The 243,793-nt window shown below is 45.2% G+C and overlaps 1 protein-coding gene and 4 long non-coding RNA genes across 11 annotated transcripts; 4 read left to right on the top strand and 1 right to left on the bottom strand.

Annotated features, from left to right (window-relative positions):
- Positions 1-328: 328 nt before the first annotated feature.
- On the bottom strand, positions 329-75,973 carry RNF24 (ring finger protein 24). Of its 2 annotated transcripts, none has more exons than XM_043512747.1 (6): positions 75,848-75,973; positions 33,991-34,140; positions 22,129-22,171; positions 18,265-18,306; positions 10,212-10,294; positions 329-7,142 (listed from the first exon to the last, which is right to left on the bottom strand). In XM_043512747.1, exons 2-6 carry the CDS (start codon positions 34,131-34,133, stop codon positions 7,004-7,006), a joined length of 450 nt encoding a protein of 149 aa, XP_043368682.1. In that variant the 5' UTR covers positions 34,134-34,140; positions 75,848-75,973; the 3' UTR covers positions 329-7,003. The 2 variants fall into 2 exon arrangements, with proteins under 2 accessions (XP_043368682.1, XP_043368683.1); XM_043512748.1 differs by lacking the exon at positions 75,848-75,973 and adding an exon at positions 64,365-64,503.
- Positions 75,974-76,259: 286 nt separating this feature from the next.
- On the top strand, positions 76,260-133,853 carry LOC122459757. Of its 6 annotated transcripts, XR_006280640.1 has the most exons (5): positions 76,260-76,445; positions 86,267-86,367; positions 131,549-131,721; positions 133,160-133,161; positions 133,650-133,853. It is a non-coding gene; the product is annotated as an uncharacterized LOC122459757 (long non-coding RNA). The 6 variants fall into 6 exon arrangements; XR_006280637.1 differs by lacking the exons at positions 131,549-131,721; positions 133,160-133,161; positions 133,650-133,853 and adding an exon at positions 89,920-93,248 and having other exon boundaries at positions 76,280-76,445; positions 86,267-86,391; XR_006280641.1 differs by lacking the exons at positions 131,549-131,721; positions 133,160-133,161; positions 133,650-133,853 and adding an exon at positions 114,549-114,580 and having other exon boundaries at positions 76,282-76,445.
- Positions 133,854-162,781: 28,928 nt separating this feature from the next.
- LOC122459754 lies at positions 162,782-181,019 on the top strand. The gene is made up of 3 exons (XR_006280633.1): positions 162,782-162,820; positions 164,011-164,159; positions 178,875-181,019. It is a non-coding gene; the product is annotated as an uncharacterized LOC122459754 (long non-coding RNA).
- Positions 172,709-173,870, top strand: LOC122459756. Its single transcript, XR_006280635.1, has 2 exons — positions 172,709-172,845; positions 173,618-173,870. It is a non-coding gene; the product is annotated as an uncharacterized LOC122459756 (long non-coding RNA).
- Positions 181,020-183,551: 2,532 nt separating the features above from the next.
- On the top strand, positions 183,552-193,669 carry LOC122459755. The gene is made up of 2 exons (XR_006280634.1): positions 183,552-183,909; positions 193,229-193,669. It is a non-coding gene; the product is annotated as an uncharacterized LOC122459755 (long non-coding RNA).
- Positions 193,670-243,793: the final 50,124 nt, after the last annotated feature.

Genomic DNA, 243,793 nt, shown 5'->3' with positions numbered 1-243,793 from the left:
GGACAAGGTGTTGGGTTCCATTCTGCCCAACTCACTGTGGGACCTCAGGAAAGTCGCTTTTCTGCATTTCCCCTCATCTATCAGAGTGGGATAATGATGCTTACTTGCTTTGAGACCTATGGGGGAAAAGCAAGGAGGGGGCAAGTCTTTGCTGACTCAATCTCACCGTGGTGTCCTGGCCTGGACTGCCCCCAGCAGTAAGTACCATCTGTTTGTAAGCAATGGACTCAGCCAGAGTCACCCTGGGGGTGACCTACGTAAACCAGAGACAGGTGAACATGTGTGATTCAGTGAGATGGTGGCGGAAATGACTCCCAACACAGCACGATTTCCAAAATCCGCATTTATTTACATTTCAAGTCCAATCACATGCAAATTCTCTTTTCCTTAACAATAGTGTGATTAGCAAAAAAGATGCATTAGAATTTTAAAATAGCAATTAAATATACAAAATATAGCTTACAAAAAACAGCGAATGTTTTAAAAAACATTCTGCTGCAGAACTCTTAGTGTACAAACAGTCTATGAACCCAGAGGCATAAACATCTCAGGAGTCACACGGTATTTACAGAGAAGGAGAAAATGCCACCCTCCCGCCCCCAATCCAAACCCCTGGTGGCCTAGTCACAAGACTGGTCAAATGCTAGCGATAGTTCAGATACTGATGCTATCAAAATACACAGACTAATTGTTAATGGGAAACTTTAGCCCCATTCTAAAAGGATTGGAAAGAAGAGTCTACTCTGCCATTAGAAAAGCCTGTACAATGTAATACTGAATGACCCCTTTCTTGCACCCCTTCAATAGGGAGAGTTGTAAATACTGAAGCAAAAAAGAGAAACTCCTAAGAAAGAGTAGGGTTCAGGTAATATCCTGCCCCTTCCATTTACATCCAAAGTCATCTAGAGACTGATCAATAGATAGTTATCCCCATGACATGGAGTTGGATTCTGATCTCACACTGGTATAAATCCACTGGTGGTCATGGAGTTACTCCAGATTTACACTCAGATGAGAGATCAGACAGGTCAGCCATACACTGGCAAACAGCTCAATACTAGGGTCACCAAAAACAAGCAAGGGGGAAAGTGAGCCTTCACCAACCATGTAGAGTTTTAGGAAGACACATCCAGGAGGACACAGAACTATGCCCTGCAGCTCCATTTCCTCATCAAGTCAATGAAATCTGATCAAGCTTCAGAATCCACCACCACCACTACAAATGCTCTGGACCAATGGGTCAGTGCAACCTGGTTTATGGCAACTAATTAACACTCGGGCCTTTTGCTTTGAAATACACACAACAGAGTTTTCAAATGTTGACTACAAGTTGCTTAATTTTCTCCAATAAAGGCAAATAGTCAACTTTTGAAGGAAACCCAAGACATAGGCACATGGTAGAATCTATACTTCCAAATACCTTCTTTGCCACAAGGTTTAGCTTTTACAGTGAACAGTGTATGTTTTGTATCACAAAAGGAGTTGGCACCAAGGACTGGCCATTCACAGAAATCCTGTCCACTCAACTCCTGGGAATGGAAATTTGCATCAATCATGCACTTGGGAGAGAAACAGCGAGCTAGCAGGGATTATCCATGAGCAATTTGTCCTAGTTCAGCTATAAGAAACCAACCATGAACTGATTGCAACTAGCCTGCTAAAATTAGTGGCCTATTCTTGCATAGATATGTACACATCTATCTCCCATTAACTGGTGGGAGTTATGGGTACATACTAAAGGAGAGGATACTGTTAGAAGGTCTATATACGAAGGGACCAATCAGTCAAGGGAGATACAAGTGCATTTGCCATGAGGGCTTCTACTTTCATCCACTGGCTGAATGGGCTCTTAGGGTCCGATCTTGAGAGATGCCAATCACACACAAATCCCATTGAAGTGAATGGGAATTGTGGGTAGGTGGCCTGTCAAACAAACATTTTTGACTAACGAGATTGGGAAAGGGAATCTTACCTGACAGAAATGTGGTTCCTGTGAATTTTAGCCTAATTCCCCCCACAAGCCCGGGTCACTGTCTCGAGCAAGTGCTGAGCTTGCAGGGATCTGTGCCACTTTTGGCCACCAGTTAACATGAAACAAACCACAAATCTGCTCAAGAGCCTGAGTGCTATTCTGCAGAATTTAGTGCTGGGAAATGGAGAGAGGACAACACATTCATATGCTCCGGGATGTTGTTATCACCCCTCCCCCCCATACATTTGTGACATATACCACTGACATTTAAGACATTAAATGGCTCTCTTGAGGTAGTCAATTGCTCTAGAGATACCAGACAGATACTATACACAAGGTGGTGGTGTATCGGTTACAGAGATTAGAGTGGAACTGGCAAACTACCTTCATAACATCCCTTAGCAAGGTGAACCTGAGTACGGTTGAGATGGCTCTAAAATGGACAGCAACAGGAGAAAGATGGAGTCTCACTGTAACAGCCCTTTAAATTAAAATACACCTCACTCCACTGGTTCATTGACTGCGTGGATGTGATTGGGAGCTGAATATTCTGGTAAAGCCAAAAGGAATAAATCAGCCATGCTGTAGGTACTCGTTCAACCAAACAATGAAGGATGTAGCACACCAGGCAAGTGCAGGGAATTCCTCTGGCCATTTGAGAGGACATTTCAAGTGGCACCAATTCAGACCAGCTTCTGCAAGAGGGTTTTAACCCTCCCCTCTTCGCGGTTTTACAGTTGCTGTGTTGACATTATTCTATGTATCTGTATGGTTACCGGCCCCTATAGGATTTGGGGCCCAATCAGAGCATGCCTTCAAGTTTCCTTGTAACTTGATATAACGCAGAGAACCAGAAAAGTTAAGTTTTGTTTCAGAGAATTTAGTGAAACTAATAAACTAATTATAGATTGAAACGCTCAAGACTGAAGATCTATGCCCAGAACAGACAGTGGTCCTGCAAACAGCATCATGCAGTCATCTCCCTGTGCCTCTGTCCCTGCTTTGAAGAGACACCCCTAGGAACGAGAAGGAAGAAGCGTCCATGGCTCATTTGTCAGCCTGGCTACTCTGATTCCCAACAAGGGTACCAAATGAGATAAAGTATCTGGGAATAGAGAGACCAGATGCTAACAAAGGGAGTAAGACTGCCAATTCGCAGATCACTCAACTACCATCATGTGGCTGTGACTTTCAGACACAGCTGACCTAGGCTAGATTCCTACCCAGACCTGAAGCTTTTTGCACTACCCTATTACCAACCCACCAACCGAGCCATAAGAAAAATCCTTAGCGCTGATCCTGCAAACTGTCCTTGCACAGAACTCCAGTGATTTCTGGAGAAGCTCTGAGCACCGAGAACCTGGAAGGGTCAGGAGCTGTGAGAGGAAGCCCCATAGAATTCATACTAAATTCTAATCCAGCCACAGGAATGGAGGGACACGGACTCCAGGAGTTGTATGCTGAGAGACCAGCCTATAAGTCACTTTCATTTACTGTGAAGTGGAGACCAAAAGCCACCACTTTCTTAGCGAGCATCCTCAGCGGCCTCGATGTTCAGGGAAGGAATTCACAGATTTTCTCCTGCAGGGCACCTAGGAAGCAGTTCAGCCAGGCTGGCTCTTTTTCCAGGGCACAAGAATGCAGGATCACACAGTTTTATCCTCAATGATATCTTTCCTGGATATCTGGCTGGTGAATCTTGCCCATATGCTCAGGTTTAGCTGATCGCCATATTTGGGATCGGGAAGGAATTTTCCTCCAGGGCAGATTGGAAGAGGCCCTTGGAGGTTTTTCGCCTTCCTCTGTAGTGTGGGGCACGGGTCACTTGCTGGAGGATTCTCTGCTCCTTGAAGTCTTTAAACCACGATTTGAGGACTTCAATAGCCCAGACATAGGTGAGAGGCTTTTTGCAGGAGTGGGTGGGTGAGATTCTGTGGCCTGCGTTGTGCAGTAGGTTGGACTAGATGATCATAATAGTCCCTTCTGACTTTAGTATCTATGAATCTATCAATGAGATACAGCACTGTAGCCTGTGGTATTCATCACAGAAATAAAATGCAAACGTTATCTGCACAGCCAGGAGACAGCAGGGAAGACACTAAGCCAGCCCTGTCACTTTATATTCATAGTTCAAATCCAGATCTTTGTTCCATTCAGAATACAATCTAAGATACCTAATTGCCTAGGTAAGAGTCTCATACATAAAATGTTCAGGACGCAGATTCTTCTGAATGACTTAAAAAAAACGGCTGTGGCAAAAAAATAAAAGTACACAAAAAGGCTCAATATTGGTGGTGGGTGGGGGTCAGGAAGGGTGCGTGTATCACAGGACAGCCATCTGGATCAGATCCTGCTCCTAGTGAAGCCCGTGGGCAAAAATTCCCATTGACTTCAGTGGCAGCAGGAGTGTTTTTTGTTCAAGTCTTGACCTAAATTATTGTGTAGGCACATTAGAAATGCATATATTAGGCTACATCAGAGAGACAAGTCATCAACCCTCTTTGCTGACATCCATCTATAGGCCAGCGTGCCCTGCCTGGCTGGGCCAGAGACAGAAACTCGACAGGCTGAGGCATGGTAGGAACTGTCCGTTTCATCCGCAAGAGCTGATGGTGGTGTGCTACTGTACCCCTAGCTCTGTAAAGGGAACAAAGGTCAAAGGCACCTAATATTGCTTTAATCAATACTGCTGATCACTACCAGCTTAGTGCTGATCGACGAAAGGGAAATAACGGCATTTGGACCTTTTCTATTCCGGTTAAATGGAGAATTTGAAGTTCACGACGGACAAAGTGACTAATGGTAGATGTTCACAACCCATCCTTCTTCCCACTGGTCGTTGCAAAGCTCCTCTGTAAAACTGTTCAGTCATTCACAGCTTATGCAAATACCTGCGAGCAGGCAAATAAGCAGGTGAACTAGCCACGGGTTCACATTTATAAACAATACACGTGCCTTCCCCTCCCATCCCGTCACAATACAGTCTGCAATAGTCAAAGTCAAAGTCAGCGCAGAGGACACTCGCGAGTAAGTGAATCTTCCCCCTCGGATGTCCCCTATCCTGATGCCACAGAGGTTAAGGAGAGTTTTTCCATTGAGATCAATGGCAAGCAGGATTTGGCCCTTATAAGCAATGTTTAGAAGACAAAAGGACTTCCTGGTAGTACATGAGATGTAAACTGGATTGGATGAGACAGCAAAGAGATCAGGGATATCAGGGTCCTGGAACATGTTAAAGAACCAGAGGATCCGCCTTGAATGGGAATAGCTGTGAGGCTCTCATGGGACGGCACTACAGCAGATGCTATAGGCACGCAGGTGTGTACCTAGGAGGAGAAAGGGCTGGCAAGCCAATGCAGTAAGCAATATGCACATTTACGGTATTTTAGACAATGGCTAGCTACGTACCTTTAAGGAGAACTTCCCTCTGAGTCCCAGCCATATCTGTACTGTTTATATTGATCTAATTCAGGAATCTCAGTAGTGTCAGTACTTTGAATCACTCAGAAAGTGGAGCTAGAAATCGGAAAACCTACCCTGCTTAAGTATACTTCGGCCAAACACCAAGGGTACTCCTCAACCCCAAGAAACGTATGTACACAAACAGACTTATGCCCCGTCGCTTATCCTGATGTGCATCATTTCAAGTGGGCCACAGAACTCAAAAGGACGACTGAATACCTCTGCACCCAGAAGAATGACGTGGTACCTCTCTCTAGTTCAGAGCCAAGAGAAAGAACAAGATAGGTCAAGGTTATCATTGGCTCTGAAGTAAGAGGCAGCAGCTCTGCGAATTTAGGGACTTGGGCCCATCTGTGCCAGGTTAAATCAGCCCTTTGAGATTGTGATTGTGCAGACAGGAGGGTGTGTGGGAGAGTGAGGCAGTGTACTGCAACCATGCTTCACCAACTACACGAGAAGGGAAGAAAGCATGCAACCGATGGGCCTTGGACTTAGATTTTTTTAAATGGGCTTTCGTATTGCAGAGGAAAATAAGGACACATGTATGGCTGCTGTGCAGTTTGCAGTAAGTGCCTGTGTCCCAAAGCCAGCTTAATGCCAGCGCTTGGTAGGAATCATCCCATCATTTTTCAGAACACTCGGGGGCAATGGATGTTCTCAAGAGGCAGATCCACCTCACTGCTCCTCTGGGGTCAAGTAAGGTTGATTCTCAGAGATGAAGACTAGGGAGCTGTGGGTGCTCAACATCTCCGCACAATCAGGCCATACGTGCACATTAGAGTGACCCAGTGCCCTTACTGGACAGTACCCTGCAAACCTTTCCCTGGAACTACTTCAGCCAGAGTGCTTATGTGCTTGCACTGTCTTAGAGGCTGTTGGCAGACTGGTCTAGTGCTGTCTCTGCTAACAGGACATTACTCAGAAATTTAAATTTCTGAGTAATCCCACAACTTCAGGAAACTCTCCTTAAAGGAACAATGTAAACCCTTGCTCATTTCTCCTGCCATTAGCAATTCAGCGTGAGGTAACCACTGGCTGCGTGTGGGCCTTATGGAGACAGTTTTTAAAGGGGGTGTGAAGGTTGGTTTTGTTTTTCTGAGATGGGAAGATGTCCACTGGCTGCATAAGATCTGCCATTCAAGGTACCCAGGGGCCAGTGTCTTGAAAGACTTGCCCTCGTAAGTTCTCTTATAATACTCGTGACATTGTCCCTCCTACTCAGCACACAATATAGTCAACTAGCCAGAAACAGGTACCAGGCCTACACGTGTAATATCGGCGACAGGGTCCGTCATAAAGTGCTCTCAAAAACCCAAACACATAGGCTTGTCGTTGCCTTTTGTCTTCTTGTTGCACTGGTGGCATATTGCTTTGGTTGTTCTGAAGTCCAAGCATCTGGCCCCGTCCCCTAAAGTGCACCATGGGAGCTCTTCATGAGACAAAGGGAATCCTGGTAGATGCACCAAGGCTGTAAGGAACAGATTCAGAGATCTGCGATTCTCTGCATAAGTCCATCATTTTCATCCTTGTGATTTTTTTGTGATGGAAGTGTCCTTTGCTTAGGAGAAGCTATACAATGTTCTCTGCCCCAGGCAGTGGTCCCTGGGGAGGCCCATGGTCCTGCTTATTATGGAGTTGTGCCAGCTGTAGAACAGGCATGTTGCAGAGTGGACACACTTTTCGCACCTCCAACCACTTAATGAGGCACCTGGGAATGAAGAAAAGAGAGGACAGAGTTAATTCACACTGAACCCGATTACCACCACTGAACACTTTGTACAATTCTCTGGCCCCCCTCATTTGAGTGCCTCCTCTCACTTGCCAAACATTAATTCTCTCAGCCTTTTGGAGGTAGAAATCATTATCTCCATGTTAAAGCTGTGGAAACAGAGCCAAGTTAAAGGACTTACCCAAGTTCACGTAGAGAGTCAGTGACAAAGCTGTAATCAAGCCCCAGACTCCTGGCTTCCACACTCACCTGCCATTTTCATCCTATGAGGCACATTTCTACCTCCAGAGTTTTAGTTCATCTTAAAGTCCCTCTTTGCATTCACATGTAGAAAGTCAGTTTTATTCAGTGAACAGGCAATTTTATAGCAGGAAAATCGCTATGCCAGGTCTATACTGGAACTTGTCAGAGATAATCTCACCCAAAGAATTTAAAATTCTGCACCACCTCCCTTACGCAAATAAAAAACTGCACTTAAACATGCCTGATTCTGCTGAACTGGGATGATTGTTAGAACGCCATTATGGACTTCTGCGGTGTGATGCTCACTGCTGCAGTGCTGCTTTCTTTAAAGAGCAAGCACCATCCAGGCAAACCACATTCTTACAAAAGCCCCCAAACGGTCAGAGCTGGCATCCTCAAATCAAGCTCTTGCCTTCTGCTGACCCTCAACACAGATACGAGCTCTTCAGTGGGTGCTTTGCACACAGCACGCTTGCAGAATTAGGCCCAGAGTGTTGCTGTGTTAGCACAACTCTGCTGGTAGCAATCCCACCTCAGCAAATATCTGGCAGATTTGAGCCATGTCCCAGGACTTGGGTTCACATCAAAACTGCAGCATGGGAAGTACTACATGCCGGATGTCAATTCTGCCCATCTTTGGCAGGTCAACAGGGGGAAGGTAAAGAACAATGACATTTTCCAAAGAGAGGAGGGGTTAACTCCAGCTTCTTCACGAGTATTTCCTCTCCCCGGAGAAACAGGCTCTAGCACCCAAAGGCTGCATTTGAGCTATTGCTAAGTCACAAAGCTCTGCTCCTGCAGGGTGCAAAGCAACCTCAACTCGCACTGAAGCATGGGAGGTGCTCAGCAATTTGCAGGATTGGGTCCTAAACTACCAGTGTCTGGCTTTTTGGGATGCCTTGTGCACAAGAGAGATGGTCTATTACTGATCTAGCTCCAGAAGCTCATGCAGCTCTTTCCAGTATTGCGTGCTGCATCTCTGTACAGAGCGTGTGGAATATCTGTTGTGGAACACTATGATCTAAAGGCATGAACAGGTGCAATGCAGAAAAACACAGACATGCACAGAGGGTACATACAGGCCATTACCGCTAGAATGATTCATAGATCTGCAGATTTTTGAGGGAGTAAAGTCACAAAACCTAGCTCCATGTCCAGATCTGGGTCACTGAAAAACCACCTTTGCATGGCGGGGGAAGCATTTTTCCACTCTCTGTTTAGGTTACATGCTTTGGGGGAGAGGGAAATTATGCATTCATACCATGGGAACACACAGCACTGCTTTAGAGCAAATCATAGGCTGTGTCTATACTATGCACCTTACAACTGTAAGGTACGTGGTAAGGTACGCAGTATAGCTGCTCTGTCTGCAGGAAAGAGCTCTGCTGCCAACAAAATAAAACCATCCACAACGAGGGGCGGTAGCTTTGTCGGTGCGAGAGCGTCTCCTGCCGACAAAGCGCTGTACACACCGGCACTTTTCGTTGGTAAAACTTTTGTTGGTTGGGGTGTGGTTTTTTCACACCCCTGACCAACAAAAGTTTTACCAACGAAAGTGCAGTGTAGACATAGTCTAACAGTTCCTTTACATAACCAACAATTAGAATCCCCTTGTAAACAGCAAGCTGGGGGAAGCGGAGGGAGGGGGAGAATGGATGAGCTTTTAGTGTGTGTTAGCTCAACTAAATCCTGTTGCAGGGTGTGAAGTTCAGAACTAAACTGGAAAGTTCCAGCCCAATAGCTCTAGAGTGCTGTTGGCCTCTCTCCAGCCAGGGATAGAGGGAAAGGTGGGATTTGGAGGCCAGCCATGGCCCCTCCCTCTCCCACATCATACGCTATACAAGAACAATACATAGCCTACAAATTAACAGGATAACCACATTCCAGGACAAATATTTACTTCATTGCTAGCCTTACTGCTACGACCTCGGTGCAGGTCTTCATTCGTTGCCACCCCAATCATGTAAGCTTCCTCCTCCCTGCAGTCCACTCTCTCCACTCCAGCCTGTCAGAAAGGTTACTGGCAAGATTATCTTCCTTTCAGGCCATTCTAATCACATCTCCCCTGCCACTCAAGTCCCTTCACCGCCTTCCTTCTCTCTTTACACATCCAGTTCCAGCTATTAATCATCAGCCTCTGCACACCTCTATTCTCACCTCCAGCTCCTCATACATCTCTGCTACTCCTCACCCGATCTTATCTGGATTTCCATCACCCACTCCACACTTCATGCTCCACATACAAGGCATCTCAAAGCGTATACCCTTTGCCAAGTACCTTTGCTCCCTTCCAAACTCTCCAGGAAGGCTCGCCTGCCCCACCAGGCAAGCCAGTCCCACGCTGCGTGTCCTGCTTTGTTTGGAGGATTCCACGTTGCAGCGAGCTGTGCTTTCAGAATGAAGGCCCACCCTGGGCAGGTTTCACTGTGCAACATGTGGTACAGCGCTGCATACACCTCCTGGAACCCTAGACTTCCAAATGCAAGTGAATGTGTGACAAGACAAGTCTCTCCATTAAAGGCAAGGCTCGTGCACAGACAACTTTTCCCACCAACTTTCAAGGCAACTGTGACTAGATTTCCAAAGCTTTAGTAAACATGGCTCAACTTAATACAGTAAATGAGGCCTTATTAAAGAGGAGTAGCATTTGTTAATCCTTTAGAACACAGCACAGGCAGATGCTCACAATATAAGCCTTTGTAATTCAGAGGCCATCAATTATTTAGTGCTGCCAGTGTTTCCAAGAGACTTGCAAGGCTTTTGTAAACATAACTTTGGTCTTTTGTACCGACTGGTAGTCAGCACTTACTTCTGTGGAAGGCATGTTTACATGGACAGATTCCCAACTCGTCTTTGGGCTTGAATTCCTCCAAACAAACGGCACAGATCTGAAAGGTGAGAAAGCAGAGAGACAATGGAATCAGTTGATGGAAAACTTTCTGAATACATACTCTGTAGGTAAGGTTAAGTCAATGGAAACATTCCCCAAGGAACTTCTCCACCAAACTGCTCTCTTGACTAACATTGGAGTATTTTAAAGAACTCTGTTTCATCTTGTTTTGTGAGGGATGCAGATTTGTCATCAAATGGTCTCACTACGATTCTGCCTTGGGACAGAGCACACTTCAGTGAAAATGGGTTACGTTATTCACTTGTGATCCTAACAAAAATATTGTAGGGGAAAACATCCAGAGGCCAGAGTTACAGCCTGGTTACACTTCATAGTGAGGTCGACATAAGCTGCCTTGCATTGATCTACCTTTGGAAGTATCTTCACTTAAATTTGGCTCCCACTGACATAAGTGCCTCCTCTCTATGCCGATTTAGTAACACTACCTCCCCGAGCGGCACAGAGTCACGCTACACGTAATTTGGTTAATGCAATGTCAGTATAGACACTGCGTAGCTTATGTTGATTGTTAAGGTCCTTCAGGAGCCATCCCACAGTGTCCCACACTGACAATACAATCGATACAAGCGCTCCTGGGGAGGATGTGCAGCACCCACACAAGGAGCCATGGGTGTACATGCACAAGCGATTTAATAACTACAGCGGCTGTATGCCGACATAAATTAGGTCAACATAATTTTGTTGTGTAGACATGGCCACAATGAACCTGCAGTCTTGACATTTGGACACAACTCTGACATCACTGCCTTTCTGAAGGGCTAAGCTTCTTCTCAATGTTTTTCCTCTAGCATGGGCAAACCCAGAGAGAGTATAAGGGAACTGCAAGTGGTCTGTGCCGTGCAGAACCCGTTCTGTGAGGCTTATGCTGAGTAACCATGCACAACCCAATCAGAGTTTGGTATAGTCACATGTGTCAGGATTGGGAAAGTTTAAGTGATAAATAACCAAGGGCCTCAGTTCGTAATCTGACACATTAATCCAAATCAACAAAGAGTTTAACATTCTCTGCATTTAATACAAATGACTGGGCTCTAATCAACCCAACACAATTTATTGCCTTTTATCGCTGAAGATGATCAGACAGTCAGTCTACATAGACTACCCACCGCCCCTCTCCCTCACCTTGTGACATGCTCTTGGTTTAAAAAAAAATAAAAAAGTTCTCTCTTTCTCTCTTATAAAACTCACTCCCACACAACTGTCACTAGCTCTTCATTGAGATTTTTGGCTTAACTGTCAATAGCAGCCACACCTCTCTGGCAATAGGCTCCTAGATCCAGCCAACTTTCCACTGTTGACCACTGGGATATTACAAGAGAGTTAATCAGTAAGCATAGTAGAATATGCGCTTGCAGAAAGGCACCAAGATACTCAGTGATCTATGGAAATGATGCCAGCAAAGCAGAAGCACTCAGGAGATTGTTAATGCTCCATTTGACTTTCAAAAGTGAACAACTAAAGCTTATGCACACAAGAAACAGACTTCTTTCCTACTGAGTATGGAAACCCTGTAAATGACATGTTGTCTGGCAGTAATATCCTATTTATAAAATTCATGATGTCCTTCACTTTGGCCATACCGCTATAGGAGTGCTGGACAATTTGTATAGTGGGGGTGCTGAGAGCCAGTGAACCAAACTGTAAACCCTGTATATAATGGAAACCACTTCACGCCAGGGGGAGCTGCAGCACCCTCTGCACCCCTAACTCCAGCACCTATGTACCACTAACCCACTGGATTGCTGGTAAAAAAAAAAAAAAAAAATTAGGTTGGGAGATATTTGTAGCTGAATTTACAGGTCAAATAGTCTGCCTTATACCTGACCTAGCCAGGGTTTGTGCTGTACAAGATACCCAGAGAACCCTTCCAAATCACCTTAATCCTGGCCCGTAAGGACTCCTGCTATTCCAACTCTTCGGCCTCTCTTATTTCAAGAGTGGGTGCTTTTCATGGTGTGGATAGCTCTTTGTTAAGAATCAAGTTCCCATCTGCACTGTGGAAACTACTCTTTTTTGGGTGGGAGGGGCTTAATATAATACGTAGTTTAGTCATATAGTACGGACAGACTGACCTGGGTTTCAACGGTCGTCCCAGACCATGCTACAACCTTGGACTGTATTGGTTTGGGAGGAGGAGAAAATACAACTCAGTCAAATTACAGTAGAATCTCAGAGTTACGAACACCTCGGGATTGGTGGTTGTTCATAACTCTGAAACATTCTCAACTCTGAACAAAACACCACGGTGGTTCTTTCAAAAGTTTACAACTTAACATTGACTTAATACAGCTTTGAAACTTTACTATGCAGAAGAAAAATGCTGTTTTCCCTTTATTTTTTTTTAGCAGTTTACGTTTAACACAGCACTGTACTGTATTTGCCTTTTTTGGGGGGGGGGAGGGGTCTCTGCTGCTGCCTGATTATGTATGTCCGGTTCCAAATTAGATGAATATTTGACTGGTCAGTTTGTAACTCTGAGTTTCAACTGTACAATGTAAGTCCTGCTACACTGTAATTGGGTTTCTCAACATGAAAGCTCCTACAGTGCAGATGGCTCCCAAGTTGGACTTCCCCCAACCTCATTTCCATTAGATCACCAGCAGGGAAAAGACTAGGGCTTTCACCACCCCGCTACCCTGCAACTACCTTCTTTTAGATCCACTTTGACTCCTTTCCACTGGGAAAGCCCAGTCCAATTTCCTTTCTAACATTTATTCTGTGTGTTCCTCTTCCTCAGCAGTGCTCTAAGGGAGACTGCCACCATGGTTGACGTCAAACATCCATACTTTGCCTATGAGACCGTTATTCTCTTCTACACTGGGTTGAGCTAATTAAAAACCAGATTTAAAACCACTTCAGGCCAGCTCAGTTTTAAAACAGGGGTTGGCTGGCTAGTGTTAAGCCCAAGTTTAGAAATAGTATTTTAGGCGAGATCTTCACCGTATGAAAAACTAGGAATGAGGTCCTGATTAGGAGTAGGGGTATAGGCTAGGAGAGAGTTTCTAAGTTTGGTATAGATGCAGTCTGATCCCATCCACCCAAGATGGCTGACCAGTCATGCTAATCCAGTTCAGCAAACATAGCAGGTGGCCCAGTGCGGTGAGGTCCTTCTGAGTTACTTGCCTTCTGTGAGGCCAATGCAGAGTATCTTGTAAAAAGATAAAATAGAGACTACAAATTTAAGAGGCATATGATCTAGTGGCATAAACCTGGGAACCAGTAACTCCTCAACTCTAATCCTGACTCAGCCACCTTGGGCAACTCACTTAACCTCTCTGCCTGAGTTCCCCCATCTGCAGAATAGGGATAATACTCATCTTCTTCACAGAGTGTTATGAAGGCTAGTGAAAATCTGCCCAAAGCTTTGCATATGTGAAGTACTACAGAAGTAAAGAGAACTCTCCCTGGGGCTCCCGCCGGCTTCTCCAGGATCGGTTAAGTATCTATAATGATCACCTCCTGGCTTTCCAAGCCCTAAATACGAAGGAACAGAATGTTAAATATCCTGAAATACAAGTAAAACGAGAGTTGATTGAAGCTCGTTAAAGGTGGCTGTAGATAGTTATCGGAGGTGCTTGTATGAGGAATACATTTTGATTCCTTCATCTGAATCACAGGTTCCCCCTCACCCATTTTTGATGCTTCCACCTCCTTTTGCCTCTGACTCTTCACTGAAATGATACTTTCACTGGTATCATCATTGATACTTGTGTTGGCAGTAGTACAGGACTCTTTAATGTGCTGTGCTGTATTTTGATGCTGCTCTTCTCATAAAACTGAAAGCTCCCAAAAGGCTGAGCAAAGAGACCATCTGTCCCATGGCAGCACGCTCTATAGGCAAGAGCTGCAGGAACATGAGGGGTTCTTGACTGCCCAAGCCTTTTCCAAGGGAGTAAGATCAACTGAGTCTATCCAGTCATCAGTCTCAAGTTCTCTTTACAGATCAGATCAATCCTGCAGCTCAGGCAAACTCTCACTGACTTCAGTGGAGGTTTGCCAGAGTCGAACCCTCAGGATTGGGCCCCAGAGTGCTACCCAGAAGTTCCAGTACCGTGAACCCACAGTTCGCACCATGTTAACGACCTGTCAAGTGGCACTACAGAAAATAGAGCAGATGTGCGGACTCAAAGAGCTTTACGGGTTCCTTTCCCTCCTGAGTGTCTGCTAGCGGTCACGAGCAGCAACTGGAGCAGTCAATAATGCCCCAAGGGTGAATTTTTCGGAAGTTGCTTTTCAGCTTTTTCTGAATTAAAGGGGAAAACAATTGCAGTCCGTTCATCTTCCTTCCTGCACTAAGTTGCGGAAGCCCCATACCTATTTTCGCTACTCTTCTTTGAGGTCTCTCCAGCTTGCCTGCATCTTGCCGGTAAAGAAGTGTCTGGAAGCGAACGCTACATCAGGGCCTTAAATACCACGGACGAGAGGCACCACAGGTGCACTGAGTATTATCATCATCCCAGGTACAGTCTCAAGTGTATCTCAGCTCCTTCTGTAAATGAACATTCCCACCGCACACCGTGAACGCTTCACAGTGGCAGGGCACATGCTGTGAAGAGCGCATGCTGGCTAAGATAGCCACTGCTGCGTCCCCCAGAATACTGGACATGCCAGTACTTCTGGGAATGGTGTGGGCCCAGGTGTGATCCCATTCGTGAGATCTTGTACACGTGGTGTGTGCAAGGTCACACCGCATGGAGGTGCCACTTTGAAGAGCACGCTGCTCCACCTGCATCGGTGTGACCACAGAAAAAGAGGACCACCTGCCTTAAAACCAGGCGAAAGGCCTGCCTAACACTGGCTGCTGGATGAAGCAGACACACACGTATTACTGCAAGTCTAAACAACAGAGGTAGATGAGAAAATGGTGTTTCTGATGGGAAATATTTTTGAGACCATCCAGCAAACTTCAGTGACAGTCCTGTGGGATATTTCTTCCCTACCCTTTGTTATCAAATTTTTGTTCCCCATGTTCCTACTTACAGATTGTGATCAAGTCACCCCTTAAGCTTCTCTTTGTTGAAATAAACAGATGGAGCTCCTTGAGTTTTTCACTACAAAGCATGATTTCCAATCCATTAATCATTCTCATGGTTCTTCTTTGAGCCCTCGCCAATCAATCAACATCCTTCTTCAATTGTGTACACCAAAACGGGACACAGTATTCCAGTAGCAGTCACACCAGCGCCAAATACAATTTGAATCCATAACAATGTACATGTACATCTAGGCATCTGATGAAGGGGGCAGGGTGGTGAGGGTTGGGAAAAGTGGTGCTAATTGATGCATGCTCCACCACAATCCTGGAAGTTAAACACTGAAGTAAGCTGCCTAGGGAGGTTGTGAAATCTCTGTCATTGGAGATTTTTAGGAGCAGGTTAGACAAACACCTGTCAGGGACGGTCTAGATAATACTTAGTCCTGTCCTGTGTGCAAGGGACTGGATCAGATGACCTATTGAGGTCCCTTCCAGTCCTATGATTCTAAGAACTCAGTGTTTTTGCTAAAATAATCAGCAGCGGCATAATTCTGAACATACCAAAGCAGACATCTTGCTGGTGTGAATGGGTGCCCTTCCTACCTCTCAAGGTATTGTTTATCTATCTGCAGACTCAGGAAGGCAGCATTGTTATGGCTCATACTGTGAAGGAGACCTCTGCAATCATAACGGGCAGAAGCTTAGGTGGCTGGGTGTTTTTAAATTGGAATGAAGTCCCACGGAGTTTACTCAGCCCAACTCAGGTAGCAACCAGAAATGTACCTGTCTAACCCATTACCAAATCTTAGCCAGACTGAGCCAGAAATCAACTTTATATTGTTATATTTGACAGTTTCAGAATAGCAGCCATGTTAGTCTGTATCCGCAAAAAGAAAAGGAGGACTTGTGGCACCTTAGAGACTAACACATTTATTTGAGCATAAGCTTTCGTGAGCTACAGCTCACTTCATTGGATGAATTGAAGGACCCGCATTTTACTCTCTCCTTTATCTACAGTTTTCTATCATCTTACATACATTATTTCTGTCCCCAAATGCTTCTCCCCCACTCCCCAGTCACCCCAAACCAACCCACATCCTGCCCAAACCTCAGTGTAGGAGCATTCCTGATCCAGCAACAGCAAATCATGAGATACAGAAGTATTTCAGCATAAGCTTTCGTGAGCTACAGCTCACTTCATCGGATGAAGTGAGCTGTAGCTCACGAAAGCTTATGCTCTAATAAATTTGTTAGTCTCTAAGGTGCCACGGGTACTCCTTTTCTTTTTGCGAATACAGACTAACACGGCTGCTACTCTGAAAGAAGTATTTCAGAGTCAGGCTTCCAGTTGTTTCATTAACATATTAGACTTCTAAAAAAGTCTAGGACACACCATGACAAGGGCATCTGTTTACATTAGCTAGTTCGGGGACTGGGGATGTGGGTTACATACCTTATATATTGTGCTCCCAGTTCCCCATGACTGCTGCAGTCCCTCTCTGTCTCACCAACACAGTATGTTGCCCCAGGCCACGGGCTCTGTCTGTCCATTGCAGTTACCAACCCCTCCATTATTTCTGCTTTGTTCTGGTCTCTTTTGCTGCCTCTATCCCTATTAATTGTGGCAACAACTGGAGCCAACAGAAGCAGAGAGATTGTGTGCTGTGGGGGTGCGGGCGGGCTGTCCTTTAGGAAAAAGTCTTCTGCAGAGAGTCACACAAACATTTTGGCTAGAGCATTGAGTACTTCGCCATGGCTGCATTTGGCCTGCCGTTTGGCCACCCAAAAGCGGAATGGAAATTAACATGTTTAAGTTTAAGTGGGGACAAGAGCTGACAGTGTAGTCATTAGTCTGTTCTGATCACCTTTCTGTAACACTGAAAGCACATTAAAAATCCAAACTGGGTTACTAAGTAACAAGGATGTGGCAACAGCTCCTCACTACTGTAAACAACCTTTCTGTTCCTAGACAACCTGGTATTCAACTCCTTTTCCACTTACAAGTCTACAGTTAAAAACACTGACACTGCAGCAATCAGAGAGGTTGGAGTCCCCAAGAGTCCCCCTTGCGCTGGGGCCTTCACTAAATCTGGAATGTTTTCCCTCATTAATAAGATCTCCAACACTCATTTCTCTCAGCCATTTCTATCCTCCTCCTTGCTGGCTTCTATCTCACCTCTTGCCTTGCTTAATTCTTTCCAAAAAACAGCCAACAAGCCATTCAGTCATAGATGCCAACCCCCCAGTCATATCATAATTTCATGGCATCAAGTTTTGCGGACAAAGCCTTCCAGACAAATTGACCTTAGATGCAAACTCTGTCCCTCCCTCCTCCAATTAAAATATTAGCATAAAAACCCATTTTTTAGTCCCTGGGGGCTTAAATTGGGACATTGAGTTCTGCACAGGTGCTTAAATAATCATTTGGGGGCACATGATTGGTATTCTGGAACTTAAGTACCAACCAGATGTAAATCACTGTTTGCTGTGTTGGTACCAGGATATGAGAGACACAAGATGGGTGAGATCATATCTTTTACTGTATCAATTTCCACTGGCGAAAGAGACAAGCTTTCAAGCTTCCACAGAGGCTTAGAAGACATTACCTCACCCACTGTGTCTCTCTAATCTGATATAAATGCAGAAATGAGCACCTGTAACAACACTGATCCAGAACAATCAATTGTTCTATTTGCTCCTTACCTATTTACACCATAAATTGTAACATGGCAGACTTATTTTCATTTTGTTCCCTCTTATCTGTAGATTTTTGGTTATTCTTTATTTACTCTGCCCATCTCCCTCAACCACAAGTCTGCACTAGTGACTAGAAGCCAGAGTGTGTGAACTCTACATGAGTTGCATAATCATTCCAGAAAAGGAACGTGACAAAGAGCTGACTCCTGAACTGGAGAAAGAGGCCTAGCTCTGTAGGTGTAATATCTCATTGCAGCCCAACAATACTTGCTTACCTCATGCAGATTAAGCTCTTTTACTTTTTCCTTTAGAATAACCTGCAAGACAGAGAGACAGCATTAGGACCGGGACTTCTACCATTTCTGATCGCTGTACTTCATTACATCATTGGGTCTTCAGAGATTTCCTTTTAAATAAATAAAGCTGATGTAAATAATTTCCTTTGTATTTAATCTTTAACGGAAGTAATTTAAAAGTGAAAATTTCTGTGCAGTATTTCCCCCACTTTAGCTATATAGATTGAATAGCTCCAACAACCAGTGAGGAGGGAGGGTCCCTGAGACTGAACATCAACAAAGCAATTTTTAGCTCTGCAATGGGAGCCCAAGTCAGCTGACCCAGGCCTGCTGTGGGTCTTTTACTCCACTACTTTCTCCTGTGCTTCCCCAGGAACCTGGAGCTTTGAAGGAGGACATTTTATATAGATATATAGATTTACAGGTAGTTCATGAACATAGTTATTTTTGAACACTAATATACAAGTGTAGGCAAATTATAGCTAATATTTTTTAGAAATTTAAAAACAAACAAAAAAAACAAACCACCAGAAACTCGACAGCCTAAATAAACCAGACATAAATAAACAGTTTTCAAAATGCTTTCCAAGAACACGTTTGAGAGGGAAGGCAGCTATTGTGCAGATTACAACTACTAATCCAAAAAAGGGGATGAGATCTAGAGAACCTCCTTCTGAAATCAAGTATGCCATGTTCCCATATTGTTTGATGAACTTCATTATTCAGATATTTCCTCCTCTTACCAATTCATCCTTTTTCCCTTTTTTTGTTCAGAGTTCTGTGTCCCCTTTGGCTAACAAGCAGGGAGTAGGATTGTAATCAAAGGATTGTAAATTTGTAATGTTATTAATGTCAGAATGCTTGCTCAGACTACAGAATTGAAAGATAAATTACCAAAACTAAAGAACCCTGAGCCACAAGGTGGGTGAGGACCAGCTTCTATTGTTGGAAGAGATTGGGTCTGGAGAAGATAATCAGAGTGTCAAGACTAAATAGAGGCTGGGACAGATTGTTATGCATAAGGGGCCAACATATGTTGCAAAAAACCACTTAAAATGAAACAGGCAATTAACACCTCTGCAGTCATAAGACAAAGGAGGAACATTAGGTTACAAATTGTTGCATTGAGCCATAAAACTAGTGTCTCTGAGATGATTTTCAGTGTCTAGCACAATTATGAATTTAAGTTCCCAGGCTCGTCTTTTGAAAGATGTTCAGGTTTCCTTTGAGGACCAGGACTGAGAGGTCAGATATGAAATGATTGCCTTGTCAAGAGCGTTTGCCCACTGGTGATGAGTTTTTGTCTTTTATTATTTTTCTGTCCGAGTTCATTCATCAGCATAATGATCGTCTGGTCTCACCCACACAGTTGCTGTTGATGCATTTGATGCACTGGATGAGGTACTGCACAGGTTGTGATAGGCATGTGTAGGACCCATGGATCTTGAAAAGGTATGTTGTGGGGGATACTGATCATTGTAGCAGCACAGATGTATCTGCAGGTTTTGCATCTGTTGTTCTGGCAAGGTCTGGTGCCACTTTGAGTTGGTGTGTCCTGGGGTGTAGGAAGCTTGCTTCTGAAGATGAGCTTGGCAAGGCTGAGGGGTTGTTTGAAGGCCAGAAGAAGAGGTTCAGGAAAGATTTATTTCAGAATGTGGTCACCGTCAAGTATAGGTTGTAATTGTTTGACGATATCCCATATGGGTTCCAGGATGGGAGTAGTAGGTGACAACTAGGGTGTGTGGGCAGTGTGTCCCCTTCCTCCCACCCTACTAGAGCAGGTTCTCTTGCGGTATTCGGGTGGCCTGTTCCGTGATTCAATTTACTTCTCAGTCTTTGTTTGGTTAAGGTGTGTATCCTGGACTTTCTCCTTGGAGCAGATTCTGTGGTATCTGAGCGCCTGTCTGTAGATAACAGATTTCCTGGTGTGTCCTGGGTGGTTATTGGATCTGTGGAGGTAAGCGTGGTGACCTCTGGGTTTCTTGTAGATAGCTGTCTGTAGGGTTCCCTTGCTGAAGCTGAGTGCGGCATTGAGGAACGGGAGGCTGGTGTGGAAGTGTACTAGAGAGTTTGGTGAACAGATGATGGAAACCTATGAGAGAGTTTAGGTCATCTGTTCAAAGGATGAAAGTATCTTGGGGAAGGTCTACACTACAAGCTTGCATCAGCATAGCTACACTGCTGTAGCGCTTCTTGTAAAGACGCTCTAAGCTGATGGAAGAGAGCTCTCCCGCCGATCTAGTGCCATCCGCTCAGGGGATTACAGTCGGTATAAATATGTCACTCAGGGGTGTGGATTTTGCACACCCCTGAGTGATGTAGTTTTACTGAAGTAAGTGTGTAGTGTAGACTTGGCCTCAGGTATATCATTGAGGAGTGTTAATTTTTCCAGAAATTCTTCCTCCAGGAGGCCCTCCTAACCTTCCTTTGTCCCATGACTGCAGAGGTGCTAATTGCCCACTTCATTTTAAGTGGTTTCTTGCCATGTGTTTAACCATCTGTCCCACCTCACAGTTAGCTGCAACACTCTGATTACTTTTTCCAGACCTGAACAAGAGCTCTGTGAAGCTTTTCTCTTCCACCAACAGAAATTGGTCCAATAAAAGATATTACCTCACCCACCCTATGTATGTCATATCCTGGGACCAACATAGCTATAACACTAAAGAAAGTAGGGCGTTTAAATTTATCCTGCCACTAATCTATTAGCAATGTTTATTTTGAAGCTGACACTGATGTGCGTCTATGGGAGTGAGTGGAAGAAGTTGTTTGATCTGCGAAAAATACTTGGAAACATTCCCTACAGAGAAATCCCACTATTCCAAATTCAGTACACAGCTTTAATGCCCTCAGGATTAGTGTAATTAACCCAGCAAGATACAGTTCATGGGAACTGAATTTAGATCCACTGGGACAGCACTTTTCTTTTATTGCTGTAGGAAAGGTGTATTACTACTTATTGTAAACATGGCAAGAACTGGGAGCCATGTTGCTGGGGCACATCTATTGCCATTCAAGGCAATGGCAAAAGTCCCATTTGACTTCAATCAGGACAGGAACAGATCCCACCACCAGGGAAAGTACACTCAGGTTTTTCTTCCTGCTCCAGACAGTGCAAGCTCCAGACACAGAAAGTCAGTGACTCAATTGGCAACTCCTCCTCCTTTCAACCAGGAAAATCCAGTCAAATACAGGATTTTTATTGATTACACTAATTGCCATCTGTGAAAGCTTTGGATGTTTTGTGAAGGAACTGAACTCTCCTTGTGTGAAGGAGGCTGAAAGTCTTATATTTTTCCCTTTTTGTTATCTAGCCTCACACAGTTTGATCCAGAGCTCACTACTGGGTTTGAGCTATGATATACCAGTCAATTTCCTGCCACATGGCTGCTCCACTTATAAATACATTTTTTTGAAAATTACATTCTCAAATTCCTGATTTTCTCTTTTCTGCTTAGTCAACTCCATCCTTTCTCCATCACTTTGAGGAAGCATCCGGTATATAGGGAGTAACATTAAGAATACAAATCCTAGATTGTTGTAGGGAACAACTGACAATATGCACTGATATAGAGTAAGGCCCTGATTCTGCAAAACACATGGATGTGTGTGACTTTAAACATGTGGATATCCCCACTGACTTCAAAGGAACTACTGATGTGAGTAAAGTTAAGCACATAAGTAAGTACTTGCAGAGGTAGGCCTAAAATGGCAAGACCTCAAACTCCGGAAGAGCTCAGTGGAAACCTAAAATGGTGACCATCACAAGAAATTAACGGTTTTTGCTCAGATTTATCTGTAAGAAGAGAGGGAGAAAAAGTAATTTCCTATTTAACTTCTCACCTGTTTGTAGGCATAAAGCTCTTTGTGTGCCTGATGTCTGAGCCTAGAAATCGAGAAAGGAAAATATGAACAAAATAGGCCAAAATATCAGGATTAGCACGAAACAAGATAAGAAAAAAAAAAAACAACTCGCGTTCTCCCCTCATATTTAATAACTTTTTTAGTTTTGAAAAATACAGGACACATACTGATGCAGTATCCAGTTCCCAGGGAGTTAGTTTAAGAGCTTTTATATCGCTCCAATTATATCTATCTCCATTCAATTGCTGAGACCTTCTACGATTTGTCTTTTTTGAACTATATAATTTGTTGCAAAAGCATTATCTGAGTTGTTAAATGATGCTCACCAAACTCTTAACCTGTATAAGTTATTGATAGGACGAACGACTAACATACATGTCCATTTCTCTTCCCCTGCCCCATCACTTCTCCACTAAGATTCATAGCTGGGTTGAATGGACACTGCATCTTTTTTTGGTGATAGGGAAGTGCAGAATACTCAGGGCTCAGAGCCTGGGGAATGTAGAGGAGAAAGGCACCTCTGTTCATACTTTAAATGTGGGGAGTGGATAGAATGAAAGAGAATTGCCCCTTTTAAAATATTTACCATTTGAGCCCTACTCACTATACTGAGTCGTTAAATTAATCTTAAATGCCAATTGTTTGTTATGCTTTTGACATGTAATATTGTTTGAAAGAAGTTTTCTGATATCCAGTGTCTTATAGAGAAACATTCAAGGTAAGTCATTGCACTGGTTAAAAAGCAAAAGATAAATATCCCTTTTTAAGAGGAAAATAAGTATGAGAATGATTTAAACCTGGTGTGAGATTTTGTAGCTTTCAGTTGCAGTTAAGGGACATGAGGCAATTTAATAGCCAAAGAGTTAATCATGGTTAAAATTACAGGAAATTGAAACTTTAACCTGGGAATTTATTTTCATGTACTTAATTCAGCAGAAGACCAAATGATTGTGGTTACCTAACAACTGATCAACTTGTGTTATATTTAATTGTGGAGTCAATCATATGAGCTCATTATAGGCCATGACTCCACTCTCACTTACGCTGGTGTATATGATGAGTTACTCCTCTGGAATTCATGGAGTTACACTGGAGTAAAATCAATTTTAAGTGAGATCAGAATCAGGCCCATACTAAAGATTTTATGCAGTGAGGCGTAAGTGTAGGCTATCCTGAGTAGTTCTTAAGGCTTTCACATTGCTTGCCAAGTACAATTTTTGTTTCTGTATAGTTTCATTTTTGGGCATGAATCAAGAGGTGGAGACTAAGTGGATGAATCCACATTAAAAAGCTCCTGAATAGCAAGGAACTCCAAATGGGGACAAGAGATGAAGTATTTATTTATGAAAATGAATGAACGGTTAAGTCACAGATGGAAATGTCCCATCCCATTTGCTAGGGACAAAAATGAGTGAAACAAAAACTACATTAAAACACATCAGAGCCTTAATTTAGAATCAATAGAAAATGCTTAGTGCACCAACATGGTTACGAAAAGTTACAATCCACGTACTTATATGTATTTAATGTTAATCTTGTTTCACAAGCTACACATCTGTTTCTGGAAACCTCCAATGGCAGGCCTAGCCTAAAATGCCTACGCAGGGGTAGGGGGCTGAGAGGAAAAAGCAGCACATTTCCTAGTCTGTTAGTATTACAGCTGTGCAGGTATGGTTGATGCTCTGCCATGGTTTCCATTAGAAACATGTACATTCAAAGACAGAACTAGGTATTAACAGCTACTCTAGGCTGGATTACATTGATGATTTTTAATTTAAGATTTATTAAAAATATATTTGCCAGCCTTAACAACAACAGCAGCAGCATTTATACAGCTCATTTGAAGATACAAAACCCTTTACAAATGTCAATTGTGCTTATAAAATCAAAAATAGCTTCTCGTTTTAAGCTTGACATTTGGTAAATCATTCATAAAACTGAAGAGGAAAGTTATGGATGTTAAAGAATTGGCAAGGACTTTTAGAACATGGTCTGAATGTGCACGCATAAAGGCCAGACAGATGTAAGTAATTTTCTGAACCGTCATTTACTGCAGTCTCCAACACTGCTTGAAGATGTGTAATTTACTGACCTGCAATTCTGCTTCTCTGGAAACATTCCAGTGGGATGCTCATTCCTGGGTTTCAGCTCCCTAGCATTCCACTGATGGAACTCGCCAGGCTCTCAGGGGTTTTTTGGTCCCTAAAGGCTGCACTTAACACCATGAATCAGGTTGACATACAACAGTCCCTGAGCTTAAAGCGCTACCCTTGACATGTTCCTATTAGTTTGGAGAGTACAAGCAGCAAAGCTTCCTGAGAAATAAACCAGTCACAAAAAAAAAATAAAAAAAAATCAAGAGGCAAATCATCTCCACCTCATCCCAATCGAGATAATTTGAAATTGTGATGAATGAGTAGCAGGAGAGAATCTATCGGAAGCTACCAACAGAGAAGCTGAATTCTAGGGCCACCATTTTCTCTTCTCTAAAGATACCATCCACTAGAATTCTCACTCAACGGATGGCCCAATAGTCAGAATAAAACTTGCAACAGGCAGCAACTAGAAGGCAAATGCCAACCATGTGCATTGGGATTAAGAAATCTCTTATCATTGAGAGGTATCACAGACAGACTGTAGGATATGCCAATAATAAGAGCCAGGGTAAAAGTGGTCAACTCAAGGGGGATCCCCAAGGAAGCAAAAAAACCAACAAACAACAACAACAAAAAAACTTTGGGGACAGGAGACCGTGGCCTCCCCTTTCTGGGAAACAAGTTCTGGAGTCCAGAGAGACCAAAACCAAGATTCCTTTCTGGAGACCAAATGCAAGCAAGAATGCTCTGTGACAGTGGGGAAAGAGGACCCCACAGCTGCCTTGCAAATGCCTCATGGAAACACTGCTTATGCAGTGGAGGCTGCCTTCTCTCATGTCAACCTATGTTGTGAGCACTGAGACATTGGACAAGTAGAGACCAAAGCTCTCATGCAGGTGCTGAGCCTCTTCAAACTGTACACATTACAGCATCACATACGAAACGATGGAAAGTCTCTAGTGCTAAGGCACTGAGCATGTTCCAGCACTAAATTGCTGGATATCAGGCACCAATGTGACGCCAAGGCACTAAAACTGAGAGGGTCCAACCCCCACCCTCTCAAATAAAAACCCTAACACAACCCAGCACCAAAGCCCTTAGAAGCCAAGGAACCTTTCAGAGCCTGAGGAGTTTTTTTTAACCAGTTTCATGCCAGGAAGCTGGTACCCAGAAGTGAGCTCTGGCAGATAGTATCTTTAGAGAAGAGAATATGCAGCATTTTAAAAACATGCTCTCCACAATTAGTGCGGTAAGATAGTGAAGACATATTAATCTCCGAAATTAATCACTCATTTCAGCTAGAATTTAGAATCCCCTTCCAATGTTTATGCCCCAAACCCAGTGGCTTCTCTCTTTAAAAAGGGGAATATTGCATCGCTTTGGATAATTTTGTTTCTTTCAATTTCAACTACTATTAGAATATGCTTCAGTAATGAAGTGAGTAAACTACTAACTTAACAAAATTCAGAGGAAATAACATTTTATAGATTTACCTCCATTATTAGTACACTTAACCTCTCCGAGTTCAAAGATAGAAATCTGTAAACCAGGCAGCACAGTCTAGAAGAAAAAACCTCATAAAAGTCTTACATTTTGCAACGGAGTAGCATTTAAAGATGCAGTATCTCTGGCTGCACTGTCTCAATGGATCTACTAGTTACAGCCCACAATGGAAGTACAGTGGAATGTCCCTTCTGTATTGCTTCTTTATGAAAAAGATCACTCTTTGGCTGGAGCTGCTATTAGCTTCTGTTGGTTACATTTATTTGCTCCTCCCTTTGTTCCTTCAAATCCTGAACTGAGAGGATTCTCAGCTTGAAAAGACCAATGTTTTCTCCTTCCTAGTGAGTACAGTACCCAGCTTTCTTAGTATTGTATATTCAGTGACAACATCATGTCAGTATTCTGTGCATAGGCAACAGTGCTACGCTAGAGGCAATATTATATTCAAAGTGGAATTCATTAAAGAATTGGCCTACTAGACTTCCAGGAGAGCTACTCAAAACAATTTGTGATACTCAGTCAAAAAATGCAATTCTTCAAAGAGACACAAACCAAATACAACGCCTCCTTGACATCTGATACTGTCCCAATGGGCTTGGGGAGAAATCCACAAGTAAGAACAAGCAAAAAACCCAACCCCATGCAATAAAAAGTTCCCATTATATTCAAGATGACTGTATAATTTCCATGGGCTGAAAATAGGTTTATAGGAGAAGACAAATCCTTATTTCAATTGGCAAGAATGAAAAGAAGAGAAACATTGTGCAAGGAGCCCAAACTCAGCGCAACAGCAATACATAAGTGTGGTAATTCTCTCCGTGGTAAGAGAGATCTGCTTTTAACAAAGAGATACTGCATCTTTAGCTTTCCAAAACTGACAAGGAATGACTTATTTAATCTGAGCATGTTTAAAATCGGAAGGGCAAAAGTGAATAAACAGCCTCTTTGGGAAAGAAGTGCCCCACGCATCCTTACACAGTTCAAAATGTTTCAGCTAAAAGGTGGCAACTATAAACATGAACACACTATTAACTGTCTGAAAGTTTGATTATGGACAAAACTAGCATTTACTTCAAATTAGCATAAACACCCCTTTAAAATATTTAAAGAAACACATTGGTGTTAGTATCCCTCTGAGTTTGGGTTTTATAGGACTGAATGCAATATATTTGGTGTCACATTAATTAATTTCCCCAAAGTTAAAGCAGATAAAAAAAATCGGTAGCTGTCTTTGCAAAATTTCTTTTCCTTGTTAAAAGGCTGAACATAAGACCGGCCATACTGGGTCAGACCAAGGTCCATCTAGCCCAGTATCCTGTCTTCCGACAGTGGCCAACGCCAGGTGCCCCAGAGGGAATGAACAGAACAGGTAATCAAGTGATCCATCCCTTGTCCCCCATTCCCAGCTTCTGGCAAACGGAGGCTAGGAACACCTTTCCTGCCCATCCTGACAGCCATTGATGGACCTGTCCTCCAGGAATTTATCTAGTTCTTTTTTGAACCCTGTTATATCTATAGTCTTAAGGCAGAATGCACCCAAACAGCAACATAATAGGCAGCATTACTTTAAAAGAGTGGAATTAAATGTTCCACATCTGCACGCCTTTTAAGAGTAGAAGAACATTTAATTTTATTTCAGCCCTTCTTGCAAGCCTTCTTGCCCTCTTTTTCAGGACAGATTTCATATATAACCCAATATACTTCTGTTTAAAACCACTCTGATCGTGGAGGGCAAAACTCTTGGCTCCCATGGAGTGTATTATGGAGCTTCAGAAGGGAGGGATACAGTCTGACTACTGAAAACTATGAGCAGCTCTACACTAAAAGTGCTACATCGGCGCAGCTGCACCGCTGTAGTATGTCCAGTGAAGACGCTCTATACTGACGGGAGAGCATTCTCCGTTGGCATAATTACTCTACCTCCGTGAGAGATGGAAGCGATGTCGGAGGGAGAGTGTCTCCCACTGACATAGCACTGGTCTGGACAGCGCTTAGGTCGCTGTCATTTGCATCACTCAGGGAGATGTCTTTCACACTCCTGCACGACGTAAGTTAGATCGACTTTAGGGCAGGTCTACACTACCACTTTTGTAAAAAGCAGCTCACTTGGCAGTTTCTCCAAACAGCAGTACTGTGTTTTTAATCCAGGCAGCCATTGGCCTATCTGTAAATACACCAGGAATCAGGTCTTACCAACGTTTGTTCTCCAGTAGAATCATAGAATCATAGAATATCAGGGTTGGAAGGGACCCCAGAAGGTCATCTAGTCCAACCCCCTGCTCAAAGCAGGACCAAGTCCCAGTTAAATCATCCTAGCCAGGGCTTTGTCAAGCCTGACCTTAAAAACCTCTAAGGAAGGAGATTCTACCACCTCCCTAGGTAACGCATTCCAGTGTTTCACCACCCTCTTAGTGAAAAAGTTTTTCCTAATATCCAATCTAAACCTCCCCCATTGCAACTTGAGACCATTACTCCTCGTTCTGTCATCTGCTACCATTGAGAACAGTCTAGAGCCATCCTCTTTGAAACCCCCTTTCAGGTAGTTGAAAGCAGCTATCAAATCCCCCCTCATTCTTCTCTTCTGCAGACTAAACAATCCCAGCTCCCTCAGCCTCTCCTCATAAGTCATGTGCTCTAGACCCCTAATCATTTTTGTTGCCCTTCGCTGTACTCTTTCCAATTTATCCACATCCTTCTTGTAGTGTGGGGCCCAAAACTGGACACAGTACTCCAGATGAGGCCTCACCAGTGTCGAATAGAGGGGAACGATCACGTCCCTCGATCTGCTCGCTATGCCCCTACTTATACATCCCAAAATGCCATTGGCCTTCTTGGCAACAAGGGCACACTGCTGACTCATATCCAGCTTCTCGTCCACTGTCACCCCTAGGTCCTTTTCCGCAGAACTGCTGCCGAGCCATTCGGTCCCTAGTCTGTACCGGTGCATTGGATTCTTCCATCCTAAGTGCAGGACCCTGCACTTATCCTTATTGAACCTCATTAGATTTCTTTTGGCCCAATCCTCCAATTTGTCTAGGTCCTTCTGTATCCTATCCCTCCCCTCCAGCGTATCTACCACTCCTCCCAGTTTAGTATCATCCGCAAATTTGCTGAGAGTGCAATCCACACCATCCTCCAGATCATTTATGAAGATATTGAACAAAACGGGCCCCAGGACCGACCCCTGGGGCACTCCACTTGACACCGGCTGCCAACTAGACATGGAGCCATTGATCACTACCCGTTGAGCCCGACAATCTAGCCAGCTTTCTACCCACCTTATAGTGCATTCATCCAGCCCATACTTCCTTAACTTGCTGACAAGAATGCTGTGGGAGACCGTGTCAAAAGCTTTGCTAAAGTCAAGAAACAATACATCCACTGCTTTCCCTTCATCCACAGAACCAGTAATCTCATCATAAAAGGCGATTAGATTAGTCAGGCATGACCTTCCCTTGGTGAATCCATGCTGACTGTTCCTGATCACTTTCCTCTCCTCTAAGTGCTTCAGGATTGATTCTTTGAGGACCTGCTCCATGATTTTTCCAGGGACTGAGGTGAGGCTGACTGGCCTGTAGTTCCCAGGATCCTCCTTCTTCCCTTTTTTAAAGATGGGCACTACATTAGCCTTTTTCCAGTCATCCGGGACTTCCCCCGTTCGCCACGAGTTTTCAAAGATAATGGCCAAGGGCTCTGCAATCACAGCCGCCAATTCCTTCAGCACTCTCGGATGCAATTCGTCCGGCCCCATGGACTTGTGCACGTCCAGCTTTTCTAAATAGTCCCTAACCACCTCTATCTCTACAGAGGGCTGGCCATCTCTTCCCCATTTTGTGATGCCCAGCACAGCAGTCTGGGAGCTGACCTTGTTAGTGAAAACAGAGGCAAAAAAAGCATTGAGTACATTAGCTTTTTCCACATCCTCTGTCACTAGCTTGCCTCCCTCATTCAGTAAGGGGCCCACACTTTCCTTGGCTTTCTTCTTGTTGCCAACATACCTGAAGAAACCCTTCTTGTTACTCTTGACATCTCTTGCTAGCTGCAGCTCCAGGTGCGATTTGGCCCTCCTGATATCTTTCCTACATGCCCGAGCAATATTTTTATACTCTTCCCTGGTCATATGTCCAACCTTCCACTTCTTGTAAGCTTCTTTTTTATGTTTAAGATCCGCTAGGATTTCACCATTAAGCCAAGCTGGTCGCCTGCCATATTTACTATTCTTTCGACTCATCGGGATGGTTTGTCCCTGTAACCTCAACAGGGATTCCTTGAAATACAGCCAGCTCTCCTGGACTCCCTTCCCTTTCATGTTAGTCCCCCAGGGGATCCTGGCCATCTGTTCCCTGAGGGAGTCAAAGTCTGCTTTCCTGAAGTCCAGGGTCCGTATCCTGCTGCTTACCTTTCTTCCCTGCGTCAGGATCCTGAACTCAACCAACTCATGGTCACTGCCTCCCAGATTCCCATCCACTTTTGCTTCCCCCACTAATTCTACCCGGTTTGTGAGCAGCAGGTCAAGAAAAGCGCTCCCCCTAGTTGGCTCCCCTAGCACTTGCACCAGGAAATTGTCCCCTACGCTTTCCAAAAACTTCCTGGATTGTACCTTCAGTCTGACACATTAGTGCATCGAGTTACCTACGGGGTGCTGTTTTATCAGCTTTATTTGCAACTCCTAAAACCAAATGCTTGGAAGCAGCACAATGGTGCAGTAAGGAATGGAATATGGGAAACATGTACCAAATAACTTCATGTCACAAGCTCCATCTGTTAGTTGCAAAAAGTACTTGTAGCAATGCTGGTCGCTGAAAAAAGTGAAAAGTTAGATAACGGGATATTTTGTGTTAGCACCTGAACAAAACCCTGTTTTGGCTTCACAGACTGCATTAAAATCAAGCCCTCATGCATCACGCAAGACCTAAATGATCTGGTCCAGTCTGTACCACGGTGTGGTCTAGTCAATACTGCATCTGTTGCTGTTTATTTGTATTTATTTTATCCTACCCCAAAATGCAGTTTTGTATTAAAATCGTAACTTCACTGCAGAAGTTGCCAAGGGAAAGCAGAAGGTTTAGGCAGGTAGATAGCATATTACTGGGGATTTTGGCACCTAGAAAAGGTGTGGGAGGAGAGTTTATTTTTGAAAAACAAGAGGCAGTTCAAGCTTTTGGAACTGTGAAAAAGATGCATCTTTTCTTACCCCTTTTGGAGCAGGGGCAGATGGGGCTAATTTTTTAAAGTGTTTGTGTGGAACAGGGAGAGTTTGAATTCCTCATTCTCTATCCATGCAAATCATGACAGCAACTAATTCCCTCATTGCATCCAATCATACTGCCACTGCATCCAATAAAGACATCCGAGTACATTTGCCTATTTCTACTAAGCTGGTCAGCAGTAGAATAGTTACCAATGCTGACATGTAAAGAATTACACCTCAGAGTCAAAACTCTACTGGTATGAAGGGACAGTGCCCACTTCTCTCTGGAGCTACTGCTTTGGAGACTCTGCAGATTCAGGCAGATGTTTCTATACTCAGCTCATATTTTGAAGGCTATCTTTACAAACATGACAGGTGGAGATCTAATTTTACTTCAGAAATTCAAACTAAAGTTCTGGAGCACGATTATGCAGCAAATTCAAAGGAGGACAATTATGTGGCAATTTACATGGCTGCAAATCAAATCATATATGAGGCCCTGACTAATGTAAGTTGTTCCCATACAACTTATAAGGTTTCTCAGGTTCATGCTTATCCTGCAAACAACAAATGGAATCGCTCATTATGACTATAAGAGAGAGGGAGGCTTTTTACAGATTCATGGAGTTTAAGGCCAGAAGGGACCAACAGATCAGCCTGTCTGTTTCATTCGGTCACTGCTGTACTGAGCCCAGTAACTTTGTGTTTGGCTGAAGCATCTCTTCCAGAAAGGCCTCCAGTCTTGATTTGAAGACATCAAGAGATGGAGAATGCACCACTTCCCTTGGTAATTTGTTCCAATGGTTCATCACCCTCTCTGTTAAATTCAAATTAGAAATTAGGCACAACTTTTATCTAGCTTCAGTTTGCAGCCATTGGCTCTTGTTAGGCCTTTCTCTGCCAGATTAAAGAGCTCTTTAGTACCTAGTATTTCCTCCCTGTGAAGGTCCTTACACACTGTAATCAAATCACGTCTCAATCTTCATTTTAATAAACTAAACAGATTGAACTCTAAGTCTCTCACTGTAAGGTATGTTCTCCAGCTCTCAAAATCACTTTCATGGCTGTTTTCTGCACCCTCTCCAATTTGTCTAGATTTTTTTTTTGAAAGTGCAAACACCAAAACTAGATGCAGTATTCCAATACTGGTCTAACCAGTGCCGTCTACCAAAGTATAATCACCTCCCTACTCCCACTCCCCTGTTTATACATCCAGGGACTGCATTAGCCTTTTTGCCACAACATAGCACTGGGAGCTCACGTTGAGTTGCTTGTCAACCATGACCCCCCACCCCCGATTCTTTTCAGAGTCATTGCTTTCCAGGATACAGTCCTCCATTCTGCATTCCTCGTTCCTAGATGTATAACTTTGCATTTGGAGGTATGAAAATTTGTTGGCTTGGTAAGCTGGGCCCATTCAATCAGGATTGCTCTGTATGACTGACCCATCCTTATTATTAATCATTCCGACCATCTTTGAGTCATCCAAAAGTTTTATCAGGCTTTGATTTGCTTAGGGCAACAGTTATGGAGCTGCAAATATGTGAACATTACTGAGTGCTTGTACTCTGCTTTTATGATCTAAGGATATCTACGCTACGGAAACTGCTGGTTTTGACTTTTAGGTATTAAACACAGCAGCCCCATTGCCCCCACCCCAGCAGCTATCCATCCAGTGTAAACAGGGTCAATGGGTCCAGTGTTCACAGTAGCAGAAAGTGTTTCACGCCTGTTGGAACAAGGCATCCAGCAACTGGTGCAGAACCCTGCTGATCTTGTCTACATTAGTGAAATGACCATTTTCAATACCAGCTTGGGAGAAAGCATAAAGGGCAGCCTGCTGCCTGACACTGGGCAACAGACAGGCTCCAAAGAGGAGTGTGTGCATAAATGTAAGACGTTATCGAGACAAAAACAGAGAAACATAATACGCAAAATATCTGTGTATATGCAAGTTTTCAGTAGGAGTTTTGCAAAGTATCTAAGATGTGCGTGGGGTGAAGTGCAACTGTTGCCAATAAACTGAAATCTTCACAAAGAGATCCTTTGTTCCTGACCACTGAGGAGAGGCAGACACAGCCTTGAATTATGCAGACTGCAGCGTGCTGACTTTTCAGAATAGATTTTTTTCTCTCCCCTCTATTGTAGGTTAGTATTTATTCATTTGGCTATGTTTCCATTCTCCCATTCCATCTGGGAGAAATAGTTTTCCCTCACAATTAAATATTCAAACTTCCCAAAACCAGAATGACCTTTACGGACTGCATTCATCACTGTTCAGATTAACAAGTCAACTCTGCATCATTAATCTCTAAATTAATGCGCTGTTGAATGAGCAATTTGTGTACAAAAGCAAATGGGGCAGGTATCAAACATTTCTTAAGCACACAGTACATGAGTTATTAATTAAAGGGAGAGATGCACCAAAATATTATAAGCAGCAAGCAGAAAACACTGAGGCCAAGAAATCATGCTTTTCATGCACGTTTAAATTACAAAAAAATCCACTTTAAAAGCAGTACATTTTAATTGCTTTCCTTTAGAGTCAACTCTAGAAATGTGCCTGGATCAAATTAGGTACTTACTATATGTGCTCTGGATGGATTTAATATATATGAATGTGTGGGTCTAATACTAAGCCACTGAGCAAATTATTCTACTTAAAAATGGAGAATTAAAATAATTTCATAGATGATATCCAGTGGTAAAGACCAGACAACACTGTTTGCACTGATCGATGGGAAGGCAGCACTATCCAAATCTATTCAAGTAATACCTGTAAAGTAAATCAAAAATGGATTCATTAAATCTAACCTCTTGCTGTGCCTATGGAAAATTTTACAATTTAGGTGGGGAAAAAAAACAGTGTTTTGTTTTCTTTGAACACTACTTAAAAGGGTTCAATCCTAGAAAAGGTAGAGTGCCTCCAGCAAGGTGCTTAATAGTACTCTCCATGCCTGAATGAACCACAGGAAATGTTTGGCACATCACATGACTGGGACTAAATAGATTTCAGTTGGCTTCAGAAAATAGTAATGGTAGTTTATTTACCTGATCAAGTAGCAACAGAAGAGTAAACTAAGGATGAAGACGAATATGGCAGTGCCAAAAACCACAATGTATATATTGAGAGGCAGGTTCTGAAACCCAATGTTCGGCATCCTGAAACTGTAATGCTGGAAATCTGAGCTCATGGATGGGCTGTGAGGAAACAGAAATAAAACAGAAGGCTTTTAGGTGCAGTCAGAAGAGACCAAGAATCAAAATTGTGTTAATTTTTAAAGCGATGAATGACAGCTTGAACATTTTAGAAGGAGAGAAATAAAGATAACCATCCCATTTCCTGGCAAGTATGTCTCCCCGGCCTCTGGGGAAGCATTCCAGCATTACCAACAACATTCGATTGTTCCCTGTGACATAAGAGAGGGGAAATGAAGAGAAATGCTATGTTGGCTAGTTCACCCTCCCACAAGTTTCTTCTTCATGAGCTAAGGTCCTGGTTTCCAAGACCAGTCCAGCATTATTGCAGAGCAGACGGACAATAAACCGTAGACAGAATTTTTTCTCCTCATGTGATCATCTTATCCAGTTATTTCCCTTCCGATAAACACATGCAAGTGCTTTAAAAAAATCCCACAGAGTTACCAAATGTACATTTACATAGTACATGTTATTGTGGCCAGTGACCATCAATACCTGAAACCTGAACAACCAAGAAAGGAATGTTTAAAGGGCCGAAGGGCCTTGATTAAGAGGATTTTATTTTTTTTAACAATTGTTGAGACCAATTCCTCATCTAGTGGAAGTTCCCCTCTGAAAACTTCAAGCATGCAAATAATTGACTGCTATCCAAACCTATTCAAATCAACATTGAGCTGATCCTTAGTCTTGGCTCAAGCAAAGCTAGCATTCCTACTTGAATATGGCGTTTCCCTTTTATTTTAGGTGTGGTTTCCTATGCTGCAGTTAGTGTAAGCCCGCATGGGGGCAGAGAAGAATGTAAGGAGATTTCCACTAACATATGGCAGAGCCACAGGAAAATTACAGGTTTCAGAGTAGCAGCCGTGTTAGTCTGTATTCGCAAAAAGAAAAGAAGGACTTGTGGCACCTTAGAGACTAACACATTTATTTGAGCATAAGCTTTCGTGAGATACAGCTCACTCATCGGACGATGAAGTGAGTTGTAGCTCACGAAAGCTTATGCTCAAATAAATGTGTTAGTCTCTAAGGTGCCACAAGTCCTCCTTTTCTTTTTAGGAAAATTACAAGTGCCATAAAACTGGATTTTACAACTTTCACACAGGTCAGCTAATGTCTACCCATGTCAGGCAGATTGGCTCAAAGACAGGTTGTAGGGTGTACCCCTCTAAACCTTCATTGATTCTCCCTGATCATTAGGGGGGCTTACAAAAGTGCCAAATCATCTTTGAATAGGTGAAGCTGATTTGGATAGGGCAACACAGGAGGAGTATGGAAGGAGAAGGCGGCAGTCAGCTCAGCTGTCAATTTACCAAGATTCAAGCATGAGACCAAAATCAAGTCCCCACAGAGGCACCAAATCACATTGTATAAGCAGCTGCTTGCAATAATGAGTTTAGCATATGATCTCTCCCATGATTTCAGCTTCATGTTTCATTACATGGGACACCAATATTTTACAGTAAGCATAACAAGCAGTATACTGAATGCAGGTAAATCTAGATATAAAATGAATAAAATACCTAATAATCAGGTAAAATAGATGAATTAATGTCTGTACACAGTCACTCAAGTTACAGTGCTACTAATTAGAGTTTATACAGCAATGTTTGGAAAAGGCTTTGAAATCCTTGGAAACAAGTGCATATTTATTTTTGTAACTTACTATAGCTTGTAAACAGCCCTCTTGTAAAAAGATCATGCAAATATTAATTCATCCAGCCTTCCAAAACCCAAATGAACATACATCAGCTCGGGCAAAAAATTTACCTGCCCAACTCTACTTAAGAATTAAAAAGAAGATGTTTGCCTGTTCAAATGATTTGCCCAAGATGAGCGAGTGTGCAGTTTGGAAGGCTGAATTACCTGCTGTTAGCATGAAGCTTAATGAAAAATTATCCCTATTTTACAAAAAGAACGAGGAGTACTTGTGGCACCTTAGAGACTAAAATGTATTTGGGCATAAGCTTTCGTGGGCTAAAACCCCTTCATCGGATGCATGCAGTGGAAAATACAGTAGGAAGATATATATACACAGAGAACATGAAAAAATGGGTGTTGCCAGACCAACTATAATGCGACTAATCAATTAAGGTGGGCTATTATCAGAAGGAGAAAAAAAGTTTTGTAGTTTTAATCAGGATGGCCCATTTCCAACATTTGACAAGAAGGTGAATAGGGGAAAAATTAGCAGGGAAAATAGTTTTTACTTTGTGTAATGACCCATCCACTCCCAGTCTTTATTCAAGTCTAATTTAATGGTGTCCAGTTTGCAAATTAATTCCAATTCTGCAGTTTCTCGTTGGAGTCTGTTTTTGAACTTTTTTTGTTGGAGGATTGCAACTTTTAGGTCTGTAATCAAGTGACCAGGGAGGTTGAAGTTTCTCCGACTGGTTTTTGAATGCTATAATTCTTGACGCCTGATTTGTGTCCATTTATTCTTTTGCACAGACTGTCCTGCTTGGCCAATGTACATGGCAGAGTCGCATTACTGGCACATGATGGCACATATCACATTGGTAGATGTGCAGGTGAATGAGCCTCTGATGGTGTGGCTGATTTGATTAGGTCCTATGATGATGCCCCTTGAATAGATATGTGGCCAGAGTTGGCAACAGGCTTTGTTGCAAGGATAGCTTCCTGGGTTAGTGTTTTTGTTGTGTGGTTGCTGGTGAGTATTTGCTTCAGGTTGGGTAGCTGTCTGTAAGCAAGGGCTATTTTACAGATGAAGAAACTGAAGTACAAAGGCAAATGAGTTTTCAAAGGAGGCTCCATTCAGTCCTATTTGTGCATGTTCAAACATTTGTGTGCACTCGTAAGTGCTATTCTTTGTGCACCATTGATGCTACATATAAATCCAAGAGTTACTTGCACTTGCATTTGTGTTTTATTTCCACATCCAAAGTTGCATCTGTGCAAATAGATATGTGTTAAATAAATATCTGACCCTGATTTTCAAAGCAGGGGAATAGAACTTCGAAGTTCTTATCTTTCTAATGCACTTTTTCGGTCCTCATCATTTGCAGTATAGGCGCCTATCACCACCTTTGTTAGATATGGAAGAACTATTATCCCGATTTGACAGACGGGGAACTGAGGCACAGAGAAACACAAGTCACCCAGCTCTACTTCAGATACAAGCATTCACATAAAAATTCAAATTGAGTGGCTCTCTTCTAATCAAGAACTGTCTAGTATTACTGGAATTCTGTACCAGAATAGGATATAAATTGAGATTAACTAAGTGCTAGTTGTATGAATCTGGGACACTGTACGATTTAAAACAATGACTGAAGACGGCTGGTTCCTGGCAGCTGGAAGGGAATCCCAAAAATACAGGTGTTGAAAAGGAAAGAGGTGGCGATGGTCAAATGACCTGGCCTCAATAGGATAGAGATAGAGAATATTAATTGTAAGATAGAGAATATTAATAAAACACAAACCAGAAGAGGTCTAGTGGACATTTTTGGGATGGGACTTTCACCCACTGGAAACCTGTAGGAAGAAGTCCTTGCCCATAGCTCAACTCAGCCTCAGCCTAGGGATGGTCAGAGAGGATAAGCTGACCTACCTAAGCTGGCTGGAAGGGACAGGAGGTGAGTCAGTCACCCAGGCCTACACCATTAGTGGCTTTATGTACTATCACACGACACACTGAATTTAAAGAGAACCTGAATAGGGCCCTCCTGGAATAAGTTAGATCAGCTGCAGTTCAGGTTTGCTGGTATAAGCTGCTTCCACGCTCAAAGAGCTGTGCTGATACGGTTTATCAGTAGAGCTATACTAGCAAAGAGCTGCTAGCGTAGACCTGACCTAAGCCACAGAGATGTGCTAAAAGAAAAGGAGTACTTGTGGCACCTTAGAGACTAACACATTTGAGCATAAGCTTTCGTGAGCTACAGCTGTAAGCTGTAGCTCACGAAAGCTTATGCTCAAATAAATGTGTTAGTCTCTAAGGTGCCACAAGTACTCCTTTTCTTTTTGCAAATACAGACTAACACGGTTGCTACTCTGAGAGATGTGCTGTGATGCAAGTGATGCCAAACAGGCAGACGGCAGAGTTTACTGAAGGAAAAAGGGCAGCCCAAGGAAGTGTGTATTATAATGATCCTGCCACCACCCTCAGCACAGTCTAAAACCTCCCGAGCCATTTTCTGGGGTGTGGCGGAAGTAAATTCCCCTTGGCTTGGAATAGCTTCCACCCTTTGCATATTGACGTAATATAGTCAAACCTCTTTAAGGGTACCACATGACATTCTGATTAAAGAACTTGAATGATTTAAATTAACATGCCACACACAAAATGGATTAAAAATTGGCTGATAGGTCTCAATGCAACTATAAACTGAGAATTGTCATTGAGTGGATCTGTTTCTATTGGGGTCCTGCAGCGATTGGGTCTTGGCCCTACACTATTTAACATCTGGAAAAAACCACAATCATCACTGATAAAGTTTGCAGATGACAAAAACTGGGGGAGTGGTAAATAATGAAGAAGACAGGTCACTGATTTAGAGAGTGATCTGAAATGCTTGGTAAACTAGGCATAAGCAAACAATATGCGTTTTAATACAGTTACATGTAAACATATACATCTAGGAAAAAACAACATAGGCCATACTTACAGGATGAGGTGGAAATACCATGGTATTTCTCCCTCCCACCCCACCCCCCACTGTTCCTCTGATATTCTTGTTAACTGCTGGAATTAGCCTACCTTGCTTGTCACCATGAAAGGTTTTCCTCCTCCCCCCCCCCCCCCCCCCGCTGGTGATGGCTTATCTTAAGTGATCACTCTCCTTACAGTGTGTATGATAAACCCATTGTTTCATGTTCTCTGTGTGTGTATATAAATCTCTCCTCTGTTTTTTCCACCAAATGCATCCGATGAAGTGAGCTGTACCTCACGAAAGCTTATGCTCTAATAAATTTGTTAGTCTCTAAGGTGCCACAAGTACTCCTTTTCTTTTAGTTTATCTCTGTATCTGCCACTGGTATGATCATTGCTGGCATATTGTGTCCAGTTCTGGTGCCCACTGTTCAAGAAGGATGTTGATACATTGAAGAGGGTTCAGAGAAGAACCACAAGAATGATTAATGGATTATAAAACATGCCTTATAGTGATAAACTCAAGGACTCAATCTATTTAACTTAAAGAGAAGGTTACGATTAACTTGATTACAAAGACTTTGTAAGACTTTGTCTAAACTAGCACTTGTGTCAGTAAAATTTTTGTCAATCAGCGGTGTGAAATACCCCCTCCCCCCATCCCAACAGACATACATTTCAGCGGTGTGGACAGCACTATGTTGGTGGGAGATGCTCTCCCGCTGACCCAGCTACCACCACTCATTGGCACAGAGCAGCTACACAAGAGACTTTACAGTGGCGCAGCTGCAGCGGAATAGCTGTGCCACTGTAAGGTCTGTAGCATAGACATAGCCTAAGTATCTACCTGCTGAACAAATATTTAATAATGGGTTCTTCAATCTAGCAAAGAAGGGTATAACCTGATCCAATGGCATGAAGTTGAAGCTATTCATACTGGAAATAAGGTGTAAATTTTTAACAGTGAGAGTAATTAACCATTGGAACAATTTACCAAGAGTCATGGTGGATTCTCCATCACTGGCAATTTTTAAATAAAGATTGGATTTATTCCATAAGCTCTGCTTTAGGAATTGTTTTGGGGCAATTTTCTGGCCTGTATTATGCAGGAGGTCAGACTGGATGATCACAATGGTCCCACCTGGCCCTAGAATTGCTGAATGAATCTATGAATATGCCCTTTCTTTTTTCAAACCCACTTCTTCCATTAAACCATCCTCTGCTGATCTCGTTGTGGTTTCTTTCATTCCTCCTCGCATGTGAGCCACTGTTACCTGCATGGCATTTACAGGATTTATACTACCCACTTTCAGAGCAAGGAACCATGACCTTCTTACCTGTTTTGAAAGCACTGTGTACTCTTATGCTCCTTTATAAACAGTAATAAGGTAGATGGCTGTGCATGTATTATACAACGTATAAGCTTAGTTTTCATGGGAAATGAAAAACCCACCAAAAGAATGAGCGCACAGATTGCTACCCTTCGTTTATGCTGCCTGCCCTCACCCGTGTAAGAGCTGTGGAACGAGATCATTTATATTGATTTTTTACTCAAACCTACGTAACAGTTCTTCCAATGTGTGCTAGCATCAGTCATATTTGGGATTTGCACCACCTTCAAACTTGGCTCTGGTTTATTTTCACTAATACCCCAATGAGTAACAAAGGTGTAACTTTAAAATTACCTTTCATGCTGTAATACTGCTGTGTTCTCTCTCACTGGTTTCAGTTCCATAAGATAGCAGTTAAAAGTTTTCATAGTAATTTCTGATAACTTCTGAGCTTGATTAAAATCCTTAAAGACCAGAATATGTACCAAAAGAGCCTCTGAGCCAAAGCAGAAATGCTCCAATAACTTCTTAGTCTAGAAGCTTATATATACCCTTAAAGCCACTTCTCGGGTACTGCTTATAACACAATTGTCTGAGGCCTTGTGTTTCAAATGGGATTAGCTATCTTGTGACAACTACGTTTAATTTAAGAAAAAAACCCCAAACCTATTTTCCTTGTCTAGATACAGTTAATACAGTTTGGTCTTGCAGTATGAGTTTGGGGTTTTTTCATGTGTCCCTGAACAGGGCTACTGCAACCTTGTTTGGTCACAGGCTGTACCATGGATCAAGGATTCTGTTAAAACACAATTTGGTCACGTTTACATTGCAAGGGGGAACCATGTTGTAACCATTTTAGGGTGTATGTTGTAACTGGATCCCCAAGATAGCTATAGTGTATATGGGATCTAAGGCAAAAGAAAGGAAATGTCTAGTTAAAGTCCAAGTCAACATGCCAACCTGACTCTCCCCTTGTGGTACAACAACAAGGACAAACAAAACAGCCACACATTCATTGTTTGGAACTCCCTACAATACCTTATCACAACTAGATAAGGATAGTGTTACAGTTTTCCTTCTTTTGTCAAATTAAGCAGCCTCTTAATGCTAATTGCTAGTTTTCAGTGTGAAAAGCTATCACAACAAAGCGGGTAATGCAACTTCCTCCTCCTCCCTAAGAAAAGAGTTTGGGAAGGATGCATCTCCTCCTGTGTTATTATAGATACACTTTCAACAGTATTGCAAAAGCAGCAGGGTTAAACAAACGATTATGTAAACCAAAAGCTTTCCATATGCTGATCTTGCCACATCTTTCTACTTCGTTTTTCTATTGAACACTATTTATAAGTATTACTTCCTTCACCTATCATATGATACGCATCACTTCTTACTTTTATCCAGTGACTTGGCTGTGTTTTAACTCACATTCTGAAACAAACAAAAAAGCACTGGGAGCAATTCTTCATCCTCTGACTAGTGCTTCGAATTTTGTTGTGTTCAGACATTATGTTATCCAGTATATATGCCACGGTCTTTTATATTTATGTCCTTTGGTATCAGATTAACTACAGAAACTCAGTTAAAGCAACATTCTTCAGATCAGGGAGTGAAAAGGCAGTTTATTAACCTCTAAAGAAAAAAAAGAGATGGGCAGTCATAAATATCTGATCCAGACAGACATCATCTTCCTTCCTCTTACAGTTTGTATGGCAACTTCCACCCTCTCTGTATGTATGTATGTATATGTCTTCTTACTATATGTTCCATTCTATGCATCCGATCAAGTGGACTGTAGCCCACGAAAGCTTATGCTCTAATAAATTTGTTAGTCTCTAAGGTGCCACAAGTACTCCTGTTCTTTTTGATCCACTCAGTCACTCCTTCCTTACATGAGGTAACCCTAACCAACCAATACCTGAAAAAAGTGTAAGTGGGTCTAAACTGACTATTAAATCCACCCTAAAACTATCCTAATTAAACCAAATGAAATTCAGTCAGATAATAGGCCTTATCATATAGCCTTTACTCAAGTCATCAGTTCCACTTAAATCAATGAACTGCCTTGAGGCATACTGATGGAAGTGGAAGTAAACTTGCCTGGGTGCTGACCATGCTGTGCATGTTCTTATTAATCGTTAGTTGCCAGTAAACATTGATTTCACCTGACACACTGAATCGACAAAAAAAAATATCTATTGGTAAGAGTCTGCAAGCACAGACTCCCCTGCACTTTGTATCTGCAGGGATCTGGTGTCACCTGCTGCGCAGGGAGTCCCCTGCGGCACCACTGGGAAACTGAACATTTATTTAAAAATAAGTAAATAAATAAAAATCAGAAAAAAGGTTTAAAAAAAACCTGATATAACTGGTGAATTTACACAAAACAAAACTGGAATTCTGCCAAGCCTATCTATAAGTAAGGAAAGGACTTCAGACTCTAGGACTGTCAGTCCAGCACTTTTCACAGCATAAAATTCCTTCAGCAATACAATACATTTAACTCTTGCCACATTTGGGTCAACCTGGCAAGTTAATTTTTTTCTTCTATTCCAGAACTTAACAAAGACATGAGAAATAAAAGTGTCAAGTAAAAACCATTAAAGGTTAGACTGAAAATATTCTGCATGAGATTCGGGAAACAAACAGCTTTAAGGGACTTTGTATAAACTGACAGATTTTTAAACAGTTGGGCTCTTCTTTTAACTTGTATTTCAGTCTACTTCACAGATCTATGAAGCAGCAGCCAAAAAGAAAGATTTTTTTAAATTTTTGATGAAGAATAAAAGTGTCTTTTTGCTTCTGCCCTATTCGGAAGCGCTTTGCTTAATGTAGAGAACTCCTTTCCCTACCCCAGGCACCTTCCTTCCAGACACATCAGTTCCTTCACTATTCATATTTCGATGTGAAGTCAATGGAGAAGGTGGTCAGTCACCCAGAGATAAACTGTAAAATAAGCAGAGATTGTCAAAAAGGTTTTCTATTCTAGGGTAATCAAATAAATGTGGTAGGAAGGGGTAAGAGTGCCCTGACGTACCCTCTTATCCATAATGGGGGCAGAATTTCAGGGCCTAGGAAAAAGCAAGTGAAATGACGAAGGATTTGAGATAGCATAGCGTGCATTCAACATGCTCTAGAAGATCTTGCATCGTTTGTTGCTCCTTGTATGCCAGATCAAGTGACAACCTTGCACATGTACAAGAAATGGGGCTGTTTTGAGGAAAGGAGTCGAGGCAGGAGCAACAATGAAATACAGAAAGGGTTGCAGATGTCTCTCATTAAGGAGGGAAAATGGCACTGAGAGGATAGTACAGGAATTATACTCAAGGAGAAAAGGAGATTTTGCACCAGTGCCCATGGGTAAGAAACCAGAATGGGGTAGAATCTGCTCCCCCAGATCATGGTAGGGCACCAACTGAACTGAATGAAAAACAGCCAGGGCAACTATGCCACTGGTATTTGAGCATGTGTGTGGGTATGGGGAAGGCAACTAAAAACTCAGCTTCAAACAGACTATTTGAAAAATCAACTGGCCAGTGAGAGAATTTGGGATGGAATTCTGTTCAAAGCTGAATTTCTGTATGGCTCTAATTGCCACTGCCTCCAGCGGAACCCTGTGACCTTGCAGCGTGTGAAGTTTCTGGGAGAGGGGGATTAGACGGGTTGTGCACGCGGGGGCTTATCTACATTTGAAATGCTACCGTGGCATAGCTGTACAGCTGTAGCGCTTCAGTGTAGATACTACCTATGCTAATGGGGGGGTGCTTTCGTCAGCATAGGTAGTCCTCCTCGAGAGGTGGTAGCTAGGTCGAAGAATTCTGTCTACACCAGGGCTCTGGTGGGCTTACCTACGCTGCTCAGGGGTGTGGATTTTTGTTAAGATAACAATCTTCTAGTGTAGACCTGTGTGTGTGTGTGAGTGTGAGAGAGAGAGAGAGAGAGAGAGAGAGAGTGTGAGTGAGAACGTGCATGTGTGAGTGGGACAGAGATGTCAACAATCCCAGACACAAAAGGAATAAGCAAGTTGAAGGAAGATTAAAAATAAGCACTTTGCTATAGAAGGAGAAAAGAGACTGAATGTCTTGAATCATAACAGACCCTGAAAGAGGAAAGTACAGTATACTCCCATGAAAATTCCCAAGAGATTGCTTGGAGGAAAGTTCTAGTAGGTCCATAAGAAATATTACAAATAAAATAGCTTAACTAGAAGAATATGGACAGAAAAACTCTTATAGGATGAGGAAGGGACATCAGAGGGTAGCAAAAAGGTGACATACAGACTGGAAAATGTTTGTTTCTTTAAAAAACAATTAGAAGAAGCCATAGTACACTAGCTTCCAGAGGCCCCAATAAAGATCAGTGTCCCATTGTGCTTGGCTCTGTACTAACACGTTATAAGGAACAGCTTACAGTTTGCGGCCCTGATCCTGCCATCAGATTTGCATGCATAGCCCTTTACACTGGCATGGAGCCTGGAACATTTTAAACACTAGATCCATACTGAATAGAGAATTAAAATCTTCCATGTAAATTGCCAGTTCAAACATTTCATCTGAGATAATTTGAATTAAAACCAGGGGATTAGTGCACTAAAACAGAAAGCCTCTAGTTCAGAACTAACTTCTTCTCTCCTCTTTTACTACACAATTCAATGAGTCAGATATGCCAAGGTTAGCTCTGGGATATAGGCCTATTTCTTTGTCACTTACAAAAGCAATTATATTAAAGTATGAGTTAATGCAATATTAAGGTTAAAAATATAAAAAGCCCAGGAGTCAGAAAATGAAGTTACAGGACTCACAGGAACATGCATTTGCCAGCTTTGCTCACATATACTTTTGATTGCAAACTGGACTATTAAAGATGGACCTAAATATACAAAATGGCCAAGTTCATTTCTACAATAATGCCACTATAGTCAATGAAATCACATGAGCCATGAATTTGGCCCACTATGTGTAATGCCATCAAGGTAACACTAGTATGAGAACTCAACATTTTAATTTCCTAATTTTAACACGTGAATTCCAACTGTATGTTGTTCACTTGGTTTATGTTTATTAAACAGGAAAAAAAAACTGCTTGACTTAATGCCATTACACAAATAGCTCATGTAAGCTCCCTGGATCATACTGGACTTTAGTGAATGGGTTGGCTGAGGAGAAAGCTTATGCCTTCACTGTCGGTGGATGGAGACAGTTCTCAGCATAAGTGGGTTAAAAGGGTAGCAATGCATCAGTTTGTATTGTGACAGTTCTATCTTAGCAATGGGAAAAGACAGAAATAGAATATTTTTAAACAGAAGCTTAGCATTTGGGGGAAACTGGAATGCAACTATCCCTCCCCATCATTCCCAAGCAATTTTATTCTGTTCTCGGTGTTAAAACAGAGATTTGGGAGAGGATTTATAAGTGCATGTGTGCAACATTCACAATCTCCTCGTGTGTGTGTATATATCTATATCTATATATATCTCCCCACTGTATTTTCCACTGAATGCATCCGATGAAGTGAGCTGTAGCTCACGAAAGCTTATGCTCAAATAAATTTGTTAGTCCCTAAGGTGCCACAAGTCGTCCTCTTTTTTTTTGTGGATACAGACCAACACGGCTGCTAATCTGAATTCTCGAGCACGTGGTCCCTCCATGTCTCCTGGTTAGGCTGGTCAGAGAACGTGCACTTTTCCTAGCACCCCAACAATCTAATGAAATGGGGGTGGCTTCAATAGACTGCTAAACCTTAACACACTCCCAGGAAGCAGGCTTAGAAATGTTTTCACTGATTCATAGATTTTAAGGTCAGAAGGAATGTCACAGCCCCTTGTAAGGGTTCCCCTGAGGGTCACTCCACAGGCTGCTAATTTGGGCCCACATGCTGGGCTCATGCACTCAAACTTCCTGAGTCTGAGGAAAGCCCAGGCACTGCCTCCAGCTTTGAGTCTCTAAGCACACTCTTGGGGTGCAGATCCTCCTAGAACCCCCTCCTGAGAGCTGAGATCCATATCCCCACCTGGGACTAGTGCCAGCTCCCCCTCAACTTCCCAGTGGCTAAAGCCCACTCTTTCCCAGAACTTCAACATTGTGAGCAATATGACTTACAGTTTATCCCTTCAGGAAGATGTGATAGTTGAAGCAGGTAACACACAGGGGTTTGGAAGCTTTGCAAAGTCTATCACTCTTCTCTCTGCTGCTAAAATGTCTGATAAGATCCACCTCATCTGGTGATCAGAGTCCTTTACCGGGTGATCTGTTGCTAAGTTACCTCCCTGGGGAGGTTCAGACTTGAGAAACTGGTTTGCCCTGGGCAGTAACCAACTTTGTCTCCCCTATGTCTTCCATGTGAATAGAGGACCATCAAGGTTTAATGACTCCATTGTATCACCTTGGAATTTCACTGGAACATGGAGGTAGAAAGAAAATGGAGCCTGCAGTCTGATACATATATGCATAGCCTCTCTCCAATAATAAACAGAATTCATAAGCTGTACTTAGATTACCCAAATCATCAACAAGAGATCATTAGAACAAACTATTTATAACTTAGTTCCCTCCACTGAAACTTAGTAAAACACTTTGGTCTTGTCTGTATTCAAAGTTGCATCAATTTAACTAAAGGTATGATTTGAAGCTGGTTTAAGCTACAGAGGAGCAAAACCCCGTAAGTCAGGTTTAAACTGAATTCAGAGACCCTGGGGGTTTTTCACCTTCCTCTGCAGCATGGGGAACAGGTCACTTGCTTGTTTGAACTAGAGTAAATGATGGATTCCCTGTAACTTTAAGTCTTTAAATCAAGATTTGAGGACTTTCCATATCTCAGCCAGAGGTTGTGGGCCTATCACAGAAGTGGGTGAGGTTCTGTGGCCTGCGTTGTGCAGGAGGTCAGACTAGATCAGGGGCGGGCAAACTTTTTGGCCCGAGGGCCACATGTGGGTGGGAAAATTGTATGCAGGGCCATGAATATAGGGCTGGGGCAAGGGGTTGGGGTGTAGGATGGGGTGTGGTGTGCAGGGAGGAACTCAGGGCAAGCGGCTGGGGTACAGGAAGGGGCTCAAAGCAGGGGGCTGATGTGCTGGAGGGGTGCGGCAGAGGGTTGGGGTGTGGGATGCAGGAGGGGTTTGGGGTGCGGGCTCAAGCCCAGTGCCACTTACCTCAAGCGGCTCTGGGGTGGCAGAGGCGCGCAGCAGGGCTAAGGCAGGCTCCCTGCCTGCCCTGGCCCCACACCGTATCCGGAAGCGGCAGCATGTCCGGCAGTGGCTCCTGCGGGTGGGGTGGAGTAGGCGCTCCGCCGTACGCTGCCCTCACCTGCGGGTACCACCCCGAAGCTCCCATTGGCCGCTGTTCCCCATTCCTGGCCAATGGGAACTGCGGGGGGCAATGCCTGCAGGCGAGGGCAGAGCACAGAGTTCTCTGCCCACCCACCCAGGGACTGCAGGGACATGGTGCTGGCCACTTCTGGGAGCGGTGCGGGGCCAGGGCAGGCAGGAAGCCTGCCTTAGCCCCGCTGCGCCTCAGGGCTGGCAATCTCGTGGGCTGGATTGAAAGCCCTGATGGGCTGGATCTGGCCCACAGTTTGCCCTTCCCTGGACTAGATGGTCATGATGGCCTCTTCTGACTTTAAAGTCTATAAGCCCTCACAGGCTTTCATACTGATTTAACTAAAACAAAGGGAGTACTTGTGGCACCTTAGAGACTAACAAATTTATTTGAGCATAAGCTTTCGTGAGCTACAGCTTATCTGATGAAGTGATAAGCAGTGATAACAGTTAACTCAAATTTAAACCGGTGGCAACTTTGAATATATATACAAAGCCTTATTCAAATACCCAGAGGTATGCATTCAGCCATGAGATATGATTATTTTATTCATTTGATATATACATACAGTAATCAAAATCCTCACCAAGTGCACACATCTAAACTGAATTCCATGTGATCTTTTGGGCACAGTAGAAAGCAGCAGCAAAAAACCCCCTAAAAACTATTTTTAAAGCTGACCACCTCACCCACCAAAACAGCTCAATGGAATTTCCTCAAACTTCTCCTCTGTAGTACAGCCAAGCGTGGGCCACTTCAACCCAAGGGGAACATTTTGGAGCAAATTATGAGCACATGCAAAGGGGACGTTATGTGTGTGAAAAGTTAAGGTGAGAGTCTTCAATCACAAAAGCTATAATAAAAAGTTACTCTGCAATTGCTACATACTTCTTTGGGGAAAAGGCTCTTTGCCAGCAAATGCTAAACCAAGGGCCAAGAATGCACTCTGTGTTTCATTTAAAGAAGTAGGGGAAAGTTAGCAGGATCTGTTCCAGCTGCGAGTAATGTCTAAGTAATTTAAAAAAAAAAAATTAAACACTAGAGCAAAGGGAAAAGAAGTGGAGAAAAAAACATGACACTTGTTTCCATTTTCATATTCTGTAATTTTATAATAGGCTCTGGAAACACAGCCTAAAGAAAAAGGACAACATGATGTTTCCACAATATCTACATATACACATTTGCTATGAGACCCTGATTAACTGGCTGCCTGGGATGTATCTAATATCTGCTCAGAGTCCAGCCAAGATGTTAGACTAACATAATGTACTGCACCAACATGCTCTCATTAGTCAATGCTAAAACCCTATACTGTCCCCTCCCAAATGAATTTGAGACTAGCTCCTTTCAAGAATGTTTTATTAAAAGCAATCTATAATAATAATGAAGATAATATATAGAAAACCACACAGGTTACAAGAGTGACAGATTTTGCAAGCATCTGGATATCCCATGTCATTCAAGAGCAAGACAATATTAGTAGCTATGCATACTGTTATGGAAATTCCCTTAATTACAATATTTTCCATGAAAATAACAGTACCCCTTTCTTTCTTTGGCTATTATTTATCCCCAGCCAGTCTGATACGCATGAGAATTTGTGCAAAGCAGTAACATGAACTATGACTAGCTAAGAGCACATGTCCAGGTCATGCTATTTCAGTACCAACTAGCTATCTGGAATCAGGTTTGCATCTCTTGTAGTTACCAGCTCTGTCTTTTTGATGACACGAATTATGCATAAATCAGATCCTTGGTTCTGTGAATCTAATTAAAGTAAGTTCAGAATAAAATGTACGACAATGGCCGAAACAAGAATATTAATAATCTCAATAAAATACTTGGAGTGTTGTTATATTTTATATAGAGCCAATATATTATAGAATTTATAGTGTTAAAAACACCATAAGATGGTACAAACTTATCTGAGACAATGTTAAACATTTGTTAATTCATGTGGAATATTGCTTTAGTGATACAATTTTTGATTGGCAAACTGATAAAGACCTATATTTCCCTCCACCTGTTTGTTTTATCCACAGATTTGGGGCAGGCAACTCTCTGTTATATGTTTGTACGGTGTCTGCCAAAATGAGGCCCTGGCTTCTAGGTGCTACTGTAATGCAAATGAATTATAATAAAGAGTCATCATGCCATAAAGGTACCAAGGTTACCTCTCCAGAAACACGATAGATTAGAATAAGTGTACTGCTTTACTGTGATTTATTACATCTTGATAAGTTTTAACTTCCTATGTTATATTAATTCATTCACAACTTGGTCAACAATATAATCTGAAATTTTAATTAATAAATATAAATTTATAAGGCTCATGGAGCTACTACTACTATTTTTGCTAAGCAACCTAAAATTCAATGAGTTTGAGAAACATGGTATAATTAAAGTTACTTAACTAGTGTGTTTATTCTCACAAAAAGCTGAAACTCCATCTGTAACCCTATTATTTCTTTTTTCAGAGTAGCAGCCGTGTTAGCCTGTATTTGCAAAAAGAAAAGGAGTACTTGTGGCACCTTAGAGACTAACAAATTTATTTAAGCATAAGCTTTCGTGAGCTACAGCTCATTGCATCCGATGAAGTGAGCTGTAGCTCATGAAAGCTTATGCTCAAATAAAATTGTTCGTCTCTAAGGTGCCACAAGTCCTCCTTTTCTTTTGCAAATACAGACTAACACAGCTGCTACTCTGAAACCTGTCACTTAAGGTGAGCTATTACCAGCAGGAGAGCGGGGGGGGGGGGGGGGGGGGAAGGAGGAACCTTTTGTAGTGATAATCAAGGTGGGCCATTTCCAGCAGTTGACAAGAACGTCTGAGGAACAGTGGGGGGTGGGCGGGGGAGGGAATAAACATGGGGAAATAGTTTTACTTTGTGTAATGTCTCAGAATCACTCAGTCTCTATTCAAGCCTAAATTAATTGTATCCAGTTTGCAAATTAATTCCAATTCAGCAATCTCTCATTGGAGTCTGTTTTTGAAGTTTTTTTGTTGAAGTATTGCCACTTTTAGGTCTGCAATCAAGTGACCAGAGAGATTGAAGTGTTCTCCAACTGGTTTTTGAATGTTATAATTCTTGACGTCTGATTTGTGTCCATTTATTCTTTTATGTAGAGACTGTCCAGTTTGACCAACGTACCTGGCAGAGGGGCATTGCTAGCACATGATGGCATATATCATATTGGTAGATGTGCAGGTGAACGAGCCTCTGATAGTGTGGCTGATGTGATTAGGCCCTATGATGGTGTCCCCTGAATAGATATCTGGACAGAGTTGGCAACGGGCTTTGTTGCAAGGATTGGTTCCTGGGTTAATGGTTCTGTTGTGTGGGGTATGGTTCCTGGTATTTGCTTCAGGTTGGGGGGCTGTCTTTAAGCAAGGACTGGCCTGTCTCCCAAGATCTGTGAGAGTGATGGGTTGTCCTTCAGGATAGGCTGTAGATCCTTGATGATGCGTTGGAGAGGTTTTAGTTGGGGGCTGAAGGTGATGGCTAGTGGCGTTCTGTTGTTTTCTTTGTTGGGCCTGTCCTGTAGTAGGTGACTTCTGGGTACTCTTCTGGCTCTGTCAATCTGTTTCTTCACTTCAGCAGCTGGGTATTGTAGTTGTAAGAATGCTTGATAGAGATCTTGTAGGTGTTTGTCTCTGTCTGAGGGGTTGGAGCAAATGCGGTTGTATCGTAGAGCTTGGCTGTAGACAATGGATCGTGTGGTGCGGTCTGGGTGAAAGCTGGAGGCATGTAGGTAAGTATAGTGGTCAGTAGGTTTCCGGTATAGAGTGGTGTTTATGTGACCATCGCTTATTAGCACCGTAGTGTCCAGGAAGTAGATCTCTTGTGTGGACTGGTCCAGGCTGAGGTTGATGGTGGGATGGAAATTGTTGAAATCATGGTGGAATTCCTCAAGAGCTTCTTTTCCATGGGTCCAGATGATGAAGATGTCATCAGTGTAGTGCAAGTAGAGTAGGGGCATTAAGGGACGAGAGCTGAGGAAGCGTTGTTCTAAGTCGGCCATAAAAATGTTGGCATACTGTGGGGCCATGTGGGTACCCATCGCAGTGCCGCTGATTTGAAAGTATACATTGTCCCCAAATAGTTATGGGTGAGGACAAAGTCACAAAGTTCAGCAACCAGGTTTGCCATGACATTATCAGAACATTGTTCCTGACGGCTTGTAGTCCATCTTTGTGTGGAATGTTAGTGTAGAGGGCTTCTACATCCATAGGGGCCAGGATGGGGTCTTCAGAAAGATCACCGATGGATTGTAGTTTCCTCAGGAAGTCAGTGGTGTTTCAAACATAGCTGGGAGTGCTGGTAGCGTAGGGCCTGAGGAGGCCAAATGGCTACATAGCCAGTCAATCCTGCTGTCAGGGTGCCAATGCCTGAGATGATGGGGTGTCCAGGATTTCCAGGTTTATGGATCTTGGGGAGCAGATAGAATACCCCAGGTTGGGGTTCTAGGGGTGTGTCTGTGCGGATTTGTTCTTGTGCTTTTTCAGGGAGTTTCTTGAGCAGATGGTATAGTTTCTTTTGGTAACCCTCAGTGGGATCAGAAGGTAATGGCTTGTAGAAAGTGGTGTTGGAGAGCTGCCTAGTCGCCTCTTGTTCATATTCTGACCTATTCATGATGACGATAGCACCTCCTTTGTCAGCCTTTTTGATTATGATGTCAGAGGTGTTTCTGAGGCTGTGGACGGCATTGTGTTCTGCACGGCTCAGGTTATGGGACAAGTGATGCTGCTTTTACACCATTTCAGCCTGTGCACGTCGGCGGAAGCACTCTATGTAGAAGTCTAGTCTATTGTTTCGACCTTCAGGAGGAGTCCACCCAGAATCCTTCTTTTTGTAACATTCAAAAACCAAAAAGAAAAGGAGTACTTGTGGCACCTTAGAGACTAACAAATTTATTAGAGCATAAGCTTTCGCTACAGCTCACTCACGAAAGCTTATGCTCTAATAAATTTGTTAGTCTCTAAGGTGCCACAAGTACTCCTTTTCTTTTTGCGAATACAGACTAACACGGCTGCTACTCTGAAACCATTCAAAAACCAGTTGGAGAACACTTCAATCTCTCTGGTCACTCGATTACAGACCTAAAAGGTGGCAACACTTCAACAACAAAAAGCTTCAAAAACAGACTCCAACGAGAGACAGCTGAATTGGAATTAATTTGCAAACTGGATATAATTAATTTAGGCTTGAATAGAGACTGGGAGTGGATGGGTCATTACACAAAGTAAAACTATTTCCCCATGTTTATTCCCTCCCCTCCACTGTTCCTCAGAGGTTCTTGTCAACTGCTGGAAATGGCCCATCTTGATCATCACTACAAAAGGTTCCCCCCCGACCCCTGCTCTCCTGCTGGTAATAGCTCATCTTAAGTGATCACTCTGGTTACAGTGGGTATGGTAACACCCATTGTTTCATGTTCTCTATGTATATAAATCTCCCCACTGTATTTTCCACTGAATGCATCAGGTGAAGTGACCTATTATTTCTTGGCATTGTGGCGACTCAGAACTGCTCCTGGTCTTATACACACACAAAGTCCACTGCAGTACACAGAGGAAGTATAATATAAGAGAAACAGATAAGGGCATAGGACCAAGTTAAGATACGGGATATGAGTAATTTCCATGCAAGTTGCACCTACTTATGCCAAGTTGGCATTTGGCTCAGCACGTACACAACTGGAGGTCAAGACACGGATCTGGTGTTGAAATGGTGATTCAGGAGGTAGCACTCTGCCCTCAGTCACTAGTATATAAAGCCTACACCATGAGGTTGCTATGCTGATGGATGTTCCATGTTTCAATGAGATATAAAACCAAAGTCTAATGACCACCAGTGGTCATTAAAGATCCTATGGATCTTTTGGCAAGAATATGGATGTTAGAAAGGAAGCATGATGGAGCAGCTGCAATGGTGAAATGAAAACAAGCATCCCCCGTGTCCTGGTCAAATTCCAAACCTACATAAAATCCCCTTTCACTTTCAATTGCTTATGACATTCTTCAATTTCTTGCCTAACCATTAAGCAGGGCTGCTGTGTGCTCTTAAGGACTTCCCACATGCCACCCTAGAATGGTCGTATAGTTAGAAGATAATTATCAAGTTTGAGGAACTGCTTAAATGTACCTTTAAATGTGAATGACTTTGTGCTAAGAGTGGCATGGAAATAAATGCAGAAAACAAGTCATTTCTAGTTTTCATAAGTTCAAATACCTTGATCCAGTGCTTGTTGGGAAGGCAGGCCACAGTCTGCTCAGGACTGATTTAACATTTTACAGAAAAATCAAAAGAACCTTCTAACCAGTCTAAAATAGCGAGGAAATGAAGTTCAAAACGAAGTAAAGCATTTTTCGTTCATGATGTGCTCGGATTGGACTGAAGCAGAAATGAGAAATGTAAGTGATTCATTAGGTCATTTTGCCCATCCTCTTGCCAGTGGTTTCAATGGAAATCCAACCCAGAAAAGTACATGTGTGGCATAACTGCAGAAAGCTTGCAGAGCAGCCAGCAACATACATTTGGAGATAGTCATAAGATACATATCCAGTGTACTGAATCGCAGAAACCTAAATTACATCCATTAACTGCTTGTGCCCACCAAATCGTCCTACCTGTGTATTTGCTTCTCCCCTCCTAGCTATGAAATAGTACTTGAAGATTTTTTTCCTTTGGCCTTTTGTTTCACTGTTTCCTGCCACGACAGCTCTATAGGAGATCAAAACGTCTTGCCCCTCAGCATTGACTTTCATTTCTCGCCAGGGTGGCGGGAAAGGACGCAGCGTTTTTTCAAATCCATTTGCCGCGTAGACTAGTATTAATGCTATGATGGTGGAACAATGACTAGTTTCACACTGTCCAGTTTTAAAGGGTCACTATCGCCCATCTCACATAGGTGAACAGGAACCTTGCATAATGTTGCCGCTTCTTTCGTACCCACATTTCCTTATTTTTCATAAAATACTATCATATACTTAGTTTCCCTTTGTGAGGGGGAACTATCTGATAATCTCTAGGATTTTAAATTTGGTGCACGATTGGTGGCATCCTATTTCCATGTCCCCCATGTCCCGTGCTGCTACTTGTCCGGCACAGAGACCAGACAGGAGGAGCAAAAGTGCTAAAATGACATGCTCAAAGGTCAGTTTCTCTCTGCTGGTCCTATTGGTCATGCGGGACCTGTGCTGTTGAGAAATAGCACAGGCAAGATCCTCTGCCATTGTTGTAGGAACTTGGGGTACACGCAAGGTTGGAAAGCTAACAAGGTAATTTCTCTATTTTCCTATCACCCCCAAGCAACAGAGGATCATGTCTATTCTGTTTTCCATTGCCCAGCAACAGCAGAGTGAAAATGACTAGGATCCCGTCATCTTAGTACTTCTAGCCAAATGACGTGTGCAGTTGGAGAAGAAATGATGTGATGAGACTAATCGTGGTCTCACTATCCCTGTCAGCAGAGTGTTGGAAGTACTCAGACATTGGGGATTTGAGTTGACCCCCTCAGGCTAAGTGGAGGAGCAGAGGTGTAAAGTGACACACACAAAAATTAAGCGAATTGTTCAAGGTGACAGTCTCAGGAGTAGAACACTGGAGTACAAGCTCTCATCCTCTGCTTTAAGTATTAGATCACACTCCAAGCAACTCCCCACTAACATTTCCCCCTGAATTTGAAAGGGAGAAAGGGAAGAATCCTTGACACACAAACAAAATTGAAACTCCAGATCCACGTGCAATTCTTCACAGTGGCGCCAAATGGCTCTCCTTTCAACACAAATCCATATGTTCCTTTTAAATAAAGACACTGAAAACCAGGAATGAAGCTGCTCCATGAGATGTGGATGTAGAAACCCAATAACTTCCTCTTTCTGCTTCATAGCAGTCAATGTTCCAGGCTGGCATGTCACAATAAAGATAAAAATGGCACTCTACCGTTATTGCTCAATTGAGTTAACTTCTTCCTCTTTCAGACTGGCCTCTAGCTTGCTGTGCCCATTCTTGACCTCCTGTGTTTTCCCTGTATATGATTACTAGAGTCCACTGTGGAATACAAACAGGAAACCCTTGTACCACTGAGCAGTAAATTCATGGATACTATGAAGCCAAATACAGTTAGCTATAGGTAAGGCTGCGATTCTGTCATGGAGGTTGCAGAAGTCACGGATTCCATGACTTTCTGCAACCTCTGTGACTTCCACAGCTGCGGTGGTCGGTACAGCTGTCGCCAGGGCCAGCCACACCAGCCGCTGCTTGGAGATGTGCCAATATCAGCAGCAGCCCCGGGGCAGCCCCAAAGGCCATTGGGAGAGTAGTTCCCGGGGGCCATGAAGCAATGGGCTGCTGGGGGCAGTCAGCTCTCACAGCTGGAGCAGGGGCCCCACAGAGCAGTGGGGCCCCAGGAGCAGAGATTTAGTCATCATGGGTATTTATAGTAAAAGTCATTGACAGGTCACAGGGCCGTGAATTTTTGTTTACTGACTGTGACCTGTCCATGACTTTTACTAAAAATACCCGTGACTAATTCTTAGCCTTAGCTACGTGGCAAGTGCATTGGTGATCCATGGATTTACAATGATGACTGAATAAGGGCAGAGGCTCAGAGAACGAAGTCATTAGGTACAGGGTCCCTCCAAAACTCTGATCCCCCCAAAATCCTGAAAACGACTTTCTTTGCCAATTCATGAATTGTTATACTATGACAGGGCTTCTCAAACTGGGGATCACAAGGTGGTTATGTGGGAGTCATGAGCTGTCAGCGCCCGGGTCAGCGGAGGGGCTGGAGCCGTCAACCCCGCACCTGGCTAACAGCCCCAGCCCCGCTTTGCCCCCCCAAGTGTGGGGCTGACAGCCCCAGCCCCCAGGGGGTAGGAGTCACACTCAGAAGCTTGATGTGTGAAAGGGGTCACCAATACAAAAAGTTTGAGAACCACTGTACTAAAACAAGGAGTGCTGCAAAGGAGAACATGAACAGGCCCTCTCATATCTTTTATGTTAATACACAGACATCTCATCATTTCTTTAACGGAGTATAGTCAGAACTAAAATACCAAGAGATTAATAGTCTACACAGCATATGTTTAAGGTAGGCATCTCGTGTAAGTGGCAGGAATGCTGTAGGTCACCAGGAACCAAAAGGTAAATGAAATAAAGACTAGCTGAGTTCAGTATGGGTATACAGAGGAGGAACGAAATAAGGTTGCTATATTATCTCAAAAGTTTTTAGGGAGTAGTTTGAAAAGGGACCAGGTGGCTCCAAGGACTAGTTTTGGAACAGCAAAGTAGAATGGGGATAGAAGGGAAGAATCTTTACTCCTGGGGGAATTCTACACCACTGCACACTGCAGAATTTTGCAGAAATTAATTAGTGCAGAATTTCCTTTCCCCCACAGAAATGGGATGCAGTGCTGCTGGCTGCCACTAGGGGATGCTGGACCCAGCAGAGCTCACACATAGAAGACACTGCCATGGGGAGGGTGTGGGAGCTAGAGGGTTCCTGGCAGCTGCAGCTCCCAGCATGTCCCGAGCGAAGGAGACGGTGGCACATAGGAAACTCCATGCAAGCCTGGGACCCAGCATCAGGCTGTTTCTCCCTCTGGATCCCTGGGCTCTGGGGAAGGGAAGGGTGTATTGGCTGGCGGGGGCACCATGGCTGGGCTCTGGGGGGCAGAGAAACAGGAACTGGGTTGTCACAGGGGTTTCTTTAACTCTCTACTCCTGGGGGAATCTGTGTGTGTGTGTGTGTGTGTGTGTGCGCGCGCGCGCGCGTATTGTTACAGACATACTTGCTGACAGGTATTTTGAAATAAATTACCAAAATAATTGAAACTGGTGTGATTATCTAGTGTTATTTTGATAAATAAAATTTGCAGATTTTAAAATATTGTGCACAGAATTTTTATTTTTTTGGCACAGAATTTTTAATTATTTGGTGCAGAATGCCCCAGGAGCAAATCTTGTACTGCTGTTACCCTCATTCCTTGTTCTGTGAACACAAGACTTCAGTCTCCAGGGATGCCCAACAAAGCTGGTGAGTCTCCTATTTGTTTTAACAGGAGATGTGTCAATAACTCCCTCCACTCTTGCAAGGCAAGGGTACATTTTGGAGCTCAGTGGAAGTTTTTGTTTTGTGTTTCGTTAAAAGATTTTAAGATGTTAACATTATTTTAAAAGAAAAGGAGTACTTGTGGCACCTTAGAGACTAACAAATTTATTTGAGCATAAGCTTTCGTAAGCTACAGCTCACTTCATGGCATCTGATGAAGTGAGCTGTAGCTCACGAAAGCTTATGCTCTAATAAATTTGTTAGTCTCTAAGGTGCCACAAGTACTCCTTTTCTTTTTGCGAATACAGACTAACACGGCTGCTACTCTGAAACATTATTTAAGAACCTTAAAAAAAAAAAAAGGGGCATTCCTCACCCTACTCCGAAGGAATTTGTGCCAATGTGTTTTTACTGTTTGTTTTACATCCTTCCTGATGCCAACAGAAGATGTTAACCTCAAAATGTGCTAAATAGATGGTTTCTCTTTCCCCACATTTTAAAGTAACAGCTGTTTTCTGTGGAGGAGGAGGAAAGGTTTTCAGAATTCTCGGCAGTTTGGTGGAAAGAAAAAAAGTCCTAATGTGAGTTCATGCAATATTCTGGGCCACATCTTGTGATTTTTCAATACTATGTATGCTTTACTATCGGCTAGCTGAATTTTTCAACTGTTCTGAGGCGGTTAAAGAAATTCCATGGAATTTTAAAGAGTCAGGGATACTGAGATTCCATTATCCCACGGTGGGAACTGCAGCAGGGGAAATGAAGAGAACTGAATACTCTGACTCCCTCCACAGTACTGCAAAATTGGCCAGTGAATGCAGCAGCATTCCTGGGGCCTTGCACAGTGTGTAGTGTTGTTTGAGTAAACAGTGACAGTCATAAAACAACATGATTTTCCCCCTACAGCTCCTCCCAGCCTACTGTATACTCAGTGGTACCAGCCTGCACAGTTTATAAAATAAAACAAAACAAACCCAAAACCTGACCATGTCATTTTAGAGGATAATTTTTTTCCCTGTTTCAAATTTACAGTAATTTACTGTTGTGCTCTCATTATTAGGGGTGAGATTCAATTTTAGTTATAAGCCAGGCTGATACTGTCTGCCCCCTTAAGAAATTCACAAGCCAAATTGTAGTGGCCTCAAAATTAGTAGTTTAAGTCTGGGCTGGAGGTAGAATTTTTCATGCACGTAATTGGATAAGAGGTTATTAAATTATGACACCCTTAAAATAGGAGTATTCATCACAGTTCAGCAAATCTAAATTCTTTGGCCATTTATATTACATTTTGACTAGATGATTTCAGTTCACTACGTTTTGTCTATTCTCTAGTTTTTAATCAATAAACTATTAGCATTTCAAACATCAGAAGGGCACATAGGATCAGAGAGGCTTACACTGACTGCTAGAGACCTATGGTGGGTGCAGGATTTTTTTTTTTTTTTTTAAAAGTTAAGTTTCTAGCCTTTTCCCTTGCAGAAGCAGACCTCAAAGTGTGTAACTCAACTGCATGTCAATGAAAAAAGGAAAAATTTCGAAGTTAATCAGACCAGCTGTTTGCAATTAAGATGTTTAAAAAATGGTGTTTGGTTCTGTTGGGGGGAGGATACCTCTCCCCCACTTCTGCAGCCAGATATTAGCTAGAGAATAGAAAGTCAAAGGCAACTGCAATGAAGTTGGATTTTTTTATGCAACAGGTGCAGGTGTATAGCAGGTTGGTGCCGGGGGGGGGGGGGGGGGGAGGTGCACAAGAATAACTCCTTGCTGGGTTGCCTACCCGAGTTCCCAATTCCTCTGTTTCCTTGTTTAGGTTTTTTATCAGCTTAAACCTTAACTCTGAATTTTCCAGTTTTCAATTCTAAAACTTACCCCCTACGTTAATGAAAGGATTTTTACCTTTATGTTACTGCTTGCAACCTTAACTTCACTTTACAGTGTTTTTTTGGGCCTAGGATACACTATTTATTGAGATTTATTGTAAGATTGCTGCAAAGATATTGGGAGTTCCTAGGAAAATTAATGACAGGTTTCAGAGTAGCAGCCGTGTTAGTCTGTATTCGCAAAAAGAAAAGAGTACTTGTGGCACCTTAGAGACTAACAAATTTATTAGAGCATAAGCTTTCGATGAAGTGAGCTGTAGCTCACGAAAGCTTATGCTCTAATAAATTTGTTAGTCTCTAAGGTGCCACAAGTACTCCTTTTCTTTTTAGGAAAATTAAGCCACCAGCACAAGAGAGAGAGCTGCAGTGGTCAAGAGGTTTTATACCAGAACTTTATAACTTCATGTAATTAGAGTCTTCTACTGGAAGGCAAAAGATATTATAGACACCAGCCACACAACTTAGCAACAATCCAGGCTATGCCAAGTATCGCTTTAAAAGGTCAAGAGAGCATATGATGCAGTTGAGTAGTAATACAAGCTTTTAATACAGGCTAAAGATACTTTAAACTGGTCCATTTATCAAACCATAATCTCAACCTGTCAGCTTTCCCAAGTCCCTCTTGCTACCACTATGCAAGCCTCTCAGCAGGGGAAAAGAAATTGAGCGGACTGTTTCTTTCCTCAATTTCACCCTCCCTACTTTCTATACACTTTGTGTACCACCTCTGTCTTTAGGGAAAACTCAGCAAAACGTAAGCTTAAATTTTAAAAATGAAAGACTGGAATTAAACCTACACCGGGGCTCCACAGGCTAAACTGTGTTGGTGGAATGATGATTTAGAAGAGCAGCATTATTGAAATTCTGTAAGAGAAGCCAGTTTTCCTCAGCTCCATGGGGGCTGCCATGTTAAATCACATTTGAATTCACAGAACAAGGCTGCTCAAATACCACCATGGCAGCTATTGGCACATTTCAATGAGACTACCATGGCCTCATTAGCGTAGTGGAAATCATGAACCTTCCTTTGTATATATTTAAAAAGTACGTCTTTGAAAGCATGCCGGGGGGCAACCAGGGTTTTCCGGTTTGAAGCTCGGCAATTGGACAATGAGGATCACCTAGCCTACCTAGGTCAAGCAAATACAGAAAGAAAACAAGCTGGGGAGAAAATTTTAAACAAGCCACACACAAAGGAAGATTTTAAGCAGTACTTTGAAGGGGGAGAGGGATGGTCAGTAGGGTGGAACTAAATCCTTACCTTCAGATCTGTCCAACTAAAACCTACATTTCCTGCACTCCAAGGAACAGCATTTTTGCAATAGGGTTTTTTTTTATTATTAGAATTAAGGGCTTTTTGGTTTTTTTTTTACATTTTTAGAATGCAAGTACTTAATTTGATCTTTCTCCCCTTCACATCAGATACAAGAGGGCTAGAAAAACAGCCCTTCCTTTCTGGTCCAACTAGGGTCTGCCAGTCACTCACAGGAGGCAAGGGGACTGATTTCGAAGTCCTTTTCCTACAAGTTAAAACTCATTCTAAACAAACAAATGAAGGTTACATAATCAAGTGGCTTGAAAAATAAATCCTCTTTGTGTATGATCCTGCATACCTCATTCGGGCAAAACTCCAGGGTCAGTTGCAATTTCCTCTTTGTAGGAGCTACAGAAAGGTACCCTAAATATCTTAGGGTATTGCCTTCACTAGCATCGTTAAAAGTGTTGCTGTGGCAGCCTTTAACATGGTGTGGGTAGTCGCGGCACCAGTGCCGGGAGAGAGCTCTCCCAGCACTGTAAAAAACCCATCCCCACGAGGGGGATAACTACCAGCGCAGCTCCAAGTGCTGGTGCACTGTCTACACTGCCACTTTACAGCACTGAAACTTGCTGCGCTCAGGGGGTGTTTTTTCACATCCCTGAGTGAGAAAGTGGCAGCGTAGACAAGGCCTGAGAAACGAACAACACTGAGTATGCACCAGCTTTTTCAGTCTTTTAAATAGAAGGAAAGAACCAGGTATCAATTCAAGTTCTTGGATTTACTTAAAAACCCTACAAATAAATTCAATATTTAAATTAAAAAAAAAAAATCTTACGAACAGCAAATAGATTCCTTCTTAAACCTAAAAAGAAAAGGAGTACTTGTGGCTCTTTTCTTTTTGCGAATACAGACTGACACGGCTGCTACTCTGAAACCTTCTTCTTAAACCTATACTACTTTAGGTACACAAATGGTGTTGTGCTGCTTAAAAAAAAAAAAAAAGAGAGAGAGAGAGCGCGAGAGATAATCCCTGCAATTTTATAAGCCACTAATCCATTGATCTCATTGAAAAGGATTAGAATTATTCTCTTACTAGCAAATTGAAGGAGTTCTGAGCCACATGTAAAGGAAAGCAAAGCACAATCCACATCCTGCAGAGACTGCTACCACACAGCAAGTCACAGATGAAGAACCCTCATCTGGCTTCCCATTAAAGAACAACTACTCTTTCCCCCGTAAGTAAGTAGAGTCAGGATTGAGAACTACCCTGCCCCATAGTATATGGCAAGCAAGAACAAATTCAACCCAACTGCTATTTTAGTCAGTCTGACTATTACACAAGGTAGCTGAAACATCTGAGTTCACGTCAAAGATGAATTCCTGCCACGTATGAAGCATCATGAGAAACCTATGGGCAAGTCTACACTATAAAATTACGCTGACCTAAGTTACACTGATGTACAGCCACTGCAGTAATTAAATCGCTTTTGCATGTCCACACTATGCTCTTGTGTCAGCAGTGTGCATCCTCACCAGGAGTGCTTGCACCAACTTAACTATCAGGGTGGGGCACTGCGCGGCAGCTTCTAAAAGGCAGCAACAGTCAACGTAAGCAATTCAGTGTCTACACTGACACTATGTCAACCTAACCACATCGACCTAAGCGCTATAACTCTCGCGGAGGTTGAGTTATTAAGTCGGTGTAGAGGGTGAGTTGCATCGGTGGGAGCTACATTTTAGTGTAGACACTTAGAGAGGGAGGTCGATGTAAACTGCCTTACGTCAATCTAACTATGCAGTCTAGACCAGAGCTATGATGACATCATGACATTTCGTGGAAGAAAATGTGTCACAGAGATGTTCTCTATGCACTGTCTTACAGTCTCAGTTGTTGGAGGAGGAAAGTAATAATTGATACATCTGCTACATAAAAACGAATTTATTTTGCTCTGGTCACTGGATACTGAAAAGTTCAAAACAATTTCAGCAGAACCTCCTTCTCTTATCAGCAAGCCTGATAATTCTCTCAAAAATCTTGGCAGTCTCACCCCATTTCACAGCCAAGGTTTAATGGCAGAGTTCTGTAGTCAAGACTTGCACTACTAAGATTTAATTACTTGTAAAAATATACTATAGGATATCTATAGAAGTACTGTGAAGTATTATCTGTCATTAGACACCAACTACATTTCTCAAAACAGACTATATTGTGATACAATACCTTTGATTTTTAAATAGTCATATTTATTCAATCCTTCATGAACAAGATTCTATTGTGAATTTAGTTCCTGTCTCATAAAAAAAAACACTCTCAAACAATGAAAAGAAATCAAAATAGAAAGTGCATTAAACAATGGACGGATGATATAACAGACAATTTATTTGAAGGGAATCAAGTCAAATCTGACCCAAAATTTAGATAGAGTAAAAAGTAAGCTTTTGCCAATATAAATCTCTTAAAAAATAAAATCCACAGACACCTGCACTGAAGTTCTAAATTGTATCAAATCCTGGTCTATGTGGGGAAATTGATTGACACAGGCTATAGCAGAATATTTATTTAGTTAGAGATATGCCAGTCAATTTCCGCATGTAGACAAGCCGTAAAGAATGGCTGAGAAAGAAATTAAACAGCATGAAAAGGGAAGCCACATCTCCGTTCTCAGGCACTTTTCCTACTACAGTGAATGCTATGAGTTATCTCCTTTCATGCAAACATTCAGCTGAAAAAGCAGTCACTCCCTTTCTGCTTTTCAGCAACGTCACAATATCACACTCAGCATGCAACATTCTTTGTGTAAGCATGTAAAAGAGGCCAAATGTATAAACTATCAACTAAAAACAGAACTCACATTATAGTTTGATGTAAGCCCATGCACATTTTGTAACAATGACCTCACTGCTCTTACACTTGATCAGTGCTATCATCACTTGATAAATATTAGCACTGCAACATTTGACCACATGGACTTTACATTGCTTTGAATTTAGACTGCCAGTGCCATGGCAGCTACTGCACCTGCATATACCCTCTCTATGAAGCAACAAATTACAAATGTCCATTTGTAATCACAATACTGTACATTAGTCTGCAGTCACAACAGTCCCTTCTTGTATTTTAACTTATCGTTATCAAACCACCAGTTTAAATACTCCCACTCCCAATATTTCAAATGTTCATGTTAGCACAACAGTTTCCTTCATAAACCAGATTAGCTCATATTGATCCGACATATTTCACGCCAATCACCTTTTCTCATGACTTTTCTCTAATGGCGAGAACTTTGCATTTAAATCATCTACTAGGAGTCTGATTTCAGAGTAGCAGCTGTGTTAGTCTGTATTCGCAAAAAGAAAAGGAGTACTTGTGGCACCTTAGAGACTAACAAATTTATTTGAGCATAAGCTTTTGTAGCTCACGAAAGCTTATGCTCAAATAAATTTGTTAGTCTCTAAGGTGCCACAAGTACTACTTTTCTTTTTACTAGGAGTCTGTTCATCTTAAAAGCACTGATTTACAGGAGTTCAGGTACATGAACCCTAATGTGAGAGAACAGAAAAAACAGTGCATCTCCAATACCCAAGCCTTTCCTGCTATTACCATAGTAATGCTGGATATTTAAACCACTACAGAGCAGTCCCTTCCTGTATTTAACTACTAGTATAAGAGCACAACTTACAGAAAACTGGACATCTGAATGGAGATGGACATCTGTAAAGAAATTAAAAACAAAACAAACACACACAATACAGCAGCAGTTGTCAAACAAAGAGCTCCACTAACCCCAAGTCTCACTGGCACTGCTGGGGTGATAGCTGTGGTGTTTTAAATTAATACAGCTCAGACAACCTTAATGAAGCGCAGAAGTTGTAACTGACACACACATCTGCTATGCCAGTCACAGCCAACAAACAAAATGAGAGATGGGTTTTTAAAACAGCATCACTGTTTTTTAATCATCAACCAAGAGGCACTCAAAAACAATGTTAATGATCGATCAGAGGGCAAGAATGCATTAGTCTTATCAGATAAGAGTTATTGTTCCAGTAACAGATTCTCTATAACAATAGTGTTCTTAAAAATAATGGTCTTTTCCTCTTGAGTATAAAGAGAAATGCAATAATGAGCTAGCTACTTTGAAGAGATATGCATTTTTTTTTCTTTGATTCATTTTAATATATTGAATCCCTAAATATATAATACAGTTTAAAGTAATCCTTTCTGGTGATTATATTTCTCTAGTATATTAATCTGTACTAGATTAAAAGTGTTCTTGCTTTCAATGTGTTCTTTGTATATCTCAAACGTAAAGATGGTTTAAAAAGAGCCTTTTAATTTTAAAAATAAAAAGGTGGTCAGGCTATGTGTTTAGATACAGGAAAGCAGGGGCAGGTGGATAAAAGACATTTTTAAAATTCTGATAAAATTCTAATTTAAATATCAGATTTAATATCAGAACATTGCTAGTATTCTTCTGACACAACATTTTCAGATTCTTTTGTACTATAAAGCTTTTCCTCAAATCATTATAGAGTTAAAAGCCATATTGGAAAATTGATTCCTGGATGGCTAATACTCTAGATTACGCAAACAAAAATATAAATATCTTTGTACTTTCCAGCTTCTTATCACTTTGGCCAGGTTGAATGTCTACTTTAGTTAAGAGTTTCATGCACAGGTTCTCCTGAACTAACACAATGTTAAAGGTCACAACCCGTCCAGATGAAATGTTTCAATATTAAGATTTTTTTTTAATTTCATTCATTCTGTAAAACAAACCCACAAAATTAAAATTTGGACCTAGAAACACCTGATAGCTTGACAGTGCCCTTAAAACCTACTAAAGAGGGATATATTATAACAACTGGACACCTAAACCTGGTTTACTCCCACATCTGCTTCCTCCTCTTCCCTTGCCCCAAAACATCTCTGGAGAAAGTCTCACGATCATGTAGGCTTCCTCCACTGCAGCTCTCTTCTCTCCCTCCTTCATTACTGCTGTAGACTCTTATCAAACAGCTTTATTTCTCCATCCCCATTGACTCCCATACCTCAAACTCTATTAGTGGTTTGCTATATTTAACTCTTTGCAAAATCTTGCTTGTTTTTTAAAGAAAAAAAATTGTCAGATCATCTTATATGGTTCCCTTTACTGAAGTATCTGAGCCCCATGCAATATTTAACGGCTTTTTTGCTTGTAACACTCTTATGAAATAGGGAACTAAGGCACAGAGAGGCTAAATAAACTTGCTCAAAGTTACACAGGAAGTCTATGGCAGAGCAGGGAATTGAACTCAGGTCTCCCAAGTCCAGGCCATGGACTATTCTTCTCTAGAGGAAGAGCTGCCATCACAACCTCCCTTCCCTTCCCTCTCACTCTCTTCTGCCTTTCCCTGCCAACATGTATCCTCTCTTTCTGTCAGAATGCCGTCTTCCACTTCATTCTCTCCTAACTAACCAACCTACTACGTTCCCACTCTCAGCCATCCCCTTTCTCGCCTCCTTCATCTTTCAATCTTTTCTGGCCTATTTCACACAAAATACAAGCCTGCCTTGGTCTTAACCCAGCTGCTTCTCTAACTTTGCCCCACTTCCACCTCAGTGAACATGCCATTGCCTTGAGTTCCTCTCCTCCATTTTAGATTCCATCCAGTCCCTCCTAACCCTTCCAGGCCTCACAAACTGCTCTCCCCAAGGTTTTTAATGATCATTTCCTCTCTGGATCCTAGGGCCTGTCCTTCATCTGCCTTGACTTCTCTGCTGCTCCTGGCACTGCTGATATGACACTGCTAAAAATCATGTCCTTACTTGACTTGAGATACCATCTTTCCTGGGTTCTCTTCCTACCTCTCTGATCACTTCAGAATCTTTCAGTAGGGTGGGAGTCCTCAACATACATCCATCTCTCTGTGTTACAGTCCACAGGGCTCCATTCTTGATCCTCTCCTCTCCTTTCTTTAATCCCCATATTCGGGTGACTTCATTGCTCACACAGGTTTAAACTGTCACCTATATATTGCTGAATCACATCCATCTTCGTGGCTCTCAAGCCGTCTCTCTCAATTCGCTCCTCATCTCAGCCTGTCTATCCAACGGTTCTCCTCTGAGACGTCTCCACCAGCTTACACTTAACATAGCCAAACTGAACTCATGATTTCCCCCCCAAACCTTCTTCACTACTGCCGCTTCCTGTCACGGCCAACACAACACCACCCTCCGTAGTTCAGCCTCATTGTAGGTCATCTATCTTGAATTCCTCCCACCCTTACCTCATACATCTAGGCTGTAACTAAGTCCTGCCACGTCTTCCTTCACATCCTGTTTAAAGATCTAACCTCTTCTGTTTGTCCTAACAGTCAATACTCTCATCCAGGCCCTCATCAGTCCTAACGACTGCCGACTCCCCTAGCACTGCCATACAAAAAAGCAGCTACAAAGATCACTTTCTTTGCCTCACCGCCTTCTCTTTGTATTCATACTCCGGCTCTCCTTATTGCAACAAATCAAGCTCAAGCTTCTCAAACTTCACAACTCTGCCTTTCTCTATTTATCTGAGCTTGATTTATCACATTACAACCTGCCTCCTCTGTTCCACCCATTTGGCAGCTTCTCACACAGACATACCTTATGCCTTCTTCCACACTGCCCCTTATGCACTGAACACCCACGCTGAATTGTACTGTAAAGCCAATAATCTCTCCTCAAGACGCACCTCTGCCACGATGCCTACAAGAAATCAGTCAATTAATAGCAGCTTGAGGACAAGCAGCTCTGCATGGTTGGTACTTTTACATAATGATGATGAAAAAAAACTCTGTGTACACAAAAATTGTATATTTGATAGTGTTCCCCTCCTTTACATGCCACTTCCTAGTCAACTGTTCAGGATAGGGACCGCGTTTGTTATGTGTTTGCACAAAAGACTGCTAATCCTGATCAAGATCTCTAGGCACTACCATATTATAAATATTATATAATGATGACTAAGAGAACTAACAGGCCCTTGTAGTTTGCTGGGCCCACCAGATTTTGTAGAACAGACCATCTTTGCTGCTTGGAAAAAAATATCTCGTTCTCTCTTTTCAGGTATAAATAAGTTAGTTCAAGTAACTGATCAGCGCCAGTGAAAGAGGCAATCATAGTCAATTGCTGGTTTGATAGTTCAACTGTCCCCTCCAGATGAATGGCCAATAAGTTCTACTAGCTCAGAGGTTTAACTTCCTTACTTTTGCAGGAAATATGTACCTTTTAGAATGGGTCACCTCCAGAAGAGTGGTTATTATGGTTAAGGTAGAAGCAGCCAAGAGGCTCCAGCTTGTGCAAAACACGATAGCCCAGCTCCCTAGCTAGAGGAATCACATCACCCCTGTACTCTGAGCCAATGGAGTGTAGACAGTTCATTTCCCATTCAAGGCCCTGAGTCTTATTTACAAGGCTGTGAGCAGGTCAAGACCTTTGTATATCTGAAACAGCCTCTCTAACTACAAGCCTGTGAGCCAAGTGTCTTCTGGGACAATGCAGCTAACAAGGCCTAGAAGAAAAGTTGCAAAACTGTAGATAAAATGTCTTGGGTCAACAATGCTCAACTTTGATATCAGTTCTATCTCCTGCAATAGCTAAGCCAAAGCCTAGCCAGCTTCAGAACATATTACAAGATCCAACTATGAGCCAGAGATGTTCTTCCATAACAGAAAGTCAGGAAACCTTAATATTTGGGGTGAAAGGTGGGGTGTTTAAGAACTAAACCAAAGCAAAAATGTTCAGGCCTACTTTATGTACACATCATAAAGAATTAAAATGGGTCACAATTTTTTTCTGGTTTCAGAGTAGCAGCCGTGTTAGTCTGTATTCGCAAAAAGAAAAGGAGTACCGGTGGCACCTTAGAGGCTAACAAATTTATTTATAAATTTATTTATAAATTTTTTTCTGCTATACGGGTCACCTTTAAACAGCTGCTGCATTCCACTGGCATATGAACGCTCCCCATATAAATTCAGACTTTGAGATCAAAGGCTTTGCATAGTGATTATCATCTCCAGGAAGAAGCTTCCTCTGCCTTTGCATTACCCTAGGGCTGGTCTTAGTTTACTGATTGCACAGGGGAGAGAGTAAACGGCTACGGGAAAAGCTGGAGCAGCAGTAGAGGTTGACCAGTAAGACAACCTTGTGTTCTATTTAGAATCACTGATTCTACTGCTGTTCTGTGAAGGGTAAAATAGCTTTGTTGATCTCTGCCGCTGCAAGAGCGGGAGAGTTATCCAATGGAACGGCACTGGGATGGCAGCAGCCTGATATACCTGTAGCCTATGACAAAGTCAGTTGCTGCTTGTGTAACACACTGGTGGGTGGGTGTTACAGGCTCCCCTTCTGCACTGTTCCAGTGGATAAGTTTTTACAGCCCCCAGGTACAGAGCTTTGGCTCAAACTGCTGCAGCACAGGCTTTCAAGTCTGCAGGTTCCCAGTTCCATCCTTGGTGCGTCTGCCAAGAGGTTAGACGTCATGCTTGCTGTGACTTTCATTGGCTAGATCAGCAGAGGATGGGCCCTCAATGCTGCTACAATGTCAGAGCAGGAGGGAACACACACCCCTGGTTGAGTTTCTAACAGTGAGCATGAGATTATCACCCACAATACACGTCCTTCCTGATTTAAGGCCAGTGGAGAAGTGCTGGCTTTGTAGATGACTGAAGAGAAGCATAAAGATGGAAAGGGTCCTGTGTTTTAATGTGCAAAGGTGTGGTCCATAGGCATAAAAAAGCCTTCACTTTATGTTATTACCCAGTCTCTTGTCTAGTCTCTAATCTACCCTTTTCAGGAGAGGTTATCGAGGAAATGTTGGCTGGGAAGCTCCAATACCACTTGGATACAGAGCTCAGTCTAGAATCATAGACATTAAGGTCAGAAGGGACCATTATGATCATCTAGTCTGATCTTCTGCACAATACAGGCCACAGAATCTCACCCCCCATTCCTGCAATAAACCTCTCACCTTTGTCTGAGCTATTGAAGTCCTCAAATCATGATTTAAAGACTTCAAGGTGCAGAGAATCCTCCAGCAAGTGACCCGTGCCCCATGCTGCAGAGGAAGGCGAAAAACCCCTAGGGCCTCTTCAAATCTGCCCAAGAATCAAAGTCTCACGTCATGAATGCAGCTCTTATCAATGTAGCGGTACTAGCGGACCATCTTCTGGTGATGGCCCACGGTCATGGATTTGCCCTCGCTGATGTCAGCAGCCACTCAAAGATGCCTGGGTTTTAGTTGCTTTCAGTATGGAACGCACAACTGAATCTAGCCTGTGGCAGTCTGTGGAACTCCCCCCCACCCCCCGCCTCCTCCCCCTGCCTTGAGGAGATCTACTGGAGTCTCCCTTGGCTAAAGCATTTACTATACACATAGAGAGATGCACCAGTGGGAGTCTGGACTAGAAACCTGTTCCCCTGGCTGCCAGTCCCAGGCCTGAACAACTAGACCACATTGCCTCTCCTGGCTGTCTCTGGCATCTGGTACAAGGCCTTCCTACATTGGTCAGTAGATTTTGGATTCTTTCCACCCCTCCCAGAGATGCCATAGCTTTGCTCTGAGACTTTCAGGGGTATTTCTGTGGGGCAGGTGGGGGGAGCTAAGAAGATTGCTTGGATCAGCAGCAAGGGCCAAAGGTACAAAGCCACATAAAGATGGGAGGGTTTAGGGGAATGCCTTGAACACTTGTGGTGCATTTTAGATGCATTTCCATGCATGTTAAAATAACTGGGACTTCTCTCCCCACAGAGAAATCTGGACCTCTTCCAACTATCTATGACCAAGGAGAGGGCATGCCCCCCCCTTGTTGTGCCCAATCCCCACCCCTAAACAGGGAGAAGGGGAGGATCAGCCCTAGAAAACTGCTCTTCTATTCTGCATAGGGCCCTTAATTACCTAGGCCAGTTCTGGGCCTCCTTATCAGGTTGAGCCTCTTCTGTCCCATTCCCTCTCTCCTCCTGCTGTCCTCCCGCCCCGCCACCTCCTCCCCTGCAGACTGCACAGTGAGGGTCTGACAGGAGGCAAGCTGCAGTGATTCTGAATGGAGTTTCAGAGTAGCAGCTGTGTTAGTCTGTATTCGCAAAAAGAAAAGGAGTACTTGTGGCACCTTAGAGACTAACAAATTTATTTGAGCATAAGCTTTCATGAGCTACAGCTCGCTTCATTGGATGCATTTGGTGGAAAATACAGTGGGGAGATTTATATACACACACACACAGAGAACATGAAACAATGAAACATGAAATAAGATGATGTTCTTGTTAACTGCTGGAAATGGTCTACCTTGCTTGTCACCATGAAAGGTTTTCCTCCTTTCCTCCCCCTGCTGCTGGTGATGGCTCATCTTAAGTGATCACTCTCCTTTACAGTGTGTATGATAAACCCATTGTTTCATGTTCTCTGTGTGTGTATATAAATCTCCCCACTGTATTTTCCACCAAATGCATCCGATGAAGTGAGCTGTAGCTCACGAAAGCTTATGCTCAAATAAATTTGTTAGTTTCTAAGGTGCCACAAGTCCTCCTTTTCTTTTTGAATGGAGTTTGGGGCACTGGATTCACCATTCAAATCACAAAGCTGCATGTCATGCACTAACTGCCCAAGCGGAACTTACTGGCACACACTAGGTACCGAGAGCACATGAACATAGTCCAGCAGGGTCACAGTTAGAGCACAGCCAGTGGCTTGGGCAGGGAAACAAGCAACATCTTGGCCCACTCAAAATCTACATAGCTTGTTTCCTATTAGACGCTCACTGTGCAGTCCATGCATGTGCCATAAGGGTGGCGGAGAACAACACTCCCCACAGCGGCAGAACTATTTGCTGTGTTTGTCAGGCCCATGTGATGTGTGTGTGTATCACTCATCAAGTATGCGCATGCTTGCAAAATCTGTAGGCTTAAACCTGAATTAGTAATTTCATAATTACATGTAAAAATCAGGAGCATTATGGAAAATTAGGGTGGGTTGGCATCTCTGCCCTCCCCCAAGGAGTTCTTCCTTTTGAGACTGTTTTCTTTTTTCCCCTCTATTATTTGAGGGGAAAAACTAGCTAGTGTTTCTGGGCCAAGATTTTCTTTAAGGTTTTGCTATAGATTGCCTAGTACTCCAAATATAGTAACCAGAGGAAGTGCTTTATGAATACAGTAACAGAATAAATAATCTGTTTCACCTGTGTTAATTTTATTATGTAACTAGTTTAAAGTAGTTTTATTTACATCTGATATAAACACATACCAAGAAGATTGTAGTTGCTTAGTTTAATAACAAACAATGTAGGTTACCCAGATTGGGATCAAGAATAAAGTCTGAAACTTTCCATTTCATTTTTGCTTTCTCATAACTCAAACAGGAAGAATATGGGCAAATTTTGTTTTATTCATCAGTGTAGTTTATCGAGACAAGCCATTTCACTGTTTGAACTAAACGGGCCAAACTTATCTATGGTGTAACTCCACAAACTCAGAAGTTACACCTGGAATTATTCTGGTATATTGTATTTCCCTTATTAAGCAATAACAGGGTGGACTATTGTTTAAGATAAGTAATTATTTCAGTTCAATAATTTTGACATGATAAAGCACACAGGTACTGCCAAAATTAATACATCAAATGTGTGTGCCTAGGAACAGGTTCCACCTTGGTGATATGGTTCTATACAGTATGTATTACTCAAAACAAAACAGGACATGAGATTTTAAGCATGGCTTCACTCTGAGAAGTAACTCAGCAGCCTAATATTGTGAGGTTGATTTCATATCAAATTTGTCCAGTTTATAATTTAAAAAAAAAAAAAGACAGTTTTTTCCTGTTTGCAGGCACTAGACTCAACCCACAATCTACAAGTCATGCTGGGTTCTTTCCTATTTCTGCATTATCATGATGATAAAATTCTGCAGGCCAAATTCTGCTTTCAGTTACACTTGTACCAAACAGCTATTTTCACAGGTGTTGCATAGATGTACCAGAGAGCAGAATTTGGTCTTGTAACTGCAATTTAACAATTCTGTTGATGAAGCATGATCCAGAAGTAAATGCAGATCTCTCACAGAGCTCTTTTGGCTCTACCACTACTCATAAGAATAAATTCTTCCATTTCTGTCCCTCACCCCACTAAAGCAGATAGTAAAAATGTAAAAATGGCACCTTGGTGTAGTCAATAGCTCTGTTCCCTGTTTGCATCGCAAATCCTTTTTCATACTAGAACTGCCCTTTAAATTAGGCAGGACTCTGGGTAGGGGATCTATATTTTACTCATCTTCACACACCTTTTTTCTTCTTCCTCTCAACATAAGTGCTCTGCAGATATGCCTAACTTTAAGCATGTGAGTAGTCCATTTACTCCAACTGGACCTCTCACCAGGTTAAAATCAAACATGAACTTAAGTGCTCCTATGAATTAGGGCCTTAATGAGCTTCCGGTAGCAAGAGGTATATATAGCCTGGATTTGGAGAGGGATGGACTTTATCTATTGTAATAGATCTTTTCCATCACTAACTTCTCTATTTCTGTATTTGAATAAAGAAACATGGTAAAACAGAAGAGGGCTCTCAGCAATTAATATAAGAACTATGCTTCAATTGCCATTTAGTTTACCAGCTAACATTAGACTGCTATATGTCTATTCGATATAGTATATACTCATGATACATTTTTCAGAGTAGCAGCCGTGTTAGTCTGTATTCGCAAAAAGAAAAGGAGTACTTGTGGCACCTTAGAGACTAACAAATTTATTAGAGCATAAGCTTTCGTGAGCTACAGCTCACTTCATCGGATGCCTCTGTTTTTTCCACCAAATGCATCCGATGAAGTGAGCTGTAGCTCACGAAAGCTTATGCTCTAATAAAAAGAAAAGGAGTACTTGTGGCACCTTAGAGACTAACGAATTTATTATTATGCTCTAATAAATTTGTTAGTCTTTAAGGTGCCACAAGTACTCCTCCTCTTTTTACTCATGATACAGTTCTCCAACACACCTAATCTAAATTAGCGGATTGCTACTCCACACACAGCACAAACAAATAAATAACAAAAATGAAACATGAACTATGCAGCTAAGGAAAGGAAACACTCCAGCTAGTGTGCACCCCGCAGACAAAAAATAGGTACAAAAGAGAAATGATTAAATAAAAGAACAGAACCATATAGCTCGTCTCTATTTGGCTTAAAGTCAGTTGCAGATTGTGAATAGGAGCCCTTCCTAGTTGAAACAGCCCCGCAGAGCAGTAACAAAAACAAAGAAAAGCCAGTGAAACAAAATTTCAGCTCAAGAGCCCAGACATTATTCCTTTGTAAAAACCAGAATGAGGAATGCATCTCATTATTTTCCAGCAGCCCTGTGAGAGGAGCCACTGAGCTGGGTTACGTGATATTGAACACGTTATACACGACAGGAAACTCCACATCAAAGACAGGGAGCATGCCAGAGCAATATGTAATCAAAACCTCCTGTCAAGGGGGGGGTGTGTGTAGGGGGAAATCCAACACACATACACAGATGTGGAGGATTTGGCACCACCTAGCTATTTGCACATGGTGTGCGTGGAAGGTTCGAGGAGAGCTACTTGGATTGACTTAAACTTTACAGATATTAACGGAGCCCTGCATCATGAGTATTGCATCAGCAAATATACCTCTGAGAACAATTCCACACTGGCTGGAGGAACAGACTAAACAACCTAATACATCTTTTCCATAGCAAGTTTTTATGCTTTAAGACTTCCTCCCATCAACTCACAGATTCCCTAACCTGTGCATTGCACGTGCACCCTAAAACAAAGACATCTGATGCAAGCCAAGAAGCAGAGGGTGCATTTTCTCTTCAGCATTCTCAGCTGTGTAATCTACCCACCACCCCAAAAACAGCAGCCTCTTGGATGCTTAGACTGTCTCTATATGTGCTTGCATGGCTGGAAAGTCCATCTCATACTACAATTTAAATATGAAGATGATGCTTTTATCAGAATCACAAATGTATGTCTCAGCCCCTAAAAAGCCATAGGATGTGCTACAACAATACATTAGCAGCAATCTCTCTGCCCTACCTCTCCACCAGACAGTTCAGCAGCACAGAGCAACAGACAGGACACACTTGATTGGGGGATGTGCCATCCTGGGCAGATTGTACCCACTTCTGACACAGCCCCGAGAGGGGTGTCTCTCTTTCACTTAAAGAAAAGGAGTACCCGTGGCACCTTAGAGACTAACAAATTTATTAGAGCATAAGCTTTCGTGAGCTACAGCTCACTTCATCGGATGCATTGCTGGCAACCTTGGCACAGCCCAGGGTGTCAGCCAGGTATGACCAGACCAAATTGAGAACTTGGGTCGGGGATTTGGGGGCCTGTATGTCTCCCCACGGGGCATGGGTGATGCCAACTGCTCTGCAGGAGGGGAAGCGCGTGATGGCCCCCCAGGCTCCGCTGCACAGAGAGATGCTCCCCTTCCATCCCCTCTCCCTCTCGGGCCAAGTTATCCTCCTCCCACCACTCCTTGCCCCACTTCAGTCATGTGGAGGGGCTGAGGCTCCCCTCCCTGAGCAGCTAACCACTGCTCACCTCCCTCTGCCCTCCAAGGGGTTCAGGTCTCCTCCCCCAGAGCAGGTCAGAGCCCCTCCCAGCTGCGAGAAGCCCCAGGAAGAGAGGGGGCAGCTCCTCCCTGTAGTGCCCCCATCCTCCAGTGAGACCCGGAGGGGGAAAGAGGGAGAACAAGAAACTCTTCCCCTTTGCCAACCTGCAGCGTACACCCCGGAGGGAGGGGTCGGGGGCAGCTCGCCCCCCTCCCTGCAGCTCGCCCCCGGGGGGGAGGGGTCGGGGGCAGCTCGCCCCCCTCCCTGCAGCTCGCCCCCGGGGGGGGAGGGGTCGGGGGCAGCTCGCCCCCAGGGGGGGAGGGGTCGGGGGCAGCTCGCCCCCCTCCCTGCAGCTCGCCCCCGGGGGGGGAGGGGTCGGGGGCAGCTCGCCCCCGGGGGGGGGAGGGGTCGGGGGCAGCTCGCCCCCCGCCCTGCAGCTCGCCCCCGGGGGGGAGGGGTCGGGGGCAGCTCGCCCCCCGCCCTGCAGCTCGCCCCCGGGGGGGGAGGGGTCGGGGGCAGCTCGCCCCCCGCCCTGCAGCTCGCCCCCGGGGGGGGAGGGGTCGGGGGCAGCTCGCCCCCCGCCCTGCAGCTCGCCCCCGGGGGGGGGAGGGTCGGGGGCAGCTCGCCCCCCTCCCTGCAGCTCGCCCCGGGGGGGGGCAGCCCCGCCCCTCACTCACCCAGAGATGCCGCCCTGGCGGAGGGGGTCCGTCGACGCCGCAGCCACCTCGCTCCCGCTGACTGACAGACAGCCCGGCTCCGCCGGAGCGCCAGGGACCCGGATGTGGAGGGCCCCGCCCACTCCGCGTCTGTCTAGCGCGGGGACCCTCCCGCCCTGCGCCTGCGCCGAGCGACTCCGGGGCTCCGCGCGGGAGCGGCGGCGGCGGCGGGGGCGTGTCTGTCACGGCTACCGCCCGGTCTCGTGGGGCCTCCTGCTGCCTCCAGCCCTTCGTCCGTGCACCGCAAGGGCAGGCGCCCCGGTCACGGCTCCTGCCTCGGCTGCGGGGGCCCAGGCTCCCAGCGTGCATCGGGCCTGGCTGCAGTGTCCCCCCCCCCCGCGCCCGGGGCCCCTCCAGCTGCAGGAGGGAACGGTGCCCTGAGGCGCGCTGCTTGAAGGGCAGCCAGGAGCTGCCGCCCACGGTCGCTGTGGGCTTGGGTTGCCCCGGTGCTGCTAACTCTCGTGCCGCGGCTCGGGGTGGTTGGCGTTTTTCTGAAAGCCTCAGCTCCGGGAGTCCTGTGATTATGTGAGAATCTTGGCTTTTCGTTTTTCTTCAGAAAGTGAGTTCCTAGCCCGTTGTGACCACAGAGAAATGTGCAAAAAACAAAACAAAACCCAGAAGGCAGATAAAAGGAACCCCCAAACTCATGATTTGTTTTTTAAGCCACCTCGTGGTTCGGGGAGGGAACTGTTTTCTGGGTGTCCCGGTACAGAGGTTTCCTAATGGCGGGTAGAGCGCTAACTAGTCGGGTGGTGCTGGTTCCTTAGTCACGTTTCCAGCAGCTAAACTGCATTCAAAAAAGGCAAAGTACAAAATGCAATTAATATTTTCCTAATCTTGCTTCTCCACATAAGCAATTGCTGCACTTGCCATGGAATAAAGAAAAGGAGGACTTGTGGCACCTTAGAGACTAACACATTTATTTGAGCATAAGCTTTCGTGAGCTACAGCTCACTTCATTGGATGTGCATCCGATGAAGTGAGCTATAGCTCACGAAAGTTTATGCGCAAATAAATGTGTTAGTCTCTAAGGTGCCACAAGTCCTCCTTTTCTTTTTGCAAATACAGACTGACACGGCTGCTACTCTGAAACTTGCCATGGAATGTTATGTGATCAAGAGCTTGGCAGGAAGTGACAAAGAAGACTGAATGGTGTAATGCCTCCTAGATAATATCCCCATTAACATGTGATCCTTGGTTATGACCAAGAGTGGGGCATCCCATCCTAATGGGATATCACACAGGTGCATTGTCCATGGTGCCAACTTTTTGATAAAGCTGATCTATTTATCCTCTAAGGCTTTTCTTCAGGGCTTGGCTATGGGATAACTGAAGTGGGTTTTAGCCCACAAAAGCTTATGCGCAAATAAATTTGTTAGTCTCTAAGGTGCCACAAATACTCCTTTTCTTTTTGCGGATACAGACTAACACGGCTGTCACTCTGAAACCTGTATTTTACTTATGATGGACTGGGGCTGTGTTATGTAGAATTGGTCCTGTTTTTATTTCGAGGCATTGTAAAGCTCATAGAACACAGCCAGATGCTCAATAAAGTGAAATTAAATGTCCTGCTGGACAATATAGTTGCATTTCCTGAGACCCAAAAGAGAGACAAGGTGGGTGAGGTAATATCTTTTATTGGACCAACTTCTGTTAGCGAGAGAGATGAGCTTCTGAGCTTACACAGAGCTCTTCTTCCTGTCTGGGAAATGTACTCGGAGGGTTCATCTACACTGCAGTTGGACACCCATGGCTGGCCTGCACCAGTTGACTTGAACTTCCAGGGCTCAGGCTAAAACTAATTGCAGAGTAGATGGCAAGATCTGGGACTCTCCCACCTTGCAGCATGGATTCACCAAGGGCAAGTCATGCCTGACTAATCTAATTGTCTTCTACAACAAGATAACTGGCTCTGTGGATGAGGGGAAAGCAGTGGATGTGTTGTTCCTTGACTTTAGCAAAGCTTTTGACACGGTCTTCCACAGTATTCTTGCGAGCAAGTTAAAGAAGTATGGGCTGGATGAATGGACTATAAGGTGGATAGAAAGCTGGCTAGATTGTCAGGCTCAACGGGTAGTGATCAATGGCTCCAGATCTAGTTGGCAGGCGGTATCAAGTGGAGTGCCGCAAGGGTCGGTCCTGGGGCCGGTTTTGTTCAATATCTTCATAAATGATCTGGAGGATGGTGTGGATTGTACCCTCAGCAAGTTTGCAGATGACACTAAACTGGGAGGAGAGGTAGATACGCTGGAGGGTAGGGATAGGATACAGAGGGCCCTAGACAAATTAGAGGATTGGGCCAAAAGAAATCTGATGAGGTTCAACAAGGACAAGTGCAGAGTCCTGCACTTAGGATGGAAGAATCCCCTGCACCGCTACAGACTAGGGACCGAATGGCTAGGCAGCAGTTCTGCAGAAAAGGACCTAGGGGTTCCAGTGGACGAGAAGCTGGATATGAGTCAACAGTGTGTCCTTGTTGCCAAGAAGGCCAATGGCATTTTGGGTTGTATAAGTAGGGGCATTGCCAGCAGATCGAGGGCCTTGATCGTTCCCCTCTATTCGACATTGGTGAGGCCTCATCTGGAGTACTGTGTCCAGTTTTGGGCCCCACACTACAAGAAGGATGTGGAAAAATTGGAAAGCATCCCTCGGAGGGCAACAAAAATGATTAAGGGGACTGGAACACATGACTTATGAGGAGAGGCTGAGGGAACTGGGATTGTTTAGTCTGCAGAAGAGAAGAGTGAGGGGGGATTTGATAGCTGCTTTCAACTACCTGAAAGGGGGTTCCAAAGAGGATGGAGCTCGACTGTGGTGCTGTGCAGTTTTCCTTCGAGAATGAGGCCCGGGAGGTCAGATACAGGGTGGTCATTTTGTGAAAAGGGTTCACCCACAGGTGAGCTCTCCACAGACGTAGGGCCTGCTTGCCCTGGCAATGTACAGCGCTGCGACTTTCTGGCTCAGGGGTATGAAAAAACAGCCCGCTGAGCGCTGCAAGTTTCAGCACCAGTGTAGACAGGGCCCCAGTGCTGGGAGCCATGCCCCTCGTGGAGGTGGCTCTGCCACGACCACACAAGCCACATTAAAGCGCTGCGCGTTGCCAGTGTAGATGAGCCTCAAGGCACATCAACCCCAAAGTGCAGCCGACCCTGCCAGAACAGCAGATGCAAAACCTGCAGATATATCTCCACTGCTAAAGTGAGCAACACCTATCACAACCCACCTTTCAAGGGGTCCTACACATGCCTACTTAGGCATCTGAAGAAGTGGTTTTTTTAACCCACGAAAGCTTATGCCCAAATAAATCTGTTAGTCTTTAAAGTGCCGCTGGACTCCTTGTTGTTTTTGTGGATACAGACTAACACAGCTACCCCTCTGATACTTGGTGCCTACCGAGGGTAATCAGACATCCTGATATAAGGGGTTTTGTCTTATATACACAACTATACCCCCACCCATCCCGAGGAAAAAAAAGTGTTCTGGTTTTTCACACTTGCTGTCTGGTCAATCTGTGCCTATCAAAACAAATGGTGTACCTCATCCAGCCCAGTAAATGCCCCAATAACAGCTATGTGGGTGAAACCAGACAGTCACTGCACACGCAAATGAATTTACACAGAAAAACAATAAAAAGACAAGAATACCATATCACCTTCTTATAACAATCTATAACCCACTAACAACCCCCTTCCCAAGCAGCCTTTTCCCCCCTCCTTTCCTTCCTCCCCCCTCCCTTTCTCCCCCCAGGACTGGAGGATTGTTAGTGGGCCACTTCACCTTGAATGGCCTTGAAATATGTAAAAAGAAAAGGAGGACTTGTGGCACCTTAGAGACTAACACATTTATTTGAGCATAAGCTTTCGTGAGCTACAGCGCACTTCATCGGAATGCATCTGATGAAGTGAGCTGTAGCTCACGAAAGCTTATGCTCAAATATATGTGTTAGTCTCTAAGGTGCCACAAGTCCTCCTTTTCTTTTTGTGGATACAGACTAACACGGCTGCTTCTCTGAAACTTGAAATATGTGTTAACTACATATGCTGAGTAATTTGCACCACCTTGTATTTAGTTGTGACACTCTGAGTACATTTCCCACATGTGAGGAAGAACTCTGTGTAAGCTCGAAAGCTTGTCTGTCTCAAAACAGAAGTTGGTCCAATAAAAGATATTACCTCAGTCACCTTGTCTCTCTAATATCCTGGGGCCAACATAGCTACAACAGCACTACATGGGACCCAACAGGGTTTTTGGGACCCCGACCCTTCCCACACCTAGCACTTGTGGATCCACAGGTTCTCCATCCTCTCTGAAAAAAATGGAATAAACCCATTGGAACATGTATGGATGGTAACCCTGTGCATCATAGTAAGAACAACAGGGAAATGTGCATGCTCTTAGCATTATGTGCCTTTAATAACACACTCATTAAATAACATAAAGTAACATATCATCATCCCCATCTTTGAAGACAACTAAGGTTCTATTGCATCACAACATTCTTATAGGGAGTGGGGAAAAAGGAATGTAAGGAGGTTTTCAGAGCAGTGCATTAGCGTGATGTCACGATGCTGGGGTGTATGCAACAAAAGTACCAGGATGTCAATGAAGCTGACTCCATTTTTGCCAATAGTAGGTACTTCTGTGCTCCACCCTTCCCCTACCCCTTGAAAAAGGAAAAAATTGCTTAGATGGAAAGATAAATTTAAAGCCAGATTTCAATAGGATCACAAAGTTATATAAAACAGTGATAGAAGAGCCCTTGAGACTGTTAACCAGATTGGTCAACTAGCGGGCCTTAAGCATAGTTTGTGTGCACTTAGCCCAGATCCTTAAAGATATTTAGGCTTCTAGCTTCCATTGATTTAGGAGCCTAAACACCTTTGAGGATCTGTAACTGTGGCTGCAAACAGTGTCTTGTTTCTTCCCAGAAGCCAACGTTATACTCGGCTGTCTCCCTGGAACCAGTTCAGCACACTGGGTTTTTTATGCAGTGCAGCTGGCCCTCCCAGTCATGCCACTGTAACCAGTGTGGCCAGTCCTCCTTCCTCCTAATGTGGCTAATGCCACTCTTTGTGTATGCTCTGCTGAGGCATGTAAATGCATCCGATGAAGTGAGCTGTAGCTCACGAAAGCTTATGCTCTAATAAATTTGTTAGTCTCTAAGGTGCCACAAGTACTCCTTTTCTTTTTGCGAATACAGACTAACACGGCTGCTACTCTGAAACCTGTTGTAGCATGGCGAAACAGATGCCCAATGTTGTCTAGCCACAGATACAGACAGAGTGCTTACAGTGTGGACACCACTCTAAACCATGTTTTTTACTGGCCCAGAGGAGAGTTTCACAAACTGATTACAAAATCCTGCTTGAGGTAGTTGTGGGGAGAGGGCCTTAGGTTGACCGTGCATACATGTTTAAATCTTATGTTCAGCTATTCCCAGTCTAGCACTATTGGTAGAGAGATTCATGTTTATTGTTTTTTTTAATTCTGCTGATCTTTAGCCATAGACATCTGTGCAATCCGTGGCCTTCTAAGTGGGAATCTGCTGCTCATTAATTTTCTTCCAGATAGGGCATTAGAGCATCCCTTCAAAATATTTAAGATGCCCATAGTTAGGTGTTGTCTTTGTGTGCTATAAGCATGCACCCTCCCAAAGATGTGAAGGAGTCTGTATGTAGCACAGAAGCCAATCCCACTACAAAGAAACAACTTCGTAAGGATTAAGCCACTCATCTGGAGCCCCTGCTCTAGGTTTCACACTAATTGTGGCTTCCAGCAGCCTGGAGCAGTAGCAAAGGGAAAATACCATGCTCTGTGCAGGCTCTTCATTGTAACATCTGATACCTCATGAGCATATCCACAAAACAGCTGGTGAAGTAGGGGAATCTCCCCACCTAAGATGTGTGGAGGTGAGGCACGGAGATTGACTAAAGTGCCCAAGGACACATAGAGACTGGGAATGGATGAGTCATTACACAAAGTAATCACAGGTTTCAGAGTAGCAGCCGTGTTAGTCTGTATTCGCAAAAAGAAAAGGAGTACTTGTGGCACCTTAGAGACTAACAAATTTATTAGAGCATAAGCTTTCGTGATGCATCCGATGAAGTGAGCTGTAGCTCTCGAAAGCTTATGCTCTAATAAATTTGTTAGTCTCTAAGGTGCCACAAGTACTCCTTTTCTTTTTACACAAAGTAAAACTATTTCCCCATGGTATTTCTCCCCCCCACCCCACCCCCCACTGTTCCTCTGATATTCTTGTTAACTGCTGGAATTAGCCTACCTTGCTTGTCACCATGAAAGGTTTTCCTCCTTTTCCCCCCCCTGCTGCTGGTGATGGCTTATCTTAAGTGATCACTCTCCTTACAGTGTGTATGATAAACCCATTGTTTCATGTTCTCTGTGTGTGTATATAAATCTCTCCTCTGTTTTTTCCACCAAATGCATCCGATGAAGTGAGCTGTAGCTCACGAAAGCTTATGCTCTAATAAATTTGTTAGTCTCTAAGGTGCCACAAGTACTCCTTTTCTTTTTGCGAATACAGACTAACACGGCTGCTACTCTGAAACCAAGGACACATAGGGAGTCTGTGGCAGAGCCGGGATTTGAACCTCTCTCCTGAGTCCCACTCTAGTACGATAACCAACTTTTCCATCACTGGCAATGTTTAAATCCAGATTGGATGTTTTGTAAAAGATCTGCCCTAGCTCAAACAGCGATTGATTCAGGGAAATTCTCCAGAAAGGCCAATTAAACCTCAAATAGCAATGCTAAGATGAAAGAGTGCAAAGGTTAATGAAATCAGGCTCTGCTGAAAAATGTTTGGGCTAAAGCAGAAGATTGGTATCAGTTCTTAGCTCTGCCACACACTGGCTTGGTGATCTTGGACAAGTCATTTCACCTCTGGGTGCCTCAGTTTCCTTTATCTGTAAATCTGGTATAATGATACTTCCCTAGCTCCCAGGGATGTTGTGAAACTTAATTCAAGGATGGTTGTTACAGTGCTTTGATGTACATGGATGAATGTTGCGACAGCATTATTTTGGTTATAATACGCAGATTCTCCTTCAAAGAGGTTTGGCAGGACTGAACTCATCCAGAGCTAGTGACTGCTCCCCAAATGAGTTATTGCAGTGTTTCCCAAACTTGGGACGCTGCTTGTTCAGGGAAAGCCCCTCATGGGCTGGGCCAATTTGTTTACCTGCCGCGTCTGCAGGTGCAGCCGATCGCGGCTCCCACTGGCTGCAGTTTGCTGCTGCAGGCCAATGGAGGCTGCAGGAAGCGGCGTGGGCCAAAGGACAAACCGGCCGCTACTTCCCACAGCCCCCATTGGCCTGGAGAGGCGAACCATGGCCAGTGGGAGCTGTGATCGGCCGAACCTGCGGACGCAGCAGGTAAACAAACCGGCCCGGCCCGCCAGGGGCTTTCGCTGAACAAGTGGTGTCCCAGGTTTGGGAAACACTGAGTTATTCTTTATAAATTGCTCAGCCTTATCTCACCAAACCCAGCTCAGGACATCACAACATTCCAAGCACTTCTTTTTTCCCAGAGATGGAAATGTTGTTTCTTGGTGACAAATAGTCACACAGATCTTGCATTACCAGATGTTTTACTAGAGCAGAGAGGCATGGAGTGAATGTCAGGACAGTCCACAGCTCACTAATGTTAGCAGGTCCTGGGCTTGCTTTGCATCTTATGTATTTTACTATAACTGGATGAATTCCTTCAGACTTGCTCTTCAGATGACTTCACCACAGTGATCATAGAACCCTTGGGTTTGATTCACCCCTGTGGATACACAGGGGTTAATCTGGTTTCTGCATGCAGAAATTAGGGAAGGTGAATCTTAGGTGAAATTCACCAGGGAAGAGGAACTTTATCCACCAGGGCTTCATCATAAGCAGCACCAGCACTGAAGAATCTGTACATCTCCTGGATGTCCTGGCTCCAGCTAGCTCTGGATCGTCCAGCAAAAAAGAGGTTGCAAATGGTGGCAAGGGCTGCTGAGATCTCATTTCCGAGGGGAGGAGACATTCACTCACCAGGAGTTTGCAGGCTGAATTCCATGCTGGAAATGAGTGGGGCCCTATATCTTCTAGCTAAGATGTTCTTTTATAGGTGAATTTTAAAAAGCCTCTTTAACAGTATAATGAACATATTAAACTCTGTTTCAGCTGTTTTCCCTGTCACTGTGTATCCTTTGCCTGAAGCCAATACCCTGCCTTTGCTAATGATGATGGTAGCACAGCGTTTTCTTCCTGCCGCCCTCCTAGAAATTGTTGGAGGCCATCTGTCCTCAAAGAGCAAGCTAGTCTCCTTGTGAAAACAAGCTATTCATTGTCTTTTTCAAAACCAGAAAACGAGCTATTTGCTGTCTCTTTCAAAACCAACAGATCTTGTTTTCAAAAGGTCTGGAGCCCAGGTGATTGCAAAAACATATGTACAATTGCATGCCTGATTTGCACACCTGAGAATCATCTGATTGCCTAAATACTACAGTGTTAGGTGCTACAGGAAATCCTGTTATAGACTTTAGGCAAGCAGTCATGGTAACTTCATGTGCAAATCAGGAGCATAATTGCACACCTGACAACTTAAAGATCCAGTCAGTACTTTTCCCTTTCTCTTCAAAAACAAACCATTGATCCCACCCTTACTGCCTAATTGTTGTTTGAAACAATAATTGAAAGCCCCATGAGAGTGATTTTTAACAAACTGATTTTAACAAGAGCTTCACTGAGCTCCATCAGGGGAGAGAAAGTTCTCTGACCTTCCACAGACTCCACCCCTACAAGTCTCCAACTGTAAATAAAGTGACAACACACTCAATCAGTGAAACATCAGATAACAAGCATTACCTCATCAGAAGAGATTTCCATTGGCTTGATTATACTTTGAGGACATGTCAATTTTTCTCAAAAAGAAAAGGAGTACTTATGGCACCTTAGAGACTAACAAATTTATTAGTCTCTAAGGTGCCACAAGTACTCCTTTTCTTTTTGCAGACACAGACTAACATGGCTGTTACTCTAGAAGAAGATCAGAACACTCTCCCTTCCAAATCCAGGCCTCAAAGCCAGCAGAGAAATGTAAGGACTCCAGAGCTGCCTTAGGCAGGTGGGGGGCGGAGTTTGGGGGTGCAGATTCTGGGCACCACCAAAATTTCTACAAACCTGCCACCCCTGTTATTAATCTCTCCTCGTACGGAAGCTGATCCATATCCCTAATAATTTTTATGCCCTTTTCTGAACCTTTTCAAATTCCAGTATATCTTTTTTGAGATGGGGTGACCACAACTGCATGCAGTATTCAAGATGTGGGCGTACCATGGATTTATATAGAGACAATATGATATTTTCTGTATTCTTATCCATCCCTTTCTTAATGATTCTCAACATTCTGTTCGCTTTTTTGACTGCCACTTCACATTGAGTGTTTTCAGAGAACTATCCACAATGACTCCAAGATCTCTTTTTTGAGTGGTAACAGCCAGTTTAGACCCCATGTAACAAAGTAGTTCCTTAGGAGGGCAGATCAATCTTTGCTTGTTGTTGGTTGTTATGACTAGAAAGCAGTAGTCACAAGGTAAAGAAGATTCAAAAGAGAAGGTTCTTCACTGTATTTAACATACAACATTACTGGGTAAATTAGAACAGCATATGTAGGAAAATCAGGAGTAAACATAGTACAGAAGGAAAACACTTTATATATAGGGAAGCTATTAAAAATAGCTGGTAAGGTAAATACATGCTTATTGGCACTACATAGGCTTGGAAGAATTAGATTTTTATTGATAAGTGTCTGTAACTGTCAATTTTACTGTACACACACAAAGTGACAAACAAATATTTCCATTAATAATCATTGAAATTTACAGATAGGCCATTTACAGTGACCTAACCAAGTGCGGTATCTACACTGACACTTTGTCGATATAACTTTGCCACAAATAGCTCTACGCCTCTCATCGAGGTGGTTTTATTTTGTTGGCAAAGCAGGAGAGTTTTGCCAGTGGAAGGAGCAGTGTAGTGTTTACACCTCCACTGTTTTGCTGATGAAAGCTGCCTTTTGTTGACAAACTCTGTAGTGTAGACAAAGCCCAAGGCTCTGTCCCAGTTCTTGCAGCATATAGTCTTACACAAGGTATTGCCATTAATTTAATTTTGATCCTAGAAAATAACACCCCTTTTTGATGTAGCTATGCTGGTACAACTTTTTAAGTGTTGCCCCAGCCTGTGTGTTCCCATTCCTTCCAAAGGCTTGTCTTCTCTCTCTCTGTTTGTTAGTGTAGGTGGCCGACAGTTGGAAATAACGACTCCTGGAGCTGAACACCGAGGGAAGTTTATACCTGGTAACGCCTCCTTTTGTGTTGGTTTTTCATAGCATTTGGTGATGAACTCATGGGATCTGGATTTCTGTCCTGTCATGTGATGGTCAGTGGATGGTGACCTTTGAAAAGGACCAAGCTACATTGATGTATTAAGGTATCACTGGCAGCTGGTTCATAGGTAAAGATCGTCATATAGTTGGTTCTGACTGCTGATGCTGCTTGGGGAGGGGGGAAAAGCAAATAAAAAGAAGGGGCCAAATTCATCTTAACTGCAGTCAGCTGTCTAGGGCTGAGTGTGACCTATGAGCCTTTGTTTAAACATAGCTAAGGCTCAGAAAAGAGATAATCGGTCATCTACTTTCCTGTCCCTTAAATAGCAGCATGGGTCAGTGGATAGCTCCTTAGACTGGGATTGAGGCGTCCTGGGTTCTGTTTCCAATGACCTTGTTTGTAAACTCTTTGGGGCAGCAGCTGTTGCTTTGTGTGTGTCCAAAGCCTGAAATCACACTCTCTAAGCACTACGATAAAATAAACAATAATCTAGGGCTGTCAATTGATTAAAAAAAATAATCATAAGAATGGCCATACTGGGTCAGACCAAAGGTCCATCCAGCCCAGTATCTTGTCTACCGACAGTGGCCAATACCAGGTGCCCCAGAGGGAGAGAACAGGTAATGAACAAGTGATCTCTCTCCTGCCATCCATCTCCACCCTCTGACAAATAGAGGTTAGGGACACTGTTCCTTACCCATCCTGACTAATAGTCATTAATGGACTTAACCTCCATGAATTTATCCAGTTCTCTTTTAAACCCTATTATAGTCCTAGCCTTCACAACCTCCTCAGGCAAGGAGTTCCACAGGTTGTGCGCTGTGTGAAGAAGAACTTCCTTTTATTTGTTTTAAACCTGCTGCCCGTTAATTTCATTTGGTGGCCCTTAGTTCTTATATTATGGGAACAAGTAAATAACTTTTCCTTATTCACTTTCTCTACACCACTCATGATTTTATATACCTCTATCAAATCCCCCGTTAGTCTTCTCTTTTCCAAGCTGATTAATTGCGCTGTTAAATAAATAATAATAAATAATAGAATACCATTTATTTAAGTATTTTGGATGTTTTCTTCATTTTCAAATATATTAATTTCCGTTACAACACAGAATATGAAGTGTACAGTGCTCACTTTATATTTATTTTTGATTACAAGTATTTGCGCTGAAACCCCCCCAATTGTATTTTTCAGTTCACCTAATGCACGTACTGTAGTGCAATCTCTTTATCATGAAAGTTGAACTTACAAATGTAGAATTATGTAAAAAAAAAGCATTCAAAAATAAAACAATGTAAAATTTTAGAGCCTTCAAGTCCACTCAGTCCTACTTCTTGTTCAGCCAATCGCTCAGACAAATAAGTTTGTTTACATTTGCAAGAGATACTGCTGCCCGCTTCTTGTTTCCAGCGTCACCTGAAAGTGAGAACAGGCATTCTCATGGCACTGTTGTAGCAAGTGTCGCAAGACATTTACATGCTAGATGCGCTAAAGATTCATATGTCCCTTCATTCTTCAACCACCATTCCAGGGGACATGCGTTCAGACTGATGATGGGTTCTGCTCGATAACAATCCAAAGCAGTGCGGACCGACTCATGTTCACTTTCATTATCTATGTCCGATGCCACCAGCAGAAGGTTGATTTTCTTTTTTGGTGGTTTGGGTTCTGTAGTTTCCACATTAGAGGGTTGCTCTTTTAAGACTTCTGAAAGCATGCTCCACACCTCATCCCTGACAGATTTTGGAAGGCACTTCAGATTCTTAAACCTTGGGGCGAGTGTTGTAGCTATCTTTAGAAATCTCACACTGGTACCTTCTTTGCATTTTGTGAAATCTGCAGTGAAAGTGTTCTTAAAATGAACAACATGTGCTGGGTCATCATATGAGACTACTATAACATGAAATATATGGCAGAATGTGGGTAAAACCGAGTCGAAGACATACAATTCACCTCCAAGGAGTTCAGTCACAAATTTAATTAACACATTATTTTTTTAACGAGTGTCATCAGCATGGAAGCATGTCTTCTGGAATGATGCCCAAGTATGAATATGAATGTTTAGCATATCTGGCACGTAAATACCTTGCAATGCTGGCTGCAAAAGTGCCATGCAAATGCCTGTTCTCACTTTCTGGTGACATTGTAAATAAGAAGAGGGCAGCATTATCTCCTGTAAATGTAAACAAACTTGTTTGTCTTAGCGATTGGCTGAACAAGAAGTGGGACTGAGTGGATTTGTAGGCTCTGAAATTTTAGATTGTTTTGTATTTGAGTGCCGTTATGTAACAAAAAAAAATGTACGTTTGCAAGTTGCACTTGCACAACAAAGAGATTGCACTACACTGCTTGTATGAGGTAAATTGATTTTTCTTTTTTGTTATTTATTGTTTTTATTGTTTTTTATTGTTTTTTTATTGTTTTTACAGTGCAAATATTTGTAATAAAAATAATATACACTTTGATTTCAATTACAACACAGAATACCATATATATGAAAATGTAGAATAACATCCAAAATATTTAATAAATTTCAATTGGTATTCTACTGTTTAACAGTTCGATTAAAACTGTGATTAATCGCAATTAATGTTTTTAATTGCGAGAGTTAACTGTGATTAATCGACTGCCCTACAATAATCTAATTTTCCCTACCAATGAAGGATTATGTCAAGATAGTGCTGACACCTCAGAAATAGGATTAATCAGAAGACTGCCAGCATATTTGAAGGGAATAGCGGCTTCTAACCTCAGGCTACATGAGTTATGCTGGGTGGTTTTATCTAATGAAATCTTTTTAGTGCTGTGGGAATCCCAGCTCAGACAAGAGAGGGACTTGCCAAAACACGCCTGAGATGTGCTTACGCTGAACAAAAGGAGTTTAAAGACTTGTGAGGATGACTTGTAACACTAATACCCATTGACAAAACTGATTAGGGTGGTTTATCTCCCTAATCTTTGCTAAATGCCTACAGTGAACTTGTTATATTGAGCTTTACATATTGGCCAATCCTAAATGTTCGTTGATGAAGCTTGGAACTAGGTCCTATCAGTGGGAATGGTACAAGGAGTAGGAATGCTCACGCTTAGCTATTGGCCACGTATTTGAATTAAAGCTCTTCTTCTCTTGCAGTACCCAGAGCTTTCCCACTTCTGGGAACATCTGCAAACCTGGGGCATTTTGAGCCCAAGTGAGTTGCTCGGGCAGCTTTAGGTTAAGTCCAGCTTTGATATCACCGAATGGTGGCAGCTTTCCGGGGCTGCCAGAGGTTGCACATGCTGCCTTTGCCCTGCATTTCTTTTTTATTCATTTTAACAGAAGTGTAGGTTTGACCCTTTATTAATAAATGGTTAATCATGGGGTAGTAAGTAGAGTCAGCTGTAGCACCAAGTTGCACTGAATCGCATCATCTTCAGTGCACTACATTTAAAATGTTCATGCACAGGAGCCGAGAAAGCAAATGGGGCAGCTCAGGCTCACCAGTTTCTCCCAGGCAAGTTCCTTAGCACCGTAAGTGCTGAGCGCAGGAAATGCCACTGCCCTTTCAATTATCAGAGGGGTCGTCGTATTAGTCTGGATCTGTAAAAGTGGCAAAGAGTCCTGTGGCACCTTATAGACTAAGTCTATAAGTCACAGGACTCTTTGACCTTTCAGTGTTCTCCGAGTCCAGTTTTTACAATTCCATGCCAAAAAAAAGGAGGTGTGTCTGCTTCAAGAGAGCAGGGGCATCCCAGGCTCACATGGATTCCTGAAGCTGCCATTGGTTCAGAGAACACAAGTGGATGCAAAGTTTTCAAAGGGGAGGAAACATCAGGATAATACATTAGAGCAGAGCTGCAGCTCTGCTAGAATGCAGATCGAGAGTCACTTACTCATTTAAAAGATGCTTATTCTAAGTGCTCTAAAACCCACCTGGTGACTCACAGGGTCCTGAAATTTGCTGTGTGCCATTAGAGGTGCAGAGTAAGGATAGTGGTCCAAATTTGGGGTCATTTGAGTAAAGGGTTCCTGAGATAGAACCCACTAAAAAGCCACATCTTTACAAAATCACTTGGTGGTTCTAACTTTTTTTGTGCACCCTGAGGGCTCATATTATTGCTGTGATCCTCCTCACACTGATCTTTTTAGTATAAAAAGTCACTTGCTTGGTGAACTGGAGAGCGCCGAACAGAGTCGGCTAATGGGAGAGCTTCAGAGGAAATTGCTGTGGACTCTGTGCATGGAAGTAGCAGGACTTGGAGAGTGGTTCATTTGGTCCCTCTGTTGGTGGTGTGTTTGATTTTGTTCCCTGTGTGTGAATAGCGTTGCTAGGCTGTGTAAGGACCTAAGACAGGTCTGTTTGTTGGTATCTTGGTAAAGGCTGCAAGGCTCTCACCCTGGGAGCTTTGATCAGCCCTGCTGTTTGAAGTTGAAGTGGTGGGTGAGGCTGGAGCTGATATGCCCCACAAGTTCAAGGCACGGTTCTTCCAAGGGAGGTCGAGTGATGAGACGGGGATGCGGCAGGCAGGGTTGCTCTGCAGTGCCCCCTTCAGGGACACAAGCAGTACAGCGTCCAGCTCCTTAGTCTGCAGCCTTTGGCCACCTGCTTGAGGCTGGGTAGCCTGTGCCATAAGCTTGGCATCAGTCTCTAAACAAAAGTAGCCACTCTGGAGTCAGCTGTCTGCACTTTTAAACAAGCGCGTAGTTTTGGCACTTAAGGCCAGGCCTTGGCCTGGGTCAGCACTGAAGGGCTCCTTCCCATCCCAATCTCACCCACCTCTGCCCCTGAGCAAAAACAGGCAAGCCTTATTAATGGGCCCGGTGGTTCCTGATTGGTCAATATTTGCTCCTGGCACATCTAGGCCTCTGGAGGACTGTCTCGTTGGTTGCCCCATCCAAGTGGATTTTCCTTGGGCAGGGAGTGTCTGGGTGCTGGTGTCTCCAGAGAAAGCCTGATAGACCCCATCACAGGGCTCACTGTAGGAGGTGAAAACTTCAGCATCTCAGATACCGCTCTGGTACCTGTTGGCAAAAGGTGACCTTTTAATGACAACCCAGGATCAGGCCCAACGGTGTCAGCTGGAGCCCAAGGTGCTCAGCATCCCCCTCCCCACAGGATCATGGGCCCGGTGATCCTGACCAGGGCAGGCTCTCCCTGCGCCAGTAGGACTGTGATGGCAGCAGCAGGCGGGCAGGGCACTGAGTGCCACCACCTCCCCACCCTGGGGAGTGGGAGAGGCCCACAGGGAGACGCTGACTGATGGGCTGGCAGTGCGTTCCAGGCCTGCGCCAGCCACCCTGCCACCGCAACAGGGAGCACGACGCTGCCCCCCACCTCCTTTGGGTATCCCGGCCACAGATATCCCCTCCAGGACCCCTCAATGCCTTCTCCAGTGCCCCATAATATCCCTCTCAATACACACCCACCCTTCCAGCACCCCCCAAATATCCGCTCCAATGACCTCCAATATCCCCTCCCAGTAGAGAGACACCCCTTCAGCAGCCCCCCAATGGTACCCTCCCCGCAGCAGTGTCCTCTATTTGGAACTTGAAATATGGTAACCCTAGGGGTGGCTCCATTCTCACGGCCTCGGGTTCCAGAGCAGGTGGGAGCAAGTTCACCCTGCCAGCAGCAGCTGCCTGCCCCTGGTGGCTGGGCTGGGCAGGGCACCGCAGCCAACCTCAGGCTGTGTGACCGTGAGCCTGGCAGCCCCGGCCTGGGACAGGGAAGCCAATGGGAGCAAGGAACGGTTCCGCTCTGCACATAAGGCGTGTGGGGAGAGTGACTCAGCTGCAATGGGAGGTCCCTGGGTGGCGAGCAGGGTGTGACTGGGCAGCTGAGATGCAAGGGCCAAAGAGGGATGAGTACTGCAGGGAGCATCATAGGGAGCAGCTCATGGCAGCTGGGTTCTGTGAGCAGGGGCCGGCTCCAGTGGTTGCGCTGGCCAGCACCGGGCTCCTTTGGGTCGGAGCCAAGAGCGTATCAGGGGCGCACCTCGGAGCTGTGTCGCCCCCCGGCCTGGGGAGCACTCAGCCGTGCAGAAGTGGCCCGGCTTGGGAAGCAGGGCAGGGAGGGCTGCCGGGCAGCCAGCCAGCGCCCCGACTCCCAAAGTGCGGAAACCCAGAGGCCCAAGCATCTCCCATCAGCTTCTGATCTGCCGGCTCCAGATAGGAGACAGTGGTTTTCAAACTGTGGGATGCGTTCCCCTAGGAAGGCATACCCTTCAGTTTGAAAACCATTGTGCTAAATGGAAAGCAGAAATCTGGGGGGGGAGGCACATGACCCCATGTGTCCCCCACCCCACGTGTCACCTTTAGGGGGTGCAAATGTGCTTGCTCACCCCGCGTGGTAAAATGCTTAGTTATTGCTCTGGAAGAGCGCTACCAACTGCATCCCCAACACTTGCTGCTGCAGCTTCTCTCTGCTCCTTGGAGAACTCCTGTCCTGATACGGAGTAGGCATGTCCTGGCTTAGCAGGCAAGATCTAACTGGATCACAGCGCTGGGTGAGATAGCTGCAGGCAGGTGCTGAGGTGCAAGTGTTTGTTGTAGGCACTTCATACCAAACACAGGGGCAGTGAATCCATTTGCTTGGATAATGAGGACTGCACAAACTGGCCTTTAGTTTTTTTACTTTGACACAATGACACCAAAATAACAAGCGGAGGTTAAAAAGAACATGTAAAACAACCAACAAAATGTTACCAAACCAGCTACCTCTGACTGCACCATCTACCACCCCACACTGGAACCCATATGGGGTCTCATCAAACAACTACAATCCATACTCGATGGGGACCCCATCCTGAAATAAATATTTCCTGAACCCCCTCTTCGGGCCTTCAAACAACCCCCAACCTCATCAGCAGAAGCAAGCTCCTAGGGTGGATTTGATTTAAATCAAATTGATTTAAATCACTAGTCAGGAAGACTCGATTTAATCATGGGTTTCTATATAAAAGTGCATTCTTGTTGGTTGTTATAACCTTAATACATATTCTTCACAACTCAGATAGATATAGGTTTCATTTTTAGAAGGTACATACTATACATTTTTAAAGAGATTTATTTCGAAAACTTTTCAGATTAGTTTTGCAGCTATATCAGAAAACGAATGTTTGTTTGGTTATTTCATTTACCAAAGGTAATTGAAGCAGATACTTATGAAGTCATTGGGAGGTGAACTATCTCCAATTCAACAGGTTAATCATTAATAGCTGGAGGATTTTCTTGCCATGATGTATTAGGAGGAGAACATCACTGGACAGACATTTAAATTGTTTTATTTAACTAAAACAACAACGTTATGTATTCTGGATTTTTTTCTTCAACAGCAAACATATAATATTTTAAACAAAACAAGCATATGAATTTTTAAATTTAGTTAAACATTCAAGTTTTTTAAAATCAGGTTTGTTTTTGTTAAAATTGTTTTTAACTAAAATAGTTAAATGAAATATTTGTTTAAAAAATACAAAAATTAAATTGACTATGTCCTCCAGGTCAACATGAGAAAGTTAAAATATTGGCTTCTGCAGCTAACTCAAAAAAGAAAAGGAGTACTTGTGGCACCTTAGAGACTAACAAATTTAAAATTTAAAATTTGTTAGTCTCTAAGGTGCCATAAATACTCCTTTTCTTTTTTGCGAATACAGACTAACACGGCTGCTACTCTGAAAGCAGCTAACTCAGTCGTCTTCACCTTCATTTTTCTGTTTATTCATAATCTGGAAAAGAAAAACAAGCTTTCCTGCTTTTTCAGGTCCCAAACGATTCTCAGTTTGGAATGAATTAATCCAAAGTAAGAAAATATTCTTTCTACACTGGCAGAAGAAGCTACTGCTGTTAAAAGTGAGATTATCACATCAACAGTCTCTGAATCCAAGTGCTTAAGTGACTTCTACCAGTTCACTGGTGTGACTTTCTTTAAAACATCATCAGCAAACGTATATTTCTTGAATGGTTCACCCTTAGCTCTGAAGTTATTATAGTTGGCATTATGGAGGGATGATTGCTGGATGTCCATGTCATAGCCAACTCCTCTTCTTCAGTTAAGGTTTGATCCTGGTACCGAGTATTGAGAATATTTGCAAGAAAATGAGCTCGAGATAGTGCTTGTCCCATTTGTTTTTAATGCTTGTAATTTAATTCTGTCATTGCATATTTCTCTTTTTAAGATCTCACTCAGTTCCTTCCAAATTTCAACAGCGTCAGCAATAAAAGAGCTATTTCCCTGCATTTTGTTCAAGGCTACAGAAATAGGCTTCAGGGTACTCGGCATGTGTTCAACATTTCTCTTAAGCCCAACGCTGAGAACTTTGGCTGTGACAGTGCCATCTATTCTTTCATGATTTTGTTCACAAAACTGTCATCGGATTAGGCCAATTCTTGAATTCGTGCTCAAAACAGTCCACTACTGAGTTCCATTGCAGATCTTGTGGGAGAGTTAGCTTGGTTCCTCCCACTTTTTTCAGAGCAGCTGCTGCCAAGTGGTTGTTATGGCAGTATTTTGCAATTTCAACAGCATTAGCCTTTATTTCTGGAACACTGAAGTCTTTGGCTAGGAGGTGCATGAAATGAGCACTGCAGCCTTATGTTATTAGCTTGGGACTCTCTTCACTCTCTTCTAAATAATTTCTTCTCATCTTGGATACATTTGCAGCATTTTGTGTGACCAAGCTGTGTACTAGACAATTGAATTTTTTTTTCAGTTTGTTATAGCTTTTACTGCTACTTCTTGTAAGAGTTCTGCTGTGTGTGCATTTCCTGATGTATCAATTGTTTCTGTAAGGAAGACATTCCCTTCTTCTGTTGTCACACAAGCACATACAACAGGATCATTGTGGACATTGCTCCACCCATCGAGACTCAAGTTAACAATTTCACCCTCTAGACCTTTGGCACACTGTTCAATTTCTCTTTCACACACTTTATGCAGCAATTTGCCTGTCACATCTGCTGTTGGGTGGACTGTATCCTGGTCTTAATGACTGAACCACGTTAATGAAGTGTGGGTTCTCAATCATACGGAAAGGAGAGTTTGTTGCATAAACAAATCGGGCAACTTTTTCATCAATTACCTCTTTTTGTAATCTGCTGGTTCTTATCACAAACTTATTTATGGTTGTTTCTGGGTGATGGAAGGGTTTTTTTTTGTTTTTTTGTTTGTTTGTTTTTTGCTACGGGTGATATCCTGTGGGTATGTGACATACATGATATGACTGAAACACTATCATTGGCAGATAACTCTGAAACTATAGAAAATGATGGTGATCTTGAAGGTGGATAGTCTTCAGAATCCTATATATTGATGTGGCAGGGCAGGAGTAAACCCCTTTAAGGCCCTGCCAAAACGCTGGCTGCATCCTGCTGTCTGTCCAGGAGGCCAGGGGTAGAGACACAGGTATTCAGCAGGGAAACCAGCTGCAAGCCCTAATGAGGGCTGGCTCAGAAGAACATGCTGAGCTAAATGCGGACAGCTGGGCTGAGGCATGAGATGGCTATAAAAGCCCTGGGCAAAACTCAATGGGGAGGCTAGCCTGGGAGGAGATAGGAGGGTGGTATCTCTGTCTCCTTACCAAAGAAGGAAGCCGCAAAAGCCAGGAGACCCTAGGGATGGTCTGTGGGCCACTAGCTGTTGGGGAATCTGAGAACTGCACAAACACTGTAAATAAAGACACTTGGGTGATCCAGCAAAAGAAGATGTGGAAGAGTCTTTATTATACCAGCCTAAACACAGGGCACAGGCTCAAGAGGGAGAAAGCCTGCGGGGACCCTGTGATGGTTGAGGATGGATTCTCCTAAACAAAATAAGTCAATGCAGTTATTTAATTATTATTACCATCCTGCTCATTTAGCATTACTCATTGCATTCACTGACAGTACTACTTTAAAGGTGAAATTATAAAAGGAAGATCTGCCTATTTCAGCTATTTATTTTTTTTATCACAACTGCATCTAAAATGATAGTACCATAGAGTAACAATTATATTTTTTGCTCAAACATGAGAATTCAAGAATAGTCCAGAAGGAATTTTGTATTTAACAATGACACTTTGTTAGTTTCCCAGACCTGAAGAAGAGATCTGTGTAGCTTGAAAGCTTGTCTCTCTCACCAACTAAAATTGGTCCAATAAAAGATATTACCTCACCCACTTTGTCTCCACCAGATCATTTGACTAATTGATTATTTAAAAAAACTGATAGTACGTGTGTGTGTGTGTGAAAACAATCTGGCCGGTATTTTGGGAGCATTGTGTTTAGGAGTCAGTTATTTTCCATTTTGTTCCTCTCCTCCCACTGGTTTCAGAGTAGCAGCCGTGTTAGTCTGTATTCGCAAAAAGAAAAGGAGTACTTGTGGCACCTTAGAGACTAACAAATTTATTAGAGCATAAGCTTTCGTGAGCTACAGCTCACTTGAAGTGAGCTGTAGCTCACGAAAGCTTATGCTCTAATAAATTTGTTAGTCTCTAAGGTGCCACAAGTACTCCTTTTCTTTCTCCTCCCACTGTTTATCTAGGGCTGTTCAAATCCATACCCATTCATAGAATCATAGAAGATTAGGGTTGGAAGAGACCTCAGGAGGTCATCTAGTCCAATCACCTGCTCAAAGCAGGACCAATCCCCAACTAAATCATCCCCACCAGGGCTTTGTCAAGCCAGGCCTTAAAACCTCTCAGGATGGAGATTCCCCCACCTTCCTAGGTAACCCATTCCAGTGCTTCACCACCCTCCTAGTGAAGTAGTGTTTCCTAATATCCAGCCTAGACCTCCCCCACTGCAACTTGAGACCATTGTTTCTTGTTCTGTCATCTGCCACCGCTGAGAACAGTCGAGACCCATCCTCTTTGGAATCCCCCTTCAGGTAGTTGAAGGCTGCTATCAAATCCCCCCTCACTCTTCTCTTCTGCAGACTAAATAACCCCAGTTACCTCAGCCTCTCCTCGTAAGTCATGTGCCTCAGCCCCCTAATCATTTTCGTTGCTCTCCACTGGACTCTCTCCAATTTGTCCACATCCCTTCTGTAGTGGGGGAACCAAAACTGGACCCAATAGTCCAGGTGTGGCCTCAGCAGTGCCAAATAGAGGGGAACAATCAATTCCCTCCATCTGCTGGCAATTCTCGAGTTCCTTTGTTATTTATCCATTTAGCGAGGGTCTTGTGCTGTGCCCATCATTGTGGCTTCTGATCATGTCACTCTCATCTTGTGGGGAGCTTGGCATGGTTCATGCTGGGAGCAGGGTAGCTTTGTGGCTCAGTCTCCTGTTTGAAGCCATCCCTAGCAGGGAGATGGACCCTCTCACCCCTCTCTAATGCCTAAGATTGTAACTCGGGGTCACCATGTGCCACGTTTTTCGTGCCGTATTGCCTCGTCATGCTTAGAAGTGATAGGACGTAATAGCATGTGAAATGCTGGAGGACAGACACTCCTCCTGCTAACCAGCATTGAAATTGCTTGCAAAGGCCCATGGTGGCAGTGTTTGCTGGTAGGAGCTCAGGGCTTTTTGCAAATGAGGTCACTTATTTACATGTTGAAATATGGACTCAGGAGCCTCCTTTGGCCTTTCCTAGTTTTTAAATCTTGGCCTAATTAGTTCCGCCCGAACTGTTTCTCCCCTGTTTCCAGGACTGCATGTTCTGGACAACAGTCCCACAGCTGTGGCTCCCGTGCCTGCTCTTAGTTTTTTTTCTAAATCCTCCTCCTGAGGAAATGACTCCCTCTCCCTGTTTTCATTTAAGCCACATACACACTTGGCTCTCCAAACAGAGGAGTGTGGGGAGAGCAGCCCCAGAACGTTCTGCTTCTGCCTCCAACACACAAGCTGTCCGATTGTGGACAGAAAGGGTTAACCACAAAGGGATGAGGGAGGGAACCGTGGCTGGTGGCCAGCAGAAGAGTGTGAGTCATGACTCCGGGGTTCTATGATTGGCTCTGCCAGTGACTTACCTTGTGGCAGGTCACTTAACCTGCTCTGTGCCTCCATTTCCCCTTCTGTAAATAGTGACGGGGTGTTGGGGCTTAGTGAGTGTTTAAGATGCTTGCATGGAAGGATGGGGTGATGTTTAACAAAGGGCTAACTCTGCTCCAGTCACAGCTCAGAAAGAAACCACCACTCCATGTACTCAGCCTAACCCAAGGAAACCAAAACATAAACACATGCGTTTTAAATCCCTGAGACCAAGGCCATGGGGCACAACAGATACATCTTTGTTCCAGGTGTCAGCATGGAGTTCACAGCTTGATGCAATCCTCCTTCGCCCCTCACCCCCCCCAAATATTTGCCTTGTAATAGATTCATCCTGTATCTATCTCCTTTTGCAGATCATGTTGGAAGAAGGGACCAATCCAGCAAGCTTCTGATTGTCCTCAGCTACTGCCAACTTCACCTCTCAGACGTGAGCCTTTAAGTACATCACTATAAGCAACTTGCAGTTTTGCAAGTGGATGTTATAGCTACAGGACTTCAGGGGTCCCAAAGTCCTATGGAAAAGTCTACGCCTAGAGTGGATGTGGTCTGGGTAGATAGCTCAACTTGAGCAAAGTGGATAGAAATCAAAATCCATAAAGAGAGGGCTGCAAATGGAACAGGATCTGTAGGGGGATTAGCTGTTTCAGGGGCATGTGTGTGTACACAAATGCCCAGGTCCAGAATTCAGCTTTCAGATCCTGAAAGTTTATATGGTTTATATGATAGTGGTGTCTGTTTGCAGGGCACAGATCCATTATCAGGGGACCCCAGCACCTGTTAGCTCAGGATGGTCCCTTTAAAGCTATACTCACTTGGCAGTGGCTGGACGGTGTTACGATCTGAGAGCCGTTTAGGGGACCTCTTCGGTAAAATGACCTAGCAATCTCAAGATGTCCACTGGGGACATGGGTCCACATCACACAACCCCTAACTATTACTAGCAGGTTCAGGGAAAATATCCAGGATGTAGCTGGTCCAAGGGGGTTAATCCTTTCTGCTGCTCCTACAGAAACAGCCTCTCCCAGGTAGGGACGAGGCACCTCAGGAGCTAAACAGTCTCCTGTCTGGTCAGTACTTGGATCGCATAGAAGACTCAGAGTGCTGTAGGAAATAACCATACTGACTCCCTCCCTCAGAGCAGCCAGTGACATTGATACCTTTGCAGAGGGCTGGTAAATTGGGGATTCTATTTTGGATGAGATGGACAACCAAGGCGCTGACTACGTGGTTACTAAAGATCCCCTGGGAATAGTATCATTGACCAAAATGTCCTGGCCAAAGCCCAGTGTGGGCAATTGTTTATTGCCTACTGCTCCTGAAATACCACTTACAGTTTCAGCTGTATACACTGTTTCCTTCCCACTGCCTGTCCCACACTACAGTGAAGTGTTGCATGATATTAAACAGACGCTGCATTCCTGCCCAGTGATTCCCATCTGTGAAGCTTGTAGAGAGCGCAGGAGTCCTTTGCAATAAAAAGTTCTCTGTAAGTGCAAGATAATGTGAGAACTATTATTGTTTTAGTAAAGATCCAGTTTTGTTCACAGATATGTGCATCCAACTGAAGTCAAGCAGAATTGCATGATGTACCGGGTGGGAGGGCAGAAATTAACCCATAGAGTGTCAAATACTGGATATACATACAGAAATCAGGGAGGGGCTGGTCAGACTTGGTGCTAAGGCAAAGGATGAGGAGACAGGTTTGTTCCCACTTCTGCTACAGACTTCTGTGACCTTTGGCTACTCAGTGGTACTCAGTTCCCTATTCTGTAAAATGGTGATGGTCATTCCAAGGAGGGAGCGGAACTGGGATGACACAGACAGCTGGGTCTAATATAATGAATTTAAGGCAGGGACTGTTTTTTGTGTGTGGTGTGTTTGTGCAGCACCTAGCACAATGGGGTTCTGGTCATGACTGGGGCTCCTAGGCGCTACTACCAATCAGTAATAATGGGGAAGTGTAAACTGAATATCAAGAAAGGGAACAATTCTGCATTAGCAGGGAGTGAGACTAGGTGAGCTCACAGCCTTGTTCCATCTCACTTCTGTGAGCTCCCATTCCTGCTTGCAAAGTGCTTTGAGATATGTACTGCAAAAGCCCAACACAGTCATAGTCCCGTGTGCACTTTATAAAGTGAGTGGAGTTTTGAGCAGGGCTCCAATTGAAAGGACAGTGGGCGAAATGGGCCCTGCCACATCTCTACTGGCTGTTGCCATGTGCAGCAGGCAAAAGAAGTAATGTAACCCAGTTGGTCTGGCTCTGCTCCTTGGATGACGTAAGGGGGATGTTATGTGATATCCTTGGGAGTGCCTGGCTGTTTGGGAATTGCTTGTCAGATACATCCTCTCTCTGGTTCAACAGTGAAGCTTTGTGGCGCTAGTGTTTATCTTGGTTGATAAATGGAGCAGCAAGGAAGGCTTATGAGTAATACGAGCTTCTAGGATTTCTAAAATATGAATTCCTTCGCTGTTCCTTCCCCCATTTGCCTCCACTGTATGTATTCCCATCACCTTTCTCTGCTCCATGAGATACTCCCCCGCTCCCAAACTATCTTCCTCTGTAAAAACCTGTTAATGATTTCTTTTAGGGATCTCCCTGATCAGTAGGATTGTAAATGCACAGCAACAAACTTCAGTTTTAAAATTGAACTGCCCGCATTGGATATGCGGGGAGACATTTAAAAGAAGAAGAAGAGAGGATTACTTTCATAGTTGGGGTGGGTGAATGTGCTTGCTTGATAAAGTGGCTAACTTAGCGGTTTAAGTGTCAGTTTTAGGTTGCTTAGACTCCTTCAGGTTCAAATCCTGGCAGGGTTAACTGAGCCCTTTGTCTCTGAGGTAGATAAATTTATTTCCATGCAGCCTGCTATGGAAGGGGTCTTTTAGAGGAGACCATGGGTGACGGGTATCATAGGCCAGGAGAGGCTGAGCCTCCCCAAACAGCTTGGTGTGGCCCTGCCCATGTTCCAGCACCAGGCCCCCTGCCTGCTTCTGGTTCCCTTTCTGCTCTGTGACCCATGCTGAGGCTGGGGTGGGCAGACAGACTGGTGCTCACAAGCTGGTAATCCAACACTCTCCCAAACTTTAGAAGTGGGCAAACATGTCAACGTGAGAAGGGAGATAAAAACCGCATTGTACTGATATCTCTGATGGATACTTCCTTCATGGACTATTGTGCCACAAAGTCCTCACACGCCTTGTTCACTTCACGGTAACTTGCCTGTTTTGTGCCTAGAGATAGCGCCATGCTCCTCAGTTCTGATCTGGGTTTTGGACATTCCAAAGTTCAGATCTGACCCATTTTAAAGATGGAGCTGTTTTGTGTGGGAAGCATTTATCACACTATGGGCAATACTGGGGGAAAAAATAAGATCAATTGTGAAATTCTGATCCTAATCCAGGTTTGGATTCGGAACCATTCTGAACATGACAGCGTTGGGCAACCTTGAAAGTCATTCTGGGACCCTTTAACACGCTGTGACCCCCAATTACTGAGTTACAAGTGGGATGATCCCAGGCTAAAAAGGGAACAGGCAACAGCTGTACACTGTACAGAACATACTGCACGTACAATGAGCTATGTGGAGATTAGCACATGGCTGGTGGGAATCATGCACTGACTCTGGTCAGCTGTGGCACAGAATTTGAAAAACTCTATTTTGCTGCACTGACGTAGGGGAAAAAATCTTACTTCTCCACCACTGTGTCTGCAAAGTCCTCTCCAGTGGAGCTACCCTGAGTTGTCAGCATCCTGGTGAATCCTCTCCCATCCCACATGCCATGAGGAATCTTCCGCAGTCTCTGCAGATGGGTCTGTTGGATCCAGACAGGGCTGATTGCTGTAGTGAAGGCAGCTGTAACATCTTTGGCGGCATTCAAACTAGTTTCAGTCACAGAGGACGGGGCGCTTTGTGCTCACCACCTGCAAGTTGGATGCAAATGCCTCGTGGCTAGTGACAGGAAAGGCCGAGATGGACATTTCTATGTGAGAAGGTATGGTAATTTATTCCCTCAAATGAGCAGTCCTTACTGTCTACGGTACGTACATGGCCCCTATTACCAGACTATCTGAGCACCTCACAATTTTCAGTGTATTTACCGCACAATACTGCTGTGAGGTCAAGCAGTGCGGTTATCCCCATTGAAGTGATGGGAAACTGAGGCACAGAGAGTAAGTGACTTGCCCACTCTCACTCAGGAAGCCTGTGGCAGGGCAGAAGCTTGAACCTATGTCTCCAAAATCCAACATAGTGCTTGTGGATCATCCTTGCTTTCAGGAAGCCGTGTCACTGGCTCTCACCAGTCCTTGCTCTGTCTCTAATCTTGCCTTTTTAGAAGAAGGTTATTAAGTTGTGGTGGAAAGGCAGCTCTGGAGTCTTTATATTTCTCAGCTGGCTTTGAGGCCTGGATTTGGAAGGGAGAGTTCTGATCTTGATCCTCCAGAATTGTCCAGAGCAGCCTCTGATGCTGCTTCCTGTGCGGCTTTGCTGACCTTTCTGACGTCCCTCGCTGGGGTAGGCAGAGTCCCTTGATGGTTCCACTCTTCCCTCTTTGATAGGGCTCAGGGGGTGAAGTGGGACAATGGCTCATGGTGAGATCAGAGCTGCAGCATTATTACTGTGCAGATGACACACAGCCCGGTTGTGCTTTCGTCACACCCGGCTGGTGTTTTCCCAGGGCTTGGCTGAGATTAAGATTTAGGTGATAGTTTGCTGGCTGAGGCTCAATCCAGACCCAACAGAGATGTTGCTAGTGGTTTGATGGGGCTGGAGGAGCAGCTGTTGGTTGTAATCTTGAGGGTATCCCCGTCCCTGTTATTGAGTTCCCCAGCCTTTGTCCAAGAAGTTTTCCATTTGCGTGTGTGCTCGTGTGTCTCCAACTATTCCCAGAATCCCAGTTGTCCTGGATGGCCAAGAGCACTTTTTCCTTGACCCAGACCATATCACACTACTTATTCATAGCACTGTCACCTCAGGCCTGGATTATTGAACGGCATTCTTCTTGGAGCCTTGCCGCACTGCCACCTACCCACTCTGGTTTCAGCCTAGTTGCTTCCCCACTTTACCCATCCTAGCGTTATCCGTTACCACACAGCTCTTTCTAAGCAAGCACATTTATTCTTAAGGGGAAAGCAGTACAGAGAAAATGTACTAAAAACAGTCAAAGAACCCTCACACGTTCTAAAAAGCTTACCAGAGTGCACCCCACCTCCAACCTCAGGCTCTGGTAGGTGTCAGTCCTTCAAACTGTCATCAGACCAGTCCACAACTGGGTTTTCCCCATGGTTAAAAGTTCAGAACTGTCTCAGATTCAGAACCAGAACCACCATGAACAGTTCAGTCTTTCCTTTGTACTGCTTGGGCCTTTGATCTTGGGCCCACGTAACGGGGTCAGCAGACAAAGGCCCACTCCTCAGGGCCTTGTTTGAAAAGGCTGGGTTTTTGCATAACTGGAGGTGGGGAATTTTTATTCACCTTCCCATAGACATTACCTAAGAAAACTACTTAAGACTTTTTGTTCCAAAATCCATTCTTGTCTGGTACATTGCTCAGTATGGTCCAGGGAACCCCTATGTCTCACATCTCCCCCTGGAGAGGTTCCATATGCTCCTGGCCTGCAATTATACATAAACCAGTCATTTAATACAATGGACACCAAAGATACTTAAGCTTAATTCAATAAGGTATTTTAAGAATATGGCAGTAAATTGCCATATCTGTCACAGTCTCTGTAATTAAACATCTGGGAGCTGCTGGCTCAAGGAACAGCTCTGCCTTGTGGAATTTGCCTCTTTTGCTGGTCTAAACTGTCTGAGAGTGTTTTTAGGATGTGGGCCTCATACCAATCCTAAATGTGGCAAATTCTTCCTTTCCAATTGCAGGTGGTGTGCTGTTAGCCATGGCACAAGCTCACAGAGAATTGAAGAGTTTAAACAGGATTCAATGGGGGGAAAAAAACCTCAGGGAATAAGTGGAGTCAGACACTTGGCCACAGGGGTTGTTGCTCCCCTGGCACCTGATCCTGAAAAGCGCTGAGCAAACCCCAGCTCCATTGAGTTCAGTGAGACTTGCATGTTACAGGGCTGCACTCACCTGCAGGGTGGACCTGAATGCCAGATTTGGCCATGGGAAGGAATTTTCCTCTAAGTGCTATTGGCAGGAACTTTTTGGGGTTTTCTGTCTTCTTTCAGAGCAGGGATCGCTTGGTCAGATCAAACGGGTACATTACACAGAGTCAACTTCCTGTAATTTAGCAGGGATGGGCAACACTGGACGTTGGTCCTTCCTGTCATTTATCTTTACATGCCTAGCTCCAGCACATACTGCTGTCTCATCTGGATTGTATACTTCTTGTACTGTCCCCAAATGATGGAATCCCATTACGAACATATTCACTAGCAAATAGTTATCAGCTCGTCACTTCTGCACACCAAATATTAGTGATTGCTCTTCCACCCCCAAAAAGATAATTAAAGCATTCCCTTCCCACCTTCTGATACCAACGGGGGAGTCAGGCAGGACAGTGCATCTCTTCTATCATGACATACTTTATTTTCTACTTTGCTGCACTACTGCATGAGCCAGCAGGGGGGAAAAAAAGTGAAACCGAAAGTCTCTGGAGTCCAGTCTTGTCAGCTGGAACATGCTCCCTCTGGAGTGGGCAGAGTGGAGCGTGAGAGAGGACGGAGAACAGAGCGCTAGGAAAGAGAAGAGGTAGGGACAAAAATTAACTAGAGTCAAAATAAGTTGGTGTAAGCTGGAGCCATGTGCTCTCATGTGAATGAGTGAATGAGGCTGTCTTCTAGGGGATGGGCCACTGAGAGGATAACAGACCTGATACTGGTCTCAGCTCCCTAGAGTGATTGTTATAGCTCCAGGGACAAAGGCTTGTGCTTCGAGCGGAAGGATAGAGTCAGGGCTTAAATTCAGCTGGAGCTGGCCAGAGCGGAGCTCCAGTAAATATTTTCAAACTTGCAGAGCTGAAGCCCCAAGCTCTGGTGCCCTGCAGCTGAAGCCTGGCGCCCTGAATGCGGTGGGGGCTCCGGGAAATACTGTATGAGAATTTAAGCCCTGGATAGAGTTAGAGCACCAGTTCCACTGCTTTGTATATGAGAGAAAAAGATGGACATAGGAAGGGCAGACAACTGATTCTTTACTGTGCGTCATCCTGGTACTCTTTTCACTTGGCCCTGATCGGACTCTGGTGGTGCACAGGCTCCATATGATGGAGGGAAACTCCCAGAGTAACACTGGTTTCAGAGTAGCAGCCGTATTAGTCTGTATCCGCAAAAAGAAAAGGAAGACTTGTGGCACCTTAGAGACTAACCCATTTATTTGAGCATAAGCTTTCATGAGTTACAGCTCACTTCATCGGTGCTGTGCTGGTTGTGGATGGGGTGCCCCGTGTGGAGCAGGGGAAGGATCAGGCAGAAGGTAGTGGCTAGAAGAAGCACTTGCGGTAAGTGATGAGCGTACTGAATTACAGATGGCACATCACCCGCGGGTAAATCAATGGCTTTAGACCATACAGAGTAGTCCACGTGCTGCAGCAAGGCTATCAGGAAGGGCATAATCAGGTGGGTGGGGAATAGCAACAAACAGACAGTTGAACCAACATTTGTTTCCCCTCACAGTCCCAGAGCTTATCAGCGTTATGGCTCAGAGACCCATTATCTCCCTCCCGCCACTGACTCAGACAGGAAGTTTGCAGTGTTGTTGTAGCTGTCCATTCAGTTACAGCCCAGATATCAGCTGCTGCAAGGTGACTCACGATTATTCCCTTATTCGCTTGGGGCCACATCCACAGGTCTCACCTGCTCCGTCCCTAGGAAGTGAAGTCAGTGAGCTTCATCTGAGTAAGGTCTGAATGAAATCTCACCCAGGAGCTCAGGGTTTGGTTCCTTTCAGGGGAGTGAAGCATGCTGGGAACTGCGGGTGTTACAAATAAGCCTTGAAAGCAGGATGCTTTCTTTTCTCTGTCCGTTTTCCCTCCCTGCATCTCCTCCTGCCTCCAGCCTATAGCTACAAGAACGCTGCTATGCAAGCTTCCCCCGAATCTGTTCCACTAGGAACGAGAGGGCACAGCATTGAGCAATGCCACAGGTCCCGTGGCTGGTTATGCTGTGGAATTAGGGTGACAGTATTTCCCCAAGGGAAAACAGGACATCGCGTGGGGCTAGCCTGAGGCCCCCTTCCGCGCAATGCTGGCCCAAGCCCTGCCTCCGCCACACAGCTGGGGCTGGTGTCGCTGATCAAGTTGTCAAAAGCAAACAGGACAAATGCTCAGTTTTGCCAAAAAAGTTAGGACAGGGCTTAAAAACGGGGACTGTCCTGGCCAAAACGGGATGTATGGTCTCCCTACGTGGAATCCCCCCGAGAAGTTGTCATTGGCTGGTCTATAGGTGTTTTCCTCTAGGAGCCTGGGTTCATTAAGAGCTTAGCTGGTCATCCCTGGTCCCACCATTTGTGGGAAGGGTTTATGTTACTGGCATGCTGGGGTCCCTGACCCTACAAACTGTCCAGATTCCGGAAACTCTCCTCAAAATCAGCTCAGCACTTCTGAGCATCAGGCCAGTGACTGAGGGGCCTCAGTGATTGGTCCAAGATCCCACAGGAAGGCTGAGGAAGACGTGGGACATAGCCCCGAACTTATGACAATGATCCAGTGGTTGTGTGGATTCCTCAGTCCCCCCTTTTCCCCCAACAGCTGCACACCATGCTTGAGGGATCTAAGCAAGGGGCTGTTACAGTTTTGCTAAAGTATGTAACAAATGGGGAGGGGGGAACAAAAACAAAACAACCACCCATCAACATCCTTGAAAGCACTCAAATCAAGATAGAAGATGTTGAAGTTCCCTATCTGAAGGCCACTGTCCTAGACAATGTGCGTGCACAGAATGCTGCACTTAGATTTATCTCAGTTATTCTAGCCACAGACCGATAGCAGAAGATGAAATGTTTTGGAGTCTGATTCCGTAGTCAATCCAGATACAGAGCCTCGCTTACACCACATCACAGTTCCAGGTGGGGAGCGGCAGTGCAAGCCAGCATCAGATTCTTTAAAAGCGGTTTTGGCTTTCATGAAGGTGTCAGAGTGGCAGTCTGGAAGAACAAAGTCTTTTCTTGACCCCCCAGAACAGACACAGAACTGGAAGTAGCAATCCAAGCTTCACCAGACTGCCCTGCCAATATATCCCAGCCCTGTCCTGAAGAGAACTAGCTAGTTGTAAGGGGCAGAAGGTAATTCATTCTCTGTGGCCCATTTGTCCTCTTTGATGACACAGACAAAAAATGTACCAAGTGTGGGGGATGTTTTCTTGTCGCATAGATACTTGTCCACTTGGACCTATATTGAGAATTGCCAAACTCTTTGCACATAGAACAATCTTTAATGGTAACCACAGCAGAAAGGCTGAAGACTGAAGGAGCATAGAGAAGGAATTCCCTTCCCATGGTTAGATTAACAGAGTTTCAGGCCAAAGGGGACCATTAGGTCATTTATTCTGACTTCCTGTATAGCACAGGACATTACATACAACCTACTTACCCCTGTATTGTGCTCAGTAACTGGAGCTTACGTGAAGCACATTAACAGGGGATAGCTGTTGCTGTCTATGCTACACTTCTGAAGATTTCACTCCCTGGCTGGCAACTTTTTGGAGCACTCTTTTCCCATTAACATTTTAAAAGAAAAAGACACAACCCAATAAAACAGCCATTGTCTCCTGGCAGGCTTTCAAAATGTACCTAATATTAATGCACAAGGAGCGCCGCGTCAGTAATACAATAAGAGTAAAAACGATTGGCTCTTCTGATCATTCTGCCCCTGCTGCGATGCCTCCAAAAAACTTCTTTCTAGCATCAGTTAGGCTGAGGAATTCTGCTCGTTTCTGCGAACCTCCATTCATTGTATTGTAACCTTGTCCTTCCAACCTGCCCCATCTGCATTTCTTCTGCCTGTTGCATTCTGTCTGACACTTAGATCATCAACTGTCTGAGATGGGGCGTGTCTCGTCTGTACAGCACCTAGCACACCAGAACCCCAATCTCCAACTGGAATTCCTAAATGCTACCAGAATATAAACAACAGCAGTGAAGTAAGCACAAGAGAGGATGGAATGGTAGGATATTTACATGACAGCGGTAGAATAATAGGATCTCTGAGCTGTTCAACATATTCATAAATGATTTGGAAAAAGGGGTAAACAGGGAGGTGGCAAAATTTACAGATGATACAAAATTACTCAGGCTAATTAAATCCAAAGCAAACTGCAGAGAGTTATAGACAGGGCCAGCTGTAGGTTTTTTGCTGCCCCAAGCTCCAAGAACTCAACTGCCCAAGCAAAAAAAAAAAAAAAAAAGGTAGCTGGAATGCCATCCCTGGAATTGTGCTGTCCCAAGCATGTGCTTGCTTTGCTGGTGCCTAGAGCGTCCTGGTTATAAAGGGATCTCACAAAACTGGGTGACTGGGCAACAAAATGGCAGATAAAATTCAATATCCATAAATGCAAAGTAATGCACATTGGAAAACAATCCCAACTATACATATAAAATGATGTGATCTTTAGGTGTTAGCATTCAAGAAAGAGATCTTGGAGTTGCTGTGGATAGTTCCCTGAAAACATCCACTCAGTGTGCAGCGACCATCAAAAAGCTAACAGAATTTTAGGAACCATTAGGAAAGGGATAGGTAATAAGGCCATAAATATCATAATGCCACTCTATAAATCCATGGTACGCCCACACGTTGAACACTGCGTGCAGCTCTGGTCACCCCATCTCAATTGTTTTTTGTTGGAATTGGAAAAGGTAGAAGGGCAACACAAATGAGGAGGGGTAGGGAACCGTTTCCATGTGAGGAGAGAGTAAAAAGACTGGGACTGCTTAACTTGGAAAAGAGACGACTAAGAGGGGGATCTGTTGGAGGTCTAAAAAATCATGAGAGGTGGGGAGAAAGTGAATGAGGACGTGTGATTTACCCCTTCACATAACACAAGAACCAGAAGTCACCCAATGAAATTAATAGGCAGCAAGTTTAAAACAAACAAAAGGAAGTGTTTCTTCACACAACACGTTGTCAACCTGTTGAACTCCTTGCCAGGGGATGTTTCGAAGGCCAAAACTATAACGAGGTTATGAGAATGAGATAAGTACATGGAGGATAGGTCCACCAATGGCTATTAACTAAGATGGTTAGGGATAAAACCCCATGCTCTGGGTGTCCCTATACCCCTGACTGCCAAAAATTGGGAGTGAACCAGAGGGGGTGGCTCACTTGATAATTGCCCTGTTCTGTTCATTCCCTCTGAAGCACCTGGCATTGCCCACTGTCAGAAGACAGGATATTGGGGTTGACAGACCATAGGTCTGACCCAGTATGGCTGTTCTTATGCAAAAATAAGAAATCTCAAGATGTATAAAGAACCGTTCTGAAACTACTGACTGCTTGAGCAAGGCATCTGGGGATTAGAGGAATTCACTCTTAGCCCTGAGATATTAGTTCACTTCTAAACATAGGTTGCAATATGGACCATCTGGATATAATCAACCCTAAAGACAATGGAATGTTGTAAATTCGGAGTTCTTCCAAACTATCCCTCACTCTGCTGTCTATATAGACACTAACTGTCTCACTGTGCCTATAGTTCAATTGCAGTTTGAATGGATATGATTGGAAGATACTCAGCTGCATGAGAGGTCAGGAGTTGTAAATAGAATTATCCAGGACAACCATTAAACCAGAGTGCGTAGCTGAAAGTCAGCCCAGAGTCCACATGGAAACCTTTGTGAACCAGAGGACAAAGCTGCTTTGATATTAGGACTCCAAATTTGGACCACTGTCCCTACCCTGCACTCCCATGAGCATAGCAAATTTCAAGACAACCTGAGTCAGCATGTGGCTTTAAAGCACTCAGAATCCGTCTTTTAAACAGTAAGTAACTTTCAGCTTTATCTCTAGCGGAACTGCCAATATGTTGATTTGGATATTACTTGCAGTAATGGAGTGAAGTTAATCACAGTAAGCTTAAGAAAAAATTCCCAGTATTCAGCCTAACCATAAGAATGATTAGACTGTGCAGTCATTTCCCAAAGGAGATCATTTGAGCTCCATCGCTTGGGTTATTTAAAACAACACTAAAAATCATGGTCTAAATCCGTCAGTCCTATCTCAGGCAAAACTCCCAGAGAATTACAATCCTATTACTCCAGACTTGAACTTCCTTTCTAAAATATTAATACCACCGAAGATTTATGACCAGTGAAAGAATTTTAAAAATCTATTTGACTTTCTACCATTGATGTTATTTGTTGTGATGCTTTTTCATTTCTATCAACCAGAACAATAAAATTGAATAGACAGTTTCACTTTTGTTCAGCCCATTTCATTTTCTGCCCCTTGCACAATGCTGCACTGCTTGGGTTGCAAACACAGCAAGGCAATATTTCTATCCAAACAAAACTCTGCTTTCAGAGGATTTTTTTTTAAACAAAAATTTTGGGGCAAAATTTCCATTATTTTTATGGTCAAAACACTAGCCTGGGAGGGAGTAAAGACAGCTGCATTTTTAATCCAGCTCTACCACTGACTTGGTGTCTTATTTTGGTCAAATCACTTAGCTGCTCTGTGCTTGTTTCCCCCACCAATTTGTAAGATAGAGGTGATATTTACCTGCCTTACAGGAGTGTTGTGAAATCAGAATGTGTTCATGTAAATTCCATGGGATTGGATCCTTAAATGGAAGGTGCTCTAGAAAGACAATGTCTCATTGTTATTTTATTTAAACCTTTTTATAAAACTTCATCCTAGGACCTAAATTAACCAGCTAGTGTCTCTTTAAAACTAGACTGGGTAAAACTCCAGAGAGCACCTGAAGCACACACAGTGAGAGTAACTGATGGAGGGTTTAATAGAACATAACTATTGTAGTAGAAAATTCTGCATTGATCCCTGTGACGGTTGACTAGATGATCTAGTAGCTCTTGTCCATCTTCAGTTTCTATCATATGATTCTCTCTTTCAAAAGCGGTTGCATTGTTACGTAACTTTAGGGAAAATCTCTGGGAATGCAACAGCAAGGTCACTATAGGTGAAGCCACAGAGCCACTGTCTCAGGACAGTTCTGCTTTAGTTGGGGTTTGGTCCTGCTAGATTTAGTTGGGGATTGGTCCTGCTTTGAGCAGGGGGTTGGACTAGATGACCTCCTGAGGTCCCTTCCAACCCTGATATTCTATGATTCTATGATTCTGTATCAAGCTACATAATTTGCTTTGATCTTGCAAGCGTGCAAGGTTGTTGCGGTCTAACCCAAGTGTGATTGGAGTTTGCTTGCTGGCCCTAGTAAGGTAAAATTCCCCTTACACCGGGCACTAAAAAAAGTCTCAACCCCCTGGCACCTGATGGCTTACTTGCCTGTGCCCAGGGTGAGGGAGCGGGGGAGATGGAGGTATAGAATGGGCATCTCTGAAGAGGCATGGACTTAAGTGTGATGCTAAGCGTGCCAATGAGGCACTTAGCTAAATACGTCCCTAAGCTGGACTAACTGGGTGGCTGCACAACAGCCTCTCACATCAGGCTGGATTGGATTCCCCTCTGCTCACTGTCATCACCTCTCACCTCGCTCTTCTATAAGCGCACGCAATTTGGGGGAGCAAGTTTTCCATGGGCTCAGCGTGAATCTCCTCTCCAGTGGAGCAGGCGCAATGTATGCTGGTGTAACCCACACAGCTCCTGGATGTGGTGTTCTGTCCCATCTAGTGGCACCAAGACCATTAGAGAGAGAGATTAAATGAGTCTGCTCTACAGCCTTCGCTAACAGCCAGTTGGCTTTTAGCTCATGCTGTAGAGGCTCATGCAGTAAGCTCCAGGGGTCCCCGCTTCGATACTGCCCACTGGTGACCGGGGTTTGTCGGCGTTACACTGGCTCACTGGGAAGCGACCACCCAAAGGAGGATATCGGGCCACCCCAACTGGAGAGATGGTAGAGCAGCTGATATCAATGGAGGAGCTGTAATAGGCCAGGCTGGCTGAGCGCCACTTGTAAGACTGGGGACATTCCAAATCCCAGAATGGCAAGGACTCATCTAGTGATGGGGCCCAAATTAAAACCCCAGATCTGCACGTAACAGAACTGTAGAGGGATTCAATTCTGGCCAGGAATCCAGGGCTGAAGCCCACATCCTGCTATGAAAAATTCCATCTGATTTTTAATGAGCAAACAGTTGGTCAGGACTCTGGTTATATAGTACACTGTAAAACACAACACCCTGCATGGTCTAAGAAGATTCAGAATGAGCCCAGGGGTTGGAGCTAGGAGTTCCTAGGACCTAGTCCTGCCTCTGCTGCCAATAGGTTATGTGGCCTTGGACAATTCACTGAACATATCTTGGTTTCCCCATCTGTAACACCAAGATAATGATACTGATCTCCCCAGCGGTGGTGTCAGGGTCAGACAATGTTTGTACCTTGTGTTGGCAATGCAAGCCCCTATTGTCCTTTGAGTTATACAGACGCAATCCCATGAATATCAATAGGGCTGTACCAAGTGTATCAGAGAGGAACATCTGACCCCTGGTATTCTACTATCAGAGTTCTCCCAAAGCTGGAGCACTGACTCAGAGGGAAGACCGGTGGCTACTGAATTACCAATTCCATTCCCTGCTGGATTTTCCTTGGAGGGCTCCCAACCAAGAATTGACCAGATCTTATGCTGCTTAGCTGATAAGAACACAGCTGAAAGCCTCTTACAGCAGCTGATGACAGGTTTCAGAGTAGCAGCCGTGTTAGTCTGTATTCGCAAAAAGAAAAGGAGTACTTGTGGCACCTTAGAGACTAACAAATTTATTTGATCATAAGCTTTTGTGAGCTACAGCTCACTTCATCGGATGCTGTAGCTCACGAAAGCTTATGCTTAAATAAATTTGTTAGTCTCTAAGGTGCCACAAGTACTCCTTTTCTTTTTACAGCAGCTGGAGGCTTATTACACATAGAACTGAGCTGACTTTACTTTGTCCCACTTGCCTCCAGATTTTTTACCTTCCAAACCCAGCTGCAGCCTATCCATCCATTTTAAGCCCGAAGCTTGTGTTTTGACAGGACAGTCATGCTTCTAGGACATCATGTTTTCTTCTCAGGCATCTTACAAGGTTATTAAGTGACCACTGCCTTGGCTGGGGAACTCTGTAGCAGCAGGAGCTGTTCAGTTCTGCCTGGAGATCAGGAAGGCCATGTGGGTTTGGGGCAAAGCCTTGTTTGGAGGTCGTGTGAGCTGCGTATTCTGAGAGCTTGGGCTAATTATAGCGAGGTTGTGTCTGTTTACAGCACCAGCGCTGAGAATGCGACCCTGCCCTCATAATTCCCTTTAAAATATTGTTAAAGGGAATCTGGCAACCTGAAACCTATTCAATTAAAAAAAAAGAAAAAAGAAGGCAGGGTTGAAGTGTTTCACCCCCTCCCTCTGCCCCTATGCTTGTTGTTATTTATTTATGATGTGTATTACAGCAGCACCTAGGAGTCATGTCCCAGGGCCCCGTTTGCTATCGGCTGTACAAACACAGACCAAAACGACACTCCCTGCACCAATGAGTTGACAGTCTACAGAAGGCACCCGGCCAGTTTTGTGGCTTTACAATCACACTTCCCTCTTTGTAAAGATATTTCTCTCTCCTTTGTATGGAAGATCTCCCGCACAAACAAGGGAAATTGATTACACAGGTGAAAGTGACTAAGCACTGTTAGGATATAGATATTCAGGCCTGTTTGCAAAGGCCTGTATTTTAAGAATTTAGGTGTATTCTTATCACTTAGCTAGTTATAGAGGTATAAAAGAAAGAATCACAATCACAGTCTATGTGGGTTTACAGGCCTTCTCTTACAGTGACAGTCTGAGGCCCTGTTCTTAGGCCTGGTCTACATTACGAGTTTATGTCAAATTTAGTAACGTTAAATCAAATCATCCCGGAGAATTGGATGCGGGGGGGGGGGTTAGTTTGGTTTCTGCTGCTGCATGTTAACACGAAAACTGCAGCACTTAAAGGCCAACTCAACGGGCTTTGCTTGGTATGGGAAAGGAGGGCGCTGCTGTTATGAAGGTTGCAGAAGCTGAAAGACTATGGCTTACCATGGCCGCCTGCAAGCCAAATTCTGTTGCCTGGCACTGCGTGTGTGATCTCTAACAACAAAGCCGCAGGCACTCAATATAAGATGCAAAATGTGACCTTGTACCAAAATCACATGTGCTATGTAATGTGAATAGTGTTGTTCACCGTGAAAGAGTATAACCATTGTTCTGTAAAATGTATCTTTTAAATACTTCACTCCCTTTTTTTCCTCCCGCAGCTGCAAATGTTTCAAGCGTCCCTCCTCCGTCCTAAAGGCTATCTCAGATAAGCTGGCGAAAAAAACGCACGTGCGATGAAATGTTCTCTGAGCTCATGCAGTCGTCCGGCACTGACAGTGCTCAGCAGAATGTGTAGAGGGACACAGTAGCACAGTACAGGAAAGCGGCCAATGAACGTGAGGACTGGAAGGACGTTTGAGATAAGAGGTGGCAGCAGGAAGATCAGAGGAGGCATGAGGCAACGCTGGGGCTACTGCGGGATCAAGTGGACATGCTCCGGCGTCTGGTGGAGGTTCAGGAACGGCAGCAGGATCACAGACTGCCGCTGCAGCTCCTGTTTAATCGCCCTCCCTCCTCCCCAAGTTCCATAGCTTCCTCACTCAGACGCCTCAGAACGTGGGGAAGGCGGGGAGAGGCTCCGGGCACCCAACCACTCCACCCCAGTGGACAACCCAAGCAGCAGAAGGCTGTCATTCAACAAGTTTTGAAGTCGCCTTTTCCTTCCTTCTACCCTCCTTCCACATCCCACCTGGGCTACCTTGTGAGTTATCTCCCTATTTTTATAATCAATTAATAAAGAATACATGTTTTTTAAATGATAGTGACTTTATTTCCTTTGCAAGCAAGCTGTGATCAAAGTGGGGAGGACGGGTGGCTTACAGGGAATTAGAGTCAACCAAGGGGGCGGGTTTTCATCAAGGAGAAACAAACAGAAGTGTCACATGGTACCCTGGCCAGTCATGAAACTGGTTTTCAAAGCTTCTCTAATGTGCAGCACTTCCTGCTGTGCTCTTCTAATCGCACTGGTTTCTGGCTGCGTGTATTCAGCAGCCACGCAATTTGCCTCAACCTCCCATCCCGCCGTAAACATCTTCCCCTTACTCTCATAGAGATTGTGGAGCACACAGCAAGCAGCAATAACAATGGGAATATTGGTTTTGCTGCGATCTGAGCTAGTCAGTAAACTGCACCAGCGACCCTTTAAACGTCCAAATGCACATTCTACCACCATTTTGCACTTGCTCAGCCTATAGTTGAACAGTTCCTTTCTACTGTCCAGGATGCCTGTGTACGGCTTCATGAGCCTTCACATTAAGGGGTAGGCTGGGTCCCCAAGGATAACTATAGGGATTTCAACATCCCCAACAGTTATTTTCTAGTCTGGGAAGTAAATCCCTTCCTGCAGCCATTTAAACAGACCAGAGTTCCTGAAGACGCGAGCATCATGAACCTTTCCTGGCCATCCCACGTTGATGCTGGTGAAACATCCCTTATGATCCACCAGTGCTTGCAGCACCATTGAAAAATACCCCTTGCAGTTTATTTACTGGCTGCCCTGGTGGTCCGGTGCCAAGATAAGGATATGCGTTCCATCTATAGCCCCACCACATTTAGGGAATCCCATTGCAGCAAAGCCATCTAGTATGACTTGCACATTTCCCAGATTCACTACCTTTGATAGCAGCAGCTCAATGATTGCATTGGCTACTTGCATCACAGCAACCCCCACAGTAGACTTGCCCACTCCAAATTGATTACTGACTGACCGGTAGCTGTCTGGCTTTGCAAGCTTCCACAGGTCTATCGCCATTCACTTCTCAACTGTGAGGGCTGCTCTCATCTTGGTATTCTTGCGCTTCAGGACAGGGGAAAGCAAGTCACAAAGTTCCATGAAAGTGCCCTTATGCATGCAGAAGTTTCGGAGCCACTGGGAATCATCCCAAACCTGCAACACTATGCGGTCCCACCAGTCTGTGCTTGTGTCCCGGGCCCAGAATCAGCATTCCATGGCATGAGCCTGCCCCATTAATGCCATGATCTCCAAATTGCCAAGGACTGCAGTTTTAGAGAAATTGGTGTCCATGTCCTCATCACTCTCATCACCGCGCTGCCATCGCCTCCTTGCCAGGTTTTTCAGGTTCTGGTTCTGCATAAACTGCACCATAACGCGTGAGATGTTTATAATGGTCATAACTGCTGCCGTGAGCTGAACGGGCTCTATGCTTGCAGTGCTATGGCGTCTGCATGGGCAATCCAGGGAAAAAGGTGCGAAATGATTGTCTGCCGTTGCTTTCACGGAGGGAGGGTTGACTGACGACATTTACCCATAACCACCCGTGACAAATTTTTGGCCCCATCAGGCATTGGGAGCTCAGTCCAGAATTCCAATGGGCAGCGGGGACTGCGAGAACTGTGGCATAGCTACCCACAGTGCACCGCTCGGAATGTCGATGCTTGCCATGGTACTGTGGACGCACACCGCCGAAGTAATGTGCTTAGTGTGGATGCATGCACTCGACTTTATATAATCTGTTCCCAAAAATCGACTTCTGTAAAATTGGAGTAATTTCGTAGTGTAGACATACCCTTAGGCTAAGATCTTTGGCTAAGCAGCAGAAGCAGCCATAAGCTGGGAAGTGAACGGTCACATCCTCACATTCCAAACTAGTCTCATTGAAATAAGGTGCTATTGGGCTGTTAGAAATATAATCCTGTCCTGATAATACCTATCACCTCCAGAGAAAGAGAAGTGCCTGGAAGATGTAAAAGGAAGTTTAGTTTGATAGTTTTCTGTTTGGTAAGAACTCACTTATCAATAGACACAGCTGGGAAACCCTTATGTCTTTTTTCAGAGTAGCAGTCGTGTCAGTCTGTATCCGCAAAAGGAAAAAGAGTATTTGTGGCACCTTAGAGACTAACAAATTTATTTGAACATAAACTTTCGTGAGCTACAGCTTACTTCATCGGATGTCTTTATAGATGTAGTTGTGAAATCTTCACTTCTGTATTGTTTTGTCATTATAGTTCCCACTTTGCTATTTTTTATTTGCATGGTCTCTGTCTGGTTCTGTGATTGTTTCTGTCTGCTGTATAATTAATTTTGCTGGGTGTAAACTAATTAAGGTGGTGGGATATAATTGGTTAAATAATCATGTTACAATATGTTGGGATTGGTGAGTTAAATTTCAGGAAAATGATTGGTTAAGGTAGAGCTAAGCAGAACTCAAGTTTTACTATATAGTCTGCAGTCAATCAGGAAGTAAGGGGGGGAATGGGAACAGGAAATGGGGGTGGGGAAATTGGAATCATGTTTTGCTAAAGGGGGGAATGGGAACAGGGACACAGGTAAGGCTCTGTGGTGTCAGAACTGGGAAGGGGGACACTGAGGAAGGAAACTGGAATCATGTTTGCTGGAAGTTCACCCCAATAAACATCAAATTGTTTGCACCTTCGGACTTTGGGTATTGTTGCTCTCTGTTCCTGCGAGAAGAACCAGGGCAGTGAGCGGCTGAAGGAATAAGCCCCTAAAAAGCACAATGTGCACACACAATAAATGCACTAAAAACAAATGTGTCTCTCTCTAATCCCTTTCAGTTGCAAGGAATAGCTCCACTGCTCACTAATTTTAACAGGGCGGTTCCATTGAGTTAAATGTGCTTTGGCTCAGGGCCATTGTCATCTTCGATGTTGCTTGAAACAGTAGCAGGTAAATAAAATGTAGGCCTTTGTGATTTTTTTTTTGAGTTGGTGCCTCTCTAACTTCCAAAACACTTGCAACATTTTCATTGCAATTTGCCGGCCTGTTCTGTAAAATGCCTAAGCAGGGGCCTGGAATGGGCCAGGACTCCTGGGTTCTATATCCAGCCTATCACTGACTTTCCTCCCCTCAGTTTTTAAAATGCTGAATACAAAATATGTTACAAGTGACTTTTTAAGTGAAGCTCTACTGTAAGCTCTATGTAATAACAGTATTTGAACTGCCACTTGGCTGTGTTCAGGATCAGAGCAGCTGACTTTAGTGTGAAAAATAATTTCTTCATGCTTTTTACTCCCAGTAACCCAGCGTGAACTGGATTCCACTCCCTGTTGTGTTTCATAAATAGAATTGATTGCAAAGCTTCCATTGCAAGACCGATCAGTTACTCCAGTAACATGAATCTATCTAGGTACTTATAGGGCCTTTGTCATCACTATCTTCAAGCACCTTCACAACAGCACTTAGTCAGGAGAAGCACTGTCTCGATTGGACAACTGGAGAACTGAGGCACAGAGTAGATTAAATGACCTGCCCAAGGCCACCCAGGAAGTCTGTGATAGGGCTGAGCATTGAACCTAGATCTCCTGCATCCCAGTCCAGTGCAATGGAATTCCTGGGAAAATGTGTGGGAGACGAAAAGACTCCAGCTTTACTCTGGTCCCCTTAGTTGTGTTTGCAGGGATGGCAATGAGTAAATCTCTTGCTTTTTACATGAAGACTGATCACATTTGATCTGGAGTGAAAATAATGTAAAAATATATATCCATGGGATGCCATGATGCCATTTTTACTTTTTTCCTGAGCCAACATGCATTTTCCAATGCAATTACCCACATCCTCACTTGCTCCCAGCACCCTTCACACACGGATCTCTTCAAGGAGGTGGGCTTTACGCCATGTCAAACAGCACAAGCTGTGCCTCTACAAGGCCAGCAGGGGACCTCTGCAAGGCCAGCCAGTGAATTCCAGGGTGAGGGCTTTCCACTGAAAGTGCCATATCGCCTCTGGAGCAGATTCATTCCTGGCATCAGCCCAGGGCCATTCAGTGGGTGAACTTGGCCCTGTGGTCACCCAGCTGTCAGATGGAAGTACTATTGATATTTTTAGCCTGCATTGATATTATGAGCCCTAATGAGGGTTTGTAAAGCGCTTGGAGATCTCTGAATGAAAGGTGCTGGGCAAGGGTGGGACAAAACTATTGCACAGCTCTCCCCAGCAATCACATTTGCATGGTTTGCCGAGAGTTAGATTGCATGCTCGACGGTGTTTGAGGGTCACCGGCAAAGAGAGGTCACACCTGAGTGTCGACGGTGGCCAAGGTAGTAAAAGCCTGTCAGGAAGAGGGCAGGATTCCTGATTGGACCAGGCAGTGGGACAGGGAGAACAGAAAATCCCCCCCCCACATAAAACCAGGAGAAAAGCAAAACGGCTGCCTTGTGGGTGAAAGGCTGGTTGGCAGGGGAGTGGAGACGGAGAAATGATTGTTCCTACCATTAAATGAGTCTATGCGGTGAGTTTAGACCCGAACAAGTATGCTAGTTAAGAGCCTCATTTCTCCCAGAAGGGACTGAAGGACCCTGTTGGGAAAACCAAAGGAAGCCCCAGGGGAAGCTGAATAGACTGATGTGTTCTGGGTGCCATGGATGAATGGGGGGATACGAGGTCAGAGGACAGAGAAGTGGGGTGCAGGCTGAGTGAGCAGTGGCTCTCAGGGCAGAGGGCAGGGTGGAGAGCAGAGACAGGTGACAGAACCCCACAAGAGCCCGGCCCAGGTAGAGAGGTAAAACAGGAGTTTGCTTTACATTTCACCTTCCTTCCTGCACAAGCAGCAGCCTGCTCAGTACAGGACATGCTGCTTCCCCTCCCCCCACCTTCTCTCTTCCATCATTCTCTCTTCCTACAAGAGGTTTGGGGTTAAGAGACAGGACAGCAAAATCAGAGTTAGCTCCTCTGCTCTCAAGTACCCTGAGTCCTCCTCCCATGGGACACGACTCTGAACACCGTGTAGTTCTGTCCCTGGGCATTGCCCCACAGGAGCAGAGCCCTGGTTTGTCCAGTCCAATATGACACAGTAAGGCAGCTCGCTGGTCCCAAGGCAACACCGTCCTGTGCAGCTGGGGATGGAACTTGGCCCACTAGAATTAGAAGTAAGCCATGGAGAAGTCACAGCAAATGCCACCTGAATGTGCGGCAGTAACTGACCTGCTTCTCTAGGCACACTTCTGCATGCCCCATTGAAAGCCATTGTTCGTTTTACTTCTCCCCCTTATCTCCCATGGTTTGACTCAGCAGAACTGACCAAGGATCGTTCAGTTGCTACACTACATAATAGCATGGGCTACTGCACGTGATCATGTCTTCCTCTAAGGGTTGGTCACAGCAGGAATAAAACCCTGCTACTTACTGACCACCAGCAGAGCTGCTCAGGGGACAGGGCTTGTGGTTCTGGTGCTGAAGGTCCCAGATTCACTGCCACAGTATGTAGGCAGTGTAGTTGTAGCTGTGTCAGTCCCAGGATATTAGAGACACAAGATGGGTGAGGTCATAACAGAAGTGGATCCTGTGATGGGTTGGATCACAGAAACCCCTTTAGGACTGCCACCTGATGTGCCTAAACTACCTCTGAGCCTGTTTTCCCTGCCACCTTGGGACTTCAGTGCCTTGCCTTGTTTGAGCCAGACGCACTTGTCTGCAGAAAACACAGATCCAAGTCTGAACCATGTCCCACCCAAGCTGCGGGCTTAATTGAAAACAGCTTAAGAAGTGCTCTTGTCTCCAGCCCTCAGATACCCAACTCCCAATGGTGTCTAAATCCCAAATAAATCCATTTTACCCTGTATAAAGCTTATACACAGTAAACTCATAAATTGTTTGCCCTCTATAACACTGATAGAGAGGTATGCACAGCTGTTTCTCTCTCCCCTCTCCCCCTGGTATTAATACACACGCTGGGTTAATTAATAAGTAAAAAGTGATTTTATTAAATACAAAAAGTAGGTTTAAGTGGTTCCAAGTAATAACAGACAGAACAAAGTAAATTACCAAATAAAATAAAATAAAACACGCAAGTCTTCACCTAATACAGTAGGAAACTAAGTGCAGGTAAATCTCACCCTCAGAGATGTTCCAATAAGCTTCTTTGACAGACTAGCCTCCTTCTAGTCTGGGTCCAGCAATCACTCATACCCCTGTACTTACTGGTCTTTGTTCCAGTTTCTTTCCGGCACCTCTTTGAGGTGGAGAGGCTACCTCTTGAGCCAGCTGAAGACAAAATGGAGGGGTTTTCCCAGGGGCATATATAGTCTCTCTCGTGGGTGGAAACCCTTTTCTTCCCCTGTGTAGAATCCAGCTACAAAATGGAGTTTTGGAGTCACATGGGCAAGTCACACGTCCATGCATAAATCAACTTTCTACAGGACATCCCAGGAAAGCTCAGATGTGGATTGGCATTTATCAAGGTCCATTGTTAACCAAGTACTCCCAATTACTTGAATAACCCCTTCACACTATGTTGACCAAATCTGCCTTAGGTACTTTCTACAGTTAACACTTTAAATACAAGCATAGAGCCAGTGTTCATAACTTTAGATATAAAAATGATACAGTCATACAAATAGGATGAATACATGCAGAAGAACATAACCTTTGCAAAGATATGTTACATGACATATCTAGCATAAAACATATTCCAGTTATATCATATTAACACACATAAGCATATTTTTATAAAGCATTATGGGGTGCAATGTGACAGATCCCATAAAAGATATTACCTCATCCACCTTGTCACATTTGTCTGGGGCAGAGAATCATTTATTATTTCCTTGCCGAGCACTAGCACAATGGATGACAACTGCAGTATTAACGTTACATCACAATAATTTTTCGCATGGATAGCCCTTAACCAACCCTCCCAAAATGTCTATCCTGGACATGTAAAATAACAGTTCAAAAGAGAAAAATCCTGAAATCATCAAGAGAAAGGACAACTCTAGCCCTTCATCATCAGACTTTAGGTGTCAATTAACTTGCATCATCCATAAGTTTGTTTGAAAAAGTGTGGATGAATTGCCATCAAAAGCCTCTTGCTCTGGGTGTCCCTAAACCTCCAACCGCCAGACATTGGGACTAGGTGATGGGGGATGGATCACTCAATAATTGCTCTGTTCTGTTCATTCCCTGTGAAGCATCTGGCATTAACCACTGTTGGAAGATAGGATACTGGGCTAGATGGACCATTGGTCTGACCCAATATGGCTGTTCTTATGTTCTTCTAGTAATTATATATGGGGTGTTCCTATGAAGTTTTACCTAAGCCAAGAGAGAAAAAAAATCCCCATCTTTAATACACATTACATATTGCAAGAGCAGGCAGAATAATGAGAATTGATAGCAACAGGCTATTACAGATTGGCACCCCAAGCAAATACATCCAAACATTTAACGAGGGATCCATGAATACCACCCCTTTCACCTTGGATAGAATGGGTAGGTAAATCATAGCACAGAGAACAAAAATGAAGTTTGATGGGACAGTGCTAGGTTAAAAGATACATTTACATCAACGAGCAGTACAAACTTATGAAAAATCTCTGCCCCAAAGAACTTACTGTGTTAAGAGCTGATTGTTTACCTAACACACTTGGAAAATAAAAGTATATCAGTCAGTTACTGTTGTTCAGAGTCTCTTTCTAGTCACAGATTTCAGAGTAGCAGCCGTGTTAGTCTGTATTCGCAAAAAGAAAAGGAGTACTTGTGGCACCTTAGAGACTAACAAATTTATTTGAGCATAAGCTTTCGTGAGCTACAGCTCACTTCATCGGATTCATCCAATGTGAATGTGCCACATGTACTCCTTTTCTTTCTAGTCAGTTTTACTGTTGATTCGCCTTCTCAACCCCCTTGGTCTGCATATTTTCTGCCTTGCATAGAAACTGCTGGGGGGCCTTGTCTGTCTGTCTGGAAAGCACCATGCACACTGTTCAGTGCTATGCCAATAACAATATTAGCTACAGTGTTCATACCTGGCTGCCTAAAGTTAAACTCCATAAATACAAGTGACCTTATATCAGAAGGGCTGAGTGCCTGTAGCTCCCACTGAAATGAATTATCCCCATTGTACAGATCAGGCTCAAAGAGATTAAGTAAAGGTACAACAAAGGTGATCAGACACCATATGAGAACCTAGAAAGACAGATGACAAAGTCAAGGATATAAAATTCCCGTCTAACTCCTGGTCTCACAGTTAATTCACCAAACCCCATCTGCCCCCAGAAAAAGGCCATAGCAGTTCTCTTGATGAGGATTAATAATAACACAGAGCGTTAGTCATTCATTCACCAAGGGGAGGAGTAAAATCCACATCATACTGGATCTGCCCTTTAATTTGGTCCTGCGGTCTATCTAGAACTGGCTCCAAGGCTGCCGGGTCAGAATCTGAATTTTCTAAGGTTTAGGAATGCTCTGATCCAGGCTTTGGTTTTAGCCTGTAATAGATATGGGAGCCAACTATGGCTTTCAGACTTGGAGTTGGACTTGAGCCAAGCGCCCCTAAATTTAAACACCATGCTTGAATCTTGGGCTCCTTTGGGTTCAGGCTGAGTGGCAGGAGAAAACACTAGGTAATGGCTAAGCTTTGTTTGATTATGCAGGTTACACAAAACCAAACATGCGGAAGGAAAAACCCAAACAAGTCATTAGGCAAACAGTGGGAAATGATCCCAAATGACAGAGCAAATGAGCTATAATGAGAAAGTAGGGCCAAGTAATGAGAGATGATTAACTCCTAAAGCAGGATTAAAACTGTTAGTATCACTCTGTAAATCAGGACTTAATAATGAAGGTAGCAACATCACTAGACAATCACCACTAGACTGCGTGTGGGAGGAAGGGCACCCTGAATCTCAGGTATAATCAAAGCAGTTACATAATGAGGGAGGGATGGTAGCTTCCACGGTTCTGCGGAGACTTGGCAGACAAGAAAGTGCTGCCGTAAGTTTCACGCAAGACTAGGATCCAGGCTAGCAATAGTTTTAACTCATTCCCAATGCAGACTGCAAGCAACTGGAAGCTTGAAGTCAGTGAGGTTAAAAAAGATTAAAAAATAATAATGGAGAAATGGAGTAATTTAGGATAGAGAGAAAAAAAATAAATGAGAAAAATGACACCACAAACCCACCGTGATCAATCAAAATACAAGTTAATACAAACTGGTAGAATTCTAACTTGACCCAGATGTGTGAGTACTTCAAGGTTGCCATTTACTGAGCACCCCCTTGTGGCCGGGAGTGCCTGTGCAGCACCCCCACTCTATTTCCCCTTGGGGCTGGGTTAATAGCCAAACACAGTTCAAAATAGTTCAGTGTCTCCAAAATAACACCCATTACAGCAACACAAAAGTTCATAGACGTCTCCGGCTCTTCTGCCGCACACACAGCTCTTCACGCAGCTGCCAGTCCTGTCTTTCCTAGCAGGAGGTCACCTTCCTGGTTTTCTTCTCCCTGTTTTGAGGGAGAAGACAGCATATATGCTACCCTCCACTGGAGAGCTTCCCCTTGATTGGCTGAGAGAGAAGGGAGCCCTGCCCACCCTACACTGCAGGGCTCCTGGTATTGGGCCCTTAAAAGGATAGCAGCCTGGCTTTCCCCCATCCAGTTACTAATTCCCCAGGACCGCTTCCTCTCTTCCCACCATAAGGCCATTTCCGACAATGTCCCTAGAATGGGGTCTCCTGGCCCTTCTAGTCTTAAAGCGCCAGTATACGCCATTACAGGTATTTATACCAGATCTGGCACAATAAATATTTCACATTATGAACAACCCCCTCTCTACCCCGATCTTAAAAAAGCATTAAGGCTGCAGAGTCAAGCACTCAAAAATGAGGGAATTCTAGAATTCAGGTTGCCCATGCAACTGTAATCCACATGCTTGCATTGTAGCATTTAGTGATGTAAGTAAGGGAAAAAAACAGAGCCCTCGGAACAAAAACAAGACCTAGCCATCCTCCCCACTGTGTGCCTACAGACTTGCTAGAGCCAGGTAGGGATACTCTGCTGGATGGGCTGGAATCGTCCAGAAATTGCATAGGGGAGAGGGGAGCACTAGGTGGGCTCATTAGCTGTTTGAAGCTATTTGGATGATTTCCATTGTGGGCAAGCAGCCTGGTAGGTCACATCCAGAGTCACTGAGAGTAGAACCATGAAGAACATAAGGTGATGGGAAGAAGTTCATAAATGGGAGGAGTGGGAGGACTCAGTGGTAGAACAGCACAAGGAGCAGGCAGACCTGACTGTGAGGCTTTTGTTCCAGGAACTTTACCAGTCTGTTGGATTAGACTGCAGACTCCCTCCCTTACTTCACTGGAGAAGAAGAAAACTAGATTTGCTGTGGGCTGTCCAAAGCACCTGCTTTTGCTGCAGAAGCAGAGAAAGAGTTTGAAGGAGATTCTGGGACAACCACTAGTTTCCCACACTTCAAGGAGTTGGTGACAAGGAGGGTAAATCCCTTAGGGAAGTGCTCTAGGGGAACAAATGCACTTGTGAGCAGAATTCCATTTTGCATTGAACTTGCATAGTAACACATACTAACCCTCGGTGGGGAAACCCCTGAACGCATTGGCTTTAAAAGAGTTGTTATTGACAAGTCACAGTTGGGTCAAGGATTATAAATAAAGGGTTGTGTAGCCCTGTAGCTGTAGATTTAGTAAGAGCATTTCTTTAGAGATTTCATGTTGCTGTCTTCAGACCATGATCTGGGCTGCTTATAAGCCAGCCAGCCAAACAAAACAGTTCTTTCCCTCTCCCTGCCCGGAGAGAGGGAGAATCAGAGTAAAAGAAAAAAAAACAAAGGAGGTCTGTTAGGGAGCTTATTCCTTCACCCACTTACTTCCCTGGTCCTTCTCGCATGAACAGAGAGCAACAATACCTTTAGTCCAAACGTGCAAACAATTCAATGTTTATTGGGGTGAACTTCCAGCAAGCATGATTCCAGTTTCTTTCCTTAGCGTCCCCCTTCCCAGCTCTGACACCACAGAGCCTTACCTGTGTCCCTGTTCCCATTCCTGCTCTTATCTAAACATGAGTCCAGTTTCCCCACCCCCATTCCCTGTTCCCATTCCCCCCCTTACTTCCTGATTGACTGCAGACTATATAGTAAAACTTGAGTTCTGCTTAGCTCTACCTTAACCAATCATTTTACTGAAATTTAACTCACCAATCCTAACATATTGTAACATGATTATTTAACCAATTATATCTCACTACCTTAATTAGTTTACACCCAGCAAAATTAATTATACAGCAGACAGGAACAATCCCAGAACCAGACAGAGATTATACAGACAAACAATAGGGAAATGGGGACTACAGTGATAGAACAAACACCGAAATGAGGAGTTCACATCCCAGCTATTGATAAGTGAGTTCTTGCCAGACAGGTGCTATCAAACTAAGTTTCCTTTTACATCTTCTAGGCACTTCCCTTTCTCTGGAGGCGCTGGGCATTATCAGGACAGGATTGTATCCTAACAGCCCAATAGCATCTTCTTTCAATGTGACTAGTTTGGAATGTGAGGAGGTGACCGGTCGCTTCCCAGCTTATGGCTGCCCCTGCTGCTTAGCCAAAGGCCTTAGCCTAAGCACAGGGCCTCAGACTGTCACAGTAAAAGAAGGACCTTACGCCGGCAGACAGTGATTTTGATTCTCTCTTTCTTTTATACCTCTAGAACTAGCTAAGTGATAAGAATACACCTAAATTCTTAGATTATAGGCCTTCACAGATAGGCCTGAATATCTATATCCTAACAGGGTCAGTCTCTTGATCACCTCTTTAAGGTTTGGTTTATTTGCATGTTCTAGTGTCCTTCACCCACAGTTGATACCTGGTCCATACAGTCTCGGGGTGGCTAGGTCTGTACCCATCTTCTTTTGTCCCAGTCTGTCCCTGTAGCCAGCAGTCTCCCACCTGGTCACCACCCCTTTCTCTAGCAGGCTTTCCCTTTTTAAGCTTTCTCTTTCCAGGGAGAGCATCCCTTGCAGGTGTGTTGGGTTAATGCTGACTGTGTCCGGAGAACTTGTTAGCTTCCTCGCTTCTAGAGCAGGGTGTGCCACCTCATGCTTTCATAGCAGAGATTTAGCTCCATATAATAGAGAGACATGTCAAAGTCTGAAAAGAGTAGACACTGGTCACCACACAAAAGTGTGTGGAGGTACAGGAAGAGGAAAGAAATATCATAGCAGATATTAGCATATCACTCCCCCAGCCCATCACACAGTCTGAATTCGGTCCCCTTGTGCGTATACATTGTGAGCTACACTTTTCAATGATGTGATCACACACTGTGTTTCCCACAGGATTTCTGGGCAATATTCCTGCTGAATGTTTGGCATCACCACTTTCATGCACTAAGTATCTCGTGATGCTTTGGAGAGAATGACCCAGGGATGCTGGCTCTCCTAGACAGGAGTAACCTCCAGTTAGTATGGATTGTGTGCTCATGAGGGGGGGCAGAGAGAGAGGCCAGCCCATGAACACACAACCCTGACCCCTGTTGCTCTCCCAAGGGAGGGCTTCCTCAGAGTCGGTGCTTAATTTGTAATGAAAGAGGTGCCAGGGCTCTAGCAATTAGGTGCCTGGGGTTCAAGCAATTTTTTTTACATTCATAACTGATGCAGCAAGCCCAGAGGTGCCAGGGTAATGAACTGCCAAGCCTAGAGGTGCTGGGGCCCAGCTCTGGCACAAATTAAAAGCACTGGTCTGGGTGTAGATGGAAGGAGGCAGCAGATTCCTCTCTGACTTCAGTCACAGGCTTCCTGTTCCCTCTGCGTGTCAAGAGGCACATTTGGTTCCTTGGTAGCATCCAAGAGTAAGGGAAGGAGGGAGAAACTAACTGGAACAGTGAGGGAGAAGGGGAGCTACCAAGGACGAGGCTGTGGCAGGCACTAGGGGCTACAGAGGAGAAGGTTCTCATCCCAGAGAGGGTGACAGTGTGTGGTTGGACAAGGGGGAGGCTGGCACAAGGATTGTTCCCATTTTACCGATGGTGAACTGAGACAGAGAGAGATAAGGGCCAGCTTTTAAAAAGCATTTAGGTTCCAACTGGGTTACTCCCATTGAAATCAATGAGTTTCACCTAGGGTGACCATATTTTCCCAAACGGAAAATGGGACATCCCACAGGCCAGCCCGAGGCCCCTCCTCTCCTCCCCCCATGCGGCTGGCCTGAGCCCTCCCTGCCTCCTGCCTGCGTGGGGCTGTCCCAAGTTCCCACTCCTCCCACAGGACTGGTCCAAGCCTCCCTGCGCGGGGCCATCCTGAGGCCCCACTGCCACCCACCTGCCGCAGGGCTGGCCCGAGCTGCTCTCCCAAGCCCTCCCTCCCTCGTGTGGCTGGCATTGCTCGTCCCCACCACCCCGCACATTCCTCCGTGCCCTGCACCCCACTCTTTTTGGCAAAACTGTGCACTTGTCCAGTTTGATCTTGTGAACTGATCATCAGTTGGCAAGAGCAAACAGGACAAATGCCCAGATTTACCAGAAAAGTCGGGACAGCCGGGACAGGGCCTAAAAAAGGGACTGTCCTGGCTAAAACGGGACTTATGGTCACCCTAGATGCACCTAAATACCTTCAACCATCAGGCCCTAATGACTTGCTTAATGTCACGCAGGGAGGCTGTGGGAGAGGCAGGACTTGAACCCACATCCCCCACACCCCAGCCCATTGCCCTAAGTGCTAGTTCATCTTTCTGGCTAGGCACAGACCTGAACTGCAGCCCTTCAGCACCACTCCCTACACTGATGTGCAGCAACGGCTCAGGGATAGGACATGCTGCCTTCTCAAAGGGAGTGAGCAAGCTGCCTGCCCAGCCCGCCCAGCCCAGGGGCTCAGAGTGCCTTTGGGTTCTGCTAGGCCAGGCTTCATAGCCTGCGCTTTTAGAAGAGCTTGTTTTGAGTCGCAGTTGCAGGCTAGAAGCCTGATCACAGGACTGGGTCTCGCACACTCCAGGGTTTTAGATTATTGTTGTGTTGGAGACTCTGTGGCCTTCAGCAAATCATGTCACTGCTCCATGCCTCAGTTTCCCCATTTGTGAAGTGGAGTTAATACTTATCCACTTATGTTCAGAGAGATGTTGGGAAGTTCACTAGGTAGTGTTTGTACCACACCTTAATGAGAGAAGAGGCTATGTAAGAGCTAAGTATTCATATTCCTAATTAAATTAATATCTGTAGGATGATATGGAGTCTGATTTAATACTTGGCACTTATAACCCTCCCCTCCCACAAATATACTACTAGCGAAGCTCAGGGATGAGCCACTCCAGCCCAGGAGGTAATATGTAGGTGGGGAGTTATGAACAACTGAAAATAGCCTCCACATATGCAGCCCAAGCTCTCTGTGTTGGCCTCCTAGCAGCTCTCCCCAGCCAAGCAGGGTTGGGCTGGCTTGGGATTTGGTTAGGAAATCTCCAAGGAGCACCTGTGTCTTGGTAAGGGTGATTCAGAAGGTGGCTCTCGTCCTGCTGTGTCCGTGCTGAACCCAGGCCCAAACACAATAGGAGGGAACACCAGGTGCTTTCTGCCCAGAGAAGAAATCCCTGTAATTTCAGCCCAATGAGTTAGCTTGATTTCCGTGCTACAGAGATACTGGGAGCTGTTGAAACACCTGCAACCCTCCCCCCCACCGCGGCCCCCGCCTTGAGAGCTGCATTTTGTTGGGTGTGGTTATGATTTATTTAGGCAGTACATCCTAGTGGCGAGGACATGAGACTGGGACTCAGAAGACCTGCTGTCCATCCCCAGCTCTGACACTGCCTGACAGGTGACCTTGGGCAAGTCATCTCCTTCTCTGTGCCTTTGTTTTTCCATCTGCGAAAGGGCGGTTAATGAAACCGACCTCCTAGGCAAAGCGCTGTGAGACCTAAAGAAAAGATGAGAAGTGCAGTGGTGTTGTTCTACTACAACAGGGCCTAGAGATGCCAAGGGAGAGTGGGGCCCTGTTGTGCTAGGGCTGTGCAAACACAGTGAGAGACAGTGCCTGCCCCTAAGACCTTACGATTTCAATAGACCAGGCAGCCCAAGGAAGTGTCAGCACCCCATGTTATAGATGGGGAACTCAGGCCCCGAGAGAGGAAGTGACTTGTCTAAGGTCACGCAGCATGTCAGGAGCCCAGCTGGAGGTAGACCCCAGGTGTCTGGCCTCCCAGTTCAGTGCCCTAACAGTTGCCTCTCCAAGAGCTGACTGTCTAAATCAGTGGTTCTCAACTGTGGTCCACCACTTGTTCAGGGAAAGTCCCTGGTGGGCTGGGCCGGTTTGTTTATCTGCCGTGTCCGCAGGTTCGGCTGATTGCGGCTCCCACTGGCTGCGGTTCGCCGCTCCAGGCCAATGGGGGCTGCAGGAAGTGGCGTGGGCCGAGGGATGTGCTGGCCGCCCTTCCCGCGGCCCCCATTGGCCTGGAGCGGTGAACTGCAGCCAGTGGGAGCCGCGATCGGCCGAACCTGCGGACGCAGCAGGTAAACAAACTGACCCGGCGTGCCAAGGGTTTCCCTGAACAAGCGGTGGATCACAGTTGAGAACCACTAGTCTAAATAGACAAGACAAAGGGTGGGAAAACGTAAGTATTAGCCCCATTTGATGGATGTGGACCTAAGGCATAAGGGCCCAGATCCTCAAAGGTGTTCAGGTGCCTAACTCAATTGATTACAATGGGATTTAGGCACCTCAATACCTCTGGGGACTTGGGCCAGAGAGATTAAAGTCACATAGAGTCTGACACAGCCAGGAACTGAGTTTGGGTCTCCTGCTTATCCAGTGTCTGAACCACAATTCAATCCTTCCCCTCTGTGTGCAGTGGAACAACTGCTTTTATGTGTGTGATTCTATGCCCAGGTAATCTAATGCAGGGATAAAGCTTTGATATTTTCTGAGATAAAATCTACAAGAGAAGTATCAGGGATTAGTTACTGGTGGTGTAACTAGGCAACCAGCAGCAACATGTCAGAAAGTAACCAATGTAAGGCTCCCTCTGACACACCTCTGTTATTTCATTCACCATCATCTAATGGCTAAGACACACCTGCATGATTCCTGCTTGTGCTTGATGGAGTCTGGATAAACCGGTAGCCTCTTTATTTATGTAATAATGTTTGAGATTTATAATCTGCCCATGGTTTTACGAGCACTTCCTTAGGCTCATAACGTCCCTGCCAGGTATCGTAATCCCCATTTCACCTCTGGGGAAACAGAGGCACCAAGGAGTTGACACGACGTCCTCAATGTCACGTGGTGAGTTTAGGGTTTGTAACTGAACCAGAGATCAGGGCAGGTCCACCACCTGGTTTTGTTGCAACCCTTCACGTGGCTCTTGCTGCGTCCTTTTCACAGGTCACTGAGTCACAGTCTTTGCCCCTGTCTTTCCGATGAGTGGCAAGAAAGATAATTGTTGATGACATTTACTCCTTTATTCTAGATGGCTGTTCCTGCTTCTACTGCTAGCTCTGGGCTGAGGATGCAGGGAGGACACATGCTGAGAAGAGAAGGCCATTTCCCTACAAGAACTTACTGGTGCTCTGACAAGGCTGCAGGATGGGCAGAGTGGGTGGAATACAGACATCCAGCCCAGGTAGAGGAACCAGATTCAAGGTCAAATCAGATCCAGGGCGTGGCAGTCGCTATCTTGGGCATCGCTTTGACAGCAGCTGGGCCGGATCAGGAGAACAAGCACGGTTCTTCCTGGTTCCCGAACTGCTGGGGGTGGTTCACACTGACCTTTCTCTCTTCAAACAGGCGCAGCATCATTCGGTCACCTCCGCCATGCTTCCAACCCCTGCCAAAGCCAGGACGCCGAATCAGGAGGGAGGAGGGCCGGTGTCCTGGTGCCTTTTCAGTTCACTCCACTGGGTTGGACTGAGGGCAGATGGGCCCTAGAGGGAAGGGAGACCTGGGCAGTGAGGGCTGCCTGGCAGGAGATGAAAGCTGTCAAAACCAGGAGATGGTTCCTGGGGAAAGGCTGAAGGCAAGGGGAGAAGCAGAGGGGTTTGCCGTCTGACCTCCCCGAGCCAGAGAGCTGGAAAGGGTTGAAGCAGCAGTAGCAGAGGGAGGTGCCTGCTGGCTCTAAGTTGGAGAGCTGAAGCCAAGGCTGGAGAGGGCTGAAGGCAGGGAGCAGCAGGGGACTTACCTGCTGATGTCTCCACGCTGGAGACTGGACGGGGGGAGGGTGAGAGGGCCAAGGGGAATAAGGGGTGCTCCCCTGGTAAAGATGATCTCCCAGCAGAGAGGCTGTGGGGTTTTCTGCTGGGTAGAGTGGGGTGCCTGTCCTGGGAGAGGGACAGAGGAGGAAGATGGACAAGGAGCCTAGGTGTGGTGAAAGACACTGGGGTATGGTGATGACGCATGCCCAGCACAGAGGCTGAGTGGTGTGTGTATGTTCCTGCTGGGAAGAGCAGGGTTTTAAGGACTACAGGCATTAGGGGTGATAGGGGCTACATTTTGGGATTTTTGTGACAGACTATTTGCATTATGTTTTGTAATAAATTGTCCCCAGGAGGGATATTATTCAAGCAAGAGAGCCTAACATAGGATCCTTGGGTTACCCAAGTGGGTAAACTGTGGCAGAGTGCCAGTGAGCCACCATTGGCCATGAGGGGGCACTCCAGAGGCAGCAGGCCCTGCTAGAGTTCCCCTCATACCTGGGCTCCCTATGCTGTAGCAAGGCAGAGTATCGCCCAGGAAAGCACTCATTCCTAGGCTTTGTCTACACTAGAATAGTCTTGCTGGCAGAGCTATACCAGCGTAGCTATACCAGCAAACTCTCCTAGTGGAGATGCAGCTTACGCTGGCATGAAAGTGCTTCTGCCAGCATAACATACACCAGTTCCTCAGAGACCTAAGCTATCCCAGCAGAAGCACTTTCATGCTGGTATAACTGCACCTCCTCTAGGGCTTATCCCGGCAGAGCTATGTTGGTTACAAACCCATACCCGTCTAGTCAGCATAGCTCTGTTGATATAGGATTTAGGAGTAGACAAGGCCGAACTCTTGTGACCCTTCTTTGCTAAGGCGCTGTCCTCACTGCAAAAAGAAGTGAGCCTTTACAAGGAGTTAGCTGGCTCAATCTCCAGTCCCAGGGCGGGCACCGTAGTCTTTACCTTGGTGTAGTTGGCTGAGGTCATCCCTGGGTGTGGGGTTGACCATGCCATGCTGGAGAGTGCTGAGCTGCTGGTCACCCTTTCTTGCCCAAATTCTCCAAGAGGGAAGGTGTGGGGAGAGAAGAAATAGATTTGCTGGATAAGGACAGGACCCTTGGTTAACCCTTTGGACCCATTGCCCTAAGGGAAAGGGGAAAGTGAGAGAGAAAGTGCCCCTTTGCATGGAGAAGCTGGGGTCTCCATCCAGACCTTTAAATGAATCTGGTTGAGGAAATCCTATTTTAGGGCATAGCGACTGAGATCGATATGGCAGCAGGCTAGTAGTATGCCCTCTGTGCTACCAACTAAGTGCTGCCCCTCTCTGCATGGGGAGCTCTCTCATACCGTGCAGGGTTTCTTAAGCCTTTTTCTGTCTTTCTTTAGACACAGGAAGGGGGATTTATCATTCAGAGGATATGGCTGCACAGGTGAGAAGACTGACCTAGAACAGGGACTGGGAGACCAAACGCTTGTGTTCTGTTTCCACCTGTGAGACTTTGGATTAACTCAGGTGTTGTGTGACTTCTCCACTTCTACATGGGGTATGAAAACATAACTCAGAGGGTTTAATCAATGTTGGGAAAGTAGCTGGAGATCACTGAGGGATGCAAAGTGGTGTTATCCAAGAATTGGAATGAAGGGATCATGATGTTGCCTAATTGCCACCTACTGTCTATTCTGCTGCACTGCAGCATTTATCTGTGTGCTTATGAGACAAAGCGGCAGGCGGTTTGAATACCAATTGTGCAGTACAATAGCAGCCAAAATATTATGGTCAGTAAGAAACTCCAAATCCAATAATTCTTCCAAATAGGTGCCGAGCATGTTGAGTATCTGGGGGGTAGATTTGTGCAGCCAAACTATCCAACCGGCAAAAAAGAAAACCAGCCTCTTTCCAGTGAGTCAGACGATACACAGTGTTTCAATGCCAGCCTGATCCTGGCAGGGCTTCAGGTCATACATTATCTCCCCCACTCAGCTGTGTACATGGCCTCTCTGGCAGGATGGTCTGTTACAGCTGGATTTTTACTCCACGCACCGGCCCAGCGGTTTGGTAGCTAAGTGGTTAATCTCATGGTGAAAGGTCACCTGCTGCTGTAGATGGGCCCCTGATCCGTTGGGGTAAAACGGTTGGTGTGATGCCGGTCCTGTTGCTCCCTTATGTACTGTTGTCTTCACTCCATCAGCCTGTTGGGCCACTGGCTTGGGGGAACTTTGACAGCTGACCTAGCTGTTTGTTTGGTTCCCCCAACCTCCTAAGTCTCCATTCTTCCCTCTAGCTAGGGATGAGCAAATGCCATAAACTTGGGTTCAAACACTGGGCTAAGGGTTATACGTGTCTCATCCCAGCTGTTTTGTGGGAGGTTAGGGAGCCTCTGAGCACATCTATTGGCTGGAGCCCCACATGTGAGTTAGGCGTCCGAACGCCGACCTCCCATTTGTTCGTGGATTGCTCTGGGGTTTAGGTGGGAGAGAGGTGCCTGGGTGCCCAGAGGAAGGCAGCAGCGTGCATGCCCGGAGGCGGGAACCTTTAATGCAAAGCTGAGGGGCTGAGTGAGTCTAGGCACTTACTGTGATAGGCGGGGTTCCTAAGTACTTTTGTGGCCCCCCTGGAAGCGGGATGGTGCCTGTCACCTCAGCACCCAACACTTGAGATGGGCCTGACCCAAAACTCCAGGTCTCGGCTTCAGGGGTGGGATTTTTAGAAGTGTTCAGCACTGGCCTAACTCCATACCCATTAGAGCCCCGGGTGATCCTGACAGCGCCCATGCAGTGTCCAGCTGTGATCACTCCTGATTGGCTAAGAATTGGGTTCAGCCTGTTATTTTCTTACCCATCTTTCCCAGCCCACCCAGACCCCACTTATTTGTTTCTCTCATCTGCCAGTTATGTTCTGGATTCTAAGATCTCTGGGGTAGCTTTTGCCATTGATCATGCTTGTGCAGCCCCTGGCACAACGGGGGCCTGGTCTGATGGAGGCCTCTAGGTGCTACCATAACATAAATATTAAACAAGAGTAATAAAATTCCCATTGAGAGAAGTGGGAGCAGGCTTCGGCCAGGCCCTGAGCACTTCTGAAAATCCTAACCCCCTTGTCTGTAACAGGCTGCACCCCCATCCCAGAAACAACTGCAACCTGCAGGTGAGTGTGTATTCCTGCTCTCCTGCTGTGCCTGATCCACTGTGAAGATGAGCCCTTCCCAGGGAGCAGTGGCTCTTAGATCATGCTGTGGCAGCTCATGGCTTAACTCTGGAGATCCATTGTTCAAGCTGGCAGCTACCATCCCAAGTGGAGGGTGCTTAGATTCACTCTACTAGGGTGATGTTAGGTACATCACCAAAGCAGCTACTTCTCTGGTAACTTCCGGATACCTGCTAGTTCTTCCCAGTGCACGATTGCCCTTTCAAAAGGGCAACTTGTTTTCCGTGATGAAGTTAGTATTGAATAGGCAAAATGCCATGGTGTTAAATTTAATTTGAAAAAATGCTAATCACTCAACAGTGATTAAATCTGAAGTGAACTTTCTGTTCCTTTTCTTTTTTGTAGCAAGATTTACAGGTATGTACACAGATATAGACATGTAAAAAATGCAGGGAGGTATGCAAGTTTTAGACACGATGTGTGGATATTTAGTGGAGAACACTGGTATACAGGAACTTGGTGCATAATTGTTATACAATTTCCCAGCCTACCTCTCTCTGGCAGACCCTTTAAATCTGGCAGAATCAAGCAGATGCACTAGAGGGTCTGTTTGCAAGTGACAGAAGCACCAGCTGGTACGTAGCTAACTATGTTTCCCCTTTATTATTGTTAAGAAAATGGCTTGAACCTGTGTCAAGCATTGTTCCACTGACATGGGAAATGACTGCCTAGGAAGGGTACTGCGGAAAGGGATCTGGAGGGTCATAGTGGATCACAAATTAAATATGAGTCAACAGTGTACCACAAGAAGCAAATATCATTCTGGACTGCATTAGCAGGAGTGTTGTAAGCAAAACACGAGAAGTAATTCTGCTTTACTCCATACTGATTAGGCCTCAGCTGGAAGATTGTGTCCAGTTCTGGGCACCACATTTCAGGAAAGATGTAGACAAATTGGAGAAAGTCCAGAGAAGAGCAACAATAATGATTAAAGGTCTAGAAAACATGACCTATGGGGGGAAGATTGAAATAATTGGGTTTGTTTAGTCTGGAGAAGAGACTGAAAGGGGACATGATAACAGTTTTCAAGTACATAAAAGATTGTTACAAGGAGGATGGAGAAAACATTTCTCCTTAACCTCTGAGGATAGGACAAGAAACAATGGACTTAAATTGCAGCAAGGGAGGTTTAGGTTGGTGTTACAGTCCCCGGGCGATGCTCTGGAACTGCTCCCTACGAAGCCAGTCAGGACTCTGGGGAAGTCTCCTTTCTGTGAGCAGACTGTCTGCAGGACACACAACTCACACTGCTTCCACCTTCCTGGGTCTGACCTCGGAGCATTCAGCATCCTCTGCCCCTCCGTGCACTTCCCACAGCGAGTCCCCCAGGCGGGTTCCTGCACCCCAACTCCACAGTCAGACATGACTCTCAGCCAGCCAGTAAAACAGAGGTTTATTAGATGACAGGAACATGGTCTAACACAGAGCTTGTAGGTGCAGAGAACAGGACCCCTCAGCTGGGTCCATTTTGGGGGGCAGTGAGCTAGACAACCACGTCTGCACTTCACTCCATGTCCCCAGCCAGCCCCAAACCAAAACTTTCTCCATCCCCTCCTCCTCTGGGCTTTGCCCCTTTCCCGGGCTAGGAGGTCACCTGATTCCTTTGTTCTCCAACCCTTTAGCTCTCACCTTGCAGGGGGAACGGCCAGGCCATCAGTTGCCAGGAAACAGAGTGTTGGCCATTCTCTGTGTCCAGATCCCGGCACACACCTGCCCTCTAGGGCTCTGCAACAATCATACACCCTTATCCCACCACCTAAATACTTAAGAACTGCATAGGGGAAACTGAGGCATCCCCACACTATTCAGAGGAAACATTAAGAACAGTTGCGCTTCGTCACAGTTGGACATTAGGAAAAACTTCCCATCAGGGAAGATAAACACTGGAATAAATTGCCTAGAGAGGTTGTGGAATCTGTATCATTGGAGATTTTTAAGAGCAGGTTAGACAAACACCTGTCAGGGATGGTCTAGCAAATACTTAGTCCTGCTCTGAGTGCAGGGGACTGTCCTAGAAGACCTCTCGAGGTTCCTTCCAATCCTCTGATTCTGTGAACTAGTAAATGGAAACAGTTATTGCCATCCAGAGCTCAGGATTCTTAAAAGCCTTGCAGAACCATTTTTATACACATGCTGCCAGTTAATTAGCTGCTAGGAAGATTATATTGCTTGGCTTTTATATTCCAAAGAAGCTTATATAAAATTCACCAGCTAAGGAAGCAAAAGGACTATTATATAGCTTTAGCTAGGGACTTTTTAACCACACTTTAGGTGTGCTACTACTGCAGCTCTACTTCAGGCTTGATTCTGCAAAGGGACTGAATGCTGTCTGTTCTGACTGATTCTACTTGGTGTGGAGCGCTCTCAGCACTGGCCAGCATTGAACCCTTGGGTGACTGAGGAGACCAGCCTCCTAATTAATCCATTTGGATCCCCCAGGCAACAGTGGTCGATGGTTAATAGAGCCATGCACAAGCATTAATAGCCAACATGTAACAGAGAGTCTGATCATATTGTTAAATATGATCTAATTTAAAATCAATTTGAGAAACGTTTTATTCTAAAATGCTTCCCCATTTACATTTAATAAGCCCATTTCATTCCGGAGCCCAACTTGTTTGATAATTTCCTCATTAACAGGAGTATTTCCTCTGATCACACTGCAGCCATGGCTTTTCTGAAGTGATCATCCTATTACTTAGCTCTTTTCATAATCTTCCAGATGCTTTGTAAACTTTAATGAATCCTTGCAAGACCCCTTAGAAAAAAAAATCAGAATTGTGTGGGTGGGTCACTGCTCACTGCTGGATGGAACCAGAACTGTTCAACTGTGTGTCATGAACCCTGCATTATTAGCAGCTAATGCTCCCTTAACTTGAATGGTGGACTCTCTCGTTTGGGAGTAGAAGGACCTGAGTTCTGTGTCAGCTCTTGTCCTGAAGTTCCAAAAGGCCCCAGTATGTAGTGGTAACTCTGTCCACGGACTTGTAACAGCATTCAATAGAAGTGATGGACAGGCTGGCAGAGTAGGCCCTAGTTGGAATGCAAATAGATGTAGCTTTTGTAAGACAACTGAATGTCAGCCACAAGTGACCAGCAGGTAGACGTTTAAGACAAAAACCTTGATCTTGCACCCATTGAAGTCATTGACAAAACTTCCAGTGAGACTAGAACAGAGGTGGGTAAACTGTGGCCTGTGGGTCACATCCAGCCCGTGGGACCGTCCTGCCTGGCCCCTGAACCCCTGGCTGGGGAGGCTAGTCCCTGGCTCCTCCCCTGCTGTTCCCCCAGCCCCACAGCCTCAGCTTTCTGTGATGCCCGAGCTCTGGCCTGCTGCTCCTGCTGGGCAGCGCGGCGGTGTGGCTGGCTCCGGCATGGTAAGGGGGCGGGGAATGGAGAGGTTCCGGGGGGGCAGTCAGGGGACAGAAAGCAGGGGGCAGTTGGATGGGTCGGGGGTTCTGGGAGAGGGGGCGGTCAGGGGACTGGGGAGGGATAGGTGTGGAAGTCCCAGGGCGCCTGGGAAGGGGTGTGGAGAGGAGTTGGGGCAGTCAGGGGACAGGGAGCAGGGGGGTTGGATAGGGGGTGGGTTCCCGGAGAGGGGCAGTTAGGGGTGGGGGGTCCTGGGAGGGGGGCGGTCAGGGGACAAGGAGTTGGATGGGGAAGGGGTTATGAGGGGGGGTGTCAGGGGGTGGAAGGTGGGAGGGGGCGGATAGGGGGCAGGGACCAGGCTGTTTGGGGAGGTACAGTCTTCCCTACCCGGCCCTCCATACACTTTTGCAACTCCAATATGGCCCTCGGGCCAAAAAGTTTGTCCACCCCTGGACTAGACACAGGCCTGTATATATGAAACGTTCCTAGTAATGAAGGCTGCAAGTGTTATCCCCCTGGTAGAGGGGAAACTGAGGCAGAGAGCTGGAGATTTGCACTAACAGAGCCCTGCCTCCTAGGTAGAGGAATATTCCCAATAAGAATGCAATAAGGTCAAGATGCCCTACACAAAATGCAAGATCCACTGACACTTTGATAGTCCAGCATGCTACCCTACTCTAGTGAAACACAATTAGGTAAAACAGGAGAAAAAAACAACTCATAATGTTTGGCTGAAATGATGGCAGAGGCATTTAAAATCGATTATTTTCAATAGACTGTCCTGCTGGGAGACACCCAAAGAGACCGTAAGATGCCATAATTCCACCAAGATGTAGCAGAGACATGAACAAACAGTTCAGCATCCTTCGGAGATGAAGAGGGAGAGTAACCTGGCAACATTCCTCACACCCAGCTCGCCTGCTGGGGAGCGGAATCTAAACACATAAAGCATGCACAGGCATGTGGGAGAGCTGCAGAGGCTAGAAAGAGGCAGAGCCTAAGTGCAGGAGACTTATGTGCCTACGTATTAGATATTAGGCAAGAATGTTGCACTGCTCCTGGTCTGATGTGGATAGGGAGGGACTGTGGCTGAATGGTTAGAGCAGAGATTCCTTGGCTCTGCTGTCATTTGTTGCTGATTTGGTTGGTGGTCTGGGGAAAGTTACTGTCTCTGTGTCTCAGTTGTTAGGAATTGCCATACCAGATCAGTCCTATGAGCCCGTAGTCCAGAATCCTGCCTCTGAGGGCAACCAGGAGTGGATGCTTCTGAGGAAGCTGCAGGCTTCTCCATCTGTAAACTCACTGGGTACACTAATAAACTCCAAGGGGTGCTCTGGAGGTTATTAATGCTTATTCAAGACTTTCCCATCCTGCGATGGGAAGTGAGGTCTCTTGGTTTCTGCACAGGGTTGGGAATGGGGGATTTCTGAGTTCTAGTCCTGATTTAGTGGCAGCTGGTGAGCCTTGGGGAAGGTGGGGGGGTCTTGGAAGCTCAAGCAGCAGCTGCAGCAAAACGGGGCTGGGGGGGCAGTTGGGTGCTGAAGGAGAGCCAAGCCCCTGTTTGGTCTGTGGTAAACTCCCGGAAGGCAGAGAACGTCTCACTGAGCCTGCCTGGAGTGCTGTTGAGGGCAAATCTCCACGGGCCCCAGCTGCTGCAGCTGCTTCTTCTCTTGAGCTTTGTTCCTTTGCGGTGGGGCAAGCCGCAGGCTGCAGTGACCATGCAGCGCTCTCATGTGCTGCGCGCTATCTGCCTGCCCCCTGTAGACCCGGCTGGTAGTTCGTGTTGATGTCATTCAAGCCACTGGGATTTTTGCTGAAATGGGCCCAGCGTTTGCCTTTTCCTACACTTTGTTCAATACTTCTCTCTGTGCTTGGCACTTCAGAGGGATAAACCAGCTTCATACAGCTCCTTGGCTAGATGCCCTAGGCTGCATTTCTTGATCTTGCAGGATAGTTGCCTTATTCTGTTTGTCACAGACATCTGACATCAGAACGCCAAGCCAGAACACAGTGCTGACCAAGCAAGCATGACTGCTGTGAGATCTGTCCCCGGATACTGTCCAACCTCAGGAATTGTTCAGGGAATTGGACAACTGGAAGGGGCGGGGGGGGGGGAGGGAGGGGTTCAGCTCAAACAAAACGTGTTCTGATCATTTCAAGTCACCTGGGTAAGATTCACCAGGGTTTAACTCTTTTGTGAATAGAATCATGGAAGTTTAGCGATGGAAGGTAAGCCAGCCCATGTCTGCTTGCCAGGGGCTAAGATTCGTGATGTGACGGAGAGACTGCCGAGACTCATCAAGCCCTCGGATCGCTACCCCTTCCTGCTTCTCCACGTGGGCACCAATGATACTGCCAAGAATGACCTTGAGCGGATCACTGCGGACTACGTGGCTCTGGGAAGAAGGATAAAGGAGTTGGAGGCGCAAGTGGTGTTCTCGTCCATCCTCCCCGTGGAAGGAAAAGGCCTGGGTAGGGACCGTCGAATCGTGGAGGTCAACGAATGGCTACGCAGGTGGTGTCGGAGAGAAGGCTTTGGATTCTTTGACCATGGGATGGTGTTCCATGAAGGAGGAGTGCTGGGCAGAGACGGGCTCCATCTTACGAAGAGAGGGAAGAACATCTTTGCCAGCAGGCTGGCTAACCTAGTGAGGAGGGCTTTAAACTAGGTTCACCGGGGGAAGGAGACCAAAGCCCTGAGGTAAGTGGGAAAGCGGGATACTGGGAGGAAGCACAGGCAGGAATGTCTGTGAGGGGAGGGCTCCTGCCTCATACTGGGAATGAGGGGCGATCAACAGGTTATCTCAAGTGCTTATATACAAATGCACAAAGCCTTGGAAACAAGCAGGGAGAACTGGAGGTCCTGGTGATGTCAAGGAATTATGATGTGATTGGAATAACAGAGACTTGGTGGGATAACTCACATGACTGGAGTACAGTCATGGATGGTTATAAACTGTTCAGGAAGGACAGGCAGGGCAGAAAAGGTGGGGGAGTAGCACTGTATGTAAGGGAGCAGTATGACTGCTCAGAGCTCCGGTACGAAACTGTGGAAAAACCTGAGTGTCTCTGGATTAAGTTTAGAAGTGTGTGCAACAAGAGTGATGTCATGGTGGGAGTCTGCTATAGACCACCGGACCAGGGGGATGAGGTGGATGAGGCTTTCTTCCGGCAACTCACGGAAGCTACTAGATCGCATGCCCTGATTCTCATGGGTGACTTTAATTTTCCTGATATCTGCTGGGAGAGCAATACAGCGGTGCATAGACAATCCAGGAAGTTTTGGAAAGCGTAGGGGACAATTTCCTGGTGCAAGTGCTAGGGGAGCCAACTAGGGGGAGCGCTTTTCTTGACCTGCTGCTCACAAACCGGGTAGAATTAGTGGGGGAAGCAAAAGTGGATGGGAATCTGGGAGGCAGTGACCATGAGTTGGTTGAGTTCAGGATCCTGACGCAGGGAAGAAAGGTAAGCAGCAGGATACGGACCCTGGACTTCAGGAAAGCAGACTTTGACTCCCTCAGGGAACAGATGGCCAGGATCCCCTGGGGGACTAACATGAAAGGGAAGGGAGTCCAGGAGAGCTGGCTGTATTTCAAGGAATCCCTGTTGAGGTTACAGGGACAAACCATCCCGATGAGTCGAAAGAATAGTAAATATGGCAGGCGACCAGCTTGGCTTAATGGTGAAATCCTAGCGGATCTTAAACATAAAAAAGAAGCTTACAAGAAGTGGAAGGTTGGACATATGACCAGGGAAGAGTATAAAAATATTGCTCGGGCATGTAGGAAAGATATCAGGAGGGCCAAATCGCACCTGGAGCTGCAGCTAGCAAGAGATGTCAAGAGTAACAAGAAGGGTTTCTTCAGGTATGTTGGCAACAAGAAGAAAGCCAAGGAAAGTGTGGGCCCCTTACTGAATGAGGGAGGCAAGCTAGTGACAGAGGATGTGGAAAAAGCTAATGTACTCAATGCTTTTTTTGCCTCTGTTTTCACTAACAAGGTCAGCTCCCAGACTGCTGTGCTGGGCATCACAAAATGGGGAAGAGATGGCCAGCCCTCTGTAGAGATAGAGGTGGTTAGGGACTATTTAGAAAAGCTGGACGTGCACAAGTCCATGGGGCCGGACGAATTGCATCCGAGAGTGCTGAGGGAATTGGCGGCTGTGATTGCAGAGCCCTTGGCCATTATCTTTGAAAACTCGTGGCGAACGGGGGAAGTCCCGGATGACTGGAAAAAGGCTAATGTAGTGCCCATCTTTAAAAAAGGGAAGAAGGAGGATCCTGGGAACTACAGGCCGGTCAGCCTCACCTCAGTCCCTGGAAAAATCATGGAGCAGGTCCTCAAAGAATCAATCCTGAAGCACTTAGAGGAGAGGAAAGTGATCAGGAACAGTCAGCATGGATTCACCAAGGGAAGGTCATGCCTGACTAATCTAATCGCCTTTTATGATGAGATTACTGGTTCTGTGGATGAAGGGAAAGCAGTGGATGTATTGTTTCTTGACTTTAGCAAAGCTTTTGACACGGTCTCCCACAGCATTCTTGTCAGCAAGTTAAGGAAGTATGGGCTGGATGAATGCACTATAAGGTGGGTAGAAAGCTGGCTAGATTGTCGGGCTCAACGGGTAGTGATCAATGGCTCCATGTCTAGTTGGCAGCCGGTGTCAAGTGGAGTGCCCCAGGGGTCGGTCCTGGGGCCCGTTTTGTTCAATATCTTCATAAATGATCTGGAGGATGGTGTGGATTGCACTCTCAGCAAATTTGCGGATGATACTAAACTGGGAGGAGTGGTAGATACGCTGGAGGGGAGGGATAGGATACAGAAGGACCTAGACAAATTGGAAGATTGGGCCAAAAGAAATCTAATGAGGTTCAATAAGGATAAGTGCAGGGTCCTGCACTTAGGATGGAAGAATCCAATGCACCGCTACAGACTAGGGACCGAATGGCTCGGCAGCAGTTCTGCGGAAAAGGACCTAGGGGTGACAGTGGACGAGAAGCTGGATATGAGTCAGCAGTGTGCCCTTGTTGCCAAGAAGGCCAATGGCATTTTGGGATGTATAAGTAGGGGCATAGCGAGCAGATCGAGGGACGTGATCGTTCCCCTCTATTCGACACTGGTGAGGCCTCATCTGGAGTACTGTGTCCAGTTTTGGGCCCCACACTACAAGAAGGATGTGGATAAATTGGAAAGAGTACAGCGAAGGGCAACAAAAATGATTAGGGGTCTAGAGCACATGACTTATGAGGAGAGGCTGAGGGAGCTGGGATTGTTTAGTCTGCAGAAGAGAAGAATGAGGGGGGATTTGATAGCTGCTTTCAACTACCTGAAAGGGGGTTTCAAAGAGGATGGCTCTAGACTGTTCTCAATGGTAGCAGATGACAGAACGAGGAGTAATGGTCTCAAGTTGCAATGGGGGAGGTTTAGATTGGATATTAGGAAAAACTTTTTCACTAAGAGGGTGGTGAAACACTGGAATGCGTTACCTAGGGAGGTGGTAGAATCTCCTTCCTTAGAGGTTTTTAAGGTCAGGCTTGACAAAGCCCTGGCTAGGATGATTTAACTGGGACTTGGTCCTGCTTTGAGCAGGGGGTTGGACTAGATGACCTTCTGGGGTCCCTTCCAACCCTGATATTCTATGATTCTATGATTCTATGATTCTACCTCAGCAGGCTGGTTCCCTACTGTATATTTACTAGATCTACCTGCAGTCTAATATTAAGTGTCCCAAGCAATGGGGCTTCCAGCACATCCCACGGCAGGTTATTCCACCAGGTATCAGATCCAATCATTAAGAAACATTGTAATAGAAACACCAGAGGATGCTGTGACCAGGATGGATGCAGGTTGCTTGAGCTCTGAAACGGCCCATAGGGAATTCCCAAACGTGTCGTCCCCTAAACACCTCCATCCAACCTCAAGAAAACTTGCGCTGACTACTGAAATCCCCCAGATGCCCTCTAGCTCTGCATCTTCCTCTGCAAATCTGAAAGCACCAGAAAAACAGAGGAGATCTGACCCCTCACCCTTTACAAGCAAAATGGTGCCTGAGCTTGATGGAACACAGCTGATGGCTGTGCTACAATAGGTGACTGCAGAAAATGTTGAAATTAAATCTACAGTTTCCACCTTACAGACCACCCATGAATGAGATTCAGGGTGCACTACACGCTCTATCAAGATGGATGGGTGGAGCAGAACACGGAATACCTGAAGTGGAAGATGACTGTAAAGAGAACAAATGACAGGTTATGAAGAACTGTAATGATATCAAGCCTATTAAGACCAATTGATCTAGAAAGCTGCTCATGATGATGTAACATCAGGATTGTGGGTGTTCCTGAGGAAATAGAGAAATGCAATTCCTCTGAATTTGTCCTTAAACTGCTAAATTGTCACATCCGCTGGTAGATTTTTGTTTTGATATAGAGTGGGTACACTGAACCCTTGCCCCCAAGGAGGTCGGCTTAGAGCACTGACTGTGAAGTTCCTGAAGTTTACAACTAAGGAGTTTATACTGCATAAATGCAGAGAAAAAAAGGCATTGTTATGGGGAGAACCAACAATTAAAATACTGTTCTTTCAATATTATGCCCATGATGTATGTGGTTGCAATGTGGGCAGCTTTTAACCAAGAAAAACAATTGGCCAGGAAGATGGACTGGAGGTATTTTATTAAATACCTGGCCACATGCCATGTTAAGAATGGTGAGAAGATAGGATCATTCAGTTCCCTTCTTGAGGCAGAAAAATACCTCAAAAATCTGCAAACACCTCCCTTGTAAGAGGAGACATCTATGGAATGATCTGACCATATGAAATTTATGTATTGCTCGATGAGATCTGATATGGCTGCTCCAAACAAGTTGATGGGCGCTAGCTGATATTGATATTTTAGTTCCTTTTCTTTTTTTCTCTATGATTGGGGCTAAAGGGATATTATCAATTTACTTCCTATTGCCTTAACTGATGGAAAAGGAGCATCAGTGTAAAATCTATCATTTGATAAGTAATTATATATAATAAGTGCTTTATTAGATGGTGCTTCCTTATGGACTAATGTATCAAGGTTCTATTGGTAATAGGTGATTACTACAGTTGAGATGTTTGGGGACTCAGAGGCTGTGAGCATCTTCAAATTTCACCTGATCCGTATTTTGGACGCTTTATACAGATTCTTCTTTTTGATTGTATGTTACTGTAGTGGGGCAGATTGGCTGCCCACAGACCTGGAGTGGGAGGAGTCCCTCATTGAATCCTGGGGGATGGAGCCACGCCACGCTCACCCCTCCCGCCAGAAGTTAGTGGGTGGGACTGGAAGTATAAAAGGCGGGCTGGAGATCTCAGTTGGGAGGCAGCCACTGGAAGAGCTAGACCCCTTCTGTGAGTTCCCAAGCTGGGAGGCTGCTGCAGACCCTGAGGGAGCTGAGGACTGGCCAGGACCACCAGGGCAATTTACAGACCTGAGCAAGGAAGAGCTGCAAACGCTGACAGAGGCCTTCTTCCCCGATGACCAGGATGACCCTCTCCAGAGCCAGTACCCCGAGGGGGAGTTGGGAAGTGGCCCAGAGATAGCTGACCCCTGTCTGGCTGCAACGCTGAGAGCAAGTGAGTCAGTGTGTTGTGGTCAGGACCCCATGGAACTGGTGGCAGACCACTCTGCCACTGCTAGGGACCTGGGCTGGGATGCAGTGGAGTGGGTGGGCCTGTGTCCCCCCCTGCCACCCAAATCCATGTGGGGCAGTCTCCCCCTCTCTTAGGCAAGAAGCCTGTGCTTGTCAGCCCTCCGCCAGAGCTAGGAGGCCCTACTGTTTGCTGCTCAGCCTGCATGCAGCCCTGAGCCCCTCAGACTCTTTACTGCCCCCCCACCCCTGACCAGGAGCTGGGGATCCATAACTGTGTTTGTTGTTTGGCCCTGCCCACAGGCCCGAACTCATGTCTCCTGTTGTCCTGCTGAACCCCATGTCAGGCAACCCCTGGAGATGTAGTGGGGTGGATTGGCTGCCCCCAGACCAGGAGGGGGAGGAGCCACTCCCTGCAACTAATGTGTATTTCTCTATCCACTGTCTTTTCTGTCTTGTTTTTTCACTTATTTAATTCCTCTTTCTGCCCCTCCTTGTTACCTTCCCATGCTGTGAATTTCCTTCCCACTCCTGTAGAATATGTACTGGGAAGAACACCTTACCCCTGGATTATATAACTTTTGCTGCTTTGATATGCAAGAACTATATGATGCTCAGGAAAATTTGCAATGTCTAATTTATTCACAAAGCAACTTTACATTTTATCCAGTAGATTTTAACAATGGTGGCTCTGGTAATTACATGTGTCTCTTGGAATATAAAGGGGTTTAATAACCTTATTAAAGGAAAAAATACTCAATGCTTTAAAAAGATATTACTAACATTGCCATGCTCCAGGAGACACATCTGACAGAACTTGAAGCTTGTGAACTGATGAAGAATTGGATAGGCCTCTTGATTTCTAATTGCTTTAATTTTGAAAGTGAGGGATGTTGCTATACTAATCCATAAAAAAGGTGAATGTTAGTATTCTGAGCATGGGGTCTGACAGTGAGGGCAGATTTGCCGTGCTCAAGGCTGAAATTGGTAATTCTATAATCATCTTGGCCAATCTCTATGGGCCAAACCAGGATGATCCCAATATTTTCCCTAATTTTTTAGGAGTATTAATGACATGGGCTACCATCCTATTATTATAGCTAGAAAGCTTAATGAAAATCTAGACCCAGTCCTTCTCCCTTTTCATATAAAAGCACAAATATTTGTCAGGTACTTCATGTATACATAGCTGATTTAGGTTTACAGGATGTCTGGAGACTGGGTAAACCTAAAGCCAGGCATTATAGGTTTTTCTTCTCTCCCCCCCCCCCCAGCTCATTTGACATATTTAAAATTTGGACTATTTCTTAGCGTTATAAGACTTGATCAGTTCTGTCACCAATTGTGGCATTCGTACTGTTATATCTGACCTTGTGCCTATACGTGTGTCTTTTAGGCCCCCAGGGTGTGCACCCCCAACTAAAATGTGGAGATTAAATACCTCTCTGCTGTTCAATTGCATCATTTGTTAACTCCATCCAGCAGGAGTTTGAAGTTATTTTTTTAAAACAAATGCCCTCACTGCTTCATCAGCTGCCATACTTTGGGAAGCTTTTAAAGCCTGCATCAGAGGCTGTATCATCTCATTAAAAAGAAATGGAGAGAACATAGACTTGATACCCTTGCAAAGGAAATTAAGGCCTTGGGCATAGACTCTGCTTCTTCCCCCTCCCCAGAGAAACTCAGAACCCCCATCAATCTAAGATATGAACTCAACAAACTTCTGTCCCAAAGGGCTGAGTTTGCTTTATTCTGTTTGAAGCAAAACTACTAGAAATCTGGTGGGAGAGCTGGCAAGCTGTTGGCATACAGACTTAAACAAAAGGCTAACAGAAATAAGATTGCTGCTTGTACCTATTGGGTTCTGGGAAGTGGGTGGGCGACTGCCCCCACTGCATGAGAAAGGGCTGGAACAGGCCAGAGAGAGGCTGTGCAGACCAGCAGTCAATCAGCAAGGGCCTGTGGAGAATTAAACAGGGCAAAGGAAGAGGCAGCCAATCAGTGCTGGGCGGGCCCTATATAAAGGCTACCTAGCAAAGGCAAGGGCAGTCTCTCCTGGACTAGGACTAGCTCTTGTGGTAAGGAGGTAGCACCTTGGATAGAGCAGTGCTGGGCAGGCTTGGGGGAGCAGAGGAGAGCTCCAGCCCAGTTACTTGCCAGGCTGCCGCCTCTGCTAAAAAGGGTTGAGGAGGTGCATGGGGCCAAAGGGGAAGTGGCCCAGGGAAGATAGGTGGATGAGAAGAGGGTCCCTGGGTTGGGACCCTGAGTAATGGGTGGGCCTGAGTGTCCCCCCCTGCTTATACTGCACCTGGCAACCATGGAGTGTGGTTGAGACAGACTGCAACTTGCCCTGAGGTGAGGACTAGACTTTGGGGTTGAGGTTGGCCACTGAGGCAGGTGCAAGCCAAAGGACTGTTACACCTTCTCCCCCTCCCCTGAAGGGAGTGAGAATGGAGTAGTGGGCACTGCTGGAGGGCAGTGTCCTGAAGAGGATGCTGCTGAGTGGGGGACAATGTGGGTCCCAAACCAGCAGAGAGATGATGGGTGAGACACCGTGCGCAGAGGGTGCTTCACAGCTGACAAGCTAATTCCCAGAGCAGCCAGCAGGAGACGCCAGTGGTGGTGAGTCCTGACCCTGTCACACTGCTATTCACAACAGTAGCAATACACAGGTGCTAAACTAGGGTGTGGGGGGTGCTGCAACACCCCCTAGCTTGAAGTAGTTTCCATTATATACAGTGTTTACAGTTTGGTTCAATGGCTCTCAGCACCCCCACTAAAAATTGTTCCAGCACCCCTGCAGTCAGATATCAAATACTTATTGAGTTGAAAAGGGAATCAGTAAAGATAACTTCTTTTTTAGTGGATTCGCTTCCACAAATCTGACTCTCAGAAGGAAATTTTCAATGCCCCACTAGAAATCTCAGAATTGATTCAGGCTATAAAAGAAATGAATGGCAAAAAGTCTCCAGGTGCAGGTTGGTTCCCAATTGAATCTTACAAAAAATTATCTGAGACTTTAACATTAGGTTACTACATAGGCTCAATGAGGCCAAGAATCTGCAAACTCAAAGGCACGAAAGTTTATGCTCAAATAAATGTGTTGGTTTCTAAGGTGCCACAAGTCCTCCTTTTCTTTTTGCAGATACAGACAAACTTGTACAAAGAGAAACTGTAATTTCAATTATTCCTAAACCTGGGAAAGAACTCTGACGTAATAACTACAGGCCAATTTCTTTAGCTAAAAATCTTAGCATCACAATTGCTTAAAGCTCTTGCTATGTGAATGGACAAAGTTCTCTTACACATTTTATGCATAAATCAGGTAGGCTTCCTTTATAATAGATGTGGCTCAGATAACTTGCATCAACAGATTGCTATTATTGCCTCTTTAAGAAATTCTGAATGACCTGTAGGTGTCATTCCTTTAGATGCTGAAAAGGCCTTTGATCACACAGCCTGGGACTAGCTTTCATGTGTTAGCAAAATTTGGATTTGGTAAATCTATTGCTTGGATTGAATTTTTTATATTCTAACACAGCTTCCAAGGTAGTCACCAAGGATATTATTTCTGACCCCTTTCCATTATAGAGGTACTAGGAAGGGCTGCCCCCTTTTTCCTCTAATCTTTCATTTAGTTGTAGAACCTTTAGCCATTGCATCCAAGCAAATCAACATGTTAATGGTAGCCGGGTAGGCTGAACAAAGCATAAAATTATGCTCAGTGGTTTTCAAACTTTAGTAACCCACATTTTGATCTAAAATTTTGCCAAGGCCCCAACTCCACCTCTCCCCCCCCCCCACCCTGCCCCACCTTTTCCTACCTATATTCCACCCCTACACCTCTTCTTCCCCGCCTTTCTGCCCCCTCCTCCGTGTGCCTCTATCCCCCTCCCTCCCTGCATCTCCTGCATGCTAGGGAACAGCCATTACCCAGTGTGCAGGAGGTGCTGGGGGGTGGGGAAGAAGTTGAGGGAGGGGGAGGAGTTGATTAGTGGGGCCTGCAGACCCTCTGGAGTACCCTCACAGATCTGCAGGGGTCCACGGACCTCAATTTGAGAAATGCTGCTCTGAGGATGATGCTCTTGTATTTGTATCTATGCCCAAGGTTACCATTTCAACCTTCTAACCACTTCAATGGCAATCATCCTACATGAAATATTTAGGAATTCTGATTCCCCAAAATATTCAGGTCATCCCTAAGGCAAACGTAGAACCAATTATTGCCCAAGTGGATTTGGGGAGATTGTTAATCCCCAGTTTGTGGGGTAAAATTAATACAGTGAACATAAATGTCCTTCCTAGAATTTTGTATGTCTTAGAGGGAGAGGAGTGTCTCCCTATTTCTTTGCCTCAAAGTTATTTTGATAAATTCAGTATTTTCAGAGCATTTATTTGGGGCTCAAATAAGAAACCTAGCCTGGCACTGAACTAAATTACTGCTTCCTCTGTGACTGGGAGGATTTCATTTTCCCAACTTGGAAAATTATTCTATCTCCTTTCTGTTAAGCCAAGCATCTTTGTGACTGTTAGATATGACCCCACAGACCCCACCTGGGATTCCGACTGAATGAGAATTACACCCTTTTTCCCCCATCAGGCATTGTAAGATCAAATTATTATAGTTTTGATGGCTTCAGAGCTCTCACAATAGTGGCTGTGAGTCAAGCTTGGTCAGAGTTGACTAGAAAATTCTGCTCCCATCCACTCTTCTATGTAGAGGTGGCCCTATGGAGCAATCCTTTCCTTAAACTTGGTGGCAAAACCTTGATGTGGAGGGATTGAATGGACAATGGAACTATGACTATATCACAGCTAACTGACAATGATGCATTGAAACTATTTGTAGATCTTCAGCAACAGTTTGGCTTGTCCTGCTCCAGAGCGTGGAATTGGCTCCAGTGAAAGCTCTTGCTTATGAATATATTTGGATGGGATGCACTGGGAGCTCCAGAACCTCTGGAACTCCTATTATTTTGGAGGAAACTCCCTGGGTTTACTTGTCCAATGGTGGTATTTGAGTTTTCTGGCCCCCCAAACTGCCAAAGACTAACTTGAGAGTTGCTTGGAGGAGAGATTTGGATACACAGCGCTCCCTGACTCAATGCAATACAATTGAATCTAATGCTTAAAGCAACTATAGACCTGAGACTACTGTTTGTTTACCAAAAGACACCTTTTTGAATATACTGGTCCCCACATAGACTAATGGTAATGGGCCTCAGAAATGCTGACTGCTGTTGGAAATGTAACTCCTTGGTGCTCCATTAGCTCATATGTTTTGGGAGTGCCCCTGTATCAAGAATTTCTGGTTTGAGGTGGACCAAGGGACTAATTTGATATTGGATGCTAAATTGGAGCCCTCCTCAAGTTTCATTCTCAGATATATTCCTGATACCTGGAGGTTACCTGGTAACAAGGCAGCATGGTTCCAACATACAGTTTTCAGTGCTAAAAAATTAATCCTGTAAAAATGGAGAAGTTGATCCCTATCAAATATTGATGCCTGGCTCAGTGATGTGGGTGACCTCGCAGCTAATAAATTACTGGCCTTCTGCAGAAAGGGAATACTTGAAAAATTCTAAGCAATTTGGGCTGACTTTTTAGAGGTTTATGATTGATGTAGACTCTGAAGATCAATGTCACTTCCCCTCCCCTCCCTTTATCCTAAACCTCTTTATTTATTTTGCATTTTATAAGAAATCTGGTATTTTGGTGTATGGAAAACTAATAAAAATGATTAATAAGAAACATTGTGATAACCAGTCTGATTTCCCTCCTGCTTAATTAAATCCTTTTTTCACCTATACCCCCACCCCTTGCACTACCCTACATGTTCTGTATCTTGTCTGATTCTATGTATTGCCATAATTATGTCCTAGATTCAAAAGTCCAGTGTCTTGGTTCAAGTCACTGCATGACTTTCAGTAACAAGTTGAGAAAAGAATACATGGAACATAGTACGGGGAACAATCCTACGTGGTGGGGAGGGTTGCTGATGGGGGGACAAACTAATCTAACGGGATTTTCTTCTATGCTCATTGATTCCCTCCAGGGTGGATCCAAGAGGGATTCTCCAGTGGATCTACCCTGCAATCCGATTACATGCTTCTCACACCAATGGTGGCACACGGTAGGAAAACAATCTCTTCCACCCCTCTCTGTCATTAGTGGCTGCTTCCATCTGCTCTAAGCAGTTGAGATCAGCTGTTCTGCCCTCCCTGCTAAGGGTTCTCCTTAATGTTTCTCCAGGGAGCCCTAGTTTCCTCATTCCAGTTGGTGGTTGAGTTTAGTGAGTGCTGTGACTGCCCTTTCTATCCTTTATGCCCCTTCTTTTGGGAGGTCTCAATTGGCTAGCATGGTGCTGCCCAGGTAGGTGAACTGTTCTACATTTTGATGTCTTTGCTGTCTAATGTGATGTTACTGCTTGATGTCTTGGTTTCAGGGATGTTTGTTTTTCTGCAAGCTGAGCCAGAAGAATAAAATACACCTGCAGGCAGCAAGGTGTACCAATAACCTAAGCAGGTGAGAAGCAGAAAACACTCCTTGTAGCCCTCACTGCAAATACTGATCTCTTCCCAAGGGCCTGCAGACTAATTATAGTGCACCTGTAAGAGGAGGAGGAGGATACTGTACTGAGAACAAATCCTTGTTGACCTGCCAGTGCACTTTTTCATGCTCCATTGCTCAGACAGCTTGTTAGCCTTCCTAGTAATGATTAGATTTGTCTACAGAACAGACTGAGACCTTGCCAGAGATTCTCATAGCGTAGCCTTATAGAATCATAGAATGATAGGACTGGAAGGGACTTCAAGAGGTCATCTAGTCCAGTCATAGAATCATAGAATCATAGAATATCAGGGTTGGAAGGGACCCCAGAAGGTCATCTAGTCCAACCCCCTGCTCAAAGCAGGACCAAGTCCCAGTTAAATCATCCCAGCCAGGGCTTTGTCAAGCCTGACCTTAAAAACCTCTAAGGAAGGAGATTCTACCACCTCCCTAGGTAACGCATTCCAGTTTTCACCACCCTCTTAGTGAAAAAGTTTTTCCTAATATCCAATCTAAACCTCCCCCATTGCAACTTGAGACCATTACTCCTCTGCACTCAAGGGAGGACTAAGTATTATGTAGACTAGAGGTCTCAAACACACAGCCTGAGGGCTGCATGCAGCCCTCGGAGTTATTTCCTGTGGCCACCAAGCTCCTCTCTCCCGCTGCCCCCTCTTCCCCCAGCGTGCCACATTCCCACTCCTCTGTCTACCACCAGGCGCTTCTGCCACCAAATGGTTCTTTGGCAGCACTTAGCACTTTCCAGGGTGGAGGAGCAGGGAGCTACACACTTGGGGGAGGAGGCAGAGAAGAGGTGGGGCGGGGCAGGGATTTGGGGAAGGGGTTAGAATAGGGGTGGGGGCAGGGCCTCATGGAAGGGGTGAAGTGGGGGGGGGGCAGGGCAGTGTGTGGGGTGCAGTGATGCAGCCCTCAGCCCAATATACTAGGCGTCATGTGGCCCTCATGGTGGTTTGATTTTTGAGATCCCTGATCTCGACCATCCCTGACAGGTGTTTGTCCAACCTGCTCTTAAAAATCCCCAGGGATGAGATTCCACAACTTCACTAGGCAAGTTATGCCAGTGCTTAACCACTCTGACAGTTAGGAAGTTTGTCCTAATGTCTAACCTAACCCGCCCTGGCTGCAATTTAAGCCCATTGCTTCTTGTCTTATCCTCAGAGGTCAAGAACAATTTTTCTCCCACTTCCTTGTAACAACCTATTATGTACTTGAAAACTGTTATCATGTCCCCTCTCAGACTTCTCTTCTCCAGATTAAACAAACCCAACTTTTTCAATCTTCCCTCATGGGTCATGTTTTCTAGACCTTTAATCATTTTTGTTGCTCTTCTCTGGACTTTCTCCAATTTGTCCATCTTTCCTGAAATGTGGTGCCCAGAACTAGACACAATACTCCAGTTGAGGCCTAATCGGCACAGAGGAGAGTAGAAGCATTACTTACTAAATACTGCTAATACATCCCAGAATGTTCGGTGTGTTTGTGGTTTTTTGCAACAGCGTTACACTGACTCGTATTTAGCTTGTGATCACTATGACTCCCAGATCCCTTTCCACAGTCCTCCTTCCTAGGCAGTCATTTCCTGTTTTGTATGTGTGCAACTGATGGTTCCTTCCTAAGTGGAGTACTTATTGAATTTCATCCTATTTACTTCAGACTATTTCTCCAGTTTGTCCAGATCATTTTGAATTTTAAACCTATCCTGCAAAACGCATGCAACCCCTCCCAGCTTGGTATCCTCCGCAAACTTTTTTAGTATACTCTATCCCATTATCTAAATCGTTGAAGACATTGAACAGAACAGAACCCAGAACCGATCCCTGTGGGACCCCACTCATGATGTCATTCCAGCATGACTGAACCACTGATAACTACTCTCTGGGAACAATTTTCAAACCAGTTTTTCACCCACCTTATAGTAGCTCCATCTAGGTTGTGTTTCCCTAGATTGTTTATGAGAAGGTCATGTGAGACTGTCAAAAGCCTTACTAAAGGCTTATCTGATAGTTGTTAGATCAGTGGGAGTTACTGGGTATACCAGCCTCTTGGGTACTGTACACTTAAATCCAAATAGTTCCCACTGATCGCTACTTTCTGTTCATCAAATACAGATGTTTGATTATAACTATTGTTAAAGCATCTGAATGTTGCTAGAGTGGTTTCAGAATAAGACTGTGTAAGGACTAGTAGGGCTCAGGCCACTGGTGGAGAATTTAACCTTACATAATGCTTAACGGTAATTGCTGTGCACAGAGCAGCAGCTAGAAACGTGCCTTCCCAGCAAGGGCGATCAGCTCAGCTAATGTCTCTGCAGCACCAACAAGAGAGCCAGCTCAGCTGATTTCTCATCACTAACAGGGGGCCAGTGATTGGGGCTTCTGAGCAAGTAGATGCAGCCAGGCCTGCAAATGGTGGTCTGCATTCCTTTTGACCATCAGTCCTCTGATAGAGCTAGGATCTCAGCCAGGGAACTGCTTAGGATAAGCTCTGGGGAAGGATTCCTGACTTAACAGATGCACTCAGAACTGTTACTATTTGGCCTTCACCTCCACTAATATCTAAGTGTTCAGCCAAGCCTGAGGCAGAGCACTGACCAAAACATTTTTATGCAACAGCTGAGGCCAGCAGAACCTCTGTAACTGTCCCCTTGTGGCCTTGGGCAAGGCCCTGCTCAGCCTCTCAGCTTCATTTAACCTCTCTTCTTCCTGCTTCCAGCTTTGGTGAAATGGGAATAAAAGTACTTCTGGGCCTCACAAAGGAGCCGGGACTAATTGGTTAATGTCTGTACAGCCCTGGGAGGAGGACTATGAGTGCAAGGGGTAAGTTACCCTTGTCCTATGCCCTAACAACACTGCCATCCTTTGGAAAGTACCTTGCCATCGACTGATAAACGCTATATATGAGAGTTGGGGTTTATTATTACACAGACTCACCGTGACCTTTCTATCCCTGTAAACTGCAACAACCCAATCAATACAGCATTATCTTGTATAGCACTTTCCATACTCATTCTCCCTCTATTTCTTATTCAGCTCTGTACAGTGCTTTGGGGAGAGAAACTTGAGTGGTACAAGTAAAGGAGATGAGGGAGGGCATTACAGTATTAAGACAGTGTTATCACTCCTGTCCCTATACTGTTTTGCTGCAGGCATGTGACAGAGTGCTGAGAGAGGCAGTTTGAGCCAGCACTCTGGTCACTGTTAGCACCAGTTAGCTTCCTCTGGGGGAAGCCTAATTGGGCAGATTGCCTGATAATTACCTAACCCTAGTCTGGACTAGTGAATGAGCTAATTAACCCATTAACAGGCAAGTGGCTTAAAAAGAGCACTGGAAGGAAGTGCTTGAGAGAGGGGAATGAATGAATGAGAGCAGGCTTGAAGAACCTGAAAAAGGAGAGGTCTGAGTAGAGACTTCAAACCCCATCCGCACAGGAAAAGTTGTGAAAGTGCTGATGTGTATTGGTGGAAGGATTGCAGCACAGTAAACAAAGTACATGCCACTGTTGACCAACAAGAAGGTCTTAGAGCAGTCTGTTAGTGGATGAGGGGTGCAGCACAGGACACTGTCACACATTCTGTCTTCTACCCCAGAAGTGGCTGCACTTCAGTGTTGGGTGAAATGATTGCTGTGTAATATAACTTGTAGAGGTTGTTAGTAAAGGTCTTTGGGATGACAGTTACGGGCCAGAAATAAGACAATTGTCACTATCATTTCTCCTCAAATGAAATCTGAAAGGAAATGAAGGTGGAGACAAGCGAGGAGGCTGCTTCAGCAGAAGGGATGATGACCATGCATTCAAGTCTCCCTCCTGGTGGTAGAGGGAAATGAGTACAATAGTTCCCCTATGGAAGGGTGGGTGCAAAGCGCTTTGCATTTCCATAGCCTCTTCTGTCAGAGGATCACAAAATACCATCATCAGAAAAAGGAGCTACCTATTTGTCAATTCTCCCCAAGTGCCTGGCTCTTGAAGATGAACTGAGCTAAACTCTGACATACATGACAAAGGACGCAGCAGTACTTGGGGGCCCTGTTACCAAGGGGCAAGGTCTGGTGGGGCTAGTGGTGCAAGTGGAATCCATTTCTTACCAGTATGGGCTGGGGGGGGGGGAACAGCAGTTAATGGGGGGGCATATGACCTCCTCACATGACTCCTCCCCACTCTGCTGGGCAGCCCCATTCCCACAGCTTCTCTGTGCGGTTCTATTGCCCCAGTCCTTCCACACAGGGTCTCCTCTGGCTGTACAGCAGCCTTGCCAGAGGACAAGGCTGGAGGCAGGGCTACAGGTGGCACAGCCGGACCGGAGGAGCTGCTGGCGTGGGGCCGCCCAGTGGCCCCATGTTCTGCTCCTTTCCCCCCTGTGGTTCCTGGGAGAGGCCCGTGGGGAAAAGAGCAGAACACCGGCAGCAACTCTGGCAGCTGTAGCGCCCCCAGCCCTAGCCTCTGCCGAGGCTGCTCTACTGACAGAGGAGACCCTGCGTGGAAGGGCTGAGCTGTGCTGGAGGTCAAGGGCAACTCTGGGTGTGTGGGTTTTTTTTTTTTTTTTTTTTGCTGCCTCAAGCTCAGGTGAGGCTGGAGCTTGCAGGTGGTGCTGGAAGCCAAGGGAGTGATGTCACCTTCTCCCAGTGCCTGTAGGGGCTTCCCCCCCTCCCCTGCCTGGCCATGCACAGATGCCCCAATATAAGGGGTAGCACAAGGCAGTGTAGCAGCTAGTGCACAGATGAGACTGTGCAGCCCTGGCAGGACTTGCCCTGTCCTCCCAGGTAGCAGCTGGGCCCTGGCAGCTCAGCATCCTGGGGCTTCCCCTTCCCATTGTGGCCAGGGGCGGAGTGCCCTCATCCTGTCTAAGTAGCACAGCTCCGAGAGTGCAACTGCTCCCCAAAAAAGGAGGGCCAGAATGCTATTCCTTGAAATGTGCTGCCCCAAGCATGTGCTTGCTTTGATGGTCCTAGAGCTGGTCCTGCTGGAGGTTTGGGGCCACTGGGCTCCTCCATTCTGCTCCTCCTGTGTTTTTTACAGTATACCATACTGGCTATAAATATCTTGCTGGTATGGTGGACTGGACCGTCCTACTTCTACTGCTGGGTAGAACTCGAAAGCATGAGGTGGTTTGGATACTTTGCATGGGGAATCTTGGTAGCAAAGCAAGAGTTAAGTGAAGGAACTGATATGAAATCTAATGGAACAACAGAAAACATAAATTGAGTGGGCTTGGTATTAATCAGAAAACAACCAGCCCACAAAAGCCAAGCTGGTACAGGGATACCACCCAAGTATAAGAAGATAATGCACACTTTTCACTCAGTGTAAGGAGAAATGGATGCTTCTCTGGCAAAACAGATGAAATTGCAACAGTTGGCTCATAGGAGGCACCATCCCAGATCAGATCTCACCTTCCACCCTGCTTCAGGTAGGATTCAACAGTTAGTCTCTTGGAAGATGAAGAAAATCCCTAATAATGCACCTACTCAGAGCCAGAAAAATGTAATTTAGTGGACTGGGCACAGAGCCAGGATTCAGGAGTCCTGAGTTATGTTCTCAGCTCTGCAAGTCAGCTGCTGTATGTCCTGGGGGAAATCACTTCACTTCTTTGTGCAATTCTCCCGTCTGCCCTTTTGTTTTGTCTGTTTAGACTGCAAAGTCTTCAGGCAGGTTTAGTTTCTCATTGTGTCTGTGCAGCACCAGCTCAAAGGGCCCCTGATCTCAGTTAGGGTCTCTGGGTTCCCCTTGATACAAATAATAAATAGTAACTTTTCATCACTGCTGATTTGAGCTGAATTAGACCCAGTAATCTAGAGATGAAAATTCCATTATCAATAACTCCAAAGCAAACGCCTCCCAAAAGGAAGCTTTTCCATGCAAGATACCATACTTGCTGTTTTCAATAGCACTTCTAAAAGTGCTTGTAAATGTTCATTAATGAAACCTCACAAACCCCCCCGCCCCCATGATATTGAGGCACAGAGGCGACTGTCTCGTTGTCATAGTCATAGAGTCAAGAACAGAACCCAGGATGCTTATCCGGTGCCAGTCACTAGCCTTGACTCTCTTTTTATTGCTCTGAATCTTAAGGACATAAGAATGGCCATACTGGGTCAGGCTAATGGTCCATCTAGCCTATTGTGGGGCAGCAGCCTGACTCTGATAGGCAGGAGTTAAAAGCAGCCAAGCTAGGCTGATGAGGGAGGGGCTGACCACAGGTGTGGCCAGCTCAATCGGGGCCCAGCTGGTCCCAATAAAAGGGCTGTGGGGCTAGGAGACAGAGGAGTCTTTCTCTAGCCCTGAAGGGAGAAGGGCTAGCTACCTGAGAGGAAGGTACCTGAACTGGAGCAGTGCTGGGGAAAAGGGCAAGAGGAGCTGGGGAACTCTAGCTTGGTAACTCCCCAGGCTGCAGGCCTTGTTGAAGGGGCTACAGAGAGGTAGCCTAGGGATAGGCAAAGGCAGCAGGTCCTAACCCCTTGCCAATGATGAGTAGCCATTGCAGACTACAGTGATCCATCCCCAGTTGTCCAGTCCCAGCTTCTGGCAGTTGGAGGTTTAGGGACACCCATTGCGTGGGGTTGCATCCATGAACATCTTGGCTAACGGCCATTGATGAACCTATCCTCCATGAACTTATCCAATTCTTTTTTTTTTTTTTTAACTCCGTGATACTTTTGGCTATCACCACATCCCCTGGCATCAAATTCCACAGGTTCACTATGTGTCATATGAAGAAGTACTTCTTTTTTGTTTGTTTCAAACCTGCTGCCTTTTAATTTCATTGGGCAGCACCCCTAGTTCTTGTGTTAATCCTCCATTGAAAACACATTTCAGAGCCCATTCATGCTCCAGTCTTGAGTGAAAATTGGTAACTGTGGCTCATTCAAGACACCCGATCAGTGGATCGACCTTACAAACCACTTTCCATGAAAGCCGCTATCTTGAATTGATTCTGTCAGTTTTATTCAGCAACTGTCAGACCACGAAACCATGTCTCTGTAATGCTGAGCTTTCCAAAACACTCTTGGAGAAGTGCCCACTAAGGTGGCCTCTAGTGGTGTTACCCAGGGTTCTTTCTTACCAAAGCTCTTGGTAACTTTTACTCTGTGTGAGGCGGTGTCAGGAAATAAATCAGGGGAGACACGGCCGGCCGACCGACCGATAGATGGCTAGCACAAACAGGACAACACGAGTGCTTTCACTTAAAACTAAACTTTAGTTTCAGTTTTTTTAGTTCAGGATCCTGACACAGGGAAGAAAGGTAAGCAGCAGGATACGGACCCTGGACTTCAGGAAAGCAGACTTTGACTCCCTCAGGGAACAGATGGCCAGGATCCCCTGGGGGACTAACATGAAAGGGAAGGGAGTCCAGGAGAGCTGGCTGTATTTCAAGGAATCCCTGTTGAGGTTACAGGGACAAACCATCCCGATGAGTCGAAAGAATAGTAAATATGGCAGGCGACCAGCTTGGCTTAATGGTGAAATCCTAGCGGATCTTAAACATAAAAAGAAGCTTACAAGAAGTGGAAGGTTGGACATATGACCAGGGAAGAGTATAAAAATATTGCTCGGGCATGTAGGAAAGATATCAGGAGGGCCAAATCGCACCTGGAGCTGCAGCTAGCAAGAGATGTCAAGAGTAACAAGAAGGGTTTCTTCAGGTATGTTGGCAACAAGAAGAAAGCCAAGGAAAGTGTGGGCCCCTTACTGAATGAGGGAGGCAAGCTAGTGACAGAGGATGTGGAAAAAGCTAATGTACTCAATGCTTTTTTTGCCTCTGTTTTCACTAACAAGGTCAGCTCCCAGACTGCTGTGCTGGGCATCACAAAATGGGGAAGAGATGGCCAGCCCTCTGTAGAGATAGAGGTGGTTAGGGACTATTTAGAAAAGCTGGACGTGCACAAGTCCATGGGGCCGGATGAATTGCATCCGAGAGTGCTGAGGGAATTGGCGGCTGTGATTGCAGAGCCCTTGGCCATTATCTTTGAAAACTCGTGGCGAACGGGGGAAGTCCTGGATGACTGGAAAAAGGCTAATGTAGTGCCCATCTTTAAAAAAGGGAAGAAGGAGGATCCTGGGAACTACAGGCCGGTCAGCCTCACCTCAGTCCCTGGAAAAATCATGGAGCAGGTCCTCAAAGAATCAATCCTGAAGCACTTAGAGGAGAGGAAAGTGATCAGGAACAGTCAGCATGGATTCACCAAGGGAAGGTCATGCCTGACTAATCTAATCGCCTTTTATGATGAGATTACTGGTTCTGTGGATGAAGGGAAAGCAGTGGATGTATTGTTTCTTGACTTTAGCAAAGCTTTTGACACGGTCTCCCACAGCATTCTTGTCAGCAAGTTAAGGAAGTATGGGCTGGATGAATGCACTATAAGGTGGGTAGAAAGCTGGCTAGATTGTCGGGCTCAACGGGTAGTGATCAATGGCTCCATGTCTAGTTGGCAGCCGGTGTCAAGTGGAGTGCCCCAGGGGTCGGTCCTGGGGCCCGTTTTGTTCAATATCTTCATAAATGATCTGGAGGATGGTGTGGATTGCACTCTCAGCAAATTTGCGGATGATACTAAACTGGGAGGAGTGGTAGATACGCTGGAGGGGAGGGATAGGATACAGAAGGACCTAGACAAATTGGAAGATTGGGCCAAAAGAAATCTAATGAGGTTCAATAAGGATAAGTGCAGGGTCCTGCACTTAGGATGGAAGAATCCAATGCACCGCTACAGACTAGGGACCGAATGGCTCGGCAGCAGTTCTGCGGAAAAGGACCTAGGGGTGACAGTGGACGAGAAGCTGGATATGAGTCAGCAGTGTGCCCTTGTTGCCAAGAAGGCCAATGGCATTTTGGGATGTATAAGTAGGGGCATAGCGAGCAGATCGAGGGACGTGATCGTTCCCCTCTATTCGACACTGGTGAGGCCTCATCTGGAGTACTGTGTCCAGTTTTGGGCCCCACACTACAAGAAGGATGTGGATAAATTGGAAAGAGTACAGCGAAGGGCAACAAAAATGATTAGGGGTCTAGAGCACATGACTTATGAGGAGAGGCTGAGGGAGCTGGGATTGTTTAGTCTGCAGAAGAGAAGAATGAGGGGGGATTTGATAGCTGCTTTCAACTACCTGAAAGGGGGTTTCAAAGAGGATGGCTCTAGACTGTTCTCAATGGTAGCAGATGACAGAACGAGGAGTAATGGTCTCAAGTTGCAATGGGGGAGGTTTAGATTGGATATTAGGAAAAACTTTTTCACTAAGAGGGTGGTGAAACACTGGAATGCGTTACCTAGGGAGGTGGTAGAATCTCCTTCCTTAGAGGTTTTTAAGGTCAGGCTTGACAAAGCCCTGGCTAGGATGATTTAACTGGGACTTGGTCCTGCTTTGAGCAGGGGGTTGGACTAGATGACCTTCTGGGGTCCCTTCCAACCCTGATATTCTATGATCTATGATTTACTTAGTCTCAAGCACTTGCACACATCCACAACAAGTTAGTAAAACATCCCCACCCCTCAATAATTACTGAAGCTGAATGTGGCTCTCGAGTGGCACAGCGGCAGACTGCCGGTGGGGAACACAAGATTCATCCAGAGGGAGAGTCCCTGAAGAGCCCCTTCTGAGAAGTCCTGCTACCTTAAACTTTCCCCCCTTATTTATACATTACGGGATATATCATTGTATTACTAAAGAAAACTTGCTAAGCAAGCAGTTTTTAAAGGTCAAGCAAGAGGTTTCCTTATGATGGTCAATTAACCAGATATGTGTTTTGTTTTGTCCCCCCCACCGAGTGTCCATGCTTTGGGCTTACAGACACATTCCTCAGGGTACATTGTAGACAAGCTTCCTGTTTTTTCTAAGATACATATATCCGGAATTTCAACGTTCTTGGCAGGAAGGGCGTGGGGTCAAGCTGCCCTTTCTGTGGCACCTAAAACCCCCTCCCCTCCTGCCTTGGTTATGCTAAGGCCGCTGCATGACCAATTTGCAGCCTGCTGACTTGACTACTTTTAGCAATAGGCAATAGTGGTTTCAGGCACTTTACTGGTTTGCCAAAATCTCCCTATACAGTGAGAGATAAAAGGTTGCAATCAAACTCTATTCAAGAGGTTTTATTAACTGGGGGAAAAGGAAGCAATGGAACCAGCTTTCAAAGAAATAGCTCTTCCCACCCAATCCATCTTACTGATCAGCATAGGACTCAAGCAATGGATAAAATGACATTTGGCCCACTGTAACAATAGCCACTGGAATCATTGGATACTTATTAATCCCTGTCACGTGACAGGAGTATTTTGTAATCCTCACTCATGCGGGGCCAGGAAGTACAGATCAGTCTCTAGTAGCACCTCCTGTCACATCTTTATTACAACCCTGAAGTCTCCCTGATGTTTCAGTTGGTCATGGGATCCTTCATTTTCCTGTCTGCTGTTAACCAGCGGCCATGGTACATCCCAGAGGTGGCTGCATTTCAGTGGCTGGCAAAGTGATTTCTGTCCTGTATATATTAAGGGCTTCATCCTTCAAACTTATATGTGTGAGTAATGTTATTCACGTGCACAAGTGATTATGGGATCATGTTCTAAGGGTGAGATTGTCAAGAGCTCAGCGCCCACAATCAGGGCCAGATTTTTACAAGGCCTCAGTACATTGGACGGTGAGCTTCATTGGAAATCTGGCTCTTATCTAAGTACCTACATGGCAACTGAGGTCTTCTGAAAATCTGGTTCAAAATATGTAAATGATTTGAGTTTCTTTGGAAGAAGGGCAACATGAGATGATTCTTCCCTTACCAAAAGCACTTGTAGATTTGTCTGCAGTCAGACTCCTTAGTATTGTATCTTTCTTTATGTGTCACGTCTCTGTTGGCGTTTGGGACAGAAATGGGTTCTAGCCACAAAGTTCAGGTCTGGATCTAAACTTTCCCGTAATTTGGAGTGTCTAGGTCTGGGTTTTGTTCCAGGCCCATCTCTAATTTGGATATCACATATTTTTAAAACCATCCTTTCTTCCCCAGAAGATTTATAGCAAGTCATCTCCAGCTCTAGGTCTGAGGGACAAATATTCTGTTGGTTGAGTTCTTCACCCTCCTTCTCTCTAACTGCAAGGATATGACCCGCTACTCTCCGCAGAGTGGCAGTACTTGGCGCTAAAACGCTGGCTAAGGTATGAATTTGGTCCAGATGCCCTAGGACTGCCAGAGGCTCCAGAGCTACTGGGAACCTTGGACATACTTCATAAATTCCCTAGGCCCAGATCTGCTATGTATGCTTTGCCAACGAAGAGGGACTTTACTGTGAAAAAGAGCTGTAATGGTAGAGCATATTACAGAATGTTAAAAATGCTTCTGTGCATCTCTGGCTATGCCTGGTATAACAAAAGAGTCTATTCAAAATGTATTGGATGCCACAAAGGTTGTGCAAGATGGGGGGCCTTGTCCTCTGTTAGTTGTTTGTGATGTAACAAACAAAAAGGAGCCCTGATGCATATGCTATGGGACTGCCCAACTGTCAGGTATCTGTGAGACGAGGTGGATGCAAGAGTGGAAATAGTGGTTTGTTTCAGCAACCAAACCTCAGCTGAAAACTAGATCCTAGATTATGGACCTACTTTGTCAGTTTTAAATCCACCACAAAGACTTTGGCTCTTGAGAGCTGTAGTGGTTACCAAGCGCTTGATTTGACAACAATGGAGGAGCAGGCTTATGCCCAGAATAGATCAGCGATATTCAGACCTGTCTGAGGTAGCAGGGAAAGAAAGAATAGCTTATCAATGTAGAGAGCTATTATATGAATTTGAAGAAATGCAGACCCCATTTCTCGATACATTTGGATAAAGAATACTGAGATAGATCAAACAATGTTAGACTTCCATTCCACCTGCTTTTCCCTTCCCTGGTCTCCTCTTTCCCTTTTTTGTCTGTTTTGTGTGTGTCTTTTATTTAATTTTTATTGTTATCCCCACACTACCACGTTATATCTGTGTAATATTGGCTGATTTTGTATTGTCTGGTCTTGCAGCTTTGACAAGTTGTAAAGTTTTGTTGTTGCATAATTTTATTGGCTATCCTGTGAAATGAGCAGCATGTGGTAACATACACAAGCTGCAAGTCATTGACCTTTTCGTATTTTGATTGTTCATTTATAAAAATTAATAAAAAATTAATCACAAAATAGCAGTCCAAAATTGGTTCCTTAAAACCCATTTAGTTATTTCAGTGCAAGTTTGTGCGTGGACACACCTATTTGGGATAAAAGTTGCTAAGCTCTACTTTGCCATGAGTAGGGTTGCCAGGTGTCTGGTTTTCGACTGGAAGGCCGGATCAAAAAAGAACCCTGTCAGATCTGGTCTGCACTGCTGACCGGGCCATTAAAAGTCCCGTCGATGGCACAATGGGGCTAAGGCAGGCTCTCTGCCTGCCATGGTTCCCAGAAGCAGTGGCATGTGTCCCCCCCTATCCTCCCCTCCAGCTTTTAGGTGTAGGGGCAGCCGGGAGGCTCCGTGTGCTTCCCGCACCCCAAGCGCCAACTCAGCAGCTCCCATTGGCTGGGAACCACAGGCAATGGGAACTGCGGAGGTGGCGCCTGCAGACAGGGCAGCATGCAGAACCACCTGGCCATGCCTCAGCATAGGAGCCGGAGAAGGTACATGCCGCTGCTTCCGGGAGCCATCTAAGGTAAGCGCCACCTGGAGACTGAACCCCCTCCTGCCTTCCAACCCTCTGCTCCAGCCTGGAGCACACTCCTGCAGCCCAAACCCCTCATCCCTGGCCCCAGCCCAGATCCCACAACCCCAGTCAGAGCCCTCACCCCCTTCTGCACCCCAATCCCTTGAGCCAGCACAGTGAAAATGAGCAAGTGAGTGAGGGTGGGGAAAGCGAGCAACTGATGGAGGGGGGATGGAGTGAATGGGGGTGGGGCCTTGGAAGAGGAGTGGGGCAAGGGTGTTCGGTTTTGTGCGAGTAGAAAGTTGGCAACCCTAGCCATGAGGCCTACAAAAAACCCAGTATGGTCTCATTGTTTCTTTAGCCCCTTGTATTCCAAAATAATTGTCCACAAACTTTAGAACCAGCCTAACAAAATCAGTTTTAATTCACACCTTATCTTATGGTGCGAGTTTGAGTGTTTAGACCTACTTGAAATTACAACACTTTGCTGGTAAAGGCCAGTGCACCCAAAATGTATTTGCCTCCCCAATCTCTGCTTCTATGCTAGCTCAATAGGGTGCCACAGCTTTGCAAGTTCTGTCATTTCCAACTCCTTTCAAAGGAGCTCGTGCTGAACCCCTATTTATATCTTGTTGGGAGAAGGGGAGAAGATGACTATTGAGCAGGAATGCTCTTACCTCTTTCCCTTTTATGTGTAGTCCGTGCAGGTCTAATAGAAGTGCTTGGAACAGGAATATTAGAGTCAGCAGCAATGCAATTCCCCCCACGCTATGCTACTCAGCCTTTAACACTAACATGCACACCTCCAAGCAAGGTAGGTAGCTCAGTCTATGGACTGTTCAGGCCTTTGCTTCTCTGCCATGATTGCTAACGGGGTGTGCATTTTGGGTTTCTTTTTTTTTTTTTTTAATGGGGACACTGACATACTGGGGGACTGGATTGAGACAGACTCATTTCACACAAGCTACTAGATGGCAATAATTTTCACTCCCTACTGACCTGGCCCCAATTTGTACAGAGTGAAAAGTTGTGTTGTCTTATCCAGTCTGCCACCTTATTATCCTGATAGTGAATTCTGAACTCGTTTGCTAGACTTAATGTTTGGGTGCTGGGTGGTATTGGTGGCCTGTGATATGCTGGAGGTCAGACTAGATGATCTGGTGTTCACTTCTGGCCTTGGGTATTTCTAAACTCCCATAAAACACCTGAGCTGGTGTCAGCTGACTTGGGCTTGTTGGGCACCAGCTGCGTGGCTATAAAATTGCAGTGTACACGTTTGGGCTCAGGCTGGAGCTGGGGGTCTAGGATTCTGTAAGTGGGGTGGGTCCCAAAGCCCGGGCTTCAGCCTGAGCCAGAACATCTACATTGGCCAAACTGGACAGTCTCTACGTAAAAGAATAAATAGACACAAATCAGACGTCAAGAATTATAACATTCAAAAACCAGTCAGAGAACACTTCAATCTCTTTGGTCACTCGATTACAGACCTAAAAGTGGCAATTCTTAAACAAAAAAACCTTCAAAAACAGACTCCAACGAGAGACTGCTGAATTGGAATTAATTTGCAAACTGGATACAATTAATTTAGGCTTGAATAAAAACTGGGAGTTGATGGGTCATTACACAAAGTAAAACTATTTCCCCATGTTTATTTCCCCCCCCAACCTCCCCGCTGTTCCTCAGACGTTCTTGTCAACTGCTGGAAATGGCCCACCTTGATTATCACTACGAAAGGTTCCCCCCCCGCCCCCGCTCTCCTGCTGCTAATACCTCACCTTACCTGATCGCTCTCCTTAGTGTGTATGGTAACACCCATTGTTTCATGTTCTCTGTGTATATAAATCTCCCCACTGTATTTTTCCACTGAATGCATCCGATGAACTGACCTGTAGCTCATGAAAGCTCATGCTCAAATAAATTTGTTAGTCTCTAAGGTGTCACAAGTTCTCTTCTTTTTGCGGATACAGACTACCATGGCTGCTACTCCGAAACATCCACACTGCAATTGTATAGCCCTGCAGCCCTAGTTAACTGACCCAGGCCAGTCATGGTTTTTTTTATAACAGTGTAGATGTACACTATGACCCAAGGCTGGGACCCACTTGTAGCTTGTCTACAGAGTGTGCCAAAAAGAAACTAAAATAATCCTTTGCCGTCCTCTAGTGGTCCAATTAAGAAATGTAATTAACAATCAGTTAAAGCAGCCAATATTATGTATCTTCTACTATCACACCACAACTTATTGCATAAATCTGCAGCCTCTACCCTAGGAAAATGTCTACGCCAGGTAGCTGAAGAAATCACTGTGAGCCAGCCATATACCCTTTGCCTCAGGTCCTGGCCAGCAGGATCTAAGAGGGCGGAAAAGGAGGGGAACACTGGATATTATTATTTTCCTTTCCTCTGCTGGTCGGACAGCAGCAGAGGCATTTTAATGAGGGACATGGTGTTTGGGGGAGCTGAGGTACTGGGACAGGCTGCAAAAGGGGTTTTGCAGACCTCGGTCCTCACAGAGAAAGGATGGCCTAATGGTGAGGGCACTAGGCTAGAATTTAGGACAGTAGGTTTAAAATCTCTGCTCTGCCACAAACATTCTGTATGACCTTGGGCAAGTGGTTTAGGCCCAGATCCTCAAAGGTGCCTAACTCCCACTGAAGCAAAGACCAGTGGGAATCTGGGCCTTAGCGTGTCTGTCTCCGTCTCTGTTTCCCATCTGTACAATGGGAGAATAGCACTGCCCTGCCTTGCAGTGGATAAATAGATAAGAGTGGGAGGTAATGAGGAGCCATGGATGATTTCTAACCATCTTTGTGGTGGGCATTAGATCACAGAAAAAGTTGATGTTTGAGTCGGGTGATTTTTTTTTTTTAAATTAAAACCTTCTCCCTCCTGCTCCTTCCACCCCAAAAAATGGCCTAGCTCCAAAACAAAAAATTCTCATTTTTAAAATGACACTTTTTTTGTTCAATGAAGAAGGGAAACATTTCCTTTCTGCCTTCAGGAATCCAGGGCATGGTGGGGGTGAGGATTTTTTTTTATAAACTCTCTCCTCCCCCGAATTTTCAAACTTAAAAAAAATCTTTTAAAACAACAAGGGCTTTATATTTCCATGACCACCCCACCCCTGTTTTTTGCCTAGCACAAATACAATGCAGCTTCCCTTGGACCATATCAGTTACCAGTCACCAAGACCCCCTGTTATTCTAGCTGCCACTTAAGGTCTGTCTACACTGCGATTAAAAAAAATAGAGGCCCCCCCAAGACTCAGAGCCCAGGTTAGCTTACTCAGGCTTATAAGGCTCAGGCTGCTGGGCTAAAAATTGCAGAATAGCTGTTCGGATTAAGGCTGGAGCCTGGGCTCTGAGACCCTCCTGCCTCACGGGCTTTCAGAGCCTGGGCTCCAACTCTAGCCCGAACATCTACATTACAATTTTATAGTCCTGCAGCGCACGCCCCATGAGCCCAAGTCACCTGACCTGGGCCAACTGCAGCTGTGCCACAGATCTTTTATTGCAGTGTAGACGTTCCCCCTAGAGTCCTGACTCTCACAGTCAGATTTGGCCCCTAGTGACTCCCCCTCCCATGTAGACAAGACTTTGGTCCCATCTATTTTACTGTGTGACAGGGGGATAATTTCCTTACAGGAGGCCTGTCCCTGCTGGCCTGGAAATCACTGTATACAGGGCAGGCAACTGTACTCCTTCCTCACACCACCGGGCGAGGGTAAATCCCAAGCTGCGGAAGTGGGCTGTCTGCTTTGTTCAGATGTGAATGTTTCACATGTTGTACGGATGGAATGTTGGGGGGCAGGGCACAAAGATTCAATGGCAGTTGGGGGGCTATGGGGTGGCATGTTGGGGGGCATGGTTCTGTAGCAGTTGGGGGGGCTGGTTCTATAGCAGTTGGGGGGGGGCTGTGGGGTGCAATTTTGGGGGGGTATGGTTCTGTAGCAGTTGGGGGGGCTGTGGGGTGCAATTTTGGGGGAGCTGGGCATAGTTCCAGAGCTGTTGGGAGAGGGCTATGGGGTGGTATATCATGGGGAGGCCCAAACAGTCCACAGCAGTTGAGGGGGGTGTCCCAGGGCTCTCTGGCAATTGGGGTGCTCCATGGTTCTGTCACCCCCTCCTGTTCACCCTCCCAGTATTGGATTGTTCAAGATTGCGTAAAAAGCAACAAGGCAGACTTACCCTACTTTGAGTGTCTGGGCCTGAGGATCCTCAATGTGCTCTGCACTGCATGGGTGGATCCTTGGGGTCCCCCATAGTTCTTTGGCAATTGGGGGGTGGAATGTTGCGAGCCTTATAGTTCTATGACAATTGGCAGGGCTGTGGGATGGAATGTTGGTTATGGGGCGGGTTCCATGGCAGTTGGGAATGGCTGTTGGGTGGAATGTTGTGTGGGCCTTGGTTCTATGGCAGTTGGGAGGCAGTGGGGTAGAATGCTGGGGGGCCCATGGTTCTTCAGCAGTTTGGAGGGCTGTGGGATGCAGTGCTGCGGGGGCGGGGGGGAGTAATGGTTCCATAGCAGTTGGGGGTTATGGGGTGGAATGTTTGGGGGCCCAGAGTTTCCAGCTCAGTTAGGAGGTGTCTGTGGGGTGGAATGTTGGGGGAGCACGATTCTGTGATAGTTGGTGATCTGCGGGATGGTATGTTGGGGAGATTATGGCTCAATTTACAAATGCACAATATTTCAGTAAATTGGATGCATCCTTAGTTTTTTGGCAGCTAAAATTAACGGAGAAAGCTCAAAACTATGCACATTTAATACCCCATTTACAAGATACAGATTCTTACACTTACCCTTTGGCATAGCTTCAGCACCACAAAACCATACATATTATCTATGAACGTATTAACGGTGTTGACACCTGAATGGATGGCATCATTATCTGGGGCTCAACAAAAGAGGAGCATGATCATAGGCTTCAGGAAGTCCTGCATACAACTAGAGCTGTAAACCGCAAACTAAATAGGGAGAAATGTGTTTTAGGGGTTACAGAACTGACTTATGTTGGGGACATTATTTCCAGTGAAGGTGCAAAACCTGATAAGAGGAAGATTTCAGCCATTGAAATGATGCCATGTCACCAGTCAAAGAAAGATGTCCAATGGTTCCTAGAAATGGTTAATTACCTTGAAAAATTCATACCTGATCTATCTACCAAAGCAGCGGCTTTGAGAGAAAACTCCTTGAGAATACAAATGAACGGTGTTGGGGTGTGGAACAGGACCAGTCATGGTCAAATTTGAAACAACAACGGATACAATAGCCAGTGTTGAAGTTCTACGCACTGGGAAGGCCTATTAAACTCTCAGCACACGCTTTGCAGTCTGGGTTAGATACAGTGATTTTACTGAAGCCTGAGGATTGTTGGCAACCAGTGGAATGTGCATCCAAATCACTGAGTGAGGCAGAAACCAGATACACACAGATTGAGAAGAAGCTTTTAGGACTATTGTTTACCTGTGAGAGATTCAAGCAGTATATTTATGGCCAGATAGTGGAAGTCGAAATGGACCACAAGCCCCTTGATATGGTTATTTAGCAAACTGCTAAATGACTGTACCTTAAGGATTCAGAGAATGGTGATAAAGCTGCAAAAATATGATTTGGTTGTGACCTAGATGCCTGCTAAATTCATTGCAGATGTACTTTCCAGAGTAGTGACTCCCACTACGAAACCAGAGAAGACTTCAGAGATAGAGATGCAAGCCTATGTAGATATGATTGTAAAGTCAATTCCCTTAGCTAATAGGAAACTGTAACAAATAAGAGGGGAAACGGAGAACATGAATCAGGGATCCTTAGAGACAGAGGCCCCAGAACAGTGGGGCCAGGGGGCCATGGCCCTCCCACTTTTTGAAAGTGGACTGGCCTGTCCTGTCCACTTTTCATCATGGTGGACCCCTTCCCCTCCTCTTCCTCCTGTATCCCCACCCCCTGGGCTTCCTGCCCAGGGCAGATGGAGGTGGAGGGTCCGTGCCAGCTCCCCTCAGCTGCCTGCATGGTGCTTACCCCAAGCTGGTTCTGGCCAAGGGGCAGGGCCTTGGAGCCGCAGCCGGGCCATGGTAAGAGCTGCTTGGGCAGCTGTGGGGAGCCATGGTGGACCCTCCACCTGCCTGTGGTGCCAGGGCCCTGAGCAGCCCCCGGCCCATGTCCCCACACCTCAGGCCCTCTGCCCAGGGCAGATGGAGGGTCCATGCCATGGCTCCCCACAGCTTCCCACGCAGCTCTTACCATGGCCTGGCTGCGGCTCCGAGGCCCGATACCCCAGCCTGAGCTAGGTCAGGGTAAGAGCTGGCAGGTAGCTGTGGGGAGCCTGGGTCCCTCCATCTGCCCTGGGCAGAGGGCATGGGGACATGGACAGGGGGCTGCTTTTGGCCCCTGGGTGGCCTACCCAATCCCGCTCTGGCTTCTGGCTTGGCTGGGGTGGGGCCACTGGTGGAAGAGAAGTGGTGGGGCAGGGCCTTGGGGGGAAGAGGAGGGGCCCCATGGATCCCTCACTTTTGGGATGTCTCTGCTACCCTTGCTTAGAGAAGTGATAATGAAAGGGTGGCCTGAACAAATAAGTAGTTGCTCTCCAAGTATAAGAGACAATTGGAACTGCAGACATGAACTTACTATGATAGATGGGGTGATTTTCAAGGGCAGTAAGGTTGTAATTCCAATGAGCCTCTGAAAAGAAATGCTGCAAGAAATGCTGAAAAGAAAAGAAAAAGAAGATCCACAAGGGTCATTTAGGACTTGAGATGTACAAACGACAAGCACGACACTGGGAAAGCGGGTGGGATATAAGTGTCTTCTCTTCCCCACTAGAGAGAAGTATGAGGTGATTCAGAAAGGGGATGACTAGGTTCTGAGCAAGAATGACATGGTGCTCCCAGCAGAGAGGGACGTCTTGGCTGGGAAGTAGGTCTAGAGATAGATAGGGCAATAAGGTGCCCTTGGAGAGGTAATTACAAGCTGATCTCTAAGTGGTGCTGGTGAGCTCTGCACCAAGGGAAGGAGAGTGATTTAACCTGGAAGTGAAAGGGGTGGCCTGGGACAAATGAAGCAGTGTAGGCTTGGGACCTTGAGTGGGGCACTGCATAATGTTTAGGGGGCCCAGGCTGGCTTGCAGAGAGAGTGAAAAGAAGCCCCACAGCTCTTTATTCTCCTGCCTTAGAGGAGGGAATGGTTGCACAGGTGGGGGGCTGTGGCCTCATGGAGGGGTGAAAGACTGTTGGGGGACTCTGCAGGAGTAGCTGTGGCTCAGAGAGGGCCAAGAATGGCTTATTAGAGCCCTTCTTGTTTGAGAACCTTGCTACCCCAGAAAGGGGGTTACTACTACTTTAGGTGGAGGGTTGAATTGCCCTATCCCCAGAGGGAGAATGTGGACTGGCAACGACACAGCTACACCTAATGCTGAGTTAGGGAAGGTTTCTGTCACACAGCTTAGGCAGACAACACAAACACATGGGACGCTTGGCAGAAAGCTGTACTTTAGGACCTTGATTTTATATAGAATGAAATGATGGGCTGGGTTTGCAGGGTGCAGAGAAAAGTGAGCTTTGAGGAGGGATTTCAGAACAGGAGGGATGGTACATTGCCTGATACATTGGGGTGAGGGGGGAGTTCCCAGCAGCATGGAAGAAAGCAGGCAGGGTAGAGTGAAAGGAGGTTTGGTGAGAATTGCTAGCAGAGACAAAAGGGTGAGGGGAAGAGATGCGATTAGGCCTGGAGAGGTATCTGGGGGCAGAGCAGTGTTGTGAAGGTATTTTAAAACAAAATAAAGCCACCAAAGAAGTGAAGCAAAAAATCTGCCAAATCTTTGGTCTGAATCCCAGATAGCTCAGGCTAAAGGGCCTAGTGGAAGGTGAAAACGTCACTGGACCCAGCCTAAGATACAACTTGCACAGGATATTGTTATTTAGAATTCAAAGAGCCTCATTTCCCCTGTCTTCCTTCCTATACACAGGAGCTGTCCTTTCTCCGTACAGGATTTCCTGGAACAATTGATGCAGCTGTCTCAACAACAACACCAACACAAGAACTATATTAAAGGGAGTAGGAAGTGGAGATGGGGGTGATGGAGCCTCAGGTCACGCACAGGAAGTGTTGCCCTACATTCCCTTTAAGCAGACTTCAAATCCAGCCCTTTCTCTTAGCTTTCGAGACAAGGTCAACATAAACAAACCAGTTCATATGGAATAAATGTCAATGCCACAGTTCAGGAGGCTCCGTTTATTTAGCAGCATTTTTTGGGGATGGGGGTGTAGTGGAGGGAGCAGCTGCCAGGCCTGGAGCGTGGAGATAGGGAGATCGATTAAATGTTTGAAAATGTCATTTCACCCCAAAGGCTTGGGAGAAGTAATTAATAAGGCCCACTGATGCCAGCGCACACTGATGCATGCTGTGTGCACTGCTGCTCTCTAACTGCACTTCAGATGCAAATGCTCAGGGTGAGTGCATTTCACATTGACTCCTGGAGATCGATGGCACGTGCTCTGGTTTGCTCCTGTGTCTGTGCGGTGTGCGCTACCCTGTCCTTACGGGAGATACCCTTAGATCTGTGCTCCTTACCTGCCTTTTCCTGGGCAAACAGGCTTGGTTTGTCTCTGGTCCCAGAATAAATTTAATCTGGATAGCTTCGTTTGCTGTAGCCTTTAATTAACATATAGAGAATCACTTTCTCCCAGATCACAGGGTGAACATCTTCTGCCTAATGTGTCACCCTCTCTCTTTATTTTCTAACTGTAAAAAGGTTGTTTAGCCATTTCCCAGTGATTCACCCCTTTGAACAGCAATTTCTCCTCTACAGCAAATATGAACTCTTGACACCTAAGTGTTGCACTGCAGCTGGAATGTGCTCTGATTCAAGGGGAATGAAGGCCATATAAGTACCTGGCTGGATAGATAGACAGAATGCTCTGTGAAACAGGTGCATTTCAGAAGGAGGATGTTATGGGTAGCCTGGCCCTTTTAAGGAGACTCTGGGCCCTGGCTACCTGCAAGGAGATCATTTAAAGGGAGTGAGCCCATCTAGGCAGCTAACTGAATAATGAGCACCTGGGCCTGATGAAAGGCCATCAGGGCTCAGTTGCAGGGAGGTGCTCCTTGAGAGAGAAGTTATTTGAGAACCTAACAGGAGAAGGACTGGAGCCTGTCAACTTCTCCAAGCTGGCAGGTGAAAGGAATGAGTTTAAAAGGGAAAAAGCTGCCTGAGGCCTACAGGTATAATCCTGCTATGGGAGGAGAGCTGGGGGACTCCTGAATTAAGAAGAGGAAGACTCCTTGATAAACCAGCTCCATGAGGAGGGCTGACAGCTGAACTCTGGAGTGGTTGCTTGTGAGCATAAGTCCAGGGCTGAAGAAGTGTTGAACCCGAGGGGCTAATAAGGATGGATTTTCCTGGTAACTCTGGAAAATGAGCTAATAAATGAGACTATGTGCACCTTATTCTCAGTTCCTGGATCTGAGTAAATCACTGCAAGACTACAAAGAGAGACAGAAGGAATTGGTTAAATAGAATCAATTACATACAGTAATGGCAAAGTTCTTGGTTCAGGCTTGTAGCAGTGATGGAATAAACTGCAGGCTCAAATCAAGTCTCTGGAGTACATCCACAGCTGGGATGGGTCATCAGTCCTTTTGTATAGAGCTTCTGTTTGTAGCAAAGTCCCTCCAGAGGTATGAAGCAGGAATGAAGACAAGATGGAGGAACTGCAGCAACTTTTTATAGTCTCTTGCCATGTGGTCTCTGCTTTCTTTGTCCCAAAGACAAGCTGTCCATCACATGGCATGAAAAACCTTAGAGTTCTGTCCATAGGCATGTCCTTGCATGCCTTGCGGTGTATCTGCCTTCTCTCAATGGGTCAATTGGATAGCTGATGGTCCTTAGTGGGCTGTTAAGCAGAACTAACACCAGCTCGTCTGGGGTGTCACCCAGAAGCATAGCACAAGTTTGAACTACAGACAGTATAGAGCCAATTCTTATAACTTTAAGTACAAAAATGATACATGCATACAGATAGCATAATCATAACCAGCAAACCATAACCTTGTCTTAGACACCTTATTTGACCCCCTTTATACAAGATTTGGTGCCACTATAGGATTTTTCTTGCAACAGTAATCTATATGATCCCAGTTCATGTCAATAACGTCACACCGGGGTTGAGCATGCCAGAAGAAAGATAGTCCTTTAATCACGAGATCTGGAAGGCCAGGGAAATGCTAGCAGCAAGAACTGTGATGTGGCTGTCAAAACAATTCAATAGACTTCAGGTTTGGAGACTTTCTACCAGCAGTTGGATGGTTGGACAAAGAGTCAGGAGGCCCAAATCTAAGAAATGAGGTGGAGGGGCTGACCACACAGTGGGAAGGAACCAGGCAAACAGAAGCAGTCCTTGAAAGGGCAAAGCAGACACGGGAAAATTAATATGCGAGGCTGGATAATGAGATTAAGATGCCTCTACCTGGGAAGGAAACACTTCACACTCAGGGAAGGAAGTAATTTGAGCCAGCAGATAAATTGGCAGGCGATGACCTAGGAGCCCAATTGCAGATGACGCAGTAGTTATTGCAGGAAATGACGTGCCAGAAATTGAGCCTGTCATCTGTCCTCTGAACCAAACAGGCCCAACTTCCTCCTCTTAGCATATGCACAATGTGCCTCAAGTGGCATGTGATCAGGATTCATCACTGAATTTGGTCTGTGGTTGGATCATTAGCTTTCTCAGCTTGGCCCGGGTACTGATGGGGAGTGTGATGTGAATGCTGATTCATGCCTCCGAGGCCCAGCCTAAAACACTGGATTCCAACGCTCTGAGGAAGTTCAGATCCACATCTAGACCTGATCTTCACTCCTGCATCTTCTATATAATGGGCCAAACCCAAACTACAAATCTAAATATCACCAGAATTTGGGAAATTTGGTATCTTGGTCTGAACTCTGTGGCCTGGGGCCCATGTCTCCTCTACTCTACCCCACGCTTCTCTAGGCTTTAGGTTTAGGCTTCCGGAGGAATTCTCAGCGTGAACTAAGGTGGCTGCACTTCGTGGGGTTTGCTGCCACAGATCTATATTCTGGTATAGGGAGAACTGACAAAAATCCCAGTGAGAGACTGGGAGTGGGAAATGTCTTCCCTGCAAAACCAAAAGAAAGCTGCTATTTAGCTGTCAAACACCTGGGTGACTCTAAGGCTTCCATTTTGGCTAAAGAGAGACGATTTAGGCTCTCTTCTGTTGTTTAGCAACTAGTTCAGACTACGCAGTCACGGCCTGGGTGCAGCCTGCTGATCCCACACTCTGTGCTCCAACTACATGGTGTTTGGTAAACAGGATGTTGATATTCTTAGCTTTCCTGTCATCAAGCCTAATAGTAGCTGTACAATGACAAGTCCTCTTGGCTGCTCCTGGCAGTTTCAGTATGGAAAGATACAGTGTCGATTTCAATCTGTTGATTTCTTTGGTCTCAAAGCTGCAGGTGGGCATTTCCAGAGGTCCTCTGCCAGACTAATTAACACTTCATTTTCCATCCCACCCCAGACTCTGAATCCCTACCCAAGCCTGGGAAAAACAGAATTGGAACTTGGCACAGAGAAACAAACCAATCCTGAAATAGCTCCAGCCAGCGTTTGCTATAGACAGTGTGGAATGATGCTGGAGGTCTCCACCAGGCCCCTATAGATTGAAACAGAGGGCGTGTCTTGCAAAACACACCATCTCCTTATCTGTGGTATGATGAGTTGGCTCCATTATGTTGGCTCGGGAGGGATGGCAGATACTAACTGGAGCATGGGGAGTAGTCCGTGGTCCAGTGGGCTTTCCAGGATGGAGTTGAGGGGAACTTGCCCTGCCTCTGCCCATGCTGTCTATAGGGATGAAGATCAGCGAGCTAGAGCTTTGGGTCCCAGGCAGGCACAGGCCAGGGATCTCACAAAAACTATGCTGAGAACAGCTGAGCAGGAAACAATTTTCCCATCCTGTGGGAACTTTCAAGAAAAATAATAATAATAAAAATTTTCCCATCTCAACAAAAACAAAAAACAAGAACAAAAAACTGAAATCTCAATTTTTTTAACCTAAAATCCAAAAAAATAATAAATACACTTTTTGGATCCGATCCATCCAAATATTTTGTTTTGATCATTTCAGAATGTTTTACTTTTATTTTGATCTTCTTTCATATTTCTTACTGTCAGTTTTCTTAAATTTAGCAATGAAACGTTTGTTTCAATTGGAAAACTGGAATTTTTTGTTTACAAAATATTGAAATGACAATTTTGAAAACTTTTTTTTTCCGAATTTTTTTTGCAGTGATATTTGTCAAAATTGACCCTTTTCCATGAAAATATTTGGTTTTGCCAAATCCGCATTTTACATTGAAAAAACATTTCATCAAAAAATTGCCACCAAGCTCTAGGGCTTCGCTCCTGGAGGTGGTGGGCAAGGACTCTATATTATAGTGTCTCCTCTGGTCAACTCTGGAGTGGCAGTGATAAGCTCACAGTGACCTACATCTTTGTCCACCCTTTGAGCATAGCTGGGTGGAATGGGGAGAAAGTCAAACGCACAAACTGAGAGATCCTTGATGGTTTGAAAACCTCTTAGAGGCTGGGGAGAGGGAAGAGTGATTGGTATACCTGGGTGTTCATTAGGAGTGGGATTTTCAAAAACACTTTTATGTGATTTAGGAGCACAAGTCCCATTGCCTTTCAATCAGACTTGTTCTCCACAATCACTCAGGCCTGGTCTACACACAGATTTTGTTCTGGTTTTAACAATTTCAGGATGGGGGAGGTGATTTTTCCTATTTACTGATATACTTATGCCAGGAGAACCCCTAGTGTGGAGACACCTTTTTATATAAAGGTGTCTAATACCCATATAGCTTATTTCCTTTTCCATATGGGAGTAAGCTATCCTGCTACAAGCACATTTATACCAGTATAACTGTCCATGCTAGAGGAATTGTACAGTACAGTTAACGTGGTATGACTCGTGTAGGCAAATAAGCCCTTAGGTGAGATGTGAAAATGAAGAGGACTGTGTGTTATCACAGTGTGCTTTATGACTTAGTGATCTCTCTATTGTTCCCTGCAAAGATGGCAGGGGTGAAATCGGGGTTTTCATAAATTAGATTAAAGATTGAGCCCCACCATTGAGAAAGTGTACAAAATTAGCTATAGTGGCATATGGCTCTTAAATTAGTTTTCCTTTCTTTCCCCCAGATACAGCCAGATCAGCTGGAGCCACTGGCCTGCAAAAACCTCTCCGTCATCAAATGGACCCTTCAGATACTAGCCAGACAGCTAAGAAACTTGAACTCAGCTCATAAGAGGCAAGGGGAAACAGTGACTGTTTGGAGGTTGTTTTGTGTTGACTTGTGTATTTCAGATTGCTCAAAATGAGCTTGTGCAAGAAGGCATAAAACAGTGTAGTGATCAACTGAGTTGTGAGCCTCAGCAAAGAAACAAGCCATTAATCCAGCTGAGCCAAAAAGACCTGTGGTCATTAAAGAGCCCACAGCCCCTTTTAGAAGAGTTGGGGTGTGACTGAGTGCACCCCTGTATTCACACCCTAAACACTATTGTCATAATCTCTGATTATTAGCCTTAGCTCTCTAATCTAATTTCCAATGGCAGGCTGCTGATGTTATCAGGCAGGCAGGAGGTCATGGGCAACTGGATTGGTGCTGCTGTGGCCTCATTTAACTGTTATCCACCTAGGGAATCATTTAAACAGAGAAACACTTAGTCTGGAAGAAACTCTATGCCCACCCCCACTCTCCCAGCTGTCTGTCTTCAGTCAGAACAGGGAATGGCAGTCCCTCCATTGGGCCAGGGAGACCCTCCCTTTTTAAAAAAACTTGGCTGGGCAGTGGGGACGCTTGAGAAGAAGAGGCTTATTTTGCAGGGCTTCTAGTCCTGCTCTCAGCATCACCTGCCCTAAGTGTTCTCCAGGAGAATGTCAAATCTAATCTAAATTCTTCAGCACATGCCAAGCTTTGGGAGTGTTTACAGGCAGCCTGTGCAGTCTAGGATGCGTGAGTTCATTGCTGTGATACAGGCTAATGACAAGTATTTTGTGTGTGTATTGAAGGAGGGTTATGAGACATCTGAAGGGTGAAAAGCTCTCAGAGGTTAGATTATGAATCCGTTGTTCGTGCTGATGAGCAATTACCTGCTCCAGTTCGCCATTAACTCCAACGCACCTCCTCACGTAAGTAGCTGCTCATCTGGGAGTTCACACTCTGGCCCTAAGGAAGGACAATTGTTCAGGATGGTTATAACTAGGAGTAAGGGGATTAAGGTGAGCAAACCAGAAATGAATATTAATATCTACTCAAGTGATGTACTTAATGCACTGCTGCATTTTCGTGATCCCCTTAAAACTGACTTGGACAAAGCACTGTGGAATTCATTGAAGGGATCAATCCTGCACTGTTTGGAGGAATAGACTTAAGACATAGGGCCCTGTCTTATACGCCATATGAAGGCAAAATGACAATGGGAGTACCAGCCTGCGATCTGTGACGGGTGCCTTCCCTCTCCGATGTCTGGCCTATACTTGTGTCTTCATTATGATAACTTCTTTGGGTCACCACTAAGGTTGTGGAGCATCTAGGTTGTTCTTCTAAGCACAACCTGTCACCTCTGATTATGGATCTCTGAGTCTCTAATACTCCTGGATGAGTGCAGCAGCACTGCTGCAGAGCTTCCAGGATCACCTGGCAACACCGAATTCACCATCCATACGATGTTTTGTATCCGTGATCATGGGGTAAATACTTATACTTTGGGGTTTTAAGTAACTGTGCAACTTTGCCTGCTGTTTGACAGAGAGAAACAGAACAGATTCCAAACTGGCTAATAGGCAACTGATTAGAATTAATCTGTGACCCTTCATCCATGGTTCTCAAAGCACATCATAAACACTAACTAGATGAGTTTGACAGCACACCTGGGAGGCAACTATTATTCCTATTTTACAAATGGGTAAACTGGGCATGCTAACCAGCACTGTCCCATCATTTCTGTGTGCTCCCCCATCTGCCTGTTGTATACAACTAGTATCTCTTGTCTTATACTTTGATCATAAACACTTTGGGACAGAAATCATCTTTGTTCTGTGTTGTCCAGTGCCTAGGACAATGGAGTCCTGGCCCATGACTGGGGCTTCTAGGTGCTACGATAATGGAAATAATTAATAGTTATGTGATTTGCCCAATGTCACTCAGCAGGTCAGTGACAAAGCTGGGATGAAACTCAGGAGCACTGACTCCCAGCCCCCTGTTCTAGTCAGTAGGGCTCAGATCCTCAAAGTGTTTAGGCACCTAGCTTCCATTGGTGTCTATGGCATCCACATAAAGTGGCGGGATGTGCCGATCTCGTAGAGTGTGCAGTGATCAAATACTGTTAAATGAGTTGAAGAAAGAAATACATAGTACAGGGCTGATCAAAATTGCAGGTGATATTTGATTAGGAAGAGTTGCTTGTAAACATAGAGGAAGATGACAGATTTCAGAGTAGCAGCCGTGTTAGTCTGTATTCGCAAAAAGAAAAGGAGTACTTGTGGCACCTTAGAGACTAACAAATTTATTAGAGCATAAGCTTTTGTGAGCTCCGATGAAGTGAGCTGTAGCTCACGAAAGCTTATGCTCTAATAAATTTGTTAGTCTCTAAGGTGCCACAAGTACTCCTTTTCTTTTTATAGAGGAAGATGGAGGCTGAATCCCAGAGGATCTTGGAGAGATTAGAGGAAGGGGATGGGATTCATTTAAAACAATGCAGAGGAATGCCAAAGGGGGGACAAACATCTCAACACTAAGCCTGTGTGGAAGATATGAGATTGGTGGGAGCTATCGAGTGTTGTATACATGGTCAGTCAGATAAAGGGCAAGATGGGACTCTGCCCTCCCTGCATACCAGTTGCTGTCCTGTATGGGGCACTGAGGGAACACACATGCTGTTTCTGAAGCACAGGTGAAGGATGCATCTGAGTGTAGTGTAAAGGTCCAGCAATCTTTTGAGTATCACTGAAAATATTAGTAGCAAAATTGTGACCTACTAACCCTTTGGCTCACTGTCCATGTCTTGTTCAGGCTGAGTTCTGTAATCCAGGTACAGCAGCCATGTACTGCTTATCTCTTGGATGGTGGTTGGAGAACATCTATTACTGGGATGGCTCAGGGCTACTTAAAGGTTCTTCCTGGACCAAAGAGGAGACCCCACTAAATATTTAGTGTTGGCAAAATTGGCTGCGTGTTTGCTCCCCTCCAGTTGGTGCCTTCCAGAAACTTGGTCTAATGAAAGTACGAGTCACCTGACAAAGACATGAAGCACCTACAAAAGGTGCATAACGGGACTTGGGCTTTTGAGTTTGGTTAGTCTGGAAATCTTAACAGTCTTGGACTAGGTTAGCAGAGAGTGTCCCTCTTCAGGACAGGCAGTGTCTTCACTGATATCTGCAACACATCGTGTACTCCCTGGTATTATAGACATAATAAAATAGAGAACCTTGAGCTTGTTCCCATTGAACTGAATAGCAAAATTCCCACTGCCTTCCCTAGCAAGCAGGATTCAGCTGGATTTGCATGTTGTAGGGTAAACTGGCCCTTTAAGGGGTTGGGGCTCAGCCTTATTCACCTGAATCAGGTTTATACAACCTCCCCAGTTGGAGGAAATGAGTCTAAGGATCATGTGGTGGGGGGAGTATGTGTCTAAGAACAGCCTGCTGGGAGATCTAAGAGCAGCCTTTGGTCAGTCAGGGCTGATACTGCAGGGAGAGCAGACCTGGCTGTGAGTGGCCTATTAAACAGCAGGAGACCAACCAGGAGGTCTAGGCTGGGCCCTGGGAAGATATCCTGGGAAGAATAGTCAGGGCCACTTGAGTTATGGGATAGACAGCTCACTTGTGTAGGGTTCCAGCTTAATTTGTTCCAGGGCTGGGCCCTGGCACCTCTAGGTTTGGCACTTCATAACCCTGGCACCTCTGGGTTTGCTGCATCAGTTATGAATGTAATAAAATGACTTGATCCCCACCACCTAATTGCTTGAGCCCTGGCACTTCTTTCCTTATAAATTAAACACTGGGCAGGGACCCCAGTACTGCAACTCTCAAAAGTTCAAACCCATGAGGTGTGTGTTTTTTTTTTTTTTAAGGCTATCATTTGTTTTTGGTCTTTCTTTTGAGGTTTTTGAACCGCCAACTCCTCACCCCCCTTTTGTGTGTGGGTCTATGTGTGAGATAGCTATGGGGTTGCCAACTTCTCCAAGTTTTTAGAGTAAGGTCCCATTGGCCCCTGCTGCAGGAGCTCTTGTGGGTTGCTGGATAGTGCAGAGCTTCCACCTTTTCCGCCACAATCTATTTATCCTACCACCTTTCAGCCCAGTAATTAATTATGAGCCCCTCATCAATTCTTGACCCTCAGCCCTACATCTGCTCTTCCTGTTTTTCCAGAGGCTTTCCCCATCTTCAGGTCTGGAGGATTAACCATGGCCCCTTCCAGGCCTGAGATAGGGGGTGCAGCTCCAAGAGTTTTTTCACACTCTCTCCCCATCCCCAGCCTGGTGTTGCAGGGATGTAGTGGGGAGGAACACACAAAAGACTGACCCACTATTCAGAGGAGGAAGGAGAAGATCTTCCCTGAGCTGCTGGAGTCTTTCTTTTCCCCACTGTCCCTCCTATGAGAATGGGTAGGGGAAGGAGGAGCCAACACCAAAAACTCCTCTTAACTCCAGAGTGGAGTGCTGCCTCCTTCAGTAGCCCTGATTGGTTACTTTTCCCCAAGAGGTGGGGAAGGCAGCCAATTATTGCAGGTTTTCCACTGGGCATGGCTGGACCTTCTCTATCATCACCAGAGTGGCTCCAGCTGTGGCCAAAATTGTCTTCCTTCAAAGGAAATCATGAGTTGACAATGCTTGGACACATAGTCAAGTGTGGATGCAGATTGCCCTATGCTGCCACCCTTGCTATCAAGGGGAAGAGGGGATTGATTCCTGCAAATGAGGGTTGGAAGTTGAGCCCAAGAAAGGCAAGAGGACTTCTTGTTGTAGAAGAGGACAGACTCTGTGAAGAAGGGCTGTGCCTGGCAGGAGTTGGGTGAAGGATTGGCTTTTCTTTTTGTTTCCTTTTGGATTCTAGTTGTCTCTGGATGGGGTGGACTTTCACAACTTACTTGGAAAGCAAAATCAGCTCAGAGCTGGTGGTCGACCATTTGAGAGAGGGAAACTGAAGCAGTGGATGGTCCTAACGCCAGATTGGGTAAGTCCCTGGTCCACTGGATGAATGTTTCTCTTTCACTAAGAGTGCGCTAGCATGTGTAGTCTCCTACCGTTTTTGCCCCACAGCAATAGGGTTCACATAAGCCAGACCTTAAAGTACAGCCCAACCTACAGAGTTTTCTCTTGACTTCCTTGATGATGACAATTAACCTGATTGTTGTGACTTCCATTTCTGTTTGCTCTGGCTGCCATCACAACCAACAAAGCATGGGGGTGACAGGACCCTCTGGAGAGAACTTTGCCCAGTACGCTCAACAATGGGCTATCAATCTGAAAGAAAGGGGTTCTGATTAGATTATTTTAGCCATGTCTGAGGTTTGTATTGGCATCATTGCAAGCCAGGCAGATCCATTTGGCAGAACTGCAGGAAGCACCTGCTGTCTGGGTTAGGTGTTTTGCTGTTTGTGTTTATGTGATATGGATACCTGCCCCTTCCTCCCTCTGTGTTTAATTAAGTGATCTTCTGGAAGCCACAGGCTAATAATTGGAGTAGTAGTATATTTATGTCAATCAACCTTTACCACAACGAACAGAGAAACAAAGGACCCAATTCTCTTCTCACTTACAGACAGATCTAAAGCCCATTGAAGTCGGTGGAAACTGGTGTAAATTGTAACTGCATAACAAGCCAATTGAATTACATAGGTAAAAAGGTAATGGGCTAGATTCTGCTACCTTTGTGTTGAATAAATACTTTACTCTAGAGTAGTCCCATTAAAATCAATGGAGTAAGAGGCTACTGAAGGAGTAAAGGTTGCAGAATCCAGCTCTGTGTAAGTTAGAGGTGAATTGGGACAAAACAGTTACGTGATTACAAGAACACAGTATAAACCAGGATTGCACATTAGTTTGTTTCCTATAAATTTCAAACCACATGGGGTTCTAAAGGACATTCATCTGCTGCCTTCCTGGTCAATGCAGTATTAGATAATGACCCATAATATTGAGATGCCTGGCTTGCTTTCTTCTGACTCTTCCCTGTACCTATATTAGATTTCTCACAGCATGAAGTCCTGACTCTTTTGTTCTAGCTCACTGGACCATGAAAGTTGATTTTCAATAAGTCTTGGAGCACTGGGGAAGTTTCAGAAATCTGGAAGAAAGCTAATGTGCCAATCTTTAAAAAGGGTAAATGGGATGACCTGGGGAATTATAGGCCTGCCAGTCTCAAATCAATCCCGGACAAGATAATGCTTAGGCTGATACGGGACTTGATTAATAAAGAATTAAGAGGAGGACCATGTAATTAATGCCAATCAATGTGGGTTTATGGAAAATAGATCATGTCAAATTAACTTGATCTTTTTTTATGCAATTACAAGTTTGGTTGATAAAGGTAATAGGGTTGATGTAATAGACATAGATTTCTGCAAGGTGGTTGACTTGGTACCGTACAACACTTCGGATTAAAAAGCTAAAAAGATATAAAATTAACATGGCCCATGTTAAATGGATTAAAAGCTGCCTAACAGATAGGTCTCAAAATGTATTTGTAAACAGGGAAATATCACTGAATGGGTATGTTTCTAGTAGGGTCCCCCAAGGACTGTTTCTTGGCCCTATGTTGTTTAACATTTTTATTAATCTGGAAGAAAACAAAAAAATTATCACTGATTAAAATTTTCAGATGACCCAAAAATTGGGGGAGTGATAAATAACAAAGAGGACAGGACACTGATACAGTGATCACTTGGGAAGCTGGGTGCAAGCAAACAATAAGCATTTTAATATGGCTAAATGTATACACCTAGGAACAAAGAATGCAGGCCATACTTACAGGATGGGAGACTATCCAGAGAAGCAGCAACTTTGAAAAAGATGTGGGGGTTGCGGTGGATCATCAGCTGAACATAAACTCCCAGTGCAACACTATGGCCAAAAGGGCTAATGCGATCCTGGGATGCATATAGACAGGGTTCTCAAGTAGATGTAGAGAGGTTCTTTTACCTCTGAGTCCAAACAGAAAAAATTAAGATGTTTGTACACCAATGCGAGGAGTCTAGGTAACAAAATGGAGGAACTAGAGCTACTGGTGCAGGAAGTGAAACCAGATATTATAGGGATAACAGAAACATGGTGGAATAGTAGTCATGACTGGATTACAGGTATTGAAGGGTATGTGCTGTTTAGGAAAGACAGAAACAAAGGTAAAGGGGGTGGAGTAGCATTGTATATCAATGATGAGTTAGAATGTAAAGAAATAAGAAGCGATGCAATGGATAAGACAGAGTCCGTCTGGGCAAAAATTACATTGGGGAAGAACACTAGTAAAGCCTCTCCTACGATAGTGCTTGGGGTGTGCTATAGACCTCTGGGATCTAATTTGGATATGGATACAGCCCTTTTTAATGTCTTTAATCAAGTAAATACTAATGGAAACTGCGTGATCATGGGAGACTTTAACTTCCCAGATATAGACTGGAGGATCAGTGCTAGTAATAATAATAGGGCTCAGATTTTCCTAGATGCGATAGCTGATAGATTCCTTCATCAAGTAGTTGCTGAACCGACTAGAGGGGATGCCATTTTAGATTTAATTTTGGTGAGTAGCGAGGACCTCATAGAAGAAATGGTTGTAGGGGACAATCTTGGCTCAAGTGATCATGAGCTAATTCAGTTCAAACTAAATGGAAGGATTAACAAAAATAAATCTGCAACTAGGGTTTTTGATTTCAAAAGGGCTGACTTTCAAAAATTAAGGAAATTAGTTAGGGAAGTGGATTGGACTGAAGAACTTATGGATCTAAAGGTAGAGGAGGCCTGGGATTACTTTAAATCAAAGCTGCAGAAGCTATCGGAAGTCTGTATCCCAAGAAAGGGGAAAAAATTCAGAGGAAGGAGTTGTAGACCAAGCTGGATGAGCAAGCATCTTAGAGAGGTGATTATGAAGAAGCAGAAAGCATACAGGGAGTGGAAGATGGGAGGGATCAGCAAGGAAAGCTACCTACTTGAGGTCAGAAGATGTAGGGATAAAGTGAGACAGGCTAAAAGTCGAGTAGAGTTTGACCTTGCAAAGGGAATTAAAACCAATAGTAAAAGGTTCTATAGCCATATAAATAAGAAGAAAACTATGAAGGAAGAAGTGGGGCCGCTTAACACTGAGGATGGAGCGGAGGTTAAAGATAATCTAGGCATGGCCCAATATCTAAACAAATACTTTGCCTCAGTCTTTAATAAGGCTAAAGAGGATCTTGGGGATAATGGTAGCATGACAAATGGGAAGGAGGATATAGAGGTAGATATTACCATATCAGAGGTAGAAGCGAAACTGAAACAGCTTAATGGGACTAAATCGGGGGGCCCAGATAATCTTCATCCAAGAATATTAAAGGAATTGGCACCTGAAATTGCAAGCCCATTAGCAAGAATTTTTAATGAATCTGTAAACTCAGGAATAGTACCGAATGATTGGAGAATTGCTAATATAGTTCCTATTTTTAAGAAAGGAAAAAAAAGTGATCCGGAGAACTACAGGCCAGTTAGTTTGACATCTGTAGTATGCAAGGTCCTGGAAAAAATTTTGAAGGAGAAATTAGTTAAGGACATTGAAGTCAATGGTAAATGGGACAAAATACAACATGGTTTTACAAAAGGTAGATCGTGCCAAACCAATCTAATCTCCTTTTTTGAAAAAGTAACAGATTTTTTAGATAAAGGAAATGCAGTGGATCTAATTTACCTAGATTTCAGTAAGGCATTTGATACCGTGCCACATGGGGAATTATTAGTTAAATTGGAGAAGATGGGGATCAATATGAACATCAAAAGGTGGATAAGGAATTGGTTAAAGGGGAGACTGCAACGGGTCCTACTGAAAGGCGAACTGTCAGGTTGGAGGGAGGTTACCAGTGGAGTTCCTCAGGGATCAGTTTTGGGACCAATCTTATTTAATCTTTTTGTTACTGACCTTGGCACAAAAAGTGGGAGTGTGCTAATAAAGTTTGCAGATGATACAAAGCTGGGAGGTATTGCCAATTCAGAGAAGGATCGGGATATTATACAGGAGGATCTGGATGACCTTGTAAACTGGAGTAATAGTAATAGGATGAAATTTAATAGTGAGAAGTGTAAGGTTATGCATTTAGGGATTAATAACAAGAATTTTAGTGATAAGTTGGGGACGCATCAATTAGAAGTAACGGAAGAGGAGAAGGACCATGGAGTATTGGTTGATCATAGGATGACTATGAGCTGCCAATGTGATATGGCTGTGAAAAAAGCTAATGCGGTTTTGGGATGCATCAGGAGAGGCATTTCCAGTAGGGATAAGGAGGTTTTAGTACCGTTATACAAGGCACTGGTGAGACCTCACCTAGAATACTGTGTGCAGTTCTGGTCTCCCATGTTTAAAAAGGATGAATTCAAACTGGAGCAGGTACAGAGAAGGGCTACTAGGATGATCTGAGGAATGGAAAACTTGTCTTATGAAAGGAGACTTAAGGAGCTGGGCTTGTTTAGCCTAACTAAAAGAAGGTTGAGGGGAGATATGATTGCTCTCTATAAATATATCAGAGGGATAAATATAGGAGAGGGAGAGGAATTATTTAAGCTCAGCACCAATGTGGACACAAGAACAAATGGGTATAAACTGGCCACCAGGAAGTTTAGAATTGAAATCAGACTAAGGTTTTTAACCATCAGAGGAGTGAAGTTTTGGAATAGCCTTCCAAGGGAAGCAGTGGAGGCAAAAGATCTATCTGGTTTTAAGATTCTACTCGATAAGTTTATGGAGGAGATGGTATGATGGGATAATGGGATTTTGGTAAGTAATTGATCTTTAAATATTCAGGGTAAATAGGCCAAATCCCCTGAGATGGGATATTAGATGGATGGGATCTGATTTACTATAGAAAATTCGTTCCTGGGTATCTGGCTGGTGAATCTTGCCCATGTGCTCAGGGTTTGGCTGATTGCCATGTTTGGGGTCGGGAGGGAGTTTTCCTCCAGGGCAGATTGGAGAGGCCCTGGAGGTTTTTTTTGCCTTCCTCTGTAGCATGGGGCATGGTTTACTAGAGGGAGGCTTCTCTGCTCCTTGAAGTTTTGAACCATGATTTGAGGACTTCAATAGCTCAGACATGGGTGAGGTTTTTCATAGGAGTGGGTGGGTGACATTCTGTGGCCTGCGCTGTGCAGGAGGTCGGACTAGATGATCAGAGTGGTCCCTTCTGACCTTAGTATCTATGAATCTCTGCATTTGGCACCTGTGCGACCACTGCTAGAATATCGTGTCCAGTTCTGGTGTCCACAATTGATACATTGTTGCGGGTTCAGAGAAGAACCACAAAAATGATTAAAGGATTAGTAAACATGCTTTATAGTGATAGACTCAAAGAGTTCATTCTGTTTAGCTTAACAAAGAGAAGGTGAAGGGATGACTTGATTCAGTCTATAAGTACCTACATGGGATACAAATTAATAATGGGCTCTTCAACCTAGCAGAGAAAGGTATAACATGACCCAATGGCTGGAAGTTGAAACTAGACAAATTCAGACTAGAAATAAGGGGTACATTTTTAACAGTGAGAGAGTAATTAACTATTGGAACAATTTACCAAGGGGCAAGGTGTATCTTTCCATCATTGACCATTTTTAAATCCGGAGTGGATGTTTTTCTAAAAGATATTCTCTAGAAATTATTCTGGGGTAGGTCTCTGGCCTGTGTTACACAGGAGGTCAGACTAGCTGATGGCAATGATCCCTTCTGACCTTGGCATATATGAATAACTCAAAAGGGGTCTGCATGGTCTTTGATAGTCATAGTATTCTGATCTGTAGCACTCATAGATTCATAGATATTAAGGTCAGACAGGACCATTATGATCATCTAGTCCGACCTCCTGCACAACTCAGGCCACAGAATCTCACCCATCCACTCCTGCAAAAAACCTCTCACCTATGTCTGAGCTATTGAAGCCCTCAAATCGTGGTTTAAAGACTTCAAGGAGCAGAGAATCCTCCAGCAAGTGACCCATGCCCATGCTACAGAGGAAGGCGAAAAACCTCCAGGGCCTCTTCCAATCTGCCCTGGAGGAAAATTCCTTCCCGACCCCAAATATGGCGATCAGCTAAACCCTGAGCATATGGGCAAGATTCACCAGCCAGATACTACGGAAAATTCTTTCCTGGGTAACTCAGATCCCACACCATCTAACATCCCATCACAGGCCATTGTGCCTATTTACTATGAATATTATAGGTATTAAGGACAGAAGGTCATTAAGGTCAATCCCCTCAGAGGGGATTGTACAGGAGTGTGTGTGAAGCTTTTTGATGGTACCTAGTATTTACATACTACTTTCTTAGGTGTAGATCTCAGTGCTTCATAGAGGAGGGCAGGTATCACTAGCCCCACTTAAGAGATAGGGAAACTGACACACATAGTGAACTACTTGTCAAAGGTCACCCAGCAAGTCAATGGCAGAGCTGTAAACAGAACCCAAGGTCTCCTGAACCCAGTACCTATCCAGGGGGCCACACTTGCCTTTCAATTATTATCTTCCTGGCAGGACCCACCAGCAGCATCCTTAGCTGCTTCACTACAGTTATGTATTGAGCCACTGCCCCAGACCAAGAGCCTAACTGCTAAAAGCCTGCAGGCTCACAGCAGTCACGCCCCAGGTCCCTGATTGGATGAATAGGCAACACACTCATTGGGTACCTGGACTATATAAAGGCTCCAACAGGAAAAGGAAGCTGTCTGAGCAACAGACCATTGCTGACTGGTTGCTGCCTAGACCATGTTGCCTGACTCTACCTTGTTGCCCTGTTGCCTTGCCCAGTCTCCCTCCTAACCCAACTCCTTGCACTGGATTTTCTGGCTAGTGACCCCTCTGAGAACGCTGATCATTACCCTAGACTGTCTCTGATACAGGTTGACCTGCTAGCTACCCACACACACTTGACTACTGCTCTGGACTACTCCTTAGCCTGCCTCAGCAACTGGGCGTTACATTTCCACACTCTCCCAATGTTGACTATCATAGTAGACAAGAACTGAACTGCACGTAGATGGCTAAAGGCAATCCCGCCCCGTCAGGGTTCATAAATGTGGGGGGAGCTTGCACTGCCATTGTCTGTGCTGTATTTGCTTTGTAGCTCAATAGAGGATCTTCAGGGCTGTCAATCTTGCCCCAGTTGTCATCACTAAGGCCGATCATCAGAAGGGCTTGGCTCCCACAACTGCGGCTAGCTTATCAAAATTGCTCAGTACGTTGTTGTTTGAGCACTCTTGGAAAATATGGCCACTTAGTGTAGGTGCCTGAAGGGGAGCTGACCTCTCATAAAACTGAATTAATCTTTCCCCTTCCTGACATTTGCCTTTGTTCTCAGATAGATTTTAATGCTATGAAGAGATAATGTTTCTAGACTAGCCTGTTGTCATTATAGGACAATGGTTTTCCTGCTGGGCAGAAGTGAAAAATATTTCAGGGTTTCCAAGCTGGATCTCTTTAACTTCCAACCCACATTAATCAGAAGAGTTTCCCTACATTGAAGGTTGATAGAAATTGTAGCCATTATTTATAACCACCAGGGTCAGACCTTTATATCAATTTAGTTATCAAATACTGAAATTAAAAGAACTAATTTATTGCTTTTTTACTCTTCCTTAACCCATCCACTGTTGCCTCACTTTCTTGGTATTTGGGACAAAATTAAGCTCTTGTCTATTCCATGTACATAAGGAATGACTACACTCATTCAGACCAAAGGTTCTGCTAGTATAGAAACCTTTCTCTGGCAGGTGGCCGGTGCCAGCTGCTTCCAAGGAAAGTGCAAGAATCCTGTAATGGAAAACTGTGAAATAACTTACCCATAGGATACATTTCTCTATAGCCTCCATCAGTTAGTGGCTGGCTCATATCCTGAAGCATGAGCATTTATATCCCTTGTAACCCCATCACCTCCTACCTAATGTATCTCTGGGTGTTCTCATTATACATATTACACACAGAAATCCTTTCAACGAATGCTAGGATTGCAAAATCAAGCACTCCCAAGTTAGGAAATGCCAGAATTAAAGCTGCCCATGCAACCTGAATTCACCTTTCTTGTGTGTATGCATTATAATAGTCTTTAATTACATGGTCGCATGCTACTTTTTCTACAGGATCCCTGGCTCTAGGCCTTATTTACTGCACACTATTCAAACCCTGCTCTGAAGATGGAAATATTCATTTCCTTATGGGCTGTTCTATGGTGCTCATTGCTAATAATTGTGACACATCCAAATACTGTAATGAATTTATTTTCACAACATCTCTGTGAAATGAGAGGGTGGTATTAACCTCATTTTACAGATGGGGTGCTGAGGCACAGAGAGATTCAAGTCAAAAGTACACCCGATTTTGGGTGCCCAATTTGAGATACCTAGGGCCTGATTTTTCAGACTACTAAGCATTCTATAGCACTTTGGACATTCAAAGCTCAGCTCCCATTGACTTTGGGTGCAGCGGTGAGTGCTCAGCCCTTTTGTAAAACAGACCCCAGAGTCTGAAGTGGGGCACCCAGAAAATGAGCAACACACAATTAGTGACCACCTGTGAAAAGTGCGGTTTAAACAACCCGCCCAGTATCAAACCGGAACTCTGTGGCAGAGGCAGGGATAGAATCTAGGGCCCCATTCAACTGCCTTACCCATGAGACCATCCTTTCTCTTCCTGCAGCCCCTGTCTCATTAGCTGCACACCTTTGGGCTTCTGCAGCAAGGGAAGCAGGGGGCTACAGACAACAGCATCCTTCACTGCATGACCCTGTTTCATCCCCAGCGCGAGTCCTGTGTGAAAAATAGTAGGTGATCACATGATTAAAGACCATATCATAATGCATACACACAAGGCAGCAAAATAAGGTTGCATAGTCAACCTTAATTCTGTTCTTTTAAACACAGGGTCTTTTTTTGGTGCCTGGAATTTCCTAGGTGTTCAAAAAAGCAAACAGAACACACAGAAGTTCTATCATGTGGAATCATACTGACCCCTCCGTGGTTTCATTAGCAGGGTTGCAACCTTTAGTTCCACCACACAGATCTCTACCACTTGAGCTAAGAGAGGTTTCAGAGTAGCAGCCGTGTTAGTCTGTATTCGCAAAAAGAAAAGGAGTACTTGTGGCACCTTAGAGACTAACAAATTTATTAGAGCATAAGCTTTCGTGAGCTACAGCTCCGATGAAGTGAGCTGTAGCTCACGAACGCTTATGCTCTAATAAATTTGTTAGTCTCTAAGGTGCCACAAGTACTCCTTTTCTTTTTGAGCTAAGAGAGTAACTCAGATCAGTAACAATAATACCTATGTCTTCTACAGCTCTTTTCATCAAATACCATCCTCCATATGGACCAGGCACTAGAGGGCGATGAGACGCACACACTGGATTTCATAGCTATTTGCTGATGTGGAGGAACATAAAGACTCTGGAACCTTGGGTTCAGTTCCAGCTTCTGGAAGGATGTGTGTTTTAGAGGGCACAGAACTATCTGCCACCCTAAAGGCTGCCCTTGTGCTAGTTCTGTCACCCTGCCTCCCAATTCTGATATTGTTACCCTCCCAGTCTCTTGCTCTGGGCGCCTCATCCAAGTCATTGCAGTAAATCGATGTTAAAACAAAGGGAGCTCTCTTTTAATCTGCTCTAATGAATAGAGCATTTCTCAGTATTCTGAAGCCACCAGGAATTGGAATTTATTAGTTTATGTGGTTCTGAGCATGTTGTCAGTTTAAAAATAAAAAATATAGAAATATGAGACTGCAGTTCTGGGGGAAGGAAATTTATTCGGCTGCATTTGTACCTTTCCATCTATTCTGTTGCCCCAGGATAGCTTTTAATTGCATCTTAACATGACACAATGTTTTTTGGCAATAAGCTTTCCTGATGGGCTGTTGCTAAGGTGTCATTCATGCTGTAAGGTTGCTGGGAGTTGTGATACACCTTAAAATGAGAAGACTTGGAGAGCGATTGTTTGAAAAATCTACAGACAGGAAAACACCATAAATATTTAGCGAGAATGCAGCCCGTAAGATGTAAATACGGGGTTCAAAAAAGAATTAGATAAGTTCATGGAGAATAGGTCCATCAATGGCTATTAGCCAAGATGGTCAGGGAGGCAACTATGGGAAGTGGGTGAACCCCCACTTTGCGGACGATGGTCCGGCAGCCCTGCCCCTTCTGCCCAAGGCCCTGCTCCCCTGCATGCAGGAGCCCTGAAACCCCCCTCTTACACCGTAAAAGAAGAAGCCCTGACTCTGAGGGGTCCCTGCAACCAGAGGAGCCCCGGCCCACCTGCTCCAGCCACATCGGGCTGAGCCGGCCCCTCCGCCCGCCCCCCCAAGTCAGACAGCCCCAGCACCAGGCCAAGCTGCAAGCCTCCCCGAGTGCTGGGCAGAGCCACCGTCCTCCCTCAGCACTGGGCCGGGCTGAGCTGCTGGCCTCCCCCAGCGCCGAGCCGGCCCCAGCATCAGTCCTAGCTGCCGGCCTCCCTGATCCCCGAGTGCCTGCTGGGCCAAGCCACTGTCCCCCCACCCCCCCACCACCAGAGTTGGGCCAGAAGGGAAATTACATAATCAGGTTATTCTTGCTGTGAAGTATTTCCCATTTGTTTTGCTAAAAGATTAGTTTTATCCAGCTGACTTGGATAAATGGCAGGGGAGAAAGCTATGATTAAACCTCCTTCTCTGGTTGAGTTTCATCCTAAGGTCTCAGATTTGTAACAGGCTACCTGCAGGTTAGATCCTTGTCACTGACAGAATATAGTGAGGTTTTATTTTTGCTCATAATTGACAAAGATTGCAAAAGACCAAGGTTCTTAAGCAGTGGCGAGGTCCCTGCTCCAGGAATCATCTTGACATTTTCAGCCTTGCTAATTACAGCCTAATTCCTTATTTTCTCTTTTTGGGGGAAGACTATTAAGAAGGTGACGTTGCAGCTATCCTGGGCACATCTTGATCTCATAGGTTTCTATACTACTCGTGAATTTAGTTTTATGTATGGGTTTTTAGAATGAGTCATTCTCAGATAATTCCATCTCCGCCTGGTGATGGATACAAGAAAAGTCTGTGCTAGTTTTATTAGATCTGTTGGCAGTATTTGACCCAGGTGATTTGATTGACTTGTCTGCTAAAATTTGTGGGAGTGGCCAGCAAGGCCTTTCAGTGGATTTCTTCCTGTCTGAGACATGCCAAGGACTCTCACATGCTGGGTTCAACATGATTCCATCTTGCCCCATCCTGTTCGATGTGCACGTAGAGCCATCACAGTGAAGGTGAACTATTTGGGTGTGCAGCATCACCAATGCGAGTGGCACTCAAATCTATACCTTTTCACTCAACCTGGATGTTGTGGGTTCGCTGCTGTCCTGGTGCTTGATGGAACTGGAAGAGAGGATGGCAAGAATCTTGTGTTGGCTCAGTCTGGATAAGAGAGAAGTGGTGCTGATACAGGAAAGGAGAAACATCTGAAGGAAAGGACAGAGGCTGTGAGTGCACCCTCCTTTCGGGATTTGTACCCAGCATTTGTCAAGAGAAGTTTTTGGTTTTGGGTTTTTTGGTCCCGTCAATGCTCCTGGATTGCTTGGTGACAACCGTGACATGAAGCACTTTTGTCAATCAGGAGTCCTGGCATCTCTGATGCAGATGTAGACACAGCGATTCATGCCTTTGACACTTCCATGCAACCCTAGTGCAGGTAGGCTGGTGGTGAGGAGAGCACCTTTGCTGCCTCTTACTCAGTGCAGTATCCCATCCTTGGCCTCTGCAATGGCAGCAGGGTGCCAGCAGTGTTGAACAGCTTCAGCCAGGTACATGACTCTCTTTCCAACACGTCCCAGAAATGGAACTTGTGAACCTTCCTCCCCAAGACAAAGCACCAGACGTAAGCTCCTGCTCTCCCAGAGTCTCCCATGCGGGTTTTCACTTGGTGGTTCTCAAAGTTCTCAGTGGCATTCCCTCAGCTGTGACCATCATACTCCTATTCATGCAAGAGGTCAAAAGCGGTGTATATATATTTTAAAAAATCATGAAACTCACAGAAACCAGGATTCCCATGAAAACTGCAACAAAAATACAACCTGGGCTATGCCTGGACTTCTGGCCCAATTTCCTGCCCATAATAATGGCCAACTGGAACAAATCAATGTCCTGCAGACAACACACTAAGTTACTGTATAAATGACCCACAAATAGATGGAATTGGAGCTAGAACATGAACCCTGGTCCTTCCAAAATCACAGATCTCTAGAGCCAGAGGAAAACTCCCTGGCTTGGAAGCAGTACTAAGTCTGTATTCCTCTAGAAGGCAACAGTGACTAAGGCACACAAGCCCTGAGGCCATGTCTACACCACAAACTTTGGCTGACGCACGTTACATCAGGATAAAGCCACTGAAGTTAGGATATTGCTTATGTGTGTGCATACTTGACTCCTAGCCTTGAGGGTGTGCATACTCACCAGGAGTGTTCGTGTTGATGTACAGGTCAGTGCACCATGGGTAGATATCCAGTGTGCAACTCTTCACCATCAAGTGCGCTGTCTTTTGAGAAGTTTTTGCAATGCATGGTTGGGCAAAAATGGTTCACACAGGAGTGACTGGGAGCAAGGTGTCAACTTCCCAGCATGCAACTTTCTCCATCCCATAATGCCATCTATATCCCATAATTTTTGTGCCTTTTTAAAAAATCCCATGAATCTGTGTGGTTCCCCTCGCTGAGAGAAGCATGGAGCCTGCACAGTTCTGTACGGTTGTCATGAGCATTGCAAGCAAAGGACGCATAATCCTCTAGTGTTTGCAGACCCGCAAGAAGGACTGCATCCGAAGGGAACATGATGACTTTGTGGAGGACAGACTGCTGTGGGGCATAGCAAAATCCAATTCAAGTTTGTTGGTGGCATTCACAGAGCAGCTGCAGATGGTGGAGCACCACTTCTGGGCCCCAAAAACAAGCACTGACTGGTGGGATCACATTGTAATGTAGGTTTGGGATGACGGACAGTGGCTGCAGAACTTTTGGATGCAAAAAGCCACATTCTTGGATCTGTGAGCTGAGCTCACCACAGCCCTTCAGCATGGGGACACCAGAATGAGAGCTGCGCTGACGGTGGAGAAGCGAGTGGTGATTGCACTGTGGACACTTGCAACGATGGATTGCTATCAGTCCATGGGAAATTATTTTGGAGTTGGAAAATCCACTGTGGGGGCCGTTGTCATGCAAGTGTGCAGGTGTTGCTGACTGGGCCGTGGGTGGTCAGGCCTAGTAGTGAAGGAGAGAGTTCAGCTTACCAGTTAGAGCTGGGTCCAGAGTGGGCAGAGTCTAGGAAACAAGCCGAGGCTCAGTATAGGAGGGGCAGAAGCCAAATACCAGAGCCAGAGGGAGTAAACCAATCATAAGCCAGAGACGGAGCCAGGGATCAGTACTGGAGAGACAGAAGCTGAATGCCAGAACCGGAGTTGTAAGCCAGAGGCAAAGCAGGGGGTCGAAGCCACAAGTCTGAAGCCAGAGAGAAGCAGGGTCTGGAGCAGATCAAGAGCAGGACTGGAACAAGGGCTGGAGTGAACAGGACTGGAGCAAAGGCTGGAATAAGCAGGAGCAGGGGTGGAACAGGTGGGAAAGAGGTGGAGAAGGGGTGGGGCCAGTGGCAGGGGGGCACGAGCAAGGGCTGGAAGCAGGGACTGGAACTCGTGTGAGCACAGCTGCAGCATAGTATGTGCTTAACAGCTGCTGATCTGCTGTGGGGGCTCTGATTGTTTTAAGGCAGAGCAGCTTGGCTCACTGGTTGCCTAGCAAGTGTAGTTAGTCAGGGAGCAGGCCAGCAGCTGCTGTTCCTAGCTGGTCTGGTCCCTGTCAGCAGGGCCATGAATCACCTCCTGCTATGCAGGACTGTGACTCTGGGCAATGTGCAAGACACAGTGGAAGAATTTGCAGCAGTGGGGTTCCAAACTGCAGTGGGTTGATAGACAATGCTCATATCCCTATATTGGCACCAGACCACCTTGCCACAGAGTACATCAACAGAAAGGGCTACTTTTCAATGCAAGTGTTGGCGAATCACTGGGGATTCTTCACCTATATCAGTGTTGGAGGATGAGGAAAAGTGCATGATGCTTAAGTACACAGGACTGTTCAGAAAGCTGCAAGCAGGGACATTCTTACCCGACTGGCAGATGACCATTGGCAATGCTGAAATGCCAATAGTGATCCTGGAGGACCCAGCCTACCCCTTGCTCCCCAGCTCACGAAGCTGTACACCAACCACCTTGACAGCACCAAGGAGAGATTCAGGTATTGGCTCAGCAGCTGCAGAATGACAGTTGAATGTGCTTTTGGTAGACTGAAGGGATGATGGTGTTGTTTATCAACAGGATAGGATCTCTGTGAGAAAAACATCCCAATGGGTATAGCTGCCTGCTGTGTCCTGCATGATATATGTGAGGCAAAGGGGAAAAAGTTGTCAACAAGGTGGAGGATGAAGTTTGACCAGCCAGACACGAGCTATTAGAAGAGCTCCACACGGAGCTGTATGGCTGAGGGAAGCCCTGAAAGAACAGTTTTCACCATAATGTATTACAGTGGCTTATTGTTACTGTGCACTACCTGGGCCTGCAGTTTGGGGGCCTGTAGCGGGGCAGTTACCCCGCTCTGATGGAAAAAGGCTAGGGTGATTGGGGAAGCGGCCGCAGCTGGGAGCAACACACCAATCGGGCCACAACTGGCCCTGTTATAAGGGCTCAGGGAGGAGCTGGGACAGTCTTTCTCCAGACTTAGAGCGAGAAGGACCTAGCTGCCTGGGGGCAAGGTACCTGAAGTGGAGCAGGGCTGGGGAAAGGCAAGAGGAGCTCCAGCCTGGCAACTCCCCAGGGTGCAGGCCTTGTTAAAGGCCCAAGGCAGGTACTGGGCCTAAAGAGGTGTAGCCCAAGGTTAGGCAGAGGCAGCGGGTCCAACCTCCTTGCCAATGATGAGTGGCCATTATGGACTGCAGTCTGCCCCAGTGAGAGGGGGCTAGATGACGACTGGCAGTAGCCACTGAGGCAAGGTGGGGTTAGAGAGTTGGGGGTTCTGGGAGGGGAGACCCAGAGTGTGGGGGTACTGCTGGGGCAGAACCCTAAGGTAAAGGGCACTGGGGTCCTGGGAGGGACATAGGGTCCGAGGCAGGAGACCCCGGCCAGCAGAGGGTGCTCTGGAGCAGGCCATGAGCTAAATTCCCAGGATGACCAGCAGGAGGCGCCACAGTGGTGAGTTTCGCTTTGCTACAGGGCCTGTAAGGCATTGCGTGGTGCTTGGTGCACATCCATGAATATAACACTGTCAATACCGCTATTGCTTTTGTGTTCTTGCCGAACATTTATGATTCTTACACTGTGTTTGTCACTGATCCTATGAGTTGTGTTGCACTATACAATAATAAGCAAGTGGTTGCTTTCAGTACTGCTAGGCATTCTGTAGCATATGTCAGGAACTCATAAATATGAATGATTATCCAAACAATGGAATTTTATTGTGTAACAAGAACACTGCAAAAATTGTGCAATTTAAAAGCAACTGCATTAAAAACTTAATAAATTACGGGAACAGAACTTAATAAGGGGAAAGACCATTCGTGTTAATTTTACCTCTACACACATTGACCATGGCTGTCACAAATCAGTGTATGTGAAGCTGTGGTTGTTCTTACTGTCCCCTGGGTAGAGTGAAGTGGTTGGGGTAGGGTTTGCAGCCCCTGATGCCACATGGAATGATGAGGGATGGTGCCGGGATGTGCTGAAATAGAGTTCTCCATGGACTGCTGTCAAGGTTCCTTCCTCACTCTGGACTCTAGGGTACAGATGTGGGGACCTGCAGGAAAAACCCCCTAAGCTTATTTTTACCAGCTTAGGTTAAAACTTCCCCAAGGCACAAACTATTTTACCTTTTGTCCCTGGACTTTATTGCTGCCACCACCAAGTGTCTAATAAACATAACAGGGAAAGAGCCCACCTGGAAACGTCTTTCCCCTCCAAAATCCCCCCCAAGCCCTACACCCCCTTTCCTGGGGAAGGCTTGATAAAAATCCTCACCAATTTGCATAGGTGAACACAGACCCAAACCCTTGGATCTTAAGAACAATGAAAAAGCAATCAGGTTCTTAAAAGCAGAATTTTAATTGAAGAAAAAGTAAAAGAATCACCTCTGTAAAATCAGGATGGTAAATACCTTACAGGGTAATCAGATTCAAAACACAGAGAATCCCTCTAGGCAAAACCTTAAGTTACAAAAAGACACAAAAACAGGAATATACATTCCATTCAGCACAGCTTATTTTATCAGCCATTTAAACAAAACAGAATCTAACACATATCTAACTAGATTGCTTATTAACCCTTTACAGGAGTTCTGATCTGCATTCCTGCTCTGGTCCCGGCAAAAGCAACACACCCACAGATCTAGAGAACCCTTTGTTTTTCCCCCCTCCAGCTTTTGAAAGTATCTTGTCTCCTCATTGGTTATTTTGGTCAGGTGCCAGCGAGGTTGTCCTAGCTTCTTAACCCTTTACAGGTGAAAGGGTTTTTCCTTTGGCCAGGAGGGATTTAAAGGTGTTTACTCTTCCCTTTATATTTATGACAACTGCAAAGGGAGGTGAGCCTGTGTTTGTTGAATATGTAGGTCCACAAGGGCCTGCAGCATCTGTGTTTGTTGCTGGGGAAGCTGCACTATGTCCTGGTGCATCTCTTTCTCCTTTTTCTGCTCGGACTCCTGTCCACTCTTTCCTTCTCCACACGGTCTGCACTATTCACCCTCCAGGCCCTCTGCTGACAGTCTCATGCAGTGCTGGCTTGCAGGATCTCACTGAACATGTCATCCTGGTCCTCAGGGGATCAGAGGAAGTGTGTGCGTACGGAGCCACCCCTGCAGCTTTGCGCCCTACGCAACTGCCGCACTCTGGTTATGGCCCTGCAGTCTGGGAAGGCAACACCTCCCTGTATTCCTCCCAGATCTGTGGCCTTCTGATATGCCTGTCACAGCTCCTTTGCTTTCATGTGGCACTGCTGCTGACCCCTGTTGTACCTCTTCCTTCTCCTGAATCCCCCGTGCAATCTGCTCATAGATGTCCACATTTTTATGGCTGGTCAGTAGCTGGGCCTACCCGCAGGCCCAGGAGATCCAATGTCTCCTGTCTGCTCCAGGGCAGAGTGTGTCTGGAGTGTAGGCACAGCAAGGTCAGCTGGGCAGTGGCACACAGCACCGGAGAGCTGCTAGGTGTACTCGCCAAGCTGGACAATCGGGAAAAGGCTGTTCAAAAATTGGCAGGGCTTTAAGGAGGCTGCGGCTGGTCTCTTTGACCCCTTGGCAGTAAAGTTCAGACTGGTGACCAGAGCAGCCAGGGTTGAGCAATGTGGGACAGCTGCTGGTGGACTGTTAGGATCAGCAGAGGTAATACTATGTCTACATTCACATTGTGTCAACCTCAGTATATTGACCAGGACTCAACAGTGCCCGGGGAGCTGGTGTTACTATGGTGCCATACCGGGGCACTTGCATCAGTGAGAGACAAATTTAAGTGTAGGCACATGCACAATTAGGTCAGTGCAAGGCAGCTAACATTGACCTAGCTTTGTAGCGTAGACCAGCCCCAAGCCTATAGCAGTTCCACATGTTCAGTTGGACTACTCAAGTGCGTAAATATTTGCAGGATCTGGATCAATGTCAATACCCTGCACAATGCTGGATGCTTCAGAGGAAGGCTTAAAACCCTTATTGAGTATCTATATGTGCAGTTCATCACCACAGGGGGAAATGTCTTCCTGTGAGTACCTTACTATGCCCTAAAGTGTAAGGATTGACAGGCCTTGCAGCTTCATCTGAGCTAGTGTGACTGCAGACGCCACTTTTTTATTCCTCAAAATTTTTAATCCTTTCTTGCCACTTATCCGATTCCAGATGTCACTACAAAATAGGCGATTAAGAGATTATGACAAATATGTCAGAATACAGGAGGAGATTAAGAGGTCTAGTTAGTGAAAGATAATTATCAAATCAAATGTAGATGTTTAGAAATTGTAAAGGGATACTGACAAGATGGAAACCATAGAGCCAGATGCTCAGCTTGTGTAAAACAGCAAAGCTCCACTGGCTTGATGCTGATTTATACCAGCTGAGGATCTGACCTCCTATATTTAAAAAGTAGCTAGCATCTTGAAATGTAATCGCTTTAAAAAAGGAGTTAAAGTTGTTTCAAATACTAGAGTGTCACTTTTAAGTTGACAGTTTAAAAAGAACATCCTTAGTAGTGTTGTTAATAACACTACTATGGATGATTAAAGTTGAAAGAACTTGTAAAATCCGACTGACTTTTCCTGCACGGGTTCTATCTGTTTCTTTTTCATATTTCACAGAGTAGACGATTGACTTTTGTTATAGACAGGATCGCTTTGTGGGTCTCCTGCAATGGCTCAAAACTGTTGCTGCCGACTGAAGTCTGCTTAACTTCCAAAGCTATTTTATTTGAGGTATGTGTTCCTGATAACACTAATTAGGTTTCACATTCAAAAAGAGAATATAAGATTTTACTTAATATTTTCCAAACCCAAACATGTGGCTGAGGGTCCAGGATTCTCAAAGTTACTTAGTAACCTAACTCAGACTGATTTCTATGGGAATGAAGTGCCTAAATACCTTCGAGGATCTGGGCCTAAATTCCTTGAGTGTACCATTATAGACCAGCTAGCTTCAAGAGACATTCAGAAAAAACACAGAAGGAAGGAAATAGTCTTTTGCTTTAGTTGCTGGTTTCCTATCAGCACTCCCACCTGTAATCCCCTACTTTGGGGATGGTGCCAGAACTGGGGTGGCAAGAGGCTCAGTTAATGAATTCAATGGGAGTAGGTTTGGGTCTGAAGAAGCTACAGTTGTCAACATACAGGCTGACTCAGCTGTTCTTCAAGCAGTCAGATGGGGTTGGAGTAAAGTAGCACTCTCCTTACATTCTACTTTGCTGCAGGCTGAGCAACCTGGCTCTTTAAAAGGGCTGCCAGATACTAGAAAGGTGGTTTCCTCCCATTAGCAAAAGAAAAGAGCAGGCCAATCCAATAAGATTATTGGAGCTGTGTGGCCGTGTAATTACATTACTCATGATCAGTCAAGTCAAAGGATGACTCACCCTTCACTCCCCTAGTTCATGTTGCACCTTCAGTATCCCACTCATTTCAGTCAGTTCACATGTTGGCTAATAGTTCCTTTTTCTTTGAATTTCTCCGGGAAAATCATTCCCAAAGATTAGAAGTTGCCTGTCTTCCCTTTCTCAGGGTATTGAACCAGTACCCAAGCAAGGAGTTAGACGCACAGAGTTGCCACCTCTCTGATGCACCTGTAGCACAGTGACCACAGTGCATATGGGGCCTGATACAATGTCCTCTCAAGTCAATGGGAGTTTTTCTATTGACTTCACTGGAAGTTGCACCAGGCCCTATATTACTGCTTATTAGTGGCTGGCCTGTAAAAGGAGGAAAATCCTACTAGCAGTGACAGCTGGAGGGCTCCTTTCAGAAGTGCTCTAACACCATGGGGATGGGAAGCATAGATGTTCCTAGATAGGCTTGGCTTTTAGAGCCGGAGATGTCTGGTTTCACCCTAGTGTGGCTGAGCTGGTGGTCATGTAGCAAAAAAGCTCAGCGTGCACAACTGGGGCCAGGTTTTAAAGTGAATTCTGCTTTCTTTTAGGCAGCACAACAAGTGGCTAGAGTTTCCAAGCAGCTCAGCGTGTTTGGTGCAGAGCCGTTTAGCAAATCTGGCCTTAGTTGTGGATCCTGAGCATTTGGCAATCTGATGCTATGGGTGATCACATACTTCTTGTATGGCCCTGCTGTGGTCATAAAAGGTCCCATGGCACTCTTCAGAAGAGTGGAGGTGTTATCTGCAACATCCTGGTCAGTCCCCAGGTGGGTAGCTGCATTCTCTCTAGGCAAGTTTCCCACGCTCTTTCAGGTGAAGTTGTTCTTCCCTTCATAGAATTACATAGAAGATTAGGGTTGGAAGAGACCTCAGAAGGTCAACTAGTCCAATCCCCTGCTCAAGTAGGACCAACACCAACTAAATCATCCCAGCCAAAGCTTTGTCAAGCCTTCACTCTCCATTAACTTGTGTCATGTTGCTGGCATCCAGTGGTGGTTGCTTTCTAGCCTGCATATTGCTGGGTAGCTGAAATGGTGTTTGTATATGCAGTGTTCACCAATTAATAACACAGCCTGGTAAACCTTCGTTATCTGAGGTGTTTTTGATTGGTCCTACTCCAGATATAAGAAATAGTGAGGATATCACAGTAAAGTCAAATTGCGTGGAGGTGTACATGGTAATATTGTTGTTTACATTCTTACACAAAAAGAAAAGGAGTACTTGTGGCACCTTAGAGATTAACAAATTTATTTACAGCTGTAGCTCACGAAAGCTTATGCTCAAATAAATTTGTTAGCCTCTAAGGTGCCACAAGTACTCCTTTTCTTTTTGCGAATACAGACTAACATGGCTGCTACTCTGAAACCTGTCATTATGCAAGAGTCTTACACAGATAGTGCTTCTTAAAGTGCTTTAGGAGCTTTGAGAATTAGAAGTGCTATTTATATGTTGGATGATAAAAGTCATTATCTTTAGTAGATCACTAAAGATATGTATGGGTTTTCTAGGCAAATAAAAGTTACTGGTCCCAAAGAGCTTACATCCTAAATCAGACATAACATAGCAATGGAAGATGGTAAACAAGGGACTATTGAGAGGGCCAGGCTTAAAACAGTGAAGACCATAAGACTGAAATGTGTGCTTCATATTGGAGCCTCTCTTTTTCAGTTAGTACTTGGGAACAGAGTCTGGAAAGATAGCAGGGGACGAAGTGAGCAATGGAAAGATCACTGAAGAAAGTGAGTTTGGAGGAAAGATTTGAAGTTGCACAGCACACCAAGTGAGGGAATGTGGTCCAGCTGTCAGGGGAGCATGTTGAGGAGACCAAGAAAGCATCAAGCTGAGCCTACTTGACACAATGAGGGGAGTGGCTGGGGATCAAGGGGAAGAGTCTAGGGGAGGAGAAGTTGGAAAGTGACATGGAAGAACTCTTGAAACCAGTGCAGGGGCACCACATTCAACAAGGCTGGTGAGGAGGCTGGTTCTAATGGCAGCATGTCAGCCAGATTTGAGGGATTCAGGGTCAGTCTTGGGGGAAGCTGCGAGAGTTTAGGCTATGGATAACAAGGGGATGGGTCAATGTTTTGGCAGTGAGGAAAAAACAGATTTTGAAGGTACCATGTTATGGAGGAAGAATGGGCAGGATGCAGCAACAGCCTGCACTGTTAATCAGAAAACCACCAGGTAAAGGTGATTCAGATGCTGCCTAGATTTGCTTCCGATTCTCCAAGACTAGCAGCTTCATATTGATATTTTTATATTTCTTTGCTTCGTGTCTTCATTTGAGGCCAAATTCAATAAAACATTGGCGCCTTCCAAACCCACATTGCACAAGCCTGGATAGATCTGTTTGTAAATGGATGTGGAACCAAAGGCACTTATTAAAAATAATATTTCAGTAGCTGGTGGGACTCGTAACCGTCTAAACCGATGTGTTCTGATTCATCCCAGTCCAACCAAAAGAGCCAGGGAATGGCTTAGAGCAGGTGCTGGCCACTCTACCTGTTCCCTATTTTTAAAACCAAACTGTGAAGCTTCCTATGGGAGAGGAGAGCTTGTGCTGAAAGAGAACCTAGAGGCCAGGGGTTTTCTCTGTGATGAGACGGGAACCTAACTTCCGTCTCCAGGATGCCTGCTAGGGTAGTTCTTGCAGTAAGGACAAAAGTGGTAAGAGCTCTCTGCTCCCAGTTCTGAGCAACCTCTCCCTGCTGATCCCCATTTGCCAGGCATGGTGCCTTCCAAACCAGCACCCTTCCCCTAAGACACTGGCCCTCTGCTCTTCCCTTTCTGAGGATGGGCTACCCACCTTCCCCTGCTCATCACTAAGGGAAGTGTTTGCTGCAGGAGAAACTCTTGTGTTCAGATGTGGAGACATTTTCCAAGCTGGAAATAATTGATGAGCTAGTAAAACTGTCCTGCACTCACTGCCTGTAGGATGTTGGAGTGCCCTGGCAAACTCAGAATGGGTGGCAACTTCCTGCTTTCTTATATGGCTGGTTCAGGGCTCCTGCCCATTCTTAGAAGATGAGCTCCATGAACGTGAAAAGGCAGCTGGCACACCCTCTACTCCAGGGATGGGCTTTCAGGACTCGCTCTTTGCCAGCTGCTTTTTTGTGCACCTGGCTCTTTCTCCTCCCTGCTCTTCTGGGATGGGCCCAGGAGCATGAAATATCTGTCAGCAGCTTTCTCATGCAGCTACCGTTTTGTTCCTGCCTGTCCCTAGGGCTAGACTTCCTGATCAAGTTCTTGGCCAACTTCTTCTCTCATGTGGTTTGCCCTCTGCTAGGGGTGGGACTGGGATTCCAGGGAGTCAGAAAATCCAAACTCTGATTCTATGAGACTAGACTTGTCTGCAGGTGTCAGTTCATCTGCAGGGGACAAGGAGCAAGCTGGCTTGTCAGCTGGAGCTGGGGCTTCAGGTCTGAATTTGACTCTGGGATGAGTCAAGGCTCTGGTTACTGGAGTAGAGAGGCTGACAGCAGGGAGATGTCATGCTTGATCTCTTGTCACGTAGAAGGAACTGGATAGCGGGTGGTAGATGTGGACAGGAGGTTGGGATTCTTGCATCAGAGGGGAGGTTGGCCGGCTAGGAGGCAGACTGGCACCAGTCATTGCCCTTCTCTCCAGTGTGGGATCCTGGAGCTCAGGATTTCATTTGTCTCCTCTCAGAGGAAGGGGTTTGGTAGGTGGGAGGGGGATGATTCATTTCCTTCTCTTTCATCACTCTGGGGGTGGGGGATGAGAGTAGAGACCCTTCTTTCACCACGGTGCTCTGACGTTCTACCAGTGCAACCCGCTGTTACAATCCCCAAGCCTCCAGGGCTGCCTGTTACTGGACACTGCATCCCACAGGGTTTATTGGGCCATGGCTCAGCATTGTCACCACTCTGCCTCCGCAATCCCGCACCTCCCCAAGGCCCACATCTCTTTCAAGGTCTGGATCTTCCACCTGCTTATTGTTTGCAGAGACCCAAGGCTCATTACCTTCTTTCCCGTGCATTAATGCAGAACTCTGCTGGCCTCCAGGAGATTTCCCATGCTGATTTCACTTTCCCCCTCCCGCCCGCTGTATCATCTAGTGTGGAATTTTATGGCTTGAGAGATGACTGTCCAGCCCTTTCTCTGTCACCATGTCCTCTCCCCCCCAATGAGAGTGGCTTCCTTCTGTCTGGTGTTGGCTGGCCCTCATCCTCTGATCAGCTGGGTGAGCAGCACATACACACAGGTCAATCATAAGACACAGAATTTTATAGCACCTTCCAGGCTGATGCACTCTGCCTCCCTAAACAGTACAGTGCACCAATTAGAATGCAGCCACTTCTGGGTGGAGGGCAGCAGCTCGCTGCTGGGAGAGAAGGAAATTGGGCAATCCTCTGAGCAGACCGCATGGTGGGATCCTTAGCAGAGCAGACAAGACCTTGGTTTTTAAGGTCTCATCTGAAAGGCTCCACATACAGAAAACAGTGTGGAACTCGGTTTATTACTAAGGCTACAGGCTGCAATTTGAACCTGTGAAATGTAGGTATTTAAAACCTGATGCTTGGGTCACTAGATCACCCCCTCTAAAGTCTCTCTGCCCTTAGCTATGCAGTAGCTAAAATACAGGCCTATTTTATGGTGAGGGCCTGGTCAGTTATGCTTTGATCCTGCCACAGAAACCAACCTCAAAATCCCATGGGCTTTTGTTGAGTGTCCTGAGTTTGCCAGAGAAGGATTGTGTGCTTCATGCCATTCTCCACACTACCAATAGGAATCAGGGCCCTCAATCTGTGCCATCTGTGTGCACACACATACACACTTGTACAAAGGCTGGTGTTTAGGGAATCCCATAGGCTTAGCAGTAGCAGAGGGACCAATCAGTGCTTCATGCCAGATAGTAGGATTTGCCTCCCATTAACACTGTGAAGATTATATGCATTCAGGCGTGCTCTGCTCCTGTAATGGTCTCATGCTTAACATTACATTTCTCAGGAATTGGGTTCAGGCAAAAACACAATTGGAAAATGAAGAGAGTGCCCAGCTAGGCATCTCTGTGACTATTCTGGGCCTCACAAAATCCAACTAAATGACTAAAAGCTTCTGGTTTGGTTCTGTAACATGCTCAAATCAATAGGGTTTTATGTTATCCTTCCCTGCAATACAAGAACAAGAGAGAACTCTATGAAATTACAAGGCAACACAGTTGGACAGGAAATACTTTTTACAATATAGTTAAACTATGAAACAGGTTGCCATGTACTGTCAAGGCAAATAGTTTGGCAGATATTAAAATATTAGGCATTTATGATACAAATAGCATCTGCAGTTACACTGAATGGTTCTTACAATTTTTACCCTGGACATCCTCAGGCTTCAGGGCATTTGCTTCTCCTTAGCTGGCGTCAGGAAGAATTTCTGCTGTAATACTGTATAAGGTATAAAATGGAGTGTTTACAGTTTCTGAAGCATCCAGTGCTGGGCATTGGTAGAGATGGGATGCTGGCTGGCTGGATAATAGCCTGTACTCATAATGTTTGCAGGGTCTCGCTATCTTAAAGAGGCAATGTCAAAACTAATAAACCCAGAGTTTACTGCAGGTGTCTGGGGCTGCACCTGCCTCCTCTATGGTTACTGGTTTTGGTTTGGCTCGTTACTGGTGTAATGTAATGTTGGCAAAGCAAGAATGTAACTGGAAGAGTCTTGGAGACAGTGTTCCTGGAGGTTTAACTGCTGCAATCAATGAAAAGCACTGACTCAATGACTCTGGCTCAGGGGATTGGTGGTAGAGTATGGGGCCTCTTCCCTATTAGGGTACATCTGCACTTCCAGCTGGGGCATAGATTCCAGCTCAAGGAGACAGCCCTGCTCCAGCTCTGATTGAGCGAGTGTTCTAAAAATAGAGTAGAGCCGTGGTGTCGCGAGCTACGGGAGGGACTAGTCACCCCAAGAATGTGCCTACTGTCCATTTTCCAAAGCTCGCTGGAAGCTATAGCAGTAGAAGTGGGATGATTTTTAAGCACCATACATGTCAATATAATTCTATAACATTAAAGAGTTGACATTAAAGCTATAAAGCCAGTAATTGAAGCCAACACTTAACCCCACATGTGCCTCACTAAATGCAGGTGTCTGAGCTAAATGCATGATTCTTCATGCCTATTCACTGTATATAATCTCATCACAAAAAAGAAGGCATGTTTGTGCAGGTATTAAGACTTGGGTAGTTTATTCTACTTTCCTAAATTCCCCTTGCAGTTTCCATTGGATACAGGATACTTCTTCACTTTCTTTCTTAACTGCTTAGAGTTGTTTGCATTGTTCAACAGCTGCCACACTCTGTCTCAGAGGTGGCTGCATTTCAGTGGTGGATGAAATGGGTTGCTGGTTCAACCCAGCCCAGTAAGGGGCTGTGTCACGCCTGGCTGTAACCCTGGGTGCTTCTATGCTTTGAAGCTGTGTCTCAGAGCCCTGATACCAGCAGCCTGCTCACAGCACAATAGTCTCTCACCAGCCTGGTTACTCTATGCAGGGTGACCCCAACAGCCCCGAGTTTCCTTCAAACTGTCTCCCTGGTAGCATCTAGTCCCTCTCCCTGGAACCCAAATCCTTACACATTTGCTGCTCCTTTGAAGAGACAGTACCAGCCTGGTAGCCAACCAGCCAGCACATCCCTTGGCCTGCACCCCTTCCCGCAGCCCCCATTGGCCTGGGATGGCGAACCGCGGCCAGTGGGAACTGCGATCGGTTGAACCTGCAGACACTGCAGGTAAACAAACCGTCCCAGCCTGCCAGCGGCTTTCCCTGGTGGGCTGTGGGCCAAAGGTTGCCCATCCCTGGTCTACCTTGTATGTCAATGTCATTTTATTGTCTCTCCTTGCTCAATTTACATTGGAGTCACATTCAAGCAGGCGGAGACACATTCCTTTATCTAGGACGGAGTGATTTAAGCCCTGCCTGCCAACTCCCTTTTAAGAACATATTTCCAGCACATATTTATGATTTTGCATTTATCATCTCTACACACACCATGCAGTAATATTAATAACAGCTGGTGGCCAGTTTGCATGTGATACCTTACATGACACATTTTAGAGACAGATTATGACAACAGTGAGGTGGGGCACGCTGAGCTGGTCAGGCCAGCTGAGGATTGCTGCTACCACCTGGGGAGCCCCTTGCCTTCTGGCAACGGAGCGCTCTTAGTGTCACAGCTGCACACTAGTTGACTCTGTCTCCTCTTAGAATCTGCTTGTCTGCTAGCATCGTGAGGCCTTAGAGAACATTGGTAGCTGCCAGACGCACGTTGGGATGGTGGCTTGGCCAACTGGGATAAGGGCAGGAGTTCTATGCATAGAGGGCAGCATAGAAAAACATACACAGAATGGAGAGACTGTGTGGCTAGCATACCAGCCCAGGTGCTGAGAGCCCTGGGTTCTATGCTTGCCTTGGCTACTTCTCTGCCGTATGAATTGGACAAGTTGCTTCCCCTATTTGTCCCTCTGATTTTCCTCCTACCCTTAGTCCCTACTTACACTCTATATAGACAATCTTACTATGTGCACATACAGTACCTAGCACAATTTGGCCCCAACCTTGACAGGTGTCTTTGGGGGCTGCTATAATATGCATGATGTTAGCACTGAGGAGCGGAAAGAACGGTAAATGATATGAATTGCCGTGCATGGCTTGTTATGTTGCACTCTGCAATCAAAACGATTTGAAATATAATTTAAACATGCTGCTCCAGCAGGCAGTGTAGCACGATTTAGGTTTTTCGAAACACAAAATGTCCTAGAAAATTTAGTTTTTCATGGTAGCATCACATCCTTTCTAACAAAACTCTACAGTTCCCAGCACTGATTTGATCTGCAGTGACTGCATTCAGCTTTGATAAGAGACTCTCTCAGTTTGCTCTCTTCTTCTCCAACAAAGAACATTTCTGCCACAGCTTGGCATGGGTCAGAAAGCATTAGGGATTGTAAAACTTTATTAATCGCTGTGAAGCCTATTAATTTCGAATAAAGGACCACAGAGACTGAGGTGCCTTGAGAGAGCAGAAATCATAAATGAAGATCAAAGGCCTAGCAGCCACTTTATAAAAAAAAATCTTGATAAATAAATCTACTTTAGTTGTAGCAGTAATAACGACTGATGTTGATAGTGCTCTTCATCCAACCATACAGAGCTGGGAATAAAATTAGACTCCCAGTCCCCAGCTTGAACCACTGCCACATGCTGCCTCCATATGCACCATTTGGAAACATCTGTCCTCTTCCAAGTGCTTGCAGACAGCTCTGTGCAGGGCTAGTGAACAAAAGAGGAAAGGAGGGGGGCGGGGGGAGATGTGCAGTTTTTGAGGAACGGGAGAGAATTTTGACTCGCGTGACACCAGGCTCAGCTGAAGGCAGCTTTATACCTGATGTATACAAACATGTAAGTATATAACAGCTACGCTGTTATACATGATGTATATAACAGCTACGCTCACCCCAGTGACTGGCTGCTGCATCTGCAGATACACCTGATACAACTGAACTTTAAATCTCTATTGGAGGCTTTGCTGGTGCATTTAGCAGAATAAGGCATTTGATTTCCAGCTGTCAGTTCCCATGGGGTTGCCACTGCCTTCTTCCCTGACCCTCCTGCTCTGGAGGAAGCATGTTGCTGTTCCAATTAGCCAGGTCTGGCCTGGATTTCTGGCAACATGAATCTGCCCTGAAAGGCTGAGATTTATCCCAGCTGGTTCCATGGAGACAGCCATACGTGGTTACACAGGAGGTGTTAAACACGACCCCTAGTTAGCCAGCTCAGCTGAAACGCTCTTCCCCCAGTTGCATTCTGCCTAACTCAGCCCTAAGCAGGCAGAACTGCAGCCTGGCTGGGGCTCAAGCGCACAGTGCACCTTGCCTCCTAACAAGTCACACATTGGAGGAGTGGTAGATACGCTGGAGGGGAGGGATAGGATACAGAAGGACCTAGACAAATTGGAGGATTGGGCCAAAAGAAATCTAATGAGGTTCAATAAGGATAAGTGCAGGGTCCTGCACTTAGGATGGAAGAATCCAATGCACCGGTACAGACTAGGGACCGAATGGCTCGGCAGCAGTTCTGCGGAAAAGGACCTAGGGGTGACAGTGGACGAGAAGCTGGATATGAGTCAGCAGTGTGCCCTTGTTGCCAAGAAGGCCAATGGCATTTTGGGATGTATAAGTAGGGGCATAGCGAGCAGATCGAGGGACGTGATCGTTCCCCTCTATTCGACACTGGTGAGGCCTCATCTGGAGTACTGTGTCCAGTTTTGGGCCCCACACTACAAGAAGGATGTGGATAAATTGGAAAGAGTACAGCGAAGGGCAACAAAAATGATTAGGGGTCTAGAGCACATGACTTATGAGGAGAGGCTGAGGGAGCTGGGATTGTTTAGTCTGCAGAAGAGAAGAATGAGGGGGGATTTGATAGCTGCTTTCAACTACCTGAAAGGGGGTTTCAAAGAGGATGGCTCTAGACTGTTCTCAATGGTAGCAGATGACAGAACGAGGAGTAATGGTCTCAAGTTGCAATGGGGGAGGTTTAGATTGGATATTAGGAAAAACTTTTTCACTAAGAGGGTGGTGAAACACTGGAATGCGTTACCTAGGGAGGTGGTAGAATCTCCTTCCTTAGAGGTTTTTAAGGTCAGGCTTGACAAAGCCCTGGCTAGGATGATTTAACTGGGACTTGGTCCTGCTTTGAGCAGGGGGTTGGACTAGATGACCTTCTGGGGTCCCTTCCAACCCTGATATTCTATGATTCTATGATTCTATGATTAGCTGTAATGGCTGAATCTAGGCCAGAGGATCCAGAGTAGCAGCCGTGTTAGTCTGTATTCGCAAAAAGAAAAGGAGTACTTGTGGCACCTTAGAGACTAACAAATTTATTAGAGCGTAAGCTTTCGTGAGCTACAGCTCACTTCATCAGATGCATCCGATGAAGTGAGCTGTAGCTCACGAAAGCTTATGCTCTAATAAATTTGTTAGTTTCTAAGGTGCCACAAGTACTCCTTTTCTTTTTAGGCCAGAGGAGGTCATCAGTGTCAGAGCTGGGAACAGAATTTGGGAATTCCTGGCTCCCAGACCTGAGTCCTGATCACTATGTAACACATCTTCCTGTAGCCCACCCTCTGTACCACTTAAATTCTTCAGTGGATTTCAGATGTGTGCACAGAAATAAAAATTTGGCCGCTTTTGGAGGGGCACTTTCTGTGCTCCCCACAGCTGGAGGAGCTGGCTCTCTCCTGGCAGCTATAGGAACTGGCTGTCCGGCCCTGGAGGAGTTCTGTGCCCCGGCCCTGCTGATTGCAGGGGCCTGTGCCTCAGTTTGCCCTCTCTTGCGCATGCCCCTGGATTTTCAAAGGGCATCTCCCAATGTGACTCAGAAGCGTATGACTTGAGAGGGAGAGGGGAGTGCAGTCAGATGGGAAATGGAGTCAACATGAACATCTGGCTGGCCTTCCTTGCCAAATTTGACACATAGTATAAATCAAAGATCTTCCTTCCTGCACAGGCAGCCCGGAAGGAACTTCCTGGTGGCATTTTCATAACTGCTCCTACGGAACACATCTTCTATCCTCTCCAGTAGAAACTATGTTTTCTCTGGGAATTTCACACGATTAAAGTTCTTTTTTTAGACACACACCGTTAGAACAATTCCGGCCAAAGGCTGGGAACGGGGATGCTGGTTCCATCGCCCTACTGGGTACAGTCATGGTTGGATTTGTGCATCTGCCACTAATTAGGCTTCAAAAGCAAGGAATTTGAAACTGATTACACCACTGACTGCCTGGAGGTAGGAAGAAATTTCCCCTTGTAAGCAGTTTATTCCATAATTATCAATGATGAGGTTTCTTTTATCTTCTGGAATCTGGGATTAGCTATTGTCAGACAGGATACCAAGTTAGATGGACTCCTGGTCTGATCTGGCAACTGATGATCCTGTGTTCACTGCTTTATGACTTTCTCTTTACAAGCTCAGTGGTTTTTGATATGTACATTTGCCCTGAGCCACCAGTTGAGATGCAGGCATGGGAGCATGTGTTGAAATATGACCGTATATTAAAGGGGACAGTCTAGTAACTTAAATTCATATGTGGGTGGGGTCCCCACCCCACACAAGGCCTGGAGCGGAGGGGTTAAAGTGGATAGGCAGGCCAATTAACTGCCCAGGCTACATCTGAAGAAGGAGACGGGACAGGCCACTAATTGGAGATGGGCTCAGCTGGGCAGGAAGAGAAGAGGCCTGTATAAAGCCCAGGAGCTGTGAGCAGCAAGGGGCTGTAAGAAAGTAGTCTATAGTCACTCCCTGGGAGGAGGGAGTGTGGGCTGGCAAATATAGAAAGAGAGGGAAGCCCCGTAGGTAGGAAAAAGCCCAGGGAAACAACAGCAAGGGGTAGCATCGTACAGACTGTGGCTGCTTGTTATAGCACTGGGCTGGAACCCAGTGTAGAAGGTGGGCCTGGGTTCCCCTACCAGGGACTGGAGAGTGGTGCAGGGTGTTGGAGACACCTGCTAGATGGCTTGTCTGGAAGGACTTTGATTTCCCCAAAAGGGGAGGACCTTAGTGACCTGGCTGGAGGGTCAAGCCACAAACAGGAAAGCTGCACTTCCAGGAGTGAGAGGGGGGTGCGGGGTGAAAGAGATGATGGGTAGAGACATCGCCAGAGGAGGGCAGCGCCTGGCCAGAGCTAATCCCTAGAACTGTCAGGAGGAGGTGCTACCTGCAGTGAGTGGCCTGCATGACCGTGGGGAAATAATTGTTGATGAGGTAGTGTTATCTAGTAGTTAAAATGGAAGGATTGTGAATGAGGGCTCCTGGATTCTATTACTGGCTCAGCCACTGACTTGTTGTGAGTCCTTGAGCAAGTCACTTCATCTCTGTTTCCCCTCTTACCCTCTGTCTTTTCTATTTATATTGTGAGCTTTTTGGGCCAGTCTCTTGCTGTGTATTTGTATAGTGTCTTGCATAATGGGGTGGGGCCTTGATCTCATCTGGGGCCTCTGGACACTACTGTACTACAAAAACTTAATAATTCCCACTTGTTTTCTGCCCTTGGGCACATCACTAAACCTCTCTGGGCCTCTGTTCAGCCCCAGTTCACAACAATCTTTACTAGAACTGCATGAATAAGAACATAGGACTGGCCATACTGGGTCAGACCAAAGGTCTGTCTAACCGAGCATCATGTCTTCTGACAGTGGCCAGTGTCAGGTGCTTCAGAGAGAATTAACAGAACAGGTAATCATCAAATGATTCAGTGAATACTTTTCGGATAGATTTTGCCTAACTTTCCCTGCTTGTGTCTTGTGTGAGCTATGTACACATTTTTTCAACTGTATTTCCTGAATAAATGATGGCTGAGATGAATTCTTGGTCAGGAGTTTGCTGGGACTCTTTGATATCCAAATGTGGGCTACATCGGTAAATTTTTATTGGACAAAGAGGCCACGTTGCTGGTGTTTCGATTCTCTGGCTGGATGAATGTAACTCTTTGGTTCAGGCTTATGGTGCAAGTTTTTTTTGGGTTTCCACAAATATTCTCTTAAAAATTCAGGATTTCCACCAACATTCCCACTGGTGAACTCACTTGCTGAAATATTCACACAGACAGGGGTAAGAAGATGGATGAAGTGAATCCAATTGATTATTTTCAAGCAAATACTCATAGAGAACTTTCTGTGATGTTCCCTCAGTTAAATAACTACTTCGTAAGGGTGGTGGGAGGCTTCATCTGCCAAGCATGTAGACGTCCAGAGATGAAAAGCAAGACAGAAGTACCTATTCATTAGGACGAGGCTCTTAACTTTTCCTGTCTGACCTGGCACCATAATTATATCTTCACTTATTAATTACCTTAAGAGCAGCTTTCATCTTCCAGTTGCCTGAATTGAGGGTGCTCCAACCACCTCTCTCCTATCAGCTGTAAAAGCAAGGATTAAGAGAGGTCACAAAGAGTGGGAGGTCATGCCACCAATGAATTCTCTCTCATTTTGAAACATGTTCCTATTCATATCTTGCTGTTATGATGATTAATTATTGTAAATGATTTATTATTTGTCCAAAGCCTTTGCCAAGGATACTGGTCTGACATCAGATCTTTTCACACTGGGGAAAATATGCAGCCATCAGACAGGAATGACTTCTGGTTGATTCCGTCCTGGCTTATGACTTCCATAAAATTTCACAAACATGAAATATAAGAGCAGCTTTGAAGTTAGGACTGTGCCGTGTCTAGAAATTAGTAGAACTTTAGCTTCCTAGGGTGGTGGAATTTTAAGGTCAGGCTTGACAAAGCCCTGGCTGGGATGATTTAGTTGGGGATTGGTCCTGCTTTGAGCAGGGGCTTGGACTAGATGACCTCCTGAGGTCCCTTCCAACCCTGATATTCTATGATTCCTAACTCTTGCGTTGCCCTTTCTCAGCTGATCATATCAGCTGTATAGTACTTCACAATAGTTTAGCTCCATCAGAGCAGTGTCTATGGGAAGCAGAACACGGTAATTGCATGTTGCATGTCAGATGAGAGGCACCTTACAGCTGAAAGGCCTTAGGCTGTGGGTCAAAAGAAGAGCGCTTTACAAACACCTTTTCTGCATACTTTTAATGGAGGCCTCAGTGATTGCTGCAATATTTGATTGTCTGTTGTGCAGCCCAGGAGTGGAAATATTTTACACAATGCACAGTTGACCTATGGAATTCGCTGCTGGGGTTGTTGTGAAGGCCAAAACTATAATGAGGTTCAAAAAAGAGCTAGATAAGCTCATGGAAGATAGGTCCATCAATGGTTATTAGCCAAGATGGGCAGGGATGCAACCCCATGCTCTGGGTGTCCTTAGCCTCTGATTGCCAGAAACCAGGACTGGATGACAGGGGATGGGTCGCTTGATTGCCTGTTCTGTTCATTCCCTCTGGGGCACCTGGCTGCTGTCAGAAGACAAGACACTGGGCTAGCTGCATTGTTGCTGTGACCCATTATGGCTGTTCTTATGTTCTAACTCTTTAGTTGCTGAATTTACACACTATGAAAAGTGCATTCCCAGCAACACAGATATGAAGTCAGGGCAGCAAACTGGGTGGGTCCCACAGATGACACAATATCAGTGAATGTCAGAGTTGGGAGCCAGTGCTGATTGTGCTTCAGCTATAGCAATCTGTACAAGGAAATCTCAGCAAACTGAATTCCATCAGGAAACCCATGTGCTACTTGAAAGGTTCTTGGAGCATCTTGTGCTGGTGCTTGAAGTGGAGATGTGCAAAGCTCCTGGATAAAGTAGGAACCGGTCCAGAGCTTCATCCATCACAATGATCTGGACTGGACCTCAATGGAGGTTCTTCCTGGCTCCAGCTGAGACAAAGTACAAAATGATGAAAGACCTCAGGAAAGGCAGTTTGCTCTTCAGAACCTTCTGGCCCAGTGTCATATGCAAGCCTGCTCTTCTGAAATCTCCAGCCCTGGCTCCCAGTGCTATCCAGGGCTGCACTCCCCTTTGCCATGCTGCGATCGAAGATGTCATTATCAATAATGCTTGACAGTCACCCAGTGACCCACCTCACTGATCCAGTGTGGCCGTTCCTAGAGAATAGATATAGCCTCAGCTTCCTCCATGCCTCCTCTACAAACTAGAGAGGTCACCTCTCTGAGCAGCAGGGGACCTTAGTCTACGTGGCCCACTGAGTCGTTGGCCTTTCTGCTGAGCTGCCAACAAAGGGGCAGACTATTGCCAAGTGGGATGCTGCTGATTTGTGATGGGGATGTCCCTCCATATGCGCTGGGCTGAGTTTCCCCCAGCTGACTTCACCCAGGGCACAGACCAGATCAGAATTTTGCTTCACGGCTCATTTGGGAGAAACCCCCATGGCTTTGTACATTGGCTGCTCTGACCTGGCTGGTGTTTCACCAGCCCAGCAGGTTTTACCTTGCAGTGGGTCACGGGGAAAGAGAACATCCTGGCAGTGTAAAAGCCTTCCCCAGAGTGGCTGAAGTGGCACCTTTGCTCTCTCCCCTTAGCCCAAGAGACGTGCTCTGGAACACGCACAGGAAAGAGGACTCAATCTGCACCTCGCGCCCAAACTTCAGCCAACATCTGTGATGACTGGTGGTTGTTCTTTGGCTAGTCTGGGAATTCTCAAGCTGCCTACAACAGAGACTGGCCTTTAACTAATGGCTGGACAAAATAACCTTCAAATCTTGCGTGGAGTTTAAAGTGGTTGCTTCATGCTGGCATGTGCCACCTATCTAGCATGCTTAGAATTCTGCTGTCAGCTCCTCCTGCTGCCTGCTCCTGGCAGGTTGGCCCATGGGCCAAAGCCTTTCTTGTGGCTTTGAACATACGCCTAGCTCTCTAACTCCTCCTGTGCCCTGTGATCTTCCTGTCTGGCTTCCCTTACTCCTTCCCACCCTTTCCAGCCCCTCCTAGCAGCCCCCACTATCCTCCCAGCTGCCCTGAAACATCCACCCGCCCCACCTAATCTCCTTCCTGGTCAGCTGTCCTGCTCCCAGCCAGGGTTAAGTGCAGCATGCTAGCCTCCATCCCAGCCACTCTGACCTTCCTTCTTTCACTGATCTCCATGTGTCCCTCCTCCCAGTAGGTGTTGCCTTTGTACTCTCCTTTATCAGTCTGCTGAAGGGGGAAAAAAAATCTGCCACAAATACTGAGCTCCTTATGTATTTCAGAGTCAGAATTCCTGACACTCTTCCCCTTTAAATGCAGGCTGCTTTCCAATCTGTTCAGGTTCTCCCAGCCAGAGCAGACTAGTGCAAGGCTGGAGAGTAGACAGGGACCCACACCAAAAGGCTGGATTTTTAACAGCCACAGCACTTGAGAGTGCAAAGGCTAGAACCCAAGTATGTGGCTTGCAACTGCAGAGGTGCCCGAGTTTCTTCACGAGCAACAGCCAGTCCTCGGCTTTACTCCTCACTGTTCAAGCACACACAGAGACAGAGCCAAGAACATGCAATATTGCTGGTAATCAGACTCCCAAGGCTCTGCCTCTCCTCTGAGGCCCCACCCCGCTCCACCTTTTCCCCCCAGGGCCCTGTCCTGGGTAGGAGGTGGCCCCGGCTGAGCAGAGGCTGGCACGGGTTAATGACCTGGCACCTCCCTCTGTCCTGCAGTAACCAGACTTTTGGTTCAGGTGCCATTTAGGGTGGCCAGGTCCCTTTTTCGACTGGACTTTCCAATCGAAAACCAGGCACGTGGCAACCCTAAATGGCACTTGGACACAGCAGCCAAAAACCGGATTGTCTGGATAAAACCTGGATGAGTTGCAGTCCTAGTGCAATATTCCAGCTTCATTCCTTCCCCCACATGAGCTGTACTCTCACCAAATACTTCACCAAATAGTTCCTAGACATTGCTCTGTACATAAGCCTACTATAATGCGCCTTGCTGGGAAGCTGTCCTAACACCCACTGCCTCCTCCCAGTCACATAGACACATGCATACGCAGGACGGCCAGGGTGTGTTTATACACAGTTTAGCCAGCTATTAGTTCTGCTTATAACCCCTCTTAGATGAAGCTAAAAATACATCGAAGGGATCCAAACAAACCTTGATCCAGCCACACTCTTCAGCCCAAATGGGCTAAAAATAAAGTGACAAGCTTGCTACAAGTGGTAACACAAGCTGTGATCTGAGTTCCTCTGCAGGACACATGATTGCCACTGCCTGCCCATCTGCATAATGATGTCTGGCTCCCACCCATCTGCCTTAGTGGCAGGCAGCACACTGGGCTTCAGATAGGATGCCTTGATTTTCCTTTACAGGGCAAAAAGAAAAGGAGTACTTGTGGCACCTTAGAGACTAACAGATTTATTTGAGCATAAGCTTTCGTGAGCTACAGCTCACTTCATCGGATGCATTTGGTGGAAAATACAGAGGGGAGATTGATATACACACACAGAGAACATGAAACAATGGGTTTTATCATATACACTGTAAGGAGAGTGATCATTTAAGATGAGCCATCACCAGCAGCAGGGGACGGAAAGGAGGAAAACCTTTCATGGTGACAAGCAAGGTAGGCTATTTCCAGCAGTTAACAAGAACAGCTGAGGAACAGTGGGGGGTGGGGGGGGGAGAAATAACATGGGGAAATAGTTTTACTTTGTGTTGCAAAAAGAAAAGGAGTACTTGTGGCACCTTAGAGACTAACTTTTTGCGAATACAGACTAACAGGGCTGCTACTCTGAAACCTTTACAGGGCAGACACCCTTATCTAAACCACACCTTCCAAAGACCCTTGCTGAATAAACTACTGCTGCATTCCTCTAGGTCACTGCTTCAAACAGCTCTCGATCAGCAGTTCAAATCCAGCTCCAGGATGACGGTGATCCAAAGTCCTTGGTATCTGACACCTGCGTGGTGGCCTAGGTGAAATGTGTGTGTGTGGTGTCTCTGTCATTGCTAGAGGACAAATGAACCCACCAGTAAGGGGCACCATGGTTGGCTGCCTCAGTGGAGAGACCAAGGGCTGAGTTGGCATTAAACTAAGTTGCTGGCATCCCTTCCCCAGAGGGCACAGCAAGCATCTGGGGTGGTGAGTGGAGGGGAGTTTGCTATCACTGCCTGTGTTGTATACTCAGGGCTGGTGCCGATCACCAGCCCTAGGCTTGCTTCTGAAATGACTTAGGGAATGGATATTAAAAGGAAAAAACATCCTAGTAGCTAGAAGGCAGCTCTGCTGTTAGTTCAAGGCTGCCTTTGTTCATTTCCAGCCCTGCCACAGATGTCCTGTGTGACCTTGGCAAGTCACATGAGCTCTGTGCCTCAGTTCCTCATCTGTGAATTGGGGACTAATACTTTCTGTAGCGGGATGGTCACCCACTCTTGCCCTAAGGGCTGAAAAGCCAGCCCTTGGAGAGGGCTGTGGGCTAGAAGCTGGGCTGAATGGGGAAGTAGCTGCAGCTGGGCCATGCTCAATCAGGGCCCAGCTGGCTCTTATGAAAGCTGGGAGCCAGAAGCTCAGGTAGACTCTCTCTGGCTGGAGAGTGAGTGGGCAGGCTGGGGGGGAACCTCACCTGGGGAACCTAGAGTGAGGCAGGGCTGGGGAAAGGCCTCAGGAGCCAGGAAGCCCTAGGCCAGCAACTCCCCAGGCTGCACGGCCTGGTCCCAGGCCCATATAGGTATTGGGCTTGCAGAGGGGCAGCCTGAGGGTGGGTAAAGGCAGCCTGTCCAAACCCCTTGTTGCCTGTGAAGACTGGCTTTTACACTGCAGTCCGCTCCAGGGTGTGGGGCTAGATGGTGACTGGCAGTAGCCATGATTGAGGTGATGTGGGGATAGTGGGTGAGGGTTCCCTGGGGTGGGGAGACCCAGGGAATGGGGGTCCTGCCAGGGGGGCAGCACCCAAGGCAAGGGTGCCGGGTCCTGGGAGGGACTGGGGGCCAGTGGTAAAGCGGATCACTGGCCTGCGGAGGGTGCTCTGGGCTGGAAATTGAGCTAATTCCCAAGGATGACCAGCAGGAGGTGCTGCCGGGTGAGTCCAAATGTTTACGCTTCCTTTCTCCCTTGTGTGTGCAGACACTAAGCTCTTCAGGGTAGGTGCTGTCTCTCACTGGATTATGTACAATGCCTTGCACAATGGGGGGCCCTGGTCTCAGTCTGAGAACACTAGGTGCTGCTGTAATACTATTAATATTAAAGAGAGCTTGAATTCCCATCCCTTGTCCTGATGGGCCCTGGCTATGGTGAAGCAAGCCAGAGAATATTGTGTTTGACCTGTCCAACTCTCTGCTGCTGATTCCTTTCTTGACCCATCAGCAAGTGTCCCGAACGATCTCTGAGCACAGGCGATGCACTTCCTGCCTGCTCGGAGCGACCCTGCCAAGCTCTGTGTTGCTCCAACCTCCTTTTGCCGAGAGCAGCCTTCTAGCCAGAGTCACTTCTTGAATTATCAGCTGGCTTAAGTGGCAGATAAAGCACTTAGTTCATGGGAGGCAATTGAGATTTTACACACAGGAGCCCATAACCAGCTTCCTGGGCTTTCTTCCTGTTTGGATTGAAATGAAATGGAGCAAGCACAATAACTCCATCCTGGCAGCTGAGTGCAGAGCCCTGGCCTGTGGAAACTGCTCTGCTGTGCCTGCAGCTCATGCACAATGCGCGCTTTGTGGGGCTGTACTGAGAACCCGTGGGGCACAAAGAGGCCGCTTCTCTGCATCGCGGAAACTGGCAGAGTTCAATGGAGCCCGTCCTTTTCCTCCCACGAGCTGGTTGGCATGGCCAGCCCTGGGAGTGGTGGCTGTATCACATTGTTGGTTAAGTAGTCCAATCAGCAATGCGTGATTAATCTTTCATGCCCATGGTTAGGGAGTTTACAGCGGTTCAGAGCACTCTGTGCAGTGGGTGTACTCCATCTGCTAAACACACTTCCTGTTCTCCTGACTAGTGGCAACCGGGCATTTTGACTAACAATGGCTGTCGGGTTAAAATAAGAGCCAACTTGGACTTCTGCCCATTCCTCATATGGAGCCTGAAGCTTTTCTGGGCAAATTGGGGTCCCCCTTTCTAGCTTTATTCCTCTCCCCTGCAGTGAGATCTGGCCTCTGGGACTTTCCTGCCAATAATATTTAGGACTTAAATCACATTTTTTCCATCCACAGCTCTCCAAAGGCAGGTGAGATTCGTTGCCCCCATCCTTCCAGTAAGGAGGTGGGGCACAGGGAGATGAAGTGGCTTGCCCATGGTTACAGTAGCACAGACAGAAATAGAACCCAGGCATCTGGTCTCCCAGTCTGGTGTCCTATCCCCTGCCCCTTGGAAATCCCAGATTTTTCCTAATCTGAGAGAGGGAAGCCTCCCATGCTGGGTCCAGGAAGGAAGGGCAACAGAGGACCTGATGCCTGTTGAGAAGTGATTTGCCCACCCTGTGGTTACTACTGAAACTGGCTTCCTAGCACTGATGGCCTCTCACCTCCCAGTCTCTTTTGCAGTGTTAACTTTGTTGTCCAGAGAGCACATTTTAGAAGGAAATCTATACTGAGAGAATAGCTCAGAAACTTTAGAGGGAGCAGGCAGGTGAAAGAGGGGAAGCTGCTGGGAGACCAGAAACCCGGCTCAGCTTTAGGTTTTCTAGCAGGGCTCTCGCTTCTTGTTCTGAAAAACACCCCTCTGTCGGACTGGGACTTTTGTAACTGGACTCACTATTCACCACCTGTTGGGTTGAGGACTGTTTGCACCACAGGGATGAGCTTGTCCTTCCAAAGGCACATGGGATCAGATTTGCTGTACATTGCCTAGCATTCAGGTACATGACACATTCTGATATAAAGCCAATGGCTGGCCCTTTGTGTTTGAGAAATCATAGGACTGGAAGGGACTTCGAGAGGTGATCTAGTCCAGTCCCCTGCACTCAAGGCAGGATAAGTATTATCTAGACTATCCCTGACAGGTGTTTGTCCAACCTGCTCTTAAAAATCCCCAATGATGGAGATTCCACAACTTCCCTAGGCAACTTATTCCAGTGCTTAACCACTCTGACAATTAGGAAGTTTTTCCTAATGTCCAACCTAAACTGCCCTTGCTGCAATTTAAGCCCATTGCTTCTTGTCCTATCCTCGGAGATTAAGGAGAACAATTTTTCTCCCTCCTCCTTGTAACAATCTTTTATGTACTTGAAAACTGTTATGTCCCCCCTCAGTCCTCTCTTCTCCATACTAAATTAACAAAAAAAATGTTCAGTCTCTTACCTCATAGGTCATGTTTTCTAGACCTTTAATCATTTTTGTTGCTCTTCTCTGATCTTCAACTTGTCCACATCTTTCCTGAAATGTGGCACCCAGAATGGGACATAATACTCCAGCTCAGGCTGTATCAGTGTGGAATAGAGCAAAAGCATTATTTCCTGTGTCTTGCTTACAACACTCCTGCTAATACATCCCAGAATGATGTTTGCTTTTTTTGCAACAGTGTTATACTGTTGTCTCAGATTTAGCTTGTGATCTGCTATACCCCCAGATCCCTTTCCACAGCATTTCTTCCTAGGCAGTAATTTCCCATTTTGTATGTGTGCAACTGATTGTTCCTTCCTAAGTGGAATACTTTGCATTTGTCCTTATTGAATTTTATCCTATTTACTTCAGACCATTTCTTCAGTTTGTCAAGATCATTTTGAATTTTAATCCTATTCTTCAAAGCATTTGCAACCCCTCCCAGCTTGGTATCATCTGAAAACTTTATATACGTACGTAAGAACGGCCATATTGGGTCAGACGAAAGATCCAGCTAATCTGGTATCCTGTCTTCCAACAAGAAAAGGAGTACTTGTGGCACCTTAGAGACTAACAAATTTATTAGAGCATAAGCTTTCGTGAGCTACAGCTCACTTCATCGGATGTAGCTCACGAAAGCTTATGCTCTAATAAATTTGTTAGTCTCTAAGGTGCCACAAGTACTCCTTTTCTTTTTGCGAATACAGACTAACACGGCTGCTACTCTGAAACCTGTCTTCCAACAGTGGCCAATACCAGGTGCCCAGGAAGGAATGAAAGGAATAGGCAATCACCAGGTGATCCATCTCCTGCTGCCCCTCCTAACCTCTGGCAAACAGAGGCTAGGGACACTATTCCTGGTACTCTCTATGCCATTATCTGAATGATTGATGAAGATATTGAACTGGACCCAGGACTGATCCCTGTGAGACCCCACTCAATATACCCTTCCAGTTTGACTGTGAACCACTGATGATTACTCTCTGGGGATGGTTTTCCAACCAGTTACACACTCTCCTTATAATAGATCCATCTACGTGGTATTTCCCTAGTTTATGAGATCATGTGAGACAGAATCAAAAGCCTTACTAAAGTCAAGATGCAGTACATCTATCACTTCCTATTAGCCACAAGGCTTGTAACCCTGTCAAAGAAAGCTATTAGGTTGGTTTGACACAACTTGTTCTTGACAAATCCGTGCTGACTGTTACTTATCAACTTATTTTCTTCTAGGTATTTGAAAATTGATTACTTGATTATTTGCTCTATTATTTTTCCAAGTACTGAAGTTAAGCTGACTGGTCTATAATTCCACGGGTTGCCCTTATTCCTCTTTTTATGGATGGGCACTACACTTGCCCTTTTCCAGTTCTCTGGAATGTCTCTCATGACTTTTTCAAGATAATCGCTAATGGCTCCGATATCTCCTCAGTCAGCTCTTTGAGCATTCGAGGGTGCATTTCATCAGGCCCTGGCAACCTGAAGACATCTAACTTGTCTAAGTAGTTGTTCATTTCCCTATTTTAGCCTCTGATCCTACCTCATTTTCACTGATATTTATTGTATTAGATGCCCAATTGCTATTAAATCCAGGCTACACAGACTGGCCTGGACTAAGTGATGACAAAGTCTGGGATATTGGGGAAAGGGAGAAGCTTGAGCCTGTCTGACTTCTACACCAGTTCCAGAATGCTCCCCTCTGAATGGATAAGAGACGACAAGCTGCCGTGCCAAATTTTACTCAAAATCTTCCCAGTTCCTGGGAGCAGGGCCTCCCTCTATGACACAGCAGTTGCACTCTAACTCTCGTGTGAGCTTGTTAGCAGCGAGTTGCCAAAGTGCTTTAAGAGACTCTGTCGAGTCAATTTGCCCTGATCACCAGCCTCACTTATGTAATGTGTGACACATGCAGGAGTACTTGGGAGAGACTGTACTTTAATTGCCAGCACAAGTCACATGACATGGATCAGGTTCTGAAGGCAAGTGCCCCCATTGTGTACGTAGACAGCATAATGTTCACTGACTAAAGGTGCAATAAAAGCCACAGTAAAGTGTGGCTGTGGTCAGAAAAATGGCTTAGGAGTATTGATTGCAGCTTGTGTAGCCATACCAGTGCTAGCTTTAATCTAGCTAGCGTAGGTCCTGGAGCAGCAAAGCTGCAGCACAGGTTCTGTGCAGGCTAGTCCTGTAAGTAATTACCCCGGGGTTCCAGGTGGGTTTGTGCCAGACCTAGCTAGGTTACAGTATTGACATACCCTCTGTAAAATGGCACCCTCCTCCTTAATTCCCTGCTCCCTGGGTCTCTGAGTTGGATCTATTTAAGGGACAAATACAAACAAGTTTTGACGGCTCTTATACGCAGCAAAGATGACAAAGCTACAGAAAGCAAGCTGGATTCTAGTTGTCTTGTGCATCAGCAAAACAATTACATTCTGAGAGTGAGGTATTGCACGGTTTGTATCTCGGGTCACAGGATAAAGCAGCAACATTGACATTTTAAAAATGAAATCTTCTCCCGAGTTAAATTGAGCAAATGTAGAGCCTGATCCAAATCTCTTTGACATCAAAGAAATTCTCCAGGCCTGGTGTAGCAGCTCAGGAAACATGGCTCGGAACAATTTCTTTTGGGCCTTAAATGACAAATGGAGTGCTCTACTACGTTTTCTGTGGGCATGTCTCCTTGTATTTGCTTTGGGAAATTTTCTCCTGCTACAAGGCACCAAGGGGCTTTTGTAATGCCACACTTCCAGGTGGGTCAGCAGCAGCAGCAGTGATTGATCCTGGGACCTCTGGATCTAAATACCTGATGTGCCTCTTGTCACTGCCTGTGCTAAAAGACTCTTTTCTGTTAAGCAAGGCTATAACAAGCCAGAGCTACCACTAGAGAGGGACAAAGTGCCACACTGAGTGGGCGTAGGTTACGTACTCCCCCTGGCTGGGGAAACTGGTCCTAAGCTTCAGAATTCCCCCTATGAGCCATGTAACAAGCTGGCTTTCTCTCCAGCTCACAAATGAGCCACTGCCATGGTTGCACCCCCCCCCCCCACAGCTGAGTGAGTGGCATTGCAAACTATAAGAGGGGGTTGCCCCTCCTACCTTTCCACTCAGTTTGGGCACCCCTCTCAGACAAGGGTGCCATCCTGCCTATCCCCAGGATGCCTGCAGTCAGAGCCTCATGTATCTTTCATGCTGATAAGTACAGAATAATTGCATTTAGAATCCCGTACAAAGTCTGTCTGTGTGTCTGTTTCCGTATCCCTGAAGAATTAAACTGTAAGCTCAGCACACCCATGCGGCGAGGGTTGCCAGTTTTGGTGAGATGTGTTCCTGGAGGTTTCATCACATGACATCTTTAATTTTAAAAGATTAATCTTTAATTCCTGGAGACTCCAGGACAATCCTGGAGGGTTGGTAGCCCTCCACCTAGCTGGAGTTCTGGGAGAAGGTGTGTTTAAGCTACGGGGAAGTCTCAGGGGTTAGTACTGGTAATAGCAGCTAGACATTTGGACTGAGGGGTCTCGACCTCAGAAGGGGCTGGTAGAGAGAGGGTCTGGATCCCAAGAGCATGCTGAGACACCCTAGCCAGAGGCAGTGCCTTGGGCCTTTTCAGACTCAAGAGGCTTAGAAAGCATGTGGGCTTAGTGGGGAGGGCCCTAAACACAACACTGTCCAGTTGGGGGAGCTCGACCAGGGCTCTGTGTGTGTGTGGGTGTGGGGAGGGGGGCTCCCAGAGCCCCTGGCATGAGGAGAGGGTAGGGGGGTTGTTGGGAGTCACTGAAGTAGAGGGGTAGGGGAGGGTGGCACACAAGGATCCTGTAGGAGGGAATGGAGGGAGGCAAGGTGCAGCCCGGGTGACTGCAGTGAGCTCGGCCTACAGAACTTAATAAGCGTGCGACCCTCTAGTCTAATGTGGGGCCCAGATTCTCTGCTGCCCCCAGTTCCTACTGTGTGTGCAAGGGGAGGGGGCTTTCAGGGAGCTGGCTGCAGTTCCTTGACTCTCCGGTCAGGTCCATAACTGTCAGGCTGTGGTTTAGAAGCTCCATTCACTCTCAACAGCCCCCATGGAACAGCACATACCCCTGAAACCAGAGGCGGATTATGGTTTTGTGGGGCCCTGGGCCAGAGCAAGAGGGGGGGGCCCTCCCCACCCCTTCCACCTCCAGTCCCCCCCACCCCCTGCTCTGCCCCTCCAGCGTTCCTGCAGGGGAAATGGGATAGAGGCACGTGGGCAGGGCAAGCGGGCGGGCAGAGCAGGGCAGGGCATGGGGGCATACATTTTCCCTGCTGTAGTGGTTATATTTGAACATCACCTCAAAGGGACACAAACATCCAACCCCCCCCCCAGACTGTCTTCCTCATTAGGAGACACTGAGAGAAGTCTGTACGTCCTTCCTTCACTGTATGGAATATTGTAAAGCATATCATTCAGAGGTGCTCACCCACCCTCTTAAACAGTAAGATTTTCTTTCTATCCCCCTGGCCCCCATCCACCACCCTACATCTATTTTGCAGGAACTTGAGTCAACTCTTGCCTCTTTAAAACCTTCCTCTTCATAAATAGCCTTGCCTGATAAAAGTAATAACTTCCACTGATATAGCCCACTTCAACCAAAGCACACTCTATAGATTCACAGATTCCAAGGCCAGAAGGGAACATTGTGGTCATCTAGTCTGATCTCCTGTATGATACAGGCCAGAGAACTTCCCCAAATAATCCTTTTTGATGAAGACTTTGTTGAAAACAAAATGTCTGAGATTTCATTGAAAATATTTTGACCAGATCAACTGTCCAGTGCCAGCTCAAAAAGCAGAATCCCACAAACTGAACTACCAACACCATTTCATGCAGGACAATGGGGTTTGCTTGGATGTCGCCAGCCAAAGCCATGTGCAGCCGCTCTAGCTTGTGACAGCAGCTAACAAGAGCCGTCCAGCACATGCACACGGCACAGCTGCCTTGGTAATAGTTTAACTTTTATAGCTTTTCATCTTGTTAAATGTTTTCCTCTCTGGGTGTTTAAAGTATGAGAACAGATCAATATCTCTCAAACCTCTCCCATAAAGATACACTTGATTTACATTCATACACAGGCATTCTATTCACCCGTCCTGCCTCCCCTGCCATTAAAATAATGTTGCAGGCAAAGAGCAATTGAAGGTTATTACTAGGGCTGTGAAGCGATTTAAAAAAAAATCACTGTTTAATCGTGCGATTAATCGCACTGTTAATAACAGAATACCATTTATTTAAATATTTTTGGATGTTTTCTACATTTTTCAAATATATTGATTTCAATTACAACTCAGAATATTAAGTGTACAGTGCTCACTTTATATTTTTGATTACAAGTATTTGCACTGTAAAAAACCAGAAATGGTATTTTTCAATTCACCTAATACAAGTATTGTAGTGCAGTCTTTTTATCATGAAAGTTGAACTTATAAATGTAGAATTATGTACAAAAAATAACTGCATTCAAAAATAAAACAATGTAAAATTTAGAGCCTACAAGTCCACTCAGTCCTACTTCTTGTTCAGCCAATCGCTCAAACAAACAAGTTTGTTTACATTTGTAGGAGATAATCCTGCCCGGTTCTTGTGACAATATCGCCTGACAGTGAGAACAGGTGATCTCATGGCACTGTTGTAGCCAGAATCGCAAAATATTTACATGCCAGATGCACTAAAGATTCATATGCCCCTTCATACTTGGTCATCATTCCAGAAGACATGCTTCCCTGCTGATATTCATTAAAAAAATAATGCATTAATTAAATTTGTGACTGAACTCCTTGGGAGCGAATTGTATGTCTCCTGCTCGGTTTTACCCACATTCTGCCATATATTTCATGTTATAGCAGTCTCAGATGATGACCCAGCACATGTTGTTTATTTTAAGAACACTTTCACTGCAGATTTCCACAAAACACGAAGGTACCAATGTGAGATTTCTACAGATAGCTACAGCACTCGCCCCAAGGTTTAAGAATCTGAAGTGCCTTCCAAAATCTGAGAGGGATGAGGTGCGGATCAAGCTTTCAGAAGTCTTAAAAGAGCAACACTCCAATGTAGAAACTACAGAACCCAAACCATCAAGAAAGAAAATCAACCTTCTGCTGGTGGCATCTGACTTGGATGATGAAAATGCATGTGTTGGTCCGCACTGCTTTGATTCTTAGTGAGCAGAACCTGTCATCAGCATGGACACATGTCCTATGGAATGGTGGTTGAAACATGAAGGGATATATGAATCTTTAGTGCATCTGGCATGTAAATATTTTGCGATTCTGGCTACAACAGTGCCATGAGAACACCTGTTCTCACTGTCAGGCGATATTATCACAAGAACCAGGCAGGATTATCTCCTACAAATGTAAACAAACTTGTTTGTCTTAGTGACTGGCTGAACAAGAAGTAGGACTGAGTGGATTTTGTAGGCTTTGAAGTTCTATATTTTGTATTTGAGTGCAGTTGTGTAACAAAAAATGTACATTTGCAAGTTGTACTTTCACGACAAAGATATTGCCCTACAGTGCTTGTATGAGGTGAATTGAAAAATACTATTTCTTTTGTGTATCATTTTTACAGTGCAAATATTTGTAATAAAACAATACACTTTGATTTCAATTACAACACAGAATACAATATATATGACAATGTAGAAAAGCATCCAAAATATTGAATAAATTTCAATTGTTGTTCTATTGTTTAACAGTGCAATTAATTTTTTTGAGTTAATCACGTGAGTTAACTGTGATTGATTGACAGCCCTAGTTATTACTGTAATGTACGTTTCCTTAAGTGTCTCATTCAGAAAACTATTGGAGAGTTGCAAGCATTTGGTAATGCAGCCACAATCCAAAGTTACGGGACTGCTCCTAGCCAATAAACTTTCAATTTCTGACCAGAGCGGAAAGTGCTCTAATCATTTTAAATTGCTTTCTGATGGATGAACGTGCACAAGCCTCAGATTCAGATCCAACGAGGCAAGCATGTGCCTACCTTTAAGCACAGGGGCACAGTACCTTGTTGAATCGGACCCATAGGGTTTAAAATTTGAGGAGTTAAAATTTTGCCAGGGGGCAGGGAGGGGAGAGCATTAAACTATTGGAACCAATTCAGTGCTATCATGCAGCCCTTCCTACTGAAGAGTCTTACACTGCAGATGGATAGATGGTACCAAAGTTAGTGTGAGCACAGACACTATCCAAGTGTAAAACATTATCCAACACCTGTGGCCAGCCAAACTGACAACAGCGCTCTCGAGTCATATTTGCAGCTTGAGGAAGACAGTGGGCTTGATTCTCCTTTCAACTGCACATTTACCAAGGATTGTGGTGGATTCTCTATCCCTGGCAATTTTTAAATCAAGATTGGATATTTTTCTATCCTCTTTACTCAAGGAATTATTTTGGGGTCCCTTTTGGCTTTGGAATCCCAGAATCTATGAAATCTGGAGTAACTTCACTGATTTTAAAGGAGTCATACTGATCTCAAACCAATGTCTGCTTAGAAACCAGCCAGTATCTTCTGTTTTGCTTTTGTATCTTATCTACTTCCAATACGTTTGAAATTCAGTTTTGCATTTGGGTCTTGCTGCATGTAGTCTTTGATTTCTCAAAATGGGAGAAAATCTCCCCAAGATAAATATGATTGATGGGTCCTGTATAGTCAGTAATTTTGGCTGCCAGATTGGCAGCCCATATACTGTATAACTTCTGTTTTACACCCGTGTGTGTGTGTGTGTGTATGTTAATGTAGCATACAGGAGGCAGATTGAGAATTTAAGCACTTTTAACAACAAAAATGTACTTTTGGAGCTAAAAATGTGTCCTCCTTGTGGTTATGTCTAAAACTTTTTCTCCATTTCCATTCCAAATGATTGATAAACAAATCCTATATAAGACAAAGTGGAATTTCTGACACAGCTTTTGTCTAGTATCTTACAATATATTTCAGAGTAGCAGCCGTGTTAGTCTGTATTCGCAAAAAGAAAAGGAGTACTTGTGGCACCTTAGAGACTAACAAATTTATTAGAGCATAAGCTTTCGTGAGCTACAGCTCACTTCATCCGATGAAGTGAGCTGTAGCTCACGAAAGCTTATGCTCTAATAAATTTGTTAGTCTCTAAGGTGCCACAAGTACTCCTTTTCTTTTTACAATATATTGTGTTCCAACTTGGCTTTATTTTTAAAAAAAATTTCATTGAGATCTATAATAGAGGCAGGTATAAGAAGCCCTCCATGCTTGTACCACTGGGATAATACCCACAACGCTGCATAGCCGAGGACTAATTAGCAGCAATGTTTTGAAAACTTGGAATGCTAAACAAGTGCTAAGTATTATTACTCAGTAAGTAATTATTCTATATTACTAAAACCTATTCTTCTTCCATTCCCTCTACCCTACTTCTTCCTTAGGCTCTAGATCATCCTCTTAAAACCTGTTCGCTAAGGCACCATCTTTTCTTTGAAGGCCTGATCTATACCTAAAACTTAAGTTGACCTATTTGCATCACTCAGGACTGTAGAAAAATTTCACGCCTTCTGCAACACAGCTTGGTCAATCTAACCCCACTGTAGATGCAGTTGGATCGACAGAAGAATTCTTCCATCAACCTAACTACCACATCTCCGAAGAATGGATTTACCTCAGCGACCGAATAAACTTCTCCGTTGCTATAGTAAGTGTCTACGCTTCAGTGGCATAGCTGCAGCTGTGCCACTGTCACATTTGTAGTGTAGACATACCCTTCATTCAAATCCCTCCTAAAATCCAATGAGTTTGTTGCCTATATTGACTCAGGCAATATAAATAAAACTATATCTTTTAAAAACCATCAAATTATGCCATGGAAGACCATGAGTTAATAACTGCATAAACTAACTCTCTCTAGTTAACTATAAAAAGAATTTATTTGGGCATAAGCTTTCGTGGGCTAAAACCCACTTCATCAGAATACAGCTACCACTCTAGATAACTGTAGTTACTTTGGGGATGAGGGCCAGAGTATCTGAGAACTTCCTGCATATTTCAAAATAGAAATAACAGCAGTCTCTTGCTTGGTTTCCAGCCTGTGGATGAAATAGATGAATTCTAAATGCAGCAAGGCCTGGAGTCCTTCCTATCTCTTCAAGTAGTCTATAATCACGGCCCAGATCCTGTTTCCTGTGCTCACGAGTCCCTCCTCGCTGGTTGACAGCCTCATTGTCCTGGTGGAATGTAGCTGTCCTAGGTGGTCATGGTTATGGAGGGAGAGTCTATCTCTGTGGTAATCTCATGGAGGGCTTTGAATATCAGGGCAGAAATATTGAATTGGACCCCGTATTCAGTAGGGAACCACTGCAGTGAGCGGAGTACCAGGTTGATGGGCTCATGGTTATCCACGCTGCTAAGCAGACCGGCTGCTGAGTTTTGAATCGGTTGGAGATTTTTCAGCCTGTGAGACTTCCTTCCAAGATACAGTGACTTGCAATTATCATGCCTGGAGGACAAAAGTCCTGTTGAAAACTACTGACAGGTCCAAGACTGATAGGATGAGGTCCCATGTTCATTTTTTCCTATCACTGCTGTTTGGGCATCCAGTGGAAATGAGGAGTCTAGAAGGGTTTGAAGGCTGCAGAATGACTCAATGATTTGTGAGATCTGGACAGTGGAAGATTCTACAGAGCAGGCAAGTTCTTCAAAGTACTTGTCTATTTTCATCTTTCCAAAAGAGAGATTGAAAGCTCAAGGCAGAGATCCAGTCTCTATTTGCTCTGTAAAACCTAGCATACTGCTGGGCATGATATAAATAAATGATTGTAATAATTGAGTGTTTTCTAGTTGTAATATCGCTGATCATTAGAAGGTGCTATGTAGGTGACTTTGCAAATTCTCTAGCTGAAGGTACAGGAAGTTAGATCTTGTGCTCAGTTGTAGCGTTCTTTAGGGAAGCTGAGCACATCGCCTATTCAAGTCGGTTCTCTCTGTGTCTGAGTTTCCGACTAGCATCGTTTCTTAGGAGCAGTACTGTTACTTACAGGATGTACCCCCTCAAGCAAAAAACATTGTATGGTATGAAAACATCATAGCTGTGACTCTCTTTGACCTCTCGTGAGTGGTTCAGGCTTGGAGTTGTGGGACTCTGGTGGCCCTTGCATACAGCTACCCTTGACTGGAAGGCCCTTGGATCTCTGGGGGGTAGAGAGTAAATGGGGAGAATTCTTGGGTCTCCAAGCACAGCAGGATAGATCCCAGCTCTGGGGGCATACGATTAGCATGGTGTCAGTTCCCAGCCTGATTCTATTGGAGGCTCCGCAGTAGGTGCTCTTCAAGCCTCTGGTGTGATTACAGTGTAAATCTTAAAAATAGGCACAAATGAGCCCAGAGCTCAGAACTAAAGGCTCCCAGTGCTTCCGGGCTGCCTGAAAGCCACAACAAAACCTTTTCTCATCTGCTTCTGAAAAGAAAACCCACACAAGTTCTTTGCTATTCAGACCAAACCCAGTGCCAGTTACTCATTCGAGCCTTCTGAATGCTTTCTTTGCTCCCAGCTCATCAGACTGAGCCAACAGTGCAAAAAGCAGGGCTGCTGGTTCTAGGTGGGCAGGAAATTAAAGCTGTCGGGGATAGCATTTTCTAGAACTGGAATAATCAAGGCTCGTCTTGTTTTTTTTCAAAACTGTAAACTGTAGTTAATATGCAAGAGTGAAGGTGACGACATCCTGGGGTTCTGTATTTAGCTTCCTTTTGTGGCTTCCATTTAAAATTTTGGCTCAGTTTGTAAGTCAGAGGCCAGGTGTATTTTAGCATTAGGGTGCTCCATGCTTTCTATCTCAAATGATGAGAGACAAGCTAGCACAGAAGCCACTTATCTGAACCCTCCTAAACACCAGGGGTGGGATAAAATGGGATCCAGCTCTGAAGCATGAGATCTGAAACCATCCACCGCTTCAAATATCTCTGTATTGTATGTTGCCATGATCCATAAGGGAGCAAGGATGGTTTTGTGGTTAAATCACAGGACTGGAAACTAGTGTCTGCGGGCTAATTCACTGGATGACTTTTGTTAAGTTACTTAGCTGTGCCTCAGTTTCCCCATCTCTAAAATAGGCACGTTATTACTCCCATACCTCACAGGGATGTTTTACTATTACCAAAGTGCAATGATCTCCTCTGATTGATGAGAGTTTAGAATCAGAATGCAGCAAGCTATTTTCATCTGCCTGATCCAGGAGGGAAAAGAGAACACAGCTATCTTAACCACTCAAAAGGCCTGAAGTTGGGGACTTGAGGGTGCTCAGCACCACCCATCACAGTGTAGAATCAGACCCTAAACCTGCTTCATGCTAGTTTTGTAAAAACCATTCAAGCTGCCTGGAGCCAGCTCCAACCAGTTATAAAACTAGTTCAAGTGATCTGGTCATCAAATCAGCTAGACCTCTCTGAAAAATTTTCCCTGGAGTATACCAGGTCTTGAACAGAAGAAATGGGCAGTACAAACGGAGTTGCTTTAATTACCACTGAGCACCATAGCATGGCAGTCTATATTACAGTCATGCCCTGTTGTACTAAGGCATAGTACGTACACAGAGAAAGGGACAATCCCTGACAGTGGGGGGGAGGGGGGAGGAGAAACAGAGGTGACCCAGCATCACACAGGTCAGAGACAGAGTAAAGGCTAGAGCCCAAGTTTCCTGAATCCTAATACTGTGTCCACTTGACCATGCTGGCTGCCTCCCTGTGTACAGTGATATAACGTCCCCGCCTTGCAAATCTCACAAGCTGAAGTAGACTTGAAGAGCCGTGCGAAGTTCAAAAGCTTGTCTCTTCCACTAACAGAAGCTGGTCCAATAAAAGATATTATCTCACCCAGCTTCTCTCTCTAATATCCTGGGACCAACACAGCTACAACAACGTTGCAAACAATCTGAATAATTGCCAGGAGAGGCCAGCCAAGGTGGATCAAATAAGAACTGATCCAAACTTTCACTCATCTGGGCCCCAAACCCAAATTAAACCTTTCGTGACTTCACAAACCTTTCAATTTTATTTATTTATTTATTTATTTTCCTCATGGAGGTGGGAACAGGGAGAGGAATCTCCAGGTTTTGCTGCATTTCCTGGCTAAATCCAGAAAGTCCTGGAAGTGTCTCAAAAATGCTTGATTTCTAGCCCAGAGAGGACTGGAGAGGGAAGCAGTGTGGGCTTGTGGTTGTAGCAGGGAATGGAAAGGATTTGGGTTGTAATCCAAACTATGTCCCAGATTTGCTGTGGGATTAAGCTGCTGAACCTCTGTGTGTCAGTTTTAGTTGTAAAATGGGAATTAAACGTTTGCTCACCTTTCTAAACACTTTAGTGTACTCAAGTATGAGTATTAGAAGCATTGTGACACTTATCAAAGTTCTGCCCTTCTAAAGGCTGACCTGTTACTACAGTATGGACATACTTTTTGGAGCAGGATCACTATACAAGATCTCACACCATGACGACACTGTCTATGCTGCGGCTGACTGACAACTCCATTTCATCATTAGGAAATTCCCTGAGAGAAACCATCCCAGCTCTGAGCTGGCTTCGCTGTTTGATCTGCTGCCTTTGCCAGGCACCATGTTGCTGCCCTGTCTATTATGATGGCTAATTGGTGGTCTGCCTAAGCCTTGAAAAGTAGCAGCTTGCTGCTTAGTTGTTGTGCTTTTAAATCCCGTTTTAGCGAACAATGCAGGGATTTGAAGTTCATGCTTATGAGCATGGATCATGCTAGCAGGGTTGGTCATGCCAGGAAATTCTTTACATTTTCTTGGGCAATTTGTAACTCTGGTCCTCCTATTGGTATCTGCTCTGACACTGCCTTTGTTTGTAGTGGCTACTTCAGAAAAGAGTTATTGCAGTTCCTTTCCTTGCAGCCTGTGTGAAGCTGGTTATTTTTAAAGTGAATGTAGTGTTTGCACAACCTGCTGGACTAACATCCCTGCAAGCTGGAGCCCTTTCTACCCATAACCGGCAAAATCAAAGTTTTCTTTCTTTGCTTTAATTTGCTTCATGCTCTCAACTGGACGATCACTAGTTGTGGGGCAGGGTTTGAACGACTAACCTAGGGCTTGAGCCAAAGCTTACTGGCCTTGATGCAAAGAATCCCATTGGGCTATGAGAGAGAGGAAAGACTCCATAGCTCATTTTCCCCATTCCCTAAGCAAGAGGTTGTCCAGCTCTATCTTGGTGAGGATGACCCGTCAATGTAGACATTTGTCTTGCAAACAACCTTCCCTCTCATTCACAAACACGCAACACCCCTGTGACAAAGGCAGCAATTGCTTATATGAGGTGTTGTTATCAGGACATGTGATGTATTTTTATCATCTTTAAATCTCTTTCCCTGACCCTAGCCACTCACATGAACTGTTCTGTTTTCACTGTACCATTCTACCAGTTCACCACAGACTTAGTGGTAAAAACACCCACTCCCTATATGCCACTACTACAGGTGGAACTGCACCAAAGGCAGGGCCACTGTTGGGAGATTTCCCCAAAAAGCCGGTGTAGATATAAGCAAAGGGCAGATACCAGGCATGAGGGGAGAGAGGTGGGCATAGAGACTGAAGACAGCGTTTTGTTAAAGGAGCTAAAAGGACACGGACACAAAGCTCACAGGCCTGGTCTAACTCCAAATGAAGTGAATGGGAGTTTTGCCTAAGTAAATACCACAGGATTTGGCCTCCCTGTTTTTTAATTTTCTTACTGCTGTTAGTCTTATGACCTCAGATAACTAAGGCCTAGACATGATCTTGAACCATGAAGTCCAGATGTTCATCTCTGATTTCAGATAGCTAGAAAGACTTTGTACATAATGCTTTGGACTTGAGTTCCACTGGACATGTCTGCATGGATTTGGATCTTACGTCTCTTGGTTCACTGCCACACTATGGTCATTGGCACTCTAATATCTTAGCTACATCACTATCTGAACTTCCCCAAAACCCAGGGGATGTTTCAGTCCAGGGGTTCGGTTTGGCCCCATCTTCCTTTAAAATGGAGAGAATTTTAAAATTCTAACATTTTTTTCCTGTTTAGTCAACGTTGTGTCCTTGGTACTTTTCTCTCTCCTTGGATAATGAAAACAGACAAGTCACTTCCACTCTCAGGTTCTCACTCATTAGCACAATGTGAAAGAATGTAATTAACACATGTGGACCCCGCCCCCCCCCCCCCCCCCCCCCGAGCCATAGGTGAAGCAATCCAAGCTGAACCAAACAAGTGGGACTGAATGAAACTGAGCAAAGTAAATTTTAGGTTGAATATGGGGAAAAACCTCTCAACCACAAATGCTACCAGAGTGTGGAAGAGTCTCCTGAGGGAAATGGTGGAAACCTCATCGCTTGGGTCATTTTGCAAACTGGACAAAATGTTAGAGGTTGTACTATAAAGTACAATCCTGCATCGGCCAGGAACTAGTTGAGGGGCAACATTTCAAATTTAGTTGCCTGAAATTTAAGACACCTAAATAAATGCCCTGTATGTGGGGTTTTTTGGGGGGGGGCAGTGCTCAGCATCTACAGCTCCCTTTGAAACTAATATGAATGGCAAGTGTTCAACATCTCTGAAAACTAGGCCATTTATTTTGGTATCTCTGTATGGATTTCAGTGTCACCCAGGTTTGAAATCTTTGGTCTAGATGACCTAGCTCCCTTCTATCTTTACTAAGGACTTGCTGTGACCCAAGGACCTCTTAACACCAAGTGGGTAGGAGGTGCAGAGTGGTCACAGCTTCTCTTTGATCTGGTGTGTACATTCTTGTTCATCAAAGAGTTTCACGTCAGGTCTTGAATAAAAGCCTGTGTCACTCTGGTCATCAAAATCATTGTGTAATGTTTGTACAAATACTATGTAAGTTCTGTATATACCCTGAAAGGCTGTAGGCTCTGGTCACCAGCAAAGGTGAAAATCGGTGTTCTTTTGAACAAGAGACGTTTGTTCATCTATCTGTTCACATGTAACCTGAATATTGTCTCATTCACAGTGGGCTTCATGTCACGCGTCTGAACTGAATACAAACAAAGGATAGTGAGAACTTCAGAGAGAGGAACTAAGTGAGAGAGAAAAGCAGCGGGAGGGCTGGGGAATCCCTATCTGGTTGCAACACTTCAAAGGTTTGCTTGACTATGGTTGGGAGGCAGAGAAGACACCCAAGTACTCTTCACTGAGGGCATAAAAAGGCAGCAGTTCTGCTGAATGGAAAAAGGGGACTCAGCCAGGCTTGGTTGAAAATGCTGAAAAGAACTTTGGGTGAGATAAAACTTCTTTAGCCAGGTTAGCTTGTTAGTTTAGCCTCTAGACAGCATGTTGTGATCTTATTTGATAGGAAACCATTTGTTTCCCATATGCTTACTCACTATTAAATGAATCTTTGATAATAAACTTATTCTGTCACTGTTGTGGGGTTAAGCAAGATGCCAGTCCTGAGCGAAACCTCACAAGCTGGTGTGTACTGTTCCTTTGGGAACAGCAGACCTAGTCATTCGATGAGCATTCACTGGATCAAGGGCTGGACCCAGCAGGAAATTCTCTGATGACTCAGGGTTTAGTGTATGCCTATCGTTACCTATACAGAGAGAGGGCGGCCAGGAGCCGTGCTTGTGTTGCCAGAGGCTGATGGTTTTAGGGAGCTGATCCACCATAGACACAGCCAAGGCTGCTTCAGGCTAATGGGGGTGGTGGTGAGGTGCCACATGACCCCACTTACCCCAGGGGGCATCACACTTGTCTACACGGTGCATTTGTCTGCACCACAGAGGTGTAGATTCTAGTGTGCACCAACTGGCGCATGTGAACCCTGCTGGCATGTGCTGAACATTCCCTTGTACCTCTTCATGCGGTACTGTTTGAAACAGGAGTACATTAATGTGCGGTAGGAACTACTAGTGCATGCCAACCATGCCTACATGGTCCAGTTAGTGTGTGATACACTCATGCACACTAGAATTTATACTTCTTTGGTGTGGCTAAGCCCTTAGTTACAAAAGGATTGATAAGCCATCACTCCCAGCAGAGATAGGTTTAATGGGGTCCGTCCCTCCAGGCCTTCAGTCCTAGAATATCTCTCTGCTTCCCATTACCTAAAAGAGAAGCATTCTGTCTCTCCTTTCCCTGCCACCCAGAAGCAGGCTTAGAGTTTATTTAATAAATGACTGACAATGATGGGAATGCCTGAGCAAAGAGGTGAGTGTTACACATATCTCTGAATGCAGCAAGGCTAGTGGTGGGTCTTTTTCTTAGGGTCCTTTCTGCACACTGCAGCTGTTGGGGCTTGAACTTTTTCTCTTGACGGCACCCTTTTCTGCAGGTCGATTCAAGTAATGTTGGCAAGTATTTACCTACAATTATCTTATGTTCTATCATTTCAATATTGAAGTGGAAGAGATGCTGCAGATTCCAGAGGCTGGATATGCAAAGAGTTATTGAAGATTGCCCTCTCCTCTTTAATCTCTTGCTCCTGATGCTGTTGCCAGCAATTACTGGCATCCCACTGACCCAGACTTGCAAACTCTGAAACTCCTTCAAAACAAGGAGAGACCAGAATTTGGAAGCTGTGATCTGTAGCTCACGAAAGTTTATGCTCAAATAACTTTGTTAGTCTCTAAGGTGCCACAAGTCCTCCTTTTCTTTTTGCTGCAAACAGAGTTGTCCTGAAGAGGACTTGGGTGATGAATGACAACTAGGGAGAGAGAGAGAGTTACAACATGAGCCTGCATTTTTCTGCCTTGTAGGGAATACTGAGCCATTACCGATTTACAAACCACAGAGAAAAATGCTGCATCTTTTGTATAGTTAGGAGGAAATTGGAACTAGCATTCCTCTGCAGTCCAAGCCAGTGAAAGAAGCTCCCATTCTGTGGGCAAGGAGGTGACGGAATGTCACTCTGTTAACTGTGGTTCACACATTCTGGAGCAGCAGAATAACATGGCCCTAGGACTAGTTCTGGTTACTGAAATGGAATGAAATTTCAAAGAGTATAGACAGGGTTTGGTTTACTTGACTTCTAAAGTCTACGTGTTTATCAAAGGAGGTAGGATCTTGTGGTTAAAGCACATAATCTGTTCCTGACACTGTCCTTGGGCATGTCATTTGACCTCTATGCCTTAGTTTCCCCATCAGTCATATAGAAATATAAATTTACAGATTAAACCTTATAAGTATAACTCAGTTATGCTTGTAAGGTGCTTTGAAGATGATTAGATGGAAGGGTCTATAGGAGTACAAAGAGTGCTAATGCTTGTGAACCACAAGCAAAACATCCTCTATTAACATCAAAGGGAGAGCTGCATGATCAGACCGTATCCCTTCTAAATATTGTAGAAGTCTGCACTCAGAGTAATGAGATCAAAATAAATTCAACTGTGTTATCATTTACATTTATGTGATAGGACTCAGAACACGGGCATTACTTGCCAGCACACATTTAGTAGTGACAAAACTGATGCAAGTTTTTTAGGAGACAGGTTTTGTTAGGAAAAAACAAAATATCAACATTTGCAACTGGAAACTTCCTTTTCACAGTCTTTCTGGAGCAGCTGGGTTTGCATCAAAATATGCACAAAAAAAATCTTTATCCAAATCTTAAATTCAAAAAGTGAGTTCTTTGCTTAAAAACATTTGAGCAAAAATAATGCCATTTTTCACTCAAAAATAGATCCTGTTTTTAAGTAAGAAAACCTGAAAAGCTTCACACAAAGCCAGATGGGAGGAGGAAATTGGTGAGAGAGTGGGAGAAGAGGAACATAAGGTCATGAAAGCAATAAGCAAGCTCCATGAGATGGGGGAGAAGGGAGACAGGATGGTTTTTAGAGAGGCAAGTCAGATACCAGGGGGATGGGCACAAAATAAGGACAGAGAGAAGAGATGTGGGATGAAGAGAAATGTTTTTGTTTTTTTTTTCTTTCAAAGGCAGAGCAAAGTGAGCCTGGAAGGGAGCAGGGGAGGGAGAAGAGGAAAATGAGCCAGGGACAACAGGAAGCAAAAAAGGGTGGTGTCAAGGCCAAAGGTGGTGCAGTTCAAGTAAAAGAGACTCCCTCAAAATTAGAAACTGTAACAAAGGAGGAAAAGGACTGTCATTTCCCCCCACATCTTCCAAGATTATCAGCTCCTGTTTGCTCCCCTCCCTCCCTCTCCCACCAGGAAGCGTTGTCAATCCCATTTGTAAAAAAATGAGGAATATTTGTGGCACCTTAGAGACTAACAAATTTATTTGGGCATAAGGTTTCGTGGGTTAAAACTGATGAAGTGGGTTTTAGCCCATGAAAGCTTATACCCAAATAAATTTGTTAGTCTCTAAGGTGCCTCAAGTCTCCTCATTTTTTTTTTTTGCTGATGCAGACTAACACGGCTACCACTCTGAATCCAATTTGTGACACTTGAAGGAAAGAATTCTTGTCAGACCAACAGAAGTGGAGTAACCGGAACACAATTGCCAATAGAGAATCTAAAGACAAACTGGTTTGTACAGCATGAAGCCCGAGTGGACCATATCTTTGCAGATATTATGTACTATGTGTTGTCTTATGCTTTAGATGCTGGCCAGAATAAACATGCAACATGAAAGATTAGCATCTATCACTAGATTGCAACCGGGGTGACACAGCCAGGTCATGTGGGGCCAGACCTAGTCGTCAGAGCCAGAGTTTGCAGTCAGGAGACGGGGGGACAAGAGTCAGCTGGGTCAGGATACCAGGGTGTCAGAGGCAGGAGACAAACTGGAGGTTATAAACAAGAAGTCAGATGCCAGGAGTCAAGCCAGGGGAGTAGGTAGCACTCAATCCAGAACAGAGTAGAGCCCAATTGCTCAGTCAGCTTCCAGGGCCTACGGCTGGCTTAAGTAGGGCCAGTGGGCCAATCACCTGCTCTGGAGCTCCTTCAATTGGACCTCAGGGGAGGAGTCTCATACGGGGGCTGGGCTTTCTAGATCTTAGGTAAACTATTGCCAGCAGGCTACTAGGTGGAGGGTTGGATCATAGGTGCCTCCCCTGAGCCTTGTGGGCCTGGGTGTGAGGCCCATGATGCAGGGGATCTTGCTCCCATAGGGCAGCATTTTTCAAAGTTTGGATTGCGACCCAGTACTGGGTTGCGGCATGTAAACCACTGGGTCGCTCTGGTCAGCACAGCTGACTGGGAAGTTAAAAGTGCTGCCCAGCTAAGGCAGGCTAGTTCCTACCTGTTCTGACACCGCGCTGTGCCCCTGAAGCAGCCAGCCGTAGGTCCGGCTTCTAGGCAGCGGGGCCATGGGGCTCCATGTGCTGCCCCAACTTTGAGCACTGGCTCCGCACGCCCATTGGCTGGCAACTGGCCAAAGAGAACTGGGGGGAAGAGGGAGGCAGTGCCTGCGGGCGAGAGTCGCATGAAGCCGCTTGCGCACGTCTGCCTAGGAGCCAGACCTGCTGCTGGCCTCTTCCAGGGCACAGCGCGGTCTGCGGTGCACCCCAGCTGTGCCGCTGTCCGGGAGCCGCTGGAGGTATGTCGGCACCCCAACTCGGTGCCTCAATCCCCTGCCCCAGCCCTGAGCCCCCCCAAACCTGGAACCCCTTCCTGCACCCCAAACCCCTCATCCCCAGCCCCACCCCATAGCCTGCACCCCCAGCCCAGAACCCTGTCCCCCTCTGACACCCCAACCCTCTGCCCCAGCCCACAGCCCCTTCTCACACCCTGAACCCCTCATTCCCGGCCCGCCCCAGCAGCCCTCACCCCTGCACCGCAAACCTCTGCCCCAGCCCTGAGCCCCTTCCACACCCCAAACCCCTCATCCCCAGCTCCGTTGGGTCGTGGGGATCAACTGGGTCCCAATTTGAAAACCACTGCCATAGGGTGTAAACCAGCTAGGCATTATCTTCTGTAATTTAAGGACAAGGAAAACTTTTAAACTAGTTCAGCAGGAATCAAACAACTGATCCGTGATAGCTCTGTTGAAGGCTTTGAAATTACTTCTTATGTGGAGAAAAAAAACAATAGTCTTTAGAAAGAGAGATTCTGATCAGTTCTGTAGACTGGTTAT

Source organism: Dermochelys coriacea, chromosome 4 (assembly GCF_009764565.3).
Source record: "Dermochelys coriacea isolate rDerCor1 chromosome 4, rDerCor1.pri.v4, whole genome shotgun sequence".
In the NCBI taxonomy this organism is placed as follows: Eukaryota; Metazoa; Chordata; order Testudines; family Dermochelyidae; genus Dermochelys; species Dermochelys coriacea.
Note: the sequence above shows the minus strand (reverse complement) of the source record. Positions and strands in the feature narration are given on the sequence as shown.

Excerpts from the sequence above, each read along its gene's own strand:
- RNF24 (XM_043512747.1), bottom strand. The coding sequence starts at position 34,133 with ATGAGCTCAGATTTCCAGCATTACAGTTTCAGGATGCCGAACATTGGG. Across the intron at positions 18,307-22,128 it reads AGCTTTATGCCTACAAACAG|GTTATTCTAAAGGAAAAAGT; the intron begins GTGAGAAGTTAA and ends TCTGTCTTGCAG. Across the intron at positions 10,295-18,264 it reads AAGAGCTTAATCTGCATGAG|ATCTGTGCCGTTTGTTTGGA; the intron begins GTAAGCAAGTAT and ends CTCACCTTTCAG.